Genomic DNA, 242,658 nt, shown 5'->3' on the forward strand with positions numbered 1-242,658 from the left:
GTGATACGTTGTGTCTGAAAATGCTGTATCTGAAGCTCTGCACCTGGCTTGGAAATAGAGATTGTTTTTCTTTCAAAGAGGGCTCTGATCTTCCAGGCAAGAGTGAGACGTTCATTTTTCCTGATAGGATGTCAAATAGTTTGACAGTCTGTGATTTTAGCAAGCAACACTTCTCAGTATTTTTTTTTGAAGTGGGAGTAGCAAGGCAAAGATGGGGATGTCGCATTGGTAAGAAAGTGGTATTTAAAGAGGACCATTATGACACTTTACAGCTGCAGTATGATTTGGGGGAAAGATTGTTTGCTATTAACTTTGCAGCAGGCTTTATCAGTGTCATCTGAGTCTGGTTAATGGCAGGGCTGATTTTTGCTTTTTCAGTTGAGATAATACATATAAAGTGTAAGAGTGCCTGGCACACAGTATGTGCTTAATAATCACTGGCTATTGTTATTATAAAATAAAGGAGACTGCTTTTCCTATGACACTAATTTTTAATTAGTGGTTTAATGTAAGTCGTAAAAAGTTAATAGGAATCTGCCTTTGTCCTTTGCTTACTATAGAACAGTGAATGCTGTAATTTGGAAGAACTTTGTTTCATGCAAATTATTCACATAAATCCCAGTCATCGTGGAGGTGTCACATAAATCAGGACCATACTGGGAAAACTCCAGGCGAGCGATGCTCTCCAGTGGCCACGCCTAGTTCTGCCCAATTAGGATTACAGGGGTCGAATCTAGACACGCCCCTGCCCCTGAATCAGAGCAGTCGCAGACTTGCTGGGAAATGTACTCGTTGGAGGGAGAACGGGTTCAAGGGACGGCTAGAGGCGCGCAAGCGTAGTTCTGGGACGGGGGAACACTGTCAGTGCTCCCAGCTGCGAGTTGTCTGGGGTTCTCCTACTCGGGACAAGTGGGTCAAGCCTCGCAGAGTCTGAAGCTTCGCTGGGGGTAGGCCTTGCTCTTTCAGAAGTGGGGGCGGAGGTTCACCTTTTTACCTGTGGCTGTCGCTAACCCTTGAAGGGCCCCGGGGGAAACCAGGACGCTCCCTCTTGGCCATCGAACTTGCGGTGTGACTCCGCGGAAACTCGAGCCAGCTCGGGGGCCGTGCAAGATCGGGGTTTCAGGAACCCCGGGATTGCGACGGCTTCTGAGCGTTGGAGCCTGGCGCTAAGGGGACCATCCAGAGAGTGACAGCAGCTGGCGGGCGCTGGTGATAAAATACAAGGCCCTGCCTGGCCTCCAGATGTCAGAAAGAGGTAGGTGCGCGAGAGGGAGGGGCAGAGGCGAATTCTCTAAGAGCCTCAAACTGGATAAGAGAAAGACCCCTAGCCCGGACCGGGGACTCATCTGGTGGAGGCCCAGGGTCACTAAGGAAACAGAGCCAACGATAATACAGAGAACAGAGCCTTCGTGATGTCACAGCAGCCAGAGCACTGCAAGGTGGAGGCGACGACTTTGCATTAAAAGAGAGGTAAGAAATCGATGAGATCGAGTGTGAGAGAGATCTGGAGACTGAATTTGAGGAAAGGTAGGTTTCCTTTTCCTCACCTTGATGGGTGAGAGAACACAGGGGCAGGAGCTTTTTGTGAGAAGGTGGGGAGAAAACTTCCGGGCCTGCGTGGTGGAGTCTGTATGAGAGGGGATGCTTGAAGCCTCGACCAAAATAAAATCACGCCTTGTGTTGCCTCGAGTAACCCCATTTTTCCACGCCAGTCTTTTATCCATCATGGCACAGAGAAAACGGCCTGGTTTAGTTAGTTTTGTAATTATCATACAGTAAAATCTATCTGAGAGGGGCGTACGGTTCTACACCATTAACCCCTGGAAGTCACTGATTATTCACCATCTCTGTAGTTTTATCTTTTCCAGAATGTCTTGAATGGAATCATACATTACATAACATTTTGAGACTGGCTTCCGTCATTCAGCACAATGCCTTTGCGGTTCATCTATCTTGTGTGTGTCAGCTCCTTCTTGTTGCTCAGTAATATTCCACTAAATAGATATACCACAGTTTTGTTTTTTTTTTAAATCAATTCACCTGTTGATGGACATTTGAATTTTTCCAGTTTTTGGTAATTAGGAATGATGCTGACCTAAGTGTTCATGCACAGGTTTTTGTGTGAAAATAGTTTTCATTAAGCCTGGTGTTTGAAGGCAAACAAGTCTGAATTTGAATCCTAGCTTTGAGACTTATTGACTGTGTGGTGACTTTGCACAAGTTACTTAACTTTGATGAGTACCTTCATCAGGATGTTGTGAGGTTAAATGATGCAATATATGTCAGTGGCTCTCAAATCTTTCAGACTGAACAGTCCCTTTTTATAAAAAATATTTTGTAATGCTTTCATTTCTATCCTGAAATAAAGTTTATTAAATTAGTAAAATTAACCTACACACTTTAAAAGCTATATAATGCTCCAACTCTAAAATAGAGGAGAAATAAAAAAGGAACACACTGCATCTCAGACTGATAAAATATCCAAATATTAGTAAAATTCAGAAAAAGTACCTTGATTTAGACTGTAGTTACCTTTAGAGAAAAATCATTGTATATTAGCACTGGAAAAACAAACACAAAACTCTGTAGTCGTGTGTAAAAAAGAGTTAGGTTCTAGGCTCTGCTAACTGTCAACAGATTTACACCCATGTGAATGTCCTGCAGGACATTTGAAAATTGTATGGGACTATCCCATGCTGAAGGGCATCTAGCACCCTGGCTCTTACACATTAAATGCTAGTAGGGGCCCTTTCCTCCAGTCATTATATGGGCCAGTTCCTGCTCATTGAGATCCTGAATTATGTGAAATATTCAGTATATTTACCAGCTCATGGCAGCTGCAAGCAGCAACGTTCTGAACCTCCAAGAGGAAATTCTCATTGCTTGGTAATTTGGGGACTGGCTCAACAATTTCACCTTCTTCTAAACCAGTGCTTCTCAAACTTGAGTGTGCATCAGAATCACCTGAAGGATTCGTTAAAACACAGATTACTAAGACCATTGCCAGTTTTTATTCAGTAGGTCTGGGGTGGGACTTAAGAGTTTGCATTCCTGGCAAGTTTCAAAGTGATTTCCAGATTGCTGGTCTAGGGACCACATTTTGAAAAGCAGTGTTCCAAACCTCTCCCTTCAAATGTTCAAATTTAGTGGGCCTTTAAAATTTTTTAATCTTGCTTAATCCCTACAAAATTCTGTAAAACAAGGGGAACAGTTACTGTTAACCCTATTATTTTGTTACTGAAGAAACCAAGACTCAAGTTGACTTGCTTAATACTTTTACAGCATTTTACTCAGATATTAGAATCCAGGGTCCTTTATCCCCAGCTGAGTGTTTTTTTTCCATTAAATAACACTGCCTATGATAATAAAGCCAGTATGTCCTATACTGTAAGAATTTAACAAGCAAGTTCTCCCATATCCTTGAAGAATAAGGGAGATGGCATTCCAGTTGTCCCTTGGTATCCACAAGGGACTGGTTCCATGACCCCCGTGTCTACCAAAATCTTGTTCAAGTCTTTTCTGTAAAATTGTTCAGTATAGTTGGCCCTCAGTAACCGTGGGTTCTGCACACATGGATTAAACCAACCTCAGATCCCGGGGGCTGGCTGTATTTTACACCACGTAATGATCCATTCCTCATTTCTTACACTCTCCTAGCTTACTACTCTCTCCAGGTACACTGGCCTCCCATTCTCCCCATAGCATCCTGAAGTTATTCCCACCTCAGGATTCTGATGTAGAGATCTTGTACTTGCTGTTCTCTGAGTCTGTCCTCAGATATCTTCATGGCTCACTCACTCTTTTTACTCAGGTCTGATCAAATGTTTCCTCCCATAAAAATTTTCCTTGGCCATCCTATCTACAATAAAGATCCTCTTTATTCCTTATCCCCTTACCTTACTCTTTTGATAGAATTTTTCACTACCTGTGCTTGTATATGTATCTTTATCTATCTATCTATCTGTCTGTCTGTCTATTTATGCTGCCCCTTTTTTTGTGTGTGAACATAAGTTTTCAATTCATTTGAGTAAATATCAAGGAGCACAATTGCTGGATCATATGGTAAGAGTATGTTTAGTTTTGTAAGAAACTGTCAAACTGTCTTCCAAAGTGGCTGTACGTTTTGCATTCCCACCAGCAGTGAATGGAGTTTCTATTACTCCACATCTTCCCCAGAATTTGTTTTTGTAAGTGTTCCAGATTTTGGCCATTCTGGTAGATGTGTAGTGTTATCTATTTGTTTTAATTTGCATTTCCCTGATGACATATCATTGTGGAACATTTTTCATATGCTTATTTGCCATTTGTGTATCTTTGGGGAGGTGTCTGTTAAAATCTTGGGTCCATTTTTTTAACAGAGTTGTTTTCTTATTGCTGAGGTCTGAGTTCTTTGTATATTTTGGATAACAATCTTTTATTAGATGTGTCTTTTGCAAATATTTTCTTCTAGTCTGTGGCTTGTCTTCTAATTCTCTTGATATTGTCTTTTGCAGAGCAGATGTTTTTAATTTTAATGAAGTCCAGCTTAATAATTATTTCTTTCATGGATCACTTTGTATCTAAAAAGGCATCATCATACCCAATATTATCTAGGTTTTCTCCGATGTTCCTTCATAAGAGTTTTATAGTTTTGTGTTTTACATTTGTGTCTATGATCCATTCTGAGTTTTTGTGAAGGATGTAAAGTCTGTGTCTAGGTTAATTTTTTTTCATGTGGCTATCCAGTTGTTCCAGTGCTATTTGTTGAGAATTCATCTCTACTCCATTGTGTTGCATTGGCTCCTTTGTCAAAGATCAGTTGACTATATTTATGTGGGTCTATTTTGGGCTCTTTATTCTGTTCCATCGATCTATTTGTCTATTCTTTTACCAATTATTTTACCATGCTGTCTTGATTACTGTAGTTCTATAGTAAGTCTTGAAGTTGGGTATTGTCAATCCTCCAACTTAGTTCTTCACTTTCAATATTGTGTTGGCTATTCTGAGTCTTGTCCCTTTCCATATAAGCTTTAGAACCAGTTTGTTTATATTCATAATATAAGTTGGGATTTTGATTAGGATTGCACTGAATCTATAAATCAAGTTGAAAAGAACTGACATCTTGACAATACTGAGTCTTCTTATCCATGAGTATGGTATATCTCTCCATTTATTTATTTCTTTGATTTCATTCACCAAAATTTTGTAGTTTTCCTCATATAGGTCTTATATATTTTTTGTTAGATTTATACCAAAGTATTTTATTCTTTTCAGTGCTAATATAAATGGTATTGTGTTTTTAATTTCAAACTCCACTTGTTCATTGTTTATATATAGGAAAGCAATTGGCTTTTGTGTATGAACTTTGTATCTTGCAATCCTGCTATAATCTCTTATGAGTTCTAAGAGTTTTTGTTGATTCTTTAGGATTTTTTACAAAGATGATCATGTTATCTGTGAATGAAGACAGTTTTATTTCTTCTTTTCCAGTCTGTATACCATTATTTCCTTTTCTTGTCTTATCGCATTACCAAAGACTTCTAGTACATTTTTGAAAAAGAGAGGTGAGAGTGGACATCCTGTCCTTGTAACTCATCATAGTGGAAAAGCTTCAAGCCTCTCACTATTAAGTATGATGTTAGCTGAAGATTTTTTAAAAATTGTCTTAGCAAGTTGAGAAGGTTCCCCGCCATTCCTAGTTTACTGAGAGTTTTTACCATGAATGTTGTTGGAGTTTTTTCAAGTGCTTTTTCTGCATCTATTGATGTGATCATATAATTTCTCTTTTTTAGTCTGTTGATGTAATGGATGACATTAATTGAAACTAGCCTCACATAGCTACTTTCTAAGTGTTCTAAGTGCTTTACATATTAACGTATTTACATATTTGTTACATATTAATTTATCTAATCCTTGTGATAAGCCTGAGTTGTAGAACTTGTTATTGTCCCTAAAATATGGGCTTCCTATTTATTTGTGTTTTGATTTTTGGATGAAAGTAATAAAGAAGTTTCAAATAAAAGATTGGACAGATATAAATAAAAATGAAGTTAAGCTGAAAGTTAATTTCAAACTAGGCTTTAGGTGGGGGGAGGGGGGGTTCCCTGGTGGCCTAGTGGTTAGGATTCTGGGCTTTCATTGCCATTCCCCAAGTTCAGTCCCTGGTCAGGGAACTGAGATCCCGCAAGCTGCCCAGTGCAGGGGGAAAAAAAATTATATATCTATGATATATAAAATTATTAAAAATGTAAGATATATTGACAAGCATGCAATGATCATATGCCTTTCATACTACTGGACAAAATCAAACAAGCAAAAAATAAAGATGAGGAATGTATGGATAATTCATTAAAGTTGATTTTTTACCTCTACAAATGGAAAATACATTTTCTACTATAAAGTCCAGTAAGAATTATGAAGTTAATCATGTATATTAGGCAACCAAGAAAACCCTAATAAAGTTGCAGATTTTCAAGTTCAGTTATCTGAATCTCATCCTCATTTTAGTCTTAGCCTCTTTATTTATGTACTTCCATCTACTGTGCATTCTTTCTCTTATACCAACCCTCATGGCAGGTATTTACACAGTTCCACAGGATAATACACAAAAGAACATTGTTTATGCTAATAGCTATATATTTAATTGAATTATTTGTAATATTAATGATCTTGATATAAAATTTCCTTTAAAATGCAAGTAATTTTTGAAGCAAGTCAATTAATATTAAAAGTGGTTGTTAATGTTGCTCTTTTAATGATCACACAATCACTTCTTGACTATAATTTCTGTTTATCTTTCACCACTGTGTTGCAAATATGCTTATGAAGGGCATTTCTACTTTTCTTTCAGAAAGAATCTGATTATCTTTTCCTAGCCCTCTTTTATTTTCTCCGATAAAATTGATTGAGTTCACTGTCCTTTATGAAACCATCTTTTCATGCTGTGCATGACAGTGTAAAGCTCTGACTCACCTAAACTTCCAGCTACTCCATGGGTTCCTTCATGGTTTCTGAAGGAAACTCTAGGAACTGAACTGTAAACTGAAATTTGTTTCAGTTTACAGGTTGAATATCCCTCTTAGCATTTATGCCTGTAATTATTTTAAAAGGAGATACACAATATCAAACATTATTCTTCCAAGTATTAGGATAGTGGCTTTATCTCAGCTTTTGCTTTAAGTAATTTCTAGGGCTTAGTTTAAAAAAAAAAGTGGACAAACTAATTTTTAAAAACTGCTATCATTGTGGCATTCTCATAAAAAAAAAATCACCAAACGTTCCTCATGCATATTCTATATGTCAGATACTGTGTTAGGAATTGACGATTCAAAGGTTAAAGACTTTAGTTTATGATTTCCAGAAGCTCAAAGTCTAGTAAAAAAGACTGATTAGTTCTGTGATGGAGAATATGCTGACACAACATGGGGACCAGTCGTGAAGAAGGTGGACTCTCTCACCCAGCTGATTGGGTTGGGTCCTGGTTCTGCCACTAACTAGCTCTGTAGCCTTGAGCAAATGTCTAATCTCTCTAAACGAGCACTGACCAATAGAACTATAATACAAGCCACATATATAATTTAAAATTTTCTAGTAGGTTTTTTGGTTTTGGTTTTGGTTTTGATGCACTGCACGGCATATGAGATCTTAGTTTTCTGACCAGGGATTGAACCTGTGCCCCCTGCATTGGAAGCACAGAGTCTTAACCACTGGACAACCAGGGAAGTCCTACTATAGAAGAGCATTGCCATGAATGTGGTACACATGGGAAAATGTTCAAACAAAACTCAGATTTAATTATACAAAGTAAATGTGATGTAAAGAAACCTTATAAATATAGTGAATGTGGGAAAACCTTCAGAGACTACACTACTCTCATTCAACATCAAACAAGTCATACTGGAGAATGACCCTTTAAATATAATGAATGTGAAAAGAGATTTAACCAGAGTTCCCATTTAACAAACCATGAGAAGACTCATACTGGAGAAAAGCCCTACAAATGCAATGAATGTAGGAAGGCCTTCAGTTATTGCTCAGTCCTTATTCAACATCAGAGAATTCATAGTGGGGAAAGACCTTACAAGTGTACTGAATGTGGCAAGACATTCAGTCGTAGTACATCACTTACTCAGCATCAAAGAATTCATACTAGTGATAAACCATATAAATGTCTTCAATGTGGAAAGGCTTTTAACCAGAGCACACATCTTACTCTACAACAAAGAAGTCATACTGGAGAGAAACCTTATGAATGCAATGAATGTGGTAAAACCTTTAGTCAGAGTGCACATCTTACTCAACATCAAAGAATTCATATAGGAGAAAAGCCCTATGAATGTAACGAATGTGGGAAAGCCTTCAGTGATCACCCAGCTCTTACCCGACATCATATTGTCCATACTGGAGAGAAACTTTTTGAATGTAATGACTGTGGGAAAGCTTTCAGTTACTGTTCAGACCTCGTTCAACATCAGAGAATGCATACTGGAGAGGAATTATACAAATGCAATGAATGTGGGAATGCCTTTAATGATTGTTCAGCCCTTATTCAGCACCAAAGTACTCACACTGGAGAGAAAGAAGCCTTATGAGTGTAATGAATGTGGGAAAACCTTTGGTAACTACTCAGCTCTTATTTGACATCAAAGAACTCATACTGGAGAGAAGCCATATGAAAGTAAGGAATGTGGGAAAGCCTTCAGCAGAAGTATGTACCTTACTCAACATCAGAGAAGTCATAGAGGACAGAAACCATATAAATGTAATGAATGTGGGAAAACTTTTACCCAGAGTTCATTTCTCACACAGCACTGAGGGTTCATACTGGAGAAAAACTTTACAAATGTAATGAATGTGGGAAAGCTTTTAGTGACCACTCAGGGCATATTCAGCATCAGAGAACCCACACTGGAGAGAAGTGCTATGAGTGTAACAATTGTGGGAAAGCTTTCAGTTTCTGTTCAGCCCTTATTCAGCACAAGAGAATTCATACTGGAGAGAAGCCCTTTAAATGCAATGACTGTGGAAAAGCCTTCAGTGATTGGTCAGCACTTATTCAATATCAGAGAACTCACACTGGAGATAAAGCTTATAAATGTAATGTATGTGGAAAAGCCTTCAGTCAGAGTACAAACCTCACAAATCACCAGAAAACTCATACCATTGAAAAATCTTATAAATGCAATGAATGTGGAAAAGCCATTAGTTACTGTTCAGGCCTTATTCAACATCAGATCATTCATACTGCAGTGAAACCTTATGAATGCAATAAATGTGGCAAAGCCTTCAGCCAGAAGACAGACCTTAAAAAACATCAGAAAACTCATACTAAAGAAAAACTCTACAAATGTAATGAATGTGGGAAAGCCTTTAGCCAGAACACATATCTTAAAAAACACCAGAAAATTCATAGTGGCGAGAAGGCAAATATACATACTGAGTGTAGGAAAACCTTTAGATAAAGCTCTTCTTTTGTTCAACATGAAAAGCTTCACACTGGAGAGAAATTCTCTGAATGCCTTGGGAACTTGGCTAGTATGGAGACCTTCCCCAGGAAAATAGAAAGAAGATCTTGAAAACTGTCAATTTCAGGACTTCCCTGGTGGTGCAGTGGTTAAGAATCCACCCGCCAATGCAGGAGACACAGGTTTGATCCCTGGTCCAGGAAGATTCCATATGCCATGGAGCAGCTGAGCCTGTGCACCACAACTACTGAGCCCATGTGCCACAACTACTGAAGCCTGCACACCTAGAGCCTGTGCTCCGCAGCAAGAGAAGCCACTGCAATGAGAAGCCCATGCACCACAACAAATAGTAGCCCCCACTCGCCGCAACTAGAGAAAGCCCAAGCACAGTAACGAAGACCCAACGCAGCCAGAAACAAAACAAACAAACAAAAAAACCTGTCAACTTCCTAGGGTGACCACATAGTTCAGTGGAAAGAGCACATGTCTGGGTTTTGGAAGTCCAGGATTCTAATCTCAGCTCTATTACTAACTAGGTCTATTCGTTATTTTGAGGTAAGTTGCTTTACCTCTTTAAACTTTGATTTACTTACCTGAAAATTTGGACGGCCTGATTAATTTATATTTAAGGTCCATATTTATTGTTTTTATTACTAATGCAGGCTTCTGTAGATGTGGTTCTTAAATTGTGACTTATTTACTCTACATCAAGTGTGATTCAGTGAGGATACAGACCATATGCCATATATGCTATATATTACCCTTGTATTTTTTCTCCAAAATGCAACATATTATGAATATTGAAGAATATTGAGATAAAATAGTATAAATTCCTTGATTTATTTCAGTAAGAACATTGGGATCTTTTCTTAAGGATATGATGTTGGATAAAACCCCAGCAAAGAATGAATCGAACTGTTGGTATATAAAGCTAGCTTTCGGGACTTTCCTGGTGGTGCAGTGGTTAAGAATATGCCTGCCAATGCAGGGGACACAGGTTCCATCCCTGGTCTTGGAAGTTCCCACATGCTGCAGAGCAACTAAGCCCGTGTGCCACAGCTACTGAGCCTGTGCTCTAGATCCTGAGGGCCATGACTACTGAAGCCCGGGTGCCTAGAGCTCGTGCTCTGAAACAAGAGAAGCCACCACAAAGAGAATCCTGAGCACCACAATGAAGAGTAGCCCTCATTCGCCACAACTAGAGAAAGCCCACGCGCAGCAACAAAGACCCAACACAGCCAAAAATAAATAAATACATTTATTTTAAAAATAATAAAATAAAGCTAGCTTTCCTAGAATTTATTCAAACTTAATCTTGCAATGTAACTTTCTCTACTAAATTGAGTAGTGTTGCCATCATCTCCCAGATGAAAAGGAACTAGAAATATGTCTTGGGCAGATTACCAAGGAAAGATGAAATTGGGAAGTTCATTTGTTATTTACACACCTATATATGTAAGGGTCATCTGAATGAGAATACATTTTGAGTTTCAGAACATCTAGAAAAGTCCGTTGGTCTGTTGTCTGACTTCTTCCTGTGGCTATAGAGACAATGGCCTGAAAATACGAAGATTTACCTCAGAATCCTGTGATTTTAAATTCACTACCTAGGGACAGAAAAAAATCCACTTATGGAACTTATCCAGTACGTGGTTTTGGAGAGTAGTCCAGACTTTCAAAGTTTGGTGTTTGTTTTGGTGTCCAAGAAGACTGTTCACACAAAGCATAAACTGTAATGGACTTGCTACAAAAGCTTTGGGAAAACCTGGACTTAAGGCGGCAGTGTTTAAGCTTTTCTGAATTTATGTATCCTTTTAAGAACCTATGAAAGTCGCAGACTTTCTCACCAGAAAAATGCATGACACGTTCACACAATTTTGTAAGCAGTTACAAAATAAAGTTAATAGTACTACAAATACATATACACTATACTAACAATAATTTGAAAATGTAATGCAAAAGAGATTTTATTCACAATAGCTATAGAAACAAAAAATATTTAGGAATGAATTTAGTAAGAAATAGGCAAAACCAAAAAAAATTTGAGCAGTCTGCACATTCTCTTGAGAAATAGCTCATTTGAGGGAATTGGTATGGAAAATGGTTAAGGGCACCAATTTCTCAACCTATCAGTTGTGTAACTTTTGGTCAGAGCATATAAATTCTCAGAGTTAGTTCCTTCATCTGTAAAATAATGACAAGGTTACCTGTCAAGAGTTACCTTAGGGATTAAATGAGATGATATATAAATGTGCCAGACACTTTGTGGGAAGTTTGCTATTGTAATTATATAACATATATAATATTATATGTTATTAATTATATAATATAACATACTGTAATATATAGTATACAATATACCATAATAGTTATTACAGTAAGCTATTATAGTATACTGTTCATATTATATCATAACTTATGTGAACTATTTTATTATGCTGTGACCTCAATGATGGCATAAATTATTTAGTCAGTCAAAAAATGGTAGACTCAGAAGGGGTAGGAGATATCCTTTCTATTGAACAATAATAATAGTACCTACTGGCCCTGAAATCAAAGTTGACTGGAAATGTAACTTGCCGAAGGACATTTTTTAAAGTCAGGTTTATTGGGGTATACTTGAATCAATAATTTAAAATCTTCCCACAAAAAAGGCTCTAGACACTGATAGATTTACCAGTGGATTCTGTCAAACAGTAAAGAAAGAACAGTTCCATGCTTCCAGAGAGTAAGAGAGTCTGCTCTTCCCAACTCATTCTGTGTCTAGCATAGCCTTCATACAGAAGTCTGAAAAGGACAATATTTAGAAAGGAAAATTCCAAGCCAGTCTCATTCATGATCATAGATACAAAACTCTTGAACAAACTATTGACCCACTGTCTATCAACGTAAGTGTGAAAGATAATACAGCACTGCCAAGTTGGATTTATCCAAAGAATGAAAGTTGGCTGAAGATTATAGAATCAATCCACATTAATTCATCCCACTGAAAGATCAAAGAAGGGAATTCCCTGGGGGTCCAGTGGTTAGGACTCCACACTTCCATTGCAGGCATCTCAGGTTCGATCCCTAGTAGGGGAACTAGGATCCCACAGGCTGCACAGCTATAAAAAAAATATAAAAAATAAAGGAATATTAACATTATTTTTTAAAATCAAAGGAGAAACACATATGATCATCTCAATGGATGCAGAAAAGGTTTTGATAAAATTCAACATACATTCACCAGTAATAATAATACTTCTAAGCAAACTACAAATAGAGAAGAACTTCTTTTGTTTGAAAAAGAACATGTATAAAAAGCTAAGGGCAGCATCACACTTATGGTGAAATTGTGAAAGCTATCTCAGCTATCTCAGAGTAGTAAGGCCACTACCACTCAATGCTGTACTGTAGGTCCTAGCCAGTGCTGCAAAGCAAGACAAACAAAAGAGAGAATTGTAATGAAGAGATAAAATTCTTATTATTTAGAGTTATTACTTCAGTATGCAGAAAATTTTAAATCCTCATAAATAACTAAAATCAGTAAGAGATTTAGCAAGATTGTGGGATACAAAATAAATTGTTTTTCTATGAATTCTAACATTAAACTTAAAATGACATTAATATCAAATACACAGGAATAAATTTAAGAAACAATGTAAAATTCTTCATAGGAAAAATAAAACTCTATTGAGTGGCATTAAATAAGACCTAGATAACTGAAGTTACATATTATGTTTATAGATTGTAAAATAATACAATATTGTAAAAATATTTACTCTTCTAAAATTGATTAATAGATTAATGTAATTCCAATTAAAATCTCAACATTTTGTTGAATTTAATAAGATCTTTCTAAATATTTGAGAATGCAAAGAGCCAAGAACAGCTAAAAACGTCAAGAAAAAGGAAGAAGAAGAGAAAGAGGAAGAAGGGGACACTTTCTCAACCATACACGAAAACTTCCTTTAAAGACTTATCAACTCAGACAGAGTGGTATTGGTGCAAGGATAGACAAATGGACCAATGGAACAGAAAAAATAAGAACACATCTGGTATGTAATAAACAGGACCCTGTAGAAGAGTAAGGAAAGGAAGGACTTTTCAATAAATTGTGCTGGCATAATTAGATCTCTATATGGAAAATATACACCAAACATAAAAATTAATTCAGCTGCATTAATTTGCTGAAATGTAAAAGGCAAAAGTATAAAGCATTTAGAAGAGAATATTTCAAAATCCTGGAGGACTTTGGGATAGGAGAGGGTTTCTAAAGGAATAAGACACAACAGCACTAAACATAAGAGGAAATTTGATAAATTTAAGTGAAATGAAGAACTCTGTTAATCCAAAAAAAAACACTATAAAATAATGAAACACAGAATGGGAGAAGATATTTCCAATATAAATTACAAACAGGAGTAGCATGAAAATATGGTATAAAGAACTTTTCTGAGTCCATGACTCTATGAAGTCTATGACTTCTTGAGAGAGTGAGACAGGCAGAAGACGTTTGTCTTTTATTTAGCTTGAGATGTCAAACACAGCGTCACTTCGGCTTCATTCTGTTTCTTAGAAGCGAGTCACTAAGTCCAGCCCATAGTCAAGGAGAAGGCAATCAGACTCCACCTTTTGATAAGAGGAGTGCCAAAGAATTTGTGGAAATATATATATTTTAAAACCACAGCAACCAACTTTATTAGAAATTAGGAAAATGCAGGTTATCCTATAATTAAATACTACTGATCTTCCACCAGAATTACTAAAATTAATATGACAAGAAGTACTATTTGGCAAGGATGTGACATAATAAGAACTTTCATCACCACTATTGTCTAAACTGATACAACTACTTTAGAAAACAGTTGGACTCTATCTAGTAAGTTGAAGATATACATACCCTATTATCCTAAACATACACCCAAGAGAAATATGTGCACAAGGAGATTCGTATAAGAATGTTCATAGTAGTATTGTTTGTATAGCCAAGAACTGGAAACAACCTGAATGAACCTTTACAGTAAATTGGACACATAATGTTGAATACTATTCAACAATTGACAATGAACAGATCAGAGCTACACACAAAAATATAGATGAATCTTACAAGCATAATTTTGTGAAAAGAAGACACAAAGGAAACACTTAGTATGATTATACTTATATAAATTTTAAAACCACAAAATTATGATACATTGTTTAGGGGTGTATGTGTAGATGGTAAAATGTATTAAGAATGTAAAAAATGATTACAATAAAAGTCAGGATTGTGGGGGGGATAAGAAGAGTGTGGAAGGCAGGGTGAGTGGAAGGGACATACTGAGGGCTTCTGGAGTGCAGCAATGTTCTGTTTTTTTGTTTGTTTGTTTTTTTTTTTTGCTCCTGAGTAATGGTTAAATAGGTGTTCAATTTATAATTAATTGTTAAGTTGTAGAAATAAGGTTTTATTTACTTCTCTGTATGTTTTATTTTGCAACAAAATGTAAAACTAAGCAAAGACAAACAAGGAAGCTTTCTATGTTATCAATGTGTAAAGTTTTCCAAAATATATTGTGAGGTGTCAAAAGCAACACCCAGAACATTTGAATCTATATATTTACATGCAAATGGATAAAGAAACTCCAGAAGGTTAAGTAACAAATTAATAATAGTAGAAACCTGTGGAAGGTGGAGAAAAGAGAAGGAACCAGGTAGGTGAGTAACAGGGATGGGAAGGAAACTTTTAACTGTATAACTATTTATACATTTTTGAACTCTATGAGTGTGTTACCTTTTCAAAGTACAAAACAACCAAATAAATAAAATTTCTTAAAAGCACTATTCAGAAGCCCTATAGGAAAATGTGTCCGCTTTAGAACAGATTCCCACTCCCTTGGAGCCTCATGTATTATCTTCATCCAACCTTAGCTCCAGTAGCTCAGGAGTCAGGGTTTATTCCTGGACAGTTGAAGGTCTGGAAAGTGGAACAACTACTGATTACACAGATCAACATCTGCAGCTCTCCAGATGGGATTAGAAGTATTAGGTGCTTAGTCCTAACTGCAGGGTCAAGCTTTAAGTCCTTGCACAAGCACTGACTAGCAATGGTGGGTCACATAATTAAACAGAAGACCCACTGTTAGCAACTCAGTCAGGCTTGTACACACACCCACAACAGGGAGCTATATGAATGGAATTCAGAACCTTTACCTATGAACAGACCATTCCTGTCCCCTTTCAAGGTTAAACACTTGAAATTTGCTTGTACATCCACCTGTGGAAAAACTCATTTATTGTACCCTGGTAGACCATTCATTCAACATGTATTCAACAAATTGTTAATGAGTAGCTGCTATTTAACATGTACTCCTTGAGATACAGGGACTAAACCTGTGAACAAAATGGGCAAAACTCTATCCTCATGGAGTTTGCATTGTAATGGGAAATGCAGACCAAAGAATAAGTAAAATGTATAGTGCAGTAGAGGGTGATAAGTATGAATGAAAAAGTATAGCAAAAACATAATAGGGATGGCTTCTTTTTTCTTTTTATTGTCTTCTAATTTTAAATATGTTGAACAGGTAAGCCTGCACTGAGAAAGTGATATCTGAGCAGACCTGAAGGATATGAGGAAATGAGTTAGGCACGTATTTGGGAAAGGGTGTTTCCAGGCAGAGGAAGCAGCCTGTGCTAAGGACTGCGGCAGGAGTATGTCTGACTTGTCTGAGGAAGAGCAAGGAACTAGAGAGGACGGTGGAGGGGAGGAGGGGAGGGCTCTTGCAGGCCACGAGAAGCACTTTGGTTTCTTTACTGAACAGGAGGGAAACTCTCGGAGAATTTCAAACCCTTGGAGAATTTTTCACTACTTCTGTGTGTAGAATAGACAGGAAAGGGGCAAGGTTAATACAAACCGGGGGACCAATGACGGGTCTATTGCAAAAATTGAGGTGATGGATCAGAGAAACGCCTCAGAATTTACGTATTGGAAATGTTCCCAATGGCCAGCTGTGGCCACAACCACTATTGGCCACAGGACAGGTTAAGATTCTTTTTTTTTTTTTAAGTGAAATGAGGACTGTTTGGACTTCACCTCAAATTGTATCTTGTTGCCAGGTAGAACTGGCCGAGAGGAAAAGACAGAAGCAAATTTCCAGAGTAAAGAACTCCCTGTTTATTCACAACAGGAGCAACTTCACATAAAACCTGTGGTGCTCAATCAGTAAAATGCCTTTAAAATGGTTTTGTAGAAAGGAAAAAAAATTAATGTAAAATTGCGTCAAATGAAAAAAAGGAGAGGAGAGGAGGTTGGGATTACCATATACACGCTACTATATATAAAATAAATAATCAACAAGGACTTACTGTATAGCACAGGGATCTCTACTCAGTACTCTGTAATAACCTATGTGGGAAAAGTATCTGAAAGAAGAATAGATATATGTATATGTATGACTGAACCACTTTGCTGTATACCTGAAACTAACACATTGTAAATCAACTATACTCTAATATAAAATTTTTTAAAAAGTTTAAATTAGGTGAGAGATTGATAGACCTTCTAGTATGATAGCAAAGGAAATTGTAAAACCTGGTTGAATTATGGATATATTTTGAAGGTGGAGCTGATGAGATGTAAGATCTGAGCAAAAGCAAAGATTCACTGATGACTGCACAGATGGAGTAGTTGTTTACTGAGATGGGGGAAGATTGGGGAGTAGAAACTTTGGGGAGAAGATTAGGAATTCAGTCTTTGGCAATGTTAAGTATAAAATACTTGTAGAGAAGGCAGCTGTATGTGTGAATTTGGAGTTTGAAGGAGCAGTCCAAGGTGGAAAGACATTTGCATATACGTGGTATTTAAGGACTGAGCCCTGAGTGTGCAAATGTAAGATTCATACAAGAGATAGTTATAATACAACATGTAATAAGGACTATTAATAGGATTGAAATAACTTCAGGGACCCTGGGTGTATTCCAGGAGTTTCTAAACCAGTCTTGAGGAGTCAGCAAAAGCTTCGGGGAAGAGGTAGTGGGTAAGGTCTGAACTGAGATCCAAAGGACAAGTAGGAACTGGCAAATGGGAAAGGGAGAAGGAATTCCAGGGGAAATGCAACCTCGACGTCCAAAAGCAAGAGAGGACTCGAAACAGTCAGGAATTCCCCTGCCCCTTTCCACTCCAACTTCTCTGTCACATTTACCCTCCTGCCAGAGGAGGGACTATAGACGTTTGGAGGGAAGTTACATTGGAGAGATTTAACATTTGGATTTGGTGGGCAATATTTTTGTGGCTTCTAGTTACTTCTGTGTGGAGTGAAGTTCTTATTCCGCACCTAGCAGTGCAGTTTCTGGAAGGTAGCACGCAGAGGCAGCCGCGAACAACAGGAGCCTTGGTGTGCAGAGGCTCCCAAAAGCCCTATTCCGAGACCAACTCCGAAAACAAAAATTCTGTTTTCAGACACAGGAATTCCTGTACCCTGTCGAAACGGATCCAAACGTTATCCAATCGGAAATGGAATTCTGAAAATCTGGCTCCCTTGCAGGCAAAGAAAAACCTCTTGAGATTTTTGACAGTTTCTTCTCAAGCGAGGGTTTCCTCAAGGCTTTGCCCCGCCGGCTCCTCCTAGGTTCCCCCTGCAGCTGCTGCTGTGAGCCCAGACGAGCTTCTGAGGAAGCGGGTTCAGAGACTGAATATTTGGCGGATTGGAAACGGGCAGACTTGGAGGCGCTACTGGAACCCTGTGGTTCTCATGGGGACCGAAAAGAGGCCGAGTAAAGGGAGGAGTGAGCTGAGCTAGGGGGGAGGAAGAAAAAGACGGGGGAAAACGAAAAGAGAAGAAGCCATTCTTGTGTTTGAAAACCCAGTTGTGATAACGGAGTTGAATATCGACGAGGGAACATCCGTTTATAAGCAGAGTGGACCAGCTGAAGTGTGTTGGACAGGAAACCCAGAGATCGATGCATCGGAACCAACCTTGGCTGCAAGTTTTGTAGCAACTCCATTGTTAAGCTGTATTCAAACAGTTGAACGAAATCTACTTCTAGATCTTACATCATATTTCACCTTTCCTAAGGTATTTACCTTTCAAAAGTCACCTCTCAGAGGATCAGCCTGCCATAGAAGTGTGGCACGTAAGTCCCACGTTCTCACCTTTCATGGAAAAGTCTCGCCCTTCTGCTTGATAAATTAAGACATTTCTGATAAATTAAGACTCATTTGGCTGTGGCACAGTGCCCCGGGGTGTAAATATGCTCTCCTCTCGGACTCCCATCACGGGAACAATGGGAAGAACTGAATCCTTCAGTAGACGTAGTCTCGTACACGATTTCATGGAGGAGGGAGGAGGACAAATTCCACATTTATTTCCATTATGTCCTCCATTAAAGGGTGTTTAAATTATTATGTGTTTATCATGCTTTGATTAATTATGTGCAAGTAGATGCAGATATAGCACAATCCACAAGAAGTATTTTTAATACAGATTTGGGTTCAAAAGAGAAACATCAGATTTCAATGTTTATACCTGGATTTGGTAGAGAGAAGCATGGTAGGAAAATCAAGAAGATACTAAATATAAAAAGATGTGGTATTGGAATAAAATTCTATGGGAGACACGGGATGGAAATAACGAATTCAAGGAAATAAAAGATCAAAGGAAAATCTTTCACAGAAGTTTTACAAGGGCTTTCTCTTCTCTCTCTTTCTCAAGAGATGTCGGTAAGTATTAAATTACTATAGTTTTAAGATTCCTTTGATATAAATTACTCTATCCTTCAGAAAAATTGAACCTTATGAAGAAGAATGTTACATGTCCACTGTAAAAAAATGTGAGGGGGAATATCGAATTTATCAAAATTCCGTTGGGGGTTAAGAATGCCCCCAAAGCAATTGAAACTAATAAAGCAAAGGAGACCTCATAAAACAGTGCATACAGAGCCTGGGTAGCTCAGTCGGTAGAGCATCAGACTTTTAATCTGAGGGTCCAGGGTTCAAGTCCCTGTCCAGGCACTATGGACCTCTGTTTCCTAGGACCATTAGTACTTTAGCTTTTCTCCCAAGGAAAATTTGGGTTAAACTTCGAGGACTTTTACCAACCTACCGTGAGAAAAAGCCAAGAAGTCAGCTACCTTCAGCCTTAACTAGTAGTTGAGGTTTGATATTCTGTTCCAAACAAAAGATGATTTTAGCAGTTTTGAATAATAGAGACTTCCTGAGGAACGCAGTACAAAACCCTTACAGCCCATGAAATATAAGAAGGCTATCCCTCTAGACTAGGGTGCTTTAGAAAAGGAACTGGAAACTATATTTGTTGGGTAAAGTATTCTCTGGGTCAGGACATTTAGATTTTCAGTTCTTCACTCTCACAACTGACCTACTTGGCAGATGGCAAAGCCCTCCACTAAACTGTGGTAATGTCACATTCTAATGGTAAACCCAAATGGTAGGGAGTTATTTCACAAATACTGCAGTATGATCTTTAGGTGAAATGCTCACCCTACCCAGAAATATTGGCATACTTTACCATATGTTTCTGCAGTTTTGTCCTGTTGTGTGTTGGTGGTGCAATTTCTTGCTCAGTGGATTGTATTTCTCTTTAGAAATATACATTTCCCCCCTCCCTCTCTGTGGAAGGATTGTATTTCCCATGCCATTTGAAGATTATGTGATGGTCTGCATAGAAAATGCTAAGGAACCTAAAAACAAACAAACAAACAAAATTCCTCCTAGAACTAATAAGTATGTTCAGCAAAGTCACAGAATACAAGATCAAGATAGAAAAATGAATTGTATTTCTATATACTAGCAATAAACATGTGAACACCAGAATTAAAATACAGTACTTTTTTTAAAAAAGGAAAAGAACACTTAGATGAAAATCTATCCAGACATGTGAACATGTATATGCTGGAAACAACAAAACTATAAAATTCTGATGAAATAAATCAAAGACCTAAATAAATGGAGAGAGATTCCGTGATTATAAAACTCAACATAGCTAAGATGTCAACTCTCCTGGAAATGATATAGAGGTTTAACATAATTTAATATAATTCTTATCAAGATCCAGGTAAGATTTTTTTGTAGCTATAGACATGACTATTCTAAAATTTATATGGGAAGAAAAATGAGTTAGAATAACTAAAATGATTCTTAAAAACAGGAATAAAGTGGAAGAAAATATTCTTATTATTTCAAGACTTATTATACAGCCACAGTAATAAAGAGTGTACATTTTTGGCAGAGGGATAGATATATGTTGATGAAACAGTATAGAGAATCCAGAAAGCACCACATGCAGGTACATCTAAATTAATTCTTACAGAAGTGCAGAGGCAATTCAGTAGAGGAATAAAAGTCTTTTCACAAGATTGTGGTGGAGCAATCCATAGGCAAAAGAAGACAACCGCCGCCTAAACCTCACACTTTACTTAAAAAGTAACTGAAACTGGTTCATAGATTTAAAATAAAACATAAAACTATAAAACTTTTAGAAAAAATATGAGAAAATTTGGGGGACCTGGGGCTTGGAGGAGAGTTCCTAGATGTAACACCAAACACACAATCCATAAAAGACAAATTTGACTGACTGGGTTTCATCAAAATTAAAAACTTTTGCTCTGCAAAGGACTCTGTTAAGAAAATAAACAAAGCAAGGTACAGACTGGGAGAAAATATTTGTAAATCACATATCTGGCAAAGACATATCTAGAATATACAAAGACCTCTCACAACTCCACATTATAACAACACTCAATCCAATTAGAAAATGGTCAAAAAACATGAAAAGACTTTTCACCAAAGAGGATATACAAATGAGAAATAAGCACATGAAAAGATGTTCAATATCACTAGTCATTTAGGAAATATATATTAAGACCATGGTGAGATATCACTACACACCTATTGCAAGAGATAGAATCACAAATGGTAACAGCTGCCAAACGCTGGTAAGAATACAGAGAAACTGGATCTGTTATACATTGCTCATAGGAATGTAGAACGGTGTAGCCACTCTGAAAAATAGTTTGTCAGTTTCTTAAAGGGCTAAACACACACTTACCATACAACTCAGCAATTCCACTCCTAGGCATTTATCCCAGAACAATGAAAACTTATATCCACACAAATCCTTGTGCATTATTATTTATAGGAGCTTTATTTGTAATAGCTCAAACCTGAAAACAACCAAAATGTTCCTTAATAGGTGAATAGGTTAAACAAGCTGTGGTCCACCTATACTATGGAAGTATACATCCATACTCAACAGTAAAAAAAAAAAGAACTATTGATACATGCAACCTTGATACATTATCTTTGCAACTTCATGTGAATTTATAACTATAATTACTTCATGTGAATTTATAATTATTTATGATTATTTCATTGAAATAATATATTTATTATATAATATACACACTTCCTCTTCCTCATGGACTTGGCCATGTGACTTGATTTGACTAATGAAATGTCAGTGGAAATGTCCAGTCTGACATATCAGAGAAGTAAAGAACCATTATGTGGGGATGAGGTAGAAGAGCCCTTGGTAATCAAATCACCTTGTTCATAGATAGGTGAGTTCTGTATGTTGCTGTGAGCTTTAAATGAACTGCTGTGACACAATCTCCCACTCAGAAGTAACCCTGCAAGATAATGGTGAAAAGAAATCCTCCCAGTGGCTAGAGCTTTAGATGGTTCATTTGATGTTCCTCTTTACATGGAGAGAGAAGTGGCCTAAGATAAAGCTGTATATGGGATCCTAGGCAAAAGGGAATGGTTGGCTGGAAGGTCAGGAATCTGAAAAGCATAAGATTTGAAGATTAGAGACCAGAGGTGTGGAGAAATGCATGTGGACTGACTGGTGGGAATTGTCACAGTGTTGAGGATCTTTTCTCATATATTAACACCTTCCAGATAAAATCTACTTCATAACAGCCACTGAACAATTAGCTGCACAGATCAACTCATCCAGTAGATGTCATCACCCTCAGGCATCAATAACAGGAATTTCTTATTTTAAAATATTATTAAAAGATTGAAGGAAGGTTTTTTACTCTCTTTTTTTTTCCTTCTTGGTGTGGGGCTGAACTTTAGTGAGTCATGTCTCCAAGTATCTCAAATGATCCCAAATACTTTAAGGTTGAAATTTCCAGTATACAAACATCTAACTGATGCTAGAGAGCCATAAACCACAGCTAGCAAGAGTAAATGCTGAATGGATGGGGTAACATTGCAACCAGTGTACTGTGACAACACAACAAAGGCAGGTGAGGATTATTCATCCTAGAAGAAATGATAGGAGAAGTTAATATACAAATCGTTTGAAGTAGTCACGGGAAATGGAGAGCAGACTGCATTTGTCCAAAACCTATGGATCCATTGATCCCAACATTTGAACAAAAGCTTGAAGGAGGCCAGGGAGTAAATCTTATAGATATCTGAGGTAAGAATTCTCTACACAGAGGGAACAGCATCAGAACAATATGTTGGACACGATAAAATAGAGGAATAAAAGCAAAATATTCTCTAAGAGGTGAAGACAAATACCTACTTAGTCACACAGGCAAGAATCCTTTGGCAGATGAGGAGAAAAAGAATCCATATCACAACTGTGGAGTAGAGGTGGGAAAAAATTAAAAAACGGAATCAGAGAGGACTGTTTAGAATAAGTGTGATTTCCCTTCACTAACTGCAGGAATAATCACAGATAGGGGCATGTGGAGTGTAGTCTCTGGGAGAGTTAACACTGTGTCCTGTTTGATACAAAAAAACCCTGATGGCATTAGAACCATTTCCTTAATTCTTTGACCACTGTGGAACGGTCACTGTCTTTCGCATCTTCCTTATCTGACTCTAAAAGGAAGAGACATTTCGAATACCATTATATAAGTGACAGTGTTTTTCAAATCACTCAGAAGTGAATGGGTGTAAAATCAATGTAAAAAAAAAAAAGGTCATGAATGGTATTTTAATAAATGGAATAGAAGATATAGGAATAGAAATAGGAAATATCAGAATAAACCCATGCAGTAAAATACTGTTTGGTAGAGTTTGGTCTCTCTGTCTCTCCAAATATCTATCATCTATCTATAGCTGTATCGATATTGGTATAGATGATAGACAGAGATAGATTCAGATAGTTATCTCTCTCATATATATATATATATATATATATATATAAATCTTTCTTACATATGTATAAATGTATATATATACATACATTAGTTTGCATATTGTACTGAGTTGTGACTTAAAATGTATTTCGACACTGAGTTGCAGTCAGAAAAGTTTTGAAAAAAGACTTTCTTGAGAGGGTACAATTTGAAGATGGCAGCATCTCCTTGAGATGACAAATATCTGGGGGTGGGGAGTCGGTGTATGAGCCCCAAAGGAATAATGGAGTTTCGCTTTCCTTGGCTGAGGTAGCTGTATAGCTGGGCTCAGGTGAGCGTAGCTGCAGACCCGAGGAGCTGCATAGCTGGGCTCAGTGCGCGTGGCTGCGGACCCGAGGAGGGTCCTCGGCGGGTGCGAGCTGCTAAGCTCGCCACTCCACCATCGTTCCTTAAGTTTTATTGTGGACGGGGACATGGAGTACAAGGAGAAAAAACAAACGAACAAAACAAACGAAAACACACTAGCATACAAGCCTCGACCTAGCCATGTGACTGAAGCAACACTCTATGCTCACTATCCAAAAGCTTCCAGTACTAAAGAGAAAAGATTTACAACCTTCCAGACGGGTCCCGTCTAGCGACATCGCAGAGGCAGCCGCAAATGAGAGCTGTGTTCGGGAACTTCCCAAAGGTTCTGCTCTCTAATATAAGCTTCGGGAAAAGGAAGGTCCTATCTTATTAAAAAATGTGTTTGTTTGTTTAGTCGAAACGGCCCCAAACAAGATAGAATCGAAATTGTGACCCCCGTGTAATAATTTGAGAAACAAACTGGGTGAACTCTATTTCAGGCGCACCGTACTGAAAATCTTGCGCCCTTGAGAGCAAGCAAAATGCCTCTCTTTTATTCAAAGTGTCATCTATAAGATTTTTCGACAGGTAACAGAGGAGATGGTTAACACGTTTCCTTTCCGGTGGCAGCAGAGTTGGCTGCACGACTTCCGATCTTCTCCCCGAGAAGGGTCCACCCAGAGTTTTGCTCCGCGGGCTCTTCCTCCGCTCCGAGAGGCTAGCGGCTCCAGGGAGTGGGGAGGGGTGCTGGGGAGGAGGTTCAATGCCGAGCTTTGGGCACTCTTGGGCAGGTTGGAAAATTGCAGACCCGAAGGTGATGACCCAAGGTCATGTGGTTGCGGAAGAGCTGATCTACGTGCCTCGAGAGAGAGGGGCGACAGAAAGAAAGGAAATCAGAAAGAAAGGAAATCGAAAAAAATGTTCAGCGCAGAAACGGAGACATAATCATTGAAGGGAATAACAGTGGCTTCTGTCAGCGGCTAAGCAGAGTGGCGCAGCGGTAGCGTGCGGGGCCCATAACCCAGTGGTCGATGGACCGAAGCCATCCTCTGCTAGAGAGCTTTTCCATCCCTTGCTATTAAAACTTTACTCCAACTCGGCTACAAGTACGCACAAACACCGAATCAATTCCTACCTCTTCCATGTTCACTCAGTTAACATTCTCGAGTTTGAGAATCCTCTAGTTTGCCTTCTTGCTTCCCACCTTACTTTGAAATCCCACCATTCTCTCACTAGGCAATTGCAAAACCCTTCTAGCTATCTGAAGTGACACACTGCCCCGAACTGTAAAATTGTAAAATTCCTTCCATCCCTGGTGTCCAGTAGAGGAGCAATGGAAATATTCCTTCAGCGGAGGCGGTCTTATATCAATATATTGTATGCGACCTCTCGGAGAAAGAGGTGATAAATTCCATATTTACTTCTGTTACAACTTCCAGTAAAGGCCCTTTCAAATTTGTTATCTACTTACGATGTTTTCATTGATTGCATTCTATTAGTAAATGAAAATATAAATGAAACCAAAAAAATTAATTATAACAGATTTGTGGTTCTGTCACATATCAAAATTTCAGATTTCAGTGTTTATACCCATATTTGGTGCAGACTAGTATAGTAGGACGATCGAATAAAGACTTTAAGCGTAAGCATACATTATATTGGCGTAAAATTCTGTGGAAATACAAATTCAAGGAGAAAGTGATCGGTGAAGTGGGAGATGTCTGGACCCATTTTTGGACAGTGTGGGTTTTGAATGGAACTCATTCTCCGAGTTCCTTAACTTAACAACCTTAAAATGACGTTTCTTGAAAGAATCGTATTCAATCCGTGCCATTTTTATTGTTATTGGAAGGAATGGTGTTACAAATCTTAAAACGTTATTCGTTTTTCAATTTCTCAGAATGTTAGTGCCCTAGTTCACTCAGGCTAAGCCTGAATATTCAGCCGCAAATTAAATCTCCCACTTCTTTGCTCCCCTCCTGGAGCTCCGACCCCACCGGGCTAGGTGAGGATCGCGATTGGAGAGGGTGGCCGGGCGCGGGGACGGGGAGGCGTGGCTGAGCGAGGGACAAAGCCGGCTGCCTGCGGAGGCGCTCAGGCTCTCTTGGTCGGTAGACAAGAAATCCCTTCGGCCCCCTCCGGAGCCTCGCGAACCCGCCAGAGTGCCATCGTACCTGCATACTCAAAGTGCGAACAATCGAGGGCGACACACATTCAGCCTCGGGGAGGCGTATGGAAAAGGAAGGAAGGAAAAGGCAAAGGCAAAGGAAAGGAAGAAGGGCGGGAATCCCCAGGCAGCAAATCCGGCCTCCGTTATTCCCCGCTGCTGGCGCCACGAACGCCGTCTGGGCTGCCCAGGTCCACGCGCCCGGGTCTCCGGTCCCGCGCTCCCGGCAGCGCCCCGCCCCTCGCCCCCAACCTCCACCGACTCACCCTGAGGGGCTCGGGCTGCCCTCCCTACTCCGACTCCGGGGACGGGCGGGCGGACTCGGTGCCGGGGCCGGGAGCCGGAGTCTGGAGACTCGGCGCCTGCTCGACTCTAGCTCTGGGACTCCGGCAGCGCGCTTCCTCTCCAATCCCTCTCCTCGTGCCGCGCGCCGCAACCCGGAGAGGAGAGAAGAGAGGCCAGAGCGGCCAGCTTAGGCCTCAACCTAGCAGAGCAGTCTACGGGGGCTGCTGAGGTCCCGCGTGTCCTCTGTTTCCACCGGCCGCTCACTTTCGGATGCAGGACCTGGAGGGTGAGGAGCTCCCCGAGACCCTTTCACTTTCCTCGCGCAGGGATCCTAACCGACACCGGAACACTTCGACTGCGGCTGAGTCACCAGGCGTCAGAAACCTCGGGAGCCCAAACCCGAAGTCAAAGTCACCGACCCCGCCTCACTGCTCCACATGGGCACTTACGTGGGCAAGCTGGGACTCTGGCCGTCATCCCAAGCAGGGGGGCGCACAGACTTGTCGGAGAGGCCCTTGAACCGCCGGCCAGCTCAGCCCCTTCATCAGGTTCCCCGGGTTCAGCAAGTCCATCGTGCCCACCCTGCCCCTCGGCACAGACCTGCGAGGAGCCTGCCGAACTGGGATCCTACCAGTCCCAACGCGTGCGTGGTCAATGAGGCTTGGAGGCGCTTTCCCATGAACAGGTCCCAGAATTCCATCGTGGGGCCTCTTCCCTCAGACTGGTGGGAAAGTTACTTCAAGGGGAGTATCTGGTCTCTTCAGCACCCCAGGGCAACATGGAGCCCGGTGACCAGGAGGCTCGCTCCTCGTGAGCCCCCCTCCACTGCCCCAGCAGAGGTAGCGAACTCTGCAGGGGTCTCACCTTCTGAGAAGCCCCAGACCCATGTGCGAAGGAGACAGTGCTGAGGGCCCTCGGAGAGTGCAAGAAGGGGAAAGTCAGATGGGAAGAACCACTTTTTCCATGAGAGCTTGGACAGTAAGAGAAGGATTCCAGAGACCAGACTATCTGCGTTTAAGCCTCTGACGAAAAATGGAGTCCTCACTTCTTTTGTGCCCAGGCCTGGGCCTCTGAAGAGAAGCCTCGACTGCTGGGGCTCAGGTCACAGCTTGAATAACAGGCCCAGCTGCTCCTCCATGGACTCCTTGGCCAGCACACACACAGGTGGCCCCCTTAGCTCCCAAAGAAATGCTATTACAAGCTCTTACAGCTCTTCTAGAGATTTCTCTGAGGCTTGGAAGAGAAGTATTCCCAGTACATAACTCCAGATACCAGAGTGGCCAATAAAAAGGAAAGAACATTGGTCATCCGTCTCAGTCTCCAGTCCCACTGGTATCAGATGAGTCCCCAGAAACATCTGGCAGCTCTGGGCAACAAAATCAGATTCCCCTGCTTCTGTCAAGCCCCTGGAGCCTGCTGTCCCTGACTCCGCCTCCTCAGCTGGGTTATGCAGTCCCCGAAGACCTGGCCTTAGGGAAGAAAGCTGGACTCCAACGGAGCAACAAAGCCAGAGAAGATACGACTGAGGTCACCACAGACTCTGTCCCTGACACTTGGTCTGCTATTCAGCCTCCCCTGTCCCAGGGCACTGATCCTCAGCTGGAAAGCTTACATAAAATGCAGAAGTCTCCAAGTCCACTGGCCTTCCCACAACCTACCGGAGAGGCAATCTGTGTGGCCCACTCGCCTCTGAAGACAGCGAGCCTGCTGGCCTCACGTGGGTGCTCCCAGTCAGAGCCCCTTTCAGGCACCTCTTCAGACTCAAAACCCACCACTACTTTCATCCTTCTGACCCTTGTTTCTCCCACAGCACCAGTCACTGACACCACGTGGCCACTTCAGCCTCTCAGGCTGCCATACCCCAGACTCACCTGCCATTTACCCTGCAGCACCCACTATGCAAAGCACTTTGTTTGGATTGACGAGCAGCCCAGCCCCCCATCTTCCTGCATCTGCACTCCTGTTGCAACTTCTGGTAAGTAATTCCTCCATAATTACGAGTGAGAAATGCTCAAGTAGGGAACCAAAGCTTCTACTTTTCTTTTAATTTGTACCTTATAAAATCACCCTCTACCTCACATCTCTCCCAGATAGGGTGGGTAGGGCAGGAAGACTCTTGGACCTGAGAACAAAGGGAGAAAGGGAGGAAGAGCAGATACCGAAGCTGACCTCTGTACTGTAACCAATGGGAGGTCTATGAGTAGCTACGACATATTCCTTAGCACGTATCATCCTGATGGAAAAAAAGAAAAGGCAAGAATGACTCCCTGAATACATCTATCTCCTGTTTTACGGATACCTTGGAAGAGACCTAACTGGAAATATAATCAATCTTAAGTTGGTCGATAAAATAAATTGTTGAAATGAGTTTATGATACAGGAATTGCTATAAAACTCATATCTATTCAGAGGCAGAAGGATATTAAGAAACTTGCCCAAGCTCAACCAGTTAGTAAAGGTTAGATTTGGGATTTCAACCCTATTGGCTCCAAAGTGTGTGTTCGCTTCTCCCTCACTACAGCAAGTCACCAAAGTCAGGACTCTAACCCAGGTATATACGACTCTAAATATCCATGCTGTTTTTACTTTGAAAGGCATTCCACAACCCAAGATTGCCATCTTACCGTGGGGGGGGGGGTGCAAGAGGAAAAGTATTAGACAATTTCTACAGCTCTTTACATGATAATTTAACATTTATACAGTGATGACTGTATATCTTGTATCGTGCTTGGCACCAGCCATTCAGAGGTGAAGGAAAACTTCTGCTTTGGAGATTACAATTTAGTGGGGAGACTGGTAAGTAAGCCAGTGATTCCATAACAAGCGACAGGTACTAAGGGAATGGAAGCAGGGCAGAAGGTCATCTTATCTAAGTCTTGAAACTTGAATTCTGTCTTACGGTGTGTGTTCTCCAGTTCTAGCAACTGGAGAAGGGTATTTCAGGCCAAAGACAAAACACGTGCACAGGAGGGTCTGGAAGACAGAACGCATCTATCTGGGTAACTTTCAAGGAGTCACACATGGTTTGGGAGAAGAAGGGGCAGATCATGGGTATGCTTATAAACCATATCGCGCAGTGTGCACAGGGTTCCAAATACAATGGAGAGTCATGGAAAGATTTTAAGTAGGAAAGAGACAAGCTTGGGTTTAGATTGCTCTAGCTGTCATGTGAGGGAGGAGTCAAACGGGGACAGGCTGGAGGCTTGGAAATGTGTGGGAGGCTGCGGAGACACCAACAAAGATGAAAGATACAATACATTCAAGCTAGGTAATTAATTACCTGGTTAACAGGGATTGTTAACCAGGTAGTTAACAGTGGGCATGGGGAGGCAGTAGAGAGAGGAGGGATTAAGAAGCAGGACTTGGTGACCGATTGTACCGTGTGGGCAGAGGAGATGGGCAGAATAAGGGTGAGGGGGAGTTGGAGAAGACCGACCCTTAGCCATTTGACTTGGAGGATGGAAAATGTAATTTTGGCAGAATACATGGAATGTTTATAGACTTGAGTGTGAAATGACTATGGAATATGAAGGAAATATTTGTCATATTCAATCATTCATTCACTGAAAAAATACTGGGCATCTGATACTGGTTACTAGGCACTCCTTCTAATATTTGGGATGTTCTCAGTGACATAAAATTCCTGTTCTTCTGGAGTTTATGTTCTAGTAGGGGGTGTGATTACAAAATAAACAATAAACATAATAGGAAATAACTCCCATGTGAAAGAGATTGCAAACGGCATGGCAAAAATATAGAGCAGGGTAGGTGGGTTAAGATGGCGCTACAGTTTCATCTGAGCTCTTATGAGAGGTTGACATCTGAGCAAAGACTTGAATTCACTGACAGACTCAGCCATGCCAGAGTATGAGGGAAGAGGATTCCAGGCAAAGAGAAAACCTGGTGGAAGTCCCCAGGAGTGAGATGTGGAGCAAGCAGAGGCTTTGGGACAAATAAATGACATGACTTGACTCACTTTTAGGATTGTTCTGGCTGCTGGCTGAGCTGGGACAGTAGAGGAGTGAAAGCGGGGAGACTGGGAGGAGGGTTCTCCGGGAATCCAGGTGGGATTCAATGGTGGCCCAGACGAGGACGCTTACAATGCAAGTGGAGAGAAGTGGTCAGATTTATATATATATTTAACCGATTTGCTCTTAGAGGGGTTGTGAGGTGTGAGACGAAGAGAGGAATCCGGGATAAAGCAAAGGTTTTTGGTTAGAGCAAATGAATGTATGGAGTGTCTGGTGAGGGCTAGGGAAAGATTGGAGCGTTGTCAATGTACCTTAGAATATCGAAATCTTGGGAAAAGGTGAGATCCCTTACGGGGAGGGTATAGAATATGAAAAAGAGGGCTAAATTCGTCACTTTAGATTGGCAGGAAGTTAATGAACTTTTCAAGTGCAGTTGGTACAAGTAGCTAAACTCTTCAAAAACATTTTTTTAAACTGCTTCATCTCATACAATTAAAAAAATGAATTCCAGATGGATTAAGGACTCTGATAGTATGAAATAAAATTATTTTAAAATAATTTATTTTTATAAATTATTTTAAATAGGTAGGAGGAAGGAAGCCTCCCTGGGTGAATCTGATCTTTTGGGGGGCTCAGAGTCGTCAGTCGGAGAGAGGCCCCCAAGAAGTAGAGTTCAATCAGGCCAAATGTTTTGTTCCCTTTTTCTTTTTCCTAACTCCGAGATGAGGCAGAGTGAAATAGGAAGAATGTAGAGATTTAAAAAATTAACCTTACTTTTCAGTTGTTTCAGTTCTTTGTGTTCCCTTTCCTTCTCCTCCCTCCCCGCCTCCCCCCGCCCCATCCCTCCGGACCCCCGGACCCCCGCCCCGAGAATTTGAAGAAACCATTTTGTTTCCCTTTTATGTAATTGCCGACAGGGGGGAACAGGCTACCGGTTAGCTCAGTTGGTTAGAGCGTGAGTGCTAATAACGGCAAGATCTGTGGGTTCGATCCCCATACAGGCCAATTTGTACGACGACGCTTACCTCTTACACTTCTACACAGATGAGAGTTCTTTCAGTCTCAGGTCCACTGCGATGTCACAATTAATGTCAGGGAGACAGACAAACCTCGCGCTGAGAACTCAAAAAAATTTAAACACACATCTCTGATTTACCCCAAGGTTGAAGTCCTCCTTTGAATCCCATCTACAGGGTGAAAGGATAGTAGTGAGTGACTAGCAAGGGAAATAGAGCCGCTTTGGGCATATTAGTTTTCCACTGGGTAACTGATTCTTGCAAAGAAACTGACCCTACTGGATTATTTTCGTCCTAAAATAAACTGGGAAACCATCCACACTTTCTACACTTCCACACTCGGGTCTTAACTAGTTCAGCGAAAGGTGAAACAAGATTTTTTTATACGATGTGTGAAAAAAATATTTATTAATATCAACACAGTAGGAAAGAAACAGCATTGCCAATTGTCTCTTTATAACAGGGAAAGAGCTCCCAATGACCAAAGCTGGAACAGTTTGAACAACAGATGGTGTGGGTTTGGATTATAATCCAAAGTATAAAATACATATTCATGAGTCCATACTGATGTAAATAAATCAATGAATACAAGAGAAGGGAAACATTTTCCTTACAGAAGAATTCCAACTAATATAAGTAAATGCTCCCCCCACCCCCCCAGGAGATGAAGCTTAATCCCCTCCCTTCCGGAATATGGGCCATACTGAGTGACTAACTTCTAAATAGTAGAGTAGAAAGTAGGAAAAAAATAGGAACTTCACAAGGGAGAAAAATGGCAAACACTACCTTAAAAATGATCAAGGTTGGCATCACCAGTGGTAAGCTATGCTCCTATCATGTAACATCCGATATGATGCGATGGGACAAGTACCTTATCTTTGTGGTCTCCCACAAAAACCTATAACCCCAAACCAATCATACAAAAAATATCCGACAAACCCAGATTGGAAAACAGTCAAGTATGCTACAGAAATACTTCATCAACACTGAGAAACTGTCACAGACTAGAGGAGGCTGAATACAATGTAGGATCCTGGAAACAAAAGGGACATTAGTGTAAAACCTGGTGTGATATAGTCAAAGTCAGGAGTTTAGTTATTAGTAAAGTACCCACATTGGCTTCTTAGTTTAAACAAAGGTACCATGATAATGGAAGAAGCTAATATTAAGGGAAACTAGGTAATGAGTATAAGGCAATTCTCTGTATTGTCTTTGCAACTTTTCTAAAATTATTCCAAAATAAATATTTAATTTAAAAAATTACAATAAGAAACATGTCTCTTTGCCACCACTGAAATCAGTGTTGAGGCAAACGCCTGGTTGACAGTAGTTCCATGATAGGTAGTTGTTCAAAGCTGAAGGAATGTGGTATTGATGTCTTATTTTGGTGAGGGACATGGCAGAGATATTTATATGGTTATCTGTGCTAGATGATGTATACTTGTCCTGCCAAATACTCTCCTAGAGTCCCATTCGCACACTGAAATGCAAACCAGACCAATGAGATTTGTCTTTAGCGTGTAAAAGACATCTGAAATGGAGCCATCTGGTTTATGTTGAACTTGAAGTTCGGTGGGTTTCTCTCACAAAGTTTCACATCACACCCAAAGGGTTCTCTTTCCTATCTTGGGCCTAAAATATTTCCATTTGGGCCAATAAACATCTGAACCCCTTCTCTTTGTTACATCCTGCCCCACAAAACTGGTAGGTTTATCTATCACACCAAGGTCCCATTATAGGATCCAAGTTTTTCAGAAAGAACAGTGGCCAGTTCAATGTTCTTTGGTGGGTTCTTCACAGAGCTCAGACTTCTCCCAGGTAGTATTAATCACGCCTTCTTTTTTGTTCTTAAATACTTCATAGATTACTTTAATGCTGGGTGGATTTGTGTGTGTGTGTCTGTGTCTGTGTGTGTTTTAAGTTTTAGGCATCTCTGATGTGCATAAATGCAGGTGGTTCCTAATTTAACTTAGTCTTCCCATTAATACACATAATACCTGATACTTAAAATACAATAGGAGAGGTGTATTGCATTGGGCAGAAAATTTTAAATCTTACCGATTTGATTACAACGAAGGAGTTCTTCAAGTAGAAATGAGTGGAAAGTGTGACCTACCTTTACAGAAGTACTCGAGCTGTTGAAATAAACAACAAAAGGAAACAAATTGCCTGCTATTGCAAGAGATACAGGCAGTTTCCTTACACTGTTCTCTATCAGCTCAGGAAGCAATGCTGTGTACCTGGGTCTTATAGACCCAGTCTTATAGATTGAGGCTAGTCATAACCCACACCATGTGCCAGCACTCCCCAAAGAATTTGAGTAAATGAAAACAAGAAATGGAGATTTGACATTATTTTCCCAAGGTCCCAAATATAATGACAGGTTTGGGACAAAGAACCAATGGAGCCTGACATCACAGTTTGTGCTCTTAAGCATCATTCCATACTGCCTCTCATTCTCAAAGGGGACGACTACTCTCTGATATTTATGCATTGATTGTTGATTTCAGGAACTAGGACCAGTTAAGAACTTTATGACATTTTAAAGTAAGACATGTCTACCTAAGTTTTATATTGTCTGTATCTCTGTGACAAACATCGTTCTTAACATGTATACATTTGCTGAATTCTTACCTTCTTTTTTCCTTTTGCATGCCTTTACCTGCCACATAGCTCCAAAATCAATATTGGGAAGCACGTTTCTCTCTTGTAAGATATTGCTTTTTCACAGTAAGAGTAGCAAATGGTGTGGTGAAGTTCTTCAAAGTGCTCCAGTTCATGTTATGTTTCAAGACCGATAAGCACCATCATTTCCCAATTGCAGATTTGAAACTGAGAAATGTCTCCTATAACGAAGTTGTAAAAGCTCCTAGAAGTGAAATGGCTTGGCTACCTATTTCAAGGGTCCAGAGGCTCAGAAAGTTTTTCTTGTCTTGGCACAGCATGTAAACTTCTGTGCATATTTCAGGCGAGAGAAAGTAAAAGAACTCGATAGAAATTCTGAGAAGTAGTCCCGAGACTCTATCATTAATCAAAAATTCTTGAGAAATGCATTGGTGAAACAGGAAAGTGACATCTCCCTCAAAAACTGTAAGCATGAGTTTGGTGTCATAGTTGGCTCCGTGGCTTAGTTGGTGAAAGCGCCTGTCTAGTAAACAGGAGATCCTGGGTTCGAATCCCAGTGGGGCCTTAGGTGGCAGTGTTTTAAACATGGCAAATAAAAATTGGAATTAACTGCAGTTGACATGCCTTCAAGTCCCAGGAGGAGATGGGGACAGCATTAGTCCCCTTGCTTACAAAATAAATATAATATCAACAACTCTCCCAAGAGCGTTACTTGCCCTGAAATCATGAGATGAAGATTAGAATTACCTAGAGTGATTGCTTCTCGGTCTTTCCTTTACCTTTTAGATCAGGTGTCAGACATTGCCAGTTCGGTTTTGTGTGATCTTTTCAATTATTTTTGCCTCCTAGAGCTTTTAACACAACGGAGACATTTGTTCTTCTTCATTGATTCATTGAATGGTCAACCTCTCCCCTCAGATTCCCCCAATTTTGTGCCAGATAGCTTTTTGGCACATTGAATAGCGCCTTAGAGCCATGCTTCTCAAAATTTTGTGAGCATATGAATGACCTGGTATGGTCCATTACAATGAGGGTTTTAGATGACTACATCTGCAACAGGGCCTGAAAGTCACCACTTCCACAGTCTCCCAGATGAGTGACGTCTACACTACCGTTACGTGGACCATCCAGTGTGAGGCAAGGCTACTGAATTAGTGATCTAGTTTCGATGGGCGTGCTTTCAAGTTCTGCACTTACATATGTTTACAGCTATTTTCCACACCCATTACTTAGTCTGGAGTTGTTTTTACCCATTTACCTTTAGTCAAATCTAATCCAAAACCAATAAAAGAACAAGGGAAAAGTTCTAATATAAATTAGAGTAGTGTAAATCAAGTAGTGTTATAACCATTTCCTCTTTTCTTTTTAGTTTATTTTTACTGGATTATAGCTGCTTTACAATGTTGTGTCTGTTTCCGCTGTACAGCAAAGTGAATCAGTTATACATACACATATATCCCCTCTTTTTTTTTTTTTTTTTTTTTTTTTTTTTTTGATTTCCTTCCCGTTTAGGTCACCACAAGCATTGAGTAGAGTTCCCTGTGCTATGTGGTAGATTCTCATTAGTTATCTCTTTTACACATAGCCGTGTATATATGTCAATCCCAATCTCCCAGTTCATCTCACTCCACCTTCCCCCCTTGGTATCCATAACTTTGTTCCCTACATCTTTGTCTCTATTTCTGCCTTGCAAATAAGTTCATCTGTACCAGAAAATGAATGAGCATTTATCTCTGTGGTTTCATTTGGCAACTTTAAAAAATAATTAACTGATTTCGTGCAATCTTGTTATAATACTCAGTGCATGTGCCCTTTGCTACCTCAGGCTTGCATGCTTTTTCAGGACAGCTGGTAGGGTCAGGATTGGCCACGTTGGGGGCCACTCATTGACTGCTTTACAGTAAACTTCTAATCAAATTATTGGAGAATAATAAATCATCACTTATGCTGCCAACTCGATATCAGGGAAAAAGCGGACTCCAATCTTGCTAGCTGGGAAATACTGTCTCACTTCTCTGTTTTCCTGCAACCTTGAGACCAATCCAAGTTGGAGTTGCTGAGAACAGGAGTTTTCAGCTTTGCTCTTGGTCAGACGTGCTGATGCAGAGCTGTCCTATCAGGAAATTCTCACAGAGAATTCGAGGAAAGACCATGGTTTTGCTGCTGAGCACCTCCCTGATCCTTGAGGTAAAAGCTGGGAAGTGGACAAATACAGTGACGAAGGTCAGGTGAAGTGAGGAGAAAAATAAAGTATAGTGTTGCACAGATTGACGTCGCTCAGAGCACAGGCGTTCCAGGCCAGTGTGAGTGACACTGGATAAGAAGTTGACTGACGACTCCCACCTCAACCTACTCGGCACAGAGTCCGGTCCCATGAATTCCCAAACACTACTCCTTTTGTCACTCCCTCCTGGGGCACAGCCCACCCCGCCCCTGCTCAGCAGTCTCCTCCGGACAAGCATGCCCTCTCGGAAGTTTGGGGGTCTTCAGGGCTCTGTGTGTTATGTCCTGGGTCCTACGATGAGCAAGAGACGTGGAAATGAAAGTCACAGGGCACTGTCGGGTAGTTCCTTGTAATCACATGCCCTAGGAGCCTGAGGTCACCCTGCGTGGTGTTGGGGAAGGAATTTGGACTCTGCTTTTGAGTTACGTTTGGTTATGAGTCGTAGAGTTCCTATATTCTTATTTTAACACGTTTTTAAAAAGGAGGGAAAGCAAAGTGAGTGAGTGATAATATACTAAAAGAGAAATACTCAAAATTATTAGACTTGGGGAGCACCAAGGAAATGCCGTTTTATTGGACTTGTAAAAATCCAACGTGTGTGTGACGTTTCCGTGGTGCAGCGGTCAGCACGTTCGCCTTACACGCGAAAGGTCCCCGGTTCGAAACCGGGCGGAAACAGTGCCCTTCCCAGGCTTTTGCCACTTTACCCACAAGTACAACTACTTCCTTACTACCTTGCTGCCCTCTCTAAGGTGCCCGACCTCAAAACAAAGGGTTTCCAACCTATCCTCACAGCAGCAGTGCTCAGAGCTACATCTTGTTAAAGTACTTACTGCATTTTAACATTTCTGTAGGTTCCTCGGACTCCAACATCTTTTACAATGTGTGAATTATGAGTGTGTCCTGCCAGTCTGTGCCTAGTGTTTTTCTCTCCGAATGGACTTTTGAGGAAAAACGTGCTCAGTTTTTGTTGTTTTGTTTTGCGGGGGGGTGGGGGGTGGGGGTGGGGGTGGGTACAGTGTAGCAATCTTTCTTGTATGCTTAGTGCTTATTATGTCCTGTCTAACATATAGTTGCTCATCTCAAAGGCATGGAGTATTTTGCTAAATTTTCTTCAACAGACTTTACTGTTTTCACTTTCACTGTAGAGGCAAATGATTTGAAATGCAAGCAAATGGCCAGGAAGCAGCCGAGGTATGCTTACCGCAATTAGAAATGAATAAGTGAATGAATGCCATCAGACAAACAAGGATGTAAATCAAACAAACGAACAACAAAAGGTGATGTTTCCAGATGTCTTCCATCTCTGGCATTTTCTTTTTTTCCTTGCCAGAAATATTTTCAAAAACCTTCAATATAAAATTTGTGTGTGGAGAAGGTGGAAAGCAATGGAGGAGGGGGTGGAGGAAATGAATCAGAAACGTTTCCCGTCCCCAGAAAGTACACGTGGATTTTGTGTCCGGCAGAGGCCGTTGCTTAACCTCACTGTCCTTTCCTTTTTCTCCTAGTTCCCGGGGTCCGCGTTGGTACCCCCGTCAATACCCTCGGGGACTCGGTCTGCAGTCCGCCTTGATCCGGGTCTCTCTGCTCAGGTGTTTCCACAACGCGGTCAAGGCCAAGCCGCCCCTTCTCCGGAAGCCCAGGCTGCGCGCCGGGATCCGTAGGCCGACTCGCCTCAGCCACCTAGGCTTGCCTGGGAGGGGTGGCCGCTCGCTGCCACGAGTTGTCCTTTGGGCGCAGAGACCTGTCGCTTACGTGGGTTCAAAGGGCGGTTGCCTTTAGGCACAGAACAGTCCCGGCCGGGCTCGGAAAGGGGTTAGGGTGGGTTTACCGGCGTGTGTGTTTAGAGACAAGTCTGTGGGACAGACGTACGCGGAATGGGGCGCGGGGGCCCTCGCAGGCAGGGTATCGAGGCCGGCAGGGGCTCCTCTCGGACACTTCAGGGGCTCGGCATCCCGCTCAACTCAAGGTGCGTGCCCGGCGGGCGGAGATGGTCCGCGTTGCCACCAGGAAGCCCGCCTCTTCCCGGAGTCAGGACCATGAACAGCGCACTCTGGATTTGCCGGGCTGTGTGAGGGATTTCTCAGAAGAGAGAAAGGAGAGGGGGAAATGTTCTGATATAGTATATTGAGCTGGTGGTGTGTGTGTTTTAGGCACCGATTTTTTTTTATTTACAAAAACACATGAAGTACCGCATACCGTATTTCTACTTGATGGTTATGGAAGAAATGTTCACATATATTAAGGTGTGGGGAAGTCATGGCTTACATATGATTTAACTAAAACTTAACCCTGACTAGAGCAGCCTGTTTTGCGACCTATTAAACATACCTTTTACATCAGCTTTAACCGTTAAAAAAACCCAAAAAACATAAAACAAAACCATACCGTTACATCTGCTTTAACCATTTAACTTTTACCATTACCAGAAGTAAAAATGTCTGTTTTAAAGATGAAGATTAAACGCCTCCCTTCCTGGGACGCCAGTGCCAGTAGTACTTCCTCTCTACAGGGACCCTGGCTCTTGTCCCTCGTGGACTAAGGGGAGTCACATGATCTGAATGCCTGGGAGTTTTCTCAAATGTTTGGGGGAATTTTAGCTGGCTTTTGCTTAGATTGGGTCAGACTAGATCTCAGATTCTGTGAACTTTGAGAGGACAAAAGTATGACAGACAGAAAGCAGTGTTTCTAAAAGAGTTGCCTATCACCTAAACATCTGATGGCTATTTTATTATGTGGCCCTGAAGATTATGGCCTGAAATCCTCTCCATGGCCACTCCTGTGTCTTCAGCTTCATTTCGTACCTCACTGCCCCCTCTCTCCCAACCAGCAGCCCTTTGTCCTACCTGCCAGCAGTTCCTCTTGTTTCCCAGGGATGTGTGCACATATCATTCGTTCTACCCCAAATACTCCTCTATACCTAGTGGACATCTCCTCAACCTTGAAACTTGACCTCCACCATTACTCCTTCAGACAAAACTTTCTAAGTAAATCTTCACATTTCTGCTAGCACTGTACACCTCTCTTTTATTGCAAAAGCCAGTTAGGTGAAAGATGGCAAAGCTGGGATGAGAACGCATTGCACTCTGGATTCCAAGTTTGGGCCGTCAAGAACATTACCATACCATGTCTGTCTCTCAACATCCAAGGTCCTTCTCTCGAAGCAGTTGTACATTTTGAGGCATCTCTTTTGCCCAATTTGAAAACTAAAATAAACATACAACCAAATTGTCTAAAAAGAGCATGTCTGTCTGTTTGAAATGTATGTGGTATTAAATCAGTTCCTAAATTCCCACATTCTATGTCAAATTTGATTTCTGGAATGTGTGTACCTTTACTGAATGACTGAATTCTTGCCTCATTTTGCCTTTACCGTTGACTTTTGCATGCTTTTATCCGATGCATGGTTTATCACAGAATTTGCCCATGATTCTCCCTCTTAGTGAGGCTTACTCTTTTAACAATAAGAGGAAAAGATGTGATTCTTACAGCCGAACGCATTTCCAAACCAAATAAATGTGCACTATTTTTTAACGCTTAATTAAAGAGAATACAGGGCAGTCATTAGTCATCCACGCACACATCATCAGGGTCCAATAGAAGTACATCAGAATATATGACGCGGGTGGAAGCATAGCAGATTAACAGATCGATTGCAAAAATTTGCAAAGAGCACTCGCAGGAGAAAACTTGCTTTCAGGGAATGACATTCTTGCTATCACGTATGGAATGTTCTAAGGGTTACAATTCTTATGATTTTAAATATAGAAATTGAAAACAACGTTGTAGTATATACACTCACCGCGAATTACATGAATCTGTCGGAGTCAATGGTTTTGCGGTTATTTCCATCCTCATTCCGGAACCAGCGACTTCGGAGGTTTCATTTAATTAAATAGGCATGCTTAAGGCCCTGCTTCACGCAGGGGCCAGTGGCGCAATGGATAACGCGTCTGACTACGGATCAGAAGAGTCTAGGTTCGACTCCTGGCTGGCTCGGGGCCCTTTTGACACCCTATCACCTTGCAATTGACACGCCGACCAATTCTTCAAACTTTCTCCGATCGCAAGGACGTGCTGGGAAAAGCTCCCTCACCTTCCTTCTTGTTGCCCCACAGGGCAATCAATCCCGCCTCTTGCGCAACTCGGAAGGACCCTTCAAAGGCGATCACAGGAACGTTCGCAATCTAACGCTTTCTGGTTTCAATCTCATACCGCAAATATGGAGAAAGGTTCAGTCTCACACGGCAAATATGGAGAAAGGATCGCACAGAGACACCTATACACAGATTCAAATCAAAGAGGCTTTAAGAAAAAAGAAGAGGAGGAGGAAGAACAAGAAGAAAGAAAGAAAGAATCAATGTGGATCTACGAGTGTCTTCACCAATATTAGCTTCACTGGGTTACCCCTCAACCCCTTCCGAATAGAGAGACGAGAGGCTTTGACTGAGGCAATGGTAAATCTAGGAAGGCCGGGCTTGTGCGGGCCGGATATTGGAGCTGGTCCTGACCACCACGCACTCCACATTCCATGCCGCAGCTTGCTTTCCAGGACCGCGACTTCCAGAAGAGCGCTGGTTAGACAGTTCCAAAATGCGGGGGGTAACGTGAGTGACGTGTATGCTTTTTTTTTTTTTTTTTTCCTTTAAGTAACCTGCGCCTTCCAACTCTCAGAGACGTGTAACCACCTTGGGTGGTAAGGAGTAAAACCAAGCGTGGCCCGTACGGGGATCGAACCCGCGACCTTGGCGTTATTAGCACCACGCTCTAACCAACTGAGCTAACCGGCCGTGACGTGACATACGTTTTCCCTTAAAACTTTTAACCACCATTTCCCGCAGTACCTCTTCGGCCAAAGACAAACGTTTACTTTTCACGGTCCTCGGACACCTAGCTGCTCCATGTGTAACCCACCAAAGATCTGCTGTGCCCTCTACACAGAGAGCCAAACTCGGACAGCAGCCCTTTGTCCAAAATGAAGCCTTGGGTTGCACGGCGCCGAGCCATTTACACAACAGCACATACTTCCATGGATTCCCCCGGCCGTTGACCGCAGCTTCCTCCAAAAACGTCGGCTTCCTCTTTCACGTCCAGGAGTACGACTGAAAACCGGTGTGCCTTCTTTCCGTTTGGCTTTCTTTCAGGAGACAGCGTCTCATTCTGTTTATTTTGGGTGGAAAGCAACAACAACCACCAAATTCTCCTGAGAGAAGCTACACTTAGAACTTAACCTTTGAAAGAGGTTGGGGGGTGGGGGCGGGGAAGGAGAGAGGGCGCAAGAGGAACGAAAGAGGAGAATAAGGGTTGGTTACCCAGGGGCCGGTTAGCTCAGTTGGTTAGAGCGTGGTGCTAATAACGCCAAGGTCGCGGGTTCGATCCCAGTACTGGCCACTCCTTTCGATCACCTCCGCAGGGAACTTCCCCTGCCGAGTCCGTCAGGAGGAAACTTGCTTCTTAACCTATACACACCTGCGAAGAGGGTGGAGTCCTCTCTATGACAACATGTTCCAAGTCCACCGTCCCTGGCGGACCTTTTATCCACTCCTTACCCAACTCGGCTCTCGGCCTACTACAACTTCAACGTTCTTCCCAGCAGGCAGTGTACTCTTTCCTCCGGGACCAGTGGCTGAGGACAGAGACACGTGCAGGGCCAGAGGACGCAAGAGTGGGAGCTCGACCTAACACGAAAAATGGGCGGGAAAAAGTGGAAAAGATTACTGGCAACCTTTGGTTACAAGCTTATTCGCTTTTCAATTCTCTTTCCAAAGTAGTTGCGCAAGCAACGTCCTTTCTCAAATCCTCAAGAGATACAAAGTAAATAGGCGTTCTTCAAAGGTCGTTCTTTCCACGTCTCTGACGACTCTTTCAGAGGAACTGACAGCCGAGATTGCCCTGTGAGGAAGGACCGCGCCAGGCAGACTGATTCAGGATACTTCCTCTTCCCTCCGTGTCAGCAGCTCTTTGAACACTTTGAGAAAGAAACACAAAACACAGACTTTTCTTTTCTTTTCTTTTCTTTTCTTTTCTTTTCTTTTCTTAAGGACAGGAATCGAATCTGGATTCCTTAGACAGACGTGCATCTCATATCGTTGCTTCTGACTTGAAAGGACAGTTTAGTATCATGGTAACTTCTCTGATCTTTGTGGGAAGTCCTTCCACAGACTTGTACAGTTTCCCTACCTGCGTGCGCTACCAGTGCTAAGCTCCACGTGGAGTGCTTTCTGGAAGTTTCTCTTCTCGCGGCTCTCTCCTTTCCGGTACTCTGTCCTGCCAGCTTTAGCTGCCTTGGTCTCCTGGACTATCTGCCCCGTCACTGCAACTCAGGGAGTTCACCAGCCTCCGCCTGGGTTCCTGTTCCACGCACTGGGGCCTGGAAACTCTCTCAAGGCTGCAATCCCAGGTCTCACCTCATGCCCAGAAAACTCGCTCACTCCTTTCTTTCTGTCAGGGAGCACCATCCTTCTTTGCCTGATGTTTGGTGTCTTGAAAACTGTTTCGTCTATTTTGTCAGGTTTTGCTTCTTTCAAGCAGGAGGGTGTATCTGATCCTTGAGATTTCGTCTTAACTGGAAACAGGACTTTCTGCCCTTTAGAAGACGAAGGGGGAAAGCTGAGGCCTCTTCGGTGTGTGCTGGGGGTTGCAGGCTCCGAGTGAGCAGAGGCAGACGGGCTGCTTAGTGCAGCGGCCTGTCTCAGGGCAGTTGGCATTGCCTTCCTGGGAAACGTGGGGCCTCATGTTGCGTGTGGCAAACAGTGTGCACAGGTATTGCACTGGGGCTCCAGGCTGCAACTGGGCCAACCTGTCTGGAGGGCTCAGGCTACAGGCCTCAGCGCCGGTCAGGTGGTCTCCTCTGGTGTGTGAGTGTGATGTGTGTGTGTGTGTTGGGGAGTGGGGGTGGGGTGGTGGTGGGGTTTGGGCCAGGGGTGTTTCCGGGACAGCAGGGCTCTTGTTTGAGAGCAGGGTTGAGTCCAGGAGTGCTGAGGGGCCGATGCCGCCAAAACGGGCATTCGGATCTCTGTCCGGCTGGCAGGCTGAAGGTGGGAGTTTTCTGATGAGGGGGTGGGAGCCTTGGAGGGCGTGGGATCTGGGCACTCTTTCCTTATCGCCGCCCCGCTGTCGCCCGCGGGGCATCGGAACACCTACGTGCTCCGTCAGTGCCTCACCGTGGGTGAATTCCGGTCGTCCTCTTGGTGGCCTGGTGATGACTGCCACTTAGCACAGCCTCAGAGGCTGAGATTGGATGAATCAGTGGGACCCGCCCAGCACCTGAGTCCACTGGAATGACCCCGCTCCGTCCTTCCTTCCCTTGCTGCCTCTAGTACCCTTTCTCTCTCTCTCCCCACACACACCCCCGTCTCTCCTTTCCATTAGGTTACTACTTCTCTGTGGTACCCTTTTCCCAATACTTTATTGAAGTACATTTTTAAATGAAAAGCGTTTATGTGTGGTTTGAGCTGATAAACTTTACCGATGTATCCTACTCCCATGTGACCACCACCCAGATGGAGACTGAGAACATTCCCATTAGTCCAGAAAATTGCCTTATGCCCCCTTACCAGTCAAGATTGCATCCTGCAAGCTAATCGCTGTCTGATTTCTAGCACCAGACAGTTTGCCTGCTCTTGAACTTCATAGAAGTGGAATCATATAGCATATCCTATCGTGAGGCATTTTGGGGGTCCAGCGTGGTATTTCTGAGAGTGATCTGAGTCCTTCCACGTGCAATAAGTCACAGAACTTTGTTCCTCTTATTGCTGGGAAGTTGATTCTTTCGATTTTATAAACAAACCAAAATTTGTCTGTATATACAAGGACACATGACATAGCTCATGATGTTCATAGTGGGGGAAAAAGGAGCTCAGCGCAACAGCCTGTCAGCAGAGTGGCGCAGCGGGAGCGTGCTGGGCCCATAACCCAGAGGTCGATGGATCGAAACCATCCTCTGCTAAGCTTCCTTCTTCTAACGCCCAGTTCTTTTCTCCTGGATCCGCAGGCACAACATAGCGAGAAGAAATTTCGTCAACTTACACATGCACCTTCTTCTTCGACCACCTCTATAGAATCCATTGCCAACCCCTACCTAACCACTGTAAACCAGTTAGCGTTTTCCTTTCCCCTCCTTTTCCTTTCCTTTCCTTTTCTTTTTTCCTTTTTTCTTTTGCCAGTTGGGAGGGGGGGACGGGGGTGGGGAACACAATCCACCCTCCTCACTCATGTCAAAAGAGAAGCGAATCTCTAGCCCTTCTCACTCGAGAATACTTTAAAAATTTACCGTTCATTTCCAATGGATCAGTATCATTTCTTCCAGGCAATAAAATACACACTTCACTCCAGTTAGGGTTTTATATTTTCTTTACACTCGAAAGAAAAACATTTTTTCTTGATTTCTGCCCGATGACTATGTCGCATTTTTACTTGGGCTCGAGTCTCCTACCCTTTGTCGCCTCTTTTTTCGCTCCTACGCATGATTTATCAAATTTAGATCAAGTTAATGCGAAAGCTTTGTGAATCCTTTTTGAAAGCAATACATGTTGCAATTACCATGAAGATGCCATTCGCGTGCACTCTATGGGAAAAACAGAAGCAAAGGAGTTAAATGTGAAATGGCAGGAGAAAATGAAATGAATGTGTTAAAATAAAAACATCTGTGCATCACTATCTAACTGTCAAACTCAGGGGGGAAGAACACACACATGGAAGTCTTAGGAAAAAAAAATTTTCCCCCGTTTTTTGAGGAAAACTTTTTAGTGAAAGTACTCTTTAATGAGTCCTTACATCATGACAAGGAAGTATAAATTCCTCCAAACAGGAAGCACCCTAAATAATGAGAATTTTTAAAAATCAAAGGGAAAACTAGAAATGAGCTGAAGATGGGGATAGAGGGACCTGTTCTCTTCCTCTACCTGTTGCTTTGAAGGTGTTCTTATCTGGACGTCCACTAAACCAACACCCTTCAACTTATTTTGCCTGCTTACCCTCTAAATTGTTCAGAGGAGCGAATAGCCAGGTTCTGACCAAAACTCTGGGTCCTTTGGCTCTGCAACGTGTGCCACCAATGTGACGGAAGGGAGGGTTTACGCCTTCAAGACACCTTTCCTATGGGTCCCCAAGAGGTCGACGCCACATCACTTCCGTGTGTGAGATGTGATGAGATAAGCAGTAAATCACGCTCTAAGAGTAGAGAGGAATTGCACTCAGCCAGCCAAGAAAGAACACTCGAGAGTCTGGGAAGGACATGAAATACCTGACCAAAGCGAGTGGGAGGTGGGAGGAACTGAGGCAGGAATGTTGCACGCGCCGCTTTTGGCGTTTGCACCTGGAACTTTGCCTGTTCTCGAAAAGCGGGCAAATGAACTGAATTATACAGACTTTTCCCTGTTGACGGCGGAGTTTACTCCACGCGACCCCAACATTTCCTAGCGAGGGTTCCCTGAGGACTTTGCTGGGCGCGCTGCTCCTCGGCTTTCTCTGCGGTTCCTGGTCTGGCCCAGAGCTCGGACCCTCTTCTGCCTGTTCGAAAAGAGTGGTCGTCCTAGGAATTGCTGGGGTCTTTTAGTTTTGGAGAGAGCCCGGGATGGAAGAGGCGAGGAGAAAAGAAATATGAACAGGAAAACTCAGCTCTAGTGTTTAAGGAAGATGGAAAAATCGAGAGCACTGTACCCCAGAGCAACTCAACTACATCGTTGCTACTCTGGAGATGGCCAGATCCAGTAGGAGACAGTGAAACATTTTCCTAAAATGTATCTTCCTGATCGCGCGCTGGCTCCCGATGGATGTGAACGGATTCTACTTTCACATTCCCTTGCAAATCATGCCATTCTATTACTTTTTATACAACATTTTACTGTAGCAGGTTACTTCAGGGGTAAAAATATTCCCTGTTGACAAAACACAAATGGGAATATTGGTGTCTCCAAAGTCTCACCTGTAAACAAGACACAGGGCTGCGTCTCCTTTGTGTATTTTATACAGTTTCACAGAGGAGAAAGTGACAAGTTCTTCATCTACTTCCAACTACGAACACTACAGTTTTAATGAAGGGAACATACATATATATCACAGAAAGTTAGTGCTTTAATATTTTTACACTTATTCAGATTCGTAAAAAAATTATTCTCCTTAACTCTGTCAAATAGAAATCCATATTTTGTAAAAATAATTTTTATGTAGTTACTAGACCCCTGCTCACTATCACTCCTACTTATTGCCACTGTTTTTTAAATTTAGATGAAAAGTGGAAATGTATTGAAGATTCTACTTTTAATAATGCACCTTAAATAATCATAAAAGCACCTTTTGTAAGCCACACACTTATTCAAAACTAATGGTCTTTTTGCTAATTTTCACCAAATTCTTCTTATTCCAGCCATAAGAAGTTTTCATCCACAAACGCATGAATTGATGGGAGAAAATATTCCCTGCCCTTTCACTAAAAAATGTCTTACCAATGCAATTCTACTTTACATATGTAACAACTTCCTTATCAAAATTAGCTATTAATATTTTTACTGAGTGCTCTTACTAAATGTGAAGGTAATTCAAGTCCGAGAAAAAAAAACACTTAAACACAGATTTATAGTCACTGGAAATAACTGAAATTTGGATTCCAGTTAATGTAGATAAATACTTTCTATTGCATAGTGACATGATTGGGTAATTGAGCATAAAAATACATAGTATTAGGATAAAATTCTGTGGCAGAAACGGAATGAGAATATGTTTTGAGAGAAAACGTATTCTCGAAATATTTTCAACTGTAAAAGCTCAGTAAGAAGGGCTTTTCGACGTAGGATGAGGGGTGGGGGGGAAGAGGAAGGGAAGGGGGAGAGGAGGGAGACGGGGAGGGGAGCTGTAAGGCCCAAACTGAGATCTGAGGAACGTGTAGAGAATGAAGACAGGGGAAGTGAGGGCACAGGTGGGGACTAGAGTGTTGCCGGTGAAGAATGAGAAGATTATGGAGCTTGGGGAGAATAGAAAAAATTTTATCTTGACTGGAAGGCAATGCGAGTACTGAGGAAGGATGACAATTAAGGCTGGAGACATGAGCAGGTTAAAAGATTATCAAAGTGTGAAAGGCTCCCAGGAGAAAGAGGGAAGGAACTGGTTCTGTGTGAAAATTCTCTTAAAATGACTGCACTTTGAGGAATGGTACTGTACAGAAAGATGAAAAGGTAAGGCTTTGCCAAAAGCCAGACTTTTAAAAAGTATTCAAAAGCACCTTTCTACTGTGGGACGAGGTGGCCGAGTGGTTAAGGTGATGGATTGCTAATCCATTGTGCTCTGCACGCGTGGGTTCGAATCCCATTCTCGTCGACTTTTCAAGTGGTGGGGATTGTGCCATTTGCTCTTTTACCTTCTACCTTGACAAAAGAATTGTGCATTGCACGTGTCCTTCCCAGACTCTCGAGTGTTCTTTCTTGGCTGGCTGAGTGCAATTCCTCTCTACTCTTAGAGCGTGATTTACTGCTTATCTCATCACATCTCACACACGGAAGTGATGTGGCGTCGACCTCTTGGGGACCCATAGGAAAGGTGTCTTGAAGGCGTAAACCCTCCCTTCCGTCACATTGGTGGCACACGTTGCAGAGCCAAAGGACCCAGAGTTTTGGTCAGAACCTGGCTATTCGCTCCTCTGAACAATTTAGAGGGTAAGCAGGCAAAATAAGTTGAAGGGTGTTGGTTTAGTGGACGTCCAGATAAGAACACCTTCAAAGCAACAGGTAGAGGAAGAGAACAGGTCCCTCTATCCCCATCTTCAGCTCATTTCTAGTTTTCCCTTTGATTTTTAAAAATTCTCATTATTTAGGGTGCTTCCTGTTTGGAGGAATTTATACTTCCTTGTCATGATGTAAGGACTCATTAAAGAGTACTTTCACTAAAAAGTTTTCCTCAAAAAACGGGGGAAAATTTTTTTTTCCTAAGACTTCCATGTGTGTGTTCTTCCCCCCTGAGTTTGACAGTTAGATAGTGATGCACAGATGTTTTTATTTTAACACATTCATTTCATTTTCTCCTGCCATTTCACATTTAACTCCTTTGCTTCTGTTTTTCCCATAGAGTGCACGCGAATGGCATCTTCATGGTAATTGCAACATGTATTGCTTTCAAAAAGGATTCACAAAGCTTTCGCATTAACTTGATCTAAATTTGATAAATCATGCGTAGGAGCGAAAAAAGAGGCGACAAAGGGTAGGAGACTCGAGCCCAAGTAAAAATGCGACATAGTCATCGGGCAGAAATCAAGAAAAAATGTTTTTCTTTCGAGTGTAAAGAAAATATAAAACCCTAACTGGAGTGAAGTGTGTATTTTATTGCCTGGAAGAAATGATACTGATCCATTGGAAATGAACGGTAAATTTTTAAAGTATTCTCGAGTGAGAAGGGCTAGAGATTCGCTTCTCTTTTGACATGAGTGAGGAGGGTGGATTGTGTTCCCCACCCCCGTCCCCCCCTCCCAACTGGCAAAAGAAAAAAGGAAAAAAGAAAAGGAAAGGAAAGGAAAAGGAGGGGAAAGGAAAACGCTAACTGGTTTACAGTGGTTAGGTAGGGGTTGGCAATGGATTCTATAGAGGTGGTCGAAGAAGAAGGTGCATGTGTAAGTTGACGAAATTTCTTCTCGCTATGTTGTGCCTGCGGATCCAGGAGAAAAGAACTGGGCGTTAGAAGAAGGAAGCTTAGCAGAGGATGGTTTCGATCCATCGACCTCTGGGTTATGGGCCCAGCACGCTCCCGCTGCGCCACTCTGCTGACAGGCTGTTGCGCTGAGCTCCTTTTTCCCCCACTATGAACATCATGAGCTATGTCATGTGTCCTTGTATATACAGACAAATTTTGGTTTGTTTATAAAATCGAAAGAATCAACTTCCCAGCAATAAGAGGAACAAAGTTCTGTGACTTATTGCACGTGGAAGGACTCAGATCACTCTCAGAAATACCACGCTGGACCCCCAAAATGCCTCACGATAGGATATGCTATATGATTCCACTTCTATGAAGTTCAAGAGCAGGCAAACTGTCTGGTGCTAGAAATCAGACAGCGATTAGCTTGCAGGATGCAATCTTGACTGGTAAGGGGGCATAAGGCAATTTTCTGGACTAATGGGAATGTTCTCAGTCTCCATCTGGGTGGTGGTCACATGGGAGTAGGATACATCGGTAAAGTTTATCAGCTCAAACCACACATAAACGCTTTTCATTTAAAAATGTACTTCAATAAAGTATTGGGAAAAGGGTACCACAGAGAAGTAGTAACCTAATGGAAAGGAGAGACGGGGGTGTGTGTGGGGAGAGAGAGAGAAAGGGTACTAGAGGCAGCAAGGGAAGGAAGGACGGAGCGGGGTCATTCCAGTGGACTCAGGTGCTGGGCGGGTCCCACTGATTCATCCAATCTCAGCCTCTGAGGCTGTGCTAAGTGGCAGTCATCACCAGGCCACCAAGAGGACGACCGGAATTCACCCACGGTGAGGCACTGACGGAGCACGTAGGTGTTCCGATGCCCCGCGGGCGACAGCGGGGCGGCGATAAGGAAAGAGTGCCCAGATCCCACGCCCTCCAAGGCTCCCACCCCCTCATCAGAAAACTCCCACCTTCAGCCTGCCAGCCGGACAGAGATCCGAATGCCCGTTTTGGCGGCATCGGCCCCTCAGCACTCCTGGACTCAACCCTGCTCTCAAACAAGAGCCCTGCTGTCCCGGAAACACCCCTGGCCCAAACCCCACCACCACCCCACCCCCACTCCCCAACACACACACACACATCACACTCACACACCAGAGGAGACCACCTGACCGGCGCTGAGGCCTGTAGCCTGAGCCCTCCAGACAGGTTGGCCCAGTTGCAGCCTGGAGCCCCAGTGCAATACCTGTGCACACTGTTTGCCACACGCAACATGAGGCCCCACGTTTCCCAGGAAGGCAATGCCAACTGCCCTGAGACAGGCCGCTGCACTAAGCAGCCCGTCTGCCTCTGCTCACTCGGAGCCTGCAACCCCCAGCACACACCGAAGAGGCCTCAGCTTTCCCCCTTCGTCTTCTAAAGGGCAGAAAGTCCTGTTTCCAGTTAAGACGAAATCTCAAGGATCAGATACACCCTCCTGCTTGAAAGAAGCAAAACCTGACAAAATAGACGAAACAGTTTTCAAGACACCAAACATCAGGCAAAGAAGGATGGTGCTCCCTGACAGAAAGAAAGGAGTGAGCGAGTTTTCTGGGCATGAGGTGAGACCTGGGATTGCAGCCTTGAGAGAGTTTCCAGGCCCCAGTGCGTGGAACAGGAACCCAGGCGGAGGCTGGTGAACTCCCTGAGTTGCAGTGACGGGGCAGATAGTCCAGGAGACCAAGGCAGCTAAAGCTGGCAGGACAGAGTACCGGAAAGGAGAGAGCCGCGAGAAGAGAAACTTCCAGAAAGCACTCCACGTGGAGCTTAGCACTGGTAGCGCACGCAGGTAGGGAAACTGTACAAGTCTGTGGAAGGACTTCCCACAAAGATCAGAGAAGTTACCATGATACTAAACTGTCCTTTCAAGTCAGAAGCAACGATATGAGATGCACGTCTGTCTAAGGAATCCAGATTCGATTCCTGTCCTTAAGAAAAGAAAAGAAAAGAAAAGAAAAGAAAAGAAAAGAAAAGTCTGTGTTTTGTGTTTCTTTCTCAAAGTGTTCAAAGAGCTGCTGACACGGAGGGAAGAGGAAGTATCCTGAATCAGTCTGCCTGGCGCGGTCCTTCCTCACAGGGCAATCTCGGCTGTCAGTTCCTCTGAAAGAGTCGTCAGAGACGTGGAAAGAACGACCTTTGAAGAACGCCTATTTACTTTGTATCTCTTGAGGATTTGAGAAAGGACGTTGCTTGCGCAACTACTTTGGAAAGAGAATTGAAAAGCGAATAAGCTTGTAACCAAAGGTTGCCAGTAATCTTTTCCACTTTTTCCCGCCCATTTTTCGTGTTAGGTCGAGCTCCCACTCTTGCGTCCTCTGGCCCTGCACGTGTCTCTGTCCTCAGCCACTGGTCCCGGAGGAAAGAGTACACTGCCTGCTGGGAAGAACGTTGAAGTTGTAGTAGGCCGAGAGCCGAGTTGGGTAAGGAGTGGATAAAAGGTCCGCCAGGGACGGTGGACTTGGAACATGTTGTCATAGAGAGGACTCCACCCTCTTCGCAGGTGTGTATAGGTTAAGAAGCAAGTTTCCTCCTGACGGACTCGGCAGGGGAAGTTCCCTGCGGAGGTGATCGAAAGGAGTGGCCAGTACTGGGATCGAACCCGCGACCTTGGCGTTATTAGCACCACGCTCTAACCAACTGAGCTAACCGGCCCCTGGGTAACCAACCCTTATTCTCCTCTTTCGTTCCTCTTGCGCCCTCTCTCCTTCCCCGCCCCCACCCCCCAACCTCTTTCAAAGGTTAAGTTCTAAGTGTAGCTTCTCTCAGGAGAATTTGGTGGTTGTTGTTGCTTTCCACCCAAAATAAACAGAATGAGACGCTGTCTCCTGAAAGAAAGCCAAACGGAAAGAAGGCACACCGGTTTTCAGTCGTACTCCTGGACGTGAAAGAGGAAGCCGACGTTTTTGGAGGAAGCTGCGGTCAACGGCCGGGGGAATCCATGGAAGTATGTGCTGTTGTGTAAATGGCTCGGCGCCGTGCAACCCAAGGCTTCATTTTGGACAAAGGGCTGCTGTCCGAGTTTGGCTCTCTGTGTAGAGGGCACAGCAGATCTTTGGTGGGTTACACATGGAGCAGCTAGGTGTCCGAGGACCGTGAAAAGTAAACGTTTGTCTTTGGCCGAAGAGGTACTGCGGGAAATGGTGGTTAAAAGTTTTAAGGGAAAACGTATGTCACGTCACGGCCGGTTAGCTCAGTTGGTTAGAGCGTGGTGCTAATAACGCCAAGGTCGCGGGTTCGATCCCCGTACGGGCCACGCTTGGTTTTACTCCTTACCACCCAAGGTGGTTACACGTCTCTGAGAGTTGGAAGGCGCAGGTTACTTAAAGGAAAAAAAAAAAAAAAAAGCATACACGTCACTCACGTTACCCCCCGCATTTTGGAACTGTCTAACCAGCGCTCTTCTGGAAGTCGCGGTCCTGGAAAGCAAGCTGCGGCATGGAATGTGGAGTGCGTGGTGGTCAGGACCAGCTCCAATATCCGGCCCGCACAAGCCCGGCCTTCCTAGATTTACCATTGCCTCAGTCAAAGCCTCTCGTCTCTCTATTCGGAAGGGGTTGAGGGGTAACCCAGTGAAGCTAATATTGGTGAAGACACTCGTAGATCCACATTGATTCTTTCTTTCTTTCTTCTTGTTCTTCCTCCTCCTCTTCTTTTTTCTTAAAGCCTCTTTGATTTGAATCTGTGTATAGGTGTCTCTGTGCGATCCTTTCTCCATATTTGCCGTGTGAGACTGAACCTTTCTCCATATTTGCGGTATGAGATTGAAACCAGAAAGCGTTAGATTGCGAACGTTCCTGTGATCGCCTTTGAAGGGTCCTTCCGAGTTGCGCAAGAGGCGGGATTGATTGCCCTGTGGGGCAACAAGAAGGAAGGTGAGGGAGCTTTTCCCAGCACGTCCTTGCGATCGGAGAAAGTTTGAAGAATTGGTCGGCGTGTCAATTGCAAGGTGATAGGGTGTCAAAAGGGCCCCGAGCCAGCCAGGAGTCGAACCTAGACTCTTCTGATCCGTAGTCAGACGCGTTATCCATTGCGCCACTGGCCCCTGCGTGAAGCAGGGCCTTAAGCATGCCTATTTAATTAAATGAAACCTCCGAAGTCGCTGGTTCCGGAATGAGGATGGAAATAACCGCAAAACCATTGACTCCGACAGATTCATGTAATTCGCGGTGAGTGTATATACTACAACGTTGTTTTCAATTTCTATATTTAAAATCATAAGAATTGTAACCCTTAGAACATTCCATACGTGATAGCAAGAATGTCATTCCCTGAAAGCAAGTTTTCTCCTGCGAGTGCTCTTTGCAAATTTTTGCAATCGATCTGTTAATCTGCTATGCTTCCACCCGCGTCATATATTCTGATGTACTTCTATTGGACCCTGATGATGTGTGCGTGGATGACTAATGACTGCCCTGTATTCTCTTTAATTAAGCGTTAAAAAATAGTGCACATTTATTTGGTTTGGAAATGCGTTCGGCTGTAAGAATCACATCTTTTCCTCTTATTGTTAAAAGAGTAAGCCTCACTAAGAGGGAGAATCATGGGCAAATTCTGTGATAAACCATGCATCGGATAAAAGCATGCAAAAGTCAACGGTAAAGGCAAAATGAGGCAAGAATTCAGTCATTCAGTAAAGGTACACACATTCCAGAAATCAAATTTGACATAGAATGTGGGAATTTAGGAACTGATTTAATACCACATACATTTCAAACAGACAGACATGCTCTTTTTAGACAATTTGGTTGTATGTTTATTTTAGTTTTCAAATTGGGCAAAAGAGATGCCTCAAAATGTACAACTGCTTCGAGAGAAGGACCTTGGATGTTGAGAGACAGACATGGTATGGTAATGTTCTTGACGGCCCAAACTTGGAATCCAGAGTGCAATGCGTTCTCATCCCAGCTTTGCCATCTTTCACCTAACTGGCTTTTGCAATAAAAGAGAGGTGTACAGTGCTAGCAGAAATGTGAAGATTTACTTAGAAAGTTTTGTCTGAAGGAGTAATGGTGGAGGTCAAGTTTCAAGGTTGAGGAGATGTCCACTAGGTATAGAGGAGTATTTGGGGTAGAACGAATGATATGTGCACACATCCCTGGGAAACAAGAGGAACTGCTGGCAGGTAGGACAAAGGGCTGCTGGTTGGGAGAGAGGGGGCAGTGAGGTACGAAATGAAGCTGAAGACACAGGAGTGGCCATGGAGAGGATTTCAGGCCATAATCTTCAGGGCCACATAATAAAATAGCCATCAGATGTTTAGGTGATAGGCAACTCTTTTAGAAACACTGCTTTCTGTCTGTCATACTTTTGTCCTCTCAAAGTTCACAGAATCTGAGATCTAGTCTGACCCAATCTAAGCAAAAGCCAGCTAAAATTCCCCCAAACATTTGAGAAAACTCCCAGGCATTCAGATCATGTGACTCCCCTTAGTCCACGAGGGACAAGAGCCAGGGTCCCTGTAGAGAGGAAGTACTACTGGCACTGGCGTCCCAGGAAGGGAGGCGTTTAATCTTCATCTTTAAAACAGACATTTTTACTTCTGGTAATGGTAAAAGTTAAATGGTTAAAGCAGATGTAACGGTATGGTTTTGTTTTATGTTTTTTGGGTTTTTTTAACGGTTAAAGCTGATGTAAAAGGTATGTTTAATAGGTCGCAAAACAGGCTGCTCTAGTCAGGGTTAAGTTTTAGTTAAATCATATGTAAGCCATGACTTCCCCACACCTTAATATATGTGAACATTTCTTCCATAACCATCAAGTAGAAATACGGTATGCGGTACTTCATGTGTTTTTGTAAATAAAAAAAAATCGGTGCCTAAAACACACACACCACCAGCTCAATATACTATATCAGAACATTTCCCCCTCTCCTTTCTCTCTTCTGAGAAATCCCTCACACAGCCCGGCAAATCCAGAGTGCGCTGTTCATGGTCCTGACTCCGGGAAGAGGCGGGCTTCCTGGTGGCAACGCGGACCATCTCCGCCCGCCGGGCACGCACCTTGAGTTGAGCGGGATGCCGAGCCCCTGAAGTGTCCGAGAGGAGCCCCTGCCGGCCTCGATACCCTGCCTGCGAGGGCCCCCGCGCCCCATTCCGCGTACGTCTGTCCCACAGACTTGTCTCTAAACACACACGCCGGTAAACCCACCCTAACCCCTTTCCGAGCCCGGCCGGGACTGTTCTGTGCCTAAAGGCAACCGCCCTTTGAACCCACGTAAGCGACAGGTCTCTGCGCCCAAAGGACAACTCGTGGCAGCGAGCGGCCACCCCTCCCAGGCAAGCCTAGGTGGCTGAGGCGAGTCGGCCTACGGATCCCGGCGCGCAGCCTGGGCTTCCGGAGAAGGGGCGGCTTGGCCTTGACCGCGTTGTGGAAACACCTGAGCAGAGAGACCCGGATCAAGGCGGACTGCAGACCGAGTCCCCGAGGGTATTGACGGGGGTACCAACGCGGACCCCGGGAACTAGGAGAAAAAGGAAAGGACAGTGAGGTTAAGCAACGGCCTCTGCCGGACACAAAATCCACGTGTACTTTCTGGGGACGGGAAACGTTTCTGATTCATTTCCTCCACCCCCTCCTCCATTGCTTTCCACCTTCTCCACACACAAATTTTATATTGAAGGTTTTTGAAAATATTTCTGGCAAGGAAAAAAAGAAAATGCCAGAGATGGAAGACATCTGGAAACATCACCTTTTGTTGTTCGTTTGTTTGATTTACATCCTTGTTTGTCTGATGGCATTCATTCACTTATTCATTTCTAATTGCGGTAAGCATACCTCGGCTGCTTCCTGGCCATTTGCTTGCATTTCAAATCATTTGCCTCTACAGTGAAAGTGAAAACAGTAAAGTCTGTTGAAGAAAATTTAGCAAAATACTCCATGCCTTTGAGATGAGCAACTATATGTTAGACAGGACATAATAAGCACTAAGCATACAAGAAAGATTGCTACACTGTACCCACCCCCACCCCCACCCCCCACCCCCCCGCAAAACAAAACAACAAAAACTGAGCACGTTTTTCCTCAAAAGTCCATTCGGAGAGAAAAACACTAGGCACAGACTGGCAGGACACACTCATAATTCACACATTGTAAAAGATGTTGGAGTCCGAGGAACCTACAGAAATGTTAAAATGCAGTAAGTACTTTAACAAGATGTAGCTCTGAGCACTGCTGCTGTGAGGATAGGTTGGAAACCCTTTGTTTTGAGGTCGGGCACCTTAGAGAGGGCAGCAAGGTAGTAAGGAAGTAGTTGTACTTGTGGGTAAAGTGGCAAAAGCCTGGGAAGGGCACTGTTTCCGCCCGGTTTCGAACCGGGGACCTTTCGCGTGTAAGGCGAACGTGCTGACCGCTGCACCACGGAAACGTCACACACACGTTGGATTTTTACAAGTCCAATAAAACGGCATTTCCTTGGTGCTCCCCAAGTCTAATAATTTTGAGTATTTCTCTTTTAGTATATTATCACTCACTCACTTTGCTTTCCCTCCTTTTTAAAAACGTGTTAAAATAAGAATATAGGAACTCTACGACTCATAACCAAACGTAACTCAAAAGCAGAGTCCAAATTCCTTCCCCAACACCACGCAGGGTGACCTCAGGCTCCTAGGGCATGTGATTACAAGGAACTACCCGACAGTGCCCTGTGACTTTCATTTCCACGTCTCTTGCTCATCGTAGGACCCAGGACATAACACACAGAGCCCTGAAGACCCCCAAACTTCCGAGAGGGCATGCTTGTCCGGAGGAGACTGCTGAGCAGGGGCGGGGTGGGCTGTGCCCCAGGAGGGAGTGACAAAAGGAGTAGTGTTTGGGAATTCATGGGACCGGACTCTGTGCCGAGTAGGTTGAGGTGGGAGTCGTCAGTCAACTTCTTATCCAGTGTCACTCACACTGGCCTGGAACGCCTGTGCTCTGAGCGACGTCAATCTGTGCAACACTATACTTTATTTTTCTCCTCACTTCACCTGACCTTCGTCACTGTATTTGTCCACTTCCCAGCTTTTACCTCAAGGATCAGGGAGGTGCTCAGCAGCAAAACCATGGTCTTTCCTCGAATTCTCTGTGAGAATTTCCTGATAGGACAGCTCTGCATCAGCACGTCTGACCAAGAGCAAAGCTGAAAACTCCTGTTCTCAGCAACTCCAACTTGGATTGGTCTCAAGGTTGCAGGAAAACAGAGAAGTGAGACAGTATTTCCCAGCTAGCAAGATTGGAGTCCGCTTTTTCCCTGATATCGAGTTGGCAGCATAAGTGATGATTTATTATTCTCCAATAATTTGATTAGAAGTTTACTGTAAAGCAGTCAATGAGTGGCCCCCAACGTGGCCAATCCTGACCCTACCAGCTGTCCTGAAAAAGCATGCAAGCCTGAGGTAGCAAAGGGCACATGCACTGAGTATTATAACAAGATTGCACGAAATCAGTTAATTATTTTTTAAAGTTGCCAAATGAAACCACAGAGATAAATGCTCATTCATTTTCTGGTACAGATGAACTTATTTGCAAGGCAGAAATAGAGACAAAGATGTAGGGAACAAAGTTATGGATACCAAGGGGGGAAGGTGGAGTGAGATGAACTGGGAGATTGGGATTGACATATATACACGGCTATGTGTAAAAGAGATAACTAATGAGAATCTACCACATAGCACAGGGAACTCTACTCAATGCTTGTGGTGACCTAAACGGGAAGGAAATCAAAAAAAAAAAAAAAAAAAAAAAAAAAAAAAAGAGGGGATATATGTGTATGTATAACTGATTCACTTTGCTGTACAGCGGAAACAGACACAACATTGTAAAGCAGCTATAATCCAGTAAAAATAAACTAAAAAGAAAAGAGGAAATGGTTATAACACTACTTGATTTACACTACTCTAATTTATATTAGAACTTTTCCCTTGTTCTTTTATTGGTTTTGGATTAGATTTGACTAAAGGTAAATGGGTAAAAACAACTCCAGACTAAGTAATGGGTGTGGAAAATAGCTGTAAACATATGTAAGTGCAGAACTTGAAAGCACGCCCATCGAAACTAGATCACTAATTCAGTAGCCTTGCCTCACACTGGATGGTCCACGTAACGGTAGTGTAGACGTCACTCATCTGGGAGACTGTGGAAGTGGTGACTTTCAGGCCCTGTTGCAGATGTAGTCATCTAAAACCCTCATTGTAATGGACCATACCAGGTCATTCATATGCTCACAAAATTTTGAGAAGCATGGCTCTAAGGCGCTATTCAATGTGCCAAAAAGCTATCTGGCACAAAATTGGGGGAATCTGAGGGGAGAGGTTGACCATTCAATGAATCAATGAAGAAGAACAAATGTCTCCGTTGTGTTAAAAGCTCTAGGAGGCAAAAATAATTGAAAAGATCACACAAAACCGAACTGGCAATGTCTGACACCTGATCTAAAAGGTAAAGGAAAGACCGAGAAGCAATCACTCTAGGTAATTCTAATCTTCATCTCATGATTTCAGGGCAAGTAACGCTCTTGGGAGAGTTGTTGATATTATATTTATTTTGTAAGCAAGGGGACTAATGCTGTCCCCATCTCCTCCTGGGACTTGAAGGCATGTCAACTGCAGTTAATTCCAATTTTTATTTGCCATGTTTAAAACACTGCCACCTAAGGCCCCACTGGGATTCGAACCCAGGATCTCCTGTTTACTAGACAGGCGCTTTCACCAACTAAGCCACGGAGCCAACTATGACACCAAACTCATGCTTACAGTTTTTGAGGGAGATGTCACTTTCCTGTTTCACCAATGCATTTCTCAAGAATTTTTGATTAATGATAGAGTCTCGGGACTACTTCTCAGAATTTCTATCGAGTTCTTTTACTTTCTCTCGCCTGAAATATGCACAGAAGTTTACATGCTGTGCCAAGACAAGAAAAACTTTCTGAGCCTCTGGACCCTTGAAATAGGTAGCCAAGCCATTTCACTTCTAGGAGCTTTTACAACTTCGTTATAGGAGACATTTCTCAGTTTCAAATCTGCAATTGGGAAATGATGGTGCTTATCGGTCTTGAAACATAACATGAACTGGAGCACTTTGAAGAACTTCACCACACCATTTGCTACTCTTACTGTGAAAAAGCAATATCTTACAAGAGAGAAACGTGCTTCCCAATATTGATTTTGGAGCTATGTGGCAGGTAAAGGCATGCAAAAGGAAAAAAGAAGGTAAGAATTCAGCAAATGTATACATGTTAAGAACGATGTTTGTCACAGAGATACAGACAATATAAAACTTAGGTAGACATGTCTTACTTTAAAATGTCATAAAGTTCTTAACTGGTCCTAGTTCCTGAAATCAACAATCAATGCATAAATATCAGAGAGTAGTCGTCCCCTTTGAGAATGAGAGGCAGTATGGAATGATGCTTAAGAGCACAAACTGTGATGTCAGGCTCCATTGGTTCTTTGTCCCAAACCTGTCATTATATTTGGGACCTTGGGAAAATAATGTCAAATCTCCATTTCTTGTTTTCATTTACTCAAATTCTTTGGGGAGTGCTGGCACATGGTGTGGGTTATGACTAGCCTCAATCTATAAGACTGGGTCTATAAGACCCAGGTACACAGCATTGCTTCCTGAGCTGATAGAGAACAGTGTAAGGAAACTGCCTGTATCTCTTGCAATAGCAGGCAATTTGTTTCCTTTTGTTGTTTATTTCAACAGCTCGAGTACTTCTGTAAAGGTAGGTCACACTTTCCACTCATTTCTACTTGAAGAACTCCTTCGTTGTAATCAAATCGGTAAGATTTAAAATTTTCTGCCCAATGCAATACACCTCTCCTATTGTATTTTAAGTATCAGGTATTATGTGTATTAATGGGAAGACTAAGTTAAATTAGGAACCACCTGCATTTATGCACATCAGAGATGCCTAAAACTTAAAACACACACAGACACAGACACACACACACAAATCCACCCAGCATTAAAGTAATCTATGAAGTATTTAAGAACAAAAAAGAAGGCGTGATTAATACTACCTGGGAGAAGTCTGAGCTCTGTGAAGAACCCACCAAAGAACATTGAACTGGCCACTGTTCTTTCTGAAAAACTTGGATCCTATAATGGGACCTTGGTGTGATAGATAAACCTACCAGTTTTGTGGGGCAGGATGTAACAAAGAGAAGGGGTTCAGATGTTTATTGGCCCAAATGGAAATATTTTAGGCCCAAGATAGGAAAGAGAACCCTTTGGGTGTGATGTGAAACTTTGTGAGAGAAACCCACCGAACTTCAAGTTCAACATAAACCAGATGGCTCCATTTCAGATGTCTTTTACACGCTAAAGACAAATCTCATTGGTCTGGTTTGCATTTCAGTGTGCGAATGGGACTCTAGGAGAGTATTTGGCAGGACAAGTATACATCATCTAGCACAGATAACCATATAAATATCTCTGCCATGTCCCTCACCAAAATAAGACATCAATACCACATTCCTTCAGCTTTGAACAACTACCTATCATGGAACTACTGTCAACCAGGCGTTTGCCTCAACACTGATTTCAGTGGTGGCAAAGAGACATGTTTCTTATTGTAATTTTTTAAATTAAATATTTATTTTGGAATAATTTTAGAAAAGTTGCAAAGACAATACAGAGAATTGCCTTATACTCATTACCTAGTTTCCCTTAATATTAGCTTCTTCCATTATCATGGTACCTTTGTTTAAACTAAGAAGCCAATGTGGGTACTTTACTAATAACTAAACTCCTGACTTTGACTATATCACACCAGGTTTTACACTAATGTCCCTTTTGTTTCCAGGATCCTACATTGTATTCAGCCTCCTCTAGTCTGTGACAGTTTCTCAGTGTTGATGAAGTATTTCTGTAGCATACTTGACTGTTTTCCAATCTGGGTTTGTCGGATATTTTTTGTATGATTGGTTTGGGGTTATAGGTTTTTGTGGGAGACCACAAAGATAAGGTACTTGTCCCATCGCATCATATCGGATGTTACATGATAGGAGCATAGCTTACCACTGGTGATGCCAACCTTGATCATTTTTAAGGTAGTGTTTGCCATTTTTCTCCCTTGTGAAGTTCCTATTTTTTTCCTACTTTCTACTCTACTATTTAGAAGTTAGTCACTCAGTATGGCCCATATTCCGGAAGGGAGGGGATTAAGCTTCATCTCCTGGGGGGGTGGGGGGAGCATTTACTTATATTAGTTGGAATTCTTCTGTAAGGAAAATGTTTCCCTTCTCTTGTATTCATTGATTTATTTACATCAGTATGGACTCATGAATATGTATTTTATACTTTGGATTATAATCCAAACCCACACCATCTGTTGTTCAAACTGTTCCAGCTTTGGTCATTGGGAGCTCTTTCCCTGTTATAAAGAGACAATTGGCAATGCTGTTTCTTTCCTACTGTGTTGATATTAATAAATATTTTTTTCACACATCGTATAAAAAAATCTTGTTTCACCTTTCGCTGAACTAGTTAAGACCCGAGTGTGGAAGTGTAGAAAGTGTGGATGGTTTCCCAGTTTATTTTAGGACGAAAATAATCCAGTAGGGTCAGTTTCTTTGCAAGAATCAGTTACCCAGTGGAAAACTAATATGCCCAAAGCGGCTCTATTTCCCTTGCTAGTCACTCACTACTATCCTTTCACCCTGTAGATGGGATTCAAAGGAGGACTTCAACCTTGGGGTAAATCAGAGATGTGTGTTTAAATTTTTTTGAGTTCTCAGCGCGAGGTTTGTCTGTCTCCCTGACATTAATTGTGACATCGCAGTGGACCTGAGACTGAAAGAACTCTCATCTGTGTAGAAGTGTAAGAGGTAAGCGTCGTCGTACAAATTGGCCTGTATGGGGATCGAACCCACAGATCTTGCCGTTATTAGCACTCACGCTCTAACCAACTGAGCTAACCGGTAGCCTGTTCCCCCCTGTCGGCAATTACATAAAAGGGAAACAAAATGGTTTCTTCAAATTCTCGGGGCGGGGGTCCGGGGGTCCGGAGGGATGGGGCGGGGGGAGGCGGGGAGGGAGGAGAAGGAAAGGGAACACAAAGAACTGAAACAACTGAAAAGTAAGGTTAATTTTTTAAATCTCTACATTCTTCCTATTTCACTCTGCCTCATCTCGGAGTTAGGAAAAAGAAAAAGGGAACAAAACATTTGGCCTGATTGAACTCTACTTCTTGGGGGCCTCTCTCCGACTGACGACTCTGAGCCCCCCAAAAGATCAGATTCACCCAGGGAGGCTTCCTTCCTCCTACCTATTTAAAATAATTTATAAAAATAAATTATTTTAAAATAATTTTATTTCATACTATCAGAGTCCTTAATCCATCTGGAATTCATTTTTTTAATTGTATGAGATGAAGCAGTTTAAAAAAATGTTTTTGAAGAGTTTAGCTACTTGTACCAACTGCACTTGAAAAGTTCATTAACTTCCTGCCAATCTAAAGTGACGAATTTAGCCCTCTTTTTCATATTCTATACCCTCCCCGTAAGGGATCTCACCTTTTCCCAAGATTTCGATATTCTAAGGTACATTGACAACGCTCCAATCTTTCCCTAGCCCTCACCAGACACTCCATACATTCATTTGCTCTAACCAAAAACCTTTGCTTTATCCCGGATTCCTCTCTTCGTCTCACACCTCACAACCCCTCTAAGAGCAAATCGGTTAAATATATATATAAATCTGACCACTTCTCTCCACTTGCATTGTAAGCGTCCTCGTCTGGGCCACCATTGAATCCCACCTGGATTCCCGGAGAACCCTCCTCCCAGTCTCCCCGCTTTCACTCCTCTACTGTCCCAGCTCAGCCAGCAGCCAGAACAATCCTAAAAGTGAGTCAAGTCATGTCATTTATTTGTCCCAAAGCCTCTGCTTGCTCCACATCTCACTCCTGGGGACTTCCACCAGGTTTTCTCTTTGCCTGGAATCCTCTTCCCTCATACTCTGGCATGGCTGAGTCTGTCAGTGAATTCAAGTCTTTGCTCAGATGTCAACCTCTCATAAGAGCTCAGATGAAACTGTAGCGCCATCTTAACCCACCTACCCTGCTCTATATTTTTGCCATGCCGTTTGCAATCTCTTTCACATGGGAGTTATTTCCTATTATGTTTATTGTTTATTTTGTAATCACACCCCCTACTAGAACATAAACTCCAGAAGAACAGGAATTTTATGTCACTGAGAACATCCCAAATATTAGAAGGAGTGCCTAGTAACCAGTATCAGATGCCCAGTATTTTTTCAGTGAATGAATGATTGAATATGACAAATATTTCCTTCATATTCCATAGTCATTTCACACTCAAGTCTATAAACATTCCATGTATTCTGCCAAAATTACATTTTCCATCCTCCAAGTCAAATGGCTAAGGGTCGGTCTTCTCCAACTCCCCCTCACCCTTATTCTGCCCATCTCCTCTGCCCACACGGTACAATCGGTCACCAAGTCCTGCTTCTTAATCCCTCCTCTCTCTACTGCCTCCCCATGCCCACTGTTAACTACCTGGTTAACAATCCCTGTTAACCAGGTAATTAATTACCTAGCTTGAATGTATTGTATCTTTCATCTTTGTTGGTGTCTCCGCAGCCTCCCACACATTTCCAAGCCTCCAGCCTGTCCCCGTTTGACTCCTCCCTCACATGACAGCTAGAGCAATCTAAACCCAAGCTTGTCTCTTTCCTACTTAAAATCTTTCCATGACTCTCCATTGTATTTGGAACCCTGTGCACACTGCGCGATATGGTTTATAAGCATACCCATGATCTGCCCCTTCTTCTCCCAAACCATGTGTGACTCCTTGAAAGTTACCCAGATAGATGCGTTCTGTCTTCCAGACCCTCCTGTGCACGTGTTTTGTCTTTGGCCTGAAATACCCTTCTCCAGTTGCTAGAACTGGAGAACACACACCGTAAGACAGAATTCAAGTTTCAAGACTTAGATAAGATGACCTTCTGCCCTGCTTCCATTCCCTTAGTACCTGTCGCTTGTTATGGAATCACTGGCTTACTTACCAGTCTCCCCACTAAATTGTAATCTCCAAAGCAGAAGTTTTCCTTCACCTCTGAATGGCTGGTGCCAAGCACGATACAAGATATACAGTCATCACTGTATAAATGTTAAATTATCATGTAAAGAGCTGTAGAAATTGTCTAATACTTTTCCTCTTGCACCCCCCCCCCCCACTGTAAGATGGCAATCTTGGGTTGTGGAATGCCTTTCAAAGTAAAAACAGCATGGATATTTAGAGTCGTATATACCTGGGTTAGAGTCCTGACTTTGGTGACTTGCTGTAGTGAGGGAGAAGCGAACACACACTTTGGAGCCAATAGGGTTGAAATCCCAAATCTAACCTTTACTAACTGGTTGAGCTTGGGCAAGTTTCTTAATATCCTTCTGCCTCTGAATAGATATGAGTTTTATAGCAATTCCTGTATCATAAACTCATTTCAACAATTTATTTTATCGACCAACTTAAGATTGATTATATTTCCAGTTAGGTCTCTTCCAAGGTATCCGTAAAACAGGAGATAGATGTATTCAGGGAGTCATTCTTGCCTTTTCTTTTTTTCCATCAGGATGATACGTGCTAAGGAATATGTCGTAGCTACTCATAGACCTCCCATTGGTTACAGTACAGAGGTCAGCTTCGGTATCTGCTCTTCCTCCCTTTCTCCCTTTGTTCTCAGGTCCAAGAGTCTTCCTGCCCTACCCACCCTATCTGGGAGAGATGTGAGGTAGAGGGTGATTTTATAAGGTACAAATTAAAAGAAAAGTAGAAGCTTTGGTTCCCTACTTGAGCATTTCTCACTCGTAATTATGGAGGAATTACTTACCAGAAGTTGCAACAGGAGTGCAGATGCAGGAAGATGGGGGGCTGGGCTGCTCGTCAATCCAAACAAAGTGCTTTGCATAGTGGGTGCTGCAGGGTAAATGGCAGGTGAGTCTGGGGTATGGCAGCCTGAGAGGCTGAAGTGGCCACGTGGTGTCAGTGACTGGTGCTGTGGGAGAAACAAGGGTCAGAAGGATGAAAGTAGTGGTGGGTTTTGAGTCTGAAGAGGTGCCTGAAAGGGGCTCTGACTGGGAGCACCCACGTGAGGCCAGCAGGCTCGCTGTCTTCAGAGGCGAGTGGGCCACACAGATTGCCTCTCCGGTAGGTTGTGGGAAGGCCAGTGGACTTGGAGACTTCTGCATTTTATGTAAGCTTTCCAGCTGAGGATCAGTGCCCTGGGACAGGGGAGGCTGAATAGCAGACCAAGTGTCAGGGACAGAGTCTGTGGTGACCTCAGTCGTATCTTCTCTGGCTTTGTTGCTCCGTTGGAGTCCAGCTTTCTTCCCTAAGGCCAGGTCTTCGGGGACTGCATAACCCAGCTGAGGAGGCGGAGTCAGGGACAGCAGGCTCCAGGGGCTTGACAGAAGCAGGGGAATCTGATTTTGTTGCCCAGAGCTGCCAGATGTTTCTGGGGACTCATCTGATACCAGTGGGACTGGAGACTGAGACGGATGACCAATGTTCTTTCCTTTTTATTGGCCACTCTGGTATCTGGAGTTATGTACTGGGAATACTTCTCTTCCAAGCCTCAGAGAAATCTCTAGAAGAGCTGTAAGAGCTTGTAATAGCATTTCTTTGGGAGCTAAGGGGGCCACCTGTGTGTGTGCTGGCCAAGGAGTCCATGGAGGAGCAGCTGGGCCTGTTATTCAAGCTGTGACCTGAGCCCCAGCAGTCGAGGCTTCTCTTCAGAGGCCCAGGCCTGGGCACAAAAGAAGTGAGGACTCCATTTTTCGTCAGAGGCTTAAACGCAGATAGTCTGGTCTCTGGAATCCTTCTCTTACTGTCCAAGCTCTCATGGAAAAAGTGGTTCTTCCCATCTGACTTTCCCCTTCTTGCACTCTCCGAGGGCCCTCAGCACTGTCTCCTTCGCACATGGGTCTGGGGCTTCTCAGAAGGTGAGACCCCTGCAGAGTTCGCTACCTCTGCTGGGGCAGTGGAGGGGGGCTCACGAGGAGCGAGCCTCCTGGTCACCGGGCTCCATGTTGCCCTGGGGTGCTGAAGAGACCAGATACTCCCCTTGAAGTAACTTTCCCACCAGTCTGAGGGAAGAGGCCCCACGATGGAATTCTGGGACCTGTTCATGGGAAAGCGCCTCCAAGCCTCATTGACCACGCACGCGTTGGGACTGGTAGGATCCCAGTTCGGCAGGCTCCTCGCAGGTCTGTGCCGAGGGGCAGGGTGGGCACGATGGACTTGCTGAACCCGGGGAACCTGATGAAGGGGCTGAGCTGGCCGGCGGTTCAAGGGCCTCTCCGACAAGTCTGTGCGCCCCCCTGCTTGGGATGACGGCCAGAGTCCCAGCTTGCCCACGTAAGTGCCCATGTGGAGCAGTGAGGCGGGGTCGGTGACTTTGACTTCGGGTTTGGGCTCCCGAGGTTTCTGACGCCTGGTGACTCAGCCGCAGTCGAAGTGTTCCGGTGTCGGTTAGGATCCCTGCGCGAGGAAAGTGAAAGGGTCTCGGGGAGCTCCTCACCCTCCAGGTCCTGCATCCGAAAGTGAGCGGCCGGTGGAAACAGAGGACACGCGGGACCTCAGCAGCCCCCGTAGACTGCTCTGCTAGGTTGAGGCCTAAGCTGGCCGCTCTGGCCTCTCTTCTCTCCTCTCCGGGTTGCGGCGCGCGGCACGAGGAGAGGGATTGGAGAGGAAGCGCGCTGCCGGAGTCCCAGAGCTAGAGTCGAGCAGGCGCCGAGTCTCCAGACTCCGGCTCCCGGCCCCGGCACCGAGTCCGCCCGCCCGTCCCCGGAGTCGGAGTAGGGAGGGCAGCCCGAGCCCCTCAGGGTGAGTCGGTGGAGGTTGGGGGCGAGGGGCGGGGCGCTGCCGGGAGCGCGGGACCGGAGACCCGGGCGCGTGGACCTGGGCAGCCCAGACGGCGTTCGTGGCGCCAGCAGCGGGGAATAACGGAGGCCGGATTTGCTGCCTGGGGATTCCCGCCCTTCTTCCTTTCCTTTGCCTTTGCCTTTTCCTTCCTTCCTTTTCCATACGCCTCCCCGAGGCTGAATGTGTGTCGCCCTCGATTGTTCGCACTTTGAGTATGCAGGTACGATGGCACTCTGGCGGGTTCGCGAGGCTCCGGAGGGGGCCGAAGGGATTTCTTGTCTACCGACCAAGAGAGCCTGAGCGCCTCCGCAGGCAGCCGGCTTTGTCCCTCGCTCAGCCACGCCTCCCCGTCCCCGCGCCCGGCCACCCTCTCCAATCGCGATCCTCACCTAGCCCGGTGGGGTCGGAGCTCCAGGAGGGGAGCAAAGAAGTGGGAGATTTAATTTGCGGCTGAATATTCAGGCTTAGCCTGAGTGAACTAGGGCACTAACATTCTGAGAAATTGAAAAACGAATAACGTTTTAAGATTTGTAACACCATTCCTTCCAATAACAATAAAAATGGCACGGATTGAATACGATTCTTTCAAGAAACGTCATTTTAAGGTTGTTAAGTTAAGGAACTCGGAGAATGAGTTCCATTCAAAACCCACACTGTCCAAAAATGGGTCCAGACATCTCCCACTTCACCGATCACTTTCTCCTTGAATTTGTATTTCCACAGAATTTTACGCCAATATAATGTATGCTTACGCTTAAAGTCTTTATTCGATCGTCCTACTATACTAGTCTGCACCAAATATGGGTATAAACACTGAAATCTGAAATTTTGATATGTGACAGAACCACAAATCTGTTATAATTAATTTTTTTGGTTTCATTTATATTTTCATTTACTAATAGAATGCAATCAATGAAAACATCGTAAGTAGATAACAAATTTGAAAGGGCCTTTACTGGAAGTTGTAACAGAAGTAAATATGGAATTTATCACCTCTTTCTCCGAGAGGTCGCATACAATATATTGATATAAGACCGCCTCCGCTGAAGGAATATTTCCATTGCTCCTCTACTGGACACCAGGGATGGAAGGAATTTTACAATTTTACAGTTCGGGGCAGTGTGTCACTTCAGATAGCTAGAAGGGTTTTGCAATTGCCTAGTGAGAGAATGGTGGGATTTCAAAGTAAGGTGGGAAGCAAGAAGGCAAACTAGAGGATTCTCAAACTCGAGAATGTTAACTGAGTGAACATGGAAGAGGTAGGAATTGATTCGGTGTTTGTGCGTACTTGTAGCCGAGTTGGAGTAAAGTTTTAATAGCAAGGGATGGAAAAGCTCTCTAGCAGAGGATGGCTTCGGTCCATCGACCACTGGGTTATGGGCCCCGCACGCTACCGCTGCGCCACTCTGCTTAGCCGCTGACAGAAGCCACTGTTATTCCCTTCAATGATTATGTCTCCGTTTCTGCGCTGAACATTTTTTTCGATTTCCTTTCTTTCTGATTTCCTTTCTTTCTGTCGCCCCTCTCTCTCGAGGCACGTAGATCAGCTCTTCCGCAACCACATGACCTTGGGTCATCACCTTCGGGTCTGCAATTTTCCAACCTGCCCAAGAGTGCCCAAAGCTCGGCATTGAACCTCCTCCCCAGCACCCCTCCCCACTCCCTGGAGCCGCTAGCCTCTCGGAGCGGAGGAAGAGCCCGCGGAGCAAAACTCTGGGTGGACCCTTCTCGGGGAGAAGATCGGAAGTCGTGCAGCCAACTCTGCTGCCACCGGAAAGGAAACGTGTTAACCATCTCCTCTGTTACCTGTCGAAAAATCTTATAGATGACACTTTGAATAAAAGAGAGGCATTTTGCTTGCTCTCAAGGGCGCAAGATTTTCAGTACGGTGCGCCTGAAATAGAGTTCACCCAGTTTGTTTCTCAAATTATTACACGGGGGTCACAATTTCGATTCTATCTTGTTTGGGGCCGTTTCGACTAAACAAACAAACACATTTTTTAATAAGATAGGACCTTCCTTTTCCCGAAGCTTATATTAGAGAGCAGAACCTTTGGGAAGTTCCCGAACACAGCTCTCATTTGCGGCTGCCTCTGCGATGTCGCTAGACGGGACCCGTCTGGAAGGTTGTAAATCTTTTCTCTTTAGTACTGGAAGCTTTTGGATAGTGAGCATAGAGTGTTGCTTCAGTCACATGGCTAGGTCGAGGCTTGTATGCTAGTGTGTTTTCGTTTGTTTTGTTCGTTTGTTTTTTCTCCTTGTACTCCATGTCCCCGTCCACAATAAAACTTAAGGAACGATGGTGGAGTGGCGAGCTTAGCAGCTCGCACCCGCCGAGGACCCTCCTCGGGTCCGCAGCCACGCGCACTGAGCCCAGCTATGCAGCTCCTCGGGTCTGCAGCTACGCTCACCTGAGCCCAGCTATACAGCTACCTCAGCCAAGGAAAGCGAAACTCCATTATTCCTTTGGGGCTCATACACCGACTCCCCACCCCCAGATATTTGTCATCTCAAGGAGATGCTGCCATCTTCAAATTGTACCCTCTCAAGAAAGTCTTTTTTCAAAACTTTTCTGACTGCAACTCAGTGTCGAAATACATTTTAAGTCACAACTCAGTACAATATGCAAACTAATGTATGTATATATATACATTTATACATATGTAAGAAAGATTTATATATATATATATATATATATATATATGAGAGAGATAACTATCTGAATCTATCTCTGTCTATCATCTATACCAATATCGATACAGCTATAGATAGATGATAGATATTTGGAGAGACAGAGAGACCAAACTCTACCAAACAGTATTTTACTGCATGGGTTTATTCTGATATTTCCTATTTCTATTCCTATATCTTCTATTCCATTTATTAAAATACCATTCATGACCTTTTTTTTTTTTACATTGATTTTACACCCATTCACTTCTGAGTGATTTGAAAAACACTGTCACTTATATAATGGTATTCGAAATGTCTCTTCCTTTTAGAGTCAGATAAGGAAGATGCGAAAGACAGTGACCGTTCCACAGTGGTCAAAGAATTAAGGAAATGGTTCTAATGCCATCAGGGTTTTTTTGTATCAAACAGGACACAGTGTTAACTCTCCCAGAGACTACACTCCACATGCCCCTATCTGTGATTATTCCTGCAGTTAGTGAAGGGAAATCACACTTATTCTAAACAGTCCTCTCTGATTCCGTTTTTTAATTTTTTCCCACCTCTACTCCACAGTTGTGATATGGATTCTTTTTCTCCTCATCTGCCAAAGGATTCTTGCCTGTGTGACTAAGTAGGTATTTGTCTTCACCTCTTAGAGAATATTTTGCTTTTATTCCTCTATTTTATCGTGTCCAACATATTGTTCTGATGCTGTTCCCTCTGTGTAGAGAATTCTTACCTCAGATATCTATAAGATTTACTCCCTGGCCTCCTTCAAGCTTTTGTTCAAATGTTGGGATCAATGGATCCATAGGTTTTGGACAAATGCAGTCTGCTCTCCATTTCCCGTGACTACTTCAAACGATTTGTATATTAACTTCTCCTATCATTTCTTCTAGGATGAATAATCCTCACCTGCCTTTGTTGTGTTGTCACAGTACACTGGTTGCAATGTTACCCCATCCATTCAGCATTTACTCTTGCTAGCTGTGGTTTATGGCTCTCTAGCATCAGTTAGATGTTTGTATACTGGAAATTTCAACCTTAAAGTATTTGGGATCATTTGAGATACTTGGAGACATGACTCACTAAAGTTCAGCCCCACACCAAGAAGGAAAAAAAAAGAGAGTAAAAAACCTTCCTTCAATCTTTTAATAATATTTTAAAATAAGAAATTCCTGTTATTGATGCCTGAGGGTGATGACATCTACTGGATGAGTTGATCTGTGCAGCTAATTGTTCAGTGGCTGTTATGAAGTAGATTTTATCTGGAAGGTGTTAATATATGAGAAAAGATCCTCAACACTGTGACAATTCCCACCAGTCAGTCCACATGCATTTCTCCACACCTCTGGTCTCTAATCTTCAAATCTTATGCTTTTCAGATTCCTGACCTTCCAGCCAACCATTCCCTTTTGCCTAGGATCCCATATACAGCTTTATCTTAGGCCACTTCTCTCTCCATGTAAAGAGGAACATCAAATGAACCATCTAAAGCTCTAGCCACTGGGAGGATTTCTTTTCACCATTATCTTGCAGGGTTACTTCTGAGTGGGAGATTGTGTCACAGCAGTTCATTTAAAGCTCACAGCAACATACAGAACTCACCTATCTATGAACAAGGTGATTTGATTACCAAGGGCTCTTCTACCTCATCCCCACATAATGGTTCTTTACTTCTCTGATATGTCAGACTGGACATTTCCACTGACATTTCATTAGTCAAATCAAGTCACATGGCCAAGTCCATGAGGAAGAGGAAGTGTGTATATTATATAATAAATATATTATTTCAATGAAATAATCATAAATAATTATAAATTCACATGAAGTAATTATAGTTATAAATTCACATGAAGTTGCAAAGATAATGTATCAAGGTTGCATGTATCAATAGTTCTTTTTTTTTTACTGTTGAGTATGGATGTATACTTCCATAGTATAGGTGGACCACAGCTTGTTTAACCTATTCACCTATTAAGGAACATTTTGGTTGTTTTCAGGTTTGAGCTATTACAAATAAAGCTCCTATAAATAATAATGCACAAGGATTTGTGTGGATATAAGTTTTCATTGTTCTGGGATAAATGCCTAGGAGTGGAATTGCTGAGTTGTATGGTAAGTGTGTGTTTAGCCCTTTAAGAAACTGACAAACTATTTTTCAGAGTGGCTACACCGTTCTACATTCCTATGAGCAATGTATAACAGATCCAGTTTCTCTGTATTCTTACCAGCGTTTGGCAGCTGTTACCATTTGTGATTCTATCTCTTGCAATAGGTGTGTAGTGATATCTCACCATGGTCTTAATATATATTTCCTAAATGACTAGTGATATTGAACATCTTTTCATGTGCTTATTTCTCATTTGTATATCCTCTTTGGTGAAAAGTCTTTTCATGTTTTTTGACCATTTTCTAATTGGATTGAGTGTTGTTATAATGTGGAGTTGTGAGAGGTCTTTGTATATTCTAGATATGTCTTTGCCAGATATGTGATTTACAAATATTTTCTCCCAGTCTGTACCTTGCTTTGTTTATTTTCTTAACAGAGTCCTTTGCAGAGCAAAAGTTTTTAATTTTGATGAAACCCAGTCAGTCAAATTTGTCTTTTATGGATTGTGTGTTTGGTGTTACATCTAGGAACTCTCCTCCAAGCCCCAGGTCCCCCAAATTTTCTCATATTTTTTCTAAAAGTTTTATAGTTTTATGTTTTATTTTAAATCTATGAACCAGTTTCAGTTACTTTTTAAGTAAAGTGTGAGGTTTAGGCGGCGGTTGTCTTCTTTTGCCTATGGATTGCTCCACCACAATCTTGTGAAAAGACTTTTATTCCTCTACTGAATTGCCTCTGCACTTCTGTAAGAATTAATTTAGATGTACCTGCATGTGGTGCTTTCTGGATTCTCTATACTGTTTCATCAACATATATCTATCCCTCTGCCAAAAATGTACACTCTTTATTACTGTGGCTGTATAATAAGTCTTGAAATAATAAGAATATTTTCTTCCACTTTATTCCTGTTTTTAAGAATCATTTTAGTTATTCTAACTCATTTTTCTTCCCATATAAATTTTAGAATAGTCATGTCTATAGCTACAAAAAAATCTTACCTGGATCTTGATAAGAATTATATTAAATTATGTTAAACCTCTATATCATTTCCAGGAGAGTTGACATCTTAGCTATGTTGAGTTTTATAATCACGGAATCTCTCTCCATTTATTTAGGTCTTTGATTTATTTCATCAGAATTTTATAGTTTTGTTGTTTCCAGCATATACATGTTCACATGTCTGGATAGATTTTCATCTAAGTGTTCTTTTCCTTTTTTAAAAAAAGTACTGTATTTTAATTCTGGTGTTCACATGTTTATTGCTAGTATATAGAAATACAATTCATTTTTCTATCTTGATCTTGTATTCTGTGACTTTGCTGAACATACTTATTAGTTCTAGGAGGAATTTTGTTTGTTTGTTTGTTTTTAGGTTCCTTAGCATTTTCTATGCAGACCATCACATAATCTTCAAATGGCATGGGAAATACAATCCTTCCACAGAGAGGGAGGGGGGAAATGTATATTTCTAAAGAGAAATACAATCCACTGAGCAAGAAATTGCACCACCAACACACAACAGGACAAAATTGCAGAAACATATGGTAAAGTATGCCAATATTTCTGGGTAGGGTGAGCATTTCACCTAAAGATCATACTGCAGTATTTGTGAAATAACTCCCTACCATTTGGGTTTACCATTAGAATGTGACATTACCACAGTTTAGTGGAGGGCTTTGCCATCTGCCAAGTAGGTCAGTTGTGAGAGTGAAGAACTGAAAATCTAAATGTCCTGACCCAGAGAATACTTTACCCAACAAATATAGTTTCCAGTTCCTTTTCTAAAGCACCCTAGTCTAGAGGGATAGCCTTCTTATATTTCATGGGCTGTAAGGGTTTTGTACTGCGTTCCTCAGGAAGTCTCTATTATTCAAAACTGCTAAAATCATCTTTTGTTTGGAACAGAATATCAAACCTCAACTACTAGTTAAGGCTGAAGGTAGCTGACTTCTTGGCTTTTTCTCACGGTAGGTTGGTAAAAGTCCTCGAAGTTTAACCCAAATTTTCCTTGGGAGAAAAGCTAAAGTACTAATGGTCCTAGGAAACAGAGGTCCATAGTGCCTGGACAGGGACTTGAACCCTGGACCCTCAGATTAAAAGTCTGATGCTCTACCGACTGAGCTACCCAGGCTCTGTATGCACTGTTTTATGAGGTCTCCTTTGCTTTATTAGTTTCAATTGCTTTGGGGGCATTCTTAACCCCCAACGGAATTTTGATAAATTCGATATTCCCCCTCACATTTTTTTACAGTGGACATGTAACATTCTTCTTCATAAGGTTCAATTTTTCTGAAGGATAGAGTAATTTATATCAAAGGAATCTTAAAACTATAGTAATTTAATACTTACCGACATCTCTTGAGAAAGAGAGAGAAGAGAAAGCCCTTGTAAAACTTCTGTGAAAGATTTTCCTTTGATCTTTTATTTCCTTGAATTCGTTATTTCCATCCCGTGTCTCCCATAGAATTTTATTCCAATACCACATCTTTTTATATTTAGTATCTTCTTGATTTTCCTACCATGCTTCTCTCTACCAAATCCAGGTATAAACATTGAAATCTGATGTTTCTCTTTTGAACCCAAATCTGTATTAAAAATACTTCTTGTGGATTGTGCTATATCTGCATCTACTTGCACATAATTAATCAAAGCATGATAAACACATAATAATTTAAACACCCTTTAATGGAGGACATAATGGAAATAAATGTGGAATTTGTCCTCCTCCCTCCTCCATGAAATCGTGTACGAGACTACGTCTACTGAAGGATTCAGTTCTTCCCATTGTTCCCGTGATGGGAGTCCGAGAGGAGAGCATATTTACACCCCGGGGCACTGTGCCACAGCCAAATGAGTCTTAATTTATCAGAAATGTCTTAATTTATCAAGCAGAAGGGCGAGACTTTTCCATGAAAGGTGAGAACGTGGGACTTACGTGCCACACTTCTATGGCAGGCTGATCCTCTGAGAGGTGACTTTTGAAAGGTAAATACCTTAGGAAAGGTGAAATATGATGTAAGATCTAGAAGTAGATTTCGTTCAACTGTTTGAATACAGCTTAACAATGGAGTTGCTACAAAACTTGCAGCCAAGGTTGGTTCCGATGCATCGATCTCTGGGTTTCCTGTCCAACACACTTCAGCTGGTCCACTCTGCTTATAAACGGATGTTCCCTCGTCGATATTCAACTCCGTTATCACAACTGGGTTTTCAAACACAAGAATGGCTTCTTCTCTTTTCGTTTTCCCCCGTCTTTTTCTTCCTCCCCCCTAGCTCAGCTCACTCCTCCCTTTACTCGGCCTCTTTTCGGTCCCCATGAGAACCACAGGGTTCCAGTAGCGCCTCCAAGTCTGCCCGTTTCCAATCCGCCAAATATTCAGTCTCTGAACCCGCTTCCTCAGAAGCTCGTCTGGGCTCACAGCAGCAGCTGCAGGGGGAACCTAGGAGGAGCCGGCGGGGCAAAGCCTTGAGGAAACCCTCGCTTGAGAAGAAACTGTCAAAAATCTCAAGAGGTTTTTCTTTGCCTGCAAGGGAGCCAGATTTTCAGAATTCCATTTCCGATTGGATAACGTTTGGATCCGTTTCGACAGGGTACAGGAATTCCTGTGTCTGAAAACAGAATTTTTGTTTTCGGAGTTGGTCTCGGAATAGGGCTTTTGGGAGCCTCTGCACACCAAGGCTCCTGTTGTTCGCGGCTGCCTCTGCGTGCTACCTTCCAGAAACTGCACTGCTAGGTGCGGAATAAGAACTTCACTCCACACAGAAGTAACTAGAAGCCACAAAAGTATTGCCCACCAAATCCAAATGTTAAATCTCTCCAATGTAACTTCCCTCCAAACGTCTATAGTCCCTCCTCTGGCAGGAGGGTAAATGTGACAGAGAAGTTGGAGTGGAAGGGGGCAGGGGAATTCCTGACTGTTTCGAGTCCTCTCTTGCTTTTGGACGTCGAGGTTGCATTTCCCCTGGAATTCCTTCTCCCTTTCCCATTTGCCATTTCCTACTTGTCCTTTGGATCCCAGTTCAGACGTTACCCACTACCTCTTCCCCGAAGCTTTTGCTGACTCCTCAAGACTGGTTTAGAAACTCCTGGAATACACCCAGGGTCCCTGAAGTTATTTCAATCCTATTAATAGTCCTTATTACATGTTGTATTATAACTACCTCTTGTATGAATCTTACATTTGCACACTCAGGGCTCAGTCCTTAAATACCACGTATATGCAAATGTCTTTCCACCTTGGACTGCTCCTTCAAACTCCAAATTCACACATACAGCTGCCTTCTCGACAAGTATTTTATATTTAACATTGCCAAAGACTGAAGTCCTAATCTTCCCCCCAAACTTTCCCCTCCCCAATCTCCCCACATCTCAGTAAACAACTACTCCATCTGTGCAGTTATCTGTGAATCTTTGCTTTTGCTGAGATCTTACATTTCATCTATCAGCTCCACCTTCAAAATATATCCATAATTCAACCAGCTTTTACTATTTATTTTGCTATCATACTAAAAGGCGTATCAATCTCTCACCTAATTTTAAAGAAATTTTTATTTTATATTAGAGTATAGTTGATTTACAATGTCTTAGTTTCAGGTATACAGCAAAGTGGTTCAGTTATACATATACATATATCTATTCTTCTTTCAGATTATTTTCCCATATAGGTTATTACAGAGTACTGAGTAGAGATCCCTGTGCTATACAGTAGGTCCTTGTTGATTATTTATTTTATATATAGTAGCGTGTATATGGTAATCCCAACCTCCTCCCCTCTCCTTTATTTCCTTTGACACAAATTTACATTCATTTTTGTTTCCTTTCTGCAAAACGATTTTAAAGGCATTTTACTGATTGAGCACGTCAGGTTTTATGTAAAGTTGCTCTTGTTGTGAATAAACAGGGAGTTCTTTACTCTGGAATTTTGCTTCTGTCTTTTCCTCCAGGCCAGTTCTACCTGGCCAAAAGACACAATCTGAGGTGAAGTCCAAACAGTCCTTATTTCATTGAAGAAAGAACGGAGTTTTAGCCTGCCCTGTGACCAATAGTGGTTGTGATCACAGCTGGCTAGTGGGAACATTTCCAGTATGTAGATCCTCAGGCGTTTCTCTGATCCATCACCTCAATTTTTGTAATAGACCCGTCACTGGTCCCCCGGTTTTTATTAACCTTGCCCCTTTCCTGTCTATTCTACACACAGAAGTAGTGCAAAATTCCCCAAGGGTTTGAAATTCTCCAAGAGTTTCCCTCCTGTTCAGTAAAGAAACCAACATGCTTCTCGTGGCCTGTAAGAGCCCTCCCCTCCTCCCCTCCACCGTCCTCTCTAGTTCCTTGCTCTTCCTCAGACAAGTCAGATGTACTCCTGCCTCAGTCCTTAGCATAGGCTGCTTCCTGTGCCTGGAAACACCCTTTCCCAAATACGTGCCTAACTCATTTCCTCATATCCTTCAGGTCTGCTCAGATATCACTCTCTCAGTGCAGGCTTACCTGTTCAACATATTTAAAATTACAAGACATTAAAAAGAAAAAAAAATCCCTATTATCTTTTTGCTATATTTTTTCATTCATACTTATCACTATCTACTGCACTATACATTTTACTTATTCATTGGTCTGCATTTCCCATTACAATGCAAACTCCATGAGGATAGAGTTTTGCCCATTTTGTTCACAGGTTTAGTCCCAGTATCTCGAGGAGTACATGTTAAATAGCAGCTACTCATTAACAATTTGTTGAATACATGTTGAATGAATGGTCTACCAGGGTACAATAAATGAGTTTTTCCACAGGTGAATATACAAGCAAATTTCAAGTGTTCAACCTTGAAAGGGGACAGGAATGGTCTGTTCATAGGTAAAGGTTCTGAATTCCATTCATATAGCTCCCTGTTGTGGGTGTGTGTACAAGCCTGACTGAGTTGCTAACTGTGGGTCTTCTGTTTAATTATGTGACCCACCATTGCTAGTCAGTGCTTGTGCAAGGACTTAAAGCTTGACCCTGCAGTTAGGACTAAGCACCTAAGACTTCTAATCTCATCTGGAGAGCTGCAGATGTTGATCTGTGTAATCAGTAGTTGTTCCACTTTCCAGACCTTCAACTGTCCAGGAATAAACCCTGACTCCCGAGCTACTGGAGCTAAGGCTGGATGAAGATAATACATGAGGCTCCGAGGGAGTGGGAACCTGTTCTAAAGAGGACACATTTTCCTATAAGGCTTCTGAATAGTGCTTTTAAGAAATTTTATTTATTTGGTTGTTTTGTATTTTGAAAAGGTAATATACTCATAGAGTTAAAAAATTTATAAATAGTTATACAGTTAAAAGTTTCCTTCCCATCCCTGTTACTCACCTACCTGGTTGTTTCTCTCTTCTCCATCATCCATAGGTTTCTACTATTATTAATTTGTTACTTAACCTTCTGGAGTTTCTTTTTCCCCTTGCATGTAAGTATATAGATTCATATGTTCTGGGTCTTGCTTTTAGTACCTCACAATATATTTTGGAAATCTTTACACATTGATGACATAGAAAGCTTCCTTGTTTGTCTTTGCTTAGTTTTACATTTTGTTGCAAAATATACAGAGAAGTAAATAAAACCTTATTTCTACAACTTAACAATTAATTATAAACTGAACACCCATTTAACCATTACTCAGGAGCAAAAAAAAAAAAAGAGCATTGCTGCACTCCAGAAGCCCTCAGTATGTCCCTTCCACTCACCCTGCCTTCCACACTCTTCTTATCCCCCCCACAATCCTGACTTTTATTGTAATCATTTTTTACATTCTTAATACATTTTACCATCTACACATACACCCCTAAACAATGTATCATAATTTTGTGGTTTTTAAATTTATATAAGTATAATCATACTAAGTGTTTCCTTTGTGTCTTCTTTTCACAAAATTATGCTTGTAAGATTCATCCATATATTTGTGTGTAGCTCTGATCTGTTCATTGTCAATTGTTGAATAGTTTTCAACATTATGTATCCAATTTACTGTAAAGGTTCATTCAGGTTGTTTCCAGTTTTTGGCTATACAAACAATACTACTATGAACATTCTTATACGAATCTCCTTGTGCACATATTTCCTTTGTGTATTTCTAGGATAATAAGGTATGTATATCTTCAACTTAGTAGATAGAGTGTCTCTTTTGTAAGTGTCTCTTACAAAAAGGTAACTTCTATAATCCAAAACCACACTCTTTGTTGTTCAGACTGTTCCAGGTTTGGTCATTGGGAGCTCTTTCCCTGTTAGAAAGAGACAATTGGCGAAGCTGTTTCTTTCTTAGTGTTGATATTAATACATTTTTTCACAGGTCATATAAAAAATCTTGTTTCATCTTTCGCAGAACTAGTTAAGACCCAAGTGTGGAAGTGTAGAAAGTGTGGATGGTTTCCCAGGGTTTTTTTGGACGTAAATAATCCAATACGGTCAGTTTCTTTGCAAGAATCAGTTACCCAGTGGAAAAATAATATGCCCAAAGCGGCTCTATTTCCCTTGCTGGGTCACTCCCTGCTAACCTTTCGCCCTGCAGATGGAAGTCAAAACAGGACCGCAACCTTGGGGGACATCAAAGGCGTGTGTTCAAATTTTTTAAAGTTCTCAGCGAGAGGTTTGTCTTCCACACATTAATTGTGATATCGCGGTGAACCTAAAACTGGCAGAACTCTCGTCTGTGTATAAATGTAAGAAAGTGATCTCATTGTATACAGCTTGGCCCGCACGGTGATCGAATCCGCGACTTTGGTATTATTAGCGCCATGCTCTAATCAACTGAGCTAACCGGCCGCTGGATAGCTGTGTTGTTTCTCCTTAGATAATTAAATGTAAACGAAATAAAACGGTTTCTTCAAATTCTTCTGGGGGTGGGGAAAAGGGAACATAAAGAACCAAAACAAACCAAAATTAACATTAAAAAATCACATTCTTCCTAGTTCACTCTCCCCTATCGCGGAGTTAGGAAAAAGAGAAAAACTTAACATTTGGCCTGAATGAACTCTACTTCTTGGGGGCCCCTCTCAAACTGACAGTTCTGACCCCAAACGATCAGAGCCCCGGAGTGAGGTGTCCTTCCTCCTACCCAGGGAAGACCGGGGGTCAACGAGAAGATGCTCCAAGCCAGATTTGGCGGCGGGCAGGCAGATCACGAAACTGACCACGGAGCGGCCACGGAGCAGGGCTCCGACGACTCGGCCCCTGCGCGCGCCTCTTGCGGATATACTGCGCTCCTGGAGACCCTTTCGGACAGATCCCAGGACATAAGACCTGCGAACTTGCACTCTCTTGCCGCCGGCCTCGGCCTCGGAGTGATCCTGAAATGCCTTCCGCCCCGCGCACTGTGTGGTTGGCCCTGACCCGGAGCAGAACTACGCCCCCAGAATCAGGGGCCTTTATCTGGACCGGAAGAGAAACATCTAGATCTGAGAAGGGTGGCAGCGTCGAGACTCAAATTGAGCAACTTCAGAGGAAAGAGGCAGAAACACCTGCACCTGTCAGGTGCGGAGCAGCCCCAGCTTTTTTCACTGGCCAATGGGCCTCCAGAGAAAACCCTCAAAGGCTGAGGTAATCAATATTCTGGAATACCTGAGAGCTAGCCCTGGCACCACAGACACATTGGTAGGGAAGCTCTGAGAATACTTAAGGGAAGGTAGCCCAGCACCAAACCCAAACCCATTCGAATAATACATGGAGAAGAAGTTTGCAAAGGAGAATGAAAGAAGTTGCATCCAGCAAAGTAGGAGGAAAAACAAAATTATGTGAAGAGTTGAGGGTTGACCTCATTCTTTCATTTCTCAATAGGTACTGAGTACCCACAATGTGTCAGACCATGGTGCACATGCTAAATATATAAAGGGAGACACTGAGGCTAGACCTCAGCATGAGGGCCTGTGGTTAAAGAGCAGTAAATGGTACAGGGTAGCACCCGGTGAGCTGGGATTAATCCTCAGAAGAAGAAAAAAAAAAAGTTACTCCTCAGGGTTTGGAGTCAAGAAAGGCAGGGAGTGACTTCCTCACAGAATGGGCTTTATGGCTTCTGTTACCATCCCAGCCCCCAAACCCTTGTCCTGACTTGTCTTTACTACTTCTCCACTTCCCAGCTTCGCAGAGGCACTCAGTAGCCCTGACTTGCTAATTCCTGCTCCTGGTGTCTGTGGCTCTGAGTGCTGAACAGGGCACTGTTGGCAGTGCTAAAGCAGGCTAAGCGGGACCCTTAGTACTGGGGTCGGACCCCTTGGTACTGGGCCCAACCTCTTAGAACTTGGGGGTGTCCCCATCAAGAAGGTTTGACCAGAACCCTAAATCCCTAGGGCTGGAAGCTGGAAATGCCCGAGAGTGACATTTAATTATGGAAAAAGATGGTGAGTGAAAAAGATGGAAAACTGAAAGACAGACAGACAAAGATTAAGTGACAGGAAGAGAAATAGAGACAGTGGGGAAGAGCACAAGGGACAGAAACAGAGCCTGAGGGAGAGAGATATTGAGAAGATAACGAAGGAGAGATGGAAAGTCTGAAGAGAGGGAAATAGAGGCAGAGAGAGAGTGAGAGAGAAAGTGACTAAAGGGACACAGGGACCAGAATGAGAGACAGGAGTAGAGCGGTGGAGATAACTAAGGACCGAGCAAGCAAGAGAGGAGAGTAGAGGAGATGCTGACTGGGAGACAGGGACAGAGACACAGACACAGAGAAATAAACAGAAACAGACTAAGACACAGAGAGAGACAGAAAGAAAGATATCCAGAGAAACAGGAGGAGGTTGAGAGACAATTAGAGACAGAGACAAGTTAGACAGGAAGAGACTGAGGGAGGAGGGCACAGTGAGACAAACAGTGAGAAGCAGAGACAGGTCAGGGTCTGAGGTCCAGAGAGAGACATGAAGCAAGGTGCCCAGTCCAGGAGCTGAGCAGAATTTGAGACAGAAGCTGATTTGCAGGGGGAGGAGATGAGCATAAAGAGCCATATTTCTTTGACATTTAAAATAACAACATTCGGGCTTCCCTGGTGGCTCAGTGGTTGGGAGTCCGCCTGCCGATGCGGGGGACACGGGTTTGTATCCTGGTCCGGGAGGATCCCACATGCCGCGGAGCGGCTGGGCCCGTGAGCCATGGCCGCTGAGCCTGCGCGTCTGGAGCCTGTGCTCCGCAACGGGAGAGGCCACAACAGCAAGAGGCCCGTATACCGCAAAAAATAAAAAAAAATAAAAAAAAATAACAACATTCACGATGAGAAGAATCACTTATATTCACATAACTCTTTGTAACAAAGCACTTTTAGTTGGGAGTGAGGACATTTGCAGACACAAGTCAGTTTTATGCAGAACAGGTGCTAAATCCGAATTCCTGGGAATTTCCTCTTTCAAAACAAGCTTTCTCTTGTCCAATAAGTGTATACATCCAGGACTGAGGTGGCCACATGGGGAATGGTGAGGATGTGGGGCTCAGACCCCACCCCTAACCTGGCTCTTCTTTGCCGGATCAAGCCAGGTCTGCAGCTGCTGGAAGATGTTCTGTGGCGAGGTGGAGAGAATTTGGACAGTCAGACTGCAGCACTAGTAGAGAGCAGGAACATGCAAATTAGTATGCAATGACAGTGCAAATCACCCAGAGCTTTTTCTCGATTACCTGGCGTGCTAGGCGGAGGCTGGGGGAGTCTGAGGGTCTCTCAGGTGCCATGTCCAAGCAATGAGAAGCATTAGGGATGAGAAGGGCTGATTCTGAGGGTCCCAAAGGCTGTGTTATACTTAGCACATGCCAGGGGTCTATATCCCCTGGAAAGAAAGGAGAGAATGGTGTGTTGAGCTGGGGCCAGGTAGACACTAAGGAGTCAGGTTCTGATAGCATGCTCACCATTAACAAACAGCACTTGGGTAGCCCCTGGGGTCTGGCCACCATAGTAGGAGTTTGTCTGGGACACAGCCTGGGCTATGGATGAGGCTGAAAACCCGAACACCTGCTCACATAGCTCTAGTTGGGAGGGCAGAGCTGGGAGCTGGGAGAAAGGGCATCCAGGGACCTCACAGGTGACATCTGTGGAGAGAGGTATCCATAAGTGTGGAGTACATAGCCAGCCCCCTACCTCTTTAATAATCGTTTACAGAGCTCTCCCTACTGATGATCAAGACAGCTCCAGACCCTCCTTTCAATAAGTTCATGGTTCCTGTCAGAGACATACTCAGCCCCAGACAGTGATGGCCCAGAATGATCAGGGCTGTTATGGACAAAGGCCTGGGGTAGGGGTGGGGCCGTCTCAGAGGGAGCACAGCGGGCTCAGGGACGGCATCCTGCAAGGGATAAGACCTTAAGGAATTAGCCGGAGTGAGGCAAACAAAGAAAGAAAAGAGGAAACCGCATGTGCGAAGGTCTAGAGGTGAGAAAGAGACTGCAGTGCTGAAAGCACAAATTGGACCCCTGCTTAATATCCATAGCTCCTCTGTGCTTTCAGGGTAAATCTAACTTCTCAGCCTCACATTAATTCATTCCTTCCTTCACAATTTATTTGAGCACCTACCATGTAGCCAGATATATGTTGAACAATATATTGGGAACATAGTGACAACAAAACAGCCCCAGGCTTTGCTGTCACAGAACTCACAGTCCAGAGGGGAGATAGGCAATAAAGAATGTATGGTAAGACTGTGGAAAGTGCTAAGGAGAAGAACAGGGAGCTAATGGGGTGGGGCGCAGGGAGGCAGACTTATCTTGAGAGATCTGCCTCCCTTCCTGAGGAGGGGACATCTTGTGTTGAGACTTGAAAACGAGTAAACTGTGTGAAGAGGGGAAGATAAGTAATCCAAGAAAATGCCTGAGGATTAGGAAGATTGGTGTATCTGCCGGGTGGGGGTGTGGGGGTGTGGGGGTGTGGGTGTCAAAATATGCAAAGCCCTGTGAGGAAGTTGCATTGTATGGGTGAAAGGAAGTCCTAGAGACCAGAGAAGAGGCTGGGTCAGGGATCCAGGCAGGAGAGCATGGGGGTCCCTACCAGGACAGCAGAGGTGGGAAGAGAAAGGGGTTGGGTGAACTGCAGAGTTGTCCAGGATAAAGAGTGGGCAAGACTCAGTGATTGACAAGCTATGGGGATGATGGGAAGGAGGCACGCAAATCACTGTTAGGGTTTCTAGCCTGGTAACTGGAGAGGGTAGGGCCATTCCTGGGACAGGCACACAGATGAAGAGCAGATTGAAGGGACGATCACTCATGTTGAGGGCTAAGTGTGTGAGTGAGAAGGTACGTGAGGGCCAAGCACACACGCACACTCTAGTACGGCTGTTCACCCCACAGCCCACACCTGCAGGTTAAACGAGGCCCAGCAGTCCGGCTAGTTGTCCTATGGAAATGAAAACGAATCCAGACTACCTGTTAGATGGCTTGTCTGGGCATAGCACAGAATGTATGTTTTGGGGGTGAGGGTTAGGCCAGTCACTCACAGTAGCCAAACTCGGTACAGGTCTGGTACAACCACTGCCGGTCGCCAACGCCGGCCACTTGGGTTTCTGTGACCTTCAGCTGTGCCACTGTCTCTGCTCGAGAAAAGCTTAAACACTTCTGACCCAGGCTGTGTGTGACAACCTAGGGGACAATATACATATACACATACATACATACATACATTCCTCCCTTCCCCCCATCAAGCCAGGGCTGGAGCCATAGATCCCTACAAGTCAAAAGTCAGAAGTCAGAAGAGTGAGTCCTTGAGTTCTCCTGGGATTCAGTCGTCAGAGGTGGTGGGGACCTAGGTCCCTGTAGGTTAGAGATTAAGGTACTAGATGACCAAGAACATCTTACCTGTGAGATCTTGGGCATGTAAGAATATCTTAGATCTCGGTTTCCTCAGCTGTGCCTACCTCGAACTATTATGAGAATTCAATGAAATAATAAATGTGAAGCACACTGCACAGTACTTGGTGCAGAAAACGCTGGAAAAGTGACAGCTGGATTGTAGCTGTGGATTCCGAGGCTGGGAGCCCGGTCTCTAGAACTGTGTCCCCAGGGCTACCGTTTTTCATTCTATAAATACTAATTGAGAGCTTGCTGTGTGCTAGACGCTGTTGCAGCCTCCAGGAAGAGGCCAGAACAAGGTGGGCAAGTTAGATAGTAAGCATAGTCGTTAACATTTGCATACGGTGTGCCAGGCTCCCTGTTGAGTGTTTTCCATGCCCCTACTTCATTTCACCTCCGAGGTCCCTATGAGATGTCATACCCATTTTACAGATGAGGAAACTAAGGTGCAGAAGGTTTTACCCTTGACGAAGATCACACAGCGGAGGTGGAGCAGGAACCCTTGTCTGCCGACGCCTGGCGGTGCTCAGGGGTGCTCACCTGCACTGCCCGATGAAGCCCGCAGTAGGGCGCAGGGCTGCTGCAGTGGTCCCGGTCCCCGAGGAGGAGCCCGCAGAGCTTTCGCACACTCAGCGGCGCTCCCGCTTGCCCGTCGTACTGCACTGCCCCTCCCACGAGTGCCTGCAGCGCCCCCAGCAGCTCTGCCTGGTCCGCAGCGCGCCCCAGGGACCCACATGCGCCCAGCTCCGCTCGCAGCGCTGCCTGAGCCGAGCGGCCCGCGCGCAGCCGTCGCTCCACCTCCGCAAAGGCTGCGGACGCAGCAGCCCGGCACTGTTGGGAACGAGAGGCAGCGTTGGCGAAGACTGGGACCCGGGCCCCGGCCTTTCCCTTTCCACGACCTGCATCCTCCCTGGGCTCCCCACTTTCCCGGCGCCAGATTCATCCCGGGGGCTGTTGAACGCCACTCAGACCCGAAGCCCCGCCCTCTTCCGGCTCCCCTCCGGGTCGTCCCCCAGGCCCCGCCCCACAGTGGAACAGCCTCCTGATAGGGTCTTCTGTCCCCAGGCCCCGCCTCCGTATCAGCCCCGCCCCTGTTGGGTCTCCTCCCTTCTTGGTACCCGGACCCATCTTCAGCTCCCACCTTCTTCCCAAATCCACCCACCTCTCGGGGCTCCCAAGTCCCTCAGACCCCGACACCTTGCAAGCTTCAACCTTTTCTTTTGGCCCCCATCCTCAAGGCCTCTTCTCTCTCCCTATCCCCCTTGGCCTGGGCCCCACATCCTACCTCCAGGGATCCGCCAATCGCAGTGTTCATTAGGCTTCTAGACACCACCTAAAGTCCGACCGCGGGAGAGTATCAGGTGACTCGGACCGCTGAGGCCCTCCTCCCCACCCGGACCCACCGCCCGCCATCCTTACGTCATTATACTCGGAGAAATCCAGTATGGCCCGCACCGGAGCGGAAGAGGCGACGGAGGCGAAAATGAGATGGGGAAACTGAGGGAGGAGAAGTTGTCAGCCTGGGGGCTTAGGGACTGGGATCCCATATCTTCCCGCCCCTGTGTCACTCACTCGCTGTGTGATCTTAGGCAAGTCCCTACCTTCTATACACGGGACTCCCCTGAAGGCAGATTGTAGGAAGCTCTTCTGGGCGGAAAGGAGAGTGTGGGAGGAGGGAATGTGGTGGGCAGTATTCTGTTATCTGAGTTGGGGACCCCGGAGTCCAAGTTCCCTCCCCCCAGTCCTCCCAGAGGAGTCCCGGGACCTTCAGCCTGGCCCAGGCAGCCAGGGAGCCGGCATAGGAGCCTCCGAAGCAGAGCCAGGGGCTGGAGAAGGAGACGTTGAAGAGGCGGGAGAGTGCGAGGCGGGCAGAGACCACATCGGCCAGCCTAGGGTCAGAGGGGAGGCTGGGTCAGTCTCCAACACCGGGAATCCCTGAAGATTCCCCCGTTGTATAGGCGGGAATGGAGAATGGAGGGAATCTGGCCAGAAGCTAGGGCTCTTTTCTCATGAGGTATTTCTGAGGACTCCGCATGCCCACAAACTCATTTCTTCATGAGTGCCTAGGTCAGGGGAGACCCATCTGGAAAGCCTCCACCATTCTCTTCCAGACTAGGTGGGAGAGGGAAAACCTCCAAGGCAGTTTGGGTGAAAATCTAGCCTGTAGGAGAGATCAGAGAGTTAACTGGGGAGCCAGAGCCAATCAGACCTTGTGGCCATTGCAAAGCTTTTGTCTTTACTCTGAGTGTGATGAGAGATATGTGAAGGATTTGAGCCGGGAGAGAGGTGATCTGGTTTATGCTATAATGAGCACTCTGCTTCATCTGGAGAGTAGACTGGAGGGATCAAGGGCAGAAACAAGGAGACCAGTGAGGAGGCTCTGTCATCGAGGTAAGAGATGCTGGTGGTCTGGACCAACAGGCTGTAGTGAGACCGCAAAACGTAAGAATACAGTGGAAGGGGGGGGTTGGGGGAAAGGGAAGGAGAGAGACCCAGAGATGGGGAAAGAAAGAACAGGACACTGAAAGACAGAGATAAAAACATGGGACCAGAGACTCAGAGGTCAACTTCAGGCAGTGGAGGAGAGAGACACAGATGCAGAGATGCCAAAACACAGACATCCTCAGTCCCATGACCCCAAACACTTTCCCTACCCCTACTCACGCATGGCGGCTGGACAAGAAGCGGAGCTGGGCCACGTCGAGCCCCTCAGCGGGTATACTCAGGCCATAAAATCTATGTTCCAGACCTATCACCAGGGCCCCCCAGACTGGGGCCAGGGTTGCAGGGTGCCCTGTGAAGAGTCCAGAGGGTGTGTGTGTGAAGTGGGTGTCAACTCCCGCAACTCTCAGACCTCATAGCACTGCAATATGCAACTCCCCTTCCTGGCCTCCACCAGCTACTCATCTATGTCTTTCCTCACCCTTGCATCTTACCTCTCATCACTGAACCAGGCCCAAGGCTGCCTTCGCCCCCCAGATGCAGGAATACAGGCCCATCCTGGCTGGTCCAATGTTGGTCATTTACCCAATACCGCTAAGAGGTAGGATGGGGAAGAAGAAATGGGATTGTGAGAGTTCTGACCTGTTCTTTATTCCCTGTTCGCTCCAGTCTCTCTCCCTAATGGATCTCTGTATACCTATAGTATCTGAAATAGGCTTGTTTATTTACGTGTTCATTTCTCTCCTCTTTGTCTCCTCATCTAGAATGTAAGATCTACAAGAGCGGATATTTTTGTCAGCTTTTTCACTCTTATATCCCCAGGGTCAAGAATAGTGGCTAGCACTTGGTAGGCACTTGCAATATATTGAAATAATAATTGTAGAATAAATAATGAATGCAGATGGATTTAGGAATAGGGCCTACGTGAGATGACCTCTGGAGACTGTGGATAGAGTAGGTGTGAAAAATGGTAAATCTGTTCATTCATTCAGTAGATACCTTCAAGTGCCTATTGTTAGCCAGGTCTGGTTCCAAAGATGGTCCAGATTTTTGCTCCATACTGAGACTTGGTGGTGGGTTTAGTGTGTAATCTGAAGGATGCGGGGGCGGTGTTGAGGGGCAGTGAGGGAGTGAGAGTGAATGACAGGGAAAAGGAAAGACTGAAGGACAGGACCTGAGGGACAAAAACAAGTGGGAGGCTGAAGAAAAGAAGGGGAGATTAGGGGGTAGAGGGCAAATCCAAAAAACAGAGGGGCTAGACTAAAGGGCCATAAGGGATTCTGACAGCAGGAATCGGATAAGACTGAGGGGGAGAGGGATGGGGAGACAGAGGTGTAGAGATAGGAACGGAAAGCAGAGAACAAGGGGCAGGGTAGGGAGACTAAGGAGGGGGGCAGGGGACACAGTGGTCTCCCCCTCTCCGGGCCTCACCTGCAGGAAGGATCGTCTGTCGGAGGCATTGAAGGGGTCCAGTGGTTGTTCCAGCCACCCCTGTTTTGGGAGGGCCACACTTCCTGGGTCCAGGCTCAGGCCCAGGCCAGAGCTCTCCTGAAACCGCTGAATGTGCTCACCCAGGCGCCTAAGGAGGGAAGCTGTGGGACGTGGAGGGGAAAGAGTCAGGCCAGGCCCCCTTAGGTCCCCCTGCCTGACACTCAGGATCCTCCTACCTGGAGCTGAGGACCCCAAGAGGGAAACCAGGAGCAGAGGGCCCAGCCACGGGACAGGCCCAATGGCCATGGTGTCCAGTCCTCTGTGCAAGGGCTCTAGGTGCTGTGTTCTCCCCGCTCACTCAAGACTTCATCTAACGTTCCCAGGGCTGGCCTTTAAATTTATAGTCTTTGATCAGGAGCTCAGGTTTCTTTCCAGACTCCTGTCCTGGGACTGGTCAAGCTTCTGTTGGAACCACTAAAGCGAGGCAGGGACGCCAGAGTCTGTATATAGAGACCTGCTGGTGTGCCCCCCCCGGATATCCAATTACTTCTCTCTCTGCTCCCGATTTTCTCCTCTCTTGCCCCCTGATCTCCCTCCCCTCTGGCCCTCAGTCTCCCTGCCTGTGCCTCAGTCTCTTCTTTCCTTCAGTCACCACTTCTTTCTACCTCAGGACCCCCTCTTCCTCTCTCTGCCCTCAGCACACTTTCAGTCCCCCTCAGTTGCCCCAACACTCAGTCTGTCCCTCTCTTTGTTTCTCGCTTCTCTTTCAGTCTTCTCTCTATTTCAGTCTCTCTCTCGTTTAGTCTCGCCATGTCTATTTTCCAGTGTCCCCCTTTTTCTGCCCCTCATCAACCCCCCCACCAACCATCTGACCCACAATCTCACCACGTTCCTTAGAGTCCTTAGAACACTTTGAGTATCTCAGACTTACTCCTGCTGTTCTCACTGTGGATTCCTCTTTCTCCGTAAACCCTCATGTCGTGCTCCCTCACCTCAGCCAGATCTCTATTCAAAGGTCAGATAGGTCTTCCATGGTCAGACAAATTGTCAAACCTGTAGGTCTCCTTTATTCTTTACTCATCTTCATAGCAACATAGCAACATCACTATCAGAAGTATACATATTTTATTTATTTATATGGTTCATCATCTGTCTCCCAGACTAGAAAGTAAGCTCCATGGGGCTATGGATTTTCATCTCTTTTGTCCATTGCTAAATATTGGGTCCTTACTACAGTGTACATAGCGGGCAATCAATAAATGTTTGTTGAGTGAATGACTAATCCATCAACTAATGTTGCTGGTTCTACTCTAAAAATTTATCCAGAATCCAACAACTTCTCCCCACCTCCAGCTCTCTCACTTTCTTCTAGCCACCATCATCTCTGACTTGGACTATCAACAAGCCTCTTAGCTTTATCTCTATCTTCAAAACGGACATATTTTACTTCTGGACAATGCACCTTTTTCAATGGTTAAAGCAGATGTACAAGGTATGTTTGATGGGTCACAAGACAGGCTGTTCTAGTCAGCATAAAGTTCACACCAAATCATGTATAAGTCACAATGACTTCCCCATATTGCAATATGTGAGGTGGCAACCTTGTCTGGGTTTGGTTTCAGGGTAATGCTTGCCTGGTAAAATGTGTTTGGAAGAGCCTCCCCCTCTTCTACTTTTTGGACGAGTTTGAGAAGGACTGGTCTTAATTCTTCTTTGAATGTTTGGTAGAATTTACCAGTGAAGCCTAGACATTTGTTTGTTGGGAGGTTTTTGGTTACTGATTCAATCTCCTTGTTAGTAATAGGACTGTTCAGATTTTCTGTTTCATCACGATTCAGTGTCGGTAGGTTGTATATTTCTAGGAATCTATTTCTTCTAGGTTGTCCAATTTGTGGACGTATCATTTAGTTCTAGGTGGACACAAGAATGTGAAACCTGTTATTTTATGTGAAAAGCAACACCACCCTTGCTACAAGTGGCCGGTTAGCTCAGTCGGTTAGAGCGTGGTGCTAATAACGCCAAGGTCGCGGGTTCGATCCCCGTACTGGCCAGTACGTGTTTTTGGCTCTTCAGTTACTAAATAATCTTCCTGCAGGCACCTATCAAATTAAATAATCTTCCTAAAGGCACCTATCAAATTGGAAATAACCTCGCAGACATAAAATTGGGATTAAATGTTGACTTAATTTGTTCTTCAGCAATGGCACCTACCTTCCTTGTCACCCCACCTGCTTTCCCCGCCCCCGCCCCTCCCCCCCCAGCAAACATAGTCTCAGCAATAAAATTGGGATTAAATGTTGACTTAATTTGTTCTTCAGCAATGGCACCTACCTTCCTTGTCACCCCACCTGCTTTCCCCGCCCCCGCCCCTCCCCCCCCAGCAAACATAGTCTCAGCAAGAAGTGAAATTTAGATGTTTCAGGTTTGACAAAGGTGCATTTTCATCACTCAATCCTTGAAATACAAAACCAAAGTTCATTTAAGGAGGGAGCAATGTTGGTAAGGCACAGTCCCTTTGAAAGAGCTTATGACTGATGTTTTCTGGGAGGGGGCTTAAGATAGGCTTTCGGAGGCTAAGTGGGTTGACATATTCTATGGAAGCATGGTTATTGGGAGGAACTGCTGTTGTTTGGTTGGCACTCAAAGGTATGTTTATTGGAGTGAGTGCCTCCCTGCCTGGCTCACTTTCAGAAAGCAGGGGTTGACAGTGATTGGTTGTCATGCAAACATGTTCACAAAACAATTGTCATGGATAGATTGAATTGGTTTAAATTCAGGTCTGGTGGCTACTTGTCACCACTGCTACAGGACAATCAGTCTTTTCCTAAGTTTGTGATTAGTATGTGTTCTCAATATTTTACTTTGGCATAAAGCAAAATTAGTTGTTTAAATATCCAAGTAATGTATAATAAAAACACTGATTTTTATTATTAATGACTTTTCATTAATTTTTAATGACCTTGAGGGCATTATGCTAAGAGAAAATAAGTGAGACAGAAACAGACAAATTCTGCGTGATCTCACTTACATGTGGAATCTAAAAATCAAAATCAAAATCGAGTTCACAGACACAGAGAAGAGTCTGGCGGTTGCGAGAGGCAGGGGCTGGGGGATGGGCTAAATGAATGAAAGGGGTCAAAAGGTACAAATTTCCAGTTATAAAATAAGTTATGGGGATGTAAGGTACACCATGGTAAAATAGTTAATAGCACTGTGTTGAATATTTGAAAGTTGCTAAGAGAATAAATACTAAAAGTTTTCATCACACAAAGAAATATGTAACAATGTAGAGTGATGGATGTTAACTAGACTTATTGTGGTGATCATTTTGTATATACAAATGTATATACAAATATCAAATCATTACATTTTATACCTGAGATTAATATAAGGTTTATGTCAATTATACCTCAATAAAAATACTGACCAAAAAAGAATTACAATAACAGAACAATAGAAAAACTCTTGTGTATGTCAATGTATGGGGACTCCTTTCTCTGATATGCCCTTTCTTGCACCCACTACTCACCCCTCCCAATTCAGCTCTGACCCAGACATTGACAGGCCTGGATTTCTCTCAATATGCAAAGGCAAGAATCTCTCAGGCCATGTCTTTGCTCGTTAGCACATAGTATCTAAAAGGCCAGAGACAGAACCTGGCACTGGATGGACCAATGAAATGAGTGACATATTCCTTTCTCCTGGTTTTATAAGGCAATGGAGGACATAGGTTTTTGAACTCAGTAAGCATTGTGCATTGCCAACAAGGGATGGACTCCTTCTGCATCAATGATTTTAAGCTTGAGGAGAGTTGCCCTTGGACCTTTTGTGTTTGTATGTTACAGCTGACACAATCCTCTCATATTATCTCATATTATTGTATGGGATGCAGAACCCACAGATAGGGAGGGCCGACTGTAAGGAACTTAATCAGCCACAAATTTTGGTATCTGAGGGGGTTTCAGGAACCAATCCCTTCAGATGCAGATACCAAGTGGTGACTGTATTTATTTATTTTTGTGGCTTGCAATAGATGTTTTATGATGTTTATAAATTACTTCTATTCCAAACCCTACTTCAGGATTTAATTTCATCTCTGATTCCAGAATCCTTCACAGACTTTCAACACAACTCCCCAAATACCCATCTGAAACCTGTTTTAATGAGTTCTTAAACAACTCAGTACCCCAACCCCGAAGTGTCTGGCAGCGTCTTACTGACTTGGTGGATTATGTACACCTGGCTCAGCACTTAGCACATAGTAAGTACTCAGGAAAGAAATTTCATTAGTGGAGAGTTAGAACTTCTGTTTAAAATACTTCCTTATTAAAACCAATGTCCTGTATTCAAATTCCAAATTCCATATGCTTGCACTAGGGTTTTCCAAATGTACTCCAAGAGGAACTTGTTTCGATATTAACTGTCCTCTGATTCCAAACCTGAAGCCCTTACCTGGACAATTAGATTCAGTGGGTTTGGAGTGGGGCAAAACAGTGTTCTGTAGTGAGTAATAAAACATGTACATTCCACCTTTGTAGAGTCTTGAGACATGGTTCATGAGGCTGCATTCTCACCACCTCTGTTATACCATTTCCTTTCCTCTTTGGCTTTTCTTTCCAGATGCACTAAAAGAAGTGTCTTCTCTTGAGCATAGTGAGTTGGGTCTGGAAAAGTATGTATTCCTGCAGCATCATGTGCTTTTTTTTTTTTTTTTGTCATAATATTCCTCATCTTAATGTAAGTCCATAAGATCAGCAGTGGTTCAGTGTTTCCCTAACCCTGGTCAAAGCGTGGCACAAACTTGTGATTAGATAAACTAATAAACTAGTGAAAATAAACGTTTTCATTAGTTTTTTCCAAGAAACATTACAAGGATTTGTTTCCTCTCTTTAAAGCTTGGTCCCAGATTTCACGTGTGTAAAATTATTCATAATCTTCCAGGGACTAGGAAGTCTAATTAATTTTAACCCAGTAATACTTGACATGTTAGCCCTGGCTCACGGCACCGGGATGGCCGAGTGGTTAAGGCGTTGGACTTAAGATCCAATGGATGTGTGTCCGCGTGGGTTCGAACCCCACTCCCGGTAACTCCTTTTTAGCAGATGTCTTACCTGAAAATGAAAATTCCTTGTACAAAGTTGGAAAATAGTCCAGCATGCAGATGTCGCTGAACTTCTTTTATCCAATCTGACAGGATCTATCTATAATTGGGTGATTTAGATAGTTTAGATATAACATAAATATTGACATATTTGTATCAAAATCTGCTAACTTAGTTGTTTTCTATGTGTTCCTTTTGTCCTTTGTTCCTTTCTTTTATCTTCTTCCTGTCTTTGAAATATATGAGTATTTTACATGATTTGATGATATCTCCAGCATTGCCTTATCATTTGTATGTCTTAAAAAATCATTAGTTGTTTCCCTAGGGTTTTCTATATACAGCTACAATTAATCAAAGTCCACCTTCAAGTAACATTATGCTGCTTCCAGTGCAGTGTAAGAAGCTTGTAATAATATACTCCCTCCTATAGTGTGTGTTATTGTCATAGATTTTGCTTTCATATATGCTGTAACTGTACAATACGTCACTACTACTTTTGCTTAATACAGTCTATCATTTTTAGAGTGAAAATTGGGAAAAAGTATTCCTTATATGTACCTCCATTATACGTACAGAAATGGATATTCATTCTTTTGTATTCCTTTTTCCTGAAGTCCATCTTATAACATTTCCTATTTTTCAGGTCTGATAGTAATGCACTCTTCAGTTTTTGTTTGTCTGGAAAGACCTTTATTTCTTCACTTTTGGAAAATATTTTTTGCTTGGGTTAACAGATTTTTTTTTAATTTCTTTTTTTTTAGCCTCTCATCACTTTAAAATGTCATTCCGTTATCTTCTGGTATACCTAATTTCTGATAAGCCTGCTGTTTTAGATATATAGATTGATTGATAGATAGATAGATAGGTGATAGATAGATAGATAGATAGATAGATTGGAATTCTCTGACCTTGGAGCTGAGGTTTGAGGTACAGGTTTGCTCTGCTATCGGAAAGTAGAGCATTCCTATAAAACCTTTTACAAGCTGAATTGGTGTGAAGCGAAGAAGTAGTTACCTTAGGACACTTCTTGCACATGGATGCACAAAATAAATGTAGGTAAAGCACAGATGCTCACAGACACAGTTCAAAGCTATAGCGGCTTGATGCTGAGATGCTGACTGTATTTCCTGGGGGAGGAGCTTGGTGGTCCCACCCTTGCTGCTCCTGATGCACACTGCCTCTATAATGGCTTTCTACAAAACAGGTACAAACGTAGGTCTTTCCTAAAAATGAAGTGGCAGCAAAGTGAACTTTTGAAAAGTGAGGGATATCTGTATTTCATTATCTTGGGAAAATACTCGGCCATTAACTCTTCAAATATTTTTTCTGTTCTTTTCTCTCTCTCTTCACCTTCTGGATTCTGATTACGAATATATTAATCAATAATTCTTCAGTGCTCTTTTTTGCTTGGTGTTTCAGCTTAGGTAGTTTTTAAGCCTACCATCAAGTTTATCACTTCTTTTCTCAGCTCTATAGAGTCTACTAGTTAGTCTATCAAACGTATTTGATAGACTAACTACTAGACTAGTTAGTCTTACTGTGTGTGCGTGTTTAAATTTAACATATTTATTGGACTTTTAGTTTGCAACAATCTACTGAAATGTGTCATCTGTTTATGTGTTGGGGTAACGTGGGGACCTACTACTTTCCATTGGCATCTGAAATGGGTGTGGTCTCGAGGGACTAAGCCCGTAACCTGTGGGATCTGATGCTATCTCCAGATAAATAGTGTCAGAATTGAGTTAAACTGTAGGGCACTCAGCTAGTGCTGTAGACTTGCTTGGTGGGGGGAAAACTCCCATGTAGTTGGTGGCCAGAAGTGTCAGAAGCAAAGTGTTCTTGTGTGAGTAGTGAAGGAGACACACAGCAGGAAAAACAGGTTTTTTTTCTAATGCACTTCTCAGCCACACATTCACCCTTTTAGACTACTGTTTGAAAAGGGTTCTGGGCCTTTTAAACATTTATTTTCTTGTGCTAGGTGGCACCGAAATTTTGTCAGCAGGGGGTGCAGGAGAGACACAGTAGGAGGAAAGAGTTTTGCTTTCTGGTTCCAGGAGCTCCTGCAGCTGTCAGCATCTCCAGCATCCAGCTCCATTCTACTGACTTCCAAAATAGTAGAGAAAAGAAACTGGATATTCACAAATCCATTCACAAATATTTATTGACCACATCATGTGTGGTAAATATTCCAGGATGCAAAAAAGAATTAACACTGTTTGTGGGGATCATACAAAATAAAAAACAGTGGTTTCCAGTAACTGCTGTAGCTCTCATTGCAAACTCTCAGATGGTAAAGTCATTGATTAAAGACAAAATATTCAATGATGTGCAAAGCAAATCACTGATAATCTCATTGCATATGAGAGGGGCATTGTCATCTGATGAGAATTCTGAACTGTTTGGTGTCCAAATAATAATTTACAGTGCTTCATTCATGCCATGTGTGGAATGATTTTTCATGCAACTTTTTACATACTCCATCCAGTCTTTCCCTCTTTTCTTTGAAAACTTCCAGTGCCTGCCACCTTCAGAAGCCACATCTATAAAGTAAACATCAGGCTCTTAGTTCTCCACATCATACAGCAATTGAACAACTCGGGTTTGATCAAGGATCAATTCCCCAAACTGTGTTCAACAAAATGAGGGCTAACACTTTTCAAAATTATAAAACCTATGGAGACAGCTCCACCAAATTGCAATCCAGGATCTTTTGTTTACTAAGCACGCTCTTCAACCAGCCAACCCACAGAGCCCTCTTGAACAGAAAAAGAAAAACAGTAAAGAAATATAGTGTGAGAAAGTTTTCATTTTCACATACTAAGAATTGCATTTGGAGAAGAATACAGATATTTTTTGACGTAAAGAACAAACAAATTCTTTGGAATATGACATTGCCATGGCGTCTGCTTCAAAGAACCACATCCTTGGCAAACTGATCACACTTTACTGATGTTGCTACATCAATAACCGCAAGAAGATGTGAGAGTTAACAAATAATATCACATAATAAGTAAGTTTAATTTTTCTAGTAGTCATATTTTAAGAAGTAGAAATACACAAGTGGAATTAATTTTAATGTTTTAACTCCTAATATTATCATTTTAACATGCAATCAATAAAAAATGGATGAGATATTGTACATTCTTTTTTAAAAAAACTAAATTTTAGAAACGTGTTAATGGCTATTGTTTTGGACAGGGCACTTCTACAACATTCTGGGGGAAAGGAAAAAATACTCACTTCACAGTATAATCTCTGTAGATTTTTTTTGGAGTGGGGGCAGGAACGTTCCCAATATGCAGAGTTTTGAAAAAACCTAGCTTATCTCCTTTAAGTCCAAGAGTGATTTGATTATTATATCAAAGATAGGTCTTTTTGTTTATTTGAGGGGGAGGTTGAAACGGACTTCTTTCTAAAGCAAGCTTCCACCACCACCACCAAAAAAAAAAAAAGTATTCAATGAAACACGTTTATAAAAGAGAAAAACAAACCAAAAATCTTGAGAGTAGAAAAGTCGGTTACCTTTATTGGTTAAAGCCTAGTGGAATAATACTAAAGTTGTGAGCGTCTCCATATAGATGTTCTATTTTTTTTTCTTCTACCGTGGAAGTTCCCTGTTGATGTTAGCTGGAAAAAGTGGGTAATAAAATACAACGCACTAGTCCAGTACTGCTTAAAGTATGGTCGGCGGAATAGCAGCAGAAGCATCACCTTGCTAAAAATTCATGGGCTGCATCTTAGTACCAATATAGAATCTCTGGGAGGGAGGGAGGTGAAGCCTAGAAAACTGGGCTTAATACTTTTTCTTAGCGATTCTTCTCCGCGCTAAGATTTGAGAAGTATTTACATCAGGAAGTTCCAAATCCTTTGGACCTTTCTTCTCTCCCCACCCCGCTCCCCTTTTAATTCGGTAACAGCCCAACAGATGAGGTATCAAACGAGGTCTAGACGCGTGGCAGGTTCATTCTTTCGGTTGCCGGCACCCCTCACAACGCACATTGTCCAGAGTCAATCAACTTTTGTAAGATAAATACATGAATACCAACAAATGAAAGTCTCCTTTGCATGTTTTTGTTCCTTTCCCAGCTTCACCTTGATTTCCTTCCCAGGCTCCTCCGCTCGGCCCCAAGCGTCTGAAGTCACGCCCCAGGAACACCTAGAAAGGAGATCCAGCTGTTGAAAGAGACACCACCCCCAAATTGCCACTTTCCTCTTTTCCTTTGACACCGTCGCCCTCTTCTTGTCTGTTTAACTTTTGTCTAGGATCGCTTACAACTCGGAACACTTTCTTAGTCTCAGTCTTCGGCGGTGAGGCTGCCGCGCTCTTCTAGTTGAGATCCGGAGCTGGGCGGGGAGATAAGAGTCTGAATAGCTTTCTCGGGTGTCAGGGCAGATCTTTGCCAAGATCGCTGAATTGAGGGCCTAAGGGGGACGCTATGATTTCGTTTGTCCACAGAAGCGGCTTTCCTGCTTCAGTTTCTCCAGTTGATGTCCCTTCTTTTTCCTCTAGGACCGATGCTCAGAGACAGAAAGTGTGCAGGGGAAGAGCCTGAAGAGTGAGAGCCCTGCCCAACGGGGGAAAAATTAATGAAGAAAATACTGGTCAGACTTTGTTTCTTTTCTTTGACACTTCTTTGATCTTTAAAAACTAAGATATACTTCACATTCTATAATATTCACATAAAAGTGTACAATTCAGTGTTTTTGAGTATATTCCCAGAGTTGTGCAACCATCGCCATTATCGAGTTTCAAAACATTTCCATCACCCGCAAACCAACTCTGTACCCTTTCCCCAGCTCTTGGCAACTACTACTGCCGCTATGGATTTGCCTATTCCGGACATTTCATATAAATGGAATCATACAACATAAGGCTTTTTGTGTCTGGCTTCTTTCATTTAACATGAAGTCTTCAAGTTTCACTCATGTTGTAGCATGTATCAGAAATTCATTCCTTTTTATGGTCAAATAATATTCCGTATTTAATTTTTTAAAGTTGTCTTTCTAAAGACCTTTCTGTCAACTCCCCTTCTCAGTATCATTAAAAGAAACGAGATTATAAAGCAGAAACTAACACACCATTGTAAAGCAATTATACCCCAATAAAGATGTTTAAAAAAAAAAAAAAAAGAAACGAGATTAAAAGGACATTTCAGAAGAGAGACAACTTATGCATCCATTCAGACTTAACGGACAGCCAAAATTGCACTGTGTGGTGGGCACCATGCAAGGCGAAGAACCAGATCGAAGGACGTTAAGAATTTGTTATCAATTTGAAAAATGTACACAGAGACATATTTTTTCCTAAAAGGCAAGGAGAAGTCGAGCCAGCCAGGAGTCGAACCTAGAATCTTCTGATCCGTAGTCAGACGCGTTATCCATTGCGCCACTGGCCCCGCTAGTTACAAGGCTCTCTATTACTCATTATTCACTAGAATCATTGAGAAAACAGTTGATTCATGATACAGATGGAAGTTAGTTGTACAAGAAAGACCTATGGATTCTACTAAAACTGATTGGTTATCTTCGGGGTCAATTTGTATAAGTTACATTCACTTAAAATATTTATAATTATGAAAGAATTTTCTGCCTTGGAGCATCATGTATGTGATAGAACGACTGTGGTTAGCATTTTCCCCCCATTTATGTGCGTGGTTGTCTGTATTGTTTCTACTTATGAACGTTTCTTTAACTTCTGCAGTCGATTCATCTGTCCATTCATCAAGTCATTTCATTTTCCTTTGGCACTTACTGATGTTGAGTATGGGTCAAAAATTAGTGATCCATTTAATTTTCAATTTTGATATAGTGAAAGAGAAATTGGAATAAAACACATTCTTGAGGTATTAATCATATTTTTCAATCTCACTCTCCAAAGAGCTGAAACTCTTTACACAGGAAATAATTTCAGACTCTAAGCAGCAGGAAAAAAAATTCCGAAACACCCACCCTCCCAAATTAGGCGAAATGGGGGTACTAATTTAATAAAGGTAAACACTTTAAGAACCAAATTCATATAGGAACTTAGAAGTTCAGAGTTAATATAATTATAAAATTAGAGAATACCAGTATCATTACATAAATTGGCTAGCTATATTTAAGGGCTCAATGTAGGCGAAATAGGTATGTGGAGATACAAAAGTGTTTATAAGTGAGGGCAGTTCTTTGAGCGAGAAGTACAATAATTTGGGTCCGAGTGCAGTCACGGTGCCCACAGCCTTTATCCGTACTCTTCCCTCGTTAGATTTATTGCGTTGGCGCAAGTTGTGTATCTTCTTTTTGCCTCGGTTTCCTCATTTCTATAGTACAATGTTTTAAAGAGCGCACACACACACACACACACACACACACACACAGATATTTATGATCCTAGACCTTCATGGTTCTCACTAGACTGTTTTGTTTTGTTTTGTTTTGTTTAAATACCAGAGAACTCTTTAAGGAAGCTACCTGCATCGCCATTAACAGAGCGGGGAATTTTATTACAGATTTTTTAAAACAGAATTTCTTGTTTCTCTTTGCCTTTGGGACCTGCTGCTACTTTTAGATTTAACAGAATGGATACAAAACAAGCAGCTGTTTTGAGCGTTCACTAAGTCTCAGGCTTCCCGGGTACTGAGGGGTAGCTGCAGGTAGTTGGGCTGAAGGAAGCCCCGCCCCCGCGCTCAAGGGATTCACAGGTGCCCGCCCAGTTTGGAGGAGGATGGAAGAGCCAAAATACTGAGAGTGTACTTGGGACGGGACGGAACGGAAGGCCGCCTTCTTATTCCGCAGTTTGTTTATGTAATAAGACGAAGATTGAGAACCACACTGAGAAAGTCATTTCGTAATTTGAGTGGAAAAGCACTCAGAAACGCTGTGAGCAGGACTTGAACCTGCGCGGGGAAACCCCATTGGATTTCGAGTCCAACGCCTTAACCACTCGGCCATCACAGCTCGAATCTCCGGTTTCTATTTAGTGATCTAAAAAGACCATATAAGTCCCTGATTTATAATCCTGCTTACCAATTCTGGCCATCCTTGCTTATCTGGCGTGTTTACTTTAAGCAGTACGTAAAAGGAGATCACTCCTCAAGTCCCCTCATCAGATCTCTCCGCTCAGCCTCATCCAACTTGTCCCCATCCTGCCAGGCTCCAGGCTGCAAAGTCTCACCTCCTTGAGAGAAGGCAATATTCCAGCATCACAAGAATCCTTGATTTTCTAAAATTTTCTACAGTCTTCATGGATTGCCTGGTTTAGCTTCATACTTGGCATTGAATGAAGTAAGAGTTGTATTAAGTGTGTCTACGATTCTGCTCATTTGTGTTCTCCACAAATACACCATGCCTTACTGCTAGGAGGACAATGTGGCAGGATCTACCAATATTTCAAATGCATATACTCTTTGATACAGCATTTCCACAAATGTAAAACATAGACTTGAACACATGAGAAATTATATTGTGTTCTAACTTACTCTCTGCCGCATTAACTGTAATAGTAAGATTGAGAAAAGCCTAGTCAGAACTATTAATTAGATAAATTATGGCATAACTACACAGTGAAATGCTATGCATATTTAAAACAAAACGATAAAGTTCACTATGTACATACATATGCTATAAAGTAGAAGCAAGGTTCAGAGCAATCTCTATAGAATGATACTATTGGAGATATATTTGTGTTAGATTGTATATGCATTTTACAAAAACAAAACAAAGCTCCCAGATGAGGGGCTGGAGACTAAGGAGGTGGAATTCTTTGGAAGAAGGAGGAAGAAATTTACTGCATGTCACATTAGACTTTAGATGTTACCTATTTAAAAAATCAAATAAAGGCTCAAGAAAACAGTATAAATGAGGAAGTGGAGGAGAAAAGTTTTCTTACCAGAGTTCTCCTCTGGAATGGTGACCAGCCCTTCCTTCCTGGAACTCAGCGATAGCCAGCACTCTGAAGGAGGCCTCACTTCGAGCCTCAGAAGGAGCTAATCACACAAATAAGATTTGAAGGCACTCAGGATGCCTGAGGCAAAAAGGCAAGAAGGTTCTGGAATGCTGTCCAAGCCTAGCCCTGGACACACAGGGCACGGGAGACCTGGGAGTCTCTAGGAGAATCACCTGATCCAAGATCAAACGATTCTGGAATGTTCTTCAGACACTGAATTGGATCTTCCATTTGTGAGCAACCAGGACCAGCTCAGTAGGTCAGACCCACCATCTTCACACCCTGACTTCAAAGCCCTTGATTTGCTCTAGGATGTTCTGAAGGAAGTGGAAGAATTAGCAGAATTTAAATAGCTTAAACTTCCTCCTTTGGGTCTAGAAATACAACTTTAAAAGTTGTTTTTGTGTGTGTCTTGTTTTGTTGATTTGTTTTTGCAGAGAAAAGAGCATAGCTCTCTTTTTATTTTCTGTCTTGGCCAGAGTGTAGTTCTCTTTACAGCGGACAGTGCCCAAGAGTTGTTTTCACGGGAAATCCTTCACTCACTTCATAAGTGAGTGAAGTGACTCTGTATAAATCTCCAGTTTCCTGTCCCCAGTTTTGTCATGTAACCAGTGCACAGTTCTGGAGGTTTTATAGCTCTTCCAACAGAACACTTTGGAGAATTAAATAATCTTGGGGTGAAGACTGTGAAATCCACTTACAAATGAAAAAGCTCTTTTGAAGTGTTTGTGTTTTTTTCTCAGCTAGATCTTGATTTTCTTCCTAGTACTTCTACACTACTAAGGAATTCACCCCCAAGTGGAGGTGGGGACAGAAAAAGGAGGTTGTTTAAAATAACGTCGTCCAAAAGCAGTCACTGTTCATCCCGTCCTCCCTGTGTCCACCTTGGGAGTTTAACTTTTGTCAGGGATTCTTTTCAGTTCTAAATGTACCACATTCTTCTACACATCAACATTCCCCCAGGAGATGTTCTTTCTCTTTCCTCCTGGATTGATGCCTGCGGACTGGTATTTTCTTTAAAGCATCTTTGATTTTAAAATTTGTGCAAGCGTCTTTCTCAGTCAACTTCCTTTCTCAATTTCAGGAAGAAATGGGAGGTAAAAAGATATCTTAGAAAATGCCTCCTTTGATGGCTACGAAGACTCTTTCAGACTCAACTGACAGTCAGGACTGTATGGTGGGGCAGCACTTCTGGATGTGAAGGATCAGTTCAGGATAATTTCCTTTCAAAATGTTTTAATAATTGGTTTCAACATCACCCATTGGCCACTGGCCTCCCTGCACAAAAAGTCAATATCAACTTATACTTGACTAAACATAGTTGAAGTCAGAAAAGCAAATGGATGTTTTGGTGATTGCTACAGACTGAACGTGCCTCTCTCCCCCAAATTACATTGAGACCATCTCAGTCCCCAATGAGATGGTATTTGGAGGTGGGGGCTTTAGGTCATGAGGATGGAGTCCTCATGAGTGGGATTAGGTCCTCATAAAAGAGATGTCAAAAAGCTCTTTCACCCTTTCCTTCATCTGAGGACAGTAAGAAGACTCTTGTCTATGAGACAGGGAGCCAGGAAGCAAACTTTCACCAGACTGAGAACCGACACTAGTCTCCGGAACTGTGAGAAATAAATGTTTGTCCTTTAAGCCACCTGGTCTATGGTATTTTTGTTACAGCAGTCCATATGGACTAAAACTGGGATAGAGATGCAAATGAGGCGCACAGGACTGAGCCAGTTCTGGAAAGGTAGGCCCATTCACTTGTGATCAGTTTGCACAATATACATTTGCCTACAGTGTTCATATTTAAAACAACAAAAATCAGCTTTCAACTTTAGAACATATGGTAAGGTGGTGAAGGTCTCTGTAGACTAATTTATAACATATGATTGAAAAGCTGATATACCCCTGAGGTAGGGTAGGTAAGGTGTACTGTTGGCTCAGCCAGCTGAAGGCTCACTGCTTCTGATGGTCTTTCCGACTGGGTATAGAGAAAATAGCACTAACCATATCAGGAGCTGCATACCAGGTGCCAGGGCATGTGTTAATTTTCTCCATTAATAAAAGAACATCTGAAAAAAAAAAAAAAAGAACATCTGGAATAGCAGATGCAATGGAAATAATCACTTGACTAGATCTACAATAACTGTCATTTTCCATAACCCATTTACCTTCTACAGTTGAGTAAGTGAGTTGAATAGAAATTTGGTGAATCTCTGTCTCTGTATCTTTCAAGTTTTTGATGTTGGCACTAATCTCTAAAATCGGTCCAGGAATATCAGTATTGTGTTTTGTTTAATTATTTTCACAGAAGAATTTCTGGTGGCCTCTAATTGGCCTTCACTCCATTAGTCATGGAAATGATATAGAGATTCTGTCTGGAATTATGGAAGTAACCACAGGGTGGGCTCAGGGATCCACTGTGCCCACAGTGAAATGGACAGGAGGCAAAACTTCATTGGTTGCCTGACCTTCATGAGTACCTACTGCCTGGTGGACAGCAATGATGTTTTTTATCTCTAGCAAGTAATGCCGGTTCCGAGCCATTGTCTAGTAATTCCTGAAAAGTCTGATTTTTTCCTTTTCCCTAATGCACAATCACTTTGGTACATGAGCACAGGTCCCTTTAGGAAAGGCTAGGAGGAAGAATAACAGTATAAGCTTTTGGCAATGTGCCGGTGCACTTTCTCAAGGGGAAACAGAATTCTCTGATTTCAAAACTGGCTTGAGTCTGGGAGACTTTTCTGCTACAGATCAGGTCCAAGATCAAGCTGCCCTCAGGGTCAGTTCCTGGTGAAGCCTCTTTTCGTAGAAATCCAAATTCCGAAGAGAGCAACCATTTCCGCGGCGCCGGCTCATCTCCTCTGATATTTTCCCAGGGACCCTCACAGGCCTCGTCGGAACCCAGCAGAGGGGAGAAGGGAGAAACGGAAAAACTGTCCCGTGTGAACAGCGAAACTATGCATCGGCGCGGGACTCTCAGGCTAATTTCTTCCTTCAAACAAAGAGTAAGTGCGAAGATTTGTGGGGTTTGTTATTTTTTAATATAAGCAAGTTGAAATCAAGTAGAAGTACATTATCAGGAAAAAAACCTTGTTTCCGCCCGGTTTCGAACCGAGGACCTTTCGCGTGTGAGGCGAACGTGATAACCACTACACTACGGAAACACCTGCTGGTTGCTGCTCCAGCCCTTATACATAACTGAGTAGATTTTGCCTGTATAGCCCGGGTTTATTCATTTCATGCCTTTTGAAGAAATGTTCATTGTTGCAAAGCATTTCTCTCCCCTTTCCTCCATTTATGAAAACAAAAACAAAAACCTTTCATAATCCCAATTCTTGAATAAATTCCAGGCTTGGAAAGCTAAGGCAGCATCCTGGAGAATTTTTTTTTTTTTGGTGAATTAAGGATATGAGTTTGTTGTTTTGTTTTACTTTTTTTGTTTGTTTTTTAAAGCTCTGATGCTTGCATTCAGACTCCACTGCTCTCCATAATATGCTGGTGTTACAGAATGAGAATTCTGCAGCCTACAGTTTCCAAGACAGAATTTAGGGTACTCTTTTGAGGCCCCACTGGGTGTGATTTTTCATGCAGTCTTTTATATGAACGAATCCTTCCACCTCAGCATTTCTATACAAAACATTCCACTGTCATCTCCTGACCTCAGGATCCTCATTTCCTAGCTGACAACAGGTTCACAATTTTCTCCATCATTTAACTTCTAAAAATCTCTGCTTTATCAAGCTGTCTTCAACATTGCTGGTGATATTATTCTCCAAAATTACAAAAAGCAAGAGATAGGATTCCAAACAGGATATTCTGTTTAAGCAGATGTGCTGACATATGGAAGATACGTGCCCATATATGGAAGTTTTCCATGGCGCATAGTATAAGTACTTTCACTGGATAATGTTGCTAACCTGTCCTGATCATTTGTGTAGAAAATACACCTGTATCAGATGCAAAAGACTGAAGAAGATCTTTCTTAAAGTAAAATGAAGATACCGCTTCTGTGGAGAAGACCATCTCCACTGTTAGACAACTAAACAGAAGTCATGGTGGTATTGGATTTTAAGCTCTGGGAAAGTGAGGAAGGTATCATGTGTGGCTTTGGGACCATTATATTGGTAGTTCTCAATAAACATTCGTCAAATCAGGGGACAATATTCGAGGTAACTTTCTGAAATGTATCCAAATTCCATGTGACATTCTTTTGCCCTGCAAGTGCCCAGCAGTATCACCTGGAAGTCTAAGTAAAATCTGGCAACATACCTGCAGGTGGTCACTCGTTTCACTTCTTGAAGTTTTCATGGTATCGTATGGATATTATATCTCACTTCTTCCAACTTCAATATAAGAACAAAACTGGCTATTTTAAAATATCAGTTGAATAAATGACATGTGATATAAGGATTACCTGAAACAATATGAAAAGCAGCTGGCAACATGGTTAATTTCCTTATTGAGAGAGATTAGTCTGTTGTTATATATTTTAAAGGAAATAGTTTCAAGGAATGGCAAAAGTACTTTTGGCACAGACATTTGGAAATATTTTAAAAATACAAAGCACTGAGTTCCATTTTGGTTAAGTTGTAGGAAGTTGCAAGTGTGTGTCCCTCTCAACCTACTAACTAAAGCAAAGCTATAAGCTTAAGGGGAGTAGATTTTCTGAACCCATCAGGAGCTGAGGATACTAAAGAATGAACATAAACTAAATTCTAGAAAGAGGCCTTCATAGGAGAAAAGAAGCCTCTGGCTGTCCGTATTCGTGGCAGATGGGCAGCGGCACAGAGGAGGAAAAACCTGTGAAGACCAGATTAGGAGAAACCAGAAGAAACTTAGACATTTTTAAGGTTTGCTTGTGGGCTTGCTTGACCCAAACAGAATTTCAAGTAGCCAAAACCAGTTCTGGTTGTCTCTGATGAGGAGAGTAGGTCAAAAGGGGGTGAGGGGAAAGGCTAGAAAGTGGAAATACCCACTGAGGCACTCTCAAGTTCAAAACATTCTGAAGTTGGGGAGCACGGCAGGAAAACGAAGAGCAAACAGCACTTTGTGTTTTAGCTGCCAACAGCCAGGACTGGAGAGCTGAGAGAAATCTCTCCAAGGCTTACTGAATGGAGAGAGATCTCACAGCCAAAGAAACCTGGGGGAGGACAGGAGAGAAAAGAGAATGCCCAGTCATCCAAACAGCTGACATTCTGGCTGTTAAGCAGAGAGAGGTTTCTCAAGGTTTGGAAATCCGGGAGAGTGGCAGTAAAACACAAAGGGAGGGGAAAAGACTACAGATAAAGTACTGTAGTAAAAAAAAATTTTTAATAAAAGTAAATAAATACATACAATTAAATTTTAAAAATTGGTTTTTCCACTCACTTTCCACCGAATTTTCACTAGATGACAAAGAAAATGAAGACAGCTACTAGTTCATATGGTGGATGCTGATACAAAGTTAAAGAAATGTACTAAAGATAAGAAATACCATCTCACAGCTTTTTAAACAATTAAAAACAAAATTTATAAATTCATTAAAGTAAAACAAGTAAATGAATAGTTAACTTGCCTCATTAAAAGAAATAGCTCTCTTTAGAATAGTCTTTCAAATCTTACTCGATATACTATATATATATAAAATCAGTCAATTAACTTCAGATGCAGAAAAAATAGAAAAAAAAAGAGAGAGAGAGGGTTGTAGGGTCCAACAGAGAAAAGAAAGCAAGCAGAAATTTGCTGCTCTACTGGTCCCTGCCATCGCTGACACCCTCTTGCAGGTAGATCAGGCCAGGCTCAAAAGGGCAAAGGTTTCCCAACTCCTTCCTCTGAGTTGCCTGACCTTGGCTTCAGTTCCCCTACTCCTCTCAGATTCCGGTGTTTCTCCCTGGTCCGGAACAAGGCCCTGACTCCGGACTCGCTGTGGTCTCGACTTCCCTTGTCATAGATTTGGTGATTTGGGGGGCATGGGGAGGGGTCAGAGGTTCAGGAGGGAGGCGGTCTTCACAGTCCTTTTGCCTCAGACCTCAGCCCTGCACTCTGGCGCCACCAAGTGGCCTATGGCTGACATTGCAGCGTAAGGTCCCTGTCTTACTCCGCTCCGGACGAACGGCTACAGATTTAGCTTAAAGGCGACTGCGGAGCCACCCTGAAGCCAAGCGGCTAAAGGCCTCTGGAAAGAGATGACCCGCCCGGTATGACCTCCAAGAGCAGAGAATCCGCACCCCGTGCGCGGAAGCCGAGTCCACCAAGCCCTGCTCTGTGCTCCGTGATCCGCTCGCCACCACCTCAGGCTTGCGTTTCCCGAGGCCTTCTGGGAATAGTTTCAAGGAGGTAGTTGCTCCCGGACATTAATCTGAGTCTTCCTCGGTCGGTTTGAGAAAGACTGTTTTCCTGAGGAGAAGCACGGTTCATCCGTGCAGGCAACTGGGATTTGTCTTTTCCTTTTTGATAGAAAAAAGAACATTTTTTAAAACATTTTACAAAGACCGCCGACTTTAATTAGGTATAACTTTAAAACACGTAACTAAAAGGCTACGCTTCAGGGTGGCCGGTTAGCTCAGTTGGTTAGAGCGTGGTGCTAATAACGCCAAGGTCGCGGGTTCGATCCCCGTACGGGCCAATACCCTTCACGTTCGTTTTCTCGTCCCCGTCCTACCTATAGGCCCCATGACCGGTGGAAATTGCACCCATACATCCAATCACAGACAGTCCTAATATCACTACCACTGAACGATTTGATTGTGTGTATTTCTTTTCAAAGAAATAAAGTACCAGAGTCAGGATGGAGAGCTTTTAAAGAAAATTGAATGAGGTAAGGTGGATGTATTTAGGGGAAGAGGAAACTGGGAGAATGAGAAAATGTCTTGCATCATTCTGGAAAAAACTTCAGGCAATAATGCTTTGATATAGTTTATACTTCTGAAATGTAAAAACATCATTCCTCTTCATGGCAAGTTGCTCACTTGGTTAGGGTATTTATTGTTTTTATAATGTCAAGGTCGCTGATTCGATTCCTCTTGAAGTATATGCCTCGTGGTATTTCGGTTTTCTTCTTCTCAATGTGGGAATATCTCAGGCTTGTGGCGTAGCCTCAGACCAGCAACCACGAATGCTCTGCGGTAAAATGGAGCAATGGTGAGACTTCGGGTTATATTTGACCCTTACCTCGGTGCTGCCAGTTAAGAAGCCATTTACAACACGTCTAAATTTTTTTCGAACGTTTATCATAAAAGCGTTGGATTTAAGATTTGAATCCAAAATGAAAACGGGGTGTGCAGTGGGGGATAGGAGGGCAAGAGCCCCTGGGGCCGCTGTCAGTCTAAGTACCTCACTCTCCCTGTCTGTCCTTTTCTTCAAGTCTGGCGCCTGGGTCTCTGTGTGCCCAGCACGAGCCTCCTCCTGTTTCTCTCCTCGACCCTTGCACTGTCCCTCAGACTCCCAGCATATTTTTACTCTTTCTCTTGTTTAAATGTATGGGGTTACTTTGAAAATGACATACACGATATTGATTAAATAATGACATAAGTAATGTCTCAAGCACAGTGCCAGGGACATAGTGAGTAGTGCTCAATAAATCCAAGAAGGCAAGGCCTTCCTGTGCTTTGGTCAGTGCTGCATCCTTCATGTCAAGTACTGTGACTGGCTCAAAGCCAGCGCCTGAAAAAATGTTTTTAATTAATAAAGGGCATCCACTATTTCATTGCATATTAAATAATATACTTACAGATTTTAAGTATGAGAAGGCCTCGACAGGTTATTGCTAACTTTGAAGATGAAGGCGGCCACCAGCCATGGAATGTGGACATTCACTAGAAACTGAGAATGACCGCTAGCTGACAGCCTTCAAGGAATGGGAAATTCCTAGAGGTTTATCAGTACCCGCTGTTCATAACATATTTCTATTTGTCAGAGTCCTGGTGTTGTTTTGCCTCATATTAGACAACATCAGTAGAATACAATGAGCCATAATTTCAGTTATCTTTCTAAATGTTAACTTGGTACACTTTGAATCTAACATCTAGGCAACTGGCTTTCAGTTGAGGATTTACATTACTTACCTGTGAAACCTTATTAATATATAAATGTGTAGGACCTACTCCAGACTTATTGAATCTCTCTGCTTGATATTATTGATATATTGTTTATATATTCTTATTACGTGGTTTGGCTATTCATGGCATATAGTGTCTCAGAATTATTATATGTTATGTATCAAGATTTTCTCTGTAAAGATTATGTTCATTCACATTTATAAATTAGATGCACTGTTTTCTGTCTTCTTTGAAAATATGGTTGATTGTTATGTCTACAGAGATTTTTGCCTAAAATTTATTTTGGAATGGCTCTGTTATTCCTTGCTGTTCTTTTTCCAAAATCCCTTGTTAGTAGCATTAGTCTTGTTATAAACTCTCATCAGATCTTTCACTCCAGAAAGGCTAGTTAGTAAAATTTGTTATTTAGATTCCAGGCTGATAGGGTCTAAAGTTGTCTCTGGGGATTAATCTTTGCCCTTCCTGGTGGGGGGGGACTTTTAAAATGTATTATGTCCTTTGTATGTCCCGCTTTATAGGCAAATAGGGAAAGTGAAGTGAGCTTTTCTTGTATCTGCTTCTTCTCATTTGTCTTCAGCTCACAATAGTCCTTATGCCAAAGTGGTATATTTTGGGGTGGCATAATCTGCTACCCTTCATGACTACCTTTTTTGCTCACATTCCTTGGGAAGTAGATGGGGAAGAACTCTATGGATAAACTGAGGAAAATGAAACCAGGTTTCCAGTGAAGTATAAACAGGATTTCAGGCATAGTGCAGGACTATTTCTACTAAAGTGAAAAGACAGTGACTCTGGTGGAACCCCAGTCATAATCTTTGAAATTTCTCTAGATAAAAGGGAAAAGCCCAATGTATAGGCCAGTGCTACACAGTGTACATTTTAGCTATAAACTACAATGTCACTTAAGATTCAAGAAAGTGATAATCTACTTGTGATTTATTTCCTCAAAATGTCATTGAGCTCCAATTTTCCCCCTGTGCACTCAGTAGGTTCTCCTGATGCACAAACAAATATAGTTCCTAGGGCTGTACAAAACCAAAATGATGAGGGTCTACATTTGACATTGCTCTCTTGTTCTCAAAAATAAAAATGAGTCTGATTCCAAACTAAATGTCGTGGCTTATTAATTCTTTGCCTGACACTGGTAACCAAACTCCATCATTTAGCTGACTATGTTGGATGTCACAGTTTAAGAGAGCTGAGACTGAACTTCCAAGACAGAATTTGAAATCTTACTCTCTATCAGGTACTGGAAGATAATTTGTGCTCAATTCATATACCAATCATTAGCAAATCCATCACTTTCTATCAATTACAGGAAACTTATTCACTTTTCCCTTCATCACAACTCTTCATATTGTGAAGGTATTATCTGGAAGAAGACTCTCCACAATTGGAATAACAATTCAATACAGACTTTACCAGTAATATAAATTCCTCAATGCATCTCCAGCATGTTTAGTGGCAACTACACTGTTGAAATACAAAAACCGAAAGGGAAAGGGAAAGGGAAAGGGAAAGGCCCCGCTGGGATTCGAACCCAGGATCTCCTGTTTACTAGACAGGCGCTTTGACCAGCTAAGCCACAGGGCCCCCTCTCAAGCTACACTTCGGTTATATCATATTTGTAACATTTTCTGTGAAATGTAGCATTTTGCCAGAAACGTACTTGATTTTGTGACAAAGAGAACGCACCTGTATTTCTGAACTATATTTCTACACTAAAGCAGAAACTTCAACATTAAAAAATAAAAATGCATTCTTCGGCGCGATGTTTTAATTAAAATTATTTTAAATTGGAGTGAAATTCCTATTTCATGGTGACTATCGCCCTCTAGAGGAAATATTGGATATTGCAACACATTTAAAAATTTTCTCCGTTCATTCATTTTGTCAACAAATGTGGTCACTACTGTATTTCAGGTAGTTTTCTAGGTACTGGAGATAAAGCAGAGAACCAACCAAATGAAAACTTCTTCATCTATAGGATTTGTATTCTAGAAGCAGGGAAATAAAGCAAGTTTTAAAAATTTCTCCCTCCAACCCTCCCCCCCACCAAACAACGATAGATGTAAGCACTAATTCCGCTACCGCAAGGTTAAAGAGCCCACGGTGCTACTCTCTGAGCTAATTCACTGCACATGAGCAAGACTATCATGCTTCCTTCTATTTTATCTAACCTGGCACAAGAAAGCAAGCAAAGATAAGGACACTCTGATGCACAGGAGATTCTGCTCATTGCACCGTTGAGTTAAAACTGACTTGATTCCTGTCTTCATAGGTTGTAAAAATGAGTGGAGGATGCAGAGAATTAAAGAGAAAATTAGGGTACAGTGTGGTAAATAACTCCCGCAGGATGCCGTGGGAGCCTCTAACTTGGGCAAGATGCAGGGCGTGTCTTAGCAGAGTCACATGACCTCTCTTCTCAGTTTCCAGGTCAGGTTGATGATTGCAGAAGGGGTTGTGGCATGTTGGCCGAATACACCTTAGCGTGGGGGAAGAATAGATGAGACCACCATTCTGAAATGTTTAAATAACCGCCTTGTGCCTTGTGCTTTATGGGAAAGGACGAGGGCTTATGTATTCACAGAACATCCACAAAATGCAAGACCTTGGAGAAAACAGAAATCACTTAGGAGATCCTGTGACAGATCTACACACCCGATTTCCTCTAGGCACCCCTCAGCTCTTCCCTGCCTGTCTAGCCTGTGCCTAATCTACTTGCCCTTTCTTACAACAAGATTTATTCATTCCCTTTGTCCCTATGTCCTGCTGCCATTCCTCTCCTTACATAAACAACTTTTCTAATTTGTTTATTGTGTATCACTTTGATCATATATATATATATATTTGCAAAATTGACATTTTTGTTTTGTGCACATATATTATAAATTTATATAAATGATATATATTCTTATGTCTTTAAAAGAACATTATGACTTTAAGATCCATCAAAGTTGCTCTGTGTGCACTTAAATCATTGCTTCTAATTGCTGTGTAAGATCCCATAATGAGCACTGTATTTCCTCTCTTCTGTCCCAGTGATGCGCTCACAGGTTGCCTCCATTGTCCCCCCACTCCATATAACATCACTTCCTCATCCATCCCCCTTTATGTACTTGTGCGAGTGTGTATATATATGTGTGTGTATATATATATATACACACTGATTAGTGTATATATATGTGTATACTAATTAATCCCAGCTTATTTTTGTCAGTCTACACTCCCAACAGCACTGCATATCCCTTTATCCCTGCCCAGGCTTAACATTATTCAGCTTTCTACTCCGTAATCTAGTATGTGTAGAGTGATAAATCTCATCATTGTTTTCTTTAAAATTTTATTTATGTTTTCTAAAGATTTTGAGCATCTGTCTATATGTTTGTTAGTCATTCGAATTGCATCTTATGTACACTGATACCTTTCTTATCATTTGTCCATATTTGTATAGAGGTTGGTGTATTTTTCATGTTGATATACCTGGGGTACATTGTATATTGTAGTCATTAGTCTATTGTGAATTTTAGACCTTGCAGTATTGTCTACTGTTATGTTACCTGTCTGTTGACTTTGACAGAACTTCATGGCAGAGCCTTGATTTTATTAAGGATTTATTGTTTTTTCCCCTACTGGTTTGTACTTTTGAGGTTATGCTTAAAGGGTCTTTCTCTGCTACTAGGTTAAAAAATATTCTCTCTTTTAAAAAGTATAGAGTTTCTTTTTTATATTTGAGACATGATCTGTCTAAATATCTAGAGAAGTGTACTGGATTTTTATATGATAGTCTATTGGGGTTGTGTCTTCTAGTGTCCTAAGTTTTGGTTTAGTAAGGGTCTCCAGGATGTGTTGGTGGTCATGTAGCATCCTACACTTCCTTTACTTAGCCTCCTCACATTTTCATGAAATTATGTATTTAGTAAAATTGTGTGCTTTTTCTGTTAAAATATATGTCTGCAAGGTCAGGGAGAGTCTAACAACCCAGCACAAGTCATAGCACATAAATAGTAAATTTTATGAAAATAATTGTTTGAATTATGTTTTATGAATTTCCCATCAAAGAACCTTCCAAAGATTTGTTTTTTGTTTATATTCTTGTAAGCCTGGGCCAATGTTTCATGGACCTATGAGGTCAATCCTAGACTCCCCAGATTGTAAACAAATACTTTTTGGTTTCTTATAAGAAAAGATATGAGAACAAGAATCTTATGTTGCTGTGATTGGTGAGTGGGAAAGTTTTGAACTTAAAGTTTATAAATTGCGTATCTGCTTGGGTTCAATCCTTGCTTCTGGCACATGAGCTTATTTTCTAATTTGTCCTTTTCGATAAGAACTGGAAGCCCCTCACGTTTGTTCCAGAAAACTTATGAGTTTCTGTTTTGTGCTCAGGCTATTTGGTTATTTTTCGCTCTCCTATAATCCTACCCCTTATTTCCAGAGCATAGAAAAAAAATCCAAGTAGGCAGTGTTTAATAGGTACATGGTTGAATCTTTCCACTGTGGTCCTTGCCTACCGTCAGTTTGGTATAACCACTCCAAGCCCATCAGTTTTCAAGTAAATTGATTCTAAAGAGAAATGAAAACTGAGAAGACTTTGAACAACTAGGATTATGTGACCTGCAAACAACCTCCTCAGTCTGGTGGCCCTCACCAGTGACTCGATTTCCAAAAGGCTCCCAACTCTTCAACAAGGCTCTGGAAATCAGGGCCCAGAGTTTGAAGGAGATGTGTTGGACCAATATTATATCACAAGGAAGGAGGGAGGGAAGAGAGAGAGATTGTGAACGGGAAGTAAAATTTCTCCTCTATTCTTAGGGTTTCTGGCTGGGCCTGAGAAGTAAATGAGCATAAAACAGATTAATAGGAGAAAAACATATGAATTTTATTAAGTAAGTTTTATATGTATGTGGGAGCCCTCACAAGAAAAATGAAGACTCAAAGAAGCAATCAGAGCCCAACGCTTATGTACTAGGTTGGACAAACGTTGTGAAAACGTACCAAGATGAAAGGGTTTGGACTAGGGCAATTATGTGGAAAAGTGACTAGGAAGATAAGGGTTAGTTTAAGGATGTTTCTTGGTACAGATTTCTCTCTGCTTGGACTCCCCAGTCTCTGGTGATAAGAATGCTTCCTTCCTTCTGGTACAGAGAGGGCATATGGGTATTTTATCTCCTGCTTTTGGAAAGAAAAAGGAAAGTAAGAGTGCCCTTCTTGCATCTGCTGTTTTTCAAGTGTCTTTAACTTAAGATAATCAACATACCAGAGAGGCATATTTTGGGGTGGCATGCTCTGAACCCCTACAATTGAAAACATTTTTTTTGCATCCCATCTTAATGCACAAATATCCCAAGTTTAACTTAGTGAGCAGTCCCCAACTGGCCAGCTCTAACCCAGCTGCAAAAAAAGGGAGGTCATGTGAGTGCTGCTAACTTCGTTTATAATTCCCTCGAAATAAAGATATGTTTATTCAGCCCCGGTTATTTGCTAGGAACTACAGCAAAAGATGCGTACACACGGGGGTTTTAATTGTTGCACTTCTCTATCTGCAGCACTTCGACAAGTGCTTGGCACATAGCTCAAAATAAATACTCTTTGAGTGACTGGATAAATATAGATTAGTTTAGAAGTGTTCAAAGGGGCACAAATCAAGAATCATGTGTTCACAGATGATGCAACTGAGGACATAATTCAAGCTTGTGTGTGAGTGAGATGCACTAGAAATGTAATTAAGCTCCACAATTTCCTGTGTTCCAAGTCATCTATCTTTGAATCGAATAGCTATATTTTCTGATGTATTTTTCTAGAAACTTTTGTGTCTGGGGACAGGAAGTCTGCACAACTTGTGGTTCCATAGTGTAGTGGTTAGCACGTCTGCTTTACACGCAGAAGGTCCTGGGTTCGATCCCCAGTGGAACCAACCCGTAAACATTTTTTTTTTTTTCTTCCTTTTCCTTCTCTCACTCCAAGGCTAACACAGTGGGTTTTTCGCTTTCGTTTTTGTTTTTGTAGATTAGGCTTCTGAGAGCTATTTATGAAACAGAATTGCAGATTCTCTCCCGACTTTTCTTTGGGAGCTCCACTTTCATACACTGCTTAGCTCTCTGAGGCAGTGTGGAGCATCGGGTTGTCACCAAAAAATAGTCTTGTTACTTCTGTTATCTCCAGTCATCATAAAAGTCAAGCAAAAATAGATTTCAATGAGGCCTGAGCGCTGGGGACAATAAACATTTTCTCACCTCAAGAGTGAGAGAGCCTAATCAAGAATTTCTAAAATTGTAAAACTGGGCGGAGGGGCGAGGGTCCGATTTTAGGTCAAAAGGGTGTAACCTGGGCCTCAGACTGGGAACAGTGCCAAAGAAATGTGTGGACGGGGCTCAACAGAAGCTGACCCCTCCAGCATTTCTCAATTCTTCAGAGGACTCGGGTTTTCTCTCCTAGAAAGTCAAGCTCTCCTAGCTCCTGCCTGGAAGTCTCAGGAAGAAGGCTCCAGGTTTATGCTCCTAAAAGGATAAAACAGAGATCTCTGTCCTGAGAGGCATTTGATGTGTTTGATGGCTGAGGTTCCAGACTAAAGACAAGAGACATCTGTGAAAACTTTGACCTTACCCAGTGATCTTCCCAACCCTCTTCGACTCCACTTCCACTCAAAATAAACAAGCACCGTCCAACGGGTCAGGGCTGGCAATAGACTTTCACATATCCTGCTCTAAACCATGAATAGAAAGTCAGAATCATGATATTTCTGAAGAATGTATTAAAGAAATATAACAAAAACAGAAACAAAAAGCAACTTATGGACAAAGGTTACATAGGTAGAACAATGCTGAGAATAAACCAACATTAATATACTCAGAGAGATGGGAGACAACACTGAATACTGAAATAAAGATAAGTGTATTTACACAAGGAAAGAGGCTTTTGTAAGATAAAAATATATTATCAGAAATGAAAATTTAATAAATAGATCATGAAGTGTGATAATATCCTGGAATATCAAGCAAAAAAGTTAGTGATACAGAGAAAATAATAAGTTTATTAGAGGAAAATTCTAGGATGTGCAATATCTAAGTAGTATTACTTCCTGATATAAAGAATAGGGAAAATGCAAGGATGATAAACCTCAAAAAATTAGGTACATATCACAACACTAAAAAAAATCTAGACAGGCAGGGATCACTGAGTAGTCAGTAAAAAGGATTTTTGAAAAGTCACAGAAAGGATAAATTAACAGAGTAGCTGACTTTTCAAAATTGGCACCAGAAGCTAGATGACAATAAAGAAATGGATTCAAATCTGAAAGAAAATGAAATCCACCCTAGAATCCGATATGAAACCCAAGTATCCATCAAGTATGAGTGTAAAAGAGATATATATACAAATATATTTGTATATTTTCAAATATACACTGCCTTGTATAATTTACCTTCAGTACTTCCTTTCTTGGGATCCATGGGAGGATACGTTCTACCAAAATGAAAGTGTGGGTTAAGAAGCAGGAAGACTTGGGATACAGAAAGTATGAGATGCAAGTGCAACATAGGAGATACGTGAAGGGATAGTCCAGGATGACGGGAATATCATATATGTGGAGTGTTAAGGGAAGCAAGACCAGACTGTAAGAGTTCAGAAACGTTTGGGGAAGAATTCTTCAAGGAGATGAAGTTGAGAGAAACCTGGATGTGGATAAACACCCTGAAAAGAGATTTAAATAACTGGTGGATGGATTTGGGGTTGAAATAATAAGACCTATTGAAAATTGTGCAATGATTACTTATTCCATGTGGGAGGAGTAATAATAGTTCGTTAGGCTGGTTTAAAATTAGAAAATATGTATAGGGAGTGAAAAGGAATAAATAAATAATCATTAGTTGCAGATGATATCTACAGAGAAAACTGGAGAATTAATAAATGTTTAAAATCAATAAATGAGTTTAGCACATTTGCTAGATAACTGTTCATAATTTTAATTCAGAAATGCATAGAAAATAAGGTTTTAAAAATTATACCTAAGAATAAATCTGACAAATTATGTACAGTACTTTCACAAGGAAAGTTATAAAATATTATGGAAAGATATAAAAAACTACCTAAATAAATGCAGTGATACAACATATTAATGAGAGCAAAAGTTCTATAAAATAAAAATACAAACTTTCTTTAAAATTATATATATACAATGAGATTTCAATCAAAATTCCAACAGATTCTAATACTTGGAAGAACTAGAGAGCTTTAGCAAACTAAATTAATTTAAAAGAGAAGAAAAGAATGTTAGTGGTGCTTTCTTTTCTAACGTCAGATGTATTTTAAAGGACAGTAATTAATATGTGTGGTATTTTTGCAGAGACAGATAAATAAACCAATGGAACAGAATAGATAGCACAATATAGAACAAGGCAGATAACGAAACAAATACTTATATAGGAGAATGGAGGTAGAAGGGAGGGAATTGGAAAGAGTGGGTGGAATATTCATGACTCATCTGAGAACACCGGTGTGGTTTAGGCCCAGAACTGATGCAATCCTCCTTTTCAGTCCTTGTATGAGCTTGTCCCATTGTTGTCATGGTAACTGTCAACTGTCAAGGTGCTGGTGGGTGTGTCATTTAGCATACTAATGTATTCTAATAAACATACGATGAGGCTCAAGGTCTACTGGAAGTCAAATCTTCCGCCATCTTGCGTGTAGTTGGTTCTAACCAGTTCTTGTATTTTTTCTCTTTGCAGCTTCCTCCTGAAACTTAGATAAGAGTAGTTGGTTTCTATTCGAGGGAGGGGGCAGGGGTATGATTCTGGGGAAACAGCCTTGGTAACACTATGGCAAACTTTTTTTTTTTTTTTTTTTTGCGGTACGCAGGCCTCTCACTGTTGCGGTCTCTCGCGTTGCGGAGCACAGGCTCCGGACGCGTAGGCTCAGCAGCCATGGCTCACGGGCCCAGCCCCTCCGCGGCATGTGGGATTCTCCCGGACCGGGGCACGAACCCGTGTCCCCTGCATCAGCAGGCGGACTCTCAACCACTGCGCCACCAGGGAAGCCCTATGGCAAACATTTTGGCAGGCACGGGGCTAATAAATAGCCTAGCTGAAATCTTGAAGTGAACCTTAATTCTGAGGACAGACAAAACTCTTCCAGCCATGGCTGGAGTTAGCTTATCACCATCAAAATAGCTGAGGACTGTAGTCACTTTAAGTAGATGCTGAGTTCAGTATCAGTGTTTACAACATTACTACTACAAAGGCACAGATAGCAATCCTATTTATTTACTTATTTAACAATAACAACAATGGCTTATTTTGTCATGTTTTTGGTTTGTACCTCACTGAGCTAGTGCCCCATGCATATTATGTCCTTAAATCTTTAGAACAATTGTAGAAAGTGGTAACTCTCATTAACTTCCATTGAAAGATGAGGATGATGAGGCACAGAGAAATTAAAAAGCAGACCATGAGTGCCACAGGTAGAGGAGGGCAGTTTTCCCTCTGCAAAGGTGATTGGCAGGTTGTAAATGATGCTCCCAACCGATATTCAAGCAATCATAAAAGGACACCTGGAAAATACAATTTTTTAATCTTATAATTCCCCTGGTCAGTTTATATCAGATTTGCTAGTGATGTCATGCAAAGCTACACAATATAACTGTGAACCAGAGAAACTGACATGTCTAGTAGAAATGTATTGGCACTAAGTATCATGTGGGGCATGCCAAGCAAGCTCTCTACTTTCTGAGCAAATCACCAAGTGTAGGTCTTCTTTAACCCATTACTAGCCTGGCACTACAAGTTAATTCTGTGCCAGATTTAGGACCCTAACCCTCTTTCCAAGAAGTAGCCTCTGGGCCATAGTACATGCATTTCCGCTACTCAGGCCAATAACTGCTGGAGAGAGTATGTTCTAGAGAATTGAAAGATCAAGATGTTTGTCTCTGTTCTAAATCTGAGTTTCCTCACTCGCTGGTGGGAAAAAAAAATTGATAGGAGCCAGTCTGGGTTAATACATACTTGATCCCTGAACTCACCCTTATAAAATTGAGTAGAAATAACACACACAAAAGAGAAAATTGAAGTAGATGTGATCCAAATGAACATGGATGGTCATTGTGAATATTGTTAGACTACTGGGAAGCAGCCTCAAACCTGGGCTGCTGAAGGGATGACACTGAAAATATAAGACATTTCAGCTTAATTACAATATCTCTGAAGCTTTGTTTGGTCGAGTTTCAGAATCCGTGTCAGGTGGACACTTGGGTAAGAAGTGGGGGCTATTTTAGCCCTATGAAGGGAAGGCTTTAGGAAATCGAAGAAGATACCTTCATGCTGAAACTTCTAATAAGCTGCTAAAAATATGAGAAAGAAGACAGAAGACAGTATTTTTTTGAGCGCTGAAAATTTATAAGGCCCAGGGAGATGAGGTGCCATATTATGTATCCTCAGAGTGCTGTGCTATGAGAAGTGAAGTCACCGCTCCTCTGGGGATCTGCTTCTTTTTAGCCGTCTCACTGTGGTCCCCAGGTAGCATCTACTGCTTCTGCTTTCCAGCCACCTCCCCACTTCAGACCAACGCTCTTCCACTCCCACCTTACCCAGTCCACTTGCCTCTTTCTAACTCACTCAAGAAACTGAAGAGGCTAGAGATAGTGGCTATTCTTCTGAGTCATGATCCCACCCCTTAAAAGTTCCTCTAATTTTTCCCAGATTATCAAAGTTTAGTTTCTCAGCACTGACCTAACCACGATACTTATACACCCTACTATATATAAAATAGACAACTAATAAGGACCTACTGTATATATAGCACAGGGAACTCTACTCAATACTCTGTGATGACCTATATGGGAAAAGAATCTTAAAAAGAGTGGATATATGTATATGTATAACTGATTCACTTTGCTGTACAGGAGAAACTAACACAACATTGTAAATCAACTATGCTAAAATAAAAATAAAAAAACAATAAAATGCATCCAAAAGAAGAAAAATAGAAATGTGTGATTCATAATCAGTCCTTTGTGTGCAAGAAAAGATTGCCACAATAAACCGGATCTGCATTTAAGCAGTCATTTCATCGTGTTTAAAAGGAAAAGTTTTCTATTTTTATTGTTATTACCTCAACTTCTTCATTGGGACTTCCAGCCAATGCCAACAGGAGTGTTGGACATGGGTATGGTTGGGAAGAGAAGAATTGGAGAAAAAAACCAAAACAAAACAAACATAAAAACCCCCCAAAACCATGGACACTTTCTGTTTGGCTGGCCAGTGGGGGCAGGATGCTGAACATTTGTCTTCAATTTTGCAAAGGTTTTAGAGAGGCTGTCTCCATGGCAGTGTTGAAAAAAATTGGTGATGCACATATGAGGAATAAAGATCCTGCTGTGACTCAGATTCGAACCGAGCTTACTGCAGCCACAACGCAGAGTACTAACCACTATATGATCACAGCACAGCAGCAGGAAGCATCTACTTTAGAGCTCTACCTCTGCTCTTTTCTCAGGAACGTCTATTTCTGTCATCTAAAGAAACATACACTTTGTTTTCCGTCTTTATTTAGAAATGCCTTCTCAGTTTATTGCCCTATTCTGCTCCTCCACTTGCTAACACAGCATGTTGCTCCTGGCAAACAAACCAAAAGGAATAAAATTAAGTTTCACTACATGGAATTTTCCAAACACGATGGCTCCTCTCTGGGGTTGCTAACACTTGCGGACTGACTACTCTCACTTCCACTTCCAGCCCATGCAGGTCTCGCTTAGTTTTAAAAAGCGTGGTCCTCAGACCTCCAGCGATAGAATGGAGAGGGTGTTGCTTCGAATTGAACCTTACTGGGTCCCATTTTTGGCCAAACTGGTCAGAATCTCCAGGTGCTTGGCGTAGAATCTGGCATCATATCAGGTGCCAAAAGTGAGTTCAAAGGAAGGGATATGGCTCCATCCTGACCCATCTGTGAATCTGGCACGCCCCTGGACTCAGCCTGCCCAACTGAGAAAATGTTCAGTGTCTCAGAGTGCTTACACCTCACTGAAACTTGTTTCTCCCAGTTTTGCCAGTTGCCCGAGGGGGAGAGGGGACAGTACTTCTTGTATGGCCTGGAAGCTCTACGGGCCGCCCGCACCCCGTCACAGACAACTCTGCCTGCGCACAGTAGAGTCAGGGTCCTGGACGTGCTCTTTCCTTGGTACAGAATGATTTCCTTTCTTCTCTTTACCTGGTTAAATTCCATTCATGCTTCAGCTCTCCACTGAATTCACTGGGGAAGCTTTTCCTGAACTCCCCTCTCCACACAACACATTCCTCTCGGTCTAAGTCAAATTTATTTTCTCTGTTCCATGACCCTTTTTTAATTTTTCTGTCAGTGTCCCCATATCAGTTTCTTATGATGTATTAGTTACTGGAGTTATTTTAAATTAATGTCAGTCTCCTCCCTCCCTCCGTCCCCTCCCCAACTGTGCTCCAAGAGGAGATAACTGTCGTGTTCAATAGTCTATCGCCAGGGTTCCACATTTAGTAAGTTCTTTATGAATATTGCTCGGACGCACAATGAATGAATGAATGCACAGAGATTCCAGTCCAATCCTTTATGGAGGCAACTTCTCCCAACAGTATGTGGCCAGGCAAATGGCTTTATTGTGTGCAGAGGCTGTGGGTAGGAAAGATCGTTAGAAAATGAAGGCAAAGGAGTTCAGAATTACCTCAGCAGCTGACCATATAAAGCTTCTCAGCAGAGCCAAAATGATGTCTTTAATTTTCTGAGATTTTCTTTATCTCCTTTCTTCTAGATCACACAAAGCCACCCTAATTACTGGCAGGTTTGCTGAAGAATTACCTGCTTCCCAGTATTAATTTGATCAGGGAAGAGAGCTAGGGATCTTCTGTCTCAAGGAAATGAGCTCAGTTTAGCTGAAGGAAAGGAAATGCTGCCTGTACAGGGAATGCAGGCTGCTTTTGTCTCAGGCCTGTTTGAGTTGGACTTCTCCTTCCTTTCTTTCCCTCAGGGACTTCCTCTCACCCTATTTAGAAAGCACCCTATTTATGGACACAAGTGCTTTTCTGCATTTTCTGCTGGGGTGTTTTGGCAATTGGACTGATTTGCATGTGCTTCTCTATAAGAAGAGAGAAAAGCCAATCCTGTGTGTTAGTCCTTGGTGTGGCACAGGCCTAGAAAATGGCCTCTCTTCTTGTGCTTTTTATTTTTGAAAGCCTTTCTGAGGATTTTGCCTGACACTTTTACTACAGTGATTCTGAATAGGATAAGAGACAGGGTGGCCTAATCCAACCTGCTAGCTCTATGTTTATCAATGCCATGGACTTTTCTACTTCCGACTTTCCTAAATTTTCTATTAAAAATAAATTTAAAATTCTCTCTTACTCAGGGGCATAGCTCCAGCAACCCTTCCCTCTCTTTCCTATATTATTTTTTAAAAATCTCTGTAGGGGGAGTTCCCTGATGGTTCAATGGTTAGGACTCCATGCTTTCACTGCCTTGGGCCCAGGTTCAATACCTGGCTGGGGAACTAAGATGCCATGTGGTGTGGCCAAATAATAATAGTAATAATAATAATAACCTCTGTTGGATCTTTCCTACCAGCTTTTATTTCTTTCATCTGAAATGTTCTCTTGCTACCCTTTGAGCTACTAACATTATTATTTCCCCAAAGTGACATGTACCATATCTGGATATGCTCCCCTCACCAGCTATCAGATAATTTGTAAGCCTGCTGGTTTTCAGTAGGCCCCATTTCCTGCCACTTAGGCTTTATGATGCATAAGCGTCATTGATCTGGAGTTATGCATGGCAGACAGAAATGCTCTAAGGAGATTCTTGCAAAACTCATGAAGAGTATCACACCTGGGGATTTAGAATAAGGCCAAGTCTTACTCTGATGGCAATTATTATTTATTGGAAAAGTAGCTTCTAGCATCTACTGAGCCATTTTAATTACTGAATGCCTGACAGTGGGACATAAAGCAAATATGCACCCCAAAATATTCACCAGGAACTGGGAGTCCTATGATCTACCAAATTATAAAGATGGATATCACAGTAGCATTTCATTTTAAAATGAAATTCTATAGACAAGACCAGATCTGTGATGGCCTGAGCAAGATGTGTGATGCTTAGACTCCTGTGCTGTTTCTATTGCTTTGCTACCTCTCCTTCAACTCTTTTTTATAACCTCTTGGTAAACACCCTATGACCAGTTAACAAAGGATTAACAATCATGGCCCTGTTTAGAGCGGCTTTGCAGAGCATTTTAGCACTACTAGAATTGGATAGCTGTGCACTACAAGTTATGCTTCCACTTAGAGATGGGAGGTCTTGAGAGAGAGTAGTGAAAAGAAATCCCCCCTGTCAGCAGAATATTGGGTGGTTCATCTGGTTGTCCACTTCTTATGGTAGGGAATCTGGCCTGATGCAGGAAAAGCGAGTCTATGTGTATCTTTACTAATTTATAGACAGTGACTGGTGAGTTATCCAGCTAATCAAGGACATGGAAAACATGACTAGAAAATTATTATCATGAAGGTCTTGTGGAGTGTAATGTACAAGGACACAGTCAGTATATGAGTTACCCCAAAATGACCACCAGAGGGCTTCCACCATGAAGGAGGCTCTTAAGAATGGGGTAGAAATGATGATCTATCCTGTGGATATCAGTCAATCTCTTTCCCCAACCAATCAATGATTGCAAAATTGTCCATGTACAAAATTTTCAACATCTCTCTTTAACATTACTACTCATACCTTAGACCAAAGTGTATAAGACCAGATAGTTAAGAGAAGGCAGTTATGTGTGGGTTCTGTGTTGAGGTAGCTAATATCTTGATTTGTAGCTTTATCTCTTACAAATTGAGAATCTGATTGAATAAATTACATTGTGCTTTCTTGTCTTACTCAGTTTGGGCTGCTACGACAAATATTATAGGATGGGTGGCTTAAACAACAAACATTTATTTCTCATAGCTCTGGAATCTGGGAAGTCCAAGAGCAAGGTGCCAACAGATTCCATGTCTGGTGAAGACCTGCTTCCTGGTTTGCAGGTGCTGCCACCTCTCTGTGTGCGCATGTGATTTCTTCTTTGTGGGCTCCAGGAATGGGTGGAGAGCTCTGATCTCTTCTTCTTCTTACAAGAGTGCTAATCCCACCATGAGGATTCTACCTTCATGACCTCATCTAAAGCCATTTACCTCCCAAGTCCCCACCAACAAATACCATCACATTGCGGGGTTAGGATTTCAATATATGAAAGGGGGGCAGGGGGCTCAAACATTCAGTCCCATAGCATTTCTTTTCTAAATTGTAACTGGAACGATACTCACCTCAAGTGCATTCATGTTACATATGTAGCCCATAAATGCTCTGTACTGAATATCTCTTCCATGTTTTCTTTAAAGCCTCATTCTCTTCTCTTTTGGGGCCTCAACTATTCACTTTGAAGCCTTCACATTATGGTAGATGTGGAATCCAGGACTGGATAAGTGAAGTGATTACTGGATCTGGAGGATGGAGAAAAGGCCAGTGGAAGATTCTCTCTTATTCCTTATTGTTTTATATCACCTTCCTTTTGCAATGATTGTGGCATCTAAAACTCTTACAGGAGTATATGAAATTAGTAAAGGTTTTTAGAAAGTAAGTTTTCTCATTTCTCTAAAAAGAAAACACATCCCTTTTAAATTCCCCAATGAAGGTAAAGAAACTATGTATGCTAAAGTCAGTTTTACAAATACCATCACAGACATTACTCAACACTGATATTTATATTCATGTTAATGTATGTCATAGACATGGAAATGCAGTATCCAGATCCCCCACCAAGGAAAAACTTGCTGCCCAACTGCAGAGTGCGCTTAGTAGATAGGCAGCAGCTCTTATCTCCAGGGTTCCCCAGAGTTGCAGATCTCCACCCAACTCAAGGCACGCCCTTCCTCAGGGCAGTCATCAGTCCAGAAGTAAAGCCTGATCCAGAGACATTTTCACCCAATGTGGGGCAACTCTGACAGGCAACACAGGCTCCAATGCTCCCCACATGTTTGTCTGGCCTGTATCACAGTTTGACATTCTCTGTCCAATCCTAGTTCCTTCCTCCCTTCACAGATGTTGGTCCCTAATAAACATCTTGCACCCCAAACTCCATCTCAGCATCTGCTTCCAGAGAACTCAACCTACATCACCATAATTTTTTTCCTGGGTGTCTTGCATTTTATTATCACTTCATTCGACAGGGCTTCTGCAAGCAAAGACTAGGAGTAGCAAATAAATTCTGTATTGAATTATAAACTATGTTCTCAATCTTTCAGTTTTTGAACCACATAATAAAGTCAATATTATTTTTTAATCTAATTTTTATTGGAGTGTAGTTGCTTTACAATGTTGTGTTAGTTTCTACTGTACAGCAAAGGGAATCATCTGTACGTATACGTATATCCCCTCTTTTTTGCATTTCCTTCCCATTTAGGTCACCAGAGCATTGAGTAGAGTTCCCTGAGCTATACTGTAGGTTCTCATTAGTTATCTATTTTATACATAGTATCAACAGTATATATATGTCAATCCCAATCTCCCAATTCATCACCCCCCGACCCAGTCAATACTGTTTTTATGGTGTCTTTTTTAAAAAGTGGGTTGGATTCCACAGCTTTTTCTATCTAGCTAATCTGTATTATCAAATTTATTATCTCAGAGATCAGGGTTGCTATTGCTTTTGATTACTTATACACATTAATTTACACACCCGAAGTCCTATTTTATGGTGTCCTCCCCCCAACCCACCTTTAAGTTCAACACCTAATGGGCCTTCTGGCTGTGCCCAAGAAAAACACATTTTCTGTCCTAAGGCTTTTGCATTTTCAGTTCCCTCTACTTGAAATACTCTTCCTCTAGTATCTGCCTGTCTCGTTATTTTAATTTATGTAGGTCTCTTAGCAAGTAATACTTTTAAGAGGTAATCTCCATTTACCCCCTATCTAAAATGAGTCCCCATAATGCTCTATGGCTTATCTCCTCCCTATGTTTTTCACAGAATGTGTATCATCTTACATATTATATATTCACATGTTTATTTATGGCTCCCTCACCTAGAGTAAATTCCAGGGAGGTAGATTTTCTAGGTTTGAATTGACTGTTGTATCCTGAGTTACTACAAGAGTGCGTTAAATGAACACGAGTCCCAAAGAAATAGGACCAAGGATTTACTAATATGGGATTAAATAAGTTCTGAATATTTTTAATCGACAAACTCTAGTTCCAATTAGAATTAAATCCTAAAGAAAATGTAAACGGCTGCTGAGAGGAATTTTAAGAATTTCATCATCTGATGAAACTATCCTTTAGTTAGGTCACTTAACCAGGATGCTCTTTCAAAGGACTTTTCTAAACAGTACATTCAGAATTGCTAAATTTCCTAAAAGTAATCAGTGCATCCGTATTTTGGCTGCCTAAGGACACTGCTTCTAGATAACATTAGTTTTATTAACTGGACTTTAGGTACTTGCTTATCGGATTCATCTCCCAACTTCTGAACAAGCCTCTCCTGCACATACTAGTCCATGTGAATCTGCAAGTAGTCCTTTCAGTTCAGACCACGTGCCGAATTGCTATTGGAGTTGCGCTCCACTCCCTCAAGAGAACAGAAGCACTTTATAAATCTTATCACTCAAAACACAAGATTGTGTGTACCAGCTTTCTCTTTGACAGTGTAGGTGGCTCTGAAAAGAGCCTTTGTTTTTCAGCTTTTCTCACCTTGTTACTTATTTGGTCTTATGATGGCTCTCGGTCTTCTTGGGCAGCAGCACGGCCTGGATGTTGGGCAGGACGCCGCCCTGAGCGATGGTGACTTTGCCCAGCAGCTTGTTGAGCTCCTCGTCGTTACGGATGGCCAACTGCAAGTGGCGCGGGATGATACGCGTCTTCTTGTTGTCGCGGGCCGCGTTGCCCGCCAGCTCCAGGATCTCGGCCGTCAGGTACTCCAGCACCGCCGCCAGGTACACCGGCGCGCCGGCCCCGACTCGCTCGGCGTAGTTACCCTTGCGGAGCAGGCGATGCACTCGGCCCACGGGGAACTGAAGCCCGGCCCGCGAAGACCGGGTCTTAGCCTTAGCGCGAGCCTTACCTCCTTGTTTGCCTCGTCCGGACATTACGAGCTCAGCAACGTCACCTCAGATAGCTACTAAAGGGAAAGTGCAAGGACAGCACTTCTTATAACCCTTATTGGGCGCGAAAAAGGAGGTATGTCATTGGTTAGGATGTGGCTTCATTTTAACCAATTGAAAGGTGAAATTGTGATTCTTGCGTTCTTATTGGGCAGAACTAATTTCTGAAGGTTTCTTGAACAGCCACCAATCAGACATAGGACTTCGACTTACCTTATTTGCATAAGAGGTTCTATATAAATGAGGTACTTTGCACATTTACTATTTTTCGTCGCTGTACGTTGCTTGTTTCTGTAGATCATGCCTGAGCTGGCGAAGTCCGCTCTGGCCCCGAAGAAGGGCTCTAAGAAGGCGGTGACCAAAGCGCAGAAGAAGGATGGCAAGAAACGGAAGCGCAGCCGCAAGGAGAGCTACTCCGTGTACGTGTACAAGGTGCTGAAGCAGGTCCACCCGGACACTGGCATCTCGTCTAAGGCCATGGGCATCATGAATTCGTTTGTTAACGACATTTTCGAGCGCATCGCGGGCGAGGCGTCGCGCCTGGCTCACTACAACAAGCGCTCGACCATCACGTCCAGGGAAATTCAGACGGCCGTGCGCCTGCTGCTGCCCGGGGAGCTGGCTAAGCACGCCGTGTCCGAGGGCACCAAGGCTGTCACCAAGTACACCAGCGCCAAGTAAATTTGTCAAGTAACTTTTAGATCTAACCCCAAAGGCTCTTTTAAGAGCCACTAAGTTGTCAGTATTAGAGCTGAAAATACGAACTCTGAATTTAGGTTTAAGTTCTAGCGATAACGTGAGGTATTGAGAATTCCATTGTACTGAATCATACGTACTGTGGTCGTAAATTGCCTCAGAATAGAAGGAAACCAATTATACTACCAAGTGCTTCAGTAACACGGCCCTTACATCTGGTAAGTTAACACGTGAACACAAAGCGAATCATTCTTGTTTCGGGGGTCTTCTGTGTGAAGTACAGTGGCTTCCTGTTTAAGCCTTAACAGCCTCTGTCACGTGTCCTTTTTTTCCACCACCGGTGTTCTAATATGCATTTATGTGTTAGTAAACTTGGCCTCCAATGATCTCCTAAAATGCAGCCTTTAAGTAGTTATCTCATGTCCAGCCCATTTGGGGTCAGGACAATGCTAGAACTCTGCGCCGCCCTCCCTGACCCCCACCCTCACCCTCAGCCAGGAGGAACAAAGTCTGCAAGGAAGTGAAACAGGTCTTCAGAGTAAAGATATGTAATATGAGGGCCCACAAAAAAAATTATGTGGTCAATTTACTAGTTTATAAAAAACATATACGGCTAGAGAAACAAGTAACAGATGGGTGGTAAAATGAAGAAAAACAAGGTCATATCCCTCACCCGACATTAAGAAATATAAAGGACTGGAGGGAGATTTTAGAGTTGGGCCTGAGTCCGGGCCTCTGGTCTCATAAAACTCAGGCCTCCAGACAAAACCAATCCGCAGCCGAGAAGCTAGTTGGAGGCCCCACCCGTGCCCGGGGGAATCTTGCCCCGCGATCACTAAATACTGTGCTCAGTCCATTTTCCACACCCTAGAGTTAACTATGTTAACTGCCTTGAGCGATCCATTTTAAATGGTTTAAAACACCAGCGTACAGACGGATTGTTACTTTAGCCCTTTCCTTGAAAACTTGGGGGCCCTAAAAAGGGCCTTTTTAATAAACAGGATCAAACTTTTTCCTTTTAACCGCCGAAGCCGTAGAGGGTGCGTCCTTGGCGCTTGAGCGCGTACACTACGTCCATGGCCGTGACCGTCTTGCGCTTGGCGTGCTCGGTGTAGGTGACGGCGTCCCGGATCACGTTCTCCAAGAACACCTTCAGCACCCCACGGGTCTCCTCGTAGATGAGACCAGAAATGCGCTTGACACCTCCACGCCGGGCCAGGCGGCGGATGGCAGGCTTGGTGATGCCCTGGATATTATCGCGCAGAACTTTGCGGTGGCGCTTGGCGCCCCCTTTCCCCAAACCTTTCCCCCCCTTACCACGTCCGGACATTCTCAGGAAATGAGCAGAAAACTGCATTCAACTGGTCGCAGCTCCTTTTAAAAAGTAATCTCTGCGGACCAGAGTGAAAACCAAAAGAGCTGTGGCGGGAATCCCTCTGGGTTGGGGGAGGGGACCTAAAGACCTAAAGGAACAAGCCGGCCGTACTACTCCCGTTTGTTCTCTTTCAGTTAATTCTTTTGATTCCTCAAGACCTAGGCTATTTTTCTCCCCTTTTCTCATTTAATTTGTTTCGCTCCTCATCCTCGTTAAGCAACAAAACTTTAACATTGTAGATGATACATAAAATAGCACAGAGAATAAAATATTCTGCTTTTATCTCTACCTATATACATGTGTCTTCTTTCTCTACCAGTATTTGCATACGGTTAATACCATTTTGTGAAGTTTTTCTCCTAATATATGGGGGAAATATACTACCTAGAAATAGAGCAAGATGGGCTAATAAAATAGAGAATTTCAAGACCTTCCAGGTATATTGCTAAATGCTCTTCCACCAGATGTGTGTCAATTTCCATTTTTAATATAAATTCCTATTATTATTTTACTTATAATGGGTAGAACATTAAAAAAAATTTAACTCTATAATAATCCAGACTTGGTTTCTTGTATAGAGAATTAACTTTTAAAAAGTTAACCAGCTGGCTCATCAGTATAACATAGTAAATATTTTCTCCACTTATTTGAGGAACTTAATTGATCGTTTATTGAATATTTCACTTAAAATTATTTTTTGAGTTTTTATTCTGCTGATCAGTCTATGTATAGTGCTCTAGCATTTAATTATTTGTAATGTTGAAAAATAAGTATTTGCCAGTGAATTCATACCTCATAATTATTTATTTCAAATTAATTTCTACTATTATAGAAAAATAAATCATTTTATCTAGCTGCAACAAAGTAGTTCTTTTAGTACTCTTAACTGTATTAAATCTATACAATTTATTAGGGTAAATTTGTTATTTTTGAAGTACTGTGTCCTCCTAACCTGCAAAATACTGAATCTGGGTCTTTAAATGTCTCAGTAGATTTTTTTTCTAGGTAACATATAATTAAAAATTTTTTTTAACTTTCATTAATTAGAAGAGCAGTTAATTTGTCATTAGTGAACAAGTAGAAAATTCAAATGCAGAGAAAAGAAAGTCTACCTTTGTCTTTCTAAGAAAGCCTTTATTAAAAGAATGATTATATATTTCAAACATTCTTGGTTGTATATACTTAATTTAAAAAATATATACTATTTTACTATTGTAAATTCTGAGAAATTCTGAGAAATTTTAATCCCTATTTCAGCATTAACATATAATCCCATTGTTATTCAATGATTTTCTTTCACTTTCCTTTATTTCAATGAGAGTTACTTTTAGCAAGGTTGCAATACAGTATTTTCAAAGTACAACTATAAATTTCATAAAATAAATAAAAACCTTTGCAAAAACAAAACTGATTCAACCAACAGGAACAAAATTCAGTATATATTACAGAGATGGGTATATATCCAGCATAATTCAACAAGTTAATTTAAGGGCAAATACAAGTTGAAAATAAGAGGCTTAATTCTCCCCGAGGGTCCCTTTCCTTTCCTTTTTCTCTTTCAAAATTTCTTTCTCTGTCCTTTCCAAATGTACGTAAAATGGCTAAAAAAGCTCTTTGCCAGCCTCTTAACTCAGGAAAGTTTCCTCAAGGAGCTTAGAGTCCTCTCTTTAATCATCAAGGAAAATAGTACTCTATTTCCCAGTTTCCTGACTCCAGATTGCAAAACCTACCTAATGTAATGGGTAGTATCTATTTACCTATATAAAAGAGTGAGATTTTTTTCTTTATCTTTGCAATCTCTTTAAAAGATTGCCCGTGTAGAGCATAATATTTTGGATAAGCATTAAGCTTATTCAGTAATAAACTTTCTCTTCTTTTGTTTTACATTATATTTCCCCAACATTAGTTAATTGGAATATATTTTACAGACCCTTCTCTACTTTTTTAAAAAAATATTTATTTATTTATTTATTTGGCTGAGCCAGGTCTTATGCGGACCTTCGTTGCAGCCTGCGGGGTCTTTAGCTGCGGCATGCAGGGATGGAACCCAGGCCCTTTGCATTGTGAGCGTGGAGTCTTAACCACTGGACCAAAAGGGGAGGCCCCCTTCTCTACTTTAAAAATGGGTAAAATTCCCACCAACTACTAGCCTCCCTTCCTATCTGATTTCATGAGTTTTTGCATAACAACTAGTGATTATAAGACTAGCAATGGATGGATATCTGAAAAGTTTGTCAGATTCTTTATAATTTCTGAAATTGATAAGCAAAGTTTTATTATTCTATAAACATACAATATATTATTTTATAAAAATACAATGCTCTTCGGGCCCTTTTCTAACATAGTAACTGACTTAATATGTCGAGATGAACAGTTCAAATCAAATATTTTCTTTGTGGCTTTATGTTCTTTCACTGTTGAAGGGCAGCCGAACATGTCACCCCAAAGTATGCCTCTTTGTCATAAGGGTTATTTTGAACTAATTATTTTTGAGAAACAGCATAGACAGATGAATCTCTGAAAACAGAAGTTACCTTTTTGTAAGAGACACATATTTATAGAGGAAAGCTACATTTGTGTCTCCCTCTCTATACTATGAAGAGAAGGATGATTCGAAATCATGAAAAAGATCTTATGGGAGAAGGCACCCACTTTAACCTGCATAACAAACCCTTGTTCATTATGCGTTTTTCTGATAATGTGTCCCCCCTCTCCTACACAACTTTCTTTTGTCTTTAGCTAAAGATGGTGTGTAAGGTGGTGGCTTGGGCCATCTTGAGTTTACTCATTTTTCCTGTGTCTCTCCTGTATACATGAGGTTTACATGTTAATAAAATTTTGGTGGTTTTTCTCTTTTTAATTTGTCTTTTATTCTAGGTAGTCTCAGCCAAGAATTCAAAGGGAAATTTCTTTTTCCTCTCCTACACAGTACAAATCAAATCCAGCAGCAAACTTTATTGGTTACACTTGTGAAATATATCCTATACCTAACCATTGTCTATTACCCCAATTTAAGCCAAACCAGCATTATCTCTCAAAAAGACCACTGCAATAGCTTCCTAATTTATATCATTACTTCTAAACTTTGTATTCACCATACAGTTGCCTTGGTGAACTTTCATAGAAATGTAAATCAGGTTATGCCATTCCTCTGTTCAAAACTCTTAGAATGATTTGCAAAAACTTATAGCATGGCATATAAAACCCTACATGATCATAAAGCCCTACATGATCTGACCTCTGCCTATCTCTGTGAACTCACTTTCTACCCTTGCTTTCTCTGCTCTTGATCTTCCTTAAATATTCTTGATCTTAAACTTGATCTTTAACTTTCTATCTCAAAATGCCCAAATAGATGGGCAAATGCCCAAATAGTTTGGGCAGAATAGATGTCCAAACTGACTGTAATGATATACAAATGTCTACAAATATAAGAAAAAAATGTTCAGTTACATCATTAACCCACAACATTGGATTTAAATTAAAAAAAAAAATCTTAAAAGTATTGTAATGGGAGAGTTTTAATTTGCTTTAAAACTTTTGTTTAGAAATATTCTCTGTGTATCATTTAAAATATAATGCATGAGTTCAGATTTTTTATATTAATACAGACAACAGTATACATCAACAAAATATTAGTATTTGGTGTTGAAGGGGAGCAGAATAGGCCACCCCAAAATACACCATTTAGCATAAGGATTATTTCGCTGAACTGAGGCGTTTGAGATGAAGCAGATCCAAGAAAATCTTCTTGCTTTCCTTCTGTTTCCCTAAAAGCAGGACACAGATTTACAGAGATGTCCCTCCTCCTCTCTTTCCCAGGAAGAACAAAGGTTAATCCTAGTAAACAACTTTAGACCCTTATCAATGGAGAAGGCATCAATTTAAATATGCCTAACAAAGTTTACCCTTGTTTCCCTGGTAACCTCCCCGTACCTGACCTCCCTACATCTCCATCTTTAGCGGAAGATGGTATTTAAGATGGAGTTCTTTTTATTTGTTTTGTTTTGGTTTTTGGCCGCACCTCACAGCTTGCAGGATCTTAATTCCCTGACCAGGGATTGAACTCGAGACCTTGGCAGTGAAAGCCACCAGGGAATTCCCTGGAATTCTAAGGCACCTCTAGAGGTACTCATTTTTCCCTGGGTTTCTCCCATGTACAGATGAGGTATAGTTGTTAAGAAACTTGTTTTTCTCTTTCGAATTTGGCTTTTATTACAGGGCTTGTTACCCGAAAACTGGGTTCGCCTCTTGGTGGGTGTCGCACCAAAAGACAGAACCAAGCCAAAGATCAGGAGAAGGAAGAAAGAATTTATTACTACTTGCAGCAAGTAAGGAGAACACCGGGGATCTTCCCAAAGCAGTGTCTCCCTGAACAGCAAAACTGGGGAAGTTTTAAGCTAAGGGTACATGCATATTCATGAAGGGGCTCGAGCAGAGAATTCAGCACAGAATTGGGGCAAAGGTTGACGGAGTCCAAGCTTTAGTTGATCTGAAGTCAATAAGGGGCAAAATTATCATTCCATTCTCCACCTAGGTGGGGGCCTTAGTTCCTGCAGAACTCAAAGACTGTATCAGATTTTTATCTATATCCCTTGAGGAGGAACTAGGGCTTTTATTGTTGAACTATTGTTTCTTGACTGCTTCTCCTTTGTTCCTGCACTCCCTTACTTTCCTTAAGATCATTGATTACTGAGACACGTTCAAGGGCAAGCATTAGTTCACGCTTAGATCACAAAATGGCTTAGGCCAAAATGGCTTCTCTTATGTAAATAAAGCCATTCCTGGGAATTACCCGGTGGTCCAGTGGTTAGGATTCCACGCTTTCACTGCCAAGAGCCCGGGTTCAATCCCTGGTCAGGTGCGGGGACCCCCTAACCTATCTGCTTACAGGCTCTCAGCCAAAAACTCAGAAGGGTGGAGGAAAAATTATGTTTTTTCCCTACAATTGGAAGACATATTTAAAGACAGAACAATTGAATAATGAATGAAATCATTTGGGTTACGTAACTTCTAAAAAGCCTATGAAAAGTCAAATATTTTACTGTTTCTTGATGGGTCATTTGAGTGCCTAGCATTGTTAGATATTGTTGTTGGCATTTCTTTTTATTTCAAGAAGTCTTATTTATACTAGGATTGGAAGAAGTTCTATTTTAAGTACAAAAAACAAAGACAATAAAAGGGTATGAATAATTATATGAGATATTAGAAGACTTAAGTGCTAAAGAAATTCCAGCTATGCAGAGGCAGTTTCAGTGAAAAATCATAATTAAGTTGCAAAAGAATGGGTTAGATTGACCAAAGCTTACAGCAACGGTTTTTCACCTGGGATCCATATATGCCACAATGCCTGTGAGGATAAAAATCAGCAGAATGTGGATGGGGCGGTGGCGGTAGTGATGAGGGGGGAAGTCCATGAGTTTAGATGGAGAAAAATATATATTTTAATTAACCTTTAACTGAACATTGGCATTTCACTTTATTATGAATTTAGGCCTCAAACCTCAGTACCTGTTACTTTGTTACCCAGTGGAAATCACAGATGTTTTATTTTTCATAACAATTGCTGCGTTATCTTAAACCATCTTTTATACTTATCTTATTACTGATGGCAGTTAGGCTCCCCAAAAGATTGTGTTATGTACTGTGTTAATTATATAAGTGCATATGTCACTCTATCAAATTTAGTTTTAAAAATACTTTGATAACTGTAATGTAATAAATTTTTTTGCAACTTTTGCATTTTGTACACTTAAAACATTATTCTGAGAAGTTTCCACTTAGTCACCACACAGCCAAAGGTGTTCACGATATTCAAGAAAAAAAAAAGTTAACGTCTTTTATTTTGAGATGACATCAATTAAAAGAGTTCAGTGAGTGGAGAGTAAGAGGCTAGATTCTGCGACCTAGGCGGTAAAAACCATTGGCAGGGGTATTCCTTATTTGGTTACAGCAACAGAAGTTACTTGTCATGTCACATCAAATAACTCTTTCAAAGGTAACCCTATCAGCTTTGCTGACTTGGTTTCTGTCAGGAGCCCACAACACACTACATTTCTCCACTACTTACCAACTACTTTGTCGAACCATATCATAATCCTCTATATTATTTTCCTTACCCCACACTTACTTTAAGTCTACGAGGCAGAAGTTTAAGTCTGCGTGATTGGCAACACTTTACATTTCAATAGCAATAGTTATGGAAAACATTTCCTCAAATGTCTTGATCAGTTTAAAGTTTGTTAGAAATAACTAACCTGTCAAGTTCTCCTGAGGCAACAGCACTTGAGATTTAGGCCGCAACCCAAATATGAGAAACCTTTCTCGTGCTCCAGAGTGGTGTCACATCTACAGATGTAATCCCAATATTTTAACGTAGCAACATTGCCTCGTGGCACATGTACTGTTAGGGAAAACGTATGTGGCTGACAGTATTTGGGTAAGGGAGACTATCGTGCCACGAAGCTCTCCGTTGATCTGTAGGGAAACTGGATGTCCTTGGGCATGATGGTGACGCGCTTGGCGTGATGACACACAAGTTGGTGTCCTCGAAGAGCCCCACCAGGTAGGCCTCGCACGCCTCCTGCAGCGCCATCACGGCCGAGCTCTGGAAGCGCATGTCGGTCTTGAAGTCCTGCGCGATCTCGCGCACCAGGCGCTGGAACGGCAGCTTGCGGATCAGCAGCTCCGTGGACTTCTGGTAGCAGCGGATCTCGCGCAGGGCCACCGTGCCGGGCCGGTAGCGGTGCGGCTTCTTCACGCCACCCGTGGCCGGCGCGCTCCCGCAGGCCGCCTGGTCAGGCCCTTGCTGCACCGTCTGCTAAATTCGAGTCAGGGTAGTGCTTCTTTTGTACCAAAATATTTCAGAAACTGATGCTAATGGTTACCCGTAGACGCACACCTATTAAGGACTAGCGATAAAGTCCTAAGTCCGTAGATAATCACTGCAGCGAACTTTCTTTAAAACGTGATTAAATGTTTTTCTTACTTTGCTTTCAACAAAGCAGAGAATGGGAAAGTGACTCAGGCTTTTATTAAATCTCACTACCGCTTTTCATCGTTCAACGTAACAAATGTTAAAACTCTTTTACAGAAAATATGGGTGGCCCTGAGAAGAGCCTTTGGTTTGAATTTATCCGAGTTGCTATAATCTAGGCAATTACTTGCCCTTGGCCTTGTGGTGGCTCTCGGTCTTTTTGGGCAGCAGCACGGCCTGGATATTGGGCAGTACGCCACCCTGAGCGATGGTGACTTTGCCTAACAGCTTGTTAAGTTCCTCATCGTTACGGATGGCCAGCTGCAGATGACGCGGAATGATACGCGTCTTCTTGTTGTCGCGAGCAGCGTTGCCCGCCAGCTCCAGGATCTCCGCGGTCAGGTACTCCAGCACTGCCGCCAGGTACACCGGCGCGCCGGCCCCGACACGCTCGGCGTAGTTGCCCTTGCGGAGCAGGCGATGCACTCGGCCCACGGGAAACTGCAGCCCCGCCCGTGAAGAGCGGGTCTTGGCCTTGGCGCGAGCTTTCCCGCCTTGCTTGCCTCGTCCAGACATCGTGAAACCAACGACAACACCTCAGAAGTCTTTCAGAACGAAAGCGTAGGGGCAGCACTTCTTATAACCCTTATTGGGCGCGATAAAAGAGGTATGTCATTGGTTAGGATTGTGGCTTCATTGTAACCAATGGAAAGGCGGCAGTAGGATTCTTGCGTTGTGATTGGGCAGAACTAATTTATTACGGCTTCCTAAACAGCCACCAATCAGACACACGACTTTAACTTATCACCTTATTTGCATAAGAGTTTCTATATAAAAGGGACACATCGTATCTTTTACCGCGCTATTTCTCTTTCTCTTAAATTCTTTTGAGGTGCTTTTCATCATGCCGGAAGCAGCTAAATCTGCTCCTGCTCCGAAAAAGGGATCCAAGAAGGCGGTAACTAAGGCACAGAAGAAAGATGGTAAGAAGCGCAAACGCAGCCGCAAGGAGAGTTATTCCATCTATGTGTACAAGGTGCTGAAGCAGGTTCACCCGGACACCGGTATCTCGTCTAAGGCCATGGGCATCATGAACTCGTTTGTCAACGACATCTTCGAGCGCATCGCGGGCGAGGCGTCGCGCCTGGCGCATTACAACAAGCGTTCGACCATCACGTCCAGGGAGATCCAGACGGCCGTGCGCTTGCTGCTGCCCGGGGAGCTGGCCAAGCACGCCGTGTCCGAGGGCACCAAGGCTGTCACCAAATATACCAGCGCCAAGTAAACAGTGAGTTGGCTGCAAACAATTTAACGGCTCTTTTAAGAGCCACCATATGCTCAATAGAGAGAGCTGGTGCTGGTTTTGTTTCTGCGCTGGGCCTTCGTAGCTCATTACAGTATTTAGCCTGCGAAGTAGAGCAATTACTGAACTTTAGGACTTTCCTGTCACGGTAAGCTTGAGATACGCTAACTACAAAAATGTTACCTGACCCTGGCAAAGCTCTGGAACTCCTTGTAACCCTGCCCTGGCCTTTTCATTGTCGTTTAGGTACTTCGTATATTTAAAAGGGTTCAGGCACCAATTCTGTTACCATTTAGGGTTAAGTAACGAGGGAGGAGTTAATTTTTAAATTCGTAGTAAATCCAAATACTCATGGCTCTGGGACAAAGAATTGGATTCCTGCGGGGGTGCAGAGATTGCGCGGGCAGTTTAAATTTGCCCGGGCGCCCGCTCTTTCCCTCCACGGCGTGATTGGTTGCCGGCATCCAGGAAGAGACCGGGGCTTTCGGTGCGCGGGAGGAATCCACTTCCTGCTTCTCAGTCTAGCACGCAGAAGCTCTTTAATAAACATTTTTTGGTAGTTCCTGCTTTTTTCATTTTTTCTTAGTGCTTTTTCCCTTTCGAGAATGAGATTTATTTAAAAATCAAAATTTTCTTTGGAGAGAAGGGAACTTGGTGGATGTGATTTTCAGCCTGAGAAATACCAGCGCTTTATTTCTAATTAGAATATTGCTTTCGTTTTGCCCTATATCCGTATAATAGGAAACATTGCAAGACTAAACGTGACTATTTGGGGTCCGGTGAAGGCGAGAAGCTTGAGGGTGTTTATCTCAAACTTTTTTCTGAAAAAAAATCCGTTTCTATTTTAAAGTTGCTTTGGTTGGTATTTTTAATGCTATTTTAACTTTACCTGGAATCAGTGAAGAAAAACAAATTCTGCGTCGTTCAGGTTGTCATAAATGAGAACCAGGCACTCAACAAACAATGCTTCTCTATATTACGGTTGTTTAAAATTACGTGTCTCTTTTAGGTCAAAAGCCATTATCTATGAAAGTTGGAAGCTTCCACTATGGCTGATTTTTTATTTAGGTTGTGATTTTCAATGAATTTAATTTACGTAAATAAGTTACTTAATTTATCTAAAATGGATCTAAATTTAGCATAGTAGTAATGTCTAAAAGCAATTAATATTTGTTAAATCCACTGTCAAATGTACTCTTCCCCTTTGTTGACCCAAAGCCTACCCATGTTTCAACGCCCACTTCAGCCTTGCCTGCCCTCTGAAATTTCTTCCCTTTTTTGAGCTTTTTCTAACAGCTTGTCCAGAATTTGGAAACTGCCTCCATAGTGTCTCATATATCTATTTGAGTGGCTACTAACTGGTTTGTTGTGTGTTTCCATATAGAGAATGTACACTCATCATGACATGAAAAATAAAGAAAGGAAGAAAGAAAAAAAGTTCTTTTCTTTCACCATCTCCATCCCACACTAATGGTAACCGAGTACTGTAAATAAACAGAACGTAAATGATTTTTGCTTCTTGTTGTGTCATGTGTCACGTGAGTCTCCCATCTTCTCCATTAATCCAAATAATTAGATGATAATTTCCAAGCTAAATACTTTTTTGATTGTTTCTTTGTCTTTTAGTATATAGCAATCAGAATAAAATCTGTGGAAGAAGGAGAGGGATTGGAATAGAAGGTGAGTCGTCCTTTATCCCCAGATGAAAATTCATAAAGACTAAATTTTTGAAAACTATAAAGTTGAAAAGTCCCAGCCAATTCTCCTATTACGCAGAAAATTAAACTGCCTAAGAGATATATAAGCCAGGTAAATAAATCAAATCTTCATCTTTGGGCCTGTTTGCACCTTGATGGAATTCTCTTAGGAGTAAGGGGAGGATTTACTCCTTTGCTTGAAAAACCAAATGCTATCAGTCTATCTCATCGTTCAAGGCTGAACTAACACAGTATGTCATTTGAAAAAATGTACGTTGTGGTGTATCTTATCACAAAATAAATAGACATTTGTTGCTCACAATACTTAGAACTAACTGCCAGGTCTTCCCCAGAGGTCACAAATCAGGATGATGCCTTGACTATTGCCTTAGATGAACCAGCTGGTTGTAAAGGACTTTTTTTCAAGGTACATTAAATGATTATATTTCCTTTTCTACTGTACACATATTTCTTTCTCAACTAATCTACAACGCTTATTGAAATCAAGGCACCCATTCCCTCAGAAGTTAACAGAGACACACTGACAGAGTCTGTCAAAAGATTAGTGGCTCTATATGTAGATACCATGCAGATATCTGTTCTTCAATTATAACTTTATCTTTGTTATGTTAAAGTTAATTTCATTATAATACAAATTTCTGTTAATTTTATTTTCAATTGATGATATATGGAAAATACTCAATTAGTAATAACTACATTTACAAACTATCCATTGATTTCAATAAATTTTGTCCTGGATGAGGCAGGGATTTGTCTTCAATGAGGTAGACACTTATTCTAGATTTGGATGTGCTTCACTTTCTCTTATGTTGTTGCTAGCAAGACTATCTGTGGACTTAATGAATACTGTATACCTCACATCTCACAGCATTTTTTTTAACTGATCTCAATACATTATAGAGAAAAAGTAAGGCAATGTACAAATGGCAATGAGACTTACTGCAGGCTTTTTTTTTTTAACATCTTTATTGGAGTATAATTGCTTTACAATGGTGTGTTAGTTTCTGCTTTATAACAAAGTGAATCAGTTATACATATACATATGTCCCCATATCTCTTCCCTCTTGCGTCTCCCTCCCTCCCACCCTCCCTATCCCACCCCTCTAGGTGGTCACAAAGCACCATGCTGATCTCCCTGTGCTATACGGCTGCTTCCCACTAGCTATCTATTTTATGTTTGATAGTGTATATATGTCCATGCCACTCTCACTTTGTCCCAACTTCTCCCTCCCTGTATCCTCAAGTCCATTCTCTAGTAGGTCTGCATCTCTATTCCCATCTTGCCCCTAGGTTCTTCATGACCATTTTTTTTTTAGATTTTATATATATGTGTTAGCATACGGTATTTGTTTTTCTCTTTCTGACTTACTTCACTCTGTATGGCAGTCTCTAAGTCCATCCACCTCACTACAAATAACTCAGTTTCGTTCTTTTTTATGGCTGAGTAATATTCTACTTTATATATGTTCCACATCACCTTTATCCATTCATCTGTTGATGGACACTTCTGTTGCTTCCATATCCTGGCTATTGTAAATAGAGCAGCAATAAACATTTTGGTACATGACTGTTTTTGAATTATGGTTTTCTCAGGGTATATGCCCAGTAGTGGGATTGCTGGGTCGTATCGTAGTTCTATTTTTAGTTTTTTAAGGAATGTCCATACTGTTTTCCATAGTGGCTGTATCAATTTACATTCTCACCAACAGTGCAAGAGGGTTCCCTTTTCTCCACACCCTCTCTAGCATTTATTGTTTGTAGATTCTTTGATGATGGCCATTCTGACCGTTATGAGATGGTATCTCATTGTACTTTTGATTTGCAAATCTCTAATGATTAATGATGTTGAGCATTCTTTTATGTGTCTGTTGGCAATCTGTATATCTTCTTTGGAGAAATGTCTATTTAGGTCTTCTGCCCATTTTGGGATTGGGTTGGGTTTTTTTGTTTGTTTGTTTGTTTTTTTAATGTTGAGCTGCATGTAAATTTTGGAGATTAATCCTTTGTCAGTTGCTTCATTTGCAAATATTTTCTCCCATTCTGAAGGTTGTCTTTTCGTCTTGTTTATGGTTTCCTTTGCTGTGCAAAAGCTTTTAAGTTTCATTAGGTCCCATTTCTTTATTTTTGTTTTTAATTACATTTCTCTAGGAGGTGGGTCAAAAAGGATCTTGCTGTGATTTATGTCATAGAGTGTTCTGCCTATGTTTTCCTCTAAGAGTTTAATAGTTTCTGGTCTTACATTTAGGTCTTTAATCCATTTTGAGCTTATTTTTGTGTATGGTGTTAGGGAGTGTTCTAATTTCATTCTATCACATGTAGCTGTCCAGTTTTCCCAGCACCACTTATTGAAGAGGTTGTCTTTTCTCCACTGTATATTCTTGCCTCCTTTATCACAGATAAGGTGACCATATGTGCGTGGGCTTATCTCTGGGCTTTCTATCCTGTTCCATTGATCTATATTTCTGTTTCTGTGCCAGTACCATACTGTCTTGATTCTTCCAATCCAAGAACATGGTATATCTCTCCATCTATTTGTATCATCTTTAATTTCTTTCATCAGTGTCTTATCATTTTCTGCATACAGGTCTTTTGTCTCCTTAGGTAGGTTTATTCCTAGATATTTTATTCTTTTTGTTGCAATGGTAAATGGGAATGTTTTCTTAATTTCACTTTCATATTTTTCATCATTAGTGTATAGGAATGCAAGAGATTTCTGTGCATTAATTTTGTATCCTGCTACTTTACCAAGTTCATTGATTAGCTCTAGTAGTTTTCTGGTAGCATCTTTAGGATTCTCTATGTATAGTATCATGTCATCTGCAAACAGTGACAGCTCTACTTCTTCTTTTCCAATTTGGGTTCCTTTTGTTTCTTTTTCTTCTCTGATTGCTGTGGCTAAAACTTCCAAAACTATGTTGAATAATAGTGGTGATAGTGGGCAACCTTGTCTTGTTCCTGATCTTAGTGGAAATGGTTTCAGTTTTTCACCATTGAGGACGATGTTGGCTGTGGGTTTGTCATGTATGGCCTTTATTATATTGAGGTAATTTCCCTCTGTGCCTACTTTCTGGAGGGTTTTTATTATAAATAGGTGTTGAATTTTGTCGAAAGCTTTCCCTGCATCTACTGAGATGATCATATGGTTTTTCTCCTTCAGTTTGTTAATATGGTGTATCACATTGATTGATTTGTGTATATTGAAGTATCCTTGCATTCCTGGGATAAACCCCACTTGATCATAGTGTATGATCCTTTTAATGTGCTGTTGGGTTCTGTTTGCTAGTATTTTGTTGAGGATTTTTGCATCTATGTTTATCAGTGATATTGGCCTGTAGTTTTCTTTCTTTGTGACATCTTTGTCTGGTTTTGATATCAGAGTGATGGTGGCCTCATAGAATGAGTTTGGGAGTGTTCCTCCCTCTGCTATATTTTGGAAGAGTTTGAGAAGGATAGGTGTTAGCTGTTCTCTAAATGTTTGATAGAATTCGCCTGTGAAGCCATCTGGTCTGGGGCTTTTGTTTGTTGGAAGATTTTAAAATCACATTTTCAATTTCAGTGCTTGTGATTGGTCTGTTCATATTTTCTATTTCTTCCTGGTTCAGTCTCGGAATGTTGTGCTTTTCTAAGAATTGGTCCATTTCTTCCAGGTTGTCCAATACAGTTGCTTGTAGTAATCTCTCATGATCTTTTGTATTTCTGCAGTGTCAGTTGTTACTTCTCCTTTTTTATTTCTAATTCTATTGATTTGAGACTTCTCCCTTTTTTTCTTGATAACTCTGGCTAATGGTTTATCAATTTTGTTTATCTTCTCAAAGAACCAGCTTTTAGTTTTATTGATCTTTGCTATCGTTTCCTTCATTTCTTTTTCATTTATTTCTGATCTGATCTTTATGATTTCTTTCCTTCTGCTAACTTTGGGGTTTTTTTGTTCTTCTTTCTCTAATCGCTCTAGGTGCAAGGTTAGGTTGTTTATTTGAGGTGTTTCTTGTTTCTTGTGGTAGGATTGTATTGCTATAAACTTCCCTCTTCAAAATGCTTTTGCTGCATCCCATAGGTTTTGGGTCGTCGTGTTTTCATTGTCATTTGTTTCTAGGTATTTTTTGATTTCCTCTTTGATTTCTTCAGTGATCTCTTGGTTATTAAGTAGTGTGTTGTTTAGCCTCCATGTATTTGTATTTCTTACAGACTTTTTCCTGTAATTGATGTCTAGTCTCATAGCGTTGTGGTCAGAAAAGATACTTGATACAATTTCAATTTTCTTAAATTTACCAAGGCTTGATTTGTGACCCAAGGTATGGTCTATCCTGGAGAATGTTCCATGAGCACTTGAGAAGAATGTGTATTCTGTTGCTTTTGGATGGAATGTCCTATAAATATCAATTAAGTCCATCTTGTTTAATGTATCATTTAAAGCTTGTGTTTTCTTATTTATTTTTGTTTTGGATGATCTTTCCATTGGTGAAAGTGGGGTGTTAAAGTCCCCTACTATGATTGTGTTACTGTCGATTTCCCATTTTATGGCTGTTAGTATTTGCCTTATGTATTGAGGTGATCCTATGTTGGGTCCATAAATATTTACAATTGTTATATCTCCTTCTTGAATCGATCCATTGATCATTATGTAGTGTCCTTCTTTGTCTCTTGTAATAGTCTGTTTTAAAGTCTATTTTGTCTGATATGAGAATTGCTACTCCAGCTTTCTTTTGATTTCCATTTGCATGGAATATCTTTTTTCAACTCCTCACTTTCAATCTGTATGTGTCCCTAGGTCTGAAGTCGGTCTCTTGTAGACAGCATATATACAGCTCTTGTTTTTGTATCCATTCAGCCAATCTATGTCTTTTGGTTGGAGCATTTAATCCAGTTACATTTAAGGTAATTATTGATATGTATGTTCCTATTTTACTGCAGTCTTAATGTGTACCACATCCTTCGTTGATAAAGAAGCAGACTTATCAATTATTGGGAGACTCAAAGTGGCACCTAGCAGTTTTGGAGTCCTGTTCAACTGGATACTGTATGTGTGCTGAATAGTGACAAAGAATTGGTGTAATTTCTCCCCTTGTCAAAACACATTTGTTAAAGAACTAAGAGGTAGGGCTTCCCTGGTGGCACAGTTGTTGAGAACCTGCCTGCCAATGCAGGGAACATGGGTTCGAGCCCTGGTCTGGGAAGATCCCACATGCCGCGGAGCAACTAGGCCCGTGAGCCACAACTACTGAGCCTACATGTCTGGAGCCTGTGCTCCGCAACAAAAGGCCACAATAGTGAGAGGCCCACGCACAGCGATGAAGAGTGGCCCCCGCTTGCCACAACTAGAGGAAGCCCTCGCACAGAAATGAAGACACAATACAGCAAAATTAATTAAGTAATTAATTAACTCCTACCCCCAACATCTTCTTTAAAAAAAAAAACAACAAAACAAAACTAAGAGGTAGAAATGGAGTGATACCACTGCTATTACACTTACTTAATTACCAACTTGAAAAAGTTTCACTTTCCATCCTTGCATCTCTGCTGTGTTTATTTTACTTTTTTTTTTTTTAAGAAGTTTTAGTATCCAAAGGAGGACCGACAAAATCAGGTAATTTCAGTCAAAATCCTAGTTTTGGAATTTAGAAGTTAATTCTAACATTTATTTGAGGATCAAAAGGGTAAAAACAAGAAACTCCTGATGAGGTAGAATATGATTTAGTGATTAAAAAAAAGAGTCATATAGCTATAATACTGGGTGGTATTGCACAGAGATGGACACACTTACCAGCTGAATTAGATAGAAAGGCAAAGATCATATCTAATTTTTTGTTGAATCTTTAGAAAGGAAAACGGTGAGGTAAGTGAGGAAAAGATAAGCTGTTCAAAAATTTATCAGGACAATTGGTTACCCACAGAGGAAAAAAGACCCTTAAATGTAAAAGGAAAACCATTAAGCCTTTTTAGAAGATAAGCTAAGAAAATATCTCACAGTACCAAAGGATTTCTTAAACAAGAAACAAAAGTTCTAACCATGAAGATAAGAGTGTTATGTTACACTTCATTAGAGGAGGCATTTCTTTTTAAATTATTTTGCAGCATCAAGACTTCTATGTTCTTTCTTAATTTGGGAAGGACAGAATATTAGTGAATATCAATTTTAAATGAGGAAAAAGTTGAAAAGTCTATTTCTACTAAAATCTGACCTTGACCTCACTCAAGGTCAGATTTTAGTAGGTTGAAACTTTTCTTCTCTTCATTCTATTTTCTAATTCAGAATAATTAAAGTGTTAAGATGTCTTTTCTTATTTTGTCTATAGAGAAAACAAGTCATTTTTAAAAATCATATAAGAAACTAAGTTTTTCAGAATGAAAGAATTTCAATTATAACCTTAAAGATGTTAAGTTAAAAAAAAAATGGTACTGATGAACCTAGTGGCAGGGCAGGAATAAAGACGTAGACATAGAGAATGGACTTGAGGACACAGTGGGGAGGGGGAAGTTGGGGCGAAGTGAGAGTAGCATTGACATATATACACTAAAAAATGTAAAATAGTTAGCTAGTGGAAAGCGGCAGCATAGCACAGGGAGATCAGCTCCGTGCTTTGCGATGACCTAGAGGGGTGGGATAGGGAGGGTGGGTGGGAGGCTCAAGAGGGAGGGGATATGGGGATATGTGTATGCATGTGGCTGACTCACTTTGTTGTATAACAGTAACTAACACAGTATTGTGAAGCAATTATACTCCAATAAAAATCTATTTAAAAATGTTAAGTAAAAAACGCTTTTGACTTAAATTTGAATGGAAAATATCACTATGATCTTTTTTTTTTTTTCCTTTTAAGAAAACCCTTATTTCCCCCATCACTTTTCAGAGAAAAGGTCTGCAAGCAATGACCACCCATGGACAATGAGCATTCCCGTCACCCAGATTATAGTTTCTCAACTCCTTTTCCAAAGAGCAAACTCAGATTTGGTTAAACGTCATGAATTAAAATAGATTTAAAAGACGCAGTAACCAAATACCATTTGTAGATCTAATGGAATACCATTCAGACAAAATCATTGTAAAAAAATATTTGAGGCCATTGAGGATTTTTTTTTTTAGTACTAGATATTGGGTGATGTTAAAAATCATTTAAAATTTTTCTTAGGTGAGAAAATCTTGTATTTTATTTAACTCTGTATCCGTTAGGATGTTTGTGAAAATATTCATGATTGAAGAAGCAAAGCAGATGTTGGTAATTGTTGAAGCATGTCTGATGGACACCTGGAGGTACGTTTTCGTGTACTTTGGGGTATACTTCAAGACGTCCATAATCCTTTCCCGGCTTCCCTCCCCCTTACCCCCCCCCAAAAAAAAAAAAAGGTTTCAAAAATGCTGGCCCAATTAACGAACATAATTCTCTTTCAGTCAACAAGGGGTGACAATGAGAGGAATCAAGTGCTGGCAAAGAGAAATTCCGGCAACTGAACTAAGGGAAGAAGAAGGCCATTTGCACAAGGGAGGAGCTCATAGCAGCAGCGGTCCCCTCCTCCCATCTCCCAGGCTCGACAAACAAGAAACGCTATTGCCATCTTGTGGCCCTTTAAGAAAATGTAGCTAATATTGTTTTGTGGTTTCTACTAGGCAGTCCATTGCTAGGGTTTAATAATTGCATATATAAATAATACAATAAACAATCCTATTTCAAACACAGTCCTCATCTGCCCAGTTCCCCCATAAATAACAAAGAACCACGTTTATTAGTTTCCTGTGTACCCATCTGGAATTTCTTTATACAAACACAAATATGTAAACGTGGATTCTATTCTGTCCCCATTAACATAAATGGCCAATGGCTATATTCCTCTCATGGTTCTGCCCCTTGCTTTTCTCATTATCTAGCTTGGAGCTCTTTCCTATTAGTAAGTAGAGTGGCTGAAACTTCTCAGCAGGTGCACCTGAGCCAGTGACCCTAGGAGGGTAACCTGAGGCCAAACCTTTTCCTACACTGGCTGCATCTTACCTGAAAATAAGCCTGATGCTTATTTGAGAGGAAGCCTGGGACTCTTTGATGAACCTGGTCCAGAAAACTCTGGGGTGGCTGAATTCCTGTTCCCTTCCTGAGATAGGACTTCTATGCTTTGTAATAAGGGACATTGAGGTCCTATTCGTCTTGTCAGTGAGGCCTTCTTTGACTGTCATCTTTAATAATTAAGCCGCCCCATGCAAATTTCCTATCCGTATTACTATATTTTTCTTCATAATACGTATCAAGATCTGGCATGCTATATACTCTACTTATTCTTTTGCTTATATCTTCACCATACTGCCCTCTTCACCAGAATGTAAGTCCCTTGAGAGATGTGTTTTTCTGCTTTGGTCTACTTTGATCACTACTGTATCCCCAAGCTTCTAGAATGGTGCCTGGCACAAAGTATATCTGGATAAAGTAATATTCCTTGGCTCCATGCTGTTATGGGAGATCCTCAAAGAATTTTCTTTACTTCCTTGGGTGTAAAGAAAGTAAAGAAAAACCAGTATATATATGTATTATCATACATGTAAGAATGCAGGAACATGTATTGATGACAATAACATATACTTTGAACCAAAAGATGCAGAATGGTGGAATGGTATGTTTTAGGAATCAGTCCAGATGTGAGTTTTTTCCAAGCAACTTCACCAAAACCATATAACAGGGTGCTTTTTTTTTTTTTCTTTTTTTCCTGTACGCAGGCCTCTCACTGTTGTGGCCTCTCCTGTTGTGGAGCACAGGCTCCAGAGGCGCAGGCTCAGCGGCCATGGCTCATGAGCCTAGCCGGTCTGCGGCATGTGGGATCTTCCCGGACCGGGGCACGAACCCGTGTCCCCTGCCTCAGCAGGCGGACTCTCAAACACTGCGCCAACAGGAAAGCCCTAGGGTGCATTTTCTTTAAGAGCGTCTCTATAATCATTTTCTAGAAAGTATAGTTATCTGAACTAACGTTTTTATATGAAGAACATATTGTCTTTGTGGTTCTAAAGACAACAGTGAAATAAAATTGTTTCACCTGCTGAAAAAAAAAGAAATCCTTCCTTAGGATTCAGCAGGGCAAAGACAAATTGTCTTCACTTCCTGCCATTCTCTGAGGGCTCCTTCTGGTGACTCCCAGTTTTCTCTCCTCTGCAAAAACCTTTGGTTTTGTTAAAACTCAGATTGCTGCTTCTTCCTAAATATTTTTCATTAATGATTATTGGTACATACATTATTTTATTTTATTTTTATATGCCAAATAAGGCAAGTGACACCTTGTGTCACATCAAGATAGTCTGCCCTCTCCGAATTTCAAACTTAGCGCTATTCTGTCAGGAAAGACACGCAGCCTGGTTGGTTTCAGGGGTAGCGGTTAACAGGAAATGACAAATCTCCCTCCCCTCAAAGTACTGTTTTCTGAATTAACATTTCTCCCAGTAGAGAAACACTGGTGTCTAAGGACTTCTCCACACGGGCCAAGGCTCCCATTTCACCCCTGCAGTTAGAGGGACCCAGCACTAGAGGGCGGTGCTGTCGATGCCATTCGCTGCTCATCCAGCGGTAGGACCCTGTGGACTTCTGAGTGGAGACAGTTGTGTTCGCATTTGACTAGTCTTTTTTCTTCACCTGCTCCGATTTTCTCAAACTCCCTTGCCTTCCGAAATTTCAATCACTGTTTCACTGCCCGTAATCTCCTCTCTGGCCATAGTAGATGGAGTATTCTCTCTAGTCCAACCAATGAAGGGACGAATTACTGCCAAACTTACCTCCAGCCTAAACGCCTTTAAGTCTGCACTTGGAACCACGTGGCCTGAGATCCTCTTCAAAATACCATCAAAAGGACCTCACAGTAATAATCGCCACTGTCTATTCAGTGCTGTGTACCACAGAAAGATAAAAATCGAATTACTCACATTGTTTTATTTAATCTAATTTAATTTATTCATGAACATATATCATTACCCCCTTTTTAGACGTGAAGCTGAGGCTCAGGGGAAAATTAATTCAAGTCACATGGCTGGTAAGTGGCAAAGCCAGTACTGGAAAGCAAATTTTTTTGACTCTAAAATGTGTGTTCTTTCTTCCATCTCAGCTCATGTTCTCTCCATGTTCCTTCTCCATGTGTCCTTGCATGTTCTCTTAACATATATTTACAGGTTTGAGAATTCCTTCACCAGTTAAAGAGATATCCCCACCTCCGAGGGCTTGCCAGATCTTGTAGATTATTCCTGCACTTTCTTTTTCTTTTCACTCATTCCTTCAGCCATTCGTGGTACATAGTACTGTAGAGGAAATGCTGTGTCACATATAGGCCACCTCTTACTTCAGAGGCTAATGGAAGGAACATGGCCCAGCATCTGGGGCCCTTCCGTGTTTGAATAGCTTCCGGTTTCTTCACCTCTAGTCACATCATCTTGTAATCTTTCTGACACAGCTAAAGAAGTGTACTTCAAAACTCAGTTTGAAATGTAACTCCTCTGCTCAAAGTTCTTCAAAAGATCTTCCATCCCCTTAATCTGAATTTCAAACCATTACTCAACATTATGTACAATTTTCGAGCTCACTAAAAGTTCATTTCTATCCGGAATGAATGTTTTATACCCAATTAAACAAGTTCTTCTTTCCTCAGAGAGAAGTTCCCATTTCCATGCCTGCAGCCTCTACACTCTTTTCTTGCCTCAGTTTTATTCTTTAATGCCCGTTCTTGATTCCTTTGATCTGATAGATTGTTTTTCTCTAAACTCCCACAGCTTTTTTATTTGTACTTGTTTTGTGTTTTTACTTTCCCACCATATATTTTTTAGGGGGTGCGTGTGGCTTCTTTTCTGAACATCTCCATCTCCCCAAGAGCAGTAACTATCACACTGTAACCTAGCACATTTTCAACACCTAGCTTGTAAACTTAAGTATTTGTTGATTTGTCCTGGAGAGTGGAAAGACCTGTGTTTTTCTGTTGTTGTTGTTTTTGTTGTTGTTTTAGAACAACTTTTTATAGATGTCAAGATAGGAAATGAAAAACAGACAATTTGTACCTTTCCTTTTCCACAATTGACAGCTTCCTGTGTTCAGGCCTTGACAGTGTTTTGTACCAAGGAGCTTTGTCTTGATATGTTTCCTGCTCCAAACAATATGTGACTTAATGACAAATTCTAAAATTCTACTGGCATGCTCTTAAAAGTTGTCCATATGATGCATATCAAATAAATTAATTTTAATACAATACAGGGATTGTTTGTTGTGCATTCTACTGGTAAGCAAAATGTGTTGGCTTCGAATCTGTACAGGATTTTGTTTTTGCATTGTCTAGTACTGTCTGATACTCATTTCTTTCCACAAAACTGTTGCCCTGGATTGTCTCATTTGTTTTATTTAGGGGAGAGAGACAGAGAGAGAGAGAGAGGGAGGGAAAGGGAGGAGAAGAGAGAATGGGAAAGAGAAAGAGTCATCTAAATCAGAAAGGAAGTCCACCCCTGAAACTTTCCAGTTTTCCCCATAGAACGCTTTTCCTCTAACTGGAGACTTGGAGATGGTTTTTTTGCGAGGCAAGTCTTCCATCTCCCCAGGTTGCTGGCTTCCTAAATAAAGCATCTTTCTTTTTCCACCAATGCTTGTGTCTTGAACATTGACTTTTGAGCGATGAGCAGCCAAATATCAGTTCTGTTCCGGCTCCAGCCAGTAACATTCTGGCTGGTCTAAGGATTAAATGGACTTGAGACAGCTTAACAAGAGAAGATCAAACCAAACTTTAATAACATGTATATGTGGGAGAGACCCAGGAAAACTGAGTAACTTGACAAAATGGTCAAAATCCTCATCTTAAATACCATTCTCAGCTAAAGACAAAAGAGGATGTTGGGGTAGTGGCTTGGCACTTCAGCGGGGAGGGAGGCAGTTAACATGGAGGTAGGAAAACATATAGTTGGTAAACAAATGTTCGCTAGGCCAGGCAGAGACAATGGGAAATAGAGTGAGCTCTGATCTCTATGCCCTGCCAAGTTTCCCACTCCCACAACTAGCCCAGATTTTTTTGTAGATACCTCTGGTGATAGCTCTAGTCTGGAACAGGCCTTTTATCTAAATTCTTTTAGGCAGTTAAGGAGGAGGCAACAAGGAAAACTCCTGGAGTCTTGTTTCTTAAAAATAATCAGCCTAAATGAATCCTCATGCCAAAGGGATGCACTTGGGCTGGCAAATTTGGCTCCCCTACAACATGTTTACCTTGTATATACATGGGAGATATCCAGGAAAACTGAGTACAACTCCCTGAAATGCCCCGAGCCACTACATTAAGTGCCATCTAAAGCTAAAGACAAAAGAAAGATGGTGGTGGTTGGGGACGTCAGTTACAGGAGGTTATCAGGAAAAACACAGTGAGCAAGGGTAATGTTCTTATGCACATTTAAGTCAGGTACTTTCTCCATTGATAAAAGTTTCTCTTCCTGGTAGGGATTCACCCTTACAAGTGGAGACTTCCCTTATAAATGTAAAGTTCCCTTTTAAAAGGGTAAAGTCTACTGTTTTTTAGTGCATCTCCTGTGTTTGTTTTCTTCTCAAAAATAATCAGCTCGGGCTTTTTATTTCATTGTTAAGGGAAGGGGAGGGGGACAAGTCATAAGGCTCAGGTTTTACAAAAGCAAGAACAAACAGAGCTTGCACACAGCCCCGGAGGAGGCGGGGGAGGGAGGCAGCAAAGTTTCTAGAGCTGCAGGAACAGAAGTGCCAATGAGAAATGCAGTGTGGTTCAAAGCTGTACTTTTATAGTCACTTCGGATACAGGTAAGGTGAAATAGGTAATTCCAAAAATGACCTTAGTGAATAAATATGTCGGCCCACTGAAGGCAAAAAAAATTAAAAAAATAAAAATAAAAAAAAGAATCAGCTCAAAATAATCCTTATGCCAAAGAGGCATATTTTGGGGTGGCGTATTCTGCGGCCCTTCAATTGGCTAGGGAAGAATCTGCTTCCAAGCCCCCTCAGTTTGTTGGCAGAATTTATTTCCTTGCAGCTTTAGGACTGAGGGCACAGACTTCTTGCCGGTTGTTAGCCGGAAGTATCTTTCAGTTCTCAGGGGCTACCTGCACTTCCTAGAGGTGCCTGAAGCTCCTTGCCAAGTAGGCTTTCCCTCCTTGACCATTTACATCATGAAGCCAGCAAGGATACTCTCTAGAGTGAATCAGCTAGCAAGAATGAGTCTTATACAGCTCAGTATAATCACAGGAATGATCCAATCATCTTTGCCATATTCTGTCAGTTAAAGTAAGTCCCAGATCCAACTCACACTCAAGGGGAGGACATAGACAAAAGCCCAAACACCTAGATGTGGGGCTCATGGGAGGGGTCTGTCCACCACACACATAAAATGGATAAATCTCAGAATAATTAGGCTGAATGAAAGGAGTCAATCAAAGTAAAGTACATACTGAACTATATTTATACAAAACTTTAGAAAAAGCGAGTTAATCTATAGTGACAAAATGCAGATCAGTTGTCCTGTGGGGATTGGGGACAGAGGGGGCAGGTGAAAAGAATTACAGAAGGGGACAATGGCGCAGTGGTTGAGAGTCCGCCTGCCAATGCAGGGGACATGGGTTTGTGCCCTGGTCCGGGAAGATACCACATGCTGCGGAGCGGCTGGGCCCGTGAGCCATGGCTGTTAAGCCTGCACATCCGGAGCCGCAACAGGAGAGGCCGCAACAGTGAGAGGCCCGTGTACCGCAAAAAAAAAAGGGACAATGAGATTTTAGGGCTGATAGATAAGTTCACTATCTTGATTGGGATCATGGTTTCATGTGTATACATATGTCAAAATTCATTAAAATGTACTCTTTAAATATATGCAGTTCATCATATGCCAATTATACTTTAATAAAGCTGTTTTTTAAAATAAAAGCAAAAACTCAATTCTTTGGTCAACTTAAATAGGAAAAGGAAAATTTGCAATATACTTTCTTAAAATTAGTTATGAAAAGCCTACAAGTAAGGAACAAGAACTCTAGTTCATCAGTGGAAATGCATTAGAACCTGCGAAGTGCTCCCAGGAAAATTTGTCTGGTGTCCACTTGGTGGCTTATGAGAGTCCCACCCTTTGTATAGTCAAGGATGTCACTTCCTAGCAGGCTAAGAGCATTAAATTTGTGTACCTCAGGGAAAGAGGACACCCTTTCTTTCAGTTTGGGGTACTTTAGTGGCAATGTGGTAGAGTGAAGAGCATGTATGTAGCATCTATTATCCAAAAGAACAAATATTAATCTCAGAATGGGGTAAAATATTGCTTTATTGTTTCCTATTGATTCAACCTTCAATTCATTTAAAGTTGGGCTCAGATAGGGTCCTACAAGTCACTCTTCCCAGACTTTCCGACCATCTCCCCTACCAAATCCTGGGACACTGTGTTCCTCTGAATCTCTCTAAACCATGCTTCTCCTTTCCATGTGACCCTTACATGGGACATCTTCATTTTCAAGTCCTCAGGGGTACAGTCTGGGAATGTCCAACCCAATCAATCTTCAGCAACAGGTTCTTGGTTCCATCCTTAAGCTGCATCCTGCCTGTGGACTCTTGGAAAGAGGTTTGTGTGGTTGTCACTTGAAACTAACTTACCTCTGAATTTCTTAATGTTTAAAAAACTCATGTACTCATCTCTTCAGTGCTATACATTTCTTCAATTTTGGTCAGTAGATTTGTTCTTGAGAATCTAAGTAATTGAAATTCTACCTTGGTGTGTTTGTCCTGTTGAATATCTTTTTGATGAATTTATTTTAATGCTAATTGTAGTAATGACTTCTAAAATGAGGGACTAGAGAGATCAGACTCCAGTTTCTACCAGCTTCATCTTTCACTTTCTTCTCCTCCTCCACCTACATAAAGAAACTTTATCAAATATCAGAAGCCAATCAGCTATCACTGGGAACCATCAATGGGAAAATTCACACATATAACAGTTGGGAATAAGGAAGGAAGGACAGGTTTCTCCTAGGTGGACTCAAAGTTCAGACCTGGACAGATGGGTTTTTTTTCTCCTTAACAAAGAGTCAAGCCGACGAGGGTGGGATTCGAACCCACGCGTGCAAAGCACAATGGATTAGCAATCCATCGCCTTAACCACTCGGCCACCTCGTCCACTTACAGTGACCACTTGGCGTTCCTTATTTCAGAGTTTATACTAGGGAACTCGCTGGCTATCCCGGAGAGAAAGACGCTTAGGAGACGGCTTAGAGACGTCTGGGAGACGTGGAGGTGGCTAGCTTCCACACGAATGGACAAAGAACTGGGATGGAAAAGCTGCGACGGGGGCAAAAAACGGGCTTAGCTTTCCCAGGAGTCGTAAAATTGGTTGAGACGTGGTAGAAACACATCTGCCTGGGCTTTCACTCCCCTTTCTCAGGCTGCCTGGTCCCCGGCAGGAGGCGCCTCAGCGTCAAGTCCTGGCAGGCGGTGGGCGTGACGCGGCCAACCTGGGCTGAGCCAGTTTGCTGTCACCGTCCTTCGTCAGGGGAGCCTGGGCCCGCGGCCCGAGAGCGCGGCCGGCTGTCCGCAGGGGCAGAGGTTCCCAGAGCCGGTTCCACTGGAGTCGCTGTCAGGGGAGCTGACGAATGTGGACTCCTAATTCGTGGTTAATAAGACAGTCTGGAAAACTAGACGACGGATCTGAATAGGGCTCAATTTCTATTCCGTGTTATTGCCGCTTCTACAATACTTTCGGGTGACATTGCATAGAGAAGATTCTTTAACTTCGTGGGGCTCTCCTCCCGGGTCATCCGCATCTGAGGAACCATGAATTCTGTTTTCCTTCCAAATTCCTACGTGTTATTGAGTGGCTTTTTAGGGGAAATGTTTCCCAACTTTCATTCTATATTCCAAAGGATGAGATGCTAAAAATGTTGAGACTCACTTCTAGTGAGAAAATGATTCTGGAAAAGGGTGAAAAAAGCTATTTTAGCTGCTTTTTTTTTTGGTTTTTGATTGGTTTGTTTCATGGAATGAATAAAATGCACATGAAGGAACGAGGAGTAGGGACTAATTCTGACTAATCATAATGAATCATAAATGCCTGACAAAAGAAGGTAATATCGAAGGTGAGTCTCGAAGAGCAAATTTTCTAGAGGTGCAAAAAATGAGGTTGTCCCAGACTGAGGAAAGCACGTGATCAAAGGTGAGTAGTATCTAGAAAACTGTTGGAAATCACTGTGGCTGGAGCGTTGAAGCACGTGAGTGGCTGATCAGGAAACATCACTAAATCTGAGAATGGAAGGTGGTCATGAAGATTTTTCTTTTGAAGCCCAAGCAAATCAACCACAACAGGATGAACAACAGGAAACACAGGGGAAATCCTGTAGGAACGGATCCCTGTGGCATTTTCACACTCTAAGCGTGGGGACACTACCTTAGGTTGCTCTAACATCTTCTTGAGTGAAGACCACCCTTTGCTTGTCCCAAAGAATTAGTGTCTTTCTTAACCTGGAAAAGTCCTTATATTTTAGTGTTTGTTGCATTGTCCTGCCTGGATCTTCAACCTCAATTTAACCCACTTCCCTCCACCTTGTTTTCCATGCTTAGTCCAATTTATGATTTTGTATCAAGAAGAATCTATTTCCTGTCTCTTCTGACAAGCCTATTTCCTTCACGGTGTGCTCTCGACCTTTTTCATTTTAACCTGGATAAATTTTTTTTATCCATAACTGGTTCTCAGTTTAAAGCTTTTTTTTTTTTTTTTTTGCGATACGAGGGCCCCTCACTGCCGTGGTCTCCCCCATTGCAGAGCACAGGCTCCGGACGCGCAGGCTCAGCGGCCATGGCTCACGGGCCCAGCTGCTCCGCAGCATGTGGGATCCTCCCGGACCGGGGCACGAACCTGCGTCCCCTGCATCGGCAGGCAGACTCCTAACAACTGCGCCACCAGGGAAGACCCTAAAGCTTATTTTTTTAATTAAAAATTTAAGGTTTTCCCTGGTGGCGCAGTGGTTGGGAGTCTGCCTGTCAATGCAGGGGACGCGGGTTCGAGCCCGGTCTGGGAAGATCCCACATGCCGCGGAGCGACTGGGCCCGTGAGCCACGGCTACTGAGCCTGCGCGTCTGGAGCCTGTTCTCCGCAACGAGAGAGGCCACAATAGTGAGAGGCCCGCGCACCGCGATGAAGAGTGGCCCCCGCTTGCCACAACTGGAGAAAGCCCTCACACAGAAACGAAGACCCAACACAGCCATAAATAAATAAATAAATATTTAAAAAAAAAAAAATTTAAAACCAAAGTTAACCACACATGTTTAAAAATATCAAGTAATTCAGAAATATGTGTATGTAAAAAAGTGTTCCTCTCCCTCTTTGGTAGAGGCAAAGATTTTCAGCCATTTGGCTTTTTGTTTGTGTTGTTTCTGTTTTTACCAACATGTCTCCAAATATCATGCTATGGCAGAGATGGCTAGTTGCCATCAATATTTGTGCTTTCCTTCCAAGAAATGGAAATTTAGTAGAGTTCATAGCCACTCACAGGAAGATTACAATGCACAGCTTTCCTTGATGTATGGTCATGTGGCCAATTTCTAAACTAGGACATTAGAGAGAAAGTGGATGTAAAACTTCCAGGTTATGTCCAGAAGAGGAAGGAAGTACCATTCACTTCTCTCTTCCTACTGCATCTGCTTGCTGGAAAAGGCAACAACATAGGAATGAAGGTGTCCTGAAATATAAAGAGATTGGACCCAGCAACCCATAGAAAGGAGGGATCCATGAGACAGAAGAATGGAACCAACATCCTGGAGCCAAAGTATCACCCTGCTCTTGATTATACCTTCAAACTATTACATGAGAGATCAGTAAACTTCTGCTTCCTTTAAGCTACTGTTCATTGGAGTCTTTGTTACAAAGACAAAATTGTATTCTAATTAATACTGATGCTTTTATTTCTACTTTTTGATTTTTTAAGTTTAGTATTTTCTATTGATTACCCCTTATACAAAAAGAAGATTCACTTCTCTTTTTTCACCCTAAACACCACCATATACAGATACAGATACTCTTCCTATCAAAGTTTCTTCCAAATATAATTATATCATAATGTGTATTGAATTAGTATCACTGTTCATATATTATGATTGGCAAATATCATTCACTGATCTCTCATGATATTTTGTTTCCTGAACATTAGATTTTTTTCTCAAATTACCACAAATAACCATAAATTTTTGACAAAAGAAATTGGGTGTTTTTTATACTTGCTATACGCTTTTCATCCTGAGGTCTTCCTTCACCATCATCTGCATACTTTCTTCCCTCGGAGACCCCATTTCCCAAGTAAGTAGCTTCCTGAGAAAGAGTTTATTGGAGATAAGACTTTCAAATATTTGGGTATTGGAGAATATCTTTCAAGTTTCTCTAACACTTGATTGAATACTTGGTTGGGTATGGAATGCTAGGCTGGGGAATATTTTCTTTCTTCTAGCTTCCAGTATTGCTTTTGAGAATTACAAAGTCATTCTAATTACTATGCTTCATTTGCAATTAGTTTTTCTCTTTCAGGATGATTTCTTTGTCCTCAATGCTCTGAAATGTCTGAAAGTTATGCCTTTGTATGTTTCTATTTTCATTCACTGTTCTGGGACCTCCATTACATCATTAAATTTGGAAAATCATGTATTTCAGTTTGAGAAATTAGCTTGAATTTTTTGTTTCTAATTTTCTCACTTATGTGTTCTCTATTTTCTTGCTTTACCTTTTTTCTGGAGTTTCTTATTCTTGGATTTTAAACCTTCAGGATGTCTCCTCTACTTTTTATTTTTTTAAAAAATTATTATTCTCTCCTAGTTACATTCCGTTCATACTTTTTAAATAGACTCTATTTTTTTAACATCTTTATTGGGGTACAATTGCTTTACAATGGTGTGTTAGTTTCTGCTGTATAACAAAGTGAATCAGTTATATATATACATATGTTCCCATATGTTCTCCCTCTTGCGTCTCCCTCCCTCCCACTCTCCCTATCCCACCCCTCCAGGCTGTCACAAAGCACCGAGCTAATATCCCTGTGCCACGCGGCTGCTTCCCACTAGCTATCTACCTTACTACGTTTGTTAGTGTGTGTATGACTATATTTTTTTTTTTTTTTTTTTTTTTTTTTTTGCGGTACGTGGGCCTCTCACTGCTGTGGCCTCTCCCGTCGCTCCAGATGCACAGGCCCAGCAGCCATGGCTCACGGGCCCAGCCACTCTGTGGCATGTGGGATCTTCCCGGACCGGGGCACGAACCCATGTCCCCTGCATTGGCAGGCGGACTCCCAACCACTGAGCCACCAGGGAAGCCCGACTCTATTTTTTTTTTTTTGGTAGTTTTAGGTTTACAGAAAAATTAATTCAAAAGTACAGAGTTCAAAAAAAAAAAGTACAGAGTTCACACATACCTCCTCCCATCCCTCACAGCTTCTCCTATTATTTACATCTTATATTATTTTGGTACATTTGTTACAACTGATGAACCAATATTAATATATTATTATTAACATGATTCATGTTAGGGTTTACTCTTCCCTTTAGACAGTCTATGCATTTTGACAAATGTATAATGACACGTACCCATCATTACTGCATCGTACAGAATAGTTACGCTGCCCTGTGCTCCATGTCTTCATCCCTACAGCCCCCATAACCCTGAGAACTCCTGACATTTTGTTTCTATACTTTTACTTGTTCCAGAATGTCGTATAGTTGGAATCATACAATATGGAGCCTTTCAAATTGGCTTCTTTCACTTAGTAATATGCTTTTAAGTTTCCTTCATGTCCTTTTGTGGCTTGATAGCTAATTTCTTCTTATTACTGTATAATAGTCCATTGTACGATGTACCACGGTTTGTTTATCCATTCATTTACTGAAGGACATTTTGGTTGTTTCCAAGTATTGACAGTTATCAATAAAGCTGCTATAAATATTCATGTGCAGGTTTTTTTGTGGACATAAGTTTTCAACTCATTTGGGTATATACCAAGGAGCATGACTGCTGGAGTTGCCTTTATATTTTTACTCCACATTCTTGAGGATGTCTTTTACATTTTATTCCAATTACTCCATTACGTTTTTCATATCTACTCTCACAACTTCAATTTTAAGAGACATCTGTACTTAAGAGTTACCCAGCATTCTCTTTAAAAAACAAGAATAGTTATAATAACTTTCCTGAGATGTTTTCTCCTCTCTGCATTATATTTTCCTCTATTTTTTTAGTTCACTTTTATCTCTGTCTTTCATATTAGACATTAACTTTAGATGTCTAGTGATCTTTGGTTCCTGATCTATAGATATAATTAGGCCCTACAAATAACTGAAAATGAGATTATGAGTCCAGTTTATTGATTGTGGGCTATATGATTAAGTGATCTGCCTGTGCCATTTACTATCAGACAATACGTTTAACTCATCCTTCTTGGGATAGTAAAATCCCTTGAAGAAGGATCATTCATTCAATCTGCTTAGATGGCATAAAACTGACTTCTTGAATTCTGAGAAAATTCTTAAAGGACAGGAGTTGGAGGAAATCCTTTTTGAATCTCAAGCTTAATGAATGACACCATCTACTCCAAATTATAAAGTTAAATTACAAATAAATTATAAATTTATATTTGTATATACAAAGAGACAGTATATTACACACCACTTCTGAATAAGGACCTGTGTCTTCATACTTAATGGGTTCCCAAAGCTGATCAAGGAAAGGTAAAAAGATTCATACTATTTCAGAACACCAAGATGAGCAGGGCCAGGTAAGCCTCTGTGGTGTCATAAAGCAAGGAAGAAACTGCGGTGGTGTGTGTGTGCGTGTGTGTATGTGTGTGTGTCCACTTTCAGTTTGGGCCACATAACCACACAGTTATTCTGAGGAAATAATTTAGCTAGCATGAGCAAAGTAACTGGATTAATACCTTCCTCTCCATCTATTTTTCATCTTCCAAATTTCCATACTAATCAGTTCACCTGAGCGTTTTCAACAATTCCAAAGTGAGAGCTTTTCTTGGGGCCAAGGATAAGGCTACTGGTAAGTTTCCACGTTTGGGGTGGGGAAGACCTTGAACTTCCAGTATTAGCGATTGCTCCACGTTGTTTTTCTCTCCGGGGGGAAAAACTCTGGCCGGCAATATTCCCCGGAATCTACAGGTAGGCTTTGGTGCTATGTGCTTCTGTGAGAATTCTACACTTCTTCACAGGACGCATGATAATTGTAAACATTTAGTTACTTGTGATATTAAATTCCATTGAAACAAAACCTTTTATTATAATTTTTAATTCCTGGTCCTCCATCGCATTCCTGGCATCCAGCCGAGGCTGACACGCAGTATTCACTGAATATCGATTCGTTGAGTGAAAAAGTGAATGAACTTTGACCAGGGAATGCAGGTCCGTGGCGCAACGCAGGAAAAGAAAGAGGCAGATTACAGTGGGATTAAATGTAAACGGTCGATTACAGTGGGAGCCGCGGCAGCAGCAGCTGGGGTGACTTACTTTAGTCAGTGCGGTAGCAGTAAATGCTGCGATTCCGAAAATGATCACTCAAATTGGACGTAGCAGTGGAAATGAATATTCACGTCTCTACGAGACGAAGGAAGGTACAGGTTGACCATAATTCACGCTTCCCCGCCCTACTCAGTCAAGTGCGCACACGCACGTACGTATGCACGTACACACGTACGCACAGACTAGATGCCCAAGGCCTTCCTTCTTGACTTTCGGGAAGGGATCCACTGGAGAACTGGAACTGGGCCGGCGCCAGCAAACTCGCATCAACACTCCTGATACCTCCCAGTCAAGGAGATCTGGAATTAAGCACCCAGCTTCTCCGAAGGCAATCCTGCTGTCAATGTAATGAAAGCCCATGTTTTTGGCAATAGTATTAGAGAAAATACTTTTTCTGATTCCTTATTCCAATTGGTCGAAAAGGAGGTGGGCTCGTCCGGGATTTGAACCCGGGACCTCTCGCACCCGAAGCGAGAATCATACCCCTAGACCAACGAGCCACCTCTGCAAAATAGAAAGCACGCCCATACTTAATATAAAGAGAATTAGAATCAGATTTCTTTTTCCACACTTCGAGTCAGAAGGATGAGCCCCAACTTTCCTGACTATTTAATCAATATAACAGTATTTAAATTGCAACTAATATACATTTTGGGGCCTTATGATGACCTCTTAGCTTAGGCTCAAGTTACTAAATTTTTCATCCTTCCTCCGGTCAGTTGTGTAATAACCACTCCTAAGTGAATTCCATCAGTAGACTAATCTGTGATTTAATTGACAAGATTACATAATAAAGGTTACATTAGGGCAGTACTCTATTTTTCATCCTTATTTTTAAATTGAAATATAGTTGAGTACAATATTATGTTAGTTTCAGGCTTGATCCATATTTTTATCTGAAGAAGTATATATTCCCAATTTCATTATGTATTGATACTTCGTGGTGTGACAAATAATTTGAGTGACATTCATGTTAGTTTTCTATACTTTACTTTCATAGCGGAAATTGTCTGACATTTTCTTTGACAAGTCCCCTAAAACTTGCTTTTTCATAAGTAAGCATTTTTGTCAAGATATTATTTCAACATGTGGTCCCCTAAAACAGGATTGTACCCCAAGTACAGGTCATTATTATTGCATCTGTTTTATGACTTTGAAATCTCTGTATTCTGCTAGGACTGAGAACAGAATCCTTCAAAGATTTAACACTTTAGAAAACAGCTTGCAAAGACCTTCTCTTCAGGACAAGCAGTTGTCTTCAAATTCTTTATAGATTGGCATCCCATCTTGCTGAGTTTCTCATAAGACTTCTCTGAAAAATGGCAATGCTGGCAAATGAATGCTTAGTTTGGCTCCCTCTTGTATATCTCTTTAGCTTTAGAAGAAGGTTTTGGCTTTTCAGTAAGGATTGAGAGAGGAATCTGAAGTGCCAGCTCCTTTGAAAGATGGTTCTTTTTCCGTGTTTATGTCACATCCTTATGACACCTCATAATCATAGCTAAAACCTCATAGCTAACTCCTGTTCGTTCATCATAAACCAGCCATTATGAATGTTTGTGTCCCTCCAGATTCATATGTTGAAATCCTAACCCCTAATGTGATGGTATTAGGAGGTGGGGCCTTTGGGAGGTAATTAAGTCTAAAGGAAGTCATGAAGGTGGAGCCTTCATGATGGGATTAGTGCCCTTATAAGAAGAGACCATAGGCCCCTCTCTCTCCCACACCCCCAAAGAAGAAATCATGTGATCAACAGCAATATGGTGCCTACAAACTAGGAAGTGGACTTCACCAAACACTGAATCAACTGGACCTTGATCTTGGACTTCCCAGCCTCCAGAACTGTGGTAAATAAATTTCTATTGTTTAAACCATCCAGCCTCCAGTATTTTGTTATAGCAGCCTGAGCAGACTAAGACACCAGCTTAGACTTCGCTTGCCTAATAAGCCCTCACTAAATTCACTGAACTGCGATGCTGTTGCTTCTCGCTTTTCTTCCTCCACTTCTAAGCTACACGGTTAACTTACTCTCCACCTAGTATCTAAATTACCAGGCTCTGTATCTGCAAAATAATATTAAATAAACAGTTAAAAAATCAACAATCAAAATGAGGCATGGGGTTATGGTTGTAAAAGTACATGTTAATGACAGATGAAGTTAGGGGCCAATTAGGAGAGGGACTTGAGGAGATTCTTTTTCTTTATGAATCTAAAAAGTCGATGACCTGGAGAACTCAAGTCAATCTATGTTGGGTGACACATTTATTGGGAACCTCAGTGTCTCCTCAGATAAATAGGTGGGTTTGAACTTCAAGGCTCCCATTAATGTTATCAGCTCCAGTAAGACACACGTGCCATCTTTCAAGGGACAGTAAAATCTGACAAATTTACACTTAGCCTTTCACTGCTTCTGATTAAATAGTTGTTACTTGACAGACACACCACTCTAAGACACCCAGAGCAGTTTTTGGAATGAGAATTTTTTCTTCGCTATTCACAAGAGGATGAAAAATGGACTGAGCGGGTGTTACTTTTATATCTACTCTGGCTGCTGGGAGGGGTGAGAGGTTACATAAATTTCTAAAAAACCTTTGCAAGGCATTTACAGTCAGCATTTAAGGATCAACTAAAGGCAATCTGCAAACACGGTATACTCCTCCTGGTGTTTTTTTGGCAGAGCCTTTCTACGTGAGGACCAGCATAACCGTGAAGAGTTATCTGGCCATGAGGCCTAGTGATGTTTAAATCTCTGCCGATGTAGCTTCACTAGTGAGATTATTTTTCAAGCCTATAATTAAGGAACATGGGTCCAGTATCAAGAAGGAGAATTTCCAGAAGTTTTAAACATTTAATCATGGTACATATAAAGCCCAACTTATCTTCTGATTCTGACCTAAAGTCTTCATTTATCATCATCTATATATCTCTATCTATCTATCTATCTCACTAGTAAGCATTTTTCTGATTTGAGACTTTCAAAATGGGTTAGACTCAGATACTATCCCGAAGTACATAATGGATCAGCTCCCTCATGGACTAAAGAAAACCCAGATGTTTCTGGATGGCAGCTGGGAAACGATCAGCTGTTTTTGCCCTGGGTCCTGGCAGCTTCTTCTTCCATAAGTGACAAAAGAGCTCAGAGTCTTCTCTCTTACAGCCTGCCCCTCACCAGCCCTGCCTCCAATGGCCTCTCTTCCAAAGCCAAAGGCTGTCCCAATCCACGGGTGTCAGGTATACTCACCTTGGTGGCTCTGTGCAGCACTGGGTGGTCTTCTGGCAGAGCAGCGCCAGCCAGGCCCTGTTTATATTTCCCAGAGTCCCAGTACTCATGCCTAACTCTCACTGTTGTCAAGATGTCAACATCATAAGTTTTGCCTTCACAAGGGGTAAAGAGCTTCTGCACAGTGTTGATCCCTGGAGCACATCTCTCTCCTCTCCCTAATGCTCCATAATTTGCTGAGCCCAGAAACATTCCAAAGCCAGTTATAGTCAGCGGACAGTAATGAGTAGGAGGCACTGTGAGGATGAGTAGTTACCACTGCACAGCTCCCTGAGAGATTCAGGTTTCCTAGACGTTACTGCAGCCTCCTGCCATGCCCTCCACTCACCACCAAAGCTCAGGAACAATCTGGAAGAAACATCTGAGAGTCAGAAGTGGTCATTTAAAAAAAAAATTTATAACTATCTTATTATTTTTTTTGTGTGTGTGTGGTACACGGGCCTCTCACTGTTGTGGCCTCTCCCGTTGCGAAGCACAGGTTCCGGACGCGCAGGCTCAGCGGCCATGGCTCACGGACCCAGCCGCTCCGCGGCATGTGGGATCTTCGCGGACCGGGACACGAACCCGTGTCCCCTCCATCGGCAGGCAGACTCTCAACCACTGCGCCACCAGGGAAGCCCCTATAACTACCTTCTTCGTTGATAATGAAAAATCATTCAGTGTTAGAAGAAGGATACTGGATACCCATGATAGGTAGTATCTAGAAGACAGCAAAAGAGGAAACTTCTGGCATGCTGGGTTCTCGATCTGGGTGCTGGATATATGCATATGAATCAGTTCACACAACTAATTGAGATGTTCACTTATGATTTATGTTCTTCCTTGTATGTTTATTTCTATTAAAAGTTTACTGCCATTATGTAGAAACCCTCTCTGATCACAGTAATGCTCTTTTATCTTAACTACTTTGCCTTGTATTAATATGGGTTCTCCAACATTCTTATTGTTTGGTATTAGTCAAGATATCTTATTCCATAATTTTATTGTCAACCTAATCTGTCATTAGGTGTTGGATAGGTCTCTTGAAAATGGAAAATAGAAGCACTTAATATCTAGTTTTATATAATATAATATAATATGATATGATATAATATAGTATTCACAGGCAGAAAAGAATAATGGTTTGATCTATGGCCTCTAGAATTACCTTTCCTGAGTTTGATGCCACTAATTGCTAGCTCTGAGACCTTGGGAAAATTACTTTGTGCTTTCTCACCAGTAAATTGATGATAGTGAAATTAAAATTTTAATATATAGGAAGCATTGTATAAATGTTTGATGTTTGAAAGAGTAAAGCTTGTCTGGATTGAAAGAGTAAAAAATCAGCTCATACTGAAAAAGGAAAAAAAAAACCCAAACACTGCCATTCACCCAGCTGGGAGAACATATACAGATAAAGCAGGCTGCAAAATTAATAGGAAGCATTTTTTCATGTGCCTGTTGGCCATCTGTATATCTTCTTTGGAGAAATGTCTATTTAGGTCTTCTGCCCATTTTTTGACTGGGTTGTTTGTTTTTTAGATGTTGAGCTGTATGAGCTGTTTGTATATTTTTGGATATTAACCCCTTGTCAGTCACATTGGTTGCAAATATTTTCTCCCATTCCATAGGTTGTCTTTTCATTTTGTTCACGGTTTCCTTTGCTGGGCAAAAGCTTTTAAGTCTGATTAGGTCGTATTTGTTTATTTTTGCCTTTATTTTATTTTGCCTTTGGAGACTGATTTAAGAAAATATCGCTATGATTTATGTCCAAGAATATTTTGCCTATGTTCTCTTCTAGGAGTCCAATGGTGTCATGTCTTATATTTAGGTATACTTGTTGAAGAGAATGATTGTATCTTGTTTTAATGAATAAATAAATCGAAAATAGTGGGGGGTTTTTAGACATCATTTGATAGTTCCCTGGTACTCCCTACAATACAATCAGCCTTTTTGTTATCAAAGAGCTACAAAGTAATCCGGTTCTACCTTAATTTAACTGAAGGATTTCTTAAATTGGAACCATTAAATATAGGTATTTGGTACAATGCATAGTTCTGGCATTAAGATATCTGATGAATCCATTTGGAAAAAATATTTGATGCTTTTAAATTTGTTACACATGTTTATGGTACAAAATCTTAGAATTGATATAAGCAGGCTTTACTCCATTTTTAAGACTCTCTCTACCGTATTCCATTATTGTCCTTGTACGCTAAGGTTTTTTATCCCTGTTCTAAACAATGGTAAGTGCCTACTTTTTGGCTTCATTATAACATGTCCACACAGTTTTTGAATAACTCAACTATATTATTATGTTATAGTAAATTTGTTTATGAGCTTATTTTCCTCACATTACTGTGGCTTGCTTGAAGGCAAGGACTATGTTATTTACCTTAGTTTCATAGCTTTCCTGTGAAAGTTTCACAACCTTTTCCTAATATCTAGCATGGAGAACAAGAAAAAACACTCTCCAACTTGGTCATTGGTAATTGTAGGAAAAGCAAGAGATATAAGAGCCTGGAAGAAATTAAGAGCATCATTTTAAAATTTAATCATGAAGAAAAGATTATTGAGCACTAAGAACAGACAGGAAGTATCTATATAAATAAGGAGATGTTGTGTGATTGCTGGCACAAAATGGTTAATGGTAAATTGAAATTTGAGTTCTCCAAATAAGTGCTATTCTGTGCTTATCTCTTAAAAATTCAAATTGAATTTAGAAATTTAAATTAACTCGAGAATCTTAAAAAGAAAATAATTTAAAATAGAAGAACACATGACTAAATTGTTACATATCTAAAGGAGTGTCAGGTAGGAGGCAGAAACTGATAATAATTTTAGAACACACAGCTATGGCTGGTGGACATGTCAACTGCCTCTTACCTTTCATGTATTTTTAATTTTTCTTACCAGTAGGAAAGAAGTAAGACGATGAGCTCTGCATCAATTTTTCCTGTGAAATCGCACATGAAATTAAAGGAAATAATGGCTGAAAAATCTCAAATTTGGTGAAAGACATAAAGCTCCAGATATAAAAAATCTCAGAGAACTCAAAACTGTTTATACTCAGGCCAATCATAGTCAAGTTTGTAAAAATTAAAATATAGAAAAAATCTTGTAAATGGCCCAAGAGAAGCAATACTTTTACCTATAAGGGAACAAAAATTCTCAAATGACAGTGAATTTCTTACAAGAAATGATGGACCTGAGACAAAACTCCATTGATCACCTAATCCTATAAAATCCCTTACTCTAACTGGTGGTCCACAATGACACTATGGATCTTCAGGAATTATTGTCAATTCAGAGCCTGTGTCTATTAATCTCTGAAAATACTGATTACATTTCCTTTCCCATTACATAGTGCTCTAGTAAATGACTGCAGGTCCTTCTGGGGAAGGCTGAGAGGTAGATTAACAGTATACAATTTTGGCAGTGTAGCAGGGATGGGTTCCAGTCTTCTTCATCCCAGGCGTTCCAGATCTGTGAATTGGCTCAAGTCTGGGAATTGATTGATGATCTGTTTTAGTAATACATGTCAGATTTCTGTTCACCAGATCTGAGGCTTTTCTCCTTATACAGTTCAAGTAAGACTTCAGTAGACCTCTCATATGCTTCAGCTCTACAGACACCATAATCAACCAGTCATTACCAAAGATTTATGTCAGTCAGCCTATTCTGATTAACATCTGTAATTGTACCCACTTTGTCTTTGATGATTAAGTGCTACCACTGGCCCCTGTCACCTTGAGTTCCAGTCATCACCATTATGTTTAGGGATTCCAGTACAGTAGGGAAGACCCACGATAAAGCTCTTCTTTTATGCTGGGGCTATCCTCATGAATTTACTAGTCACAGCCATGGTGAAAGGCATTCCTCTGGAACCCCTTGGTTTGGATGAACAGAACCAACACAAACATTGTCTCCAGCATCCCTAAGACTTTGGGTACTTCCCTCTACAGTATAGTAAGAAGGTCCTGAGATTTCAACTTCATTTAGTGTAGGCCATATGTGGGTCTATTTTTTAATCAACAAACATAGACAACTTTTAGAGTCATTCCTAGGCCCTCAAGTTAAAATTTTGAATTCATAATCTCTGTTCAGTAGTCCCATATCAATACATTTTACCTGATCTAACTTTATATTACTTTCAGCTTGATCCCGTACCCTTAAGATCCATTCCCACGTGCATATCTCTAGCTGGAATCACAAGCAATCTGGGAACTGTTTCTGAATTAGTTTCTGCATTGCAGATGGCTTTGCTCTAAAACCTGTTCCAGGATTTTCATGTTTCCAAAGAGCATCCTGAACTGCCATAGTCATGTTGATCATAACTAGATCACCTATTTCATAAGCCGCTAATGGAAAATCTGCCTCCTTCATGTCTGGGCCTGACCCAAACCAAAACATCACACTGAATCCAATCATGTTTATACATCTAGTTTTGAAGTTACAGGAAATATGGGGGATGACAGCATATGTAATGACACCATGGGAATGAATAATATTCAGATGTCAAAAGTTCTGTTGCACAACAGTCCTGGTTTCAGAAAAAAGTAAATGATATGAAATTTAAAAAGAGGAGTAAAAAAAAAAAAAAAAGAGGAGTGAAAATTTTACAGACACTTGTTAAAGAGACTTAAGAGACAATTGAAAAGAACACAGTGTTTGATCTTTCTGGAGTCTTGTTTCAAATAAATCATATGACTACTGCTACTAATAACAACAATATAGTCACAAAGATTACTGAAGGTCTGCTTCGTATTAGGTGTTATTAAAGAATTAGTATAATTGTGGGGTGTGATATTGGCATTGTATTATTTTGTAGTATGTATTAGCAATGTATCCTGAAGTATTTACTGTGGAATAAAATAATATCCTGAATTTACTTTAAAATATTCTAGCATGGTAGGGAAAAAAGAGACAGGATACTTGAAAAGGACTGCCATTATGTTACTGATGGATGCTGAGGGATGGGCCCATGGTCGTCGTAAGTCATTACATTCTTCTGTATTTGAGTGTATGTTTCACATTTTTTATATTAAATATAAAGGCTCAAGGACCACATTCTGGAAGGCTGAGGCTTGAGGGGCTCTACAGCTCTCCCAAGCCTGCCGGGACCTGGCAGGGGAGTAGAGTCTCCTGGAGACTGAGGATCTGGAAGACAGAAGCGACAGGAAGCCACAGAGCCACCGCCTCCACCCTCCGGGCACATTGGCCATAATCACATTACAACTACAATTGTAAATATTATAAATATTATTGTAAATTGTAAATAGAGCCTTTGGGGTCTGCAGCACTATTTAGCCCGGAAGTACCCAGCAAGGTCTTCCGTAGCTGGAACCTGTTTGCTCTCTGCTCCTCCTTACAATTCAGGATCTTGAAACTAGCGAATCAGAGCTTTCCCGCCGCCACCTTCACTTTGCTAAGTGCTGAGCAATGAAGGGTCGCCTTGGCCTTGGCCGAGCCCTCCTTTTTAAAGACTTAAAGCCCCCTTAAGTCCAGATGGGTTTGTATGGTACTGAGACTGAACCCACGTCAGGCAAAGGCTTCCAAGGGAGGGAGTTTGCCTGGAAAGTTCTGGTGGGACATGGCGTCTAACGCTCTGAAATTAAGGGATACAACTGGTACTCGGGAGGAATAGTTCAAATGGTAGACGCCAGCGGGCACGAAACAGGAGGATCAATACCCATGTTCCCCAAAGTTTCTCTTCTTGTGGTTTCTCTTCTTTATAGAACTGTAGCTATAGCATAAGATGCTTTATCTTGAGCAGCACGGATTTTTTTAACTTACATATGTTTTCCTTTCTTGCTGACCCTGACATGTCTTAGATAATGACTAGTTAACTAGGTGAGAATTAATCTTGCTTGTTTAAGAATTCCAGGGACTGGACTTAAAGAGGTGGAAGATGGCCGAACTTGGAATAGAAGATTAATTGCACATAAAATCATCAGAGGATGCTGATCAGACCACCCCACGACCAGTTTCGAGATGATTATCAGAGCTGACTGTGCTCTTTGGCACCTAGTTCCCCCACCTGTGCACCCCTGACACTCCCTTTTAAAATCTTTGTCCTCTAACCTTTGTCCTGAGATGGTCTCAGGACATGAGTCCACAATCTCCCCAGGTTGCTGGCCTCCTGAATAAAGCAACTTTTCCTTTTCCACCAACACTTGCCTCTCCAATATTAGCCTTTCTGGCAGTGAGCAGCAGAACCTGAGTTGGACACTGGCCTCCTCCTGTTACAGAACGTAGTGTGTAGGCAGTGTAAAAAGCAGGAACCACGTGCGGCTTGTAGAGAGGGGAATATTTTATAAGCTTCTGGTTTTTCTCAGGTCAATGTAGAACACAGGAAGATGAGGGTTTTAATCAGTTCTTCAAATTAATGTCTATGAGTCGTAAAGGAAGACACTGAGGTAGCAGTAGGTCCATGTTCAGAAAGCCCATATGTGTTGGACATTTTCCTCTCAGGGTTCAAATGACCTTCAGCAAATCTTACTTCCACCCCTTCCTTCCTTGCTCTCCGTACCTTAAAGAAGCCAACTTGTTCTCTCCTTGGATACTTTCCAATATTACCCATCCCTCTGCTCTTCCAATGCCTCTGTAAACCCTCCTAACACTTTGTCTTTCTTTCTTTTTTTTTTCCCTAACACTTTCAATGACTTGTTTTAGGTTTAAATTTAGAGCCCTTGAGATTGGTGAGGGCAGGAGCACTTGGTTCATCCCATCATCACCAGGGCCCAATCCTCCACCTTGAAGAAGTAATTATTGAGTGAATGTGAGAATGAGTGAATGAGTTAAAATATATATCATACAGGGTTGCTAAGTAATGTAAGATAAAGTTCTCTTCCAGTTACTCTTTGGGACAAGCATTAAAAATGTTTGTAGAGAGAAATGACAAGGATAAAAAATCATTTGGGGTATGAAGATGAGGGAGGAAAGATTAAAAAAAAATGAGAAGTTTGGAAAGGTGCATTGCAGTCAGCCAGAAACCACCATCTTTAAGTATAAAAACACACTGCCTTATTGCACTGCTATAAACCACAACCTGGATATGATTTTCACCCAAAATGATACTATACACTGGAGTACTTTTATTTAAAAGAAAAAGGTTTGCTTCAAATTGGTTTTCCACAGAGCACTTGCTTCTGTGAAGCCAAGTGTTTCATCAAAGAGTCATTTATTCAGATTTCCTTTCCCATTAATGCAGTTTCTTTTTCTCTTCTTCATAAATTACCAAAGACTCTACGTAGGTTTGCAAGCAAGCCTAATGAAGTTTGTAGGTGGTAACTGCTCTAGGGGATGTGGAAGAGGGGCTGCCAAGTTTCAGTTTCCTGATGAGAGGTTAATTTCCCAAAGAGAGGAATTGGGAAAAGCAGACCAGGAGGAGACTCATAGGCGAGTCCAGGCAATAGAGGGGATAACTGAAGCTCTGAGATGAGTTTGCAGATAATTTTTACATTATGTCTAATTTTCAATATGTTTTAAAATTGCCAAAATAAAATGTTTTTACTTTTTTTTTTCAAAAAGGAAGAGTTTGGAAAAACATTTTTACTAAATAATCTTTAAGATAATAATTTTAAAAGAGAAGATAATGTAATTGGAAAAACTATGTAAGATAATGTAATTGAAATTTGAGGAGGGAAAAAATCCTCCAGTCATTCTCCTAATTGGATAGACCTCAGACATTTATACATACATAACCTATACTCTATTGTTATATAAATATAAAACACGAAAATCATTGTGAAACTAGATTGTCCTTTGTACTGAAGAATCTGGCTTACTCAAGTATAAGTGGAGGTGTTGGAAAAAGAAACAAAAAATTTGGAAACAAAATTGGTCGATTCTTAAAAAATCCATAGAGTTCAAAGCCCTTAACAATTAATTCTCCTAGATACGAGTTGCTTGAAAACAAAAGCTCCTTCAAGAAGTCTGTTAAATATCAAGAGAACAATATGCCATGGTAGAGTTGAAGAATAATCTGCAAAACCTGTTACAAGAAGTCAGCACCTTAAATGCAAGAGCGTGCACACTTACAGAGGGGAGGGAAACATGACAGAGCTCATAGAAGGTGGAGAGGAAGGCAGACCTCATTAGGCCAAACTCAGAATACTGACCAAATACTTAAAGAGAGCATAACTGGAAATGCTAGTAAAGTTTCGGAAACACTCGCACCCCAATTCTTCACACCGAAAGCACACACCCGACGACGGTGGGATTCGAACCCACGCGTGCAAAACACAATGGATTAGCAATCCATCGCCTTAACCACTCGGCCACCTCCTCCACTTACAATGACCACTTGGCGTGCTTTATTTCAGAGTTTATTCTAGGGAACTCGCTGGCTATCCCGGAGAGAAAGACGCTTAGGAGACGGCTTAGAGACGTCTGGGAGACGTGGAGGTGGCTAGCTTCCACACGAATGGACAAAGAACGGATGGAAAAGCTGCGACGGGGACAAAAAACGGGCTTAGCTTTCCCAGGAGTCGTAAAATTGGTTGAGACGTGGTAGAAACACATCTGCCTGGGCTTTCACTCCCCTTTCTCAGGCTGCCTGGTCCCCGGCAGGAGGCGCCTCAGCGTCAAGTCCTGGCAGGCGGTGGGCGTGACGCGGCCAACCTGGGCTGAGCCAGTTTGCTGTCACCGTCCTTCGTCAGGGGAGCCTGGGCCCGCGGCCCGAGAGCGCGGCCGGCTGTCCGCAGGGGCAGAGGTTCCCAGAGCCGGTTCCACTGGAGTGGCTGTCAGGGGAGCTGGCGAATGTGGACTCCTAATTCGTGGTTAATAAGACAGTCTGGAAAACTAGACGACGGATCTGAATAGGGCTCAATTTCTATTCCGTGTTATTGCCGCTTCTACAATACTTTCGGGTGACATTGCATAGAGAAGAATCTTTAACTTCGTGGGGCTCTCCTCCCGGGTCATCCGCATCGGAGGAACCACGAATTCTGATTCCTCCACGGCCCCCGCGCTCCACCAGATACCTGTGTGTTTTCTAGGGAGAGTTTGTCCAACTTTCACTAGGTTTTCCAAGCGTTCTGGTACTGAAAACGTCAAGAAACTCAACACTAGCAAGAAAATAATTCGAAGGAAGAAAGAGGGGAAAAAAGAGTGTTCAGCTCCATCTCCCTGTTTCATAAGAATGAACACAACGAACAGATGAACGAACAAGAATAGGAACTAATTCTGACTAATCAGATTGATAATAAATGCCCAGGAAAAGAAGGTAACATTGAAGGTGAATCTTGACGAGCAAGTTTTCTAGGGGTGGTGAAGAATGAGGTTGTCCCAGACTGAGGAAAGGACCTGAGCAAAGGCAAGGAGGCATACAAAGCAATCATATGCATCCTGTTGTCAGTTCTGATAGCAAAGGGTAAAGGAATTATATTACTTTCACAAGGAAGGACAGTATAATTAACAGGAAAATTGTCAAAAATAGGCCTTTCACAGGAAGGGACGGTGAATCATTGGGAAAGTAATACACTAACTCTCATGTATTTGAAATTATTAAAGAGGAATTTGAAAATTAAAACACTGAAAACATAAACAGATTTATTAGATGGCAGATTAGATAGAGCAGAAGGGAGAATTAGGAAACTGGAAGTTAGATTTGAGGGAACTATGTAAAATACTATCCACTGATACAGGTAGTTGGAAATTAGGAAAGAGGAATAGGAAAAATGAAGGCTAGGAGAGAAGTCCTACCATATATATAATCACAGTCCCAAAAGAAATTATTGCGAGAATAAGAAAGAGTCAAGTATCTCCAAGTACGCATCACATATGCTTCAACAATTATCAACATTTTGCCAAACTGGTTTTCCATATTATTGTGAGGTCAATCTCAGGCATTATATTATTTTGTGTTTCCTTTCATCTGTTCAATAAGAATCTTTAATAGATAAAGAGGGTGTTCATTCATCTTCAAAATTCTAGAAGTTATCAGTATAATTTGTTGAATAAATAGTTTTCAATCAGCCAATTCTGCCACTATTTTCAGGAACAGCTGTGGAGAGAACCACAGTTTTTCTTTGTTTGTTTATGATGCTATTGTCTATTACTTGTGTTTCCATTTATTTTCTATTGCCATTAAGAGTCTACAAAGTAGGAATGCTTCTAGATTTCACTGTTTAAAAAGAGATGGTCTATGTGTAAAACAAGAAGCAAAATTATTCTCAGTAGATTTCTACAAAAGTGCAAGGCTTGAGTAACATAAGCTTGCAAGTTCAAGACTACTACCTTCCTAATAGTCTGCCCTGCCGCTCTCCTCCACTCCTGCATTTTAAAATCAAGACTAAAGTTGCTCCTCATTGCCTTCATCCATCTCTTCCCTCTTTAGGCATCCAATCCAACTATTCTCGTGGTGACTTAACTCTCAAAACCTCACTGAGTTATCTCACTCTCTGGCCATGCTCTGTGGATGTCAGAGGTCTCCTGGTTAAGTAATCAGCATGCCATCTCCAGCCCACTGTCTACCCAGACATCAAGACAGTAAACTGGCAACCTGAGCATACTATAAGCCTGATTAAAACCCTTTAATAACTATCGATGACTTACACCCTGGTGATAGACCTCTGCCCTCTCTCACCAGCCTCCCCTGCACTCTTCCACTCACACTCTGGCTGCATCCTGTATTTGGTAGCAATGTATTTGGGGAAAATCAAAATACCTTCTGTGGGGAAAATGTGTGAGAGTAGCTCATATTTTTTCAGAAGCCACATATGGAAAAGCCTGGACTGTGAGGCTGTGCTGGAGCTTTGCTCTTCTTTACACCTGCAGAAGTCTCTAAACTTCTCTATTCAGTGATAGCCCTCCCTTTATTACAAAAGAGGAAGGCAGAGCATTTGGAGAGAGCTAAGTGATGAGTTGGTGGTCCTGCTCAGGGCTTCCTCTCCCTCTGCGGAGAGGTCCAGGAAGTTAAAATAGGGCAAAGCTAGAGCTTTCCTAGAGCGACCTTCCAGGTCTAGCTGTTTTTCACTCTCCTTTGCTCGGTGGTCGGGGATTCCTGCACGAGGCTACTTACGAGTTGTCTCAACTCCATTCCGTACAGTTTGGCCTTGGTGGGCATAAAATTACCAACGGATCCTAGAGGGCCTGAAAGACATATGGATATAGTGATGACATCGATGACATCCACTCCCAGGGGAAGGGGAATTAGCTCAAGTGGAAGAGCACTCGCTTTGCGTGCGAGGGGTAGTGGGATCGATACCCACATTCTCCAGTTTTTGGGTCAGCGGCTTGAGGCAGATTCAAAGCCAGGAATAATTGGATGTGTTAAAGGGAAGTAGTTAAAACATTCATGTTTTTTCTCTATGAGGTTGTTTACCATTCTACAACACCCAAGACAAGGGCACAGTGGTGGGGAACAAGTCCAGAGCAAGTGATGACACTTAATGAGGAATAAAAGAAGGCTGTGGTGCATATATTTATTTTATTCTCTGTAATTATAGAAGCTTTTAAGGATTAGAATTGAAACCTAAGTGGAGCCTTGACAGAGTCATATAAACTTTAAGATATCTCATTTTCATTATTTTCTGACTATATTATGCTCTGACTACATTTTTCTTTTTTCTCAAAAAAAAAAGCATTTGAAAATATATATTAGTAGAACTACTTTGTTTTCTAGGTGCTACAGTCTGAATATTTGTGCCCCCCTAAAATTTATATTTTGAAAATCTAATGGTCAGGGTGATGGTATTAGGAGGTGAGGCCTTTGGGAGATGATTAGCTAATGAGGGCAGAGCCTTCATGCATGGGATTTGTGCCTTCATTTACAAGGCCCCAGAGTATAACTGATTCATTTCACTGTACAGCAGAAACTAACACCACACTGTAAATCAACTACACCCCAATAAAAAAAAATTTTTAAAGGCCCCAGAGAGCTTGTTTGCCCCTTCCACTATGCAGGAAGTCAGCAAAACCAGAAGGCTCTCACCAGACACCTGATCAGCTGGTGTATTAATCTTGGTCTTTCCAGTCTCCAGCACTGTGAGAAATAAACGTTGGGTTTTTTTACAAGCCACCCAGTCTATGTATTTCTATTATAGCAGCCCAAACCAACTAAGACACCATATTTACTCTTTTTTTTTTTTTTTTTTTTTTTTTTTTTTTTTTGCGGTACGCGGGCCTCTCACTGTTGTGGCCTCTCCCGTTGCGGAGCACAGGCTCCGCGGCCATGGCTCACGGGCCCAGCCGCTCCGCGGCATGTGGGATCTTCCCGGACCGGGGCACGAACCCGTGTCCCCTGCATCGGCAGGCAGACTCTCAACCACTGCGCCACCAGGGAAGCCCCATATTTACTCTTTTCATGAAAGTTTCTAATTTTATAAAGCCCAATTTTATCTTACTAAGTTTACAATGTATGTTTACTGTATGTTTTTATACTATTCTGTAAAAGGAAAGCACAATTTGGCAGGGCTTTGTTAAAGTAATTAAGCAAGGAGACCATTAGACTGAGGTGGCTCTAAATGCCTTGGTAGCTTAGGTAAGCAAAACAAAGCTGGAATCTGAGAAAATGAAATCTAAGAACAGCTTATCACAATGAGCCAGCTAGGCTTTCCCACATAAAGCAGTCTTAAGCTATAGCCAATCAAATAATTGCTTTGCTTTGCTTCTGACATCTCTACTAAAGTCTTGCCTCTAGCTTCTGCCTGCAGAGCCTCCTAACCACTTTTTGTTTGGCACTCCCTAATTTGAATGGCTGCTCGCTCAAATAAACCCTTACAAATTTTAATGTGCTTCAGTTTATGTTTCAATGGGTGCAATGGTTAAGTTTTTAAATCTAAAGAATTAAAATCATATTAAATAAAACAAAATGTCTAGTATGATACAAAATACTGCATATAACCTAAATATATACTTTGACAGCTTCCAAGATACTCTCGTGGCTTAGCAGGAGCTATGAAGTGATAAGGTATCCACTTTATTATCTGGTGCTTTTCTGGATGGGACCTCCCTACCTTTCCCAGGGAGATGACTCTATGACTGGACAATGTCCTGTTACATGCAGGACATATTTAGGAATCCAGACCTCAAGAGAGAGTTCTCTGGACCCAGCTTTATTACATGCACCTTCTGCGACCTGTCCTGGGTGGGACATACATGCTTTCAAGTATGGGATAATATTTGCAGCTAGGAAAAGTACTCTAAATTACTTAGTTCAATTCACCCTCTTGGGGCGAAGTGGGGAAGCATGTGATAAGATGTATGACCAGGCATACTCCTTGTGTTGTTGTGGAAGGGGGAGCATATTTTTAAGTCAAAATCACTACCTACACCACTCACAACAATACGCTTTTCCCTGTAATGTTGTTCTACAGATTTCTGGTTTCTGGGCCTCATTATCACTAATCCTTTTCCAGGCCCAGACAGTTGGATCATTTGAGGATGCCAGGTTTTGTTTCTCAGTTGATAAAAACTGCATGGTTGTTAGTTCATCAGGGTGAAATTAAATGTGGGAAAAATACTACAGGTGACTCTCTTTTCAGAAAACAGTATTTTATTTTCCCCTCAAACCAGAGCTTTAATCAAGCAGGAACTCCATGCAAGTTCCCACTTTTGATTCCCTCTAATGGAGTTCAATGCTTATCACCTCCGGGAAGTTACTTAGCGATTTCTAAGTACGCACCAGGGGATCCCTGAGGAATGATGGTCATAAGAGCAAAGTGAGACGGGGTGGTGGAGGGAGTGTCAGGAAATGTTCTTTATTTGAGATCAGCTTGCAAGACAAGGTGGGGATAAAGAATTAGAGAAGCTAACCCACTGCAGCACAAAAGATTCATTCAGTCGGTAATTGCTTGACGCTAATTGGCGCTAAGGAAGCGGTAAGAATAAATGCTATAGGACAAATTCAAAGAAACACATCGAAGATGGTGTAGTAGACAGGAAAGCAAAGGGGAAAGGGTCTCTTCGAGGGATGCTAATCTCCGATTGGAAAATACTGCTCCAGGTGAGGATTGAACTCACAACCTCGGCATCACTCGCACACATACTGCCATATAAGTACCGCGCGCTGTCCAATTGCGCCACTGGAGCTCCTATATTTCTTTTCGATCACCCATTACATCGCCTATGCAGGAATATTCAGTTTTTCTCCGGTCGCAAAGGTACAAGTGCCTCCATCCTTCCCGGAGTCCCGCAACTGCATCTTGCGCACAAAGGCGGACTGTGGTCAGCTGCAGACCCCACCCGGCCACCAATCCTGAAGACGCGGAGGGTGCTCTGCGGAAACGGGGGCGGATACTTTCAAGACGACCGAGAAAAGTGCAGACACTCGGGAGACTCCGACCTCCTCGAGCATTCCAAGGAGGACTTTCAGTGGGCAGAGTGGGCGGGAGAGACTTCTGCTGTTGTGTGGGTCCCGGAGCCCTTCCATTTGTCTCTCTCCGGGATGCTTCTCCTCGGGGCGTCGGAGGGAGGCTTGCTCTCTGAGCCTGGGAAGGGGGTGAATGTGGGAGGACCACGAAGCCGTTGCAGGCTATCTCAGAGTGTGTGAGCATCCAGAATTCCTGTGGGCTTCCAGAGCACATTTGCTTAGTTTGGTGGTAATCTTTCACGTGTTAGAAGACAATCTACCCGCAAGGTATACCTCTTATTGAATGTCTTTGGCGTTTTTTAAATGTAATATTTGGATAACTTCAGAAAGCAGTATTTGAACCTAAAGCACATTTGTATCATCGACCTGCTGTGACCCAGTTGACTTGTAAGTATTCCGAATCCAAGCATATAGTTTTAAATATGCGCAACGATAGCTCATTCGGCCTGTGTGCTGCTAGATTTTAAATTTGGGCAAGAATACAAACTACCTGGTGTATACATTTTTATACTGTCCTAGGAGATTCTTTAAAACACTTAGGCTCATTCTAGTCACTTCTTTAAGTTACTTAATTTTCTTAATGAGATAATAGGGATCTCCATGGAGCAATGCTAGTGTCAAATTTTGGTATGATGTTTAAAAATGGAGCAAAGGATTCAAATTTCCAATAATAATTATGATGATGGTTTGAAGTAGAATTTATACAGTGCTTTTTTTTAAAAGTACTTTTACATTTATTTTCTCAGTCTAGTTCTACAGCAATCCTACAGGGGTAGATTTTTTTTATTGAAATAATATACAAACAATATTGCCTGACCACTTACTGTGTTTAATGAAAGATAAGCGTAAATGAACAAAACAGTCAATCTCTTGTGGAGTTTATATCTGAGAGACCCCGAAAAGTCATACAATTTAAAAAATATATCAGTGAGCACAATTGAATATAATAGAGAGCAGGCAGCATTTTCAGTAATGTGAGTAGAGTGTTTACAAAAGAAAAAGAAATTAGCTTCTAGCCTTTTAGGTGACTGAGATGTCAAATTTATATTTCTAAACGTATTATTATGGAAATTTTCAAACACAGTGAAGTTGACGTAATTAGATAATGAACTCCCATGAAATCGGTCTTACGATCATCAACATTTTACCGATCTTGTTTCTTCTGTCTTCCCAGTACTATTTTTGTGTTGGGGGTAGGCGGTTGGAGGCGGGAGTGGAAGTAAAATCTAGACATATCATTTCACCCTAACTTATGCCTTAGAGATAAGAACTCTTTTCCTTTTATTTTACTTTCTTTTCTTTATATGAGTGCAATATTGCTATTACATTCAGCAAATTCAGCAGCAGTCTCTTACTATAAGAAGTGACTTAGCAAAGAGTAAGTGGCAAAACTAGGATTTGAATCGAGGTTCTCTGTCTCTAGCTTCTCCTACCTGATTCCTTTTCCAAGTCATTTTAAACAAAGAACTGTCGTCTTATATTAAGGGAGTGTGTGCCTTCAAGTGAACGTGGAGTAATTAATTAATTAATTTTTTTAATGTGTAGGCTGAGAGGTTGTCTATACGGGAAAGAGTAAGTGACCCACTGTTTACAGCAAACAATTTGCTTGCTAAATATATTTATAGTTTCTATTTATTCCTTTTTTGACATCAACAGAAATCTATTTGCCTGTATACTTTGTTTTCTGGGGTCATTTCAAAGCTCAGGAGAAAGTATGGTGCTCTTCTCAATGGGGACCCCACCAACCTTGAGACTTAAAGATATTGTCTTGCAATATCTACTCTTTCTAAGTCTCAGGGCTGGGTTTCCATGTGCACATGATTTTCAAAAGCAGTCTTTACCTTGTTGAGTTACCTCTGGTTTCATAAATAGTCCTTCTCTTCCCAGCCAATAGCATCACCATGCTATCCTCTTTTAATAGTTTAACTGATTGACACATAAACCTATAGTGCTAAGCTGGAAATGTATTACTAATGCACACTGTGATATCCTAGCTGATCCTAGGAATATGTTGGTATATAGTGCACATACAACAAAAATAGCCAGTTGAGGGAAACTGACAGATATGCCAACCGTCTGTCCTAAGGATGATCCTTTTGTTCCTGGATTAGTCATCGATTCCACAAATATTTATTTAGCACCTGCCTTGTGCCAGAAGTCATAAGTGAATAGAAGAGACAAACAGAATCCCTGCCTTCCCAGAGCTTACATTTAAGAAAATTTTAAACAGAGGTTCCTAGCAACCCTCTGCTTTTTTGTCTCACTTCCATTTATTCATTTGTTTGTTAATTCCTTCATCAACAAACATGCAGAATGTCCACCATTGCCAAGCAGTGTGTTAGACAGTAAGGTTGCGATCAGAAGGCATTACGTGTCTTAATATCATTCTGGTGAAGGAATTGAAGGGTGTAGTATGAACCACCGCACCCTTAACACAAAACTAATTTCCACTTAAATCTTCCCAGTTATTTCCCTGATTATCCCATTTTCTCTCTCAAGTGTCCCTTAGCCTTTTATGAGAATACAGTACTCTTGCCTATTCTGTATTAGAAGTTAGAACTAAGGGCACAAGCCATAACTTTTGAGGCACACGTGTATCAAAGAAAACAAAGGACTTGCTGGGTGGAGGGGGTTGGGAGATGACATATTTTTTAAAAACAGCGCCAGCGGGTTAGGATCTCACATTTTTGTTGGGATGTAGAGTTCACATACTTATGATGTCACTAAATGTTTCTGCCAGTGAGGAGACAGGAAGGCACCACAAGGTTCTACTCTTGAAGAGAAGACTAGGATGGGCCTCTGTGTTAAAAGGTGCTGGAGAAAACAAAGTATAATCAAAAGATGAAAGCTGAAACAGAAATATTAAAAGAAGAAATAAGAGAAAAGGTAAGCTGGGATCATTAACAGTGAGAGAAGGGGGGAAGGGGGCTGTGATTTGAGGGGAGTGATGATGGAGGGGAATGTTGAGGCTGCAGAGCATCAGAAAACTTTTACTTCTCTTGACATCACTAGGGAATGTATTTGGTATATGCTATGTTTTTTTCCTTTCTGTTAACAGATATTCACTGAGATCCTGCTACATGTAAAGCACTACGCTAAATGTGGTGGGAGATTAACAAGTTGCGCTGTTGTTTTCCAGGGACTTCTAGTGTAGGTGATGAGACAAGATAGCCGGACACCCAGGAAAAGCATAGTAACAATACAAGGCTGTGGACGGTTGTGTACAATTGGCTCAGAGAAGACGTATAGATCAGGGAGAAAGATTTCAGTTCTTGCTAGTGAGGGACACAGGGTCAGTCTGTGACCTGGAGAGGATTTGGTTAGGAGATGAGGAGGGAGAGCTCTGCAAGCTGAGTATGAGAAAAGGCAAGGAGGTTGGACTTATATGGGTGTTTAAGAAGGGATATAGGGTTTCCCTGGTGGCGCAGTGGTTGAGAGTCCGCCTGCTCATACAGGGGACACGGGTTCGTGCCCAAAGTCTGGGAGGATCCCACGTACCGGGGAGCGGCTGGGCCCGTGAACCGTAGCAGCTTATCCTGCGCGTCTGGAGCCTGTACTCTGCAACGGGAGAGGCCTGCGTACCGCAAAAAAAACCCCAAAGACCTATTTTGCCTTCTTCTTGCCTTCAGGATAAATTCCTTATCTTGATAAATAAAGTTATTTATAAATTGGCACCAACCTATCTTTCGAAATGTTTTAATTTTTTTATTGTGATTGATCTCATACATGTCATACATGCAAAAAGTATTAAAATGTATATGTACAGTTGGAAGGATAAGAAATGAGCCACCATGTCTAGAAAAAACCCAATATTGCCAGTATATCAGAACCCCCGTGTGCCCCGTCAAGCTGCCTTTCCAGCCACTTTTCCTGCTCCTCCTCTCCATGCCAATTAAAACTGTAGTTCTACCACATGAAACTGCTTTCCTCAAATATACCAGGCAACTTTTGTGACATTTAGTCATACAAGTACGGAACCCTCTGGCCCTTTATTTCCTCCTTCTTCACAAAGTCAAATTTGTTTCTCCTTCAAGATTAAGTTGAAATGTGATGTCATGAAGAGCTTCCCCTGACTTCCCTTCCAGAGTTAATTGCTGTACTTCCATGCTGCTGGCACACTTTCTTCCTTATTTCTGGAGTAGCAGTTCTCCTGTTGTATTGTAATTATGAATTTAGATTTGTCTCTCTGACTTGATGTTAGCTTTTTGAGGAATTTGGATTAAGCTTTACCTGTGAATCCTTAGGTTTTCACATTTTGCTCGGTAAATGAATATTCAATATATGCTTTTTGAGTTATCAAGATTAAGCTTTAGAAGAGATTGGGAAGTAGTTGGACATTGCTATCAATGACGGCTACTTTTTATTGACAGCCTAAACAGTTGCCAGGACTTTACCTGCTTTGTGTAATTTAATCTCACCACAAACCTGCAAAGTAAGTATCATGCCATTTTGCAGATAAGGTAGTGGGGTGACTAAAAGAGTAAAGTGATTTGTCCAAATTCACATATTCCAGCAAAAGGCAGAGTCTCTCTCTAAGTCTGCTCTTTTTTTTTCCATATCAAGTTTCTTCTACGTGAACAGTGATAAGAATAGAGAGTAAACATTAAGACAGAAAACGTTAAACTATGCTTATTCTGGAAATGAACAGATTGTGATGAAGAAACAAACTTAAACTGCCAACTGTTATTTAAAAAGCTGCAAAAATAAGCCTGGGACCCGTGAGTGTTATATACTTTACAGACAAGTTTAGGTAGCATAAACTACTGATTTCCAGAGTTAGGAACTTAAGATTCCTGCCCTGTCCTGGAACTATTTAAGGTTGAGCTTCAGATCTTTACACTATTATACATGTATTAGCCTCTGACACTCCAAATTCAGAAACTGTAGTGTCATTTTACTATGCAGTCATGAAGATAGGTGATGTATGGCATTATTAATGGCCAAACTTGACACAGTTCTGATTTATAAGTCAATATGTCATCATGTACAATTAATGTACTTGCTCTGAATACAAATACTGAATATAAGCTGTATATCAAATGCATTTTATGATGGTTAGATCTGGAAATTTATCTATGTCTAATGTGAGTTAATAATGTAAGGAATGGAGCTCTTAAAAATGCTTTTAAAAAGTATTTCAGGGCTTCCCTGGTGGCGCAGTGGTTGAGAGTCCGCCTGCCGATGCAGGGGACATGGGTTCGTGCCCCGGTCCGGGAGGATCCCACATGCCGCGGAGCGGCTGGGCCCGTGAGCCATGGCCGCTGAGCCTGCACGTCCGGAGCCTGTGCTCCGCAATGGGAGAGGCCACAGCAGTGAGAGGCCCGCGTACAGAAGAAAAAAAAAAAAAAAAAAAAAAAAAAATTATTTCATTTTATTCCAAACATGGGGATGGTGTAGGATATAGCAGCTAATACTGCTTGCCTATTCCACCACCAGTCACCAACACCAGCGCCCGCATTCCTCCTTTCCAACAGAAACATGATTTTATTCACATAACCTTCTCTATACTGCCTTGGCTTTGCAGGAGGTGAGCCCAATTCTCAGCTCCTGAGGCAGAATTATGATTGATCTAATTAATCACAGTGGTCACATTCTTGGCAGTACTTGGATTAGGTGAGAATATATGATACAAATTTAGCCAGTGTGGGGGAAATCCACTGGGGAGCATATCAGAGAAATTGTTCTCAGTAAGAGATACAGTAAAGAAGTCTGTTTTTTTTTCTGGACTTTACCTTGATATTGTGAGAGTTTGAGGTATTGCAAGGAAACCAGCTGGAGTACGAGATCCATATATTGAGAATGACAGAACACAAAGATTCAAAAAAACTTGGTCCTGATGACATCATGGAGCCATCGAGTTAACGAGGCACGTAGCCTCTCTACCTTCCAGACTTGTTAAGTGCGATAATAAATCCACTTTGTTTAAGCCAATTGAATGCTGTTGTTTGAATTGTTGTAGAGCTATTACTGAAAGTTTCCTTGATTGGGGACGGATCTTTGGGCTAGGTGTCTTATAGTTTTATAAGCATTGTGTTGTAAGTCCTCCTGATGACTGGTATCATGAAAAACTCGAAGCCAACCACTAAGTGGTATTAAATATATCAGTGTGGTGCGCACTTGGTTCACTAAGCTGTTTCTTTTATATCAGCAGACTAGACATTCTCTTCACTTAGAAAGCCTACATCTCAGCCACTAGCTCCAGCCCAGCCCTACCGTCTGATTGTCGCTGGCTTTAGACTTAATGGACACATGCCCAGCCTCAGCCCCTGAGCACATAAACAGCCACTGTGAGCCACAAACCTATATTCTGGAAACTAGGATTCTGCTGCTGTATACGGCACTCCACTGCTCTTCCAATTAAACACCCGGGTTGAGATAACATGGAATCACAGACTCGTGATGCCTACGTGTACCATAAATTAAATTGTTTTCCTGTTGCTCACTGGCATTTTTCTCACTCAACTCTTCATTCGCGCATGCAGACTTTTAATGTAAGATTAGTCATTGTAGATACCGAGCGTGCTGCCCTTAAGGAATATAAAATTGAGTGGGGAGGACCGCTGAGCAAACAGCTGTTCACAACACTGTGATAAATGCCAAAATGAGGGGTGTGCTCTGCACCCCAGGAGTACAGGAAAGAACACCATCTAAACTGGGGAAGAATTAATAACTCGATTAGGTTTGCGAGTATTTCCCCTACTCCGTTTGTTTACTCTGGTCCCTGTTTCCTGGTTTCCTTCCTTCATTAGCAAAGCCCTAAAAACTCCATCATTTGCTACTTCCAGGTCCCTCACCACGAGGTCAAGGACATGAGGCTGGCAGGTTATTGCTATAATGAGGCTTCAAAGTAGACCGCGAATCTTTATATTCTATCATCTGGGAGAAAAGAGGGCAGACAAATCAGAAGGACAGTGCACATCAAGCCACATCCAGAAATTTGATGGTATGAAAATGCAAAAACCTCGTAAAGGCTAATTAATAATGGTTTAAAGAAAACTGGCAAAAGCAGGGCCAGTGGCGCAATGGATAACGCGTCTGACTACGGATCAGAAGGTTCCAGGTTCGACTCCTGGCTGGCTCGGGGCTATTGTTCCCTGTTCTCGGGGAAGGTGTGTACTGAGTTATTTACAAATCATTTCAGGCTGTTTTATTATGAGGAGGTCCTTATAAAACCTGTGGTGTTATTCTTCGATCACCACACAACCGAGAAGAATGGAGGGAAGATGGGGCTGGGGCGGGGCAGGACTAGAAAAGATATACAAAAGAATAGGACAAGAATCTTGCACAAATCGACTTATAATATCTTCTGTACCCACCCGTCTTGCATGAAAAACGCTCCCTTTTCAGAACACTTGCCTCTTGAGAACACAGTGCTCTCTTGAGAGTTAGTGTGAATAGAATCCTCGACGAATCCTGCTAAATTTTCTCCAGTGTTCAGCTGTCCAAGTTCGCACCGAAACAAACTACAGCGATGTCATAAACAACAGAGAGAAACGTTAAGTAAGGAGGGAATCAGCAGTCAGGTGTTAAAGGAACCACGAGTGAGGAGAAGCAGCTCGTAAGCGATGAGACCTTCACACAGTAAACGAGAACAATGTGGATCTTGTGTCTATGAAGTGACTGAGATGGGTTTGGGATCTGCTGGGAAGAGCTAGCAGCAAGTTTACCTGCCCCACAGGTATCTGCAGAACATCAATCCAGCGCCGCGCATAGCGTGCATCAAGCGCAGCCCAAGCTTCGCGGCTCAAAGGTGAGGAGTCCCTGTGGTCTCTGCCCTCGAGAAGAGCCTTCTCGTGAAGGTCAAGGATGCACAGCATCCGGGTCCGCTGACAGAAGAAGGGCAGTAAATGGACGAATTTTTCATTCCTTGTCTACTGAGACACATGTTGAAAGAGCGCGGGAGGCGGCTGATGGAATTCGGGCGACAAACAAAGAAAAGAAAGAAGAAAAAAGAAGGAGAGCAGCTCCTTTCATCCCTGCTGAGTTGTGGCCTTTTAGGATAATCCAGCTCAAACCTTTTCTTTAAAAGCTTGGAACAGGAGATACAATTCTGGAGTCAAAAGGCAGACGCCACCAATACCACTGCCCGGGTTGCCGAGCCAATGACAACCACTATTAATAGCAATTGTGTGTGCCGTGTAGGAGACAAGTCTTTACGAATTTGCATTCTCATTCCCTTCCTACTTTCAAACTCATTGGTACTGACACCGCCCCGCCCACCCCCCCACACACACCTTGTAGTTATGCTTCACTCTGTTTCGGGGATTTCTAACAAGGTAATGGCTATTTAGGTTATCCAGATTACTGACAAGGTAATGGCTGTTAACCGCAGGCTGTAACCAACAGAACCATAAGTAAACGAACACCCTAATCAGATCTCTCAAGTGTTTCCCAGAAAAGTGAATAATAAACCACGTTCCAGTATTTTCCCCCCTTCAAATTCATTAGGAAGATTGGAAGACTTTATCATCTTTTTATTATCAACTTGAAACCTTGGTCACTATGAAACTTTACAGCTGGAAAGTTCAGATGTCATCTGCTCAGTGTGATGAGCAGGGGTTAGGGTAAAAGAGCCTAAATGGTGATAAGGTTTCCACATTTCACTTGAATTATAAAATATTTATTCTAAATACACTGTGAAAATTTAAGTGTTTATATGGAAATCCCTAGAGCAAGTATTTGGACACTTTCTGTAAGCAAAGTTTGCTGGTAAATGAATTTAGGCTGGGTGGTAACTAAATTTGCATTTCAGTACCATTCCAACAGGGTACAGAATTGGAGAAGAAGGAAAATAGAAGAATGAAAAGAGAGGAAACAAACAGAAAACAAATTATAAAGTGGTAGACCTCTATTCAAAAATCTCAATAATTACCTTAAAGGTAAATGTTCTAAATACATCAATTAAAAACCACAAATTGTCAGAATGGATTAAATATAAACAGTGGCCATAAGAAACTCACTTCAAATGTAGTGATAGAGGTAGGTTTAAAATGAGAGAATAGGAAAAGATGCAACATGAAATCACTAATCAAAAGAAAGCTTAAGTGAATGTATTGGTATCAGCCAAAGTAGACTTCAAAGCAAAGAAATTTACCAGCAGTAATGAAGAATGTTACACAATTATAAAGGGTCAATTGACCAAGAAGACACAACAATCCTAAAAGTGTAGTCCCTGGCCACAGAGCTTCAAAACCATTCTCTTTCAATAATTAATAGATCTAGTAGACAAAAAAAATCATAGAAGAGATTGAAGAACTGAACAATGCCATCAACCAATGGATCTAATTGATCAAGATCACAATGCAAGTAGAAACAAGGATCAGTGATTGAGAGAGAGACAAGATCATATTAGAATTAAGGAATCAAGAATGGTTAGAGAATAAAAGAATGGTATCATGAAACTCATATTTTAGAAAGAGTTTCTTAGCTGTAAATACCTGGAGATTCAATTGGAGAATCTGGAAGTTGAGCATCCCACATCCACGTTTTTTTTTCTGCTATCTCTTGAGGTCAGGGTAGTATGATTCCTTCAGAACCCCAGAATCTACTGCAGTGTCTGACAAAGTGCAACTCCCCAGTGAATTATGTACCAAATGAATGGAAAGGAAGTGCCAGGTTCAAAAGAGCTGCACAAGAATAACATTCAATATTTGGCAAGTCATTGGATATGGGGTTTGGAGGAGGAGAATGAGTCAAAGTTGACTTGGAAGCCTAAGCCCAAAAGGCCAGTACAGAGGAGATTGGGAATTGGATAGCTGGTGTGTGGATGAATGGACTACTGTGGAGAAGAACCAACAGTGTTATCGTGAGCTGGAGTAGAGAAAGAGCTCATGTTTTGCAATCTAAAATCTGGTTCTCACTTCAGGCTTTGCCATTTAGCAGCTCTAGAACCTTAAGAACATAACTTCTCTGAGCTTCCATTATATCTGGAAAGTGCAAATTATTGAAACTGAGCAGGACCCTGCAGGGCCTTCCCGGAGACAGATTTCCCACCACCCCCATCCCCCGTATCCCCTGCCTGCCTCTTGTTTGTAGAAAAGCTTTATCATCCTAGGCCTTCCCCCAGTTCAAAGAGCAAATTTAATCAGAGAAGTGAGAAAATGAAGACACAAAGGAAAGCAGTCAAACAAGACAAATAATAATATTGATAGTTTAGCCATAAAACAAACTCAAGAGCATTTAGTTCCTCCTTAAGGGCTATGGATAATATTCTGAGCCATATCTTTCAGTTATTTTGCAGATACTAAAACTCCCACCAGATGGACAAAGTTGACTGCATGCTGACCAGTAGTGTGTAGATCCCAGACTTGTCGGAGCCAGAAAATTGATAATTGAGTTTCCCGAAATACCACCCTGTTACCTCACCATCAGTTAATCAGGGAATTTCGCATTGGCTGATTATATACCCTGTGAATGTCTCCCTCAGACTGTGTTTAAAAACCCTTCTCTGAAAGCTTTTGGGGCGTTTGGGTCTTTTGAGCCAGTTCTCCTTGCTTGGCACCCTGCAATAAATGCTGTACTTTCCTTCACCACAACCTGATGTCAGCAGACTGGCTGTGCTGCACTGAGGCCATTGGCCCCAAGTTTGGTTTGGTAACATTATGATAAATAGTTTTGTTTCCAAAATTCAATTAGACTACATGAAATAATCTCCATAAATCTCTTAGCGTGATGAATGGCACATATGGCTCAAAAAAAAAAAAAGCAGGGAGACTTTTCATTAAGCTCAGTTTAAGTTTTCGTAGGGAAGAATGTCTCCAGTCATGTAGATGCAAGTGGAGATGTAGACTAAGACGGAGAAGTATGGACTGTAGACAAATTTGAGGGCTATTGATTCATTCAGTCAGTGAACTAATGTTAACTGGGCACCTCCTACTTTTCTTTCAACAAAGGAGATCATGAAAGGTGTAAGATCCACTGAGATCTCTGAAGGCAGGAAATACGACATCATTCCAACACAAGACCAGCAAAAGACAGACACAATGAAGTGTCCCTAGTGCTGAGGTCCAGATGGTCCTATCTTAGGGTGAATATCGGAAAGACATGGACTCCACCTTTCATAGGTGTGGAATCTTACCCGGGTAACATTGGTTTAAACGGAGTGATTTTCAAGTAACATTGAGTACATACACTCTTTAAAAGCTGGAAACAGATAAAGCAGATGTTCTTGGAAAATACTATTTCATATTTTACTTTCAAAACGAAAACCATAGCGTACCTGTCCACTTAGCGCAGTGGGCAGCGCGTCAGTCTCATATTCTGAAGGTTCTGAGTTCAAGTCTCAGAGAGAGCAGCGATAAGTGTTTTCACAGTCCGCCGGGCAAAGCATGTGTCATCTGTGCTTAAAGAAATCAACACAAAGGAAAATTAGCAAATGCTGCCAGATGAGCATTTGATAAATGTCTCAATATTCTATATTTGCTCAAGAGGATGAAATCAGCTTTCTGGTTTGTTGCACCTCTCAGTGGTTTGAGTGAAATAGACAAGAAATTTAGATTACACCAGAAGACAAAATCTAAGACAAAATCTATACCATATTTTTGGTCTTCCTCTCCGCCCGATGGAAGAAGCAGGGGAATTTTCTTTCCTAAATTCGTGTTCTAAATGTCATCCAACCACAAATCATTTATTCTTTTAATTATGTAACAAATATTTCTTGTGAATGCACTGTCTGGGTGCAGTTAGAAATTTGGAGCTCTTCCACACATCGTGTATTTCTCTATAAAAACAGCTGTGGTTGTTATGAGATTTTGGAAATATGGCACATAGAAGGAGGAAGTGGGGTAACTTCTGTAGACCTCACATCTGCAACACATTCTAGAAATTGTACTAAAAGTTTATTAATTTTATGCAAATCATTTGATTTAGCCTTGCAGCTAACCCAAATATCATTATTTCTATTTGAAAGATGAAATTGAATTTCAGAGGAGTTGAATCATTTTTCTCAGGTCTAATAGCCCCAAGGAGCAAAACCAGACATGAAAAGTTGTTTTTTTCTGTATGAAAAGATGTGAGGTTCTCTTTTAATTTAAGGTATAGTCTCATAAGCAGTTTTTCTCCATACCACTTCCTTTCTTCCTTCATACATTCATAGAACAAATATTTTTAAATGAGTGGATTCATTTTTCCATTCATCAGACATTAATTCAAAATCACTTCTGTGTCTGACACCCAGGTTCAAGACTTCTAATTGTCCTTGACTCCTTCTTCTCCCTCAAATCTCTACATCCATTGTCTTGAGACATTGTCAAATACTGTAGATCTTTCCTGCACAACCTCTCCAGAGTCTTTCTCTTTCTTCTCATTCATCTATGCCTTCATCCATTCTATAATGTTTATGGAGAATGTATTCTGTGCCAAACAGTGTACTGGGCTGGAGATGCAGAAAGACTCATGCTATTGCTAATCTCAGGAGCTAAAAAAATAAACCTCACTCAATCCCTTAATATCTTATAACTTCTTTTTCATTCTCTTCAATTTTGGTTTCCCTATTTCCTACCTATTTGGCATTCAAAATTAAAAACCTTTCATAAAATGTTACCTTGATCATGTAAGCCATCTGCGTGGAATTTTTTCAAGGGTTCTTAAGCCTCCACAATGTTTTCTCCAATGTATCTTCATGTGTCCAGGCTTTTCAATCACTGTTTCCCTCCATGTCTATTTTACACACACGCACACGCACGTACACCCCCTCCAACTGAACCGGTATATTTCTGAACACAGGATCCATACCTCCATGCCTGTTCCTTCCATCCTGTGTTCACTCTTCATCTGTACACTTCAATGTCCATATAGTTTTCCTTCGCTCTGATATGTCTCGCCTCTAAATTCCTATGGCTCTTGTATGTAACAGTATGTATTTTTGTTCTTGCATATAGCGTAAATATGTAACTTCTCAAGACCCAACTCAGCAAGAATCTAATAACTATCTCAGAAACAATGCTAGGCGGAGGTTTCCGTGGTGTAGTGGTTATCACGCTCGCTTGACACGCGAGAGGTCCTTGGCCCGAAAGCGAGCGGAAACAAGTGCTGCCTTTTGCTTTCCACCATCGGGAAAATTCAGCCCATCGCCTCCCCTAAAAGGAACCAGTGATCTTCCCACTTATGTTCCTTTGCTGCTTTAGTTTCGTGCTTAAGAGACAGGTAATCACAGGGCGAGAGAGAGTCATGGACATATACACACTAACAAACGCAAGGTAGATAGCTAGTGGGAAGCAGCCGCATGGCACAGGGATATCGGCTCGGTGCTTTGTGACCGCCTAGAGGGGTGGGATAGGGAGGGTGGGAGGAAGGGAGACGCAAGCGGGAAGAGATATGGGAACACATGTATATGTATAACTGATTCACTTTGTTATAAAGCAGAAACTAACACACCATTGTAAAGCAATTATACCCCAATAAAGATGTTTAAAAAAGAAAAAGAAAAAGAGAGAGACAGGTAATCAACCTGAGATAGTCCTCCCGCATTAGCCTGGTGTTCTGCGTGAGTCCTCTCAACTGGGACGTGATCTCTTCCATCCCGGAAAATCTGAAACCGGTACTTTTGCGGCCAGACTTTTCCCAAGGCGACTTTCTCCCTTCCTTACCAGAGGAACAGGTACCAACCGCGCGCTTGCCTCAGAGCATCTTTGAGAGGATGTGCCCTTACTCCAGCCTAATGGCCTTCACTTTTCCTGACCTTCTGGCCGGCCCCAAAAGAAGGAATGACGTGGATGGAGATAGTCCCCTGAAAAACGGGAGGAAAGGAAGAAAGTTGGAGGTGGGGAATTAGCTCAAGTGGTAGAGCGCTCGCTTAGCATGTGAGAGGTAGTGGGATCGATGCCCACATTCTCCAGCCTTTTATCGGCTCAACTGAGGAGCTCTTGTTGATAACCCCAAATCTTCCAAAGTACAGAAAGAAATGAAAAAACGATACACTTTGGACCCTTCTCTGGGCAAGGACAAAACGGGGCAATGCTGGCTCTACTGCCTTTGGTATGTGCATGTCTCATTAATGATAAATTAAGTAGATTAAAAAAATCAAAAAACACATGGAAAATGTAACACCATGCACCAATGGGTGGAATTGACCTTATAAAGCAAAATCACAATGAGGTTCTACCAAAGAGTTGAAAGAAAAGCAAGATCAAATCAAAACTTAAGAAATCATAGCTCGGTGCTTTGTGACAGCCTGGAGGGGTGGGATGGGGAGAGTGGGAGGGAGGGAGACGCAAGAAGGAAGACATATGGGAACATATGTATATGTATAGCTGATTCACTTTGTTATAAAGCAGAAACTAACACACCATTGTAAAGCAATTATACTCCAATAAAGATGTTTAAAAAAAACTTAAGAAATCAAAAATGGCCAGAGTGAAGCAGAGGGACATTATGAAAACAAATATTTTCAAAAGCATTATTTAGCTGCAAATGCCAGCGAGACTGAAAGTAATGAAACTGGAAGAAGATCATTCCTTATCCATATTTATCCTTCTGGCTCCAGAGATCTGTGTGGTCATATTCGTTCTGAATCACCTGAGCCTACTGCCCAGCACAGAGCAGCTCCCCAATGAATATGTACTGACTGAATGGAAAGGAAGGGACAGATTCAAGAGGGCGTCACAAGAATAATGTTCAGTATTTGGCAGGGCAGTGGATGTGGACTTTGAAGGAGGGGGATGAACCAAAATTGACTTGCAAGTCTAAGCCCAAAAGGCCAGCACAGAGGAGGTTGGGAATTAGATAGAGTGTGGATGAATGAGCTATTGTGGAGAAGAACAGACAGTGAGATCACGAGCTAGAGCAGGAAAAAAGATCCCAATTTGGAATCTAAAAGTCTGTTTCTCAATTCATACTTTGCTGCTTAGCAGCTCTGGGACCTTTGAAACATTATTTAACTTTTCTGAGCCTCCATTATATCTGAAAAATGCAAATCATGATACATACTTTTGTTACCAAAATTCAATTTGAATATATGAAATCATCTCCATAAATTTCTTAGTATAATTGTAAGGCTGAAACAAACGCGGAGATTTTTTTGTGGCCTGTGGGATCCTCCCGGACCGGGGCACTATTCCGTGTCCCCTGCATCGGCAGGCGGACTCTCAACCACTGCGCCACCAGGGAAGCCCAACAAGGAGGTTTTTTATTAAGTTCAGTTTGTGTTTTTTGTAAGGATAATGTCTCCAGTCATGTATATCCAAGTGGAGATTTAGAGTGAGACAGAGAAATATGGACTGTAGACAAATATGAGGAGTATTCATTCACTCAGTCAGTCAGTGAACTAATATTAACCGGGCACTGTTCAAAAGTTTCTTTTGAACATAAGGTACCAAGGAAAGTATAAGAGTGACTGAGATCTCTGAAGGTGGGAAGAGGCAGATCACTGGAACACAAGAGGGAAAAAGAGCTGCAAAAGACCTGTACAATTCTTGGGTACTGCAAGCCAGAGTGTCCAATTGCTGGGCGTATACTGGAAAGGTGTGGACTCCACAATTCCTGGATGTGGAACACTTCAGGTGCAGTTTTGGTTTAAATGGAACGATTTACAAGTAACATTGATTACATTCTTCAAAAGCTGGAAACTGATGGACATACCTGGAAAATAAAATTTTATATTTTATTTTCAAAGCAAAGAACAAGCAACATCTGCCCTCTTAGCGCAGTAGGCAGCGCGTCAGTCTCATAATCTGAAGGTCCTGAGTTCGAGCCTCAGAGAGGGCAAGTGTTTTTCATCTTTTACCAAGCAGTAATAATAACAAATATCTCCTGTTAGTCCCTTCCTCGTGGAGCTACACCCCAGTCGGGAGGAGTGGGAAAAACTGAACAAGAAGCAAGTAAGAAAAAATGCATCATAAGCACATGAGGAAATGTGTGCTGGGGTGTAATCATTAGGCAGTAAAGGGGCTCGGGATTGTGGAGGTGGCACGTTCAGCTTTCAGCGGAAGAGTCAGGAAAGATATTGTGTTGAAGATGCCTTTTAGTCTCTCCTTTCAGCTTGCTGAAATCCTTGTGCCCGAAGTTTTTCTAATTCAGCTCAGTTTCAGTCTTCAGGGAATGAATCCTCCGTGTCATTGGTCTATAGACAAGGAAGGAAAACCTGAAAAAAGCTGTGAGGGAGTGAACATGGTCTGTACTGGACAGTGCTGGCCTTTCCATCTCAACATTCATGGTTTTTGGCTAGCGGGAGGGTGGACCTCTCACCTCTGTTTCCGAACAGAGAGATCCTGGTGAAAACAAGGCCTTTCCACTATTTTGTACTTGAATTTTATGGGGCAGTTGGCCTGAGGAAAGAAGGAAGGCTGTTGAGGGGCACCTCAACATATGCATATGGCAGAATTTGTCCTTCTGAAGTCTGAGTAGCCTGGATCTGCGAGAGAATCAGAAAGACCCAGACGGTCAAACAACAAAAACAGCAACAACAAGAAAAAAAAAAATTGTGAAACCAGAGGAATTCTTGGGAAAACTCATGAAAGAAGAATAGGAGTAGGATCTTTGGGTAGCTCTTCCTTAAGAAGGTTTCTTACCCATCTGTCCCAACCCAACCATCCCAGTCCAAATCAACACCTTCAGAAATATCTCCAAAAAAAATGAAACAATCAGGTGGTATTTAATTTCCACAAAAACAACCCCAGATAGAATTTTTCCTCTTTGCACAGGCAGCTTAAATATGGTTTAAAATGGGGGGGGGGGGCGGATCCCAGGAGGTAATGCAGGAAATATACTAATCAGCCTTAGTGATCAGATCCTGATGAGGTCCAAAAAAATTGAGAAAAGACAGCATCATGATTCTGCCATGCTGAGCTGTGAACAGCCCTTGCACTTTGCTTTTCACTGAGAGACTTCCCTTTCCCTCAACTTGAGCTTAAGCTTCTTCAGACACAAAGAATCCTTTGGGTGAAGTTCTTCGAGAACTTCTGTGAATAGGTGGGCCTTCAGCAAACCCAACATTTGCTTAAGTCAGTGGCACACAGTCTTGCAATAAGATAGAAAATGTCTTACATTTTGACTCTGTTGTAGGTATTTGGTAACCAGGCTCTGTCTGGGCTAGTTTCCCAGTTACCCACAGAGGACCTTTCTTCACCTCTCAGCTCCTGACTAATACATCTTCTCATTTTGAATCAGACTTAGTAATAAGGTACCTACTTCTAGGTACTCAGTCTCTGAATCACATGTCACTTTACTACTGACAGCACACCCCATAGCTAATGACTCTTATTGTGATTTCAATCTATTACCTCAACTTATGCCACCTTCCTCACAAAGTGTCTTATGAAGTTTTAGAAAGTGTCTTATGAAGTTTTTCTTTGTAAATTTCTTGTCTCTCCTCTAGAATATAAGGATCTTTAGGCTCAAATCACTGTGTCCTCAGTGCCTGGAGTTAAGGCATAAATATGGCATCTGTCTTGAAATGGAAGTAATAGGTAAATGGAGTTAATAGGCAGATCAAATACAAGTTAATAATTTAATAAATCATTTTATTAACTTCCAAAATGTTAATCCCTGCATCTTTCAATTCATTTTGCTCTTTATGACTTATTTGATGTTTTGAATTTTATTGATGAATGGCAGTTTATTTATAATGCATAATTTTAATTTTCCCCAGACAGAATTTTCTACCTTCTAATTAGTGAATAAAAAATAAAGGTGTAAGGGACCACAGATGTTTAAGACTCCTGTTATAAAACAGTCACAACTGATAACAGCTTGAAGTTGGGTGAAAACTAGAACCGAATTTAAAGCCTATTTCCTTTTGCATGTATTTCCTCCAAACATTTTCTTCTGCACAGGTTCTTAATTTCCACTTTCTTTCTCTCTTCAACAGTGAAGCCCAAAAATGTTCCCTCGTCTCTTCTTCTAGGTGTCAGGATGAAGAGAGCTTGAGGATTTGGAGGTCTGTGAGAATTCTTATACAGGTAGACCACAAATCTTTGACATTGCGCAGCTTAGAGGCTGCAGGGAAGAAGAGGAGACGGTAGTCATGTTCGGAATGATGACAATGTAGACAGTGTAGCAGACTTTTCAGGGTAATCAAGTGTCTTGAAAACAGTTTATTTTTTGTGGGACCAATGACAAAATGGTGACATATATGATTATAGTTTGTAGGATCCCAACTATTTCTCCGTGATTTTCTCTTAGGGAGTGGGAACTCGGGATACAGGTGAAGAAAGATTAAAAAGGAATGAAATAAATCCTCTTTCAGAACCATGTGCTAGAAATTGTACTAAAATTTTATTAATTTATGCAACTTGTTTGATTTAGCATTGCAGCTAACCCATGCATCTATGCCTTTATCCATTCTATGTTTATGGAGGATGGATTCTGTGCCAGACACTGTACTGGGCTGGAGATGTAGAAAGACTCATGCTACTGCTAATCCCAGGAGCTAAAAGAATAAACCTCAATCCCTTAATATTTTACAACTTCTTTTTCGTTCTCTTCAATTCTGGTTTCCCTCACCCTTCATGAAATGTTACCTTGATTATGTAAGCCTTGTGCCTGGATTTTTTTCAAAGGTTTTTAAGCCTCCACAGTTTTCCCCCCAGTGTATCTTCATGTGTACAGGCTTTTCAATCACTTTCCCTCCATGTCTATTTTACACACACACACACACACACACACACACACACACACACACACAAAAGCACTCCAATTGAACAGGTATATTTCTGAACACAGGAATTCCTCCAAGCCTGTTCCTTCCACCCTGTGCACGCTGTTCCCTCCATCTTCACCCCTAAATGTCCGTATTTTTTCCTTCACTATGATATGCTCTCGCGTCTTATTTCCGATGGCTCTTGTCTGTGATATCTTGTATTTTTTATTGTTCTATCCTACAGCGTAGATATGTAAATCCTCATGACCTGCCTCAGTAACAACAGAGAAATATCTTAAAACGGTACGAAACGTGAGTTTCCGTAGTGTAGTGGTCATCACACTCGCCTAACACGCGAGAGGTCCTCGGTTCGAAACCGAGCGGAAACAGCTTATGCTTTTTTTTGCCTTCCATCATGCGGGGAAAATCAGCCCTCCGTCTCCCCTAAAGGGAACCGGTGGTCATCCCATTCCTGTTGGTTTGTCGTTTTCATTTCGTTTTTAAGAAACAGATAAACATCCTGAGATAGACTTGTTGAGTTAGCCGGCCGTTCTGGGTGACTCCTCCCAACTGGGACGTTTTCCCTTCTATCTCGGAAAATCTGAAACGTGAAATTTTGGGACGCCAAGCTTTTCCCATGGCTACTCCCCGCCTCCTTTTCCTTAGAAGAGGAATGGGTACCAACCGTGCTCTTGCCTCAGGGCATCTTTGAGAAGACTTGCCCTTAGCAGAGTCAGGGTTTCAAGTGAATAATGGGGATGGGACTCTGAAAAACTCGGGGAAAAAGACAAGTGAGGCGTGGGGGATTAGCTCAAGTGGTAGAGCGCTCGCTTAGCATGTGAGAGGTAGTGGGATCGACGACCACATTCTCCAGCTTTTGCTCTCAGTCGAGGGGCTCTGGCTGATAACTGCGGATCTTCTAACCTGTAGAAAGAAATGAGAAAATTAGACACTTTGCACCCAGCTCTGGGCAAGGACATGACAGAGCAGCGCTGGCTCACTGGCCTTTGGTATGTACCTTTACTATCAGCCTATAATTTATTCTCTGTTTTTTCAGAATAGCTGGTCATCTCAAGGGATATGCCCAATTCCTTTTTATTCCTGTTTCTTCCTGCTACTTAGCCGCAAGGTTGTACAGTCCTGAGAAGCACAGGGCAGAGCTGGGTCAATAAAGCCCCAGCTTTCTTGTCAGGGACTGAAACCGAGTACCCCAAGTAACCAGAAAATATCAGGAAAGACACCGTGGAAAGCAAACACGTGAAGTTATTAGTGAACTTCTGGTTGCACCTGCGAGCTGTGAATAAGTGGCTCTGATCCTAAGCAACCTACCATGGACTTTGAGAACTGAAGTGATAGCGCACTGCCCAAGTCCACACTGGTCACTGGATTGCACACACTCCAGAGATCTCCAAATAGTATCAGAAAGGCTTTGGAAATGGATTGGACTATGAAACCACAACACACAGAAGACTGGTCGGTACTTGGAACTTTAACACAAGGCAGTCAATTGACTGCAAAAACAAAAGTAGCAATATTCTCCATAAAATTTGAACAAGACACCAAGTCTGATGCAAAAATGGCCAGGTTATAATCCAACATTATTCAGCAAATGAAGAACCGGGAAAATTGGTTAACTGACTTGGAAAAGAGAATCAACAGATATCAATACTGAGATGACACAGATGTTGAAATCTTCTAATAAATACTTTGAAGTAGTGATTATTCAGTGCTCTGAGAATTAGGGGTGAGAACTGAAATGAATTGAATGTTAGAAAGTCTTAGCAAAAAAATGGGACATATAAGTCCAAATTGAAACTTCAGAACTGAAAATGTATTAACCAAAATTATAAACAACAATGCCTCAATGGATTGTCCTAATAGCAGACAGTGACTGAGAAAAAGTCAGTGAATGTGAAGATAGTAGATAGATAGTAGACAGATAGTAGATAGAAGATAGTAGATAGTGAAGATAGTAACTATCCAGTCTAAATGACAGAGTGAAAAGTATATTTTAAAAGATGGCTTGTGCTTCAGGGACAAATTGGAAAATAACAAAGATCTTATATTCACATCATTGGAGACACAAAACAAGAGGAGAAAGAGGACCTTGAAAAGGGGGGAAATTTATTTTGAATTTCCAAATTTGAAAACTTTCCAAATTTGGCAAAAGACTTAAACCAGATTCAAAACGTTCAGTAAACTTGAAGCAGGATATACTCCTATAAAGCCACACCCAGACATATTACTATTAAACTGCTGAAAACCAAAGGAAAAAAATAAAAACTTCTTGAAAGCAACCTGAGGAAAACTAAAGGGAAACTTCGATCTGCTCTCATCAGGACCACAGAGACCATAAAGAAATGACATGACTTTTTTAAATGTTGAAAGAATAGACCAGAATGCTGATATAGCAAAAATATTGTTCAGACAAAGAGGTGAAAAATACATTTTGATTTGAAGGTAAACTGAGATAATCCATTGCCAGCAGAAGTGCTAGAAAAAAGTAGAGTGTGAGACAAGAAAAATGATACCAGAAGGACACTTGGAACAGCATGATTGAACAATAGTAAAGCTAGGAAAGATCTGGGTAAAAATGACAGACTGGTATTCTCTTGAGTTCTTTAAAGTATGTTTGATGATTGAAAGTGAAAATTACAACATTGTCTCATAGAGTTTCATTATATCTACATGTACTATATACATATCATAAAGGGCTTATGGCAAAAGTACATAATGGTGGTATAGGTTTCTATACTCAGTTTGAATGGTAATTTATTGATTCCAAGTACGCTGTGAGATGTTAAGGATGTATAGGGTAATCACTAGACCACCTACTAACAATGTTTAAATAAGTCAAATGAAGGTAGGAAGGAAGAGGAACAAAAAAATATGAAAAAGAAAGGGGCGGTGGCTTCGCTGGTGGCGCAGTGGTTGAGAGTCCGCCTGTCGATGCAGCAAACACGGGTTCGTGCCCCGGTCCGGGAAGATCGCACATGCCGCGGAGCGGCTGGGCCCGTGAGCCATGGCCGCTGAGCCTGCGCGTCTGGAGCCTGTGTTCCGCAACAGAGGCCCGCGTACCGCAAAAAAAAAAAAAAAAAAAAAAAAAAAGGAACAAGCAATTAATAAATTATTAAATAGTAAATCTGTATGCAAACTTATTAGTAACTATATTACGTGAGTTTCTTATAGACAGTATATTTATTTTTTATTAGTTATCCATTTAATACATATTAGTGTATATATGTCAGTCCCAATCTCCCAATTCATCCCACCACCACCCCCAGTATGTTTATTTTTTAATAATTCTGACAATCTAGACATGTCAGACTGTATTAAAAATAAATATCCTGACGGAATTGCTACTCGGTATTTCCTGCTGTGAAGTTTTTGCATATCTATGTCTATCTCCAGAAACCTCTAAAACAAAAGAGGAAAAACTATCCAGGTTTTGTGTGTAGCACATGAGAATGGCCTCTTTGTTTCCTTCAATGATTTTGAAGGGTTTCTAAAGTTATTGCTCAGGACCGGCGTTACAGTTGAAATACAGAGGCAGGGACGGTAATCATGGGGTCCTAGGCAGATGGGTAAGCATCGCGTTAAGGACAGACTTCCCAACACTCTCTTTCTTCCCCCTCTTCCTGCGTGAATTCATTTTCTATAAATTCCACTGGGCGTCAGAACCTTCCTTTGCCCGACTCTCTGGCTCTTTGCCATCCCCTCCCCAACCGGCATCTACTAGGAGACCTTAGACGCGCAAGTCCTCTCAAAATCTAGCTTCTCTAGGTCCCCGTCATTGGCCATTTAATTAACTTTTCACCATTAAAATTAACTTCTCTCGGCTTCTATAACACGGGGTTGAGGACCCACCCGACATACAGCACCGCGCATTGCTGTGATAGAAAATGACCAGCCCAGCCTCGCACAGACCTTCTTCCTCAAAGAGCACCTTCTTCCTCTTTGAGCACCTTCTTCCTCTTTGAGCACCTTCTTCCTCAAAGAGCACCTCTCTCTGCATCTCTCTGCAGGCAGAGCACCTCTCTGCCTGCTCCGAGATCCCCCATCTCTCTTCCACTGTTTTCCTCCACCGACTACAAAGTTGGAGTGTCAGTTAAGACATCGCCAGCCCTGTCATGTGTGGAACCATACGAGGAAAAAAATCAGAAAGATCCGATTTACTACACTTCCAATATTTCAATGTCCAATATTTCCCTGTCTTCTACGGACTCATAAAAAAAATTTTTAAGACACCCCCCCCCCCCCCCCCCACAAAAGTCAATGTTTTCTATATCTGTATTGAGCTGTAGTCATCTGGGAAGTTGCTGTTACCGACCAAGAGGGCAAGGAGATGCACAGCCGAAGACCTCGGGCGTAGACCCTGCAGGCACCAGCCAGCGAAGTTAGTGAAGTGCAATTTCTGCGCTATTGGCTATTTTGAGCACATGGTTATTTCGGCACTAGAAGTTTTATGCCCCGCGTGGTTTTTCAGGGCTAGTCTGGAGTCCCAAGCGTCACCGCCCTCAAGGCAGAGCGTCTCCAGAACCCCTCGGGAAACAGCAGTTGCGCGGAGCGGCGAGCGCAGGTCTGCTGGGGACCCGAACGGTTATTGTAGGAAGACTCTGGCTCTGATACAATCTCATACAATCTCACTTCTTGATACTTCACAGCAGAAGAAACTACGTCCCAGAGGTAAATGAGCGCAAAAACAAAACGAACACGCCGAAGAAAAGAAAGCTGCCTTCTCTGAGGCTCGAACTCAGGACTTTCAGATTATGAGACTGACGCGCTGCCCACTGCGCTAAGAAGGCGCTGAGGTACCCTGCTTAGCCACGCTGTAAATGAATTATCTAATTTCTTTCCCTCGAAACGAATTACTTTCTGGATTTTCAGTTTTCTTCGTCCAGAGTTACTGGTTATCCAAGATATTTCCAAATATCCAGGGTCCTTTCTAGACCCGCGCTCAAAAGAGCCTCATACCTGGAAACTAGTGTATTCACTGAACAATTGTGTCTGACCTCTGGTTGATGCTATCCTTATTTTCTAATCATCTGGATTGTCATTCCCTCAATTATCAGTCGATTTTTTACCATCCATAGTCTCCTCTGTTGGAATAGTAGACTCTCACCAAATAGTAGTTGGATGAATGCATAGCTCCCAAACATATCTGCAGTCTACACTTACGTGTCTTAATTTAAATCTACACTTCCACCTATGTTGCCTGAGATGTTCCCCTCAGTATATCACAAACTGACTTTGTAAGTCTGCATGTTTTCTTCACTTCTATGTACCAAAAATCCTATTAAAGATTCTATTCATTCAATTTCATTTAGTCCAATTTAGTTTTTTGCCATAAATCTACATATCATTATCCACATTTTACTGATGAGACTGAGGCTCAGTAGAATCAGATTCACAGCTGCTAAATGGCAAAGCCAGATGTTGAAAGCAGATTTTGCTGATTCCAAAAAGTGTGCTTTCTTCACTCTAGATTATGTTCTTCCCCACATCACCACGTTCACTCGTTACACAAATATTTATAGAATTGTGAACTCTTCAGTCCATTCAACAGACATTAATTCACAGCCTGCCATGTGCCTGGCACCTGAGTTCAAAACTTCCAAGAAAGACTTGACCTTTTGTCCCTCAAATCCTGACAAATACTTTAGACTATCAGTTCTCAAAGTGTGGTGTCCAGACCCATGGGGGTTCTGAGACACTTTCAGGGTATCTGTGAGGCCAACAATTTTTTCATAATTATCAAGGCTCTATTTGCTATGAAAAAAAAATCCGATAGTGCAAAAACAGCAGCACATAAATCTTCTGGTGCCTGCTATGGATCAAGGCAGTGACATCAAGATGTGCTAGCAGCCACTGTGTCTATCCGCCACACACTCAGAAAAAAAAAAAGTATTTTACTTAAGAATATCCTTGATGGAGCAGTAAAAAATATTTACTAACTCTCACCCTTAAGTACATGTCTTTTTAATAATTTGTGTGAATAAATGAGAAGTGCAGAAAAAGCCCTTCAGCTGTGCCCCACAGAAGAGTGATTATCTCTAAGAAAAGCACTTGGGTGACTTTTGAGTTGTGAACTGTTCTAGTTATGGGTTTTGTTTTGTTTTGTTTTTCAGGGAACACCACTTTTATTTGAAAGAAGTAACAGACAAAACTATGACACGTTCAGGCATTTTCTCAAGAATAAAAAAATTCAGGCTGTCACTTCAAAGAAAATAACTGACAGAATTTGTTTGCAATGATAAAATATTAGCCTGCAAGTGAAAATTAGCATCTAGGAAACTTCATGAATTTGCAGCTTCCCATTATTTAGAGATGTTTCTGATGAGATTGGTGATGGTATCAATGAATGCTCTTTTCTGTTTGTTTGATATTGTATACTGAAACGTTCCAACATTTGGAAGAACTATATATCTCAGTGGACCAATATAATGAAGTTGTTACCAAATCACACATGGGTAAAAGATCCATTCAAAGTTAGCAATAAGGCGTCAGATTCTACTTTACGACCAACCCTAAAGAAGGTACTGCCTGTCAAGTATTGGTGTAAAATCAAAGAAAGATGTCCACAATTACCTGAAAAAGCTATTGAAATACTCTTTCCTTTTCTAATAGCATATCTGTATGAAGCCAAACTTTCTTCATATGCTTGAAACAAAACATTATATCTCAAGATTTTGAATGTGGAAGCAGATATAAAAATCTGTCTTCTATTAAGCCAGTCATTAAAGAGAGTTTAAAATTATATAGTTATTTTCCATAAAATTATATTACTTATGATGACATCTGATAGGTTGATCATGTTTTTTTAAAAATCAAATAAACATTTTAAATCTTAACATAATAAATACTGACAGATAAAATTCACAAAGGTCTTTGGGTTTCATTATAAAGTTTTTAAGAGTGTGATGAGTCCTGACACAAGAAAGCCTGAGAACTACTACACTAGATTATTTTTTACAGAACCTCTCTTGAATCTCCCTCTTCCTTTTCATTCCATCATTCATTCTACTCATAATTATTGAGGACGTGTTCTGTGCCAGGCTTGGGGAGTCAGAGGCAATTGGGCAACCCCGACCTCAGGAGCTGACAGGATAAACAAAGGCCCTGTTCCCATACTCTCAAACTTCCTCATTCTCTCAGCTAAAAACAGCCTCTTAAATATTTCATTTTGGTAATGTGACCCTTCTGCTCTGTATTAATTTGCTAGAGATGCCATAACAAAATACCACAGACTGGGTGGCTTAAACAACAGAAATTTTTCTCACAGTTCGGGAGGCTACAAGTTCAAAATCAAGGCGTCGGCAGGTCTGGTTTCTTCTCAGGCCCCTTGACTTGCAGATGGTCACCTTCTTACTGTGTCCTCACATGGTCTTTCCTCTGGGCACATGTCTGGTATCTTTCTCTTTGTGTCCTAATTGTCCCTTCTTATAAGGACACCAGTCAGTTTGGATTAGGGCCCACTCTAATGACCTCATTGTAACCTAACCACCTCCTTAAAGGCCCTGTCTCCAAATACAGTCATGTTCTGAGGTACCGCGTGCTAGGCTTTCAACATATGAATTTGGAGGGACAAAATTCAGCCCATAACACGCTCAGATTTTTTATATTTTCAACTCCAAATTTTCAGCCTTTGCTGTCACTACTTCCCTTCATGAGTATTTTAAAGCCCCCTCAATTAGAAAGGCCATAAACTTTTTCTCATAGAGGAATTCCCACTTCCATGCCTGGTTCACACATCCGAGATTTCTCTTCATCTTCATTCTCTAAGGCCCATTCTTGATACTTCCATTCTTATATGACCTTGACATTTTTTTTCCAGAATCCATGACTCCTTTTCAGTAACCATCTTATGGTTTTTGCTGTTAAGTATTCAGTCTGGATGTGCCCCATCTTTCATTAATATCTTCCATCTAGTGGTCACTGTATCCATAAGGAAGTGCAGCCAGTGGAACTACACTCCAAAACCTGACATATGCATAGACTAATTATTGAGTCGGCCAAATATTTCCTTCGGTCTTTAAGTAAAAATAAAAGACACATTTTTCATTTTCACCAAGAACTTTATTGAACAACGTATTCACCGTTTTGTTCCACTACCTTCTGCCATTTTCCAGGCAACTTCATAATTCCATCTTCCCAAAATTTTTTATCTTTTTGAGCAAAGAACTGTTCCAGGTGCCTTTTACAGTCTTCCAGGGAATTGAAACTTTTTCCCTTAAGAAAATTTTGTGAAGGAATAAATGGAAATCCAAAGGTGTAATGTCTGGTGAATATGAGGATGAATCAGAACTTCCCAGCCAAACTGTAACAGTTTTTGCCTGGTCATCAAAGAAACATGCAGTCTTGTGTTATCCTGATGGAAGATTATGCATTTTCTATTGACTAATACTGGATGCTTTTCATCGAATGCCTCTTTCAGTTGGTCTAACTGGGAGCAGTACTTGTTGGAATTAATCATTTGGTTTTCCGGAAGGAGCTCATAATAGAAGACTGCCTTCCAATCCCACCATATACACAACATCACCTCCTTTGGATGAAGACCGGCCTTTGGTGTGGTTGGTGGTGGTTCATTTCGCTTGCCCCACGATCTCTTCCGTTCCACATTATTGTACAGTATCCACTTTTCATCACCTGTGACAATTTGTTTTAAAAACAGAACGTTTTTATTACGTTCAAGTAGAGACTTGCATGTGGAAATATGGTCAAGAAGGTTTTTTCACTTAACTTATGTGAAACCCAAACATCAAAGCGATGGACATAACCAAGCTGGTGCAAATGATTTTCAACACTTGATTTGGATATTTTGAGTATGTCGGCTATCTCCTGCGTGGTGTAACGTTGATTGTTCTCAATTTGACTGCTATCAACTTCAACTGGTGTACCCGACTGTGGAGCATCATCCAGTGAGAAATCTCCAGCACGAAACTTCGCAAACCACTTTTGACATGCTCGATCAGTCACAACAGCTTCTCCATACACTGCACAAATCTTTTTCGTGTGTTTCAGTTGCGTTTTTACCTTTCTTGAAATAATAAAGCATAATATGCCAAAATGTTGCTTTTTTCTTCCATCTTCAATATTAAAATGGCTACACAAAAATTCACCAGTTTTGATAAGTTTTTCTTTAAATACAAATACACGCTGACGGCTGTCACAATACAATCTAACAAAATTGTTTCGAATGAAGTTAAAGACAACTAACTACTAGAGACATCTTAGGGAAAACCAAATGAACTTTTTGGCCAACCCAATATTTATATTGCCTAAAGAAATTCCTGACTCTCCTGATCCTGAAGGTAGCCATTTGTTATCTTCTTATTCACTCAGGTTCTTGCCAAGCTTACAGGATCCAATGCAGGTCCCAGGAAAAGAGGGAGGAAAGTAATGCTAACCCTGTTTCTGTTTCTACCTTCCTGGTTCCTTTAGCTGGAAGATCTGTAGCATCCATGTCATGGGATGATTTATGCCATAGTCTCAGGAGTTTTTCTAATGCTAAGAGTATCTTTTCTAATGAACTCTTTCGTTGGTGAACTCCTGTCATTTGTCTTGGTCAATGCCAGTAACGGGTCTGCATGTCAAAATGCCTGTATGTACTTGGGATGTTCCTCTCTTCCTCCATATTTGGGTGAATCATTTTCTCTTAATTAGGGAAGTTCTTTCACTCTTGTTTCAAAGTCTAGTCCAATATGCTTCTTTTACAAAACCTCTTCCTCCATGCTACATTTCTCTTCAGATCCTTTTCAGATCCTCTTAGATCTTTGGGGTGATGGTTGTGGGGATCCTGGCTATAACTACTCTCTACATTGCTACACATCTCTATTTAAATTTGAATAGGGACATAAAATGAGAAAAAAATACACATCCGTGTCTCAAAATATATAGCACAAATGCAAATAGGGAACAGCTGACAATAGACCAGGAGGTATCTACTTTCTGCTCTAGTTTTAAACAGTTTTTATGCTGTGGTATGTTAAAGACAAATAAGTGGGAGTTATTGGCTAGAACAAGATATTATTCCAAAAGTGCAAGTAATTGGGACACATGAAATTCATGGCTTTTTATTTTATTTGCCATCTCTAAACAGAAATTATATTTACACCAATACTCAGAAATTGAAAATGTCAAGTAGCTTTACATTATAAACATTGTTGTATCTGCCATGTGTTTGGAATCACCCAAATGGAGCACTGCCTCTTAGATATCTGAGATGTCGTTTTTTGGTATGATAGTAATAATAACAAAACTGATTAACGGATAGCCATATAACTTTATCATTGGACCTCTCCAAATTCTGTGACATGAAAATGACCAATCTCTGGGATAGAATAATACAGAAGATATATTTAGGTCTTCCATTATCATTTTATTTTTATTCACTGGATGCATTCTTTTCCTACCTCCATATGAAGTTTTATGACTTATCCTGACTAATACCATCTCAGTCCCAAAATTAAAGTGCTAAGCTCCATGTAACACTCTAAAATGCAAACTTGACATACAGATAAAACTTCTCCCTTCACCCACTGGGGATGTTGAGTCATGGCTACTTGAATAAATGCTAGGGAAAATATTTCATCTCTCTTTGCTTCCCTGAACTCCTACTCTTCCCCTGCCATCTTGTTAACTAAGGCTTTGATCCTTCCAAGTTTGAGTGTAGTGGAGGGATGAATTAAGGCAGAGCGAGGTGAGATTAAGGGGATGGGGGTACAATAAAATTCTTACTTAAACGGTGATGTCATTAGTGTGACCCTCTCTGGTTGTTCAGATTTTAAATATGAATAATTCTTCTTTGAACAACACACAAGATTGTGGGTTCTCTTTTGCATTTCCCCTGATGATGACATATTCTCTTCCACTTCCTTCTTCGTGACTTCCTTTTCAGCAGCTCTGAAACTCAAAGTTTCCTCCTGCTTCTTTTTTCCTAAGCTGCTTTCTTTTCTCCACTCAGCCCACTTGAACTGGCTTTAAGTTGATCCCCTGACATTGCTCCCTCTCTCCTGCTTCCCACACATGTTTTGTGGGAAATGCTGATGCCTGGTTGTCCCTGATAAGCTCTGGAGCTACAGGCCAATTCCAAGAAAAGAGCAACTTCAGGCAGTCAAGCTGCCCATCTCTTGCCTTTATATGACCCATGCCCCTCTCCACCGTGTCTCCCATATTTTCACGCCATGGCCTGGCCTTGCTGGCACCTCTCTTGTGCAGATTTAGTAAAAGGGCAGAGACACCGCAATCTGCATCATGTGTAGGGAATGTGCAGAAATAATAGCATACCAACAGCTCACTCCAAAATCCTTTTCATAAATTCTTTTCCACTGCCATCTCTTTGTACTATACGGATGCTCTCCTCACCCTGCTCAGGATCTGACGCCACTGGCTGGGCTCCTGCTTCCACAGACACATCCCTCCTGCTGATTAGCTTCAACACCTCATGCTGAGCTACCCTCTTCATCTCACTGGGGCTCCGACACTGTGCTTGCAGCCCCCTTCTTAATTAAGTGGATGCCTTCTGCACTACACTCGGGTTGAACAACCAGCCATAGGCAGTTCTCCTTGATACTTGTCTATGCGTTTTCTCACCATGATTTGCATTGCAAGTCTAATAGAATGTAAATTCTTTGTCATTTTTGTTTACTGATCGGTCCAAAAAGTCCAGAAGAGTGTCTCTGAAAATATTTGCTGAAGAATATATCTGTGAAAATTTCCTTCTTTCTGTAGTATATTCTTGAGATCTCCTTTATTGAGGATCACTTGTGGGATAAACTCTCAAATTTTCTTTTGTCTTCTGGTATCTTTATGTCACTAATGTTCTTCAAAAATAGATTCACTAAATAAAATTTTAGTTGAAGAGTAATTTTATTTCTTCAATTTGAAAATTCTAATAAGCTATTTTTTTTTTTATTTTGTTTTTTTTGTTTTTGTTTTGCGGTGGGCGGGCCTCTCACTGTTGTGATCTCTCCCGTTGCGGAGCACGGGCTCCGGACGCGCAGGCTCGGCGGCCGTGGCTCGCGGGCCCAGCCGTTACGCGGCATGTGGGATCTTCCCGGACCGGGGCACGAACCAGTGTCCCCTGCATCGGCAGGCGGACTCTCAACCACTGCGCCACCAGGGAAGCCCCTAATAAGCTATTTTGTAGCTAACAGTGTCACCTTTGCAGGCAATCTCTTTTCTATTTTTTGAGGATTGTCATTAGTCTCTAGCGCCATTGTGATCCTTTCTTTTTTCCCCCTCCCCCTCCCCCTCCTTCTCTCCCCCCTCCTCCTTCTCCTTCTTCTTGTTCTCCTCTTTTTCTTTTAGAGTTTCACTATGATGTAACTGGCTATGGATTCCTTTGTATATTTCCAGCTTTTGATGAATTGGACTTCTTGAATCTTTTCTTTCCTATAAATCCTGAAGTAACTGGTAAAAAATTCTCATGTATTATGTGTTCAGTTTTTCATTGTGGATCTCACACCCAACCTCCTCTCCTGTAGATAGAAGTCATCACAATTGTCAATGAACATGCCAGTGTTCAGTCAGATGACCATCCCTGATAATCAGCAGAAAGGAACTGATGGAGGCATAGCCAAGAGTTAGAAATGTTTGAATACTAAAGAGCATTAACTTATTGCTTAAAATGAAATCCATACCGAAGAAAGTAACAAAACCTCCCCAGATTATATTACCATCAGAAGCAGCCTCCTCAAATGAATAGCAAATATAAATTCTAGAGCTTTAAATTAATTATAATGCTGGCAAGGGGTGACATCAGCAAGATGGCAAAATAGAAAGCCTTGTTTCCTGACAGAGACACCAACTTAACATCAATATATGGTCCAAAAAGCTTTTATGAGAGCTCCAGAAACCAGTTGAGAAGTTGCAGTACCCCAAGTACTGCAAAGCCAAGAATGGCTACATTGAAACGAATAAATAAAACCATTGCATTCTACCCACTGTAGACTTTCCTCCAAGCTGACAGAGCCCAGCAAGATCAGAAGAAAATGTCCAACTTATTGTTTCCCTCTTGGGAAGGAAAGGAAAGAATGGAACATAGGCCCAACATTTTGGTTTTCGGGGGTTGCAGGGGAGGCTGCCCAAGGGACTAGTTTCTGTCTCACGTGATTACGAGCACTGACACGGAACCATCATACTTCGCAGGCCTTGGGGCCACAGGGAACACCGGAGAGTTTGGCAGCTTGTTGCAGCTCCACAGAACCTGCAGCACCACCGATGAACACCAGAGGGAGTAAGAGACTATGAGCTCCAGGAAAAGAATCTGCTGTGGAATGCCTCTAGTGTATTTTTCGGTTCCGTTATTGTATTCTTCAGCTCTATGACTTCTGTTTGGTACTTTCTTATATTTTCTGTGTCTTTGTTGAGGTTTTCATTGTGTTCATCCATTCTTCTCCCAAGTTTGCTGATCATCTTTATGACTATTACTTTAAACTCAGGTAAATTACTTATCTCCTTTTTACTGGGTCTGCCCGCCACCCCCGAGGTTTTATCTTGTTTTCTCCTTTAGAACATATTCCTCTGTTTCCTCATTTTTCTACTCTGTGTTTTTTCTATATATTACATAAAACAGTCCTTTCCTAGTCTTGAAGGAGCGGCCTCATGTAGGAGATGAACCTTATCTTCAACCTTGCCCTAGCTCTTATTTTCACACATAAAGACATTTATTTCTTGGAATTATTCTTGTGGTTATGGACTGGCAGGTTCGAATTCTGTAGGGCTTACTTTTGCTTTTTTTGCTCGTGTTTTAGGTGTCATACCTAGACTCATTCTTTGACCTCTTCAGCTGGTTCAGCCCTGGCATTTGGGGTTCCTAGTTGAGGACCAGGCTCCAGGGAGGACTGGTCATACTCCTGGGTGTAGTTCTCTTAGTGAACCTGGTAAAGTGCTCTCTCGAAAGGACAGAAAGTCTCTGCCAGTGAACTGCATCTGCACAGGTTGTTCAGGGAACCCACTGAACCCAGTTATGCTTCCAAATTTGAGGTAGACTAGGGTGCTACCAGATTTGACATGCTTTATCTATTGTTTCAGTAGATTTGGGGTGGATTCTTGAGAAAGGCAGTCTCATGTGCACAGTCTTTCAGCCTCTGCTTGGTCAGATAAGAATGGGCCTTGTGCCTGGAACACATCCTTACCAAGAGATAAAGAGCCCACACAGTCTGTGCCAGGCTTATTGCCTTATGTGGGAATCTATTTCCCTGTTTCATAATGTGTATTCCTTTGTTCTGCTTAAGTACATGCGTCAGTGACCCTCAGGCATGCTCCCAGCTTCCAGTATTTCAGACCCCACGGGAAAGGGGTTGTGGTCCTCCTACTGTGGCATGAGAGGGGTGTGCATAGCTGCTGTGGGGACCTGCTAGACATGGGGGACTGACACTCATATTAAAGCTGACCTTGCTCTGTCTCTTCGCTATGTAAGTAAAGTGTTGCTCCATCCTGTGCTTGACTGTGTTGTGTTTTCCCTGGTGACTCTGATAGCAAGATGCAGTGAGCAGACTTGTCTAGACTTCTATTTCTGGTAGTTGGCAATAATGATGACCTTTGCTATCCGCCAAGTCGTTAGAGTCCTCCCCTGACATGAGCAATCAGTACAGGGGGAACCTGTGAATATATTACCATGATGGCAAAAAGGACTTTGCAGATGTGATCAAGTTTACAACCTTGAGATGGGGAGATCATCCGGGTGAGCCCAATCTAATCACGTGAGTCCTTAAGAGTGGAGACCCTGACTCTGGCTGTAGTCAGAGCTTTGCAATGACAGAAGGCTTGGAGAGATGTGACATAAGAAGAAATTGGTCCTTCACTGCAGGCTTTGGAGATGGAAGAAGAAGGCTATGAGCCCAAAGCTGCAGGAAACCTAGAAGCTGGAAAGAGCGAGGAAGCAGATTCTCCAGAAAGGAATGCAGTACTGCAAACACCTTGATTTTTAACCCAGTGTGCCCTGAATTAGACTTCTGAACTACAGAACTGTAAGATAAGAAACTTGTATTGTTTAATCCACTAAGTACATGGTAATTTGTTACAGGAGCCATAAGGAACTGACTCACACCCCTTTCAGGGAATACAAAGGATTCTAGAGTCATGTCTCTCTTGAGAACTGCCACTTCTTTCATTCAGAGCAATTTTGGGGCATGATGTCCATCACATGCATAGCCCCTCGGTTAGTGTCTGATACATATTAGATGAATGAGTAAATTAAAACTGTTTGCCCCAGTTGTGTTCAGGCTGGGTACCTAGATTATCAGCTAGGCTGATGTTGAGTTAATACATAATTGTTCTCTAAAAAGAAGAGCCATGTATTAGCTTACAGAACAATCAGTTGAGCCCTAACTTATTTCTCTACTATGTTTTACCTGATTTTTCTTTTTCTTTTTTCTTCCTTTATCCCCTGAATTCCAAAGGTTCTTCAATAGTTGTTTTGAAGGTTTCTGTTGTCTTAAACACATCAGCAAACATCAATATCAACAACACATCAACAAAAGCACAAAAGTTTTTATCAACCTAAAGATATTGTCCCTCAGCCTGCATAAGGGGAAGGATTCTTCAGTTATGTTCACGTGTTTTGTGAATTAATATCGCAGAATTTCTTTGGAAGAGTTTGAGATGCTCTATAAAAACATTTGGGGCAAGAAAGCAGAGCAGGCAGCTCTAAGTTCCTGTCCCTTGACAAAAACATTTAAAAACAAGCAGAAAATGTGAAAGCTAATTTCATAAGAAGTCTGGAAGGTAGTCCAAAGTTTACAGCAACCAATGAAAGCTGAATCAAGAAAAAGTCAACCAAAAAATGGTAGGAATCTTTGTGGCATGTTTACTTGCTCTTGCCCCACTCCCCCTCCGGCTCAGCAGCAGACTTAAAGACAGAAGTGTGTGTTCCCAGTGTGGGAGCCTCGTGCCTGATTCCAAAGAAAGCAGAACAGTCCTTGTTCTCAAATTATCGTATAGGTCTGTTCTAACCTGTCTGGGGACTACCTGGAGGACTGATGTAAAGTGCTCATCTCGGTTTTGTTTTGTTTTGTTTAACTCAAAACTCATGCCAAAAAAAGGGGGGGGGGGCAACCATTTCTTGAAAAAATTTTAAGTTAGAAAAACAACCTGAAGACACTTGAGGCAGAAGCTTATACTTGAGACTTACGATAGACGTCCTCAAGTATAGGAGGCGAACTTTTTTTTGAAAATTAGGGCAATCAAAGCATCTGTGTATATAGGCTTGAGTCAGTAATACCCACCTAATAAAGACCTAGCCTGCGACAAAGTAACCACTCTCTCTCTAGCCATCCTGGTTGCAAAGGGTAAGTGATCCTGCTTACCATGGGAAAGCCAAAGATCGTGTTCAAAACAGATGTCCCAGACACTGCTGAATGTCAGTGTCTAAGAACAAGATTTGTACTCAGTAAGGGGAGATAGAAGTCTATTTCAGCAAGAGGGGAGCCATGAGGTTGAGGGCCAAGACAGAAACTCAACTTAGTTCCTTGAGTTCTCCTTGGGAGAGAAACATGTTCTGGTAAGGAAGGAATGGAGCCACTAACAGGATAAAACAAGACACACTCAGAAATTTCCCTCTACTATTTCTCCCCTCCAGACTTGAGCTAGCCCCCTCCACTTGAGCTATTTTAAAAGGAGACTTCAGATATGGCCAAATCCTTGGTGGCTTTTCATCAGATTTCCCAAACGAAGTTCTGCCCTCTTCACATAATTCACTCCCTCTTTACCTACTGGGCCCTCCATACTACCAACTTCATTTTTTGCTTCTTCAAGCTGATTCTCTCCAGATTTCCTTACCTTTGTTACCCTTCTTATTTAGCGACTATCATCGTCTCATGCTCTGTAGCTGCAAAGGAGTTAATTTTTATTCTGCTGTCCATATGCTTGCCAAAAATGTTGGGTTCTATTCCTATGGAAGAAGATGAACATGCATATTATGGGGGAGGGGTGTTATAGCTACAAGAGTGATGCAGAAAATGAAAAATAGACCACTTGATTTAATCCAGTATTTAACAAAGCAACTTCCCTTCTTCCTTCCCCCATCCCAGATTCCCATGTAATATCCATATTCACCTTCATCCATAGGATTAGTACTTGCTACTCCATGTGACAGTGTGACTGAGGTCTGGCCAATGAGATGCAGGTGGAATGATTGTGTGGCAGCATCTTGGAAACTTCCTTTACTAAAAGCTGGCACATGCCCTTTGCCTTTTCTTCTTTATCTCTTTCTCCATCTTTCTGTCTCAAATGTGAATGTGATGGTTAGAATTCTACCTACCAGATAAAAGCAACATTCCAAGGAACAGGGGACAATGAACTGGAAGAAACCCGGCTCTCTGAAGAGTTGTGGAACAAAGCAATCATAACAGCCGTAGACTGCCTATCTCTTTTCGTAAAGTCTCCTCTGATCCCTCCAGACAGAATAACCCACTTCCTTCAACATTCTTATGGTACTTTGTACAGATCTTTCCTCTAGTTCATATGCTATTGAATTAAACTTTTCTCGTACACAGGGGTAGCAAAGCAAAATCCATCCTGATTGACTGACAGTGGATATTGTATTGAGAAGGTACCTGAGCTTAAGTTTTTGTAAAGTGGAAAAGAAAATTCACAACTGACTGGTGTTAGTGCCATGGATATGGGGGAAGAAGCTAGTAATTTACTACATAGATTTGCCACCTCTGAACTAGGCAAATACCTATTTCATTTTTCAACTATGATTTATTAATGATAGGAACCAATTTTTTTAATTTTCTATTTCCAGTGCCCAACTAGATCACAGAGTAGAATGCAAATTACATGAGTTTTAAAGATAAAATGAGACACCCAAATTAACTTTCCAACTGTGAGAAGCCACTTTGAGGTACTTGTTCATTCTCCTCTATGCTTGGTAATACTTCAGTGGGAAAATCTGAGATACCCTGGGAAATCAGGAGGTGAAGAACAGCAATGCTATCCTACTGGAATTGCTGAAACATGAACATGGTGATTTATTTTCAAAAATATATTACTGATTTTTTTTTTTAAGAAGATGTTGGGGGTAGGAGTTTATTAATTAATTTATTTATTTTTGCTGTGTTGGGTCCTAGTTTCTGTGCGAGGGCTTTCTCTAGTTGTGGCAAGCGGGGGCCACTCTTCATCACAGTGCGGGGGCCTCTCACTATCGCGGCCTCTCTTGTTGCGGAGCACAGGCTCCAGATGCGCAGGCTCAGTAGTTGTGGCTCACGGGCCTAGTTGCTCCGCGGCATGTGGGATCCTCCCAGACCAGGACTCGAATCCGTGTCGCCTGCATTAGCAGGCAGATTCTCAACAACTGCGCCACCAGGGAAGCCCTATATATTACTGATTTTTATCTTTGGATTCAATCAAACAGAAGATTATTTCTTGTGAGAAAAATTCCTCTGAATCAGGGTTCTGGCAAATGACTAAGAATAGATGGGAGCCTGATGAATAGAGTATCTATGGCCAGTTGAGGTTCCTCCCTCCAAATTCTAAAAGTAAGGGTTTCTGAACAAGACCAAAGCAACACATATATTTTCCTGCTCTGATCTCAGATTCCTTCTCCCATTCAAGGCTAGTTCCTCTTCGTACTGCAGACCTCAGCCTCTCCTGTCTCCTAAGTGGCCTCTCTATATCAAATACCCCCTTCCTGAATCCTCATCCTTTCTATGAACTTGTTTCCTTTAGCAACGTATTAAAATCTCCCCCACCCTGAAGCCCTAGGCCCTGCTCACTGTTTAAGACCTGTGTTCCATGCTAGAGATGGTCTTTGTTCTTCATAGCCAAGCTTCTGAAAGAAAAGATGATGCTACCTGCATTCCCTACTTTCCTTTCCACCACACTCCACAGAAGCTGCCCTTACTAAAGGAAAAAAAACCTCTTTTTTTTCTAAACTCTGCAGAGCCTCTTTAGAGAGGCAGGATAGGGTAGTGGTAACAAGCACGGACTCAGAAGCCAGACTCCCAGTGTTTAAATCCCCTTTCTGCCTCTTAACAGCTGCACGATTTTGCCCAAATTACTTATTCTCCTTGTACCTCATCTTCCTCATCTATAATATGGGGTTATTGTGAGAATTAAAGCACACAGTTTTGTTGGATGATTAAGTGAGCTAATACTATAAAGTGCCTATAACAGCACTTAGAACATAGTAATTCTCATGTAAGCTTTATCCAATGTTCTTTGGTGCTGTCTCATCTGATCTCGTTATTTTACATTGCTCTCAATAACCTTTTAATTGAACCTCTCCTCCCTTGGCTGCCATGACCCATTTTTTTCATTTTCCTAATTTTCTGGCTACTCTACCTTATTCTTTATCCTTGTCTCCAGGCTTCCCGTTTTGCTTCTCTTTATATGTAAAACTAAAATAAAATCATCCTTCTAAAGGTTTTAAGGTTGGGGATAATTGAGCTACCCCATGAATGGATTCCCGTTTCTTACAAGATAAAGTCCATTAACTGAAATCACATTAAAACATCTCTGACCTATTTCCCATCTTCCATTCCAGTCCCATCTTCAACTCCTTGCTTCCATTCCTTCAAGCCTCACCTCATGCCCCACGTTCTACAGTCATTTCTGACCCTTTCTCAAACAAGTGCTCCTTCTCTCTGCTCCCACACTACCTTATGTAACTTCTACCTCTATCACACCACTTGCTATCTCCATAGTAGGCTGTGAACCATTAGAGGAATGGGACTGAGTCTTTCCTGCCTTTAAATTCCTAATACTCAGCATCGTGTCAGTTGAACTGGAAGTGCTCAATAAACATGTGTTGAGTGAATGAAACAATGAATAAAATGAGCTCTTTGCTTGGGTCAATGTATCTTTAAAGAAAAAGCTGAAGAGTTCAATTCAACAATTATTGAGACCTTCCTATACACAGTGCAGGAATCAGAACTCAGTACTTTTCCACTATACAGTCACCACTATTGATACAGCCCTATAAGTACAATGATGGCAAGCACAGGCTCTGGTATGAATGTTCATATTTCAGCTTCACTAGTTACTAAATGTGTGATCTTGGGCAAGGTACTCAATCTCTTCCTGCACCAGTTTTCTCCTAAGATAAAAAAAATAATAAACATCTCATAGAATTTTTTTTGAAATTTTATTTATTTTTTATATATCAGGTTCTTATGAGTTATCCATTTTATACATATTAGTGCATATATGTCAATCCCAATCACCCAATTCATCATTCATAGAATTTTTGTTACAAGTTAAAGGGATAATACGTGTAAAATGATGAGAACAATGTCTGGAACATATCACATACTCTAAAGTTATTAAAAATTATTTCAAATATTAAGAAGGCTCTGGATAGAATAGTTGGGCCTTACTTGGAAGTTTTCATTAAAAACAAACATGAAACTAAGCTGCAACTCCTCTGGGGAAGAATTCCAGAATTAGGAACATGATTAGTTAATCTTGAATAAACGACTGTTATGACCCTGATGATGCTCTCACCACTCCCTAAACTCAGTATTTTTCTCCCAATCCAAGTTCTTAGCCTCATTACCCAGCCTTTTGTCCTCTATATTCCTAGTACTAATCCTTACCCTTTGATGTCTGAGGGATTTTAGGAAACTTTATTTTCACTGAACAATTGAGCAAGGGGAGATGTAGATATAGGTATATTTACTTCTCTCTGAAGGAAATCTCACTTCTGCTCCAACCCAAACATAGGTGATTACTTAAGTTGATTCCAGCCCATAAGCAATCAGGAAGGACTGGGAAACCTCCTACAATCAGAGCAGTCCTATCTTCCTCTGCAGTTTTCTCTACCCACACAAAGCCAACACTATCCCCCCTTTAAAGCATTTCATTCATCTCTCTGGCCACATCTTGGGTGGCGGAGCGCTTCCACCGTGTTTTGGTATCCTCCATTTCTTCCAGATCCTTCGGGGTGTTTTCCACAGGGTCGGTGGCATCCATCTCTTCTGACGCTACTCCTGCCTCGAGTCCTCTTTTAACAGCCTTCAGGAAAGAGAACATAAGTCGGAAACGGTAAGATAAACAGGGCTGCTTCTTCTTAGACAAGGTGGTAGTGGGGTCCTCTCGTCACCCCCAGACGTCAGTAGCATCGGAAAGGATCCCTAAATAAAGTCCTCGACCGCTCCGCCCCGAAACACCAAGGGCCCCGGAGCGCAGGCGCCCCAGGGCCCCGCCCCCGGCCCAGAGGCTCGGCCCCTATTGGCCCAGAGGCCGGGGGTGGACCGCCCCAGTGGCTGAACAGGGGGTGATCATGTGATTCGCGGGGGCGGGGCTGCGCCGGCCGCTTCCCAGCCAGGCTGAAAGGGCTCGGGTAGCCGGCCTTGTCGGCCCTTAAAGAGCCCCCTGGATGGCCTGGCCTCAACTGCCCTCGCCGAGCCACGCAAAGGGGGCTGCTTCTGGTTCTCGTCGGCCTCCCAGGTTGGCTTTCCTTCTTTACCCGAAGGTGGGACCTTAGGTTCACCGCCCGGAGCCTGCGGCCGCCGGGAAACCCAAACCCGAGTGTCCTGAGAGTAACCGGAAGTGCCGTCCCAGGCGGAGGGGCGGCGCCGGCTGCTGCCGTGGTAAGCGCGGCCCGCGGGGCCTGGGAGGGGCATGGCCTGCGGGGCCCAGGGATCGGGGGAGGGGTTCTGCGGGACCCGAGACCCCCTCGGCCTCCGCCTGGTAGGAGCAGCCTCTGGTCCTCGCAACAGAGCAGGGTCTGGGACCCCCCCCCCCCCCCCGACGGCGACTGAAAGGAGGTCAATGAAAAGTTGAAGGAAGAGAAGCTTAGTACTATCGTTCCTGGAGATAATAGTAAACACTGCCAGGCACTTTTCTAAGTGATCTATCTAAGTGTATCTTTCACTTTGGGGGAAAAAAAAAAAACAAGGACGTTGAATGTTCTCCACCCACCGCCCACCCCTATCTTTAAGGCAGAGATTGGTCATGTTGCATCGAATCTGTATGCAGAAAAATCTGGTTTGTTTAATCATTCCATAACCATTTTTGGAAACCGGCATTATATATAGCTTTGTATCATATGCACTTATCAACTGCATCTTGAGGTTTATAGTGGTAGAAGAATGGGTCATTGATCTCAGAAGTTGAGGTAAAAATTGAAACAAGTAGAACAGGACTCAGGGCTTTATTATGAAGTTAAGGTTAGTCATTACCCAGAAGGATTCTCGATGTTTTGTCTAGAGCTGTTTGGGAAGGAACTGATGGCTACCAGTGGCAGGTGCTTCTTGCAGGAGAAAATAGAATGTAAGGAAAGGTGGGAAGAGGTAAGTTATGGTTGAAAGATACTGACCAGACTGGGGAGTAAATGGAACCATTTAAAATTTCACAAAAATTATAAATTTGTACATTATTGATTTTTTTTCCTCTAGGAGAGGGAAGAATTGAGTGTTGTGAATAGTTATGGACTAGAGACCTTTTGGAGCCAAAAGGAAGATAGTCTTGAGTTTTTGTTGTTATGGTAAGTAACATACCAGGCTGTATGTTTCTATATAAACAGCGGATTTTTGAGGCTGGAGGAGAGGGAAACTGGGGGAGACAAGGCGGAATGGGAGAAGATACATGGAAAGAAGATACATGACCCTTTCTTAGCTCCTGAGATAGCAGAGTGCTAAAACCAGTGCTGTCCTACCAATTTAAGTGTATTTTCTACTCCTTTTCAACAGGCTTATTCACAATAGGCTTTTAGTAATTCCTTTGTGATTGATTTGCAGCCCCCAAAAGGCAGTATGCCCAATGCTTAAGCAGGCCCTGGAGTCAGAAGATGGAGATTCAGATACTGGCTCTGCTACTTACTAGCTGTGAGTTCTTACATAGTTACTTAACTGCCCTGAGCATCAGGTTTTCTATCTGTAAGGCGCAAACGTTGGTATTCATACCTATTTTACAATCTTGGGAAGATTAAATGAGATAATCCATGTAATTAATGAAAAATAAATGAGTTAATCCCTAGCCTGGGACCTGATACAGTAAGCATTATCTAGTTTTTTAGATAACACTTTATCAACTTTATCTGCCTGTCACGTACATCCTTTAACTATAAGGATAGCCTTGAGCTTTGAAGTTCTGTACTCAGCCTGTCTGCCTATTCTGTGCACTCTGACCCTAGCCATGGAAGAGAGAACCAGTCTTTTCCTAGGAAGAGGTAAGAGAAACCTCTTAGCGAAGGGTACCCTGAAGCTAAGACTTGAAGTATATATTTGGGTTTGCCAGATGCACCAGCCAGGGCTACTAGCCTAGCCTGTTATATTGATGCTGAGGCTTAGAGGATGATGGCTCTTTTTTGGTTCTGATATTCATTCATATTTTTCATTCATTCAACAAATGTATTCTAGACGCTAGGAATATTGCAGTGAACAAAAGACTAAGTCCTAAGTTATATAACTAAGTTATATTCTAGTAGGAGAGAGAAACAAGTTAACAAATATAAGATATATACCACAAAGTTGGATGATGATAAGTGCTATGAAGAGAAATATTGTAAAACAGGCTAAGGAGACATAGCTATTTTAGATGAAGTAGTCAGGGTGTGCCTCTTTTTAAGGAAATAATTTTCAGTCAGAGACTTGATCAAATAAAGGAGCAAGCTACTTGGGGGAACGGCATTCTAGGCAGAAGGAGCAAGTGTAAAGATTCTGATGTGTTGTGTGAGGCTGAAGGTAGGGGGAGGTACCGCATTATGTAGCGCAGTGAAAACTTTAGGTTTTATTCTTAGAGTGGTAGGAAGCAGTTATAGTATTTTGAACTAGGGAAGTGTCATGGATTACTTTAAATTTTGACAGCCAGACTATATTTTATTTTCTAGGTGCTGACCTCTAAAAGCCTTCCTTATTTTTAATTTTTTCCTTATTTTTAATTTTTTTCCTTGGTGCCCTACAGTTGATTGGCTATTTAGGGCAAATATGATACCCTCGGCTGATAAAATTAGGGAATATTTTAATTCATTTAACCATGCTCAGAATCATTTATTTCCACTCTACTCTCTCTCCTTTTGACCTTAACAGTAATACACATTTTAAAAGACAAAACTCCCATACAGCCACCATCTTAGAGTAGCTATTTGTCTGTATGGATGCATATCTTTACTTAGTTGTGATTCTAAAGTCTTCCTTTTCCTCCTAGCATTTCTCCATAAACGTTTTTCTGTGTTTTGCTTAATCTTCGTATTAATCATTAACTGATTATTATTTAGTTAACTATTTTAAATGGTTTTGAAGAAGGCTTTGCATAAGAGACAGGCACAGAGGATGAGCTCAAGAAATGTTAGTGTTTTTGTGACTGTGAAGATGGAATTAAGAAAATAATAGAACCTACCATTTATTGAGCATCTGTTGAGATCCAGGCATTGAGCCACGTCCTTTATTGACAGTGTCTCAGTTCCCATGGCAACTCCTTAAGACATGTAATGATATCTTACTTACTTTATCGAAATTGAAGTTTGAAGCTGAAGGAAGTAACTTACCCAAGTTCTCATAGCTACAAAAAGCACAGTGGGAATTTGAGCCAAAATCTGATTCCAGAGTTTGAACATTCAGCTTTAACTATCACAATATACTAACTCTCAGCTCCCATGTTCTTTTTTTTTAATATATATATATATATATATGTTTTCAATTTGTTTATTTTTGGCTGCATCGGGTCTTCGTTGCTGCATGCTGGCCTTCTCCAGCTGCAGCGAGCGGGGTCTGCTCTTCATTGTGGTGCGCAGGCTTCTCATTGCGGTGGCTTCTCCTGTTGCGGAGCACAGGCTCTAGGCGTGCAGGCTTCAGTGGTTGTGGCACGCGGGCTCAGTTGTTGTGGCTCGCAGGCTCTAGAGCACAGGCTCAGTAGTGGTGCATGGCCCCATGTCCCCTGCATTGGCAGGCGGACTCTTAACCACTGCACCACCAGGGAAGCCCTCAGCTCCCATGTTTTTAAAAAACAAAATAAGATACATTTAAATTTTGAAGTAACTTCAGATTTACAAAAAAAGTTGTAAAATAATATAAAGAATACCCATACACCCTTCACCTGCAGTCCCTAAATGTTTACATTTTACTATGTTTGTTTTATGAGTCTATACTAATTTCTCTATACATACATGTACCTATATGTACATTTTTTCTGAACCTTTTGAGAGTAAGTTATAGACATAATACCTCATCTCAAACTATGAGAGAATTAAGCCCTAAAGTCCTAAGACATGGTAAGCCCTGAAGTAATAGGTATGCAATGAATTAACTTCTCTCCCATGTGTGTTCAGTGCTACTAGCTACATGCCATCCTTGGGAGAATTTAAAAAATAGTTACTCAAGTCATTTTCTGTAGGGCTTCGTTCTTTGCCAGAACTCTAGTTGAGAAAGCCTGTCCTAAATACTCAATTGTTTATTCCCTGAAGACAAGGCTATTCTCTTATATTATCATTACAGTTATCACAGTCAAAAAATTAACATTCATATAATACTGTTATCTGATCGCCAGACATTATTGGAGTTTAGCCAATTGTTCCACTAACGTCCTTTGTAGGAAGAGAAAAATAAGTTTTTTTTGTTGTCCAGGATCCATTCCACCATCACCCATTTCATTTAATTGTCATGTCTTTATTGTGGAACATATCCTCAGACTTTGTCTTTAGACTTTTTTTTTTTTTTTTAAGTTTAGGCCATTTATTTGGCATAATTTTCTTCAATTTGGGTTTGTCTGATGTTTCCTCATGATTAGATTCAGGTTATACATTTTTGGCAAGATAGCACAGAAGTGATGTTCTGTTCTTTGCATCATATTAGGAGGCAACTATATATCTTGTTACTGGTGGTGTTAACTCTGATCATTTGTTTAAGGTGGTGTCTTCCAGGTTTCTAAATTGTGAAGTTACTTTTTTTGTCTTTCTAATTATTAAATATCTAGCGGGGAGATATATTCAGATTGTGTAAATATCCTGATTCTCATAAAACTTTCATCCACTATATTTTTGTATTTTCGCCTGAAACAGTTGTTACTCTTCATTGGACATGTGATGTTTTTAATTCCATCATTTATTCTACATTTAATTGTTGGCTTTTTTAATATAAGAAAAACCTATCCCTTCTCACTCACTATTTATTCACTTTTTTTTTTGATAAATAAAACCAAATGTTTATTTACACCAAAGAATTCCAACACTGGATCTTTCTCATATGAATGACAAAGTATTATATATATACAGACAGCAAGGGGTGGCAGGGCTGTAACAGGAGAGTTTAGTTTTCCCACAATTACAGTTCTACCATTTCAGTTTCACTGAAGATAGTGGCTCTGCTCCTACCTCTCAGGTACATTTACAAGACTGAGGGGCAGATCTTCTCAATGGATGGCGTGTGAGGGAAGGGGAAGGTAGGAAAAGAAGGTAGAAAGCTTAAAATAAAATGCAGTGGCCACATCTCTCATTAGCTCTTCAAGAGTTGCTAGCATGAAACCAACATAGACAATGTTTTTTTCTTTTGTAAAACACAGTAATTATACCCAGTAACTAACTGAATTCAAAAGAGCCAAGTCAAAGAAAACTGAAAAAGATTTTGCCTTCCCCCTCCTACCAGCTATAGAGCATGTTGGGAGATGAAAGGGGAGAGGACCGAGGTAAGGAGCCTGGGAGGGATGGTATTAAAGTTTTAAACTGAACTGAAACTAAATTATAAGTGAGCGGCATTTAGGTTAGGTCAGTAAGACATGATTCATACTGAACAGACGTTTTCAGGACCTGTCTGCACTTTGAGTAGATTTTCAGCATCTCAGTGTAACTAAGACATATTTCCACTAGATTCACCAGTATAACTCCACTGAAGCACTTTTGGAGTAAAGTGATATAAGTGACTAGCAGTACACTGCTCTTATAGGTTGGGTCCTTCCTTCTTCCTTCCTTCCCACCTCCCTTCAAGAAGCTACATTTTTGTAACCTCTGGAGGAGAGCATGAACTACAAACCCCTCAAAGTGTGAGATGGTAGGGGAGCAATGGTGGGCATGGGAAGAAATCTCCACCCAAGCGCAGCAGCCAGAATTGAGGCTGGTTTATCTTTGTTCTTTAGTGATGAGGAACTGAATTTGGAAGGGGAGAAAAAAATTTGTCCGTGAAATGTTCCACCTGCAGATAATTTTTCAGGGAATCCCCTGAGTTATGAAAACTTCGGGTTAAAAAAAAGAAAGAGAAAAAAAGGAATACAAGCTATTATAATTTCTTTTTTTATGACTGAACTACTATAAATCCACAAGCAACGGTTCAGACACGGTGCTTCTGAAGTATTTCACTCCTCCCCACCAGGCGCAAGCTGCATCAAGGGAGTGAGTGGACTCCCCAACCTCTGCTCAGGCATCAGGAGACAGAAGGGGCCATTACTGCTGAGTGCCAGCGGCAGCTGGAACAGGCATCCCGAGGGGGTTGGCAGCAGCAATCACTGGTGAGCCTGCCTGAGGTCTAAGGGGTGAAGGGGTTGGCACTGAAGAAATCCCTGACATCATATTGGTGCTGCTGACAGGCATACTGCCCCCTGGCACGCTAGATGAGCCCATTCGAGTCTGGTCCTTCACAACAGTGTAGAAATAGTCCTTCACAACAGTGTAGGCCGTCCTTCACCACGGCCTCTCTTGTGGTGAGCCACGACTGGTGGTCGTACCGCAGCAGCTTGTCCAGGAAATCCAAGGCCTCAGGGCTGACAAGGTGCTGGTTTTCACTGTGGACAAAGCATTCCCATCGCTTACGGGAATGTCTGCCCAAGATATCGTTAAAACGTGGATCTAATTGAATGTTGTATTTGTCAATATAGTCATATAAATCTCTGTCCCCAGAACCTTGGCTGTCCTCACCAACTGATCATAATTGTCATGTTCATGGAAAAATGGCTCCTTCCGGAAGATGACACTTGACAGCATACAACCCAAGCTCCACATATCCAAACTATAATCATACATCTGATAGTCTACAAGTAGCTCAGGACCTTTAAAATATCGGGAAGCAGCTCGGACGTTATGTTCTTGGCCAGGATGGTAAAACTCAGCCAAACCCCAGTCTTATTAGCCGTAGCTTTCTGTGCTCATGATTAATGATGACATTATGGGGCTTTACATCTCTGTGCATAATCCCCATGCTGTGACAATAATCCAGGGCCTTCAGAATCTCATACGTGTAAAATCGAATATCATAGTCTGTTAACGTCTGGTACAATTGCTTGAAGTCTGTTGTTTACGTGTTCAAAAACCAAGGCAGGAGTTCGTGACACAGGGTCTTTTACAATGTCTGCGAGTGTGATGATGTTGGGACCGCCTTGCAAATTCTCTAAAATCTTTATTTCACGCTTGATTTTCTTCTTCTTTACTAGCTTGAGAATTTTAACAACTTTTTCATTATTTGTGTTGTTGATGGCTTCAAATACTTCACTGTATTTACCCTGGCCTACTTTTCTAACCAGCTGGTAGTCATCTTGATTTCCCCATTCCACCACATGTGACTTGTAATTCCAGTACTCTTGGGCTCTGTGCGTATTAACATCTGTGTAAACTCTGGCCCTGTTTGGCACTGGTCCCAACATGTCAGACAGGTTGGCGGACAAAGTTGGACTTGACGTTTGGAGAGATGGCAGTCACTATGTAGAGAGGCAACTGGGGATAAGAGCTTGTTTCAGAACTGTTTTCTTCAAACTGTGGTGGAAGCTGCAGTGGCGGCGGACGCTCTCCCCTCTCTTCACACAGACAATATGGCGGCAGCGGACTATATATTCACTTTTTAAATGAGTATGGATTCATGGATTCTTATTGTGTTACTAATGTATCACTATCATTATTTATTTTGATGTTGTTTGTTCCTGATTTGTACAGTGGCAGCCCCTTCAGCCTGGCTCCTGGGTCCTCTTGGCTTATTGTCACCACTTTTTGAGCACTTCCTTATTTTCTGACACAACAAGGTGTTCCAGGTTCATCTTGTACTTTCTAAACCCTGGAATTACCCATTTCTCCAGTGAGCCTTGATTCCTTTCAGTGGGAAATGGTGTTTAGAAACCATGCTCTAAGTGCTTGGTGTGCTCATTACTACTGGGATTTCATCGTTTGTGACCTCACAGCCAGACATTAGTAAAAAAAAAAAAAAGTACACACTTTCACACATACACACATTTCTATTTTTTCTGTGTATACTTAAAAACCTTGACCTTGGGCTTTCCTGGTGGCGCAATGGTTGAGAGTCCACCTGCCGATGCAGGGGATACGGGTCTGTGCCCCGGTCTGGGAAGATCCCACATGCCGCGGAGCGGCTGGGCCCGTGAGCCATGGCCACTGAGCCTGCGCGTCCGGAGCCTGTGCTCCGACAGGAGAGACCACAACAGAGAGGCCCGCGTACCGCGGGGGAAAAAAAAAACAAAAAAACCTTGACCTCATACTGATACTTCTAATTCCAGTTAAACACTACACATGCAGAGTTCATTCTAGCCTTTCCCTTTTCTGTGTTTGTAACCCCCTTCGCTGACAGTGAAGCATCTGGGTGCCATTATATTTATTTATTTGTTCATTCCTAGGCTATACATTAAATAGTGAACCTTTTCCACTCTGGAGGAAAACTCCTACTAATTAGAGTTCAGTAATTGTTTATAGTCCTTTTTATCTTTAGTTTGAGTTTATATAATCCTAATACTGTATTATAAAGTTATTTGAGTTATTTTTCCCCCTCCTGGGTGATTTTGTTATTAATTTGAAATACAGACTTGTTTTTATTTGTATTCCATTTTAATTTTTTTCTCCCCCAGCTTTTCTATTTATTTATGTATTTATTGAATATGTGAAATGTAACAGTTTAAAAAGTAAAAATGTGTGTTTTACAAAAATGTATATACTAACAGAAGTATGACTCTCTTTCCATCCACCCTTTGGTACCAATTTCCTGTCCTTTTGATCCCATTTACACCTACCTTTTTTTTTTTTTTTTGCCCCGGACGCGCAGGCTCAGCGGCCATGGCTCACAGGCCCAGCCGCTCCGCGGCATGTGGGATCCTCCCGGACCGGGGCACGAACCCGAGTCCCCTGCATCGCAGGCGGACTCTCAACCACTGCGCCACCAGGGAAGCCCTACACCTACCTTTTGATGATAACCAAACTCATTAGTTTCTTCTTTTCTGAGTTTCTTTTTGGCCAAATGAATAGATACATGTGTAGTTTCTTATTTCTACTTAATTCACAGCTGCTTTCTAAAATTTACGGTTTATCCTAGAAATTGCTCCGCATCAATTCATAAAGGTTATCTTCATCCTGTTTTACAGTTACATAGTACCTCATTATATGTGAACATACCTTCTCTGTGCCAGGCACTGTCCCAGGTGCTAGGGAAACAGCAGCAAATGAAATGAACTAAAATCCTTGTCCTTTAGGGGCTTACATTCTATGGAGAAAAATAAAACAGGAAGGGAGAGAAGGAGTGTTGTACGTGTGGGTCAGCTGGGGTGGAGGTGTGTCATAATTTAAAATAGGATAGTCAGTCAGGCCTTACTGAGGACTATGACAGTTTACCAAAGATTTGAGTGAGGTGAGAGAGGGAGCTTTGAAGATCTAAAGGAAGAGCACTTTAGCAGGGAGAGACTACAAGCATAAAGACCTTGAAATGGGAATGGACCTCGCTTGTTTGAACAACAGCAAGGAGGCCAAGGTGACTAGCGTGCAGTACACATGAGAAGAGCAGGGAAGTGTGTCAGAGTGGTAACTAGGAATCAGATTTCCTAGGGACTCCTAGGTTCTAATAGGAGCAGTTTTGGTGGAGTGGTGAGGGTATTTGATTGGAGTATGTTCCAGAAACCTTGGAAGATAAGAATTAAAGACAATAAACAGATTGATTTCTTTTGAGGAATTTTGCTGTAAAGAGAAGCAGAAGTGAGACAACAGCTCGAGCGTGAGGTGGTTGAGAGAAGTTTCTTGTTAGTGCTTTGGTTTTAGGAGAGACATAACAGCTAGTTTGCTGACTAGTGTGATCCAGTAGGAAAGAACAAATTGATATTGCAGGAGAGAGAGGATAGAATTGCAGGAGTGATGTCTTTGTGGCAAAAAGGGGTGGAATCCAGTACACCAATGGACAGGTTGTCCTTAGATTGGGCAGGGGAAGTTTGTTATCCGTGGTAACAGAAGGAAAGATGGAGAGTGCATGACCACCTTGGAAGAGGTTGGTTGATGTGGTGAGGGCATGTGGAAGTGTTTTTTTTATGTTTTTGGGTTTTGGCTTCTTAGATTTTCTCAGTAAAATAGGAAGCAAAGTCATCCTATTTTTTTTTATCAGCAGTAAGTTGGGATTTTTCTTTTTGAGCAAGGTTTGTGCTCATACAACCATATCAAAGCGGACTCTTAGGCCCCTTTACCATAATAATAGTTATTATAATAGCTAACACAGAGTACTTACCATGAGATAGATCGTGATTAATTTATTATTCAACTCAATGATGTGAGATAATTTCCATCATTAATCGATTTTATAGATGAGGAAACTATGTACAGAGTGATTAAGTAACTTGCCTGACATCACACAGCTAGGATGATAGTCATAGAAACTTACTTTCTCTCTCTTTGCACTGGGAATTCTAATGATCATTAACCATTTTCTTCCAAACCTTACTATAGAAAGGACTGCACAGATATTCATAGCCCCTTTTGGATTGTTTTCTTCATGAGCAGGCGTACTAATTATTAGGCGTCTTGATTATTCAGTTGAACCAAGGGAAGAGGAGGAATTTTGGTTTTGAGATCACCTGAGTTCATTAAAGAAACAGTTCTTTCTGGTACTTGCCCTGTATGTGTTGCTGATTGGTTTTATACTAGCAAAGAGGAAAAGTAACTGCTTTCAACCCCTGTAAAACCTAGAGCACTTGTGGACTTTGATACAGAAATTCTGCCTTTTCTGCAGCAATTTTAATTTTGAGCATTTTTTCTTAGTTAAAGGAATATAAATAATACTTCTTCTTTGTCTCACAGGGTTTGAAATACCAAGTAAAGAATTAGTATATATGATGCTGGAAACTTGCAGAGAGGAGCTGCCCATGACTGAAAGGCCTAAAACAGATGTATCTTCCAAGTTCTCATCGAGAAAATGACTGTGAAGAAAATGATGGGTCAGGAAGACCAGTGGAAAACTCCCTAGGAGAGAGCCATAGAAAATGTACACTTCAGAAGAGAGGTATAATCAGAGAACTCAAAAAAGGAAAATATATCATGTATGCCCTCAGAAGGGTAAAAAGATTTTTATTCATGTGCATGAGATTACTCAAATAGATGATCATATATACCAGTGCCTTGAACGTGAGCAAAACTTCTGTGAAAACTTAGCTCTTATTATGTGTGAGAGAACCCATACAGGGGAGAAACCTTATAGATGTGATATGTGTGAGAAAACCTTCATCCAAAGCTCAGATCTTATTTCACACCAGAGGATCCACAATTATGAGAAACCTTATAAATGTAGCAAATGTGAGAAGAGCTTCTGGCACCACTTAGCCCTTTCAGGACACCAGAGAACACATGCAGGTAAAAAATTCTATACATGTGACATTTGTGGCAAGAATTTTGGTCAGAGCTCTGATCTGCTTGTCCACCAGCGAAGCCATACAGGTGAGAAACCGTATCTATGTAGTGAGTGTGACAAATGCTTCAGCCGAAGTACAAACCTCATAAGACACCGAAGAACTCACACAGGTGAGAAACCATTTAAGTGTCTGGAGTGTGAAAAAGCTTTTAGTGGGAAATCAGATCTTATTAGCCACCAGAGAACTCATACTGGTGAAAGGCCCTACAAATGTAATAAGTGTGAGAAAAGTTACCGACACCGTTCAGCCTTCATTGTTCATAAAAGAGTTCATACTGGGGAGAAGCCCTATAAGTGTGGTGCCTGTGAGAAATGCTTTGGCCAGAAATCAGACCTTATAGTACACCAGAGAGTCCACACAGGTGAGAAGCCGTATAAATGCTTAGAATGTATGCGAAGTTTTACTCGGAGTGCCAACCTAATCAGGCACCAGGCAACTCACACTCACACTTTTAAATGCCTGGAATATGAGAAAAGTTTCAACTGTAGTTCAGACCTTATTGTGCATCAAAGAATTCACATGGAAGAGAAACCTCATCAGTGGTCTGCATGTGAGAGTGGCTTCCTCCTGGGCATGGACTTCGTTGCCCAACAGAAAATGAGAACTCAGACAGAGGAGCTGCATTATAAATACGGTGTCTGTGATAAAAGCTTTCACCAGAGCTCAGCACTTCTTCAACATCAGACAATCCACATCGGTGAGAAACCATATATCTGTGATGTGGGTGAAAAAGGTCTTGAGCTCAGCCCTCCCCATGCATCAGAAGCCTCACAAATGTCTTGACCAGACAAGAAGTTATAATGCCATAAAAAATGTATTTACAATGTAAGAGAACTCCTTAAGATGAAGAACTCTAAGCAAATCTCAGACTTTCCTCAGAGCTCAGATTTCACTGGGGACCAGAGAATCTGCAATTGTAGGAAGTTGAGAAATGGTTTGCCCAGAGAGCTGTCCTTACAGAAGCGTATCAGCCACTCCAATGAGAAATCTTACAAATGCTCTGAGTTTGGGAAAACCTTTAGTCCAAGCTTGTATCTGATCACCCACAAGAGGATTCTTACAGGTGGGAAACCTTACAAATTTGGTGAATGTGAGAAAGCTTTCTAGCAATGGTCACCTCTTCTCATTCCAAGAGAATTCACATTGGTGGACAGCATTTTTAATACCCTGTGTCAACAGTGCTTCAGAGAGTGTGCACGTTTCATTGGACGTCAGAACACCCCACTGGGAAGAGACCCCCACAAGTGTGAAGAAAGCTTCTAACAGAACTATGACTTTCTTACCTATCAGAGAAGCCATACAGGTGAAAATTTCTATATTTGCCTTGAAGGTGGCAAAAGCATTAGGTGGAGAGCCTTCTTGGGTTTGCACCTCCCCAAAAGAAAAAAAAAAAAAAAAAATCTGAGGAAAGACCTTATGAATTCTCTGAATGAGAAAAGCTTCTGTCAGTGATCAGTTTTGTGGTATACTGGGGAACTCACATAAGTGAAAAACCCTATAAGTAACCTTGAGTCTAAAAAAAAGCCTTGCAGGAAATCCCTACCTTATTGCGCCCCAAAGAACCTACTCTGCAGATAATTTTGTTCTAGTAAGAGATCTAACTGTGGACTGTGTACATTTAATAGGTATGAGAAGAACTGTTCTAATAGTTAGTTGACTCATACAGTAGAGATGACTTTTAATGAGTCAATATGTAAACTTTTTTTTTTAGATACCCAGAAACTTCTTCTGGAAGGAGCTAGGGCAGGTCAGAGTAGGCCTGATGGGAAACTCAGGTAAAGATGCTTTTCTTTTATCTGAACCACTTAATGATTGCTTTACTTTCAGTTTTTAAAATTTGGAACTCCAATAAAGGAAAGGACTGTAACCTTGAGATAGAAGGTGTGGCATGTGTTACTGTTGGGGGAAAGAAGTACATTTACTTTGCCTCTGTTGATTTTGTAAGTCTTGGCTGGAATGGGGACTAGTGTGTTGATAGCAGCATGGGAACCTTTTGCTGGTTGTGAAAACTAAGCAGCTAGGGAGTAGTTATCATAGATCAAAACTCTTCCCAAGGCTTCCCCTTTGGAGGGCCAACCTCATAACGAGGTAGATACTCAGCTTTTTACTTGTGAGTTGAGGCATACCCTTACAAGTTTCCTTTCCCTAAAATCTTTCAGATTATTACTGGTATTTGCAGTTTCAGCTTTAGAGATTCATTTCTTCTCAACTCAGAGATGCACGTTCCAGGATAATAGTTATGATTTTTGCTAGTACCCATACTTTTGTGACTTCATTTATCATGTTTCTTTCAATGGTAAGATATCCTCATCAGCTCCTTGCAAAATAATTAAGAGAAAGCTGAAAGAAAGATTTAAGCCTGAGTAGGCACAGAGTAAAACACATAATGATGCATTATTAATGGAGAAGCTAGACTTTGATTTTGAGAATCGTGACTCAAAAGCTGGTGTTTTGTGTTTTTTTTCCACTCCATCATCCTGCTGTTTATAGCAAATCAAGCCACATAATGACATGCCTTTCATTTACTTCGATTCTGCCAAGGAAAGAGAATACTTTTTATTCCCAGGGAAAAGACTACAGTCACCACAATATAAGGTATATATTTCGCTTGTAATGTAGGATTCTAAATGCTAGAAGGGAAAAGTAGTTGGCAGATTCATCAGAGGTTTAAGGATAAACACTTATCTCCAACTTAACAGGATAATTATGATTACCTTTAATATTCTCCAGAAATACTCTAATTAATCCAGGGACCTGTAAGTGGACACTTCTGAGGTTTTTTTTCTTCCCTCCGATTAAACGACATTTAATATAAATACTTAAAACTTCTACAGTATTTGGGACTGTAGGCTTGGTGAATAAGTTTTGAGTCCTCTGGTTTATCTTAGCAAATCCTGAACTCCAGAGAGCGTTGGTGTTCGGACTCATGGCGGTGGCCAACTATTGCACTGCCACCTTGTGTATGGCTCTAAGCTTTGATCCTGATGACTGGTTGTTGACCTTGATAATCTTAGGGTCAGAGGATATAGCTCATAGTGATAATAAGAAATCTGATTCTACGGTGTTTTTTTCTTTCTTCTTTTAGAAAACATGTCCTGGAAGTTTATTTGATCTGATGTATTTTAGTAATTTTCATAAATAGCTCTTATACCATAAAAAGTTGCTCGGTGTGATAAAACACACAAGATGTATTTGTTTCTCTTTGGTGAAAATCATGTCTATCACTAGTATATGTTTGACAGTTGTAATTCTTAAAATAGTATTGGGTGTATGGCTTGGTGGTGATGAAAATTAGTCCTTATGGCTACTTGTTAGTCATTAGAGAGAACTTGGAGAAGGGAACAGAGTTTGTATCTTTGGCAGGGCAGTGACTTGTCCCTTCTTTCAACTAATCTTCCTGGTAATTGTCTCTAGTCTTTAAGTAAATTAAGAATGGACCATCCCTCAGACAGAGAACTTTGGGGGTATGAAACAGGTCTGAGGGCTTTTAACCATGGGGGGAAAATGGTGTTGGTATTACTCATATAGAATAACCTGAGGTTGGAAAGGACCACTTGGGAGCCTGTAACCAAAACTAGAAGGTAACTTCTGGGATGGATGGAGGTTCTCTTGAAACAGTGCCAACCTAAATCTACCTCAGGTAAGTAGTCAGAGTGACTTTTTCTAGATTTCAGACCAAACGAGACACTTGTATTCAGTCAATGTATTCCTATGCTTTAATGTTTTTGTTTTCCCTTAATTCTTAAATAAAAGCATTGTTCTGAAAACTCCCATTTTTGCCTCCACTGTACTAAGAAAAAGCATTTCCCCTACACTTGCATTAGAATAAAGCAGATGTTCAGGAATCCTTTCACAGTGTATACGTATATCAAACTGTCATGGTGTACACTTTAAATACCTTACAATTTTATTTGTCAGTTATAGCTCAGTAAAGCTGGGGGGGAAAGGAATAAAGTGGATATTCATGTGACCCTTTGGCCTGGTGGTGATGAAAACCATTGAACCATCTCTAGAATTCCAAGATTTTTCTTTTTTTAAGAATTCCAGGAATTTTTGATGCTAAGGCAAATAATGAATGGAAACCTGGAAGGAATTATTGTCTTTGCTGTAGACATTGGATCCTTTTGGAGCCTCCCCATTGCATTACATACGGAGTACAGGGAGGAGTAATAGCTTAAACTGACCGTATTTGGGACTAAAATTCAGAAACAACAAAACTGTCTGTCTACACCCTCAAAATAAAGGACAATTTTGAATTTTCAATTCCCAGTGGAATTCATGTATGACTCCAGTTCTACCTCTTGTCACCTTATCATTTGTTGGAGTGGGGCAAAGGAGATGGTGTAAAAACGGTGGCACTGATTTACCTCCCATTATGAAGTTTGCCCCAGTTTACATCTATTTGCTCTGCCACAGAGTAGGTCCCAGCGTTTTAAGTGGCTCTCATTGTGGGAAAAGAATAAGAGTTAAGACAATTTGGATGGATGAAAAGGGGAAGGGAAAATGGTACAATTTCAAGTTTTGTTTTTTCTTTTGACATAAAGTGGTGTGGCTAGAATAAGGCCTGTGGCCTTCATGCTTATCCCCCCCGCTTAAAGTGATGCTACATCGCAACGTTTAGCTAGGCTGTGGCGAGAAATACCTCTGGGAAAAACACTAGTCATATCCCTTACAAGTAATTAGAAGAGAAATGGTGCCACACTCGGGTAGAAGAAGGGAAAGGTGCCTCCCAGTACACGTATATGCCACAAGAGTTTCTTGAAAGAGTTCTTCACATTGCTTCCTGACGGGCTGGGGAGGACTTGTATGCAACTGAAGCTTTCTTGTTTCCTGCCCAAAATATTAGCTTGTGTCATTACCCAAGTAGAGATTTGGACTTTAAAGTGAGGGGGGCTGAAGGCAGTTAACCCTTGCAGAGAGAATCCTTTTTCCATCTGGCACAGGACACTAAAAATAGGGGTATAGGAATCCAACTCTCAGTAGTAACTGATAACATCAGATAATTGGTAATTAGTGAAGAAAAGAGAAGACTTGGAGTAACTCCTGTTATCTTTTATATCCACTTTCAAATTCTCTGCAACCCTCTTGTATCCAGGAATCTTGGTCTTAATTGCCTGGCTCAGAAATTTGCATTAATGTATCTGAAAATGAGAAGTCTTTTATATGGAATTCTAAGTGGACCTCCTCACTATTGAATCCAGCATCTCGTCTAGATGAGGAGCCTCAGTCTTGCAGGTAGAGGAAGTTGGAACTGCTTTGGGAGACATGGGGGCAATTGGTTCGGGGGCAGTAGGGCCATATCATGATTTACCAACAGGCAATTTAAACCACATCAGTTGTTTCTGACTGAGCAGGGGACTGATAAGGGAGTTGTTTGGAACAGTCACTGCTGCAGCGACGTGTCTTCTCTCCTCTGTCAATGTCATAAGCCCACACTCTCAGCCCTCATTCTCCAACCCTATTCAGCCACCACCACCCCACCACCCCTGCATAGGATCATCTACTCCAACAAGAAAAATCTCTAGTAGAGGCCTCCTGACCACTTCAAAACAAATCTCTTTATCCTGCCTTTCTTCTCCCAAAGGAATAAACATCCTGACTCCTTAACATGCCAAGCACATTCTCTTCAACAACCTCTGAAACCTTCCTCATTTATCTCCAGATTTTTTCATTTATTTCCTTCATTGAGATTTTCCCTCATGTCTTCAAATATGTATAGATGCCCTTTCATTCCCTTTTTTTTTAAACTTTAGGTTGCCCTTAATAGGCTAGTGTTTCTCTTAATTTCCCCCCTTCCAGAATTCACCAGCTTAAAATCTATACTGCCTCCGTTTCTAAGTGTTCATTTCCTATCATGCTATAATCTGGCTTTACACAATTTCCTACCTAGGTATTCTCTCAAAGATCATTAGCGACCTTTGAACCAAAGTGGATGATGTGCTCTCCAACACCGTACATCAGTTGCCTGCCTCTTTTTTTTGTCCTTAGCAATACAGTATAGTACTGATACTCAACCTGTCATTCTGACATTTCTTTCTGTTGACGCCTATGTTGGCTACTTTTTTCCTAATCTTATAAAGCATAGGGGCTGATTACCTGCTTATTCTTAGAAAATGTATTCATCTGTATTGTATGTCTTTTACTCAGATGTAAATAACCTCCAAATTCTCATTCCCGTAAGAGCTAATTTTAATTTTCCAGCATCCTGAGTCATTTCTCTTAAAGGCTCAAACCATGTAAAATCCAACTCATTTCCATTTCCAACCACTGACCCATGTCCCAATTTTTCCATTAAGATTGATGGCACCACCTTTGCTGGGCCAGGGTATCATCTTTGACTCTTTCTTTTCTCTCCACTGTCACCAGATCCTGTTATACTTTCTTCATGTCTCTCACCCTTATTGCTTCATTTGCATTCTTATTATAACCACTCTAGTCCAGAAACTTATTAGTTTCGATTTTTACAATAATCTCTATTATCTATCCTGTTTCTCTCCATCCTACTCAGTTCAGTAGGTTTACCTGCCTTTTACACTGTCTTATGCAACCTTAAATAGATTACTTTCCATTATGTATAGCATCAACTGTACGTTTTCTAACCTAGCTTTTAAGGAGCCTAAAATTTGATCCCTTTTTAGATATATTAATCTAGAGCTGACATTTCACCCTCATCCGTTGTGCGGCAGGAGTGTGGTTTGATGAATTGAGGGCAACTTTAAGCATGAAATACCATTTCCTTTGGTTTGTGAGCCCAGGTTTAAGCTAATTTAGCACCTTGCATTATCCTAATTAGCATTATGGGTCTAAGGTGGCCACGTAAACTATGTTGGCCCAATTAGACTAAAGGAAAAATCTTATATAAACTCCTCCCCACTCATTCCACAGGCATGGTTGATCCGGCTCTGGGGAAGGCAGAGCTGAGAGAATTGCCAAGAGATGGGTCAAGAACCATGGCTGAAATGAGCTACTGCCTTCCAATTATATGAGAAAAAAGAAGTCCTTTTTGATTATGTCTTATTGAGTTGGGTTTATATTACTTATAACTGAAAACATTTTCATATATTCCATAAACTCTTATCTAGTTAGGCAGTTTTCCTTGCTATCCACTGAACATACTTGTTTTTTGTTTACTGTGCTTTCTGTACTTGGACTGTGTTTCATATTGCTTTCTAGATACTCAAATCTAAATATCTGAATATAAATATCTGTACAAAATATGAATTTATATGGAACTCATACATCCTTGGAAGGCGCTCTGGTATCTGTTCTCTGATGACCGGAAGTGACTATGGAAGATATCCATGGATGAAGGACTCTGCTGGGCTTGCACAATTTTATGGATTGTGAGTCAGACGATACTCAATATCTAAAAGGAAGTTCAGGTCACATGGCCATCCTTTGTATCCCATTGTGCAGCATTAAGTCTCTACAAAGCCCAGTAAAGAGTGAGGAGCTTTTTCTCAGGTATTCTTTTCCTGTGAATTGACAGAGGCTCCATAGAGCATCTCTATTTAACACAGACCCTTGATGCACCATTGGATCTGGTATCATAAAGCCCAGTTACACAGCAACTTGCTCAGTACTCTAAATCAGCTACAAAGTAGCTTAGTGGATTTGGGGACTGAGATGAAATAAGGTAGGTAGAGTTTTGGTAAGGCTCCATCTATCCCTCATTTGGCACTTATAGGGAGGAGCTCTCCCAACTATTCCTACTCATAGTGTTACTGGGGCTTCTGAGTGTTTACTGGACTTCTCCTCCCATGGGTCCTTCTCATGGAAATGATAGGACTCCACATTTCCCGGTGATCAGAAGAACTAACACATATCCCCAAACTGTCCAACTGTGATAAGTATCAGGTATTTGAATCTGAGCTTTTAAAGATTTCTAATTAGGGTCAGGCAGGAAATTTTAGTGGGAGCCATACAAAGAGAGAACTAAGAATGTAATGACTGTTGAGTGAAGGCCCAATATTTGAATCACTCCTGTCATAAGGAAAAAGAGGCCAATAGTGACTGGTGATGTCTATTTTAAGACAATGTGTGGCCATTATTGAACATTTGAAATATTCCCCCCAAAATAATAAAAAAAAAAGTGGTACAGAAGGGAATATCCCTCATCAACTCAGCAATCATCTCAGACTCTGAGTTAGCAAATAATTCTCTTTTTCTTAACCATAGTAAAGTAAAATATCACTGGCAGCAAGCCTATGCATTGTATGAAAACTGTTTAATGAAGAACAAGCATGTTTGAGGCTTATTAGTAGCTTAATCTAAAAATGTCAACTGACAAAGAAAATGGGGTGAACGGAAAAAGCTTATTGAACAAGTTTTTCCATGGGATAGAGAACAATGAAATCCAGGGACCAAGATGTCATTGTTAACTTTGGAAGAAGAGAGCCTGCACAATAGAATCAACTGGGAAGATTTTTAACATAGCAATGCCTGGTTTCTTCCGAAGAGATTCTGATTCAGTGAGTCCAGAAAGGTCAGGTACTAGAAAACATTTTTGAAACATCTCCTCAAAAGATTCTAGTAAGTATCTAAGTTTGAGAACCACTCAGGCAGAGGCAGGAGAAATTGTGAAGATGTTAAAGCCAGACATTAGGTGACTGTTTGAAGCAGTCTGTATTATTAATGATGGAAGAAACAGATCATTCTCTACTACCTGGTATCAAAAACAAAGCTTATGCTGGAAACAGAAGCAATTACCTTGATGACCTTGGAAAAAATTGAAGATAACTTCACCAGTGGAATTAAAGGCAAGAGACTAAATCCCTGTGGACTAAGAAATTTAACTAGGGGAAAAAATCCTAGGAATTTAAGCCTTTTCATTTACTCAGTCAGTGCTATTGTTTCTTCTTGGGAAACACCAGAAGGTAAGATTGGAAAAAGAAGTTTAAATTTCAAAATTCCTAGCACCTTCATGGTTTCAAGGAGGCAGAAATGGATGACAACCTATACTGTTGTAGATACTTCCAAAGCAGTAGATATATTTTCATCTTAACTTGACCTACCTTAATTCATCCCATATTTAAAAGTTGAGAAATATTAGTCTTGTCTAGGTCTTGGGTTCTTTTTAAAGAATATTATGTGAATGTAAGGCGTTATGATTTGACTGTTCTATAATGTACACAACTTTAAAACTCATTCAGAGAATCTCTTCATGGATCTATTTCATTAAACCTACACTTTTTCCCCCTAAGAAGCACATTCAACTCTGTGTAAAGCAAAGTTCTGTTTGATTAAAGTAGTACTTTTTAAAATGACATTATCTTTTAGTGGCCTATACTCTAGAGAATAAGTCATTATACAAAATAATAGGAAAAAATAAAGATGAGAATTAATATATGTTTTATGGATTGAATTATGTCCCTCAAAATTTATATGTTGAAGTCCCAGTACCTCAAAATGTGACCTTATTTGGAGATTTGGTCCTTACAGAGGTAATCAAGTTAAAATAAGGTCAATAGGGTGAGTGTTAATCCAGATGACTAGTGTCCTTATAAAAAGAGGAAATTTGGAAACAGACACAAAACAGCAAGATTGCCATGCGAGGATGAAGGACACATCAGGGAATGCCAAAGGTTGCCAGCAACCACCAGAAGCTAGGTGAGAGGCATGGAACTGATTCTTCCTTGCAGCACTCAGAAGGAACCAGTCTTGCTGACACCTTGATTTGACACTTCTGGCTTTCAGAACTGTGAGACAGGAAGTTTTGATTGTTTAAGTCCTCCTGGTTTTTGGTACCTTGTTATGGCAGTCTAGCAAACTAATACAATATGATTAAATACCAAAAGTATGGTAACGGTAATAAGATGGTTGAAGCTTATATTTTCTGAGTTCGTATGTTTTGGATTAAGCTTTATGCTGAGTTTTATTATCTTTGCAACAACGCTGAGGGATGATATTGGTCTCACTACAGAATTTTTTTTAAAGAGGATTCTTAAGAATATCACTGTTGGCAGTAGAGCAGTGATTCAATCACAGACCTATCTGATCTCAAAATCCCAGTGCAGCGCTCTCCTCCAAGAGCAGTAGAAGATACCATATGACTGAAGTTAGTGAATGGGGAGCATATGATCTATTAAAATGAAATAGAGTTCATGAGGGTGATGTGGTTGTTCCAGAGCTGGAATGAAGGAACGAACTAAAAATGTTGGGCTGAGTTGGAGAACAAAGCTGCTTCTTCATGAGGGAACTGACCTGAGCCAAGACCTCATATTAGAAAATATTTGGGGATGAAAGGGTAGAATTCTCAGGGTTTGTGTTGAAAAACAATGAGGAGAAACCTCTTGAGATGGTGGGAGTAACCTCTTGTGCAGTATCCCGAACCCCAAAAGAAATAGTTGTCATTTGATTTTCTGACAATTTGGAGCCTGTGGAGGTCTCTGACAAGGAGAGTGACATAACTCAATGGTACTAAAAAAAAAAGCAAGCAGAGAATATTGTATCCACGGGAGGGGAAGTAAAGGATTTACTTTATTGAAAATTTAACAATGTTACTGGAAGAGGCAGAGGAAATTTTCAGAAGTAGCCCTGTGTTTCCAATAGGTACTAGCTTTTCTCTATATGGAATACCATGAGAGGGTCCTCTTCGAAAGCAGGAAGATGGACTACAGCAGTGGTTCTCAAACAGTAGCCAGCATTCAAATCACCTGGAGGCTTGTTAAAACATATTTCTGATTCAGTAGGTCAGAGGTGGTGCCTGGAAGTGTGCATTTCCTGCAAGTTCCCAGGGGATGTTGATGCTACTTTGTTGGGGGATCACACTGTGAGAATCACAGCACTAAATGAGTACTTTCCATCTGTCCTGGGGCAGGCTTTTTACTGTGTTCTGCAGGAGGATGCTGTGTTATAACTAAGAGAAAATACAAGTTAGTCTGGCATCCACAGAGGAATTGACCTCTTCATACTTGGTATGCCCTGACCATGTCCAGATTTTTATCTGTCCTCTCCATGTGGTTTCTCCTCTGTCTCTTATCCCTTGCAAGTGTCATTTTTGCTCAAAATTTAAACTAATTCAGTCATCTTCCTCAACAGAGGTTTTTCTCTGTTCCTCCTCTCTCCAGTTTTCCGTTTATGTATATATGTATTTAATTTATACTTGGAAGGTCCTCCTCTTGGAACTAGGAATACAGGTAAGCTCAATCTCATTCTGTACTCTAATGAAGTAATTAGGTATAGCCATATAGTGTTTAATGATACATTGTTTGTAATGATCAATGACACGTGGGCCCTTAATTCAGGATTATATAGCAGAAAGCATTTTGCAAGCATTTGGATGTGGATTTTCTTTTGTGCGAAAGAAAGTAAAATACAAAAGATTGAACTAACACAATTTAAGATTTTAGGTGTATTACTATATAAAACCCTTTGTATTACTATTTGTATAACTAAAGACAGTCTAAGATGTTCTTGAAAATTACTGAACCACAAGTTTTTTGACCACTAGTGTTACTGCAAGATATAGTTTTGCAGGTGTGACAATACAGAGAAGTTTTAATCAGCTGTTACTTTAAGCTCTCTAACAAATTTTAAAGTTTAGTTTTAGATCAGAAATTCTTATCGTTGGAAGGGATGAAGAAACACTACATGTTCCCAGAATAGTGACACACACACACACACACACACACATAAACACATAGACAAACACAGGTACATTCCCTGTATTAAATAATTCTTGGGAGAGTCTGTTAAACAATGCCTTTGTATGATATTGAAAAGCAATGCCAACTGCCTTTTTGCCTTATTTCAACGTTTCGATACTGTTACTTAACACGTATCAAGAATAGGAAATATGCCGACTGAGTGAGGTACAATATTCCTATGGAAAATTAAACTCTATTTAGTAAGTTGATTACATCTTTGAACACGCTGAATGTTAGGTTGAAGTTTCTGTAGTTTTTTGAAGTACAGTAATGGCCACTAATATATATGTAAAGGATGAGCTGGAAACTTAAGGATCTTCAGAAATAAGGGTTAATTAGCTTATATAGTAACTATCAACATATGAGGATTAGGATTGTGGATTTTGGGTATAAAAACAGATGCACTTGTATGAATGAGAGAGTTAGTTTTAATAACAAATTTGTATGACTGTGTGACTGAGTCTTTGGGAATAGAAAGGAGTGAAGAAACCAAAATTAGCGTTATGATTATTGAGATGTACAGTTAAAGAATTAAGGGACACTATGGTTATAAATATTTTCAGAAGACAGAATAAATGGCTATTGAAATATAGTTGATACACAATATTGTTAGTTTCAGGTGTACTACATAGTGATTTGACATTTGCATACATTATGAAACGATCACCAAGATGTCTCTAACCATCTGTCCACATACAGAGTTATTACAATATTACTGTCCATATTCCTTATGCTGTATATTGTATCCCCGTGGCTTATTTATTTTGTAAATGGAGGTTTTTACCTCTTATTCCCCTTCACCTATTTCACCCAGTCCCCACGTCCTCCCATCTGGCAACCATCCATTTTTTTTCTCTGTATCTGTGAGTTTGTTTTCAATTTGTTTTGTTTTCTAGATTCTATATGTAAGTGAAAGCGTGCAATGTTTGTCTTTCACTGTTAATTTCACTTAGCATACTACCCTCAAGATCCATCCATGTTGTTGCAAATGGCAAGGTTTCAGGTTTTTTTTTTAAGGCTAACACTCCATTGCATATGTATGCCACATCTTATTTATCCAGTCATCTGTGGATGGACATTTCAGTTGCTTCCATATCTTTGATACTGTAAATAATGCTGCAGTGAACATCGGGGTCATATAACTTTTTGGATTAGATTCAAATCAATAGAATCAAATGTAATAGAATATGACTGATCATATCGCAGTTCTATTTATAATTTTTTGAGGAACTTCCATACTGCTATCTATAGTGCCTGCACCAATTGACAGTCCCAAGAACAGTGCACGAGAGTTCCCTTTTCTCCACATCCTGGCCAACAACTGTTACTTGTTGTAAAAGACATAAATTCGTGACTTTCATGTCAAGTCTGACATGAGGAAAAGCGTATTATTATGGCTGTAACCAGCGGGTGAAATAAACAAATTATTAAAAACTGTACCTGTGGGGAACAAGATATGAGAATTTCCATTTTAAAATGTGCATTTTAATTACAGC

At 41.5% G+C, this 242,658-nt stretch overlaps 10 protein-coding genes, 34 non-coding genes and 2 pseudogenes across 62 annotated transcripts; 23 read left to right on the forward strand and 23 right to left on the reverse strand.

Annotated features, from left to right (window-relative positions):
• The first annotated feature begins 7,400 nt into the window (after positions 1-7,400).
• Positions 7,401-26,504, forward strand: LOC116762192 (zinc finger protein 2-like). Its single transcript, XM_032648934.1, is given in 10 exon segments — positions 7,401-7,448; positions 7,914-8,340; positions 8,419-8,538; positions 8,609-8,788; positions 8,791-9,105; positions 9,178-9,420; positions 17,700-17,944; positions 18,029-18,173; positions 25,977-26,116; positions 26,220-26,504. Coding segments are annotated over 10 exon segments (2,148 nt in total).
• On the forward strand, positions 19,338-19,410 carry TRNAK-UUU. Its single transcript has one exon. It is a non-coding gene; the product is annotated as a tRNA-Lys (tRNA).
• A 246-nt stretch (positions 26,505-26,750) lies between the features above and the next one.
• Positions 26,751-37,931, forward strand: LOC116762193 (POM121-like protein 2). Its single transcript, XM_032648935.1, is given in 6 exon segments — positions 26,751-27,186; positions 27,189-27,271; positions 27,273-27,614; positions 27,616-28,151; positions 28,153-28,288; positions 37,713-37,931. Coding segments are annotated over 6 exon segments (1,752 nt in total).
• On the forward strand, positions 34,417-34,490 carry TRNAT-AGU. The gene has a single exon. It is a non-coding gene; the product is annotated as a tRNA-Thr (tRNA).
• TRNAV-UAC lies at positions 36,755-36,827 on the forward strand. The gene has a single exon. It is a non-coding gene; the product is annotated as a tRNA-Val (tRNA).
• Positions 37,932-40,075: 2,144 nt separating the features above from the next.
• On the forward strand, positions 40,076-40,148 carry TRNAR-ACG. Its single transcript has one exon. It is a non-coding gene; the product is annotated as a tRNA-Arg (tRNA).
• A 717-nt stretch (positions 40,149-40,865) lies between these two features.
• Positions 40,866-40,939, reverse strand: TRNAI-AAU. The gene has a single exon. It is a non-coding gene; the product is annotated as a tRNA-Ile (tRNA).
• A 527-nt stretch (positions 40,940-41,466) lies between these two features.
• Positions 41,467-41,540, forward strand: TRNAI-AAU. The gene has a single exon. It is a non-coding gene; the product is annotated as a tRNA-Ile (tRNA).
• Positions 41,541-44,025: 2,485 nt separating this feature from the next.
• TRNAM-CAU lies at positions 44,026-44,097 on the forward strand. The gene has a single exon. It is a non-coding gene; the product is annotated as a tRNA-Met (tRNA).
• A 3,283-nt stretch (positions 44,098-47,380) lies between these two features.
• TRNAS-GCU lies at positions 47,381-47,462 on the forward strand. Its single transcript has one exon. It is a non-coding gene; the product is annotated as a tRNA-Ser (tRNA).
• Positions 47,463-48,824: 1,362 nt separating this feature from the next.
• TRNAM-CAU lies at positions 48,825-48,896 on the reverse strand. Its single transcript has one exon. It is a non-coding gene; the product is annotated as a tRNA-Met (tRNA).
• Positions 48,897-51,381: 2,485 nt separating this feature from the next.
• Positions 51,382-51,455, reverse strand: TRNAI-AAU. Its single transcript has one exon. It is a non-coding gene; the product is annotated as a tRNA-Ile (tRNA).
• A 527-nt stretch (positions 51,456-51,982) lies between these two features.
• TRNAI-AAU lies at positions 51,983-52,056 on the forward strand. The gene has a single exon. It is a non-coding gene; the product is annotated as a tRNA-Ile (tRNA).
• Positions 52,057-52,772: 716 nt separating this feature from the next.
• On the reverse strand, positions 52,773-52,845 carry TRNAR-ACG. The gene has a single exon. It is a non-coding gene; the product is annotated as a tRNA-Arg (tRNA).
• Positions 52,846-54,989: 2,144 nt separating this feature from the next.
• LOC116762194 (POM121-like protein 2) lies at positions 54,990-66,172 on the reverse strand. Its single transcript, XM_032648936.1, is given in 6 exon segments — positions 54,990-55,208; positions 64,635-64,770; positions 64,772-65,307; positions 65,309-65,650; positions 65,652-65,734; positions 65,737-66,172. Coding segments are annotated over 6 exon segments (1,752 nt in total).
• On the reverse strand, positions 56,094-56,166 carry TRNAV-UAC. The gene has a single exon. It is a non-coding gene; the product is annotated as a tRNA-Val (tRNA).
• TRNAT-AGU lies at positions 58,432-58,505 on the reverse strand. The gene has a single exon. It is a non-coding gene; the product is annotated as a tRNA-Thr (tRNA).
• Positions 66,173-73,511: 7,339 nt separating the features above from the next.
• Positions 73,512-73,584, reverse strand: TRNAK-UUU. Its single transcript has one exon. It is a non-coding gene; the product is annotated as a tRNA-Lys (tRNA).
• An 8,125-nt stretch (positions 73,585-81,709) lies between these two features.
• On the reverse strand, positions 81,710-88,475 carry PRSS16 (serine protease 16). The gene is made up of 12 exons (XM_032649272.1): positions 88,342-88,475; positions 88,106-88,266; positions 87,169-87,268; positions 86,897-87,026; positions 85,998-86,121; positions 85,652-85,729; positions 85,518-85,565; positions 84,773-85,063; positions 83,881-84,022; positions 82,304-82,483; positions 82,079-82,224; positions 81,710-81,963 (listed from the first exon to the last, which is right to left on the reverse strand). The coding sequence occupies exons 1-12, from the start codon at positions 88,409-88,411 to the stop codon at positions 81,895-81,897; spliced, it is 1,539 nt and encodes a 512-aa protein (XP_032505163.1). The 5' UTR covers positions 88,412-88,475; the 3' UTR covers positions 81,710-81,894.
• Positions 88,476-90,082: 1,607 nt separating this feature from the next.
• Positions 90,083-90,156, forward strand: TRNAI-AAU. Its single transcript has one exon. It is a non-coding gene; the product is annotated as a tRNA-Ile (tRNA).
• A 2,953-nt stretch (positions 90,157-93,109) lies between these two features.
• Positions 93,110-93,192, forward strand: TRNAL-UAA. Its single transcript has one exon. It is a non-coding gene; the product is annotated as a tRNA-Leu (tRNA).
• A 5,337-nt stretch (positions 93,193-98,529) lies between these two features.
• Positions 98,530-98,602, reverse strand: TRNAR-ACG. The gene has a single exon. It is a non-coding gene; the product is annotated as a tRNA-Arg (tRNA).
• A 1,458-nt stretch (positions 98,603-100,060) lies between these two features.
• On the reverse strand, positions 100,061-100,142 carry TRNAS-CGA. The gene has a single exon. It is a non-coding gene; the product is annotated as a tRNA-Ser (tRNA).
• Positions 100,143-104,221: 4,079 nt separating this feature from the next.
• TRNAV-CAC lies at positions 104,222-104,294 on the reverse strand. Its single transcript has one exon. It is a non-coding gene; the product is annotated as a tRNA-Val (tRNA).
• A 3,366-nt stretch (positions 104,295-107,660) lies between these two features.
• Positions 107,661-107,734, forward strand: TRNAI-AAU. Its single transcript has one exon. It is a non-coding gene; the product is annotated as a tRNA-Ile (tRNA).
• A 108-nt stretch (positions 107,735-107,842) lies between these two features.
• Positions 107,843-127,310, reverse strand: LOC116762412 (histone H2A type 1-J). Of its 8 annotated transcripts, none has more exons than XR_004352250.1 (3): positions 126,897-127,310; positions 124,478-124,654; positions 117,295-117,905 (listed from the first exon to the last, which is right to left on the reverse strand). XR_004352250.1 is itself a non-coding variant. In XM_032649332.1 (2 exons), exon 1 carries the CDS (start codon positions 127,289-127,291, stop codon positions 126,905-126,907), a length of 387 nt encoding a protein of 128 aa, XP_032505223.1. In that variant the 5' UTR covers positions 127,292-127,310; the 3' UTR covers positions 107,843-108,228; positions 126,897-126,904. The 8 variants fall into 8 exon arrangements, 4 of the variants coding, with proteins under 4 accessions (XP_032505223.1, XP_032505225.1, XP_032505224.1 ...); XR_004352249.1 differs by lacking the exon at positions 117,295-117,905 and adding an exon at positions 118,274-118,713; XR_004352251.1 differs by lacking the exon at positions 117,295-117,905 and adding an exon at positions 121,253-121,796 and having other exon boundaries at positions 124,478-124,748.
• On the reverse strand, positions 110,686-110,759 carry TRNAT-AGU. The gene has a single exon. It is a non-coding gene; the product is annotated as a tRNA-Thr (tRNA).
• TRNAV-UAC lies at positions 115,011-115,083 on the forward strand. Its single transcript has one exon. It is a non-coding gene; the product is annotated as a tRNA-Val (tRNA).
• A 296-nt stretch (positions 127,311-127,606) lies between the features above and the next one.
• Positions 127,607-127,987, forward strand: LOC116762420 (histone H2B type 1-K-like). The gene has a single exon (XM_032649340.1). The coding sequence runs from the start codon at positions 127,607-127,609 to the stop codon at positions 127,985-127,987; it is 381 nt and encodes a 126-aa protein (XP_032505231.1).
• Positions 127,988-129,020: 1,033 nt separating this feature from the next.
• LOC116762438 (histone H4) lies at positions 129,021-131,928 on the reverse strand. Its single transcript, XM_032649357.1, has 2 exons — positions 131,912-131,928; positions 129,021-129,333 (listed from the first exon to the last, which is right to left on the reverse strand). The coding sequence occupies exon 2, from the start codon at positions 129,330-129,332 to the stop codon at positions 129,021-129,023; it is 312 nt and encodes a 103-aa protein (XP_032505248.1). The 5' UTR covers position 129,333; positions 131,912-131,928.
• A 3,898-nt stretch (positions 131,929-135,826) lies between these two features.
• Positions 135,827-136,435, reverse strand: LOC116762195 (annotated as a pseudogene).
• LOC116762408 (histone H2A type 1) lies at positions 136,352-136,929 on the reverse strand. Its single transcript, XM_032649326.1, has one exon. It carries the CDS (start codon positions 136,927-136,929, stop codon positions 136,537-136,539), a length of 393 nt encoding a protein of 130 aa, XP_032505217.1. The 3' UTR covers positions 136,352-136,536.
• A 289-nt stretch (positions 136,930-137,218) lies between these two features.
• On the forward strand, positions 137,219-150,569 carry LOC116762421 (histone H2B type 1-J-like). Of its 5 annotated transcripts, none has more exons than XR_004352254.1 (4): positions 137,219-139,336; positions 139,707-139,780; positions 146,543-146,623; positions 146,762-150,569. XR_004352254.1 is itself a non-coding variant. In XM_032649341.1 (2 exons), exon 1 carries the CDS (start codon positions 137,258-137,260, stop codon positions 137,636-137,638), a length of 381 nt encoding a protein of 126 aa, XP_032505232.1. In that variant the 5' UTR covers positions 137,219-137,257; the 3' UTR covers positions 137,639-137,641; positions 146,762-150,569. The 5 variants fall into 5 exon arrangements, 1 of the variants encoding a protein (XP_032505232.1); XR_004352255.1 differs by having other exon boundaries at positions 137,236-137,641; positions 139,283-139,336; positions 146,543-150,569; XR_004352253.1 differs by having other exon boundaries at positions 137,219-139,780.
• A 3,815-nt stretch (positions 150,570-154,384) lies between these two features.
• On the reverse strand, positions 154,385-154,466 carry TRNAS-GCU. Its single transcript has one exon. It is a non-coding gene; the product is annotated as a tRNA-Ser (tRNA).
• A 6,803-nt stretch (positions 154,467-161,269) lies between these two features.
• Positions 161,270-161,341, reverse strand: TRNAP-CGG. The gene has a single exon. It is a non-coding gene; the product is annotated as a tRNA-Pro (tRNA).
• A 10,966-nt stretch (positions 161,342-172,307) lies between these two features.
• TRNAS-GCU lies at positions 172,308-172,389 on the reverse strand. Its single transcript has one exon. It is a non-coding gene; the product is annotated as a tRNA-Ser (tRNA).
• A 2,859-nt stretch (positions 172,390-175,248) lies between these two features.
• On the forward strand, positions 175,249-175,321 carry TRNAA-UGC. Its single transcript has one exon. It is a non-coding gene; the product is annotated as a tRNA-Ala (tRNA).
• A 2,719-nt stretch (positions 175,322-178,040) lies between these two features.
• On the reverse strand, positions 178,041-178,134 carry TRNAI-UAU. The gene is made up of 2 exons: positions 178,097-178,134; positions 178,041-178,076 (listed from the first exon to the last, which is right to left on the reverse strand). It is a non-coding gene; the product is annotated as a tRNA-Ile (tRNA).
• Positions 178,135-185,422: 7,288 nt separating this feature from the next.
• TRNAR-ACG lies at positions 185,423-185,495 on the forward strand. The gene has a single exon. It is a non-coding gene; the product is annotated as a tRNA-Arg (tRNA).
• Positions 185,496-189,634: 4,139 nt separating this feature from the next.
• On the forward strand, positions 189,635-189,707 carry TRNAM-CAU. The gene has a single exon. It is a non-coding gene; the product is annotated as a tRNA-Met (tRNA).
• A 2,468-nt stretch (positions 189,708-192,175) lies between these two features.
• On the forward strand, positions 192,176-192,248 carry TRNAA-AGC. Its single transcript has one exon. It is a non-coding gene; the product is annotated as a tRNA-Ala (tRNA).
• Positions 192,249-194,043: 1,795 nt separating this feature from the next.
• On the forward strand, positions 194,044-194,116 carry TRNAM-CAU. Its single transcript has one exon. It is a non-coding gene; the product is annotated as a tRNA-Met (tRNA).
• Positions 194,117-197,304: 3,188 nt separating this feature from the next.
• TRNAV-AAC lies at positions 197,305-197,377 on the forward strand. The gene has a single exon. It is a non-coding gene; the product is annotated as a tRNA-Val (tRNA).
• A 4,343-nt stretch (positions 197,378-201,720) lies between these two features.
• TRNAM-CAU lies at positions 201,721-201,793 on the reverse strand. The gene has a single exon. It is a non-coding gene; the product is annotated as a tRNA-Met (tRNA).
• A 16,423-nt stretch (positions 201,794-218,216) lies between these two features.
• On the forward strand, positions 218,217-233,285 carry ZNF322 (zinc finger protein 322). Of its 8 annotated transcripts, XM_032649282.1 has the most exons (5): positions 218,240-218,524; positions 219,144-219,226; positions 219,332-219,420; positions 224,234-224,369; positions 228,907-233,285. In XM_032649282.1, the coding sequence occupies exon 5, from the start codon at positions 229,089-229,091 to the stop codon at positions 230,295-230,297; it is 1,209 nt and encodes a 402-aa protein (XP_032505173.1). In that variant the 5' UTR covers positions 218,240-218,524; positions 219,144-219,226; positions 219,332-219,420; positions 224,234-224,369; positions 228,907-229,088; the 3' UTR covers positions 230,298-233,285. The 8 variants fall into 8 exon arrangements, 7 of the variants coding, with proteins under 7 accessions (XP_032505174.1, XP_032505172.1, XP_032505169.1 ...); XM_032649281.1 differs by lacking the exon at positions 224,234-224,369 and having other exon boundaries at positions 218,219-218,524; XR_004352247.1 differs by lacking the exons at positions 219,144-219,226; positions 224,234-224,369 and having other exon boundaries at positions 218,226-218,524; positions 228,907-231,289; positions 232,005-233,285.
• LOC116762439 lies at positions 224,262-226,057 on the reverse strand (annotated as a pseudogene).
• Positions 233,286-242,658: the final 9,373 nt, after the last annotated feature.

Source organism: Phocoena sinus, chromosome 11 (assembly GCF_008692025.1).
Source record: "Phocoena sinus isolate mPhoSin1 chromosome 11, mPhoSin1.pri, whole genome shotgun sequence".
Lineage (NCBI taxonomy): Eukaryota > Metazoa > Chordata > Mammalia > Artiodactyla > Phocoenidae > Phocoena > Phocoena sinus.

Excerpts from the sequence above, each read along its gene's own strand:
- LOC116762412 (XM_032649332.1), bottom strand. The coding sequence starts at position 127,291 with ATGTCCGGACGAGGCAAACAAGGAGGTAAGGCTCGCGCTAAGGCTAAG.
- LOC116762408 (XM_032649326.1), bottom strand. The coding sequence starts at position 136,929 with ATGTCTGGACGAGGCAAGCAAGGCGGGAAAGCTCGCGCCAAGGCCAAG.
- ZNF322 (XM_032649283.1), top strand. The coding sequence starts at position 229,089 with ATGTACACTTCAGAAGAGAGGTATAATCAGAGAACTCAAAAAAGGAAA.
- LOC116762420 (XM_032649340.1), top strand. The coding sequence starts at position 127,607 with ATGCCTGAGCTGGCGAAGTCCGCTCTGGCCCCGAAGAAGGGCTCTAAG.
- LOC116762421 (XM_032649341.1), top strand. The coding sequence starts at position 137,258 with ATGCCGGAAGCAGCTAAATCTGCTCCTGCTCCGAAAAAGGGATCCAAG.
- PRSS16 (XM_032649272.1), bottom strand. The coding sequence starts at position 88,411 with ATGGCCATTGGGCCTGTCCCGTGGCTGGGCCCTCTGCTCCTGGTTTCC. Across the intron at positions 84,023-84,772 it reads GGCTTCATCGGGCAGTGCAG|GTTGTCACACACAGCCTGGG; the intron begins GTGAGCACCCCT and ends ATTGTCCCCTAG. Across the intron at positions 81,964-82,078 it reads GCCTCCGCCTAGCACGCCAG|AACATCTTCCAGCAGCTGCA; the intron begins GTAATCGAGAAA and ends ACCTCGCCACAG.
- LOC116762438 (XM_032649357.1), bottom strand. The coding sequence starts at position 129,332 with ATGTCCGGACGTGGTAAGGGGGGGAAAGGTTTGGGGAAAGGGGGCGCC.